Genomic DNA, 213,060 nt, shown 5'->3' with positions numbered 1-213,060 from the left:
TATTAGATTGTATTCACATAGATTTGTTAGTAGAGACAGATTCCAGTTGCTAGCATGTGTGTTTAATGAACACACATCAGTCATGGATGTTTGTGTGCGAGAGACATAAGATCATCATACGGGAGATTGTTATTGGCAGTGCTCTCACACAGAGCTAGCGGACCAGACCAGCTGTGTTTGTGAGGTCACTGAGGTAGCCCAGCACTCCTGCATCAGACATGAGGGTTTAAACGATAACCATCACTCTGTGATAAATCACATCAAAACCTCAAAGCACTGATCCATATCACATCCATGACTTTTGTCTAGTCGAGTGGCACTGCACTGTGTGACATGAGCACTGAGCAGTCCTCTTCAACTTAGTATTTTTTTCCCCTTGGCCACGCTCTTCCTTTCATGTCCCCCATACTCCGTCTCCAAACTTCAGGACACAAGACGAGTACCATGTAAGGACTTTATGCTGCTTCCTCCAGAAACCTTTGCACGCACTCAGATTCTGTCTGTTGTGATGCATTACACTGACAGCCTCCTGGCTCATAAACAGACATTTCTGGCCCAAAAACCATTTCAGCATTCATAGCTGGGCTTAGAATATGAGATATTCTAATAAACAAAACTGATATATTTTTTGATTTTATAGGACATATGCTTTAGCCATTCAAAATCTAGTGTTCCTCACATTGTAATTCTCGTCTTAACTTTTGACTACCTCTCTAAACCATCATTCCAATTCACTCAAAACCAATTTGTGTATCCACCCATGACTTGCCATTTCTTTTATGTCTGGGGTTGGCCTTGAAAGCAATGTGAGATGTCATATCATGCCCACTTTCCCTCCCCTGGATAAAGTGTAGAGCATGGACATCTGGAGAGCTAAGGAAACAACCAAGGCTGTCGGAACTTCTATTGGGTGTCTCTGCTAGCAGTCCAACACTGCCCCCTATGCCAATCTAAAGACATTACTCTTTGATCCACACATGTATTAATCTCGTCCACCAGCTAGGTGTTTTTGTATCAAACATATATGCGGTAGCAATTGAGACTGGGGACAAGGTTACAGTTGTATTACTTTTAATGCCTTTTGATGTTGACATGATGACTGATCCTCATATTGGCCTGTGTCTGTTCTCTGCAGTGTAACGCCACCTGTGGAGAAGGTATGAGGAACAGGAAGGTTCTGTGTGTGGGGGCCGAGCTGACCCCAGTCCAGGACGCCCTCTGTGACCCCTCGTCTTGCCCTGCCCTGCACCAGCCCTGCAGCAGAGCACCCTGCTACCACATGTGGATAACAGGAGAGTGGTCACAGGTACAGTAGGAACCTTGGTTTAGGAACCCTCTGCCTGGTCATACCTTTAAATACACCTATCTTTGTGTCATTTGATAAAACAATTCACCGGCAGTATTTGACTAGCCTAGGTCGTCAAACATAAATATATATATTGAAGTTTTATTCCACAAATTTATCTATATCCTTATCCACTGAGGTGTGATTTCAATTGTGTGTGATTTCCAGTGCTCTGCTAGCTGTGGTGTGGGCTACCAGCAGCGAATAGTGTCCTGCTCCATGAAGCCCTCCTCCACCCTGCACCCTTATGATGCCCAGTCCTCCGCCCTGTCCCGCCCTCACTGTCCAGAGCCTCCCCCACCTAGCACCAGGCAGTGCCTCCTTTGGGACTGCCCACAAGCTGCCTACTGGAAAGTTGGCCCATGGAGCAAGGTGTGTTTCAGTGTGTTTGAGAGAGAGAAAGAGAGAGGGGTGGTAAATGGTATCAGCTAATGGTATTGAAACAACATATATGTTTTGTAAATTGAGTATGTAATATGTCAGTAGATTCCATGTAATTCACTGTGTTGATGTGCTTTATGTGCTCCTCAGTGCTCCCAGACGTGTGGAGCGGGGGTTATGGAGCGCAGGGTAGAGTGTCTGTTCTCTAAAGGCCAACCGTCCAAACACTGCCGTCCAGCCGAGAGGCCCGAGTCACAGGCCACCTGTCGCGAGAGAGAGTGTGAGTCTCTACAGTACCACTACTACTACTACATACAGTGCATTCGGAAAGTATTCAGCCCTATTGACTTTTTCCACATTTCGTTTCGTTACAGCCTTATTCTAAAAATGATTAAATAAACCTTTGCCTCATCAATCTACACACAATACCCCATAATGACAAAGCAAAAACAGGTTTTTAGACATTTTTGCAAATTAAAAGAAATACCTTATTTACATAAGTATTCAGACCCTTTGCTATGAGACTCGAAACTGAGCTCAGGTGCATCCTGTTTCCATTGATCATCCTTGAGATGTCTCTACAACTTGTTTGAAGTCCACATGTGGTCAATTCAATTGATTGGACATGATTTGGAAAGGCACACACCTGTCTATATAAGGTCCCACAGTTGACAGTGCATGTCAGAGCAAAAACCAAGCCATGGGGTTGAAGGAATTGCTCCGAGACAGGATTGTGTCAAGGCACAGATCTGTGGAAGGCTACCAAAAAATGTCTGCAGCATTGAAGGGCCCCAAGTAGAGAATGGCCTCCATAATACTTAAATGGAAAAAGCTTGGAATCACCAAGACTCTTCCTAGAGCTGGCTGCCCGGCCGAACTGAGCAATCGGGGGGGAAAGGGCCTTGGTCTGGGAGGGGACAAAGAACCCGATGGTCACTCTGACAGAGCTCCAAAGTTCCTCTATGGAGATGGGAGAAACTTCCAGAAGGACAACTGTCTCTGCAGCACACCACCAATGTGGCCTTTATGGTAGAGTGGCAAGACGGAAGCCACTCCTCAGTAAAAGGCACATGACGGCCCGCTTGGAGTTTGCCAAAGACACCTAAAGGACTCTCAAACCATGAGAAACAAGATTCTCTGGTCTGATGAAACCATGATTTAACTGTTTGGCCTGATTGCCAAGCGTCACATCTGGAGGAAACCTGGCACCATCCATATGTTGAAGCATGGTGGTGGCAGCCTCATGCTGTGGGGATGTTTTTCTTTGGCAGGGACTGGGAGACTAGTCAGAGAGATCCTTGATGAAAACCTGCTCCAGTGTGCTCAGGACCTCAGACTGGGGTGAAGGTTCACATTCCAACAGGACAACGACCATAAGCACACAGCTAATACAACAGGAATGGCTTTGGGACAAGTCTCTGAATGTCCTTGAGTTGCTCAGCAAGGACTTGAACCCGATTGATTATCTCTGGAGAGACAAATCAAATCAAATCTAGTTTTATTTGTCACATACACATGGTTAGCAGATGTTAATGCGAGTGTAGCGAAATGCTTGTGCTTCTAGTTCCGACAATGCAGTAATAACCAACAAGTAATCTGACTAACAATTCCAAAACTACTGTCTTATACACAGTGTAAGGGGATAAAGAATATGTACATAAGGATATATGAATGAGTGATGGTACAGGGCAGCATAGGCAAGATACAGTAGATGGTATCGAGTACAGTATATACATATGAGATGAGTATGTAAACAAAGTGGCATAGTTAAAGTGCCTAGTGATACATGTATTACATAAGGATGCAGTCGATGATATAGAGTACAGTATATAGGTATGCATATGAGATGAATAATGTAGGGTAAGTAACATTATATAAGGTAGCATTGTTTAAAGTGGCTAGTGATATATTTACATCATTTCCCATCAATTCCCATTATTAAAGTGTCTGGAGTTGAGTCAGTGTCAATGTCAGTGTGTTGGCAGCAGCCACTCAATGTTAGTGGTGGCTGTTTAACAGTCTGATGGCCTTGAGATAGAAGCTGTTTTTCAGTCTCTCGGTCCCAGCTTTGATGCACCTGTACTGACCTCGCCTTCTGGATGATAGCGGGGTGAACAGGCAGTGGCTCGGGTGGTTGATGTCCTTGATGATCTTTATGGCCTTCCTGTAACATCGGGTGGTGTAGGTGTCCTGGAGGGCAGGTAGTTTGCCCCCGGTGATGCGTTGTGCAGACCTCACTACCCTCTGGAGAGCCTTACGGTTGAGGGCGGAGCAGTTGCCGTACCAGGCGGTGATACAGCCCGCCAGGATGCTCTCGATTGTGCATCTGTAGAAGTTTGTGAGTGCTTTTGGTGACAAGCCGAATTTCTTCAGCCTCCTGAGGTTGAAGAGGCGCTGCTGCGCCTTCTTCACGATGCTGTCTGTGTGAGTGGACCAATTCAGTTTGTCTGTGATGTGTATGCCGAGGAACTTAAAACTTGCTACCCTCTCCACTACTGTTCCATCGATGTGGATAGGGGGGTGTTCCCTCTGCTGTTTCCTGAAGTCCACAATCATCTCCTTAGTTTTGTTGACGTTGAGTGTGAGGTTATTTTCCTGACACCACACTCCGAGGGCCTTCACCTCCTCCCTGTAGGCCGTCTCGTCGTTGTTGGTAATCAAGCCTACCACTGTTGTGTCGTCCGCAAACTTGATGATTGAGTTGGAGGCGTGCGTGGCCACGCAGTTGTGGGTGAACAGGGAGTACTTGCAAATAGCTGTGCAGCAATGCTCCCCATCCAACCTGACAGAACTTGAGAGGATCTGCAGAGAAGAATGGAAGAAACTCCCAATTTATTTTTAGATTTAACCTTTATTTAACTAGGCAAGTCAGTTAAGAACAAATTCTTTTTTACAATGACAGGTGTGCCAATCTTGTAGCATCATACCCAAAAAGACTCGAGGCTGTAATCGCTGCCAAACGTGCTTCAACAAAATGCTGAGTAAAGGGTCTGAATACTAATGTAAATATGATATTTCAGTTTTTTATTTTTAATAAATTAGCAAAGAATTTAAAACAAACTGTTTTTGCTTCGTCATTATGTGGAATTGTGTGTAGATTAATGAGGGAAAACAATTATTGAATACATTTTAGAATAAGGCTGTAACCTAACAAAATGTGGAAAATCTCAATGGGTCTGAATACTTTCAGAAGGCACTGTATCACAGGAGGTTGGTGGCACCTTAATCCATGTATTCATGCCATTACATTTACTCTGTTCCAGCCATTATTTTGAGCCATCCTTCCCCCAGCAGCCTCCACTGATGTATATCTCACCATACAGTCATCTTCCAATGGGTGTTTTTCCTCTGTAGTTCTAATGAAGGATCGGTGCAAGCTCTTCTGTCGGGTTGCCGGGACGATGGCCTACTGTCAGCTGAAGGATCGCGTCATCCATGGCACGCCGTGTGGCCCAGCAACCAACAGAAGAGCTTGCACCGATCCTTTATTTACAAAACCTTTTTTTCTTCATCATTATGGGCTATTGTGTGTAGATTGATGAGAAAAAAAACATCAATTTAATCCATTTTAGAATAAGGCTGTAATGGAACATAATGTGGTGAAAGTCAAGGGGTTTGAATACTTTCAGAATGCACTGTACATACAAACACACGCACACACTTCTACACAGCCTCTCTAATACTTGTCTCCACTACTTCTACACAGCCTCTCTAATACTTGTCTCCACTACTTCTACACAGCCTCTCTAATACTTGTCTCCACTACTTCTACACAGCCTCTCTAATACTTGTCTCTACTACTTCTACACAGCCTCTCTAATATTTGTCTCCACTACTTCTACACAGCCTCTCTAATACTTGTCTCTACTACTTCTACACAGCCTCTCTAATACTTGTCTCTACTACTTCTACACAGCCTCTCTAATACTTGTCTCTACTACTTCTACACAGCCTCTCTAATACTTGTCTCTACTACTTCTACACAGCCTCTCTAATACTTGTCTCCACTACTTCTACACAGTCTCTCTAATACTTGTCTCTACTACTTCTACACAGCCTCTCTAATACTTGTCTCCACTACTTCTACACAGCCTCTCTAATACTTAATAATACTTGTCTCTACTACTTCTACACAGCCTCTCTAATACTTGTCTCCACTACTTCTACACAGTCTCTCTAATACTTGTCTCTACTACTTCTACACAGCCTCTCTAATACTTGTCTCTACTACTTCTACACAGCCTCTCTAATACTTGTCTCCACTACTTCTACACAGCCTCTCTAATACTTGTCTCTACTACTTCTACACAGCCTCTCTAATACTTGTCTCCACTACTTCTACACAGCCTCTCTAATACTTGTCTCCACTACTTCTACACAGCCTCTCTAATACTTGTCTCCACTACTTCTACACAGGCTCTCTAATACTTCTCTCCACTACTTTCTACACTTCTCTAATAATCCTCTCAACTACTTCTACACAGCCTCTCCCTGATAAACCCTTTCCATTCCCTCATGAACTGTACACAGTGGTTTTCAGAAAGTGTGCTTACAGCTATTGCAAGTATTAGGCCTACAAATTAGATGTGGTTTCCTTGACAACCTTCCTGATCCACGGAGTGCTTAAAAACCTCTTAGCACACGGATCCCGATTACGGGATCAAAATCGAGTGCCAAATTCAAAATAAAAAAATTGCAGTATTAAACATTCATGAAAATACCATTGTCTTACACGGTTCAAAAGCTTAGAATCCTGGTAATCGAACTGCGTTGTCAGATTTCAAAAAGGCTTTACGGCAAAAGCATAGCGTTCGATAGGCTGAGGACAGCGCCTCACATTAGCATATTTTCCAAACCAGCACAGGCGTCACAAAATAACAAATAGCAATAAAATAAATCACTTACTTTTTAAGATCTTCCTCTGTTTACAATCCCAAGGGTCCCAGCTACACAATGAATTGTTGTTTTGTTCGATAAAGTCCTTCTTTATATCCCAAAAACGTTGTTTAGTTGGCGCCATTGAATTCAATAATCCACTCCTTCAAAATTGTTTTATATCTAAATAAACAATAATATTTCAGACGGAGATTACTATGTTCGAAAGGAAAAGAACGAAGAGTGCGCCCACGTTCACGCGCGCAAAAAGACTACTTTTGCCCTGGCGCTCACCTTGGAAAGACTACAAATACTTCTTTATTTAAAAAAAACAAGCCTAAAACCTTGTATAAAGACTGTTGCCACCACAAACATTGAGTGGCTGCTGCCAACACACTGACTCAACTCCAGCCACTTTCATAATGGGAATTGATGGAAATTGATGTAAAATATATCACTACTTTAAACAATACTACTTAATATAATGTTTACATACCCTACATTACTCATCTCATATGTATATACTGTACTCTATATCATATACTGCATCTTTATGTAATACATGTATCACTAGCCACTTGAAACTGTCACTTTGTTTACATACCCTACATTACTCATCTCATATGTATATACTGTACTCGATACTATCTACTGCATCTTGCCTATGCCGTTCTGTACCATCACTCATTCATAGTATATCTTTATGTATATATTCTTTATCTCTTTACACATGTGTATAAGGTAGTAATTTTGGAATTGTTAAGTTAGATTACTCGTTGCTTATTACTGCATTGTCGGAACTAGAAGCACAAGCATTTCACTACACTCGCATTAACATCTGCTAACCATGTGTATGTGACAAATAAATGTGATTTGATTTGATTTAGTGGAAGCCATAGGAACTGCAACCTGGGAGGCGGGAATTAGATTTCCCTCAGGTTTTTGCTTGCTATATCAGTTCTGTTATACTCACAGACAATATGTTAACAGTTTTAGAAACACCTGAGTGTTTTCTATCCAATTCTACCAATTGTATGTATATCCTAGCTTCTGGGCCTGAATAACAGGCAGTTTACTTTGGGCATGTCAGACAGGCGGAAATTCAGGAAACTAGACCGTACGCTGAGAAGTTAATGGAAAACAGAAGTGTATAGTAATGGAATGAAATCAACTGTGCTGTATATCAGCCAACTGCCATATCTGATAGTGTCAACTTATTTCTTTATTTTAACAAATTGGGCATAACTTTAACCTTGTCTTTAAGCCTTTCTCTGAGCAATTGGTCTCTGAAACAATAAATAGTGAGTCAGAATTCTCCACTCACACTGGTGACAGAGAGGCAGTCAGACAGTGTGCTGAGGCGAGAGCTGGGGCTGAGGCGAGAGCTGGGGCTGAGGCGAGAGCTGGGGCTGAGGCGAGAGCTGGGGCTGAGGCGAGAGCTGGGGCTGAGGCGAGAGCTGGGGCTGAGGCGAGAGCTGGGGCTGAGGCGAGAGCTGGGGCTGAGGCGAGAGCTGGGGCTGAGGCGAGAGCTGGGGCTGGGGCTGAGGCTGATGTTGAGACTGGGGCTGACTGGAGCTGAGACTTTGCCTGAGACTAAGGCTGGGGCTGATGCTAAGGCTGGGGCTGAGGATGGGGCTGTGGCGGTCTTCACTTTTGACCCTGTGTGATAGCTGAGTTGGTTCCTGGCCAAGGTTTGCAGGTTCATGCCCCACATTGCAGATGTTTACACACGGCCAGGGGATTGTGCTGGAGCATTGTGCCGCTTGTCTCTTGCCAAGTCATGCATCGGGCGAAATTAAAATGCTCGGGGGACAGCCAGTTCACCAGTCAAATATTAATGCTAATCAGCTAATCAGAAGAGAGAACTGGACTCCAACCACACAGGAACAATAATAGAGAATATAAATAAAGTTAGATGTTCTTGTTTTCAGCAAGGCCCCCCAGTGTTGAGCTCATACTCACACCTTGGCCAGATAACAAGCATCTTCATGAGTTTTTCCTGCTGTTTATTTATTGGAACGCTTGTAGCATTTTGTTGTTGAACACTTTCATTGTTTGACCTATTTACAAGAACTATGTGAAGTCTACTTTAGACTCTTCTTCAATTATAGGTCAAATCTACAGTACCAGTCAAAAGTTTGAACAGAAGAGCTTATTACAGGGTTTTTTATTATTTTGTACTATTTTCTGCATTGTAGAATAATGCTGATGACATCAAAACTATGAAATAACACATATGGAATCATGTAGTAAGCAAAACAATGTTAAACAAATCAAATATATTATATATTTCAGATTTTTCAAAGTAGCCACCCTTTACCTTGATGACAGCTTTGTACACTCTTGTCATTCTCTCAACCAGCTTCACCTGGAATGCTTTTCCAACAGTCTTGAAGGAGTTCCCACATATGCTGAACACTTGTTGGCTGCTTTTCCTTCACTCTGCGGTCCAACTCATCCCAAACCATCTCAATTGGGTTGAGGTTGGGTGATTGTGGAGGCCAGGTCATCTGATGCAGCACTCCATCACTCTCCTTCTTGGTCAAACAGCCCTTACACAGCCTGGAGGTGTGTTGGGTCATTGTCCTGTTGAAAACAAAGGTGCAAACCAGATGGAATGGTGTATCGCTGCAGAATTCTGTGGTAGCCCTGTTGGTTAATTGTGCCTTGAATTCTAAATAAATCACAGATAGTGTCACCAGAAAAGCTCCCCCACAGTAATTGGAGGAGCCTATTGGGATGGATGTGCAACCTGAAAACTAGCTGTTATTGGCAGAGAGGAGGACACACTCTCTTTGTTATATTGGTCTATTGACTTATAATATGTTATTGGTCAATATACCGCCTAGTGATGTCTCCCCAACCCAGCCAAACATGCTGAAATTTCAGGTGGTCTTTTCAAACAGCTCTTATACTAAAAGTGCATTATCATAATTTTCCCAATTTCAGTGTTATTTGAACCTGTGTGTGGTGTGTGTGTGTGTGTGTGTGTGTGTGTGTGTGTGTGTGTGTGTGTGTGTGTGTGTGTGTGTGTGTGTGTGTGTGTGTGTGTGTGTGTGTGTGTGTGTGTGTGTGTGTGTGTGTGTACACAGTTGAAGTTGGAAGTTTAGATTTTAAAAAACAATGTTTACCTTTATTTAACTAGGCAAGTCAGTTAAGAACAAATTCTTATTTTCAATGATGGCTTAGGAACAGTGGGTTAACTACCTTGTTCAGGGGCAGAACGACAGATTTTTACCTTGTTAGGTCAGGGATTTGGTCTTGCAACCTTTCAATTACTAGTCCAATGCTCTTACCACTAAACAACCTGCCGCCCCTGCGGCATACACCTTAGCCAAATACATTTATGCTACATTTTTAACAATTCCTGACATTTAATCCGAGTAAAAATTCCCTGTCTTAGGTCAGTTAGGAGCACCTCTTTATTTTAAGAATGTGAAATGTCAGAATAATAGTAGAGAGAATGATTTATTTCAGCTTTTATTTTTTTCATCACATTGCCAGTGGGTAAGACGTTTACATATATTCAATTCATATTTGGTAGCATTGCCTTTCAATTCGTGTAGCCTTCCACAAGCTTCCCACAATAAGTTAGGTGAATTTTGGCCCATTCCTCCTGCCAGAGCTGGTGTAGCTGAGTCAGGTTTGTAGGCCTCCTTGCTCGCACACGCTTTTTCAGTTCTGCCCACACATTTTCTAAAGGGTTGAGGTCAGAGCTTTGTGATGGCCACTCCAATACCTTGACTTTGTTGTCCATTTTGCCACAACTTTGGAAGTATGCTTGGGGTCATTGTCCATTTGGAAGACCCATTTGCGAACAAGCTTAAACTTTCTGACTGATGTCTTGAGATGTTGCTTCAATACATCCACATAATTTTCCTACCTCATGATGCCATCTATTTTGTGAAGTGCACTAGTCCCTCCTGCAGCAAAACACCCCCACAACATGATGCTGCCACCCCCATGCTTCACGGTTGGGATGGTGTTCTTTGCCTTGCAAGCGTCCCCCTTTTTCCTCCAAACATCATGATGGTCATTATAGCCAAACAGTTCTATTTGTGTTTCATCAGACCAGAGGACTTTTCTCCAAGAAGTACAATCTTTGTCGCCATATGCAGTTGCAAACCGTAGTCTGGCTTTTTTATGGCGGTTTTGGAGCAGTGGCTTCTTCCTTGCTGTGCGGCCTTTCAGGTTATGTTGATATAGGACTCGTTTTTACTGTGGATATAGATACTTTTGTACCTGTTTCCTCCAGCATCTTCACAAGGTCATTTGCGGTTTTTCTGGGATTGATTTGCACTTTTCGCACCAAAGTACATTCATCTCTAGGAGACAGAACGCGTCTCCTTCCTCAGCGGTATGACGGCTGCGTGGTCCCATGGTGTTTATACTTGTTTATACTTGTTTGTTAACAAGAGATTTGTGAAGTGATTGAAAACCGAGTTTTAATGATTCCAACCTAAGTGTATGTAAACTTTTGACTTCAACTATATATACTGCTCAAAAAAAATAAAGGGAACACTAAAATAACACATCCTAGATCTGAATGAATGAAATATTCTTATTAAATACTTTTTTCTTTACATAGTTGAATGTGCTGACAGCAAAATCACACACAAATGATCAATGGAGATCAAATGTATCATCCCATGGAGGTCTGGATTTGGAGTCACACTCAAAATTAAAGTGGAAAACCACACTACAGGCTGATCCAACTTTGATGTAATGTCCTTAAAACAAGTCAAAATGAGGCTCAGTAGTGTGTGTGGCCTCCACGTGCCTGTATGACCTCCCTACAACGCCTGGGCATGCTCCTGATGAGGTGGCGGATGATCTCCTGAGGGATCTCCTTCCAGACCTGGACTAAAGCATCCGCCAACTCCTGGACAGTCTGTGGTGCAACGTGGCGTTGGTGGATGGAGCGAGACATGATGTCCCAGATGTGCTCAATTGGATTCAGGTCTGGGGAACGGGCGGGCCAGTCCATAGCATCAATGCCTTCCTCTTGCAGGAACTGCTGACACACTCCAGCCACATGAGGTCTAGCATTGTCTTGCATTAGGAGGAACCCAGGGCCAACCGCACCAGCATATGGTCTCACAAGGGGTCTGAGGATCTCATCTCGGCCGGAGGCAGTCAGGCCACCTCTGGCGAGCACATGGAGGGCTGTGCGGCCCCCCAAAGAAATGCCACCCCACATCATGACTGACCCACCGCCAAACCGGTCATGCTGGAGGATGTTGCAGGCAGCAGAACGTTCTCCACGGCGTCTCCAGACTCTGTCACGCCTGTCACGTGCTTAGTGTGAACCTGCTTTCATCTGTGAAGAGCACAGGTTGCCAGTGGCAAATTTGCCAATCTTGTTGTTCTCTGGAAAATGCCAAACGTCCTGCACGGTGTTGGGCTGTAAGCACAACACACACCTGTGGACGTCGGGCCCTCATACCACCCTCATGGAGTCTGTTTCTGGAGGACCCTCATGGAGTCTGTTTCCGGTCCCACGCATCAGACCTCCAGTGCGCCTCCATAGTCCAGAGATTCCGGCGACAGTTCCCAGTCCAGAGCTTCCGGCAACGTTTCGCAGTCCGGAACCGCCAACGGTGGGCCACAGTCCGGAACCTCCACCGACGGTCCACAGTCCGGAACCTCCACCGACGGTCCACAGTCCGGAACCTCCACCGTTTTCGATATATTTTGGTTAGGTAAGGGTGTGACTAGGGTGGGTACGCCAGTTTTGCATTGTCTAGGGTTTTTGTATGTCAAGGGTTTTTGTAGGTCTAGGTGATTTGTATGTCTATGGTGGCCTGATATGGTTCCCAATCAGAGGCAGCTGTTTATAGTTGTCTCTGATTGGGGATCATATTTAAGTAGCCATTTCCCTTTGGTGTTTGTGGGATCTTGTTCAATGTTTAGTTGCCTGTCTGCACTATTCGTATAGCTTCACATTTCGTTTGTGCTTGTTTGTTTTGTTTGGCTGAGTTTCGGTTTTATTAAAAACATGTGGAACTCTACTCACGCTGCGCCTTGGTCTCATCTTTATAACGAATGTGACTATATATATATATATATATATTTATAAATATAAATATATATATATTTATAAATATAAATATAAATATATATATATATATTTATATATGTTTTTATATTTATATATATATATATATATATATATATATATTTATAAATATATATATATATATATATATATATATTTATAAATATATATATATTTATAAATATATATATATTTATATTTATATATATATATAAATTATGTTTTTGAGTGCACTGCCCCTTTAAAATAATCTTAAAATATCTGTACATTTTTACTGAAAAAAATATATGGTAGATCATGTACATTTGCGATGTATAGTATCTTGTTATGTTGAAACTAACCTACATACAGACCAGTACCATCCTATAAAACTGTAACACTAAGGACTGGATTCAATCCTTTTTGCAGAAGTATCGCAGAAGATCCTAATTAAGATGTGAAGGTAATTTCCGATTGAGCCGACGACATAAGCAGTGCTTACCGTGAATGCAGTCCCCGCGAATACAGGAACATTGACTTTAGATTTCAAACAAGCTATAGTGCTGAACTTCTACGATGCTTTGGTGATACGGATTGAATCCAGCCCTAAAGGTGCTCCGTCTTATTTCTGATTATAGGTCAGTTGTTGACATCCTGCAGAGAGGTCCAGATGATACAGGGGGTGAGGATGGATGGAGAGTACTACCTGAAAGTCAAGTCCAGGATTCTACAGGTGTGTGCTCTCTGTCAGAATCACTGACTATCACTTCATCATTAATCATTTCCAGGCCAGGATTCAGCAATTGTTGTATCAATGTGTTTCTTCCTAGATCTACTGTGCTGAGATGCAGACTGATTTCCCTAAGGAATATGTTACGCTGCGGAGTGGTCAGACAGACAACTACTCAGAGGTCTATGGATACAGGTGTGCTCATTGAAACCGGATTACCCTGTGTCTGTGCTTAATTCATTTTCTGTTTATGGACAGAGTACACTATAATACTGTATATGATTCTAAATGAACATTAATTCAAAAAGTCATTACATGTAAGCAATGTATTGTAACGTATATGCTAGGAGTCAGGAAGCAGGTGCAGAATGTGAGTTTTATAATGATAATAAGCAGATAAACAAAACAGAATAAGCTTACTGAACGTGAACATAACCAGAGGGGGAACGAGAGGTTCCTGGTGGAAAGCCAGACACGATCACCAGGATGGAACACGGGGGAGGAGTGTGTGTGTGAGTGACGAAGTGAGTTCTGGGTGTATTCTACCCAGGGAAGGAACCGGGCCCACTACCCCTGCCGGTCCTGGCGGAAACTCCCCATCTGCCCATTGGACTGAGGCTGGAACCTGAATGTGAGGCTGACTGTGGCACCCAGCTTATCCATGAAGGCTTTCCAGACCCGCGACATGAATTGGGGACCACGTTCGAAAACTTTGTCCTCTGGAAGGCCATAGTCCCGGAAGACCTGCTGGAATAGTGCCTCAGCGGCCTGGAGAGCAGTAGGTAGACCAGAGAGGGATGAAACGGTAGGATGTAGTGAATCTGTCAACAAAGGCCATAATAGTGGTAACACCCATCAGAAAGAAAGATATCACTTACAAAGTCTATGGACAGATTTGACCAAGGCCGCTGAGGCATGGGAAGGGGAAATAGTTTACCTGCTGGAGCGTGCCGGAGAGATTTGGATTGGATACATACGGTGCATGAGTTGACATTGTGGGCGACGTCCTGCGCCAAGGTGGGCCACCAGTATTTATCAAAGAGGGATTGGATGGTGTGTGTGATACCTGGGTGTCCAGCGACGAGGGATGTGTGTGCCCAGGTAACATTCGATCTCTCACCCTTGTGGAGGCGTAGATGCGTTCTGGAGGGCAGGTAGCAGGAGCGGGTTCCCTCTCCAGAGCCTGGCGGATGTCCACATCTACGTCCCAACACAAGGGGCCAACGATTCGGGAGGACAGATTGATAGGCTGGAAGTCACTCACAGGGGGGGGCTGGGATGTGCATAATTGGGCCGGATACCAATGGTCGCGTATCCAGGGCTTGGACAGGAAAAGGAGAGGAGAGCGGGTATGAAGTTAAGTTCAGGGAGGAGGCAAGGGCCTGGTCGATGAAATTCCCAGCGGCACCTTGAGGGTCAGCCAGCCAGTGAAATGGGAACCAGAAAGGGTTTGGCAGAAAAAGATGATAATGGAATACTTATGCCTACCCTGGGAGATGGAAGGTCACAGGGCCACCCCATCTGCTCTAGTGGACCCCGCGTTGGGACGCAACAGACACCGCTAAAGCTGGTGCCCCTCCTGGCTTCAATAGGGACAGAGGCCCAGATGTCTACAGCAACGCCTCTCTGCTGCAGAGAGGTGTGAGGCCCCTACCTCCATGGGTTCAGGCTCTGCCTCAGCACAGCCAAAGGCAGGGAGGAAGGCTGGGGGACTGGCTCACTGTGACGACCCATGGTAGGAGGCCCTCCATCAAAGGTATGGAGAACCTCGCTGGTGGTGTTGATGCGTTGAAGAACGGGGAGGATCTCTTTCATGGTTGTACCCAGTAGAGCCAGTTGGTTGTGGTGTTGGTGGAGTAGATGACCCTGTTCCTCAACCATCATGAAGATGGGGTTATCTTCTGCTGCTTCCATTTTTTTCAGAGGCAGTATTCTGTAACTCATATGCTAGGAGTCATGAAGCAAATGCAGAAGGTGAGTTTAATGATGAAAATAAGCAGATAAACAAAACAGAAGAAGCGTACTGAACGTGAATACTTCCTGAAGACTGAGGCTACTGACGGCTAAATAAAGGGGAAGTAATCAAGGTAATGAAGTCCAGGAATGCATAACAATGGGGAGCAGGTGTGCGTAATGATGGTTGGCAGGTGTACGTAATGTGCGTTGCCAGGACCGGTGGTTAGTAGACCGGCGACGTCTAGTGCTGGAGAGAGGGAACGGGAGTAGGCGTGACATGTATATTATCTGAAACCTCATTTTTTATGTCTAGGTTGCTGAATCCTTTTGATTGCCCCTACAACGACAGCAGAAGGCAGGACTGTGACTGCAGGAACGATTACTCTGCAGCGGGATACACTCTCTTCCATAAGGTCCGTCTGGACATCATCTCACTGAGGATAATGAGTGAGTAATGACCATGTGATTGACTGACCACTTCACTACAATAAGACCACACATCCATGTTGTTTTACCCCTGCACACAGCCGATCCTCTCGCCCACCTCCCAAAAAAACGGATTCGCTCACCGAATACAATTTTCACTGCCTTTCGCCACACCCTCAGACTCAGCACAGAAATCATGATAATGCCTTTCAACAGGCCTTGTTCAGATCACTGGCATAGAGTTGACAACGCATGGGCACCTTAAGACACACACTTACACAGACACATGGTAACACACAGGCATACTCATATACACACAAATGCTTGTAAACACACAAAATATCTTGTGTTCTCTGACCCACACATGCATACTCCCTCGCTCATACTTTCTCGCACACGCACACACATGCATACTCCCTCACTCATACTCTCTCGCACACGCACACACATGCATACTCCCTCGCTCATACTCTCTCGCACACGCACACACACATGCAACATCTCCAGCGATATTTCTCTGCCCATTACGACATCCAGCCACACCTCTCCAGTTGTCCCTGAACATGTTTTAGATTAGTGCACATGTGGCATGGTCCGGATTGGTGGTATTTATATCTGTGTGCAGCTAGGAGGAGGGAGCCCAGAACACATGTAGTCATCTTCCCACCCCATCCCCTGTCTACTCTGATCCTGACAGCACATGTTCCCAGCACACAAGGCCCTCCCCTCCCACTGCATGGAACTCATTTAGATTTGGGGCGGCTTGACTTTAATAATGGTTTCAAGATGAAGAGAGGATTATGAGCTGCTCTAGCTGTGCAATACGTTTCTCATGAACTTTACCGCCATTTCAGATAGAGACAAAGAGACAGAGGAAGATAGAGGAGCACTGGTCATGGTCATCATGTGGGACAATGCAGTAGAAATACCAGAGTAACTAAACTCATCTTAAATGTCATGTGGTTTAACCTCTGATGTGCTTTAGGCCAGGGCAGTTGCTTAGAGCGCCTTGTCTCTTACTGGAACTCATGACTCTGTGTATTGATTGTAACCTTCATATGCTCTTTGTCTGCCTATTGATCGTGTATTGATTTAACCATATGCTCTGTGTCTCGGTGTTATGTATCAGCCACAGACCTGAAGTTTTCTCAGACCCTGTTTGGTCGTCCCGTCCCCTTCGCCACAGCAGGAGACTGCTACAGTGCTGCCAAGTGTCCTCAGGTAGGAAACGGAGACCATTTTTGAGTCTGTCATTTATTGACTTTAATCTGTATGCCTGTATGTTTTGATGGGGGCCTTGAGCCAACCTTTACTGAATGGGTTTTATTGACCTGACATGTCCAGTCTGTTAACTGGAGTAAAATCGTACGTGTTCCCAGTTTCCACCAGTGGAGTAACCGCATAATCACACTTAACCATCCAGTGTAGCTCAGTGTGTCTGTCCACTGAACCGTGATGCTGCTTTCATCGTCAGCCCCTGGAATGGAAATGAGATACGGACTAATTTAATGTATTTGAATCCTGATCAGGTCCACTTTAAAACAATTTCAGTTTGTTCAAGAGAAGTTGGTTTGAGGTCTATTGTAATCACTGTGGTGTTCTTCCACAGGGCCAGTTTAGCATCAACCTCATAGGGACTGGTCTGAAGGTGGCTGAGGCAACCAAGTGGACCTCACAGGGCAACTATGTCTCTGTCAAAGTCCACAGATCAGAGGTAAGGAGGACTCTAGGATTCTGGTGTTCTGAATAACTACTCTAAACCCTCCTGTAATCTGAACTGTCACCTGTTATGTTTCTAGTCTAGGGATTTCTAGTAGCATTAATAAAATCCTATTTCTTTATGGAAAGTTATTTGTCCTGTCCCACTCCATTTCATTCTTATTTCTCCCTCTGTCTATAGGATGGGGCAAGAATCTATGGTCGCTGTGGTGGGTTCTGTGGGAAGTGCATTCCCCAGCCTCACAACGGCCTGCTGGTTTATGTCCAGTGATGGTCAGGGACCAAACCCCAACCCAACCATCTCCCAAGGGTCTCCCAGTGGTCTCTCAACGTTCTCCCAACATCAGACCAGGAAGTGAAACCAGAGCGTCTGGGGATCCAATGCACTTAATTTGTGAAGGTTGCCATCCCTTTCCTCCCTTCATCACTAGGGTTTAATGACAGGAACCTAGTTACCAAGATTTACTGCCCAAAACCACTCTCTTTTCCCGGGAAAAATAACTGCGAGAAACCGGTAAATTATAATAAATTATTTATATCAATGGAACTGTTAATTATATGCGATGTCTAAATCTGGTTTCTCTACGGCCTTCTCTCTGCTCTCTGCATGATCAATCATCAATGCTCATGGTAGGGACAAACAGACCATCTCAGTATGGAGTGCAGTTCACAATGCGTGTAGACCTATCATCTCATCATAACTTTTTTTCTTGTGATAGGTAGGCATACATATTCTGCAGCACAGCCTATTCTACAGTAATATAAGGACCGAATACGCATCTAATTTACATATCACCATTGTGCTTTCGGGGGTCATCATATTTTGTAATTGTAAAGATTTGTTTTTATTATTGCAGCTGCAGAGTTTTAAAACAGCCTATCACTCGAATATCATTGATTTAAATCCAAGCATGTGCAAACAGTCTCTCTCTCCTTCAATTCCATTCCATTTGCAAAATGAATAATAATCTTCAAGATAGATATATATAGCTATAAAGGGTCCTTCAGCAGAACCAATGACTCTGAAGATGAGCTCCGTCTGTTATGTCTGACCTCACTAGTGTTTGTAATTGTAATGGTAACCAAATACCTCTGTGCATTGGAATAACAAAAGCAGACTGTCAGACAATCTCACATATTCCAGCATTGTAGAGTCTCGCATAAAGGGGCACAATCACATTTTGGGGCGGGAAGTAGCAACGGATGCACAGTACAGAGCTACGGGAAAAATCCTCTCATGGTTTCTAGAAAGAGCTTACTCATCTCATAAGGGTAAAATGTTCTTATGGAACTCTGAAAGGAAACATGAATTAGTCATTATAGAACTGGTACAACTATTTACGTTTTTATACAGTCAGCAAGACAACTTTTTGTTGGGTAAATGGAACATCTCAATAAATATTTAAATTGTATTAACTTATAGTGTTATGGAACAAGGGTAATTATGAATTCCTGCAAAATAATTCTGATAAATTATGTTTTTGTTGTGATTAGATTAGTAATAACCCCAAATTATATAAATTATATAGCTTAAAAATGTTACAAAGATCAAGGAAGGAGAATTCTCCACATCAGAAGATACGTCCAGACAGGGGCGCAACTTTCACTGGGGATGGGGGGGACATGTCCCTCCCACATTCTGAAATTGCATTTGGTCTAGTTTTATCATTGGAATGTGATACAAAACGAGGCAACTGTGTGCTTTAGGACCATGCAGACGCCTCCGAGTGGTTGGGTAGGCTGTTTGGAGTGTTTATCCGACAGAATACAATTTTAAAATGATGTCCCCACCACTTCTAAAACAAAAGTTGCACCAGACATGGGTTTTTCGGGAAAGAATCATTCGCCAATCAGTTAGCTAGGCTTTGTGTACAACTGTTGTTGTGTATACTTCTACTAATGGTCACCCAGACTTGCCTTATCTCAAACGTCAAAGGTCGTAGGTGAGGATTCCTGCATCACAGATTAATCCTCACTGTTCTGTTGTGTAATACTACTGAAAACTCTTCAGAGCCCAATGACTTACTGACTACTGTCTGACTGACATGTAATTAGAATGATTTATCTAGCAGGTCATAGAGAGACAACCAAATAGACACTAAATCATTGGCGTTGTGACCTGGAAAACAGTTTTTTTATATATATATTTAATTCATTAATATGGTGGCAACTGTTGTCTACATCATGTAAGAGGTGTTAAGTCAAGGTCAAGCTCTCATCTCCAGTCAGTAGCTAGTTTGTCTCAGTACATTTGTGACATTGTTTTCCAGATCATGTCTCTTCTAGGTCCTATAAGGTGCATGTGACCCTACCTCTCACAATAATCCATTCTCATGAGAAGAATTTCATTATATTGCAAAATATTTACGTTTGATCATATTTATTCTGTAATGATATGTAATGATACATTAGAATACTAATAGCCGAGAAGCCATTGTTTGGTTTACTGTTTGATGCTGAAAAGGTATTACAGATTGTAGTGTGTGTAAGTAACCACCAACTTGAAAGAGGATCTTTGAATGGTGCTTTTATAACTACTGAAATGACCTCTAATCTTGAGAAGGAACATAATAGTGGCATTGGAACTGACATTAGCTGTAGCACAACCTCGACACCCTTTGAATGAATACGTTCGGCCTTCATGCCTGTAAATGTAAATGTACTACTTATTACAGCATAATGCCCAAAATGCTTTGCATAAAATATCATGGTCCTCGTATTAATGTAGCTGACGACCAAGCTGGAGGGTTGCCACATATATGCTGAACTACATAAGGAAACCTGCCTGAAGGAACCCTATCATCATTTAGGTGAAATGATGTCACTGTGACCACTATAACTGGGTTTTGGCAACCCTGCCATGCTGGTACTCCGATGTTAAGCTTTAACCAAAGTTTCATAGATGCAGAATATAACTTTTGTCAGATAATGCAGCTAGAAAACCTTTGTCTATCATTCTTGTTTGATAGGCAATTGTACTATGATGAGGTCTGTATCAGAAATGTTAAGAATACTTGATGCACTATGTGCCATACATTTTGTAGAAGGGTAATCATGTTTATTTCTTTTAAATAACAGTTCAGATTTGTAACTTATGATAGGTGTGTATTTTTTTATATTCATACTTGAAGTGTAAACTGTGTCTCGACGACATGGGCATTGAATTGAACAAGGTGCTTGTTTGCTATGTATTATCCAAAGATGTTTTTAAGAATCATATGTACCTACAGTATGAAAATGAATGATTCTGGTGCTATGGTCATTCATTTTAATTGTATCAACATCGTAGGTTTTGCTACTATACTAACACTGTATAATAAGCAGTAATTAAATATTGTAATGCTTTTCAATTGATTGGAGTGTGTTTGAATGCTTCCATGTTACAGTAAATGTTGTGAGTAGAAATCGCTCTTCATTTTGCTATAGTGTGAATGGTTGGAAAGGGTAAAGGAACACATCAATGCTGGTGCGTGCTTCAACAGAGGAGGCCATTGGTTAGACGTGAATGGCAGAGAGTCAGAGCTGGTTAGGTGGCTGTGCTAGCTGGCTTGTGGGTCCATATGGATTCACTTATTGGTGCAGATTGCATTTCCACAACATGACTTGTTCAATTTCACTTGGACACATAAACACAGCAAATACTTTGGCTGTAGTTTCTCACTACACCAGGCAGGCACACAGTGTGGACTCTGCATCTGGGGCTGTCAACCTACCAATGAGTCACAAATGCTCTGTCAAATCAGAAAGTGAGGTCCGTTTTCCAATTCTCTTTGAAAACTTGACTAAAAAAGCGAAATTCACAAAAATGATGTCACTGAAAAGGACTTGATAATGGTACTTTAGCGAGGCGAGCTGTTTATGGGTGAGGAACTTTTGCAAGGCTCATTGCACCAGGGATAGCTTTGTACATGAAATGAAACCAGATACCGTAATCCCTGAATAACTACTTTGATTCTGTCTCAGCAGAGTGGAGAGGGAAATGAAAAAAACGAACTTGGTTCCACAAAAAGTTAATCTCATGATTTGGAAGAGTGCGGGTTGTATCACAACAAAAACTCCCCAAAAGCAGTTTACCAGGGAAGCCAAGCTGTGCTGAAGTCCACATGGAGTCTTCTGGCTAGAGAGAGAGATGGCAGATGAGATGTGCTGGGCTCCTCTGCTCTTTGCTCAAAGAAACCAGACATCCCTAAAAAACAGACCAGCACTGATGAATGATCCCCATAAAAGCAACTAATGATTGATGTCAGCCATGAAAAACATAATAGTTAAAGGAGCGGCCTGGCTTGTTGTTCACTCTGCATTCCATTACCCCATCACTTTTAATGCGCAGCAATCGGTTTTACTGTGGGTCTGTTCTTCAAACCCATGATCAATGCTTGGATGGGTTTTTATAGTGTAAACAAATACATTGCAAATGTTTCCACTAAGTATTTGTACTGTAAACAATGGAAAGATCTTCCCCTGCATTCATAATTTAGTGCAGTGGTTAAATAACAAAATGCAGTACTGTAGGGCTACATGCAGTAACAGTCAAAGTTGTTACAGTTATAGGTCACACATCCGTATCTGGTCTGTTGTGGAGTTAAATCTCTGGTTGTATGATGTGAAAATGGTTCCCATATGGCTCTGCATAGCGGTCAATAATGTCCCGCAGTGCTATAGGTAGAGCTCTATACTGTACAACCGACAGTGGGCATTGAACCTGAGATTCGTACCATTTACTACAGTATGTCGTTGTGTGGGATTCGTACGCCTCCTGTGAGTATTTCTTGCTATCTACATGGATGATAGCTGTAGCCCAAGATAGCCTACAGGTAAGCTAATAGGTTAATATAACGCTAAAGCAAAACCACGTCATTATCATAAAATGAGGCTTGTATAAGAACTTCTAATCTGATCAAATCACATTGGCCCCTGGTTCATGAAATATTTGGCTAAACACTGCCCTCTGTTGGTGGTACAGTGTCACTGGCGTCTTTCTTTTTTTGTGCAGTAATTTCTTTTGACACAACAGCATGTAGTTGTTAACAAGTCCATACAACAAAGGGTAAAGGGTTAGATATAGGTGTAGGTCAAAAACAGACATGGCAGCTCCACTTCTAGCTCCTAAGCAACTTTGCAGTATTTTGTTTTTTGTATGTTATTTCTTATATTATTAGCCCACAGTGTTTTTTGTGTTATTACATACAGCCGGAAATAACTTTTGGATATCAGAGTGGCGGTAACTCACCAGCATTACGACCAGAAATACAACATTCCCGAATTGGATCCCTTGTTCGTACCCCCAGGGCATTTTACTTGTCCCAGAGGCTGCTTCAAGATGCTCCTGCGGAAAAGACTTATTTGGCGTGGACTTCTAGTTTGACTCAGGAGGCATGCACACCATCCACCGCTTCCAATTATTTTACTCACTAATGTTCAGTCCCTGGACAATAATGTAGACAAGCTCAGGGTGAGGATCTCCTTCCAGAGAGACATCAGGGCCTGTAACATACTCTATTTCACGGAATCATGGCTCTCCAGATATACTGTCCCCTTCCATACAGCCATCTGGGTTCTCAGTACATGCGCAGACAGGAATAAAGAACTCTCTGGGAAGAAGAAAGGCGGTGGTGTATGTTTCATGATTAAATTCTCATGGTGTGATTGTGATAACATACAGGAACTCAAGTTATTTTGTTCACCCAACCTAAAATAGCTCACAATCAAATGCAGACCGTATTACCTCCAAAGAGATTTCTCTTCGGTTATAGTCACAGCAGTGTATATTACCCTTCAAGCCGAAAACACAATGGCCCTCAAGGAACTACACTGGACTTTGTGCAAACTGGAAACCACATATCCTGAGGCTGCATTTATTGTAGCTGGGATTTTTAACCAAGCAAATTTGAAGAAAACGTTAACAAAGTTCTATCAAAAACTGTAGTACCCGCACATCAAAAACTCTCAACCATTGTTACTCCACCTTACAGAATGGCTAAAAGGCCCTCCCCCGCCCTCCCTTTGGCAAATAAGATCACGTCTCCATTCTGCTACTCCCACCTATATGCAGAAACTCAAACAGGAAGTACCCATGCTAAGGTCTATTCAGCGCTATTCTGACGACTCAGAATCCATGCTTCAAGATTGTTTTGATCACGCAGACTGGGATATATTCCGGGTTGCCTCTGAGAATAATATTGACATATACAGACACGGTGACTAGTTAATTAGGAAGTGTATAGGGGATGTTGTTCCCACTGTGACTATTAAAACCTACCAAAACCAAAAACTGTGAATAGATAGCATCATTCGCGCAAAACTGAATGCACAAACCACTGCATTTCACCATGGCAAGGGGACTGGGAATATAGTTGAATACAAAGAGTGTAGTTATTCCCTCCATAAGGCAATCAAACAGGCAAAATATCAGTACACAGGCAAAATGGAGTCACAATTGGACTGCTCAGACACGAGAAGTATGTTCATTGACTATAGCTCAGCCTTCAACACCATAGTACCCTCCAAGCTCATCCACAACACAAAAAATATAACTCGTAGAATCACCATGACTGCCTATATTCTATCACACTTTATAATGTGCTAGACATACAGTAGCATACTAAGTGACTGTCGGTTGTGAGCACTCAGAGCAACATCAGAAGACATGTTAAGATCATTATCTTAGCGATTTTAATCATTGATCACAATACTCAGAGCCATTTCCTGTAGAATTTCTCCAACAATACATTTTTAAAGAAAAATACATATTTACAATGCACATATGCCTACTATTTTATTATATAATGAACATATCAACAATATCAGTTGTGAAACAAATTAATCATCTTTATCAGACAATTCTTTGAGGTCAAATAAAACCTCTTATATCAATCTTATCAATCTTCAATATTCTAAGTCGTGGATCAGTTGGTCAAAGTCTTTTTGGTATTCTGAAATTCAGTGACCTCAACCTTTGGAACCCTATGGTTCAAATCGGATATGCCAATGAGTGGTCAATACCACCTTACTAAAGTCTGTCAATGATGTTCAATATAGTAGTCTATGACATTGTAATAACATTTCACAGTTGGTTTACCAGTTTAGACATACCTTTAACAAGTGTATACCAGCCATTCCACCCTGACTTGTACAACCTGTCAAGATAGTCAGGAACATATCTTGTGCCATCTGAAAGTCATGAAATACAATATACAGTGCCTTCGGAAAGTATTCACACCCCTTGACTTTTCCACATTTTGTTGTGTTACAGCCTGAATTTAAAATTGAGATATTGTGTCACTGGCCTACATACTGTCATGTCAAAGCGTAATTATGTTTTTTTTTTAATGAAAAGCTTGTCTCACAAAAAAAGGTGACCGATTGGTAGACAAAAAAAAAGCAGAGACTGAATATCCCTTTGAGCATGGTGAAGTTATTAAATTACACTTTGGATGGTGTATCAATACACCAAGTGACTACAAAGATACAGGTATCCCATTCATCCCTACAGTATGAAAGTCAGTTTATGAACTAATTATTTTCAGTGACAGCCTAGGAACAGTGGGTTAACTGCCTGTTCAGGGGCAGAACAACAGATTTGTACCTTGTCAGCTCGGGGATTTGAACTTGGGACCTTCCGGGTACTAGTCAAACGCTCTAACCACTAGGCTACCCTGCTGCCACAGGGTTTACTTAGGTAAATTAGATATTTTTGTATTTCATTTTCAATAAATGTGTTAACATTTCTACAAACCTGCTTTCACTTTGACATTATGGGCTATTGTGTGTAGATAGTGAGAATGTAAAAAAAATGTAATCCAATTTCAATTCAGGCTGTAATACAACAAACTGTGGAAGAAGTCAAGGGGTATGAATACTTTCTGAAGGCACTGTACCCCCCCATTATGAGGCTTAGAATAAAGTGTGTGAGTGAATAAGATACATAAATTGATGCATAAGTACAAACAATGCATTCAGAAAGTATTCATACCCTTTGACCTCTTCCACATTTTGTTATATTACAGCCTTATTCTAAAAAAAAAAATGTTTAAACCCATCAATCTACACACAATACCCCATAATGAGAAAGCGAAGACAGCTTTCAGATTTGTTTTGCTAATTTTAGTAAATGAAAAACAGACATACCTTATTTACGTACATATCCAGACTATGAGACTCGAAATTGAGCTCAGCTGCATCCTGTTTCCATTGATCATCCTTGAGATGTTTCTACAACTTGATTGGAGTCCACCTGTGGTAAGTTCAATTGATTGGACATGATTTGGAAGGCACACACCTGTCTATATAAGGTCTACAGTTGACAATGCATGTCAGAGCAAAAACCAAGCCATGGAATTGTCAGTAGAGCTCTGAGACAGGATTGTTTCAGAGGCACAGATCTGGGGAAGGGTATTAAAACATTTCTGCAGCATTGAGGGACCTTAGGAACACAGTGGCCTGCATCATTCTTAAATGGAAGAAGTTTGGTACCACAAAGACTCTTCCTAGAGCTGGCCGCCAGGCCAAACTGAGCAATTGGGAGAGAAGGGCATTGGTCAGAGATGTGACCAAGAATCCGATGGTTACTCTGACAGAGCTCCAATAATGTTCCAACCGGAGAATTCCTTTGTCTGTAGAAAAGCAATGGAACGCGAGCTACCTCTCACGTGATAGGGCGTCACGAGCTTGTGGCACTCTGCCAGACCACTGACTCAAAGAGCCCTTATGAGCCCCTCCTTTACAGTAGAAGCCTCAAACAAGTTTCTAAAGACTGTTGACATCTAGTGGAAGCCTTAGGAAGTGCAACATGACCAATATCCCACTGTATCTTCAATAGGGAATGAGTTGACCAACCTCAGATTTCCCACTTCCTGGTTGGATTTTTTCTCAGGTTTTTGCCTGCCATATGCGTTATGTTATACTCACAGACATCATTCAAACAGTTTTAGAAACTTCAGAGTGTTTTCTATCTAAATATACTAAAAATATGCATATATTAGTAACTGGTACGGAGTAGCAGGCAGTTTACTCTGGGAACCTCTGGGCACATTATTCATCCAGCTACTCAATACTGCCCCCCGCCATAAGAAGTTAACCTCTACTACTTGCTCCCTACCTTATAAATAGGACTTGATCCAGCCTAGAGGGATACTGCTTAACCCCAGTGCCTCCAGAATGGAGATTAGGAGACAGTGGTTAACTGTATCAAAGTCCTTCTATAGGTCAAGCAGTACTATTCCACAGAGATTTCCTTTATCAATCTCTTTCCTGATGGAGTCAGTCAAGTAAAGTAGGCATGAATCAGTGGAGTATGTTTTTTTGAAACCAGACTGAAAATCATACATTAGACTTTGTTGACATATCTATAAATTTGCTCATGTACAACTCTCTCCAGAATCTTTGATGTTATACTGAGGATAAATACAGGCCAATAATTCTCAGGGTCAGACTTCATCACCTTCTTATACAGAGGTGTAACTTTAGTGTGTTTCATGTCCCTGGGAAAGATGCCTTGTTCAAGAGAGATATTAACGATATGAGTAAAACAAGGGGCAATTTGAATCTATAAGAAATCTTACAGGAATATTATCCAGGCCTGAGGCTTTGAAACATTTAAGCTCTGCTAGCATACTGGCTATTTTAGCTGTTGCTACCTTTGCAAAATAAAAAGTGTTTAGATGAACCCCTAACTCGGCATAATACTTCTTGAAATGGTCGTTTCCATACAAACCAGAACTACTGGGCAGTGTGTTAACCAGCTTGCTGGCAACAGAAAAAAAAGAGTTGAATTCATTGGCAGTCTCTGCTTTTTCATATGCCATCTCCTCTCTAACGTGTAGTCCAATACCGTTTAGTTTGTTTTTGGTTGTACTACTACAGCCTAGTTCCTTAAATTATTTCCAAGGCTTTTTAGGATCATTTTTGATCTCAATGATTTTATCAGCAAAATAACACCTCTTAGCTACATCCATCCTGCCCTGTGCTTTATTTCTGTGACGTTTACAGTTGAAGTCAGAAGTTCACATACATCATAGCCAAATACATTTCATCTCAGTTTTTCGGCTTTAATCTGACCCGTCTAATTCACCACATCAAGTAATCTACAATGAAAGGCTTCCCAAGCACTGTCTACCCCTACGCTTTCCAGCACATGTGATGAGTCAATTTTACCCACTTGCTCCCCAAACATGTCAACACAGTATTTTTTGAGTCCTCTGATTCTAACAGTTTTGTGATACTTAAATATATGTTTAAAAACCCTCCTTGTGCAAAATGTAATAACATAATGACTGATTCCATGTACTATTACCCCACTCTGCGATATTTTGGATTTATCAGACACCAATATTAAATCAATCGTACTTTGCACTGTTTCACATACCCTGGTGGGATCTTTTATAATTTGTGTCAGAGCAAATGATCTACAGAAGTGCATAAATACATTGTGGGTTGGACTATCCTTTTTGCAGACATCAGTATTGAAATCCCCTAACAAAAGTATTTCCTTCACCAGCTAATTATTACAGTTTGACAACACAATTTCGAGACCTTCTTAGAATGCCTTCTGATTGGGCGGCCTGTAACACACCCCTAATCAAAAATCTACGTAATCCCCAAAAGTAATTATTTATCTTGAGAGGGCCATAAACAATAACTAGCAATGCTGCATACTCCGAAAAAGGTTCAAATCTCACCTTTCTGGTAAAAATAGATATGCATTTCTGAAGTGTTGTCACTTTTGAGGACACAAGCTCAAGTACACCAGTGGAGGCTCCTCAGAGGAGGACCATCCTCCTCAGTGAATTTCATAAAAATAAAAATAGTGAAATGTTTAAAATGTTATCCTTTTTTGATAAAACTATACTATATATTAACAAGTCACCAAATAACTGATTAAAACACACTGTTTTGCAATGAAGGTCTACAGTAGCCTCAACAGCACTCATTCAATACAAAACCTAAGAGGCTCAATTTTCTCACCCCCTTCCATAGACTTACACAGTAATTATGACAAGTTCTGGAGGACGTCCTCCAAACTATCAGAGCTCTTGCTGCATGAACTGACATGTCCACCCAATCAAAGGATCCACCCTCTCCCCAACGGTGTGATTGCTACTTCTGAGGGTTTAGAGCTTGAGGTAGTCACTTCATACAAGTACTTGCGAGTATGGCTAGACGGTATCCTGTCCTTCTCTCAGCACATATCCAAGCTGCAGGCTAAGGTTAAATCTAGACTTGGTTTCCTCTATTGTAATCGCTCCTCTTTCACCCCACCAGCCAAACTAACCCTGATTCAGATGACCATCCTACCCATGCTAGATTACGGAGACATCATTTATAGATTGGCAGGTAAGGGTGCTCTCGGGTGGCTAGAAGTTCTTTATCATTTGGCAATGAGATTTGCCACCAATGCTCCTTATAGGACACATCAATGCACTCTATCCTACTCTGTAAACTAGTCATCTCTGTTTACCTGTCGCAAGACCCATTGGTTGATGCTTATTTTAAAACCCTCTTAGGCCTCACTCCCCTCCTATCTGAGATACCTACTGCAGCCCTCATCCTCCACATACACCACCCGTTTTGCCAGTCACATTCTGTTAAAGGTCCCCAAAGCACACACATCCCTGGGTCGCTCCTCTTTCAGTTCGCTGCAGCTAGCGACTAGAACAAGCTGCAAAAAACACTCAAAGCAGACCGTTTTATCTCCATCTCTTCATTCAAAGACTCAGTCGTGGACACTCTTACTGACAGTTATGGCTGCTTCACGGGATGTATTGCTGTCTCTACCTTCTTGCTCTTTGTGTTGCTGTCTGTACCCAATAATATTTGTACCATGTTTTGTGCTGCTACCATGTTGTGCTTGATATAGTGTTGTGGTGTCTCGCTTGTTGTGATGTGTGTTTTGTCCTATTTTTTTATTTTTAATCCCAGCCCCCATCCCAGGAGCAATGAGGCCACAATGAAGCAGTCATGATGGCATACACTGGAAAATGACACAAGGAGTGAAAGGAATTATGACAAAATACCCAATGATTGCTGATTCATTGCCTGGACATGGAACAAACCTTCTCACTTGATGTGAGATTACTTAAAACGCAAAACTCTACATAACAGATAACAAGAGTATGAAAGAAATGACTGTATATCTTACTTATCCAAAATAGAAATGACAGATACTTATAGGATTTAGTGCAGTTGCAGTGACCAGGAGTGACTTCTTGGATTTGGAGTCCCATAGAGATCCACTGAGACTAGATTAGAGTGAAAAGTGAAGATGCACAGTAACTACAATGATCAGATGATTATGATAACTTGACAATATGTGCAGTGTCATAACATAAATTAATATAACTTTATAGAATGACAACATAACGTGGCATTAGAGTCAGACTATGGTCATGGTTGTGGTATGATCCTACCGTACGACACTGGAAGCGGAGGACTGACCATCAGGGACCAGAGCCGGAGAGTGAGGGTACAGGGGTCAGGGGGTCTGGTGGTACTGGCAGGACATCCGTTATCCATATCACATTTCAACTCCATGGTCAATTGTTATGAAGCTTTTCAAGTTTGATGGTTGATTTGTGTTATTTATCAGCAGTTATAGAAAACATACTGGACTACATTTTACATTTACATTACATTTAAGTCATTTAGCAGACGCTCTTATCCAGAGCGACTTACAAATTGGTGCATTCACCTTATGACATCCAGTGGAACAGCCACTTTACAATAGTGCATCTAATAGATTGTTAGAGCCACAGTTGATCTTATACAGGTCATGAGACTTGAGGCTGAGACTGACATGCTGCTGATCTGTGAGGAGTAGGATCCAGCCATGTGGTTGTAGCTGTATCCATAGCCAGGAGGAGCAGGGGAGACCAGCTGGTTGGGGGAAAGGAGGCTGTGGTTGGGCGGCAGGCTCTTAGAGGGCTGGTAGGACTGAGAGGCTGTGGTACATGAAGAATTGACATTACTGGCAATACTACACAACACATATTCGACTAATGACAAGAATCACAAGCTTGTAATTTTTCTTTGAATCATGAATGTAGATAAACAGCTAAAGATGCATATCACTGAGAGTCCACAGTCATGGTCATGAGTCATGGTTGCTGTGAAAGGAACTACTTATTATCACAAACTTATATACCATTTGACTCTTGTAAGGTCATTGAACACATGTTTAGAATACTGCTCCAGTGCCATATTTAGACTCAGAGAGCCCTACTTATTCATAACCACTAAATCAGATGTCCAATGCCAGAGAAGATCGTATTATTCTCCTTCTTATGTAAGACTGCATATTTGAATTGTCATGCTGACATTTTTGTTTTTCTCACTGTTGAAATGTTGTCATTGATCATGTGAATCCTGGGGTCCTGCATTAAACAGTATTATACAAGCATTTATCTGTGTTATTGCAAACATGCACAGTATGTAAACTACATGTACACTGCTCGGTAGCCTAGTGGTTAAGAGCATTGGGACTGGCACTTATTGCTCCTGTAAGTTGTGTATCTGCTAAGTTATGTAAACATCCAACAGTAATTTTGAAATGCTCTGACAGACAGTCTGATGCTCTGTTGATTCTGAGGCATTAGCTATGCCATAGTCTCTGGTTCATGGTCATCCACGCTGTCCGGGCAAATACTCGCTACAGCATCATAGAATTCACCCTGGATAAAACAAAAGAATATGTATACGTAATTTAACAGCAACTTTAATTAGAGCAATATACTGTACCACTAAAATAACTGGAAGTGATATCCAGTAAAGTATCAGAAAACAACTGGAGTGTGTTGGAGTGTGTTGGGCAAGTTCATTTTGCATCGCTATGTCCCGTGGACGGGGTTTACACCTTCTATACCATTGTATTACATCTCTACCCACTCAGAGCGCCAGCCATTGAAAAAACAAACTTGCCCATATATTGAGGATTGTAACGGAAATGAGGTAAAATATTTTTAAAGCTTCTTTTTGGTTTCAATTAGCACTTACTGACATCATATTGCAGTAGACTGGATCCTCGGATGACCTATAATAATAATATATGCCATTTAGCTGACGCTTTTATCCAAAGCGACTTACAGTCATGTGTGCATACATTCTACGTGTGGGTGGTCCCGGGAATCGAACCCACTAACCTGGCGTTACAAGCGCCATGCTCTACCAACTGAGCCACAGAAGGACCACAACCTCTGGCAACCAATTGAACTGAGATGGCTGTTATTTGCTAAACTGGATGTGGGCATGGAGGGAGTGAGGGCTCAGCATCATGTGGTGGAGGGTAGAATCTGAAGTTGTTACAGTGATGGTCCATCCTGCTGGATCAAATCAAATGTATTTATATAGCCCTTCGTACATCAGCTGATATCTCAAAGTGCTGTACAGAAACCCAGCCTAAAACCCCAAACAGCAAGCAATGCAGGTGTAGAAGCACGGTGTCTAGGAAAAACTCCCTAGAAAGGCCAAAACCTAGGAAGAAACCTAGAGAGGAACCAGGCTATGTGGGCCAGTCCTCTTCTGGCTGTGCCGGGTGGAGATTATAACAGAACATGGCCAAGATGTTCAAATGTTCATAAATGACCAGCATGGTCGAATAATAATAAGGCAGAACAGTTGAAACTGGAGCAGCAGCACAGTCAGGTGGAAGTTGAAACTGGAGCAGCAGCATGGCCAGGTGGACTGGGGACAGCAAGGAGTCATCATGTCAGGTAGTCCTGGGGCATGGTCCTAGGGCTCAGGTCCTCTGAGAGAGAGAAAGAAAGAGAGAAGGAGAGAATTAGAGAATGCACACTTAGATTCACACAGGACACCGAATAGGACAGGAGAAGTACTCCAGATATAACAAACTGACCCTAGCCCCCCGACACAAACTACTGCAGCATAAATACTGGAGGCTGAGACAGGAGGGGTCAGGAGACACTGTGGCCCCATCCGAGGACACCCCCGGACAGGGCCAAACAGGAAGGATATAACCCCACCCACTTTGCCAAAGCACAGCCCCCACACCACTAGAGGGATATCTTCAACCATCAACTTACCATCCTGAGACAAGGCTGAGTATAGCCCACAAAGATCGGCATAAGAGAGCCCCAGTAAGCCAGTGACTCAGCCCCTGTAATAGGGTTTGAGGCAGAGAATCCCAGTGGAAAGAGGGGAACCGGCCAGGCAGAGACAGCAAGGACGGTTCGTTGCTCCAGAGCCTTTCCGTTCACCTTCCCACTCCTGGGCCAGACTACACTCAATCATATGACCCACTGAAGAGATGAGTCTTCAGTAAAGACTTAAAGGTTGAGACCGAGTTTGTGTCTCTGACATGGGTAGGCAGACCGTTCCATAACAATTGAGCTCTATAGGAGAAAGCCCTGCCTCCAGCTGTTTGCTTAGAAAATCTAGGGACAATTAGGAGGCCTGCGTCTTGTGACCGTAGCGTACGTGTAGGTATGTACGGCAGGACCAAATCAGAGAGATAGGTAGGAGGAAGCCCATGTAATGCTTTGTAGGTTAGCAGTAAAACCTTGAAATTTTACAGGAAGCCAGTGTAGAGAGGCTAGCACTGGAGTAATATGATCTAATTGTTTGGTTCTAGTCAGGATTCTAGCAGCCGTATTTAGCACTAACTGAAGTTTATTTAGTGCTTTATCCGGGTAGCCGGAAAGTAGAGCATTGCAGTAGTCTAACCTAGAGGTGACAAAAGCATGGATTAATTTTTCTGCATCATTTTTGGACAGAAGGTTTCTGATTTTTGCAATGTTACGTAGATGGAAAAAAGCTGTCCTCGAAATGGTCTTGATATGTTCTTCAAAAGAGAGATCAGGGTCCAGAGTAACGCTGAGGTCCTTCACAGTTTTATTTGAGACGACTGTACAACCATTAAGATTAATTGTCAGATTCAACAGAAGATCTCTTTGTTTCTTGGGACCAAGAACAAGAACAAGCATCTCTGTTTTGTCCGAGTTTAATAGTAGAAAGTTTGCAGCCATCCACTTCCTTATGTCTGAAACACATGCTTCTAGCGAGGGCAATTTTGGGGCTTCACCATGTTTCATTGAAATGTACAGCTGTGTGTCATCCGCATAGCAGTGAAAGTTAACATTATGTTTTCGAATAACATCCCCAAGAGGTAAAATATATAGTGAAAACAATAGTGGTCCTAAAACGGAACCTTGAGGAACACCGAAATTTACAGTTGATTTGTCAGAGGACAAACCATTCACAGAGACAAACTGATATCTTTCCGACAGATAAGATCTAAACCAGGCCAGAACTTGTCCGTGTAGACCAATTTGGGTTTCCAATCTCTCCAAAAGAATATGGTGATCGATGGTATCAAAAGCAGCACTAAGGTCTAGGAGCACGAGGACAGATGCAGAGCCTCGGTCCGATGCCATTAAAATGTAATTTACCACCTTCACAAGTGCCGTCTCAGTGCTATGATGGGGTCTAAAACCAGACTGAAGCATTTCGTATACATTGTTTGTCTTCAGGAAGGCAGTGAGTTGCTGCGCAACAGCCTTCTCTAAAACTTTTGAGAGGAATGGAAGATTCGATATAGGCCGATAGTTTTTTTTATATTTTCTGGGTCAAGGTTTGGCTTTTTCAAGAGAGGCATTATTACTGCCACTTTTAGTGAGTTTGGTACACATCCGGTGGATAGAGAGCCGTTTATTATGTTCAACATAGGAGGGCCAAGCACAGGAAGCAGCTCTTTCAGTAGTTTAGTTGGAATAGGGTCCAGTATGCAGCTTGAAGGTTTAGAGGCCATGATTATTTTCATCATTGTGTCAAGAGATATAGTACTAAAACACTTGAGCGTCTCTCTTGATCCTAGGTCCTGGCAGAGTTGTGCAGACTCAGGACAACTGAAGTTTGGAGGAATACGCAGATTTAAAGAGGAGTCCGTAATTTGCTTTCTAATAATCATAATCTTTTCCTCAAAGAAGTTCATGAATTTATCACTGCTAAAGTGAAAGTCTTCCTCTCTTGGGGAATGCTGCTTTTTAGTTAGCTTTGCGACAGTATCAAAAAGGAATTTCGGATTGTTCTTATTTTCCTCAATTAAGTTCGAAAAATAGGATGATCGAGCAGCAGTAAGGGCTCTTCGGTACTGCACGGTACTGTCTTTCCAAGCTAGTCGGAAGACTTCCAGTTTGGTGTGGCGCCATTTCCGTTCCAATTTTCTGGAAGCTTGCTTCAAAGCTTGGGTATTTTCTGTGTACCAGGGAGCTAGTTTCTTATGAGAAATGTTTTTAGTTTTTAGGGGTGCAACTGCATCTAGGGTATTGCGCAAGGTTAAATTGAGATCCTCAGTTAGGTGGTTAACTGATTTTTGTCCTCTGGCGTCCTTGGGTAGACAGAGGGAATCTGGAAGGACATCAAGGAATCTTTGTGTTGTCTGTGAATTTATAGCACGACTTTTGATGTTCCTTGGTTGGGGTCTGAGCAGATTATTTGTTGCAATTGCAAACGTAATAAAATGGTGGTCCGATAGTCCAGGATTATGAGGAAAAACATTAAAATCCACAACAATTATTCCATGGGACAAAACTAGGTCCAGCGTATGACTGTGACAGTGAGTGGGTCCAGAGACATGTTGGACAAAACCCACTGAGTCGATGATGGCTCTGAAAGCCTTTTGGAGTGGGTCTGTGGACTTTTCCATGTGAATATTAAAGTCACCAAAGATTATAATATTATCTGCTATGACTACAAGGTCCGATAGGAATTCAGGGAACTCAGTGAGAAACGCTGTATATAGCCCAGGAGGCCTGTAAACAGTAGCTATAAAAAGTGATTGAGTAGGCTGCATAGATTTCATGACTAGAAGCTCAAAAGACAAAAACTTCATTTTTTTTTTTGTAAATTGAAATTTGCTATCGTAAATGTTAGCAACACCTCCGCCTTTACGGGATGCACGGGGGATATGGTCACTAGTGTTGCCAGGAGGTGAGGCCTCATTTAAAACAGTAAATTCATCAGGCTTAAGCCATGTTTCAGTCAGGCCAATCACATCAAGATTATGATCAGTGATTAGTTCATTGACTTTAATTGCCTTTGAAATAAGGGATCTAACATTAAGTAGCCCTATTTTGAGATGTGAGGTATCATGATCTCTTTCAGTAATGACAGGAATGGAGGTGGTCTTTATCCTTGTGAGATTGCTAAGGCGAACACCGCCATGTTTAGTTTTGCCCAACCTAGGTCGAGGCACAGACACGGTCTCAATGGTGATAGCTGAGCTGACTACACTGACTGTGCTAGTGGCAGACTCCACTATGCTGGCAGGCTGGCTAACAGCCTGCTGCCTGGCCTGTACCCTATTTCATTGTGGAGCTAGAGGAGTTAGAGCCCTGTCTATGTTGGTAGATAAGATGAGAGCACCCTCCAGCTAGGATGGAGTCCGTCACTCCTCAGCAGGTCAGGCTTGGTCCTGTTTGTGGGTGAGTCCCAGAAAGAGGGCCAATTATCTACAAATTCTATCTTTTGGGAGGGGCAGAAAACAGTTTTCAACCAGTGATTGAGTTGTGAGACTCTGCTGTAGAGCTCATCACTCCGCCTAACTGGGAGGGGGGCAGAGACAATTACTCGATGCCGACACATCTTTTTAGCTGCTCAGCAGCTGCTCTGCTGTACCATGACCATTCCAACTGAACCATGGGGAATCACTCCTGGCACACTGTCTGTGTGATCTCCTGAATCAATGTTGACTTCTCATGGCAACATTTCTGTGTTTTTGTCAAACCACATTGCATTTTGGGGCGTATACTACCACCTACTTTCGAGTCCATTCGCTCATTTTCATACTATAATAATATAATATATGCCATTTAGCAGACGCTTTTATCCAAAGCGACTTACAGTCATGTGTGCATACATTCTATGTATGGGTGGTCCCGGGAATCGAACCCACTACCCTGGCGTTACAAGCGCCATGCTCTACCAACTGAGCTACAGTCATACCTCTGACATGCTGTAATGATAAATAATAATAATAATAATAATTTTTAAAAAGTGGTGTAATAGCCTACAGTTTTCTTGAAATGTAGTTTGATTAATGTGATAGGCTCATGTCTTACATGTACGGTGTATCCCTGTCCCCACTTTATTTTGCCGGTGTTGTTCCGAAAATCGCCCCCTGCCATAATCCCTCCCCCTCCCTTCTAATTTCCTTAATTTTGTGGCTAGAGTGAAATATTTTCTGTGACACAAATCAGAGTCAAATACTTTCTATAGAACAAACTTCACAAACTTCATAGGCAACCGAAATTAATAATTCATGTATGTGCGTTATATTAAACATAGAGGGAATAACTATGGATGAATATGGCTGAATTATTATCCTTACACTTTAAAAAATACTAGTCAAATAAGACATGGGAGAGATGACGAGTTTTGGCAAAGAGATGTATTTATAGACTAATACAAAATCAGTCGCGGATTTCGGTATCCGGGACATGGCGGGGGCGGCACGAGAGGGCGCCGAAGGGGGATTCTTATAAAATGTATACGTTTGATTTGGGTCGCCAAATGCGCCGAGTGGTGTTTTGGGGTTGCACTTTGGACTAGTAGTAAATAAGGAGAATGGAGCGGAAACAGTTCAGACACGAAATCAAGCGTACCTACCCTCATTGGTCCATTCGAGTTGCTATGAAATTGAAACCACGCCTTCAGATTGTATCGCTACAAAAATTACGTCTGGACACTGAGACCGATCATACTTCTTCTTCATTAAACAAAGTTAACAGACATCTACTAACTATGACTCTAAAATTCACAAAATGTCAATCTGTACTAATCACTGGAGCGAGCAGAGGCCTCGGTCTACAAATGGTGAAAGACCTGGCAAGAAGCACCGAGAGACCCAAAACAATAATAGCGACTGTTCGCAATCCAGCCGCAGCACAGGTAGGAGAACATCATGTTCAACTTGTTTGGTGAATTTCCACGTAATGGAAATACACGTTTGAGGATTCGCCTTTGCTTTAAACTTAGGGATATATAATAAAAGTTGATCTTCATTTCAGGATCTTCAAAATATTGCCAAGTCCTGCAAAGGTGTTTATATTGTACAGCTTGGTGAGTTGCATAGCCTACATCATTTGTAAAACTTGGACACAGGAGCTAGGGTGCAGTGTGATGCTGATTTGCCACATTTTGTTGGGTAATCGGTATATGATCCCATGTGCATCATGTGCCATGCATGGTTTGGATACATGCCCCATTGTGCCGTACTTGTTAAACAAGCAAAAGGCACAAGAAACACTGTATTGGTATTTCCCCGTGTGTTCCTCTCAGGGATTTTCTCCCTTCAAACTCATTGGAGTAACTAAAACGTATATTACACGCTCAATTATATGTTTGTAGGACTCAACAGAACATGCTGAAATCCCAAACTGAAGTAAACCAATACTGTAAAAAAAACAAGGAGAAAAACGAAAACTAAATTCTGTTTGTTTCCTGTGAAGTTCCTTTTTGAATGGTAATGGGTCTATGATCTCTTTCGTATCAGATGTTGTCAGCCAGTCAAGTATAGACTCAGCATTGCAAGCGGTGTCATCTATACTTGGAAGTGATGGGCTGAATTGCCTCATAAACAACGCAGCCATCAATCTATCCACTGATCTGAAGACAGTGACACCTGACGCCATGATGAAGACTTTCGAGAGTAATACTGTTGCCCCTCTTTTTGTCACCAAGGTAAATCAATGTGTTTCACCTCTAGAAGAGCATGTATGAGAAATATCTTAATTTTCTTGTAGCACAGAGGATATTTTTATTCATGCCCAAATCACACACATTTATGAAAAGTGTCCTACTTCATAAGAAACCTGTATTCTCGCAACTATCTCTAGATCACATCATGTTGTTTCTTGTAGGCATTTCTGCCATTGCTACAGGCAGCTGCTGCACGGGGCACTGGAATGGGGATCCATAGAGCAGCTGTCATTAACATCTCTTCCATACTCGGCTCCATTAAGGTCAACTGGGGAGCCGGAGCAGCCTTCAAAAGCTATGCCTACAGAACCTCAAAGGTGAACAGCAACCATAATGAGCCGTTTCGACAAAGCCCATATAAACATTACAGACCATCTCTGGTTGCAATATTAAGCATAGAATGTTTGGGTGTGGCGATAGTTAATCTGACTGTTCTTATGTGTACATATTCATTACATGTCCTGTCCATCTCATTTTGTTTATATATATATGCAGGCTGCCTTGAACATGACGACAAGGTGTCTGGCCACTGACCTGGAATCTGAAGGGATTCTGTGCATGGCTCTTCACCCTGGCTGGGTGCGCACTGACATGGGTGGCCCACATGTGAGTGTCCCATACTCTTGGTTGAGGCATTTTATGGTTGGGTCCTTTAGAATACATAAAAATACATGGCTGTGTATTTCAATGAGTTGACAGTTGATATGGTGCATTTCCTGTCTCTTATGGATCAGGCGGATTTGAGTCCGGAGGAGAGCATATCATCTTTGCTGTCTGTTATCACTGATCTGACAGAAAATAATCATGGGGGATTCTTGGACTACTCTGGAAACAATCTACAATGGTGAACCTCAACTTGGAAACAGTAACTTGTGGAATGGGTTATGTGCAGTTTTTCAGCTGGTGCTGCCAACAGTTCACTGGGACAAAACACAGCAGAGATCACAGAATAGAACAAACAACTGCAACATCATGCTATTATGTTGCTCAGCAATCTCTGATTCCTTTGTATCTAGTTGGTCCGAGAGAGAACTTGGAGATTTGACATTTTAAATTGGAGACTTTGTTTCATCTGAGTGGTTTGGGTTGAGGTTACACTTTCTAAAGGTAATCTCACTGTTTGAATACAAAATATATACTGTATAATACATATATAGGAATAACAATGTTTTGCCATTCAAAGGTTTTATTCAATCCATTTCTTTCAAATTATAATAAGAACGTGATTAATCTGTATAGTATATTGTTGTTATGATGACACCAGTATAATGGGAAATGTACAGATACTGTTGTTTATAGGCAGGTGAGGCGTAGAGAAGAGATCAGTTGAACTAGGGCTGATCCATCTCTTCTGATGTGAGAGAGGAAGGCATGGTATCCAGAGCTCCGATTTCTGTAAGGTAGATGACAAAACATTTGAGTGAGCACAGTTAGATGGTTATAACTGATTAGGACTATGCTAGTATTTGTTCTGTTCCAAATGTTGTAGCAAGATATAGCCAAGAATCTTGACTAGAAATGTAATCTGTAAATACATTTGAAATACAAATATAACCAGACCATATGAAAAACATGATTATTTTACTATTTTTGGAACATGTCAAAAAACCTGATTTTTATTCATTAAAAAAATAACAATCAAGAGAATGCTGTCAGTGTTTTTGCTGTAATTAATTGTTGTAATTAAACATTAATAACAGACACCATGAACTTACCTTTAAGTTTCAGGTATGATAAGAAGTCAATGACAGTGTGTATTACATCCTCATCTGCTATTCTCAAGGCACCTGCAAAATAAGAGACCATCATGAGGTGTAGACTACACGGAGTAAAGCAGACTTACTGTACAGTATGTCATCTACTCTAAATATAATTGATTTACCCTCTCATAGGCCAATGAAATGTAGGCTATACGATTTGACAAGGCTTTAGCTTCTCACCTGTTTTGAAGTCATCGTCCAGGGGCATGCCTCTCTTTCCAGCAAGGCCATGCTTGTCACTGAGAGTGCGGTGACCGTCAATGCCGTCTGAACAACAAAACAAAAACATAGTTTGCGCAGCTGATTTTGACCCATTCCCTAGATGAAATCCCCTTCATTACACACAAACACCGCAACCCTGCCTAAAGCTCACATGACGGCATAAGGCATCCTTTATGATGGTGTGTTTTTCCTTTTATCTGTCAAGAGTCTGAAAAGCAACCTGCAGGGCTTGAGTCATTGAATTGCTGGAAAACATATATTCACCAATGAAATGCGTGAAAGAAAGGCACATAATCATTGACGGAAACAGAACTTGCAATGTTTTTATACATTTTATATATATATCCATCTGAAATTACTATTTTACCCTTCTTCTTTGCATATATAATATATATATATATCATAAGAGGGGCAAGGAGCAGGAAAGACAATGGTTGAAATTACAATATACCTCACCCCATCAACAACTTTAATAAAGGTTTGAGTCAACAGGGCTAGTAATAGTGCACTGAATAATCATGTAAGAGCACTAATTATCTGAAGTGTAATCCTTGAATTTTGACGTTAACCCTTAGCCCTTGATGCGTTTCCCACAGTCATCACGGATCAAGTATAATTACATGCAAAAATGAAATTATCAACTTTGTTCTGACAGTGCCTCTTAGATTAAAAGATCCTGTATCATGGTTTAATAATTCATAAACAAGTGGAAAAACAAACCAATAAACATAAAGTGGCCATGGCTGTGATAAACACTTGGTTGTTGCATTAAGAGTTAAGTCTGCAAATAATAAACAGAGGAGCAAGGCGTCACAGAGCAATTCCTCTGCTGACTTCAATGTCCTGCAGGAGCTATCTTACATTGACTTAGCAGTTCTTCTCTCCCCCTTACGCTGGGATTATCCTTTATCTGTGTTAGGTGATCAATACGACCTGAAACACAGGGATGATGGCATTTTACCTAAATTTACAACAAGGACCTGTGTTATGGGATACATCCTCATTCTGTGTTGACAATAATCCATGAACCTTGGGAATAAATGTGTTCCTGTGCAAATAGGCTTTTCAAAATATAGTCATTTAAAAGGATATAACAAATTAAAATGTTCTGTGTCATCCAATAACGACACAGAACAAGTTTGTTGGAATACATCATGCCACATTACACAGCCAGGTGAAATGTGAAAAAGTATAATAAAAGTATAAACAAATACGAGAAGAGCATGATAATGGAGACAGGGCAGGTGTGTAAATTATAGTTTAGTTAAAAGTACTTGATAGTGACATTTTGACAGTTGTGTGAAAGAGTACATGTATTTAATACATAACAGTCACTTACGGGGACCTAAAAGGTAGCCAGCACTGTTTAGTGTCCACCCTCGCTTCTCTTTACCCTGTTATGAGGCAAACACACACACACACACACACACACACACACACACACACACACACACACACACACACACACACACACACACACACACACACACACACACACACACACACACACACACTCAAATCAGATTCATTATACACGCTGTACAATCATCAGTTTTCTCAACAATTTATCTTATTTTCTGAATGCGAATTGCTTGACCTGACTATAGTGCAAGAACTCAATTATCTCAGTGCTTGTTATGGTGTTATGTCTAGATAATAGACAACAACGTTCATATAATTGTAATGTTGCTTGCAATAGCCTACTTGTAGTTAAAACAATGAGAAAATAAGAGCATTTAAAACAACATTTTGCCAAATACAATAAAATGTTGACCTACCGCAATCACTAATCCAATTGTTTCTGACAGAGCTGCAAACAAAATTAGTGATATGCACACTACTCCAAAAGACTTCTTCATCTAAATCAAGATATTAAAAAGGTGTTAGTTGTAGAAAAACTCTCAATTTTAGAAGTTAAAAGTTGCAAAACAAACATTTCCAAAGAAGTCTTAAAGCGGCTTACCTTTAAAGTTTTGTTCAACAGTACAAGAGATAAAATATAATTTAAAAGTTTAAGGCTTTCTTCAAAATAGGTATGCTTATAGAGTAAGCAAAAATACAATGCAATATTGCAGCAAAGAGATCTTCAATGTCCCTGTCGTGCTTCTGGTTTAGAAGAGAATGATTTTGATGGCCTTTTATAATACACCCCCCACTAAAAAAAATCCTGTTCCTGAAATTCAGACGTCACAACTACCTTCCCCCTCCTGTAGTGGTCATGTCATGATGAAATTACAATAACATCATCATGTTCTTTTTGCAACCTTATGAGACATTGAGTTGGACAATAGTTCTTAAAGTCAGATACATTTTATCACTAATAGAATCTCACGTGATGTCATTTGTAGAAAACATTTTATTATGCATGTATGCATGTCAAAACGAACACTGCTATAAGATCAGTAAATGTAAAATATTAATGTTAGAGCCTCTATGACTGGTAAGATGGTTCAAATGTAAAAATACAAAAACAGTACATACAAACATAGCCTTGAGATAAAAGATAAATTAGGAAGACAAGGGGATACATTTCCATGGGTTTGTGGACAGGTCAATTTTAATAGTCAGAAAAGCAGGAATTCCATAATGGAAAGGTGATATCTATTTCGTAACAATGCATTGGAACTTTTCTGTAGCCTTTATCAACAAACAGTTACCTTAAAAAGCGACTAAAAGGAGATTTTTAAAAAAATAAGTGTTTTTAGATATGGTGATAGGTTACAAAAAGGAGAACAACTACTCACTCAGAGCTTTAAATTAAGTTCTTTATTGAATTAACAGATCAGATATAACAAGAGCCTGAATTATATGAAAATGTCATCCTATCATTGACAGTTTCCATTCATACTGGAGGAGGATGGTAGTTACAGGCTGGACCAAAGAGTACACTAGAAAAGCCACTCCCAGGGCACCATGAACTTCCATTCCAATGAAAGTACAGGTCAGCAGCAACCAAGAGAGAGCAAAATGGGATTCCAACCGCGTGTAACAAAGGCAGGAACCTTTGGACTCTTTGTAAAATGGTTTGTCCTTCCTTAGCTGTCTGGTCTGATCCAGCAAGGGCTACTGGCGGATCTAAAAGTTCTTGTGTCCATTTGTCATTGGTCTGTGTGGAAAATCCTCCATTGTAACATACATCACACATTGAGCAATGTTCTGATCCATTATGACATGGGAAAGGAACTCCATCCGAAGAACTCAATCCTGAAGATATATGGCTGCCTTCTTTCATATTGATGACATGAATGTTGATCACACCACCACACAATCCATTTGTTGAAGTTTTCTTCAGGGAGAGGTTGCTGAAGAGATAATACATTTTTTTATGAACACTCCTGACTCAACACCTTTATACAGTCTAAAAGCATTGTATACCAACCATACAGGACAGCTCTATTTTGACACCTTGATTGTGAATAAAGAGTAGATGCATTACAACCACTAACTATTCCAGTTAAGTCCTACCTGCATTTTATTTCTTGTTCTTGTCTTGTATTTAATTGTATAGGCCTATCACAACATGGTCGGCTTAGCTCTTGGTTGCCAGGTTGGGCTCTTGCACAGGTGGGACTCTTGTCTGGAAGGAACAGGGCTATAATTCCATCCTTCGTAATAGCAACACATCCACATCTGCCGTCACTGTTTAGCTGGACTCTGCATGGCTGTGCTATAGCGACAGGTGCAACTTCCGATGCAGGTAATGGGCTCTGTTGCTCAGAAGAGGCCTTTCTTCGTCGTTCACAATGCATTCTTTTGGCAAACAATCCCGTTGGCAACATTGTTTCAACCAATGCAAGTTGACAATCGAAGCCTGAAAGTTTTCTCCTCACCTCCTGCAAGATTAAATATCATAGATGAAGTTAAGAAAAGTAATTGATTTATAAAGTCAAGTAGGCCGAAAACACATTATCTGCAGATATTTCCACAAACCCTTATTATTTTCTTTGAGACCCCAAGTCCTCTGCGTATGCAATGATCAGACATTTTTCCAATGTTGGCAAGCGCTGAATTAATTAAACAAATTCTGAACGTGAAAGACTGCTTATTATAGATTAAAGCAGTGACTAAAATGATGTTTTCCGATGTAGACAGACAGCGCGCTTGTCTCGCTTCTCGGAGACAGAGGCTGTGAGAAGAGTCGCACAGCGCACTAGCTGTTCATCCAATGTGCAAGGGTTGTCAATCATTATATGATGACGTCACGTGAGCGTGACGCTCAAACGTCGTTCTTGTTCTTTTGTTGTCTATCACGGAACCCAAACCAGCTGCGCGCGTGCGCCATCGTGCATACATTTATTTTGTCCCCTCACACCAAAAGTGATCACAACAAGCAGGTTAAAATATCAAAACAAACTCTGAAACAATTATATTAATTTGGGGACAGGTCGAAAAGCATTTATGGCAATTTAGCTAGTTAGCTTGCACTTGCTAGCTAATTTGTCCCATTTGGCTAGCTTGCTGTTGCTAGCTAATTTGTCCTGGGATATAAAAATTGAGTTGTTATTTTACCTGAAATGTACAAGGTCCTCTACTCAGTCAATTAATCCACACATAAAACGGTTAACTGAATCGTTTATAGTCATCTCTCTTTCTTCCAGGCCTTTTCTTCTCTTGACTTTATATTGCAATTGTCAACTTTCATAAATTAGGTGCATTACCGCCACTGACCTTCGTCTTTCAGTCACCCACGTGGGTATAACTAATGAGGAGATGGCTCGTGGGTACCTGCTTCAATAAACCAATGACGAGATGGAAGATGCAGGACTTGCAGCCGATTTATTTTTCGCCCGTGCAATAATTGAATAATGTAGATTTTTAAATTTATTTTGCAACACTCGCCTGTGGCCAGCCTGTAACTCATATAGAACTATGAAAAAATATTTGGCCTAGCTATCAACAACTAGCTTTGAGAAACGTTAATGGAAACGTTTGTACTCTTCTCTCAGAATGTGGATAAACTTGAGAAAAATGTGTCTGAAAAGCCTAATTTCTTTAGATTTAAGTTTGCCAGGCTGAAAATGCCCGGCCATTGTCAATAACCCTTTCCCTATCTCTCCCAACCAGCCTATCTACACAACGAATCCCATTCAGGAATCAGAAATATGTCTGAGACAGTGACAACATCCACATGCACTGGGACCTTTTCAGTCAACAGAATCAACCAGGGATCATACTCACTGTGTTTGGAGTATGTCTCTTTGGAGGTGAAGAGCTAGCTTTCTAACGTTAGCTCTTTTTTAAAATTGTAATGACCTGGCCTGATCGTAAAGGAACAATTGTCCAGACAATTGATGGGTTAATAAACCATGAATTCGTAACCTCAAACTCCACACAGGCGGGCCTCCCCGATGACGCAGTGGTTAAGGGCGCAACAGGGCCAGCTGTGCCACCAGAGATCCTGGGTTTGCGCCCAGGCTCTGTTGTAACCGGCCGTGACCGGGAGGTCCGTGGGGCGACACACAATTGGCCTAGCGTCGTCCGGGTTAGGAAGGGCTTGGCCGGTGGGGATGCCCTTGTCTCATCGCGCACCAGCGACTCCTGTGGTGGGCCTGGCGCAGTGCACGCTAACCAAGGTTGCCAGGTGCACGGTGTTTCCTCCGCACACTGGTGCGGCTGGCCTCCGGGTTGGATGCGCGCTGTGTTAAGAAGCAGTGCGGCTTGGTTGGGTTGTGTATTGGAGGACGCATGACTTTCAACCTTCGTCTCTTCCGAGCCCATACGGGAGTTGTAGCGATGAGACAAGATAGTAGCTACTAAAAAAATTGGATACCATGAAATTGGGGAGAAAAAGGGGTCCAATTTAAAAAACGAAATTACATTAAACTCCACACAGGCTACTGTTTGGCCGCAGCCCACGCCAAATAAATGAAAGATACCCATATAAGCAACTGTGATATTCTCTTGTGAAGACCAGACATAAGAGAGAACAATGGCTAAACATGGTCTTAATTTGCAATGCTCCACCCCCCTTTGTTTCCTTAAGGAATCGTCAAACCACTCTTCTAGAGGGAGAGTCATTGTTCAGTGATGGCACCTCCATTACATTTGATACTTTCAAAGACCTTGCCACTGAACTTGATTGTTTTTATATTCTATATAGAACAGTATCTGTCAAATTACAGTTGTGTCCATGTTTGGGTACAAAGGAGGCAAATTCTGTAATCATATGTGAATGTTTTTGTCCCACATCAACAACTTTCACCATCAAGCTGATATTGAAAATCTTCGGTAGTCCTCTTTTAGGGTTCATCATGTCTAAAATCATGTTTTGGCATCTCCAACTATGGACTGATCGAAATAACCATCAACCTGGCAATGACGATATCTAAGGAAGTCTCAAGGTTTTGCTCGCCTGAGGTAGAGTATCTCATGATAAGCTGTAGACCACACTATCTACCTAGAGTGTTTTAATCTGTATTTTTCATAGCTGTCTAAATACCACCACAGACCGATGCTGGCATTAAAACCGCACTCAATGAGCTGTATACCGCCATAAGCCAACAGGAAAACACTCATCCAGCGGCGCTCCTAGTGGCCGGGGACTTTAATGCAGGGAAACTTAAATCAGTTTTACCAAATTTCTATCAGCATGTTAAATGTGCAACCAGAGGGGAAAAAAATATTAGACCACATATACTCCACACACAGAGATGCATACAAAGCTCTCCCATGCCCCCCATTTAGCAAATATGACCATAATTCTATCCTCCTGATTCCTGCTTACAAGCAAAAATTAGAGCAGGAAGCACCCGTGACTGGGTCTATAAAAAAACTGGTCAGAGGAAGCAGATGCTAAACTGCAGGACTGTTTTGCTAGCACAGACTGGAATATGTTCTGGGATTCTTCCGATTGCATTGAGGAGTACACCACATCAGTCACTGGCTTTATCAATAAGGGCATAGAGGATGTCGTCCCTACAGTGACTGTATATTCGCACTCAGCTAAAGGGTAGGGCTGCTGCTTTCAAAGAGCTGGACTCTAACCCAGAAGCTTATAAGAAATCCCACTATGCCCTCCGACGAACCATCAAACGGGCAAAGCGTCAATACAGGACTAAGATCGAATCCTACTACACCGACTTCGACACTCGTCGGATGTACCAGGGCTTGCAAACTATTACAGACTACAATGGGAAGCACAGCCGAGAGCTGCCCAGTGAGATGAGCCTACCAGACGAGCTAAATAACTTCTATGCTCACTTCGAGGCAAGTAACAGTGAAGCATACATGAGAGCATCAGCTGTTCCGAACGACTGTGTGATCACGCTCTCCGCAGCCGATGTGAGTAAGACCTTTAAACAGGTCAACATTCACAAGGCCGCAGGGTCAGACGGATTACCAGGACTGCGCTGACCAACTGGCAAGTGTCTTCACTGACATTTTCAACCTCTCCCTGTCTGAGTCTGTAATACCAACATGTTTCAAGCAGACCACCATAGTCTCTGTACCCAAGAACATTAAGGTAACCTGCCTAAATGACTACCGATCCGTACCACTCACCTCTGTAGCCATGAAATGCTTTGAAAGGCTGGTCATGGCTCACATCACCATAATCCCAGAAACCCTAGACCCACTCCAATTTGCATACCACACCAACAAATCCACAGATGATGCAATCTCTTTTGCACTCCACACTGCCCTTTCACACCTTTCACAAAAGGAACACCTATGTGAGAATGCTATTCTTTGACTACAGCTCATCGTTCAACACCATAGTGCCCTCATAGCTAAGGACCCTGGGACTAAACACCTCTTTCTGCAACTGGATCCGGGACTTCCTGACGGGCCGCCCCAGGTGGTAAGGGTAGGTAACAACACATCTGCCACGCTGATCCTCAACACGGGGGCCCCTCAGGGGTGCGTGCTCAGTCCCCTCCTGTACTCCCTGTTCACTCATGACTGCACGGCCAGGCACGACTCTAACACCATCATTAAGTTTTCTGATGACACAACAGTGGTAGGCCTGATCACCGACAACGATGAAACAGCCTACCTGGCTGTAAATCTGGGGAGATAAGATAGGACAGGGAGAGCCCCTCCAGAGCTCTAGTATCTGGGGGAGACTGGAACTGTCAGCCGAGTGGTTATAAACTGTGGTGAGACTCATGAGAAAATCCCTATGTTCGTGTGTATGTATGTGCGTAGGTTAGAATGGTATAATAGGATTTGTGTATGCACGAGAGAGCATACGCAAATAAACCTGGATCTGATCAATTGTGAGCTGGGAATTCTGTCTGTTTTATTTAAGACCAGAACTTTACAACCTCTGGGTATCAGACAGATAAAGATAATTGGAATTTATGAACATTGCTTACAAAATTACTGAACACTTATAAAAAACAATCAATCTTTAACATAATCACTAGTTAACTACACATGGTTGATGATATTACTAGTTTAACTAGCTTGTCCTGCATTGCAAATAATCAATGTGGGGCGGCAGCGTCGCCTAGTGGTTAGAGTGTTGGACTAGTAACCGGAAGGTTGCAAGTTCAAACCCCCGAGCTGACAAGGTACAAATCTGTCGTTCTGCCCCTGAACAGGCAGTTAACCCACTGTTCCCAGGCTGTCATTGAAAATAAGAATGTGTTCTTAACTGACTTGCCTGGTTAAATAAAGGTAAAATAAATACAATTTTAAAAAATGCGGTACCTGTTAGTTTATCATCGCATCACAGCCTACTTCGCCAAACTGGTGATGATATAACAAGCGCATTCGCAAAAAAGCACTGTCGTTGCACAATGTACCTAACCATAAACATCAATGCCTTCTTAAAATCAATACACAAGTATATATTTTTAAACCTGCATATTTAGTTAAAATAAATTAATGTTAGCAGGCAATAATATCTAGGAAAATTGTGTCACTTCTCTTGCGTTCTGTGCAAGCAGAGTCAGGGTATATGCAGCAGTTTGGGCCATCTGACTCATTGCGAACTGTGTGAAGACCATTTCTTCCTAACAAAGACCGTAATTAATTTGACATAATTTGACATAATTATGACATAACATTGAAGGTTGTGCAACGTAACAGCAATATTTAGACTTATGGATGCCGCCCGTTAGATAAAATACAGAATGATTTTTACTGAAAGAATAAACTTTTTGTTTTCTAAATGAGTTTCCGGATTTGACCATATTAATGACCTAAGGCTCGTATTTCTGTGTGTATATTATAATTAAGTCTGATTTTATATTTGATAGAGCAGTCTGACTGAGCGGTGGTAGGCAGCAGCAGGCTCATAAGCATTCATACCAACAGCACTTTCCTGCGTTTGCCAGCAGCTCTTCGCAATGCTTGAAGCACAGTGCTGTTTATGACTCCAAGCCTATCAACTCCCGAGATTAAGCTGGCAATACTATAGTGCCTATAAGAGCATCCAATAGTCAAAGGTATATGAAATACAATGGTATAGAGAGAAATAGTCCTATAATTCCTATAATAACTACAATCTCCAACTTCTTAACTGGGAATATTGAAGACTCATGTCAAAAAGGAACCACCAGCTTTCATATGTTCTCATGTTCTGAGCAAGGAACTTAAACGTTAGCTTTTTTACATGCCACATATTGCACTTTTACTTTCTTCTCCAACTTCTCACAGTGTTTTTGCATTATTTAAACCAAATCTGAAAATGTTTCATTATTTATTTGAGACTATAGATGGTTATTTATGTATTATATTAAGTTTAAATAAAGTGTTCATTCAGTATTATTGTAATTGTCATTATTACAAATATATATATAAAAATCGTCCGATTAATTCCTATCGGCTTTTTTTGGTCCTCCAATAATCGGTATCGGTGTTGAAAAATCATAATCGGTCGACCTCTAGTCCAAGCACACCAAGACAGTCGTAAAGAGGGCACGAAAAAACCTATTCCCCCCCAGGAGACTGAAAAGATTTGGCATGGATCCTCAGATCCTCAAAACGTTTTACAGCTGCACCATCGAGAGCATCCTGACGGGTTGCATCACTGCCTGGTATGGCAACTGCTCGGTCTCCGACCGCAAGGCACTACAGAGGGTAGTGCGCTCGGCCCAGTACATCACCGGGGCCAAGCTTCCTTCCATCCAGGACCTCTATACCATGCGGTGTCAGAGGAAGGCCCTAGAAATTGTCTAGCCACCCTAGTCATAGACTGTGCACGGTAAGCGGTACCGTAGCGCCAAGTCTAGGTCCAAGAGGGTAAATGCATCACACTTTAAGTACAGTTTCATGTCATTTAGCTGAATGGCTAGGCATGGCCCAGCTTTCCATAGGTCCTGGGAAATGCTGACCTATTTGTCCAACACCTTAATTGTCTTCATCATTGGTATTATTTGGTAACATTTGGGCCTCAATTATTTCTTCAACATTATAGTGCTCTACTTTGCTATGTACATCACAGCACTTTTTTATTGAGTTTACATCAGGCATATAACCAGTTTTTCTACCGCATAATTATGTTATGTATCAGTTTGTTCTTGTGATCATTGGAAAGGAACCAGAGGAGGTATCTATTTGAGACTCTTCTTTCTCACCCTTATTGGTATGCACTGGCTGTGGCTTCAGCTGGAGGTGGGCAGCAGTGTGTGTCTAGGGAGGGACCAAATGGGCCTTTTGTGTATGGGCTCTAATCAATACATATCACTGAAGTATTACAGATTATGTGCTCGAAATGTAAAAGTAATTCCAGATTGAGCCGACATATGCAGCATTTACCGTGAATGCAGTCTCCACTAACGCATGAACATTTCCTTTAAATGTCAGTCATGCTGTAACGCCGAACTTCCGCGATACAGATTGAATAGAGCTTCTACTTCTTAAGCTCATAGATTTTCAATCAGATGATTCGGATGAAGTGCAAGTGAGAGAGAATGTAGGGATTTTTTTGTTGTGTATTTACTACTTTCTATTTTTACTTTCCTACCCCTTTAGCGGGGTACCATGATGACAGCAGTGTCCTTATGTTATGACCTCTGTTAATATAATCATAATCTTGACAGTTGAAGTTATCATCTCTGTTGCAGATTTTGGTCCCGTCTTCTGGAATGGAGGCCCAAACACGTCTTATTAATGCAACATCAATTCCCTTGTTCCTTCGACTTCTAGGTAAGGAGTACTGTGTTGAGTAGTTGTCTTATTGGACAGGTTGTTCAGAATGTATGCAAAGCCAACTGAACTGCACTTAGTAGCACTGAAAGAGGTTGTGTCTCTCTCACATTGTGTCCTGTGTTCCCAGACCTATGTGACGTGTCTGCCCAACCGTATGGGCATGTATTTCACATATGAGTAAAAACATATATCTTCCCCCGATGTATGTAGAACATGTGGAAGGAAAGCATTCCTCACTTAAAAAGACTATCAGGATGAACGTTTTCATATTTTTTCAAATATGTGAAATCAATGTGTTCGATAGAATATTATGTTAGAAGTTGTTTTTGTTTCTTTAATCACAGGCTGTACCTCTGTTTTCCTTCACTTAGTTGTAGCCTTGTCGATACACTCCTACAATGTGGTTAGGGCTAAGGATGACACATTAGATTATGATGAACTTTTAGCCCACAGGGAAGGAACTATTGACTTTGGTGAATATAATAGGTTTAGTATGAAGTTGACAGATGAACCATTAAGAGTCCAGTATAAATGGTGTTTAAACTGGGAACTGGTGTTGGTTTTCTACCAGACAAGGTACTGGAAGCAGCACAGTGCTGGATTTCTGAACAGAGAGGCAGCCAGGACCCTGATTAATACAGCTGAGAACATGACAAACCACAAGGAAATGTTGTATTGCTCTCACTGCACTCACTAAAAGATATAGGAACAACACTGTATTCGAAGTGCCCACTATTACATTCTAACTACATAATTAGGATAAACATTCTATTTCCAAGATCACAAGTCAAATCACAATTGCAATATTTGGTTAAAAATAAGGCCTCAATTATTTTGTCTATATTGTGCAGCACTACGTGCCAGTGTGGAAATGTCAAATGAAACAAACAGAATGGAGAAAGACCCTTTGAAATCACTTAGAATTCATGTGCTGCCACCCTAAATAACATTATTTTTTGCCATATCACCCAGCCCTAGGACCACTTGGTTCAGTATGAGTTTATGATGTGTTTATAATCGCAAATGCTGACCTAAGACAGCAACTGATTAGATGATTACATGTTCAACTTCAAACCCTTGAGTAACACCGGTGTAATGCATAATACGTTTTCTTTGAATGATCTAGCTATACTGCTTATAATTATTTGAAAAAATGGTTAGAATTAGAATGGGGGCTATGATTGACAAGCATCTTCTGTTTTTTGATTGTCATTGTGCTAGTGTGGGGCACACTTTGGAAAAGGCGGCACCACTTGGAAGAATCTAAGCTCAGTAATTGCACCTTATTATGTACTTAACCACCCTTTAAATATTTGACATCTCAGGGCCTTGAGTCTATTATTATGAGTCTATTATTTTTCATGTCATAGTCCTAGAGGCCTATGGCTATGTTCAAAGTCATATAGAGAGAGAATTCAGGCAGGTTTAAGAACCGCTTCCATGTTAGCACCTTTCTTCTTGAAATGTTGGTGATGTAACAATATTGAAATCCCTATGAAATGACCCGCTGTCAACAAGCAAAACAGAGCAGCTAATTTAAGACCATTTGTTAGCATTTGGTATAATATGTATTCATGTCTGTATTGTGTTGTGGTGTCAACAAACTGCATACCTGCTTTCACTGGACATCTTCATAGGTTTTGAAAACTATAAGAAATAAACAGCAAAACGTGGATGCGTCAATTATCACTTAGCAACAGCTATTGAGGAGAAAATGGTCCTTTGTAGCTCAGTTGGTAGAGCATAGGGTAGGGTAGTGGGTTTGATTCCCGGGACCACCTGTATGTAAAGTCTATGCACGCATGACTAAGTTGCTTTGGATAAAAGCCCCTAGAACAGCTTCAATTTGTTGGGGCATGGACTCTACAAGGTGTCAAAAGCATTCTAAAGTCATACTGGCCCATGCTTTCCACAATTGTGCCATGTTAGCTGGATGTCATTTGGAAGGTGGACCATTCTTGATACACACATGAAACTGTTGAGCTTGAAAAGCCCAGAAATGTTACAGTCCTACTACCACCCTCTGAATGGCAGACATACACAATCCATGTCTCAATTGTTTCAAAGCTTAAACATCCTTCTTTACCCTGTCTCCATCCCTTCATCTACACTGATTGAAGTGGATTTAACAAGTGATGATGGAGAATGATGAATGAGAAGAATGATGGAGGCCACAAAAATGATGGAGGCCACTGTGTTCTTGGAGACCTTCAATGATGCAGAAATGTTTTGGTACCCTTCCCCCGATCTGTGCCTCAACACAATCCAGTCTTTGAACTCTACGGACATTTCCTTTGACCTCATGGCTTGGTTTTTGCTCTGACATGCACTGTCAACTGTGGGACCTTATATAGACAGGTCCCAGCCTTCCAAATCATGTTCAACAGTTGTATTTACCACAGGTGGACTCCAATCAAGTTGTAGAAACATCTCAAAGATGATCAATGGAAACAGGATGCTCCTGACCTAAATTTAAAGTCTCATAGCAAAGGGTCTGATTACTTATGTAGATAAGGAATTTCAGTTTTTTTTAATCGATTTGAATTTTTTTCTCCAAAAACCTGGTTTCGCTTTGTCATTATGGGGTATTGCGTGTAGATTGCTGACGATTTGCATTTATTTAATTCATTTTAGAATAAGGCTGTAACATAACAATGTTTAAAAACTTCTCGAAGGAACTGTATATAGTGTATATGCATATGTTTCTGCCTTTATCTATGTTCATGAGTGTTCAGGATATCATGAAATACTAGGAGCTGAAAGTGACGTTTTAAAGCTAATTTACTGTAATTCTACACATTTTGCCATTGGTTATAATGCTATCTAAGTGATTCAAAGATCATAACAAAATCAAAACAATTTCATAACAAAATACTCCTGAATGCATAATTTGGTCATTGTTAGTCATTGTTAGTTCTCAAAGATTATCTTATTATAAAATATATATATAGGTCCATTATCTTTTCTATATACTTTCTATCTGGTTTTAAGCGTTTAAGTTTACACAGAAAACATTTTTAAGTGTACACTGAAAGCAAACGGATTATTATTTTTTATTGTTTGGACATAGGTGTCCTGAAAAGGCTGCTGTAACGTTAGGATTCGTATTCTTGTTGCATTACCAGATATGAAACAAAATGGAAGAAATACTTTGAAAACAGCTACTGCAGAATTTATTTAGCTATAAATCACAACTCGCACATGTGCCCATACTTGACTATTTTATTAAATGCTTGCACTGTGTAGAGCCCTGAGTGTGACCACCTGCAAATATGGCAGGGGAATTCGACATTCTTACCCGCCAAATAGCCCTTACACAGCCTGGAGGTTTGTTCTGGGTCATTGTCCTGTTGAAAAACAAATGATAGTCCCACTAAACGCAAACCAGATGGGATGGCATATCGCAGCAGTTTCTAATTTTGTCAGAAAGTTGTTTTTATTGCAACTTAAAGCATACTGTTATTTAGTTAGCTAGCAAACGTTATCTTGATGGCTCTCTAGCTAACGTTACGTGTGTGATCTGTGTAGTAATATTAAATCAAATCAGAAATCCATTTGCATTGCTAGATATAGCCTAATGTTAGCTAGCTAAAATTTCACCTACTTTGTTAGCGTTAGCTACCTGCAGATTCAAACAACAGCTATGACAATGTTTGTACCGTTTACACCTTCTTTATCTTGTGCATGTGACAAATAAACATAGATTTTATTTCATATAGCTTGTGTTTACCACATGGCCTTGTGAATCCTTAAAGAGATAGGTGGGGCTAAGGCTTAAGAGGGTGTGAACGATGCTGAATGGGTGTAGACAAAGAAGTGCTCTCCATTAGGTGTACGAAAACATTCAAGGGCCATTTTATCAAAAGTGGGATTACAAGTTTATCCACTTTCAAAGCAGAATCACTTTCCTATTGTTCCTCAACTGCAGTGTATGATATACAATTTTCTAGCTCTGAGTCTCTACTTTTATCCAATGCAAAAAAACACGATTTCAAATTTTGCTACATAAGATTGAATCGAGGTCGGTCAGTTATGTGGTGTATATTTCAAAAAGATGATAGAGTTCTCTTTGAGATGCTCAGCTATATAGAACTAATAAATACTGATAATTTATGAGGTAGTAGAATAATTCATGTTCAAGGAGAAATCTTGCAGATTCCCATATTTCAATGAGAAACTCATTTGAATTAGATCAGATAGGTGTGTTTAAACTTTTGCTAAAATAATTACATGAACATATTTTGTGAGAGTAGGGTGACTACCCCAGCAGGTCTCAACCCTAGGTCACCAACACCAATGACAAATGCCCTAAACACTGTCCCAATATGGGATATATTTAGGACATGCAAGTATAGGATCAGTATCGTTAGGTCCTGTTCTGTTTAGAAGAAACCCTAACCCCCTCCTCCCTATGCACTTGCGTAGATCGGAAACAACACGATAGGTGTAAGGCTCTAAACCATCAGGTGTATGCACTTATTATCATGGCTGAGATTTACTTCAAAGTACGCTCAATATTTTTCTTTATTGATCATAGGGATTCAGGAGTATTAATAAAACAGGTTAACATTCCCTATCAGCATTAGACAATTATACTAAAAGCCCTTAAATTTGCTGGAATAACTAGGCCTAAATCAAATCAATGATATGTAGTTCGAAAACACTGTATGTTAAAAGCACAGTGTGTGAGTATCCCTTGCCAACAGACAAAGAGCTATGAATGGATCAGTGGTTCACCAATCAGGTCCTTGATTAGTTTGGCAACCGTAATAAGGCGTAATGTGTAATGAAACATTTTTTGGGGAGAACGTTTCTTTGGGACCATCAGGCGACGTCCTGACAACTGATACACAGAAATGTTCTTCCAACATTTCATGAAACGTGTCTAGAACATTAATATTTTATGTTCTGAGATCATGGCAACCATGTTCTGTGAATGTTTGGTGGGATAATTTCTGTTTGAAATTAAGGGAATGTTCTACGCCAAAACATGCTAAAAAGGTTCTCTGAAAATGTTCCTCTAACTAACTAAAATGTTCCTCTAAGTAACTGAAAACTAGATACTCAAACATTAGGGAAACATTACAAAAAATGTTCTCTCTCCCTAGAATGGTTAGCTGGGCAGGCTTTGCCACGAGGAAGGCCTTTATCTTCACTGGAAACAGTTTGACCTCTTCATCATCTTGGCTTGTGTTGACATATTTCTGGACCTGGACCAATATTTTTTAGAATCACAGAATATATTGTCAATATTTACATGATTACCGGGGCTCTTCGTGTGGTATGTTATGGTTTGATGGGACATATTTTATATAGATTTGAAATAGCTTTACAGTAACGTTTTGTAGGGTTACCTTTTATCAATGTTATGAATCATAATAATTGTTGAATATACAGTATGTCTTTCAGATCATCATTCCCATGCTCATAGAAATCATAAACCGTCAGATCCATAAGAAGCTCAGCTTTGGGTAGGACATCGGCAAAGGCTATGTCATCGGAGAGAAGAGCATAAGCAAGAGTATTGACCCTATCTCTGATGGCAAAAGCATATCTAAGGTGTTTTTAAATTACATTTACAATACAGTACACAACAAGAGCTGTTGATCTTTCACAACATGATATCATGTTTAGGCTTCTCATACTCAATAAGTATGACCTCATCTTTACCTTCAGAACACACACACACGTTCTCCACTGCCAAGGACACTTGAATCACATCAAATCTAACCTATACTCTGAATGATCGGCTATGAAAAGCCAACTGACATTTACTCCTGAGGTGCTGACCTGTTGCACCCTCGACAACCACTGTGATTATTATTATTTGACCCTGCTGGTCATCTATGAACATTTGAACATCTTGGCCATGTTCTGTTAAAACCACCACCTGGCACAGCCAGAAGAGGACTGGCCACCCCTCATTGCCTGGTTCCTCTCTAGGTTTCTTCCTAGGTTCTGGCCTTTCTAGGGAGTTTTTCCTAGCCACCGTGCTTCGACACCTGCATTGCTTGCTGTTTGGTGTTTTAGGCTGGGTTTCTGTACAGCTGATGTAAGAAGGGCTTTATAAATACATTTGATTGAATAAGTCTCAGGTAAAACCCTAATGTAATATTTTCTTGCTGTTTCTGCAACACAGAGATGAATCTAGCCAAATAATAACTACTCTATAACCCTATATTGTGTTGCAGAAATGTTTTATTTAACTAGGCAAGTCAGTTAAGAAAAAAAATCTTATTTACAATGAAGGCCTAGGAAGAGTGGGTTAACTGTCTTGTTCAAGGGCAGAACAACAGATTTTTACCTGGTCAGCTCAGGAATTTGATCTTGCAATCTTTTGGTTCCCGGCCCAATGCTCTAACCACTAGGGCTACCTGCCACCGCCTGAATTGAGAAGTATACTGGAGAGAAACCGCAAGCAGGTTGTCTGGGAGATTGGTATTTATCAGTCATGCTAAATCAAGGCAATCACTTTAAATCAAGGCAATCACTTTAACTAGGGTCACTGTGGGGTCGCCAGTATAGTATAGTTGGCTTTAACTCACCATAATGTGATAAGTTTACTGTGCCTGTTTTGACAGCAACAATCCTTCAGTCCTATTTACATGTCAAGTATCCTACATTGAATCTCCCCTAAATGGATATAGATGAAAAAATAATTCAATGAAACATTGACAGAAACCTTCAATGGACTGATGTCGATGTTCTGGAGTGGAAGGTGTAATGTGTGATATTCTAATTGTGTACCTGGGTCAATTGATGAAAATGCACTGCTAGCCAATCATGTTTTAAAGATGTACCGTCATTTTAACTTATGCATGTAGTGGTTCTACACACCTCACTATTTCAGGTCCTGACCAGGCTTAATTGAGAGGGAGAAAGAGGGAGCAGTCTGGGAGATCAAGGCTGTGTACCTTTAGAGCAACTATCTTCTTAGATAGAACCATCAAAGGAAACGTGACACATCAGCAAATACTAATGATTGGGGGGAAAAAGGAATGGGATGTAACTACCATTCCATTGTACCCCATAAAAGCCAGAGAAGGGATATAAGTGACTCCTCAAAGTAGGGGACCTAAATGTGTTCTGGGAGAGTACAGGGGCTCAGTAGGATACTGTGTGGTAATAATGCCTTAAGGAGGCATTTTCTCAGATTCCCTGCATGCTCTCCTGCCGGAGGAAATTGATACGTCTTTCTGGAAACTATATAACACATCTCATTAGCATTTAGAAAAAGCAGATCTGTGGTGACCTTAGGGAGTCATCACAGACACAAAGCAGGATTACACACTATAAGTGTATGTAAAACAGCTTGATTTTATATTTGTGAAATAGAAATATGTAGCCCTTATTGCATCACAACCCACTGGGGAAAAAGTGGTTGAATCAACATTGTTTCCACATCATTTCAATACTGGAGAAAGTGCTTTCAGTTTGCTCCTCACCTGCTATTTGCAATACCTACAACTAATTTTCACATATATACTTTGTTACTTCTGACTATTCAGAGAGTGATTTTCATTATAGAAATTAATGAATGTTTAATGTTTCCCTTTGGCAGATGATTGAAATAAAGATGAAGTACAGTGCCTTCAGAAAGTATTCACACCCCTTGACTTTATCCACATTTTGTTGTGTTACAGCCTGAATTTAAATTGGGTTAAATTGAGATTTTTTGGCACTGGACTACACACCATTCCCCTTAATGTCAAAGTGGAATAATGGATTTATACTTTTTTGCAAATGTATTAAAAATGAAAAGCTGAACTGTTTTGAGTCAACAAGTATTCAACCCCTTTGTCATGGCATGCCTAAATATGTTCAAGACTAAACATTTGCTTAACAAGTCACATAATAACTTTTCATGTGTGAAATTGTAGTGTTGAACATGATTTTTGAATAACTATCTAATTGCTGTACCCCACACATACAATTATCTGTAAGGTTACTCAGTTGAGCAGTGAATTTCAAACACAGATTCAACCACAAATAACAGGGAGGTTTTCCAATGCTTCGCAAAAAAGGGCACCTATTGGTAGATTTTTTAAAAATGTTTAAGCAGACATTGAATATCCCTTTGAGCATGGTGAAGTTATTAATTACACTTTGGATGGTGTATCAATACACCCAGTCACTACAAAAATACAGGTGTCATTCCTAACTCAGTTGCCAGAGAGGAAGGAAACAGCTCAGGGATTTCCCCATGAGTCCAATGGTGACTTCAAAAGTTTAATGGCTGTGATAGGAGAAATCTGAGGATGGATCAACAACATTGTAGTTACTCCACAAAACTAACCTAATTGACGAAGTGTGAAGATGGAAACATGTACAGAATACAAATATTCCAAAACATGCATCCTGTTTGCAACAAGTCACTAAAGTAATACTGCAAAAAAATGGCAAAGCAATTCACTTTTTGTCCTGAATACAAAGTGTTAGGTTTGGGTCAAATCCAACACAACACTTTACTGAGTACCACTCTCCATATTTTCAAGCATAGTGGTGGCTGCATCATGTTATCGGTATGCTTGTAATCATTAAGGACTTGGGAGTTTTTCAGGACTAAAAAAGAAACAGAATGGAGCTAAGCACAGACAAAATCCTAAAGGTTAACCCGTTTCAGTCTGCTTTCCACTAGACACTGGGAGATGAATTCACCTTTCAGCAGGACAATAACCTAAAACACCAAACCTAAACCTACATAACCTAAAGGCCAAACCTACACTGGAGTTGCTTACCAAGAAACCAGTGAATGTTTCTGAGTGGCCAAGTTACATTGTTGACTTTAATCTACTTGAAAATCTATGGCAATACCTGAAAATGGTTGTCTAGCAATGATCAAAAACCAATTTAACAGTTTCAAAATGTTTGAAAATAATAATGTGTAAATGTTGCATAGTCCAGGTGTGGAAGTTCTTCGAGACTTACCCAGAAGTACTCAAAGCTGTAATCATTGCTGTTATAGTGTGGACACTATATAAATAATTACATTGAATATGTTATTGTACTTACCTGCAGTATAGTATGATTACTATTCATGTGTTTGTGGTTATTATTGGCCTTGACCTTTTAACCTTTGATGATATCATCACCCAGAGTTGTACCTGTTCAATGCGACTCTACCACAGGTTGAGTGGGCTGTATCGCTTTGCTGTGTTTGTACCGTTTCTACATGGCTGTACACCTTTTAATTATTAGGTTGAAAGTAAAGGGAAGTAATATTGAATTATGTGCGGGCATTCCTTGTCAAGTTACTACAGTTGCAAAAGGTGCTTCTGCAAAGTTTTGACTCAGGGGTGTGAATACCTATGTAAATGAGATATTTCTGTATTTAATTTTCAATAAATGTGCAAAAAATGTTTCACTTTGTCATTATGGGGTATTATATGGGTGAGAAAACATATATTGAATCCATTTTGAATTCAGGCTGTAACACAATAAAATGTGGAATAAGTCAAGGGGTATGAATACTTTTTGCAGGCACTGTAAATGACCAAGTTTCCACCAATAATCCCAGCACCAAGAGCAGTGAAACTTCTGCAGAGTTTGCATTGATTGAACAAAGATAGCACCCAGATTGAGTTCATCAAGGTAGAGCACACATCTCCTAAACCCTTGCCTTAGATTGACAAGCATTTTATTTTCTGTATTATATTATGAACATGTTACTTTCATGTTTGCAACAACAACAAAAGATGTGTGTTATTTCTGAGTGGCCATGCTTATTTTCTTTGACTTTGGAGACACCATCACACAAGAAAATGAAGCCCTTCAAGGAATACAACTTGATTGTCTCTGGCATGGTTAATTTTTTATTTTATTTAACTAGGAAAGTCAGTTAAGAACAAATTCTTATTTACAATGACAGCCAAGGGACAGTGGGTTAACTGCCTTGTTCAGGGATAGAATGACAGATTTTTACCTTGTCAGCTCAGATGATTTGATCTAGCAACCTCTGGCTTACTGTCCCAACACTCTAACCACTAGGCTACAGGGCAGTATGTAAGGTATGTACTAATGTGTACTACAAAAGGTAAGGTGTAAAATGAATAACATCTTACTGAGCTTATGTTGTGGTAATAATTGGTTTAATGTTCTGAACATACATTCCCATTTTTGTATCAAGCTGGTTTGGTATATGATCAAACACAAAAAACTTGAATCATCACTGCTGAACGTGATAGTTGGGAATGAATGTCAGTGGCATGACACTTCATTATTTTCAATGCAACTAAATAATGACTGACTGATCATAAGTTGACTACTACTCACCAGTAGTTTCCCAATATACTCTGTGAACTAATTACCCATCTCCATCACGTTATAACTCTGTAGAACACAATATCAAGTATACAGTCAATGCCGTTAATATGTGTAAATTACAGGTAATCACTTGTCATTTTGGTCACCCTAAAAAGTAACACAATGTAAGCTATTTCAACACATTACAGTGTGACACTGCAATTATGGGTAATTTAGAAAGGCGGGCATAATAGCCCTCTTTGTAGAGACACCTTTACTTGCCTTGTGATCTTACACTTCAATATCAGCTTTGTATGTCCATTTTCTATACCAAATTGTGTTTCTTTACCTCTGAATACAAAACTGGACTTACATGTTGTAATCAGAAAATGACATTATAAAGTACAATTGTCACATGTTTTTAAGGCAGTATAAGGCATTAGTTTCAGAACAGGATTATTATGCAATGTCAGAAACATTAATGAACATGTTTCCTAAATGTTCTTTATATTGAATTTCTCATTCGGCTGATACAGCAAGCTGAAGAACCCTCGGGGACAATTTGGTGTTGAAGCTTTATCAAGGATAGTAGAAAAAAACCCCACAAAAATAAATCTGAAATAGAAATGTTGAATGCAACAACAATCTCTATGTCGTAAAAGAAGGGGCAGCCTGTATTGTAGTACTGCATTAGCAAGTTCGACATTATTTTTTGAAACAGAAAGGTTGTCACATTTTTTAAGCACAAACAACCTTCACAAACAACCATTTGTTACCGTTCACCAAGTTGTCTTTTGCTATGGTTTTATCTCCTTATCCTAGAATGATTTACAGTGCCAAGACAGGTCATTGTCACATTGTATGAAGACAGAGTGTGTAATGAGCACTATGACTCTTGGTGAGTCATGGAGCAGCACGATGGGCATAAAAGCATATGATGTAGGCCAGCTGTCACACTTACAGACAGCAGAATCCTCTCAGAGCTCCCATCCTTATTCCCTGGGTCACATTGATGACGCTGGTTGATACTTACTCTTCAAGAGGTGTAATAACATGTACACATCACCTGCTTACATTTCTACATTGTAGTTTACATGGAAGAGTTTCCGTTTATTCAAATGGAAGCTGCACCTTGAAGTGTCTCTATTTCCAACTATGTTATTTGTATTATTTATGAGCCAATTTAATACCACATGCTGGTTGTCTCGAATTGTCAACTACCCGAATCATCAAACAAGCCCAACGTCGCCTGATTGACGCTCTGTGGTCATTACCCTGTGTATGAATGTGAATTCCCATACTATACTGTATTCCAAATGACTGGAGGAAGCCCAAACATTGGAGGCAAGAGGCCCAGGGAGAAGATAAGATTGACACTAGTGACAGACTACAGGAGCTATGGGGCAATCCTGGGATAACTTTATTGTCTGAATCAGCAGCCTATGGAGATGACAGTCACCTGCAAGACAGTCACTCAGGTCTCACTACTGTTCATGTATTCAACTTTGTTCATATGAAATGTGTTGAAAATCTGAATGCAAGTGTTGGATGAACATATTCCATTTTAATCTCAAAACTCAGATTAGAACAGCTGTAATGAGAGTAGTATGGACAAAGTGGTCAATCCTATAAAGGCTCTTGCTCCTAGAACAGGCCTGTGTCTGATGCAGTTTTCACAGAATGACCAAGTAACTTGATATCCATTGTCAGATAGTAGCTACTGGGTTTTATCTTCTTAGATACAGTGCATTTGGAAAGTTTTCAGACCCCTTGACTTTTTCCACATTTTGTTACGTTCCCTCATTAACCTACACACAATACCCCATATTGAGAAAAAGTTTAGAAAATGTTGCAAATGTATTAAAAATAAAAGTATTCAGACCCTTTGCTATGAGACTCAAAATTGATCATCCTTGAGATGTTTCTACAACTTGATTGGAGTCCATCTGTGGCTCAGTTGGTAGAGCATGGCGCTTGTAACGCCAGGGTAGTGGGTTCGATTCCCGGGACCACCCATATGTAGAATGTATGCACACATGACTGTAAGTCGCTTTGGATAAAAGCGTCAGCTAAATGGCATATATTATTATTATTATATTATGATTTGGAAAGGCACAAACCGGTCTATATAAGGTTCTACAGTTGACAGTACATGTCAGAGCATAAACCAAGCCATGAGGTCGAAGGAATTGTCTGTAGAGCTCCATAATAAACAGGATAGAGTCGAGGTACAGATCTGGGGAAGGGTACCAAAAAAGTTCTGCAGCATTGAAGGTCTCCAAGAACACAGTGGCCTCCATCATTCTTAAATGGAAGAAGTTTTGAACCATCAAGACTCTTCCTAGAGCTGGCCGCCCGGCCAAACTGAGCAATCGCAATTGGGGGAGAAGGGCCTTGGTCAGGGAGATGACCAAGACCCCAATGGTCACTCTGACAGAGCTCCAGAGAACTTTCAAGAAGGACAACCATCTCTGCAGCACTCCGCCAATCAGGCCTTTATGTCAGAGTGGCCAGACAGAAGCCACTCTTGAGTAAAAGGCACAACAGCCCGCTTGGAGTTTGCCAAAAGGCACCTTAAGACTCTCAGACTACGAGAAACAAGATTCTCTAGTCTAATGAAACTAAGATGGAACTCTTTGGCCTGAATGCCAAGCGTCACGTCTGAAGGAAATCTGGCATCATGCCTACGGCGAAGCATGAGGATGGCAGCACCATGCTGTGTGGATGTTTTTCAGCGTAAAATGTAATGACAGGCCTAATGGAAACAGAACATTTTCCAGTAAACATTCTAAATGTTGACAGAAGAAAATACACTAGACAAGGTGGGATTGTTTTGTTTCAGTAAAATGAATTATGCGAGAAATGATGGTGGAAACACTTTTATGTGAAAATATTTATATAATTGAAATATATAGGCCTATAGCTAGGTTTCCATCCAATTTGCGACAGATTTTCATGCGAATATTCTAAAATATGCATACGCTCATTTCCCTCCAGAGATGTTTCTTCCATCAAATGTACTTGTTGCGGATAAAAGGCTGTTGGTGATGATGTAGTTAGTGCACATAAAATACCTTTTACGTTTAAATTTGCATGTACCGAAACAAGTGAAATGTTGTTTTTTTCCACTCCACTGATGGTTTTTCACCAAAAAATGTTACTTTGTATACAAGGATGCAAACTGGCGAGGGCCCAAAAAGGTGACACTTTTTTTTGCACTGAAACATGCAACAAGTCCCTGCTAGGGGGAGGTTTTAATTATACAACAAATAATATGATCTACATGATCAGTCTGTGTGTAAAATAAAAAGTGGTTCGTGTGAACCTAACTCACAGCTAGAAACGGGAAGGAAAGCCATCCAATGTTATGTGTTGCCTAGACTTTACTGCAAATGACACTCAAGTCTTGAGAAAAAACAATACACTAATATTGCAGTTAGCCATGACAGCCTTTATAACAGAACGCGTGTGACCACACACATCTAAATATTGCACTTGGGGGAAAAAACATATTAGTAGAAATAGAAATAGTATAAATAGTATAAATAGTATAAATAGAATGAAACAAACATTCTATTTTTGCTCTATTATAGTGGTCACTATAGTAGATATTGATCAAGTGTACAAGGCTACATGTGTGCAAAAATAACATTCACTGAGTACAAAATGTAATAATCCCCCCTCACTCACACACAAGTGTTACTGTCAAGTAAACACAACAAAAGCAATATTTTTGGGCTACACTGCACATTATTACATTTGACACTTTCTGCCTGTGGTCATCTGTTCTACAATGTGCCCGCAGAGAATGATACCCTTTGTTGGCATAATTGATCTCTTTCACTGTATTGAAAAAGTCAGAAAGAGGGATAGTGTGTGGTGTTCTTTTCACCATAGTGGCATCCAGTTTAAGCCAGGCCCAGCTCCAGCTACACTTGATCCCTGAATCCACGTGTTTAACAAGCAACGCCTAATTTTCACCTAATTTTCTCATTCGGAATTAACCACATACTGTAGAGGGAAAACATTAGTGCACAGAGAGTAGTTAGTTTGTTAGCTAGTTAACTAGTTAACATTTCACACAGATTGCCAGGATCCAGTAAGCAACTAACCCATTATACCTTGAGGAACGGCAAGGAGTTGTATACCAGTTAACGTTAATACTTTAGCGAATTGGTTAGGTTACTAACGTTAGCTCATCTGATGTTGTGCTGTCTGACTTTATTAGCCAGCTAATTTTCACACAATAAACTCAAATATTTGATCATCACCTTCTCACCCCTGTCTCTGTGGTCAGGTTTCTCACCAACCTCTTCGATATCATTCAGGGGACTTTAACTGGCAAACTGATGGCTTTCCACTCTCCTCTGTCTTTCCAGAGCGCACGCTGATACTGTAACTAGCACATTGGCTGTCTCATATCTCTTCAGTAACGTGCTGCATTCTGTTGATATATGAATGATTGGCTCCAAACGCGCATCACTCGTTCGCTTACAGCCAGTGATCCGAAATTCCCTGTTTTAGGTCAGTTAGGAGCACCACTTTATTTTAAGAACGAGAAATGTCAGAATAATAGTAGAGAGAATTATTTATTTTAGATTTGATTTCTTTCATCACATTCCCAATGGGTCAGAAGTTTACATACACTCAATTAGTATTTGGTAGCATTGCCTTTAAATGGTTTAACTTGGGTCAAACGTTTTGGGTAGCCTTCCACAAGCTTCACAGAATAAGTTGGGTGAATTCTGGCCCATTCCTCCAGACAGAGCTGGTGTAACTTTGTCAGGTTTGTAGGCCTCCTCGCTTTTTCAGTTCTGCCCACAATTTTTATATGGGAGGGGGGTCAGAGCTTTGTGAAGGCCACTCCAATACCTAGACTTGTTGTCCTTAAGCCATTTTGCCACAACTTTGGAAGTATGCTTGGGGTCATTGTCTGTTTGGAAGACCCAAGCTTTAACTTCCTGACTGATGTCTTGAGATGTTGCTTCAATATATCCACATAATTTCCCTCCCTCATGATGCCATCTATTTTGTGAAGTGCACCAGCCCCTCCTGCAGCAAAGCACCCCCACAACATGATGCTGCCACCCCCGTGCTTCACGGTTGGGATGGTGTTTTTTGCTTGCAAGCCTCCCCCTTTCCCCCCCCAAACATAATGATGGTCATTATGGCCTAACAGTTGTATTTGTGTTTCATCAGACCAGAGGACATTTCCCCAAAAAGTATGATCTTTGTCTCCATGTGCAGTTGCAAACCGTAGTCTGGCTTTTTTTATGGCGGTTTTGGAGCAGTGGCCTTTTCCTTGCTGAGCGGCCTTTCAGGTTATGTCGATATAGGACTCGTTTTACTGTGGATATAAATAATTTTGTACCCGTTTCCTCCAGCATTTTCACAAGGTCCTTTGCTGTTGTTCTGGGATTGATTTGCACTTTTCACACCAAAGTACATTCATCTCTAGGAGACAGAATGAGTCTCCTTCCTGAGCGGTATGACAGCTGCGTGGTCCCATGGTGTTTCTACTTGCGTACTATTGTATGTACAGATGAACATGGTACCTTCAGGCACTCCCAAGGATGAACCAGACTTGTGGAGGTCAACAATTATTTTTCTGAGGTCTTGGCTAATTTCTTTTGATTTCCCCATAATGTCAAGCAAAGAGGCACTGAGTGAAGGTAGGCCTTGAAATACATTCACAGGTACACCTCCAATTGACTCAAATGATGTCAATTAGACTATCAGAAGCTTCTAAAGCCATGACATTTTTGGAATCTTCCAAGGCACAGTCAATTTAGTGTATGTACATTTCTGACCCACTGGAATTGTGATGCAGAGAAGTATAGTGAAATAATCTGTAAACAATTGTTAGAAAAATGCACAAAGTAGATCATGCACAACGTAGATGTCCTAATCGACTTGCCAAAACTATAGTTTGTTAACAATAAATGTGTGGAGTGTTTAAAAAACGAGTTTAAATGACTCCAACCTAAGTGTATGTAAACTTCCGACTTCACCGAATTTTGGATTTAAAAAAGGCGAATTTCGCCGAAAGGTGACTAGTTTGCATACCTGTATGTAGCGAGTGTGGGGGTGGGACTCAGTCTTTTTAAAAATTTATAGTAATGTATACTTGTTGTTGTTGCTCAATCTGATGCATAAACCCCTGGAAGTCATCTTGTTTTTCATTTTAAGATTATTTTTTTTATCCTTCACGTTTATAACAATTTCAGACACGGGCAACTTTGTATTCGTAGTCAATTTTGTTGTGAAGTTAACAGCGGTCTATATCGGCAGTTTAGCGATCTTCAGTGATTCGGTAGGGAAAAAACGCATCTAACAACGTACTTCACTGTTCCTTGAGTGGTCTGAGGCAGTAGATAAATAACGTCCGTTTTCAAGTGCAACTTTAGTAGCGATGGCTTTTAATGATGCTCCTACGAAGTTGTTAACGATGAATTTAACCTTAAAATGCTTTTGGAAAACCAGGCCCTGTCACTGGGAAATATTACCACCTGCTGAAAACTTTGTCAGTGCAACATAATCGCATGACAACTAAATGGTCAACATCCTCAGGAAAGTTGCAATATAACTCAATTGATAATTGTTATGTATAGATAGGTCTTTCTATTGTTTTGACCTCTTCATTCAGTTAGATTAAGTGTTAACATTTAATTTTTTACTCAACTTGGTATAGGTACAGGGTACAGCAAACAACCCCTCTTAATTGTGCATTTAAAGTGAAGTTATAGTCTCAGAATTTCTGGGATTGGACAGTGCTCCCAATCTGAGACGTGCAGCTCAGAGGAGTGGTGGGTGTTTTTCTTCTGAACCTAGAATTTCACACATTCTTACCTAGCCCTTGACTAGTGTTTCATGTGGGCTTTATATAATTGATGTTTTAAGTACAGACTAACAACTAGCTTTACACATATTGTAAGTTAACTGAGACTCTCCTCCCCTCTCCCTGAAGCATTTAGACAAGTTTCTTTTGTCACATACAGCTGATAAATGTAGTGAAATGTGTTTTAGTAGTAGCCATAGTAGTAGTGCACCCCTGAAGCGAATTGGGGTTAAGTGCAGACATTTTTCCACCTTGTCTGCTCGGGTATTTGAACCAGCGACTTTTTGGTAACTGGCCCAATGCTTGAACCACTAGGCTACCTGCTGCGTGATAGATCAGGGCTGCTGAGAACAGTTTAAGTGAATGTAATGAACTAAATCTTATATTAACATTCATATTAAACTCTGACCCATTTCACAAGGAGGCGTGAGAGGATGTAGAAGTTGAGCAATACTCTTGGAGAATTTACCATTGAATAACCTTGAAAGCAAGTTGAGACAAGTCACAATTAGTAATTACAGTAAGACATCAGGAGTCTCCTGACAGGAGATGAATCAAACAGTGCCCTGAGTCAATGTCACGTTAGGAGTAATTATCTTGAGATTAACACAATACAAGGTGAAATGTAATATCTGGGAAAATAGGGTAGAAAAGTGCTTATATAAATAGTTTACCCCTTTCCCATTGCTGGCACAGATACCTTTTTATTAAAAAAAAGAATCAATGGTTGATGCATGATTGAAGCAATACCAAGAATATGCATTACATCCCCATCATTTTGCAGGTAGAAAGGTTGACTTGAGTGATACGGGAAAAGTTTTAAAATGGGACCCATTTACCACGAGCCTTCAGACAGTGTTAACACTCACTAGCTACATGCAACTGGAAACCATCTTCTACAGTTATTCATCGTGGGGTTTGTACAGTTTAATGTTGTCAAGGGGGAGAGAACATGGGTGTATTCATTACGCAAACTGTTTAGTTAAGAACCAAAACAGATTAAAATTAGTTTCTATTGGACAAATTCAGGTAGGTCCCTCCCCATTCCGTTAAGAAATGCCTAATTAAAAAAAAAATGTTTTGCAACAGAATCTGCGGAATGCATACACCCCATGTGTCTGGCTCTAAGTATCATCTACCTTAATAATAAATTAAGTTAAAACTATACCAAAGGTTTTCAAATCTTGCTCATGTTGAAAGGATACAAGAAACATTTACAAAATAATACCTGTGGCAAAATAAACTTTGAATATTTAAAAATCATTCTGAATCCCTACTAACAAGCGTACTGACAAATAGACCAACATTGGTTTCCAATCAATTAATATTTCATGGCAGCTATTGTATTTAGTAGGAAATTTAATTTTGTGCAGGAGGAAACCCTATCAAAAACAGCTTTTGGTCACACTAAGTGTTCCAATTGGTATATTTCAGTTATGAATCTTCTGTTACTGTATACATTTTTTTATAAAATATTTTATTCATACAATCATTTTAACTATATCAACATTACTATTTAACTGAGTGGCAAGATGGACAGAACCTCATAAGAACAATAGTATATAAACGAATGCAAAAAAAAAAAAAAAATTCTGTATCCATTACATTTCGCTCTTCATTCAGTTCCAACTTTCTGTACAACTGTCTGTAATAGCCTATAATGAATATTGCTGGTCCTGATCTGTTGAAGTTAGTGCAGCAGCAGCTCTGACTGGGCTTGCACTGCCCTCTACTGGTGATCCAGGCAGAGAGCTGTGAGTTGCAGGAACAGGCTGGCAGGAACCACATATCACACCGGGCCGTTCACAGCTGCCTCCGGTGAGGTCACACTCTGCTGTGTTCTGTAGGGGTGCAGAAAGAGAGGCTACAATGTAACATTCTGGATGACTACACTAGTTATAAGACATGCCAGACTGTGGAAATCCACAGCACAACCTTTGATTCTAGCTGCCACTTACTTGGCTTTGTCCATTGCTGTTCCTTCTTCTAGAGGACCATTAACAGCATCACTGGAGACTTTAGATTTTTCTGTATCTGAATGTTTTGCACTGCTGAAAGGGAGGAAATTAGAGGAACTCATGAGCTGCCGGTGGACAATTAGAACAGATACAACAGCATGTCTGAAAACAGCTCACTAGTGCTAGACCGTTCCAGTGAAGGTACAAGTTCACTGTATGGTCATGGAGCCAGACCTTGGTTTCAAACAGTTGCTGGCAGGCTGGACTGATGCAGACACACCCTTCTCAGGTGTTCTACTCTCCCCCACAGTGTACTTCACAGATGTGTCTTCTGAGGTAGACTTCTCATCCTCACTGCAGAAGAAAGGAACACATTTACAGAGCTCTTGCCATTTTTAAATATACAGACCCCCCCGTTAAGACAATGGCCAGAAAAGACAGAAGCATGCAGAATGGGACAGAAAGACCACAAAGCGATGGGGTAAAGAAAAAGTGTTGAAATGTGGTTGGCGGTTAAAAATGGATGCAAGGATCATAATGTACACTAAATGGAAAGCAGCAGCAAATTCTCTGACCATCCACTTACAGGAGTTTACCTCTTTATGGGTGAGCTTGCTTTGAGGAGCAGAGCATGGGGTGATTATGACCGTTTTAGAAACTCACTGAATGGATCAAACTCATGTCAGCCATCAGTCTTGCTTTTTGTCATTAAACCACCGCGATTACTATGCAAAACTAATACGCACCAGGACATTATGTATTTGGGTTCTACAGCCAATGTTACATAATCGTTGAAGTTGTAAGGTAGGCTATTTAATTTAACCAGGCAAGTCAATTTAGAACCAATTCACAATAACCTGGCAAAGTTAAGAGTATTCACTAAAAGCAACTACCCAGATAGCATTTTGAAGGTCTTTGATTTTTACATGCAATTTAAAAAATGAAGCTAATTTCAAGTAGACCCGAGTTCTGCATGATAACAGGCCTACTGCTAGTCTAAGACTCATCTCTCCAGTTTATTCCAGCCACATCAATGCCATGTGTTTCAAACTGAAGCCAATGAGATACCAGCACAGGGAGGGGTGGATACATAATGAAGACTTGTTCGCCAATCCACACCACAAAGAGAAAATGGCCAATTCAGAAAGCCTGGGAATGGCTAATCCTGAGGGCCGATGGCCATTTCATAACATCATTGTCGACGAGCAACGACCAAATCATTACATCGGAGATAGACATGCACATGGAGATGGTAAAATAATTAATAATTTAGAAATAAAACTAAAAAAACTCAGTGGCTGACATGAAAACAAGACACAGCAGACTTTTCCCCCCCGATTGGCTGTACATACCGATAAGATTTCAACACTCTGAAGCCACACGCAGAGAGAAAGAGGAAGCTCATGTTGTAAGTGTTGCAGTTAAAGTGAAGGACAGTTTCTCAAACAACAAAAGGACAGCAATGTAGGTTGGGAAGATTTGGTGATACGTAAATGGTACATAGATATTTATACAAGTCAACTGGAGTGTCCCTGTCTTGCCTGGCTGGAAATCACCCAGTGTAGGGAGAAAACTTGGCAAGGCACAGAGGTCAATTCCACATGCACTGTGAGGTGAATGGCTGTGTTGTAAGGGAAGGATTGGTGACAGGGGGAAAGGGGTATGGTGTGTTATCAGAAGCCTTACCTCTTGAAAACAGCCGTTTCAGTTTTGGCATCTACAGTAAGGCTAACTGTCTCCTTCATGGATCCATTGGTGACCGTCTCAGTGGTGATAGTCTCCTCCGCGTCCGAGCCTCCGGCTTTCCTTCCAGGGGAGCTGGCTGGCTGGGCTGCCTCGTCACCTGGCCACTGGTCAGAAACTGGGACATCACACAGGGATAGCATCATTACAGTGATCAATGAGTAAGTAGTAAAATGCTTATTCCTGTATGGCACTGTGGCAAAGCTCACCTTCAGGCTGCATTGGTGCGTTGACACCCAAGGGGTCTCCTGTCCCTATGCAGGTCTCCATCGCTACTGGGGAATTGTTCCTCAAAGGATCTTTGGGGCTGGAAGATCAAAAGAAAAAAAGGTCTTTAATTTGTCCTCCTAAAATAGCCACATTCAAATAGAAAATGCATGGAAAGGCAAGGGAATAAACTGAACACCAGTCACCACCTTCCAAAAGTATGTGGACACCTGCTTGTCGAACATCTCTTTTAAAATATTATGCTCATTAATATGGAGTTGGTCCTCCCTTTGCTGCTATAACAGACTCCACTCTTCTGGAAGGCTTTCCACTAGATGTTGGAACATTGTTGCAGAGACTTGCTTCCATTCAGCCACAAGAGCATTAGCAAGGCCAGGCACTGATTTCATGCTATTAGGCCTGGCTCGCAGTCGGCGCTCCAATTCATCCCAAAGGTGTTTGATGGGGTTGAATTCAGGGCTCTTTGCAGGCCAGTCAATTTCTTCCACACCGATCATGACAAACCATTTCTGTATGGACCTCGCTTTGTGCAGTGGGGCATTGTCATGCTGAAGCAGGAAAAGGCCTTCCCTAAACTATTGCCACAAAGTTGAAAGCACAGAATCGTCTAGAATGTCATTGTATGCTGTAGCGTTAAGATTGAAACTCGTTAGTGAGTGTTGCAACCGGGGACGGACTACTTTTAAGCGCTTCAGCACTTAGTGGTCTCGTTCTGTGAGCTTGTGTGGCCTACCACTTCGCAGCTGAGCCTTTGTTGCTCCTAGACGTTTCCACTTCACAATAATAGCACTTAGTGGACCGGGGTAGCTCACACAAGGCAGACATTTGATAAACTGACTCGTTGAAAAGGTAGCATCCTATGACAGTGTCATGTTGAAAGTCACTGAGCTCTTCAGTAAGGCCATTCTACTGCCAATGTTTTTTATATGGAGATTGCATGACTGTGTGCTCGGTTTTCTACACCTGTCAGCAACGGGTGTGGCTGAAATAGCCAAATCCACTAATTTGAAGGGGTGTCCACATATTTCTATATAGCATGTACATGGGAGGATAACAATATGGAAGTGTGTGTGGCAATCGTGCCACATAAAGTCTTGGGACTGAGGCTGGTGGAATGAACCCTTACTTGACTGGTGAGAAGTTGCTAGAGAAGTCTGCCCAGCCCGTGGCTGTGTCAGGGGAAGCATTGGGGGAGCTCCAGCCAGCAGATTCTGGTAGGACTGCAGGGGAGGAAGGGGATGCTGTGGCAGTAGTGGTGGCTGGGGCAGGTGCTCTGATCGACGTAGAACTCCCAGTGTCCATGGGTATGTCGTCAAAGTTAGCTGTCCACACAGGCCCTGAAACGACAGGGCAACCGTCACAAAAAAATCCAGCCAAGACAAATCATGTAGCATTTTCTTGAGGAGATCACACCAGACAGACCTACCTAACCACCAACCCAACCGTGTCAGTCCGGGACAATCACTCACCCTCACCCGTGTCCACCTCCATTCTGTCATCAGAGCTGGCGTTGTTAGGCTCAAAGGGATCACGTTTCACATCCTCCTCCTCAGAGTCTGTGCTCTCCTCACTATCTGTACTGCCAGAGCTCCTAATGGTTCAAGTCACAAAATGGACAGAAGTCTTTAAAATAATCAGCAGGTGCCTTGAATAGGCCTCAGAAGGTAAGCCGTTAGTCATTTCAGGTATTTAATTTACTTATGGCGAAAAGGCGCTGCCGTACCGAGGACATCTCTGAGCTTCAGGTGCGAAAGTGATATCTTTCTCATCCCAGATGTCCTCCTCATCAGAGCCTGCATCTTCAAACTGCTGGATCTTCTCCTTACAGCAGGCCTCAAACAGAGCTATATTTGCCTGGAAGACAACACCAGTACCAGGGTAAAGCACAAGATGCACAAAAAGACATGCTCTGTTGCTTCCACTTCATTTACTGTACATGGAGAAAAAACAAAGAAAATAAGTATGTGCACCTTTTTCATATTCAAACGTAACGGAATTTCAAACATCAGCATGGGCTAATACTATGTACAGCATTATAAAAATGGTGAACTTCAATGTTTTGGGAGTTAGTGTAGCAGTTTTATTTTGTACTACATCTAGCCTAGAGCACAGTTGGAAAGGACAACTATTTCTATACAATTGTATAATACATTACATTAAAATACTTACACTTTCATTTGTATTCAAGGAAAAATTGATGTCTGATATTCTATCAAAGGGAATACTGAAATGTTAAAGAAAAGAGTTTAGTTTAGTTATATTAGTGAGACAATGACTTCACAAAATGGCTTCAGGACTCCTCCCGACAGAGGCCCAGTAACAGGTAGAAGGACAATGATAGCACACTGATAGCACACTAACTCACATTAAAAACAGCTTTTGCAGAAACCCCATCAGCCATTCTCCACAGGAACCCAAACACCAGCAGATTCCCACATAACAACAAGATCCAGACAGAAGTGGCATAGAGGAGGGCAGAAGTGTGCTACTTACTCCAAACTAAACTGAATTTTGCAATTACAAAGTTACTGTCTAGACTCTGGTCCAAGCAAACCACCAGTCGATTGACAGTAACAAGCATTTTGAACTTTACAGTCATGTATCCAATTTAATGGTAGGCCTGTATAATAACAGCTAGTTAAATGGAATCATAAAGAAATTTGACTGGTGTGTTGCCGAATTCAAACTGGCATCCAATTTAGATACAGCTTTATTTCTCCACACTAGAGATATCACTATCCAAACAGTGGCATATTAGTTTCATATATAGATGTTAAATTACAAACATGTGACCTAAACCTTGTGCAGAGAAAGAAACTGGTTTGGAGTCCTTTGTTACGTTAAACAGATAATATATTAGAGTTCTAGTCTCCCCAAACCCTCATTAAAAAAAAACATGTAATAGTAGGTTATGAACAAAACATCATGCAGGATCAGTACTCACTCCACGACATCATCCTGATCGGCAAACTCTTCGTCATTGAAGCCAAACTGCTCAATAAAATTGGACGTCATTTGTTGCATCTGATAATCAGAAAAGGCCTGGCAAACCCAGGACCAACGATAATGATATAGTCTTGGCACTTACAAAAGTCTTCAAGTTCTACAATTCAAAACAATTGGCTAGTACTGTAGCTATTGGTTAATAGTTAAGATTAAGAGCACATGCATACTTACATGTTTAATGTTAGTTTTTAAATCATATATCAGTACTACTACGAGACATAAGTCCAGTATAATAATGTTATCAACAATTACAAACACTATAAATATGCAGATTTAGCAGTGCGTCTACAGTCTTATCCAGTTACAGACTTACCTGTTGTAGAGAGGAATCCTGGTGGAATCCGCTGTCCTTGAAGTCTACCTCATCATCACTGGATGAGTGAATATGGTGTGTGTTCACCTAGGGAACAATGCAAACAACCATATTACTAAGAGGACAACAATTAGACCTTCTTCAAACAGCTTTGGCACTACTGGCACCTCAACTTCCAGTGTAAATACTCTGTTTACTTTGCAAACATTTTGGCATCGAGTAACAGGTGTCTGGATCAGACTTACTAGGTCTACAGTGTTTCTCTTGTTTGTGTCAGCTAGCTGACCAGAAGTGAAGGCTTCCCATCTCTCTTTGTCATCCTCTGTGAGCTCTGAAACACAAATCAAAACGAATGTTATTAGTCACAGGCACCAAATACAACAGTAGACCTTAGAGTGAAATGCTTACTTACGAGCCCCTAACTAACAATGCAGTTAAAAAACAACATAAGAAATAAAAAGGTAACATGTAATTAAAGAGCAGCAGTAAAACAACAATAGCAAGACAACACAGGGGGGGTACCGGTAGAGAGTCAATGTGTGGGGGCACCGGTTAGTTAAGGTAATATGTACACAAAGGTAGAGTTATTAAAGTGACTATGCATAGATGATAACAGAGTAGCAGCCGTGTAAAAGAGGGGGAGATGGGGTGCTCTCGATGGCGCAGCTGTGGAACCTTTTGAGGATCTGAGGACCCATGACAAATCTTTTAAGTTTCCTGAGGGGGAAAACGTTTTGTCATGCCCTCTTCACGGCTGTCTTGGTGTGCTTGGGCAATGTTAGTTTGTTGGTGAAGTGGACACCAAGGAACTTGAAGCTCTCAACCTGCTTCCACTGCAGCAGAGTCGATGAGAATGGGGGCGTACTTGGTCCTCTTTTTCCTGTAGTCCACAGTAATGTCCTTTATCTTAATCACATTGAGGGAGAGGTTGTTGTCCTGGCACCACACAGCCAGGTTAGGACCTCCTCCCTATAGGCTGTCTTGACATTTTTCAGGCCTACCACTGTTGTGTCATCTGCATACTTAATGACGGTGTTGGAGTTGTGCAGTCATGAGTGAACAGGAGGGAACTGAGCACGCACCCAAGGGGCCCATGTTGAGGATGTGTTGTTACCTACCCTTACCACCTGGGGGTGGCCCCGTTAGGAAGCCCAGGACCTAGTTGCGGAGGGAGGTGTTTAGTCCCAGGGTCCTTAGCTTATTGATGAGCTTTGTGGTCACTGTGGTGTTGAAGACTGAGCTGTAGTCAATGAAAAGCATTCTCACATAAGTGTTCCTTTTGTCCAGGTGTGAAAGTGCAGTGTAATAGCAACTGCATCATCGGTGGATCTGTTGGGGTGGTATGCACATTGGAGTGGGTCTAGGGTTTCTGGGAGAATGGTGTTGATGTGAGCCATGACCAGCCTTTCAAAGCACTTCATGGCTACTGACGCGAGTGCTACGGGTGGGTAGTCATTTAGGCAGGTTACCTTAGTGTTCTTGGCACAGGCACTATGGTGGTCTGCTTAAAACATGTTGGTATTACAGACTCGGAGAGGGAGAGGTTGAAAATGTCATTAAAGACACTTGCCAGTTGGTCAGCGCATGCTCGCAGAACACGTCCTGGTAATCTGTCTGGCCCTGTTGAACTGTTTAAAGGTCATCACATCGGCTGCGGAGAGCGTGATCAGTTTTCCGGAACAGCTGATGCTCTCATGCATGTTTTAGTGTTACTTGCCTCGAAGCGAGCATAGACGTAGTTTAGCTCATCTGGAAGGCTTGTGTCATTGGGCAGCTCTCAGCTGTGCTTTCCTTTGTAGTCTGTATTTGTTTGCAATACCTGCCACATCTGATGAGCGTCAGAGCCGGTGTAGTACAACTCGATCTTTGTCCTGTATTGACGCTTTGCCTGTTTGATGGTTTATCGGAGGGCATAGAAGGGTTTCTTAGAAGCTTCTGGGTTAGAGTCCCGCTCCTTGAAAGCAGCAGCTCAGTGCGGATGTTGCCTGTATTCCACGGCTTCTGGTTTGGTATGTACATACGGTCAATGTGGGGACAGCGTCATCGATGCACTTATTGATGAAGCAAGTGACTGATGGTGTACGCCTCAATGCCAACAGAGGAATCCCGGAACATATTCCAGTCTGTGCTAGCAAAACAGTCCTGTAGCTTAGCATCCGCTTCATCTGACCACTTCTCGTCACTGGTACTTCCTGCTTTAATATTTTTGCTTGTAAGCAGGAATCAGGAGGATAGAATTATGGTCAGATTTGCCAAATGGAGGGAGAGCTTTGTCTGCATCTCTGTGTGTAGAGTAAAGGTGGTCCAGAGTTTGTTTTTCCTCTGGTTGCACATTTAACATGCTGATAAATCCGTTTTACCAAATTTCGAAGTATCCCTGCATTAAAGTCCCCGGCTTCTAGGAGCGCCGCCTCTGGGTGAGCGTTTTCTTGTTTGCTAATGGTGGAATACAGCTCATTCAATGCTGTCTTAGTGCCAGTCTCTGACTGTGGCAGTATGTAAACAGCTACTAAAAATACAGATAAACTCTAGGTAGATAGTTTGGTCTAAAGCTTATCATGAGAAACTCTACCTCAGGCATGCAATAGCTCGAGACTTCCTCAGATATCGTGCACCAGCTGTTATTTACAAAAATACATAGCCCGCCACTCCTTGTCTTACCAGACACCATGGTTCTATCCTGCCAGTGCAGCGTATAACCAGCCAGCTGCATGTTGATAGTGTCGTCGTTCAGCCACGTCTCCGTGAAGTATAATATATTACAGTTTTGAATGTCCCGTTGGTAGATTAATCTTTTGCGTAGGTAATTTATTTTATTGTCCAAAGATTGCACGTTTGCTAGCATAACCGAAGGCAGTGGGGGTTTATTTGATCGCCTACGAATTCTCAGAAGGCAGCCCGTACTCCGGCCACTTTTCCTCCCGCAAATCACAGGGATCTGGGCCTGCTTCCGAGAAAGCGGTATATTGTTCACGTCGGGCTTGTCAGACTCGTTAAAGGAAAAAAAGGATTCTGTCAGTCCGTGGTGAGTAATCGCAGTCCTGATGTCCAGAAGTTATTTTCGGTCATAAGAGACGGTAGCGAAAACATTACGTACAAAATCTGTGAAAAAATACGTTTTAAATAAACGAACAAAAAACGATCGATTGGGGGCACGTAAAAACGTCAACCTTCTCCAGCACCATTTTATGAGTCACACATATAAATAACACAAGATTAGTCTATTCCACCTCAATACAGTAATTCATTTTAGTAGCTCCAACTTAATTTCTGACGGGACATGACACCTCAAAGCACACTCACCTGAGATGAGCTGCTGTATCTTTGCACCATTGGGGCCCTTGTCGCTGTTGTGCACTATTGAGTTGGCTATTCTGGTCAAGTGCCCCATGTAGCCCCGTCTACGTCCACCCTCAGCCCTGAAACAGGAAAAACACACGTATTGAAGCCTATATGAACATTATGGTGACATTTCTTACACTACATTGAGCCTTGTTAAGGGTAAAAACCAAACAGCTCACAAGAGAGTTAGAAAAATATGCAAAGTCCAGTGGTCTAGTAACAACAGCATTATGGTCTAAATTCATAGTGAAATGAGAAAAAAGACAACAGTACTTACTGCTCCTTCTCATTGGAGCTCCATGCATCAAGAATTCTCTGGATAAACTGGCACTTCTGAAACAGCTAAAACACAAGAGCAAAAAGCAGTTAATTGACCTGTCTGACATGAATGCTATCGATGTAAAGGGTGATAAAGCCTCACGTGTTTGATGAGGTGGCTTTCTCTGACAGGCTCTTGGTCCTGATCTCTGTTGATTTCGGGGTTTTCACTTTGGGCTGGGGGCATTGCTAGGATCATCGCAGTGCAGATTTCAACTTGTATATGCAGGAAGTTATTCCATATATAGTTGAAGTACATGTCCTGAGAATAAATGGAGAGAGAAAGACAGCCATTAATTACACATCCCAAATCTAGTTGTTGAAATGCTCATCATTCCTGTTGACCTTGGTTATGAGATGGGGGTAGTAAGGGAACCAGTGTCAAAAGAAAGTGAAAACCCTGTGCACAGCATTAAGTCTAGATCATGGTGCTGGTTTTGGTAGGAAAAACTAGCACGCCAAAACAAGTAAAAAACACAAAAAGACAGGCAACTGACAAGTATGACTCCAAGAGTGTTGAGGTTTATCAGCTCCATGTTGATAATATGAGTGTTGGTCTGCAGGAGGCTGGCCACAAGACGGACCACACTCAACCGGGTGTTGCCCACTGGGGGGTCCAGCATGCCCCATGTGGTTTTCATGATATTCTTCTGCAAATGTGGGGATGAAAGGAACAATCAGGGTCTCGTTCAGTCTATATTCATTTAACTTGGTAATGCAAATAAAACCACCATTGGAGTGCACATGTAGAGTAAATTAGAAGAAGGACCACCCACTGAAGATAAACATGACTCAAAGTTAAAAAGCTTGAGATAGCAGGATCACAAAAAAAAAAAATCTAAGACAGAAATGTAGTATAAGTTTATTGAAAATACTGTGGTAGTTATATTTCACTCAAGTGGATAGCAAGGAGGACAACCTACTCTAATGAGTTTACTAATCTAAGAAATGTGTGCACTTTTTACTGTGTGTGTGTGTGCGTAACACTATAGGTATGTAAAGTATTACCTTTGGGGGTTCCAGCAGCAGTTGATGAAAGTCTTTGAGCCTGGGCCTGACAGCCTCCAGAATGCTCTGATTGACTGAGAAGGATGGGTGGCTCATACCAGGGGGACAGATCTCCAAATGGCCTTCGAACCTGTACATGACAAAAAGTATTTAGTATTTTATTAGGATCCCCAAAGCCACAGCTACTCTTCCTGGGGTCCACATAAAACACATAAATAGACAAGTGCATCACAAGGACAGAACTATGTGCATTTAAAAAAAACAATTTCATACATTTATGCCATCAAAATAATAATAATAATAATAATAATAATAATATTCATAGACACTACTGAATGCAAGTGTAACACACAAAAACAGAAATGCAATAAGGAGGTGCGTTGTCAAACCGGCAGACACTTATCGTTAGATTCCCGACGTGAATAAAGCCACCTTGTTTCTATAGTAACTGGGTATCCAGGGGTATTATAGACTTTACAGTTATCACCCGGAATGTGTTTGAGGTAACATGTAATCTCTTACACTTGAAAGCCTTTTGTTACAGTTACCACCCGCTATGGGTATCATTAGGTAAAATGCAACATTCATGAACATGCAGAAATAACCAGGACTTGAACAAAAGAGCAGCATATCAGACAAGTCTAACAGCTCAACACTAATAGTATCTTAAAACACTATACCACACAACCAAACCAACATTAAACCCAAAACAGGACATTGTGAACTTACGCTGGTCTTCGTGTCTCAAAGAGTGTCAGGAGAATCTGAATTACACTGACTATGGCAGAGTCATTTTTCTCTTTGTCAAAGATGTTGGATAGCAACTGCTCCACAGTCTCTTGTCTGAGAAATGGGAGGGATAAAATATCATGCTTTTGCCAGGACAATAAAGTCATACTTTGGATATCATGATAGCAAAAAGTTCTTCGCTGAAAGAATCAAGCAGAGGTTGTTGATTTACTTTTCCAGTGTGGCCAGCAAGGGATCAGGCTCAGAGCAGCCTTGCACTTGAAACATCTGATCTCTGCTGAGGCGGATTATTTCACACAGAGACTGGGATGCATTGGAGTGCCTCTGCGTGAGGAGAGAGAGAGACTTGTAAAAACACTGTCTGAAGAAACAGTACTCCACACAATTGGTTAATGAAATGCAACTTACATCCTCATCCTGAGAAGGTTGGACCATATCAACAAGCCTCTGGATCACCTTCTCCTCATTCAGCCACTGTGGATGAATAAGTTACAAGTTGATGATGATTGATTAAGAAAATGGACAAACTTCAAAACTAAGAAAATTCCAACACTCACATTTAAGACATCTTGTCTGAGCTGCTGTGGTTCAATGCAGGTAAGCATTCTGAGCAGCAAGTCCATGATGGCGGAGGTCCCTATGTGTTTAATCATTAAGTCCACAAAGTCTTCCCTCTTCCGCAGAAACTCCACAATCTACAAGAGATAGAAGACACTTCTTCTCAAGCCTTAAGAAGACACTGCAGCATGTCATAAACTCTTCAAAATCACACTGATTAGGACTAGTGGTGTGTACTGATCTCACCTGTTCTGGTTTCCTGCCGATGAGGATGCTAAGGACCTTGCTGAAGAAGCTGGCCAGTAAAGGGTTGAGTGGAGAGTCCCTTTGCAAAAACCCATAAAGTTTCATCAGCAAACTTTCATCTTCTCCCAGTCTGTCATTGATCTGTCCAACGTCCGAGGTAAGGAGTTCACACGATATGTTGGGGTACCTGCAAATAGCGCAAATACATCATTTGGTGATTTACCCAGTACAGCTGGCCAACCACACAAAACACAAAGTTCCTGTATAATTGACAGCCTAGCAAGTCATGCTTGCCCCCTTGGGGTTGTAAGGGTATTCCCTTATGATGTAAACACATGAATGCAAGGGAAGCTGAAAGAAATTCAGAATAATTCTCAAAACCGTGTGTGTGAATCTCACTCACTTGTACTTGATCTTCTCCTCTACATCATCACTTGGCTCCTGTGTGATGTAGGTGACCAGGTCCACCATGCACTGAGGCCGCACCAGGAAGTCCACCAGCTTGTGGTTCTGGGCCTTGCACTCCTGCAGAACATCCTCCTCGTCCATCACCTCAGTCAGAGTCACATCCTCCTTCTCCAGGAGGGTGTCAATGTGAGACGTTGTGTGTAGATCAAACTTCCAAAACATGATGCTTCTGCAAGGAAGGAAAATGGTCATAAGGAAAATGGGAAAACACTCAGTGACTAAAAGTACACGGCGCAGGTTGAGAGGAGGTAGTCAAATGGAAAGTAGGTGGTCAAACTGATAGCTTCAAACGTACCTGACTGGGGTAGTCCGTCCAGAGGTTAAAAATAAAATAATGCTTGTGCTCTTTGGGAGTTCTGGCCCATTACAGGCTTCACAGACAGCAGTGACGAGAGACCTTTGGACACAGGACACATGCAGCAGAACGACCACCTCGGCCTCAACAGATCAACGCACACCTGAAAGAAAGAACCGAATTTAGCCATCAGAGCATATTACTCCCTGCACTGGAAACAACTTTTGGTATTTACTATGTGAGATTTATTATGTTAAATATTAAGTGCTACTGAAACAAGTAGCAATTTAAGATATGTTAATTTTGGCTTACATTCATTTCTAAAATAAGTAATATGATAAACCCCTTGAAAACAAATATTTAGCCTAGGTCACAAGACAAACAAAGCCCTAGGAAAGTATTTGGGCCGGTAAACCATGGTTTTTCCATCATTGTAGGAAAAGGCTGCACTTCCTTGTCATCATCCCAACAACTTCACCCAAAACAGAAGGTGTATGCACTTTTTGTTTAAACTTAAAAGTATTAAGAGAAGCTCTACTCAGCAAATCTCTCCTCATGCAAACATACTGGCAACGTCATTGCTTGCACAGAACTTGGTCAAATCACTGTCACATTTTTAAAGGAAAATACCACTCAAAAACAACCATTGGTACCCCCACCCCCCAATTAGTTGATAGTCCCAAAATGTTTTGCATGCGATTATCAGTAGTCAAATTATAGGATTTTTAAGAAGCAAAAAGTGTCACATCATCATCATGATGATGCATTTTGCATCATCAGTCCAATATCTTATCTTGACATGCAAAAACCTTTGACTGTTAACAGCGGACTACTGAATACTACACCAAACGGTAGTTTGAGCGGAAACAATAAAGCAAACTCTCCTCCACTGTTTCGGTAAAGGACAGAGGGATGAGGCGTGAAAAATGTAACAGTCAAATTCAGAGAGCTTTGGATGCATGGACTGACCATGATGATACCAAAATCATAGTTTTAACCATGTTGAGGCTATATAGTGTTTGTTTACTTTGATTACAAACATGGGAGTTAAAAATAGCTCATTTATTATATAAATATGGTTCTGATGGGGTACAACAGTTGCATTAATCCCATGAAGCATTTCAGTTACATTCTTCAAGAATAAATGGGTACAAAAAACAAATTTAGAAGTAAAAAACTGATATAGCAACTGCTTATTTCCCCTTTAAGAGGCACCATAACACTGTCAAGAACTCGCTGTAGGAACCATGCATGCAACCATATGTTCAATGCACACAATAGGCATATGACTCAAAATAAACAGATTTTCCGCTGTGTACACCTGGCCCTCAGTACAAAAAAAAAAAAGTATTTTCTTGTGGGGAAGCCTGTGAGAAATAGGGTTAAAGGTTACATAGCAGCCATCTTGGCTTATGCTAAACCAGCACCTCAGATTCATCAATGGCTGAGAGGAAAAAGTTTATTCATAGACTAAGCGGGGGCTGGGGGAGAATTGACATTGGCCCCTGTCCAGGCACATGCATGCTTTGATGAAAGTGTGCAACTCAAATCATTGCTCTATGAAATACAAAACAATGTGATTTTCAATACACCAGTAGAGGTCAAAATGAATGACAGGGATAACATTGGTTGTCTGGCATTAATTCTGTCTACCAAAGGCAACCAAATAATGAGTGTAAAACAATGATTTTATGATCAACCAGGAACACAACCGAAGACTGAACAAAGTCCCATGCAATAGGCACTGTCAGCCAATAGTTTCCATCTATTCTAAATACTGATGCAACGGTGACATTTTTGGCCGATACAAATATCCAATATTTTCCATAGAAAAAACAATAACTGATACCGATATTTAAATTTTTTGCAGTCTTAAGCATGAGTTAAATAATTAACACACACAGACACAGCAGTCTAAGGCTCTGCATCTTTGTGCAAGAGGCGTCACTACAGTCCCTGGTTCGAATCCAGGCTATATCACATCCCACCGGGATTGTGAGTTCCATAGGGTGGCGCACAATTGGCTCAGCGCCGCCCGGGTTTGGCCGTCATTGTAAATAAGAGTTTGTTCTTAACAGACTTGCCTAGTTAAATAAAAGGTTACACACACACACACACCAAAAAGTTAGCACTTTGTTGGCATTTACATATGTCCCCATAACCAGTAAAACAATCAAAACCGATTTCTTTCACTTACTTGCTGTGCCGTTTCATTGTTCAGTCGTTTAATTTTGAACCAGGATTTCTATTGGATGCCGTTTGAGTCTTTGCTTGTCAAAAAATATGTCAAATAACACTATAAGCTTGTTGACCAATCAGGACCTGAATATAATTTAACGTGTTCATAAATGTACGCAGTTATTACACATCGATTAGACTATCACTCGTATTTCATATGTCATCGATACGTACACTATGAAGCTAGTAAAGTTGTCTCGCGCACCTACAGTGCTGGTCATTAAAAAATGCTAGCTAGCTCACAGATGCAAACAGCGTTCTTCCCCAAAAACATACAGTTGAAGTCAGAAGTTTACATACACTTACATTGGAGTCATTAAAACAGGGTTTTTAACCACTCCACAAATTTCTTGTTAACAAACTATAGTTTTGGCAAGTCGGGTAGGACATCTACTTTGTGCATGACAAGTCATTATTCCAACAATTGTTTACAGAGAGATTATTTCACCATCACAATTCCAGTGGGTCAGAAGTGTATATACACTAAGTTGACTGTGCCTTTAAACAGCTTGGAAAATTCCAGAAAATTGTGTCATGGCTTTAGAAGTTTCTGAAAGGCTAATTGACATCATTTGAGTCAATTGGAGGTGTACCTGTGGATGTATTTCAAGGCCCATCCATCCTCTCCTCAATACGGTAGAGTCGTCCTGTCCCCTTTGTAGAAAATCAAAGAATGATGTTTCCACCTCCATGCTTCACGGTTGGGATGGTGTTCTTGTGGTTGTACTAATCCTTCTTCTTCCTCCAAACACAGCGAGTGGAGTTTAGACCAAAAAGCTATATTTTTGTCTCATCAGACCACATGACCTTCTCCCATTCCTCCTCTGGATCATCCAGATAGTCATTGGAAAACTTCAGACGGGCCTGGACATGCGCTGGCTTGAGCAGGGGGACCTTGCGTGCGCTGCAGGATTTTAATCCATGATGGTGTAGTGTGTTACTAATGGTTTTCTTTGAGACTGTGGTCCCAGCCCTCTTCAGGTCATTGACCAGGTCCTGCCGTGTAGTTCTGGGCTGATCCCTCACCTTCCCTGTGATCATTGATGCCCCATGAGGTGAGATCTTGCATGGAACCCCAGACTGAGCGAGATTGGAAGAAGTTAAAGATGACAAACATTTTCTAATAATTGCGCCAACAGTTGTTGCCTTCTCACCAAGCTGCTTGCCTATTGTCCTGTAGCCCATCCCAGCCTTGTGCAGGCCTACAATTTTAACCCTGATGTCCTCACACAGCTCTCTGGTCTTGGCCATTGTGGAGAGATTGGAGTCTGTTTGATTGAGTGTGTGGACAGGTGCAGTTAATACAGGTAATGAGTGGAGAACAGGAGGGCTTCTTAAAGGAAAACGAACAGGTCTGCGAGAGCCAGAATTCTTACTGGTTGGTAGGTGATCAAATACTTATGTCATGCAATAAAATGCAAATTAATAACTTAAAAATCATACAATGCAATTTTCTGGATTTTTGTTTTAGAGTCCGTCTCTCACAGTTGAAGTGTACCTATGATAAAACATTTGACCTCTACATGCTCTGTAAGTAGTAAAACCTGCAAAATCGGCAGTGTATCAAATACTTGTTCTCCCCACTATAGGTATGCACGTCAGCTTTGACATCGGTGTTAAACTAGACACCGGCCCAATATCAATGTTGGCATTTTTAGCTAATGTCGGCCGATCCCCCAAAAATTGTTCACCGATATTGAGCATCCTTAATTCTAACCATGGCCAGGGGTATATTACAAAGAAGGATAAATGAGTTAGCTGGCTAAGTTTCCTAAATATTCTGAAATAACTTTGAGCATTTTTACTTTGCCAAGACAATCCATCCACCTGACAGGTGTGGCATAGCAAGAAGCTGACTAAACAGCATGATCATTACGCATGTGCACATTGTGCTGGGGACAATAAAAGGACACTAAAATGTGCAGTTTTGTCACAACACAATGCCACAGATGTCTCATGTTTTGAGGGAGCGTGGAATTGGCACGTTGACTGCAGGAACTGTTGCCCGAGAACTTAATGTAACTTTCTCTACCATAAGCCTCCTCCAACGTCATTTTGGAGAATTCGACAATACATCCAACCGGCCTTCCAACCGCAGACTCATGTATGGCGTTGTGTGGGCGAGCGGAGTGCCCCATGGTGGCGGTGGTGTTACGGTACTGGCAGGCATAAGCTACGGAAAACGAACACAATTGCATTTTATCGATGGCAATTTCAATACACAACAATAAAGTGACGAGATCCTGAGGCCCATTTTTTTCCCCCGGTATGTGACCAACATATGCAGATCTGTATTCCTGATCATGGGATGAATGAATTTATTGAAATTGATTGAGTTCCTCATATGAACTGTAACTCTAAAATTATTGCATGTTGAGTTTCTTTCCACTATTAGCGCCAGATATATATTCTGGACATTTTCTAAAATTACAATGTAAACCTTTTTTAAATTCCTGTATAGCACCTTAAAGTTCAACTTATACTGAACAAAAATAGTGTTGCACAGTATTACTTACCTGCCAGTGTTGTGGTTGGCTGTGATATTCATTGTACTATCTAGTTGATAGACCAAAAGTAAAAGGCTGAACTCAACACTTGAGCCTTTTACTTTCGGTTTTGGTCCACCAGCTTCAAACAGCTGTAAAACCAGCTATTTTTGGTAAATGAAAATATATTTCACAGCGATTTAGACAGTACAATGATTCCCTACACTAGTCAGTGCTTCTTTTCTCTAACTGAAATTGTGCGAACAGCATAGAATTTTAGCAACCAGGAAATGCCAGCGATTCCCACTAGATAAAACAGCTTTAGTATTTTGACAGATGCCATGCCGGCAGGAGAAATCAATAGGTGAAATATCACAACACTGGCAGGTAAGTAATACTGTGAAACACTATAATTCTACTATTATAGCCAGATATAAAAAATAATGTGTAGCACTATTGATGAACCAGATTATTTATCAAAGTTAGCTGGCTAATTTATTGATCCTGCTTTGTAGTAGCCCTCTGGTATGGCAAAAGTGTTTGCTCTCCTTGGAAAACAGCAGCTACTGAGAAGGCGTATGAGAGCACTTAATTCCAATTTCCATAATTTAAAGCTACAATGTGTAACTTTGTGGGGGACCACACCAAATTCACATCGAAATGTGAGTTCTAACAGATCTACCACCTCTTAGAGTTGATTTCAACGGGAATGAAAGATATGTGTACTATTTATATGCTGAAGTTTCATTTTTGCATCTTTTACACCAACTTCAAACAGCTGAATATGAAAACTATATTTCACAGGGGTTTAGATGGTACAATGATTCTCTACAAACTTAAACTAGGCAAACTATTAGAATTTTAGCAACCAGGAAATAGAAGAGCGATTTCTGCATGGTGCATATTTAAGGCATAACCCCTTCAGTCCCAGTTGAAAAAGACAGGACACTCAATCCCCAGTGGGTGAAAACAAAAACATGCAACATGTCAAATAAATCATAACTGTACAAAACATGATATACTCAGTCAAACATCTATGTATGCCTATTCCAGTGACAAGTGTAAAACTGAACCTCAGGGGTTACCAAAGGAAACATATTTTCTTTCATTGGCTACAGATTGGTGTACAAAGATGGTTGGTGTCCATTACTGGGCGTTTACAGGAATGCCCCATACAAACATCAATCATAGATTTTTCAACTAACCTGTCCTTGGAAATCCTTTCTTTCAATGAATCGAGAACTAAGGAAGTATCTTTGAAATGTCTGTCTACAATTGCATGTGAATAATGAACTTTCCAAGAATTTCAGTTCCATCCCTGGGGGGGGGGCAAAATATTTGCAAGCTTGTTCTGAATAGAACCATTTTACATGTTCTTCGTTCCACTGTTCCAACCAGCAAAATAAAAGTTCTGAACCAGTTCGAACCAAAAACAAGTACCGGTTTATACGTTTCTTTGAATGTCTTTGAACTTCAGTTGTCTTAATGTTGTACCAGAGCTAGCTATCTAACAAGCTTGTGTGTGCAGAGCGGCACCAGAGATAAAACCACTTCTTACCTTTTTGTGATTAACGAGGCCAATGTGAAATGTGATAACTATAGTATCCCTAGCTAGCATTCAAAAAGTGAATACATTGTCTAATTAAAAACCTCTTCCCATTATCTGAATAACATCAGTTAACATCAGCTACCTGCCCCTCCTTTGGAGGACAGGTTAGTTAAAAAAAAATCTATGGTGCGCCCAATGATGGACACATTATCAGGTGTACAACCTGTAGCTACTGTTCCATGTAAACTAAACTAGAACATGTCATCTAACCTAGGTAATGTGTTTTGCTATAGGCTTACTTTTGTTTGCCAAGTGTAATACATTGCCCAGAGCAAAGGGCTACATATACGTTACATTGCTGTTTTCCCTAACAAGTGGGGCTAATTGCTGTTCAGTGTTCGTACTGTACACTACTTTTACGAGTCTGCTATCAAGCTAGGGAACTTAACTAATATAGAGATATAACAGGACAAGCTGGAACTAGCTAGCTGGTTATGTAACGTTAACTATTGGGATCAGAAACTGAACTAGCTAAATGCAATACTTCGCGTGACTTGGAGAATCTTAAAACAATTCAAAGACGACTTAGCTAGCTACATACAACACATCAATAGACCACTAATTGATAGCTAGCTAGCCAAGTTGGCTAACTGGATTTTGAGAACAAAACAAGAAAGCAAAATACAAAGTGTTTTCCCGGTATCTCCAAACTACTAACTAGTTACCTAGCTAACTACTTCAAGGCATATTTACCCGAAAAGCAAACGCTAACTAGCCAACAAACATTAATGTTACCTACCTAGCCGGATATTGGTTAGCTAGCTAGGTAACATAGGTGTCAACAAGGTTGTTCTTTTGGAAGACTTGACACTCCAACTATGGTATCTACTTTAGTTAGCTAAAACATACCAACATCTGGAAAGAGGTATAAACACTGTTGGAGAACATGCAAACTAGCTAGCTAACTGGTTAACTAACGTTAGCATTTTCGGAACTACCCTAACCAGAGCACAGGCCAAACCAAATGGTGTCGAACACTAAAATACGGCTAACGTTGGCTAACAATATTGTGTATTTCAATCGACCACAGTCGACTTTCAGTCCCACATAATAACACTAACTTACCTTAAATATTGACTACAAGATACAACAAGTGAAATATATCGGTGTAGCAACCTTACCGGGAGCTAACGGAAAAATGCTAAAGTTAGTGTTGCTCCGGTTAGCGAGTTAGCTGGTCCAGTGCTGTTCGTGTCTCCTCGGAATAGCAAGTACGTACCGATAAACAGCGGTATATGGCGAGTCCCCGGCATGTAGCTTATTGATCCATTAGCCTAAAGTGTTAAAAGCGAGGAACATTCAAATCCTAAGAAAAAAAATATGTTTACAAGTGATTCTGACAGGCGCGAAAAGGTAGACCATCAGAGGGCACTTTTCAAGATGGCGGTTCCATCAACTTCAACGACCCCTTCCCCCACCACAACTGAAGTATCTACCTGTCAATCAAACATACTGGTGGCGCTCTATTGGCTATGAATTACGCCAATTAGACCTACTTCTAGCGAGTTCAGTCTTTTGATTTGGTACTGTACACTGCATACTGTCCACTCCTTTGCGGTAAAAAAAACATTGCGGCGTCGAGAAACTCCCATTTTCCGCAGATAGAGGAGGGTGGAACGCGTGAAAAAACAAGGAAGGGATTCGATTATGTGGGAGGAGTTAACACTGAGTGAAAAGTGATTTCTTACGTTTTGGAGCTGGACTGCAGGGATGCAAACTCGTCACCTTTCGGAGAAATGTACCGCTTTTAATAAAACAATTCGGTGACCTATGTGATTCGTGTAGATCCGATGAGAAACGTTTTGGGGAAAGAGGCTTTGAATCACTACTGGCTGTAAGCGAACGAGTGATGCGCGTTTGGAGCAATACTGGCTGTTCCCAAGGCTCAGCCAATCGTTCACATAACAGAATGCAGCACGAAGAGATAAGAGACAGGCAATTTCCTAGTTACAGTATCAGCGTGCACCCTGGAAAGACAGCGGAAAGCCGTCAGTTTGCCAGCTACAGGCCCCTGAACGATGACGAAGAGGTTGGTCAGAAGGTGATGAAGTGTAAAAACAACTGGCAAATAGAACGTTTTAGGTGAGGGAGATTAAGTATCTTGCTCGCTGGATCGAATTATCCGTTAGCTAGCCAGAGAAACGTGGAGCAACATTAGCCAATTTAACTGATCAAATATTTGAGTTTGTGTGAAGATTAGCTGGCTAATAAAGTCAGACAGCACAACATAAGATGAGCTAACGTTAGTAACCTAACCAATTCGCTATAGTATTAACGTTAACTGGTATACGACTCCTTACCGTTCAAGTTCTAATGCCTTAGTTGCTTATTGGAACCAGGCAACCTGTTTGAAATGTTAACTAACAAACTAGCTAACGAGGTTTCACTCTCGCCAAAATTGGACGCAGCTGCAGGGAATAGCGGGACTTTTTCTCAACACATTGCAGAGGTAAAGATAGTAGATTGATTTGTTTTGGTAACTGATCTACAACGTTAAATTAAACTAAACTATAGTTTAGCACGCCCTTTATGTTGGAACATTCTTCGAACACACAGTAGGCCTTGCTTTGAGTGGGACACACATAATTATTAACATAACTATTAAACTCGGACAAAACAGAGATGCTTGTTCTAGGTCCCAAAAAACAAAGAGATCTTCTGTTGAATCAGACAATTAATCTTAATGGTTGTACAGTCGTCTCAAATAAAACTGAAGGACCCCGGCGTTACTTATTATTATTATTATTATTATATTACTCTGGACCCTGATCTCTCTTTTGAAGAACATATTAAGACCATTTCGAGGACAGCTTTTTTCCATCTACGTAATATTGCAAAAATCAGAAACTTTCTGTCCAAAAATGATGCAGAAAAATTAATCCATGCTTTTGTCACTTCTAGGTTAGACTACTGCAATGCTCTACTTTCCGGCTACCCGGATAAAGCACTAAATAAACTTCAGTTAGTGCTAAATACGGCTGCTAGAATCCTGACTAGAACCAAAAAATTTGATCATATTACTCCAGTGCTAGCCTCTCTACACTGGCTTCCTGTCAAAGCAAGGGCTGATTTTTAAGGTTTTACTGCTAACCTACAAAGCATTACATGGGCTTGCTCCTACCTATCTCTCTGATTTGGTCCTGCCGTACATACCTACACGTACGCTACGGTCACAAGACGCAGGCCTCCTAATTGTCCCTAGAATTTCTAAGCAAACAGCTGGAGGCAGGGCTTTCTCCTATAGAGCTCCATTTTTATGGAACGGTCTGCCTACCCATGTCAGAGAAGCAAACTCTGTCTCAACCTTTAAGTCTTTACTGAAGACTCATCTCTTCAGTGGGTCATATGATTGAGTGTAGTCTGGCCCAGGAGTGGGAAGGTGAACGGAAAGGCTCTGGAGCAACGAACCGCCCTTGCTGTCTCTGCCTGGCCGGTTCCCCTCTTTCCACTGGGATTCTCTGCCTCTAACCCTATTACAGGGGCTGAGTCTCTGGCTTACTGGGGCTCTCTCATGCCGTCCCTGCAGGGGGTGCGTCACCTGAGTGGGTTGATTCACTGTTGTGGTCATCCTGTCTGGGTAGGCGCCCCCCCCACTTGGGCTGTGCCGTGGCGGAGATCTTTGTGGGCTATACTCAGCCTTGTCTCAGGATGGTAAGTTGGTGGTTGAAGATATCCCTCTAGTGGTGTGGGGGCTGTGCTTTGGCAAAGTGGGTGGGGTTATATCCTTCCTGTTTGGCCCTGTCCGGGGGTGTCCTCGGATGGGGCCACAGTGTCTCCTGTCCCCTCCTGTCTCAGCCTCCAGTAGTTTGTGTCGGGGGGATAGGGTCAGTTTGTTATATCTGGAGTACTTCTCCTGTCCTATTCTGTGTCCTGTGTGAATCTAAGTGTGCGTTCTCTAATTCTCTCCTTCTCTCTTTCTTTCTCTCTCTCGGAGGACCTGAGCCCTAGGACCATGCCCCAGGACTACCTGACATGACGACTCCTTGCTGTCCCCAGTCCACCTGGCCATGCTGCTGCTCCAGTTTCAACTGACCTGAGCCCTAGGACCATGCCCCAGGACTACCTGACATGATGACTCCTTGCTGTCCCCAGTCCACCTGGCCATGCTGCTGCTCCAGTTTCAACTGTTCTGCCTTACTATTATTCGACCATGCTGGTCATTTATGAACATTTGAACATCTTGGCCATGTTATGTTATAATCTCCACCCGGCACAGCCAGAAGAGGACTGGCCACCCCACATAGCCTGGTTCCTCTCTAGGTTTCTTCCTAGGTTTTGGCCTTTCTAGGGAGTTTTTCCTAGCCACCGTGCTTCTACACCTGCATTGCTTGCTGTTTGGGGTTTTAGGCTGGGTTTCTGTACAGCACTTTGAGATATCAGCTGATGTACGAAGGGCTATATAAATAAATTTGATTTGATAATTTTATATGTTGCAGGATGTCTTGCAGATAAGTGCCTCCTGTGGTTATGGTCTGTGATTCACTCTAGCATAAGATTTCCACTCGGCGTTATGAATTGGTGAATGCGGCCAAATGCTACTACATGCACAGACACTAGTTTCTTCTCTGGCAGTGAGTCTGGATCTGAGTAACTCCCCAACCTGTCACTGAATCTGAACACACTCAGGGGGTCTGATTGGTCCAGAAACCGATGGGTTGGGCCAAAGCCAGAACACGTAGGTAAAGAGTAGAGGTCGCCCTATTAATCGGCAGTTTTGGATGCCGATTACATTGCACTCCACGAGGAGACTGCGTGGCAGGCTGACCACCTGTTATACGAGTGCAGCAAGGAGCCAAAGTAAGTTGCTAGCATTAAACTTATCGTATTAAAAAAAACTATACATCTTAACATAATCACTAGTTAACTAAACATGGTTGATGATATTACTAGCTTGTCCTGCATTGCAAATAATCAATGTGGGAGGAGTTAACACTTGGGCGGAGTTAACAGTTAACACTTAATGTATCATCAAATCACAGCCTACTTTGCCAAACGGGTGATGATTTAACAAGCGCATTTGCAAAAAAGCACTGTCGTTGCACCAATGTACCTAACCATAAACATCAATGCCTTTCTTAAAATCAATACATAAGTATATATTTTTAAACCAGCATATTTAGTTAAAAGAAATTCATGTTAGCGGGCAATATTAACTTGGGAAATTGTGTCACTTCTCTTGGGTTCAGTGCAAGCAGAGTCGGGGTATATGCAGCAGTTTGGCTCGTTGCGAACTGTGTGAAGACCATTTCTAACAGACTAATTAATTTGCCAAAATTGTACATAATTATGACATCACATTGAAGGTTGTGCAATGTAACAGCAATATTTAGACTTATGGATGCCACCCGTTCGATAAAATACGGAACGGTTCTGTATTTCACTGAAAGAATAAACATTTTGTTTTGATAGTTTCCAGGTTTGACCCTATTAATGGCCTACGGCTTGTATTTCTGTGTGTTTATTATAATTAAGTCTATGATTTGATAGAGCAGTCTGACTGAGCGGTGGAAGGCAGCAGCAGGCTCGTAAGCATTCATTCAAACAGCACTTTCCTGCGTTTCCCAGCATCTATTCGCAATGCTTGAAGCACAGTGCTGTTTATGACTCCAAGCCTATCAACTCCTGAGATTAGGCTGGCAATACTATAGGACCTATAAGAGCATCCGATAGTCAAAGGTATATAAAATACAAATGGTATAGAGAGAAATAGTCCTATTATAACTACAACTTCTTAACTGGAAATATTGAAGATTGTTAAAAGGAACCACCAGCTTTCATATGTTCTGAGCAAGGAACTTAAAACGTTAGCTTTTTTTACATGGTACATATTGCACTTTTACTTTCTTCCCCAACACTGTTTTTGCATTATTTAAACCAAATTTGAACCCGTTTCATTATTTATTTGAGACTAAATATATGCATTATATTAAGTTAAAATAAGTATTCATTCAGTATTGTTGTAATTGTCATTTTATATATATATAAAATCGGCAGATTATAATTTTTTGGTCCTCCAATAATTGGTAATTGTAATTGTTGCCAGGAGTGTTGCTTATCTTTGCATCTAGAGGATTTAGAGCCAGTGCAACTGATTGAAGTTAATGTCTTGGCTAGCCAAGTTTTTCTCAACTCCAAGATGTACCTCACGTCATTGGAGTTGAGCGAAAACGACTGGGCGGACTGAACCTCAGACTATATCGAGTCACTATCAGTCGGTACTTGTGCATGTGCAATTTTTAATTCTTAGGGTTTATGTAAGTTTTTCTGCAGCTGCATGCCTTTCTATGTTTGCTGAAATCCCTACTTTTTAACAAAACTAGTCAAATACAACCACCAACTGTTTCCTCATATCGAATGACAGCGACTCGATGTAGTCGGAGCTACACTTTTCCCACAGTCGTCGCAACCCAACTCAATCCGAGGCTGGTGAGGGGAGGATGGCTCATAATAATGAATGGAATGGAGTAAATGGAATGATATCAAACACATGGAAACCAGGTGTTTGAGACAATTCCATTTATTCTGTTCTAGCCATCCTACTAGAGCTACTATGAGCTCATCCTCCCCATTTTAAAGTGCCACCAGCCACCACTGTGGAGATGTACATATCGTGGAGTTGAGAAACCCAGATATCTCTTGGAATGAAGCAAAAATAATCTGTCTGTAACGGCGTTCTTCGTTTGTCGAAAGAGAGTCGGACCGAAATGGAGCGTGTTTGTTACTCATGATCTTTAATGAATGAAAACGAAACGATACATGAAATAACTCAATACAAAAACAACAAACGGAACGTGAAACCTAATTACAGCCTATCTGGTGAAACTACACAGAGACAGGAACAATCACCCACAAAATCCAAAGCGAAACCCAGGCTACCTAAATACGGTTCCCAATCAGAGACAACGAGAATCACCTGACTCTGATTGAGAATCGCCTCAGGCAGCCAAGCCTATACAACACCCCTACTCAGCCGTAATCCCAATAATACAAAACCCCCAATACGAAATACAACAACATAAACCCATGTCACACCCTGGCCTGACCAAATATATAACGAAAACACAAAATACAATGACCAAGGCGTGACACTGTCAGTGTTAAACCATATTATTGTGGAGCATTTTTAACTGTTGTGTTGTCCCTGTGGTTATTATCACTGTAAAGTGTTGGTGTCATGAGTATTCTGAATAGTTTCTCTTATTGTGACATTACAACCTATAACAATGGGGTCTGAAGATGGAAATTACCTTAAACTGAACATTGATGTATTGCAAGCCTACAGTATCGTCATGTTACAAATGCACAGAGTGCCAAAGATGTTTTGCAGACTACAGTCTACGTGTGATAATTTTTGAATCAATAGGAGTTGGATCAAAATCCTGTAGACACTGGCCCTCGATTGCCAAGATGGGTCTCCCCTGTCTTTTGCTATTACTCCCCTGATAACATTGAGTTATTTAATAAATAAATAAAAATCATTGTTAACATTAGGGATTGTAGCAAGTGAAAGTAGAACTTTGTTGGAGATGGAAGACATCCAAACGAAATGAGCAAAACAAAAAACGTGATGTGAGGGGTTTTCCAGTTAAGGCCTGTCATTACAGGCCTGCACTTGAGTAAATTCACCTGAAGAGTATAGCGGTCCTCTAACAGTGAATGGAGAGCAGTTTAGTAATCTCTAATGCCAGCCTCCAAATGCAATACTCTTATATCGTTGTTTGTTCTCAATCAACCCGCTCAAAAGTTTCACAGGAATCTTTAACGCATGCACAACTATTTCTGTAATGTACTGTACACCAAAATAGGAACGTCAAAGACATTGAATAGCTATGTTTCCTCATACGTAGTTTCCTTTGGTTTTACATACCCAAGGCATGAGAGTTGCAAAGTTTCAAGGAGTTTTCCATGTCCAGTCTGTAATCCTTCTTAATAGGGGTCACATTGACAGCAGCTTTTATACAGTTTGTTATTGTTTGAGGTTGACACCACACTGGCTCAGCATTATTATTTGAACTGCAGACTGATGTGCTATGCTGGAGAAGTTTGTAAGCAGCAGCAATTGCTCTAGGGATGTCTTTGGGTCAGCCCATACAACACGCCTTCAGTCCACTCAAAATATTCTGGCCATAACTAGACTTTACTGGGGTAGATTGATATGATTTTTTGACCTGGATGTCCATTTGTGAAAAAAAAGACCTGAAAAATAGACAAGGATGATGTTCCAACTTTTCTACACGTGGTGGCAGCATTTAGCTATGATTCACTCGCATAACCAGTGCAGTTAATAGTACCGCAATAGAAAATGTGAGCCCTATTTGGATCACCAAAAACCTTTTCCATGCAACAAATTAATATTACTGTATATACAGTACCAGTCAAAAGTTTGGACACCTACTCATTCAAGGGTTTTTCTTTATGTTTTACTATTTTCTACATTGTACAATAATAGTTAAGACATCAAAACTAGGAAATAACACATGGAATCATTTAGTGACCAAAAAAGTGTTAAATCAAAATATTGTTGATTCTTCAAAGTAGCCACACAAGTATTCCTTAAAATAGAACCTTTATTATATAAAAATGCTTTTGATACAAAAATTGTCACAAGTGTAAATAACACAACACAGGTTTGTTTGGGGAGCATCTACATACTGGCACAATGAAGTACAGCTGGAGTTGTCCCTGTCCAGTAAGGACATGGCTTGAAATGGGCTGGGCAGCAGGTTGTGTTGTGGAGGTCTGAGGAACCTGTACAACCTCTCCGCTAGAAGCCAGAGGTGTCCAACATACAGATGGAAGCCTGACACTTTCGATCATATGATTTCATTTCACTTGTCAGCACCATGGTTAATTGCCTATATACAAATGGCAGAGAAAAAGCTCAGAAAACAAGCACGAGGTATGAATTCAAAATACATTTCCCTCTTTATGTAATTTTACATTCACTGTTCACATTTCTTAACTGGTTGGATAGTTCATTTAAGGAAGTGCTCAGTTTGGCAACATTGTCAATCTTCAAAGTGAGACAATATAATGGAGCCATGATTTTACAGGTGCATGATATTCACCACTCTGAAATTCAATCTATAAGTTGAAAGGTATGTGAAGATAGTGAGGGTTTCACTACAATTGAATCATCTACAGTTTTCAAACATGGTTTACAAAAGATCGAATAGCTTTTACTGAACTACAGACATTTGTCTCATTGATAAAAGCTGAAATATCAACAGTATTATTGTTTCAATAAATGGAAATAGTCAGTCTAGTATGTCACATGGACATTGTATAAGAGATTCATGATCGAGTTAAGGTTGTGCAAAACCTTGTCATTTCTGGTTGATAACTGCATCAACGATGAAGCTGCTCTTATGAGTTATTCCATAAGGACTCCTTCAAAACAATTAACATGTATACATACTGTTCTACACAAAAAAATAATAACGTTACTCACTGAAACAGCTTAATGATCTATTGTCTAATTGTTTTGTTGGGTGTTCTCATAATTCAGAGTAAAGTATATATGTACAGTAGCAGCAAACACATTTTTGGTAAACTCCAAAACAAAGACATGCTCGGGATCATTTCAATTAATAAGAGCATTTCATGGCTGTTGTGAAACATTTCTTATTTACTTAATTACAAATATTTACAATTTGTTTTGTTAATGGTAATGTGGTTGGCCACATCACCAGTGTAACATTTTGAATGGAGTATTTTCTCAAACCAATATTGGTGACCACCTTGTTCAAATTTCACTGTAAATTGGTACGTTTGAAGGAAGTTCTAAAGTACGTGGCTGAAAAAACCCGAAGAATTATCAAAGGCCAATAGAATAGTCAAATTGAAAGTCTTCTAATTAGGAGGATACTCCATCTGAAACGAGGGTGGGAAACATGAAAAATATAGACAAGTGATACAATTCACTGTACATTGTCACACTTGATCTGGCCCTATTCCATCCCCACCTTAACCCATGGCAATCAGTGGAAATGAATAAAATATAATTCTCATTTGTTTATATTTAAAATTATTTACAGACATGGCTATTTCCCCGGGTGTCATGAAGAGTCAGTGCATGGTGACGGGGGTGGGGGACAGAGGTGAAAGTAACTGCGCTCTGTGGATGGAGAAGGGGGGCAGCTCTCCTCTGCTGATAGGTACTGGCTCCGGGGAGTGGGGGGAGGAGGGTAAGGGTCAGAGTCTGAGTTTAGGTCCATGTAGTACTTGTTGCTCTTCCAACGACTTGTGGTGTAGTCGCTGTCACAGACGTCAGTGCTGCATGGGGTGGTGGGGGGTGCCACACCGCGCATTAGATAAGGCCTTTCAGGAGCAAGCATGGAGAGAAAATACTTTTTTATTTCACAACAGCAAAGAGGTGCCAATTTGCATCAAGCTGACTGTTGCATAATACAAAGAGAGAAACTGATCAAGTGTTTCTCATCTCTTACCTGTAAGACCTGGTGGTGGAGGGACTGTTAGAGGAGTAGAAGATCTCTGCATTATACAGGGAGCGATCCGTGGCTGGAGAGGGAGGCGGGTTGAGCATCTGCAAATACAAAACCCTTACCCATTCAATTACAAACTTAAGTTTTGAGATCATCAAGTGTCCAGTAAAGTTCAAACAGGAGAAAATGTACATTCCCCCCAGTTTTTAGAAATAATGTATGAGAGACACCGCGGAGAGGATGGGTGTTGGGTTCCTAAGAGAGGGCAGAGAAGTTGGGTACATACCTGTGGATAAAAGGTTCCCTTAGTGCTGGAGGAGCTGCTGGAGGAGGCCCCTGTTACATGGTTCCTGTCATAGAGTGGCGCCCCACTACAGCTGCTCCCCATCAGACTGACAGAACTCATCATAGACTTCCCACACGAGATACCTAAGAAACAACAAAACAGTCAAATACAGTGACAACAACTACCTGCTTCAGCATGTAAATACTATCCTTTCACAGTACAGGCCATATCTATACACTCATCCATTTGATCTTTAGTTTTCAGTGTTGTGTAATAGCCAACCTTTACCTGTGAAGGTTCCGTGCTGTGAACTGCTGGGTGCGATGAAGTTGAGGGGTACGTGTGAGGTGCCACTGATGTAATCGTGGGGGAAGGCTCCGTTGGGACCTTTGTAACGGCGGCACACCACCCGCTGGCACACAAAGTACATCCCTCCCATCACAAACACTGACAGGATGATGCCAATGACTGGGCCGATGGTGCTGGTGTGAGATGGTGATTGAACGTCGCTTGACGGGGGGGTGAGGAATTCTACAAGACGGGCAAAGACATTACAACAGGTTTAACGGACTGCTGCCAAGTATGAGTAGTCGGTTATATCAATGTGATATTGTAGATGGATTGACTGGTTTCTCCTTACTGAAAAATATGACAATAGTGTAAATTCTGAACTCCCTTGATTTTCTCATGTGACTGAGTGAAGTTAAACACACCACAGAAGAGCTCGTCAGAGTTGTCAGCACAGTCATTGTAGGAGTCACATTGCTGTTTCTTGAGGATGCACTGCTTGTTGTTGCAGCGGAACTGGTTGGGCAGGCATATGGCTGAGGGGAGGAGAGCAGAGCAAAGTCCACGTTAAAAGACTTGGCATGGCTTATCATCAAATCAATACAAACAAGGTTGCTGATGGTGGTGATAGTACAATCTCCCAGTATTAAATGTCAACTGCCCTTTAGGCCATTTAAATTCAGAGAAATTGATTCTATGTGGCATCTATGAAGCATAGAACACATTTATTCTAGTATAAAAATTAACCACAAAGTGTAAATAGCATCATTTGTCAGTCCATCTTGTCCAAAACTGAGTTTTGTGAGTTCGTCGCAACTTACTGGAGGGTTGGGTATGATTACGATCGTGCCCACTAACACGAGAGAAGCAGCTGTGTGCACTCCAACCATAGCAGCCAGAACTTCCAGACAGCGAGACAGACCTGCCCATTACACAGCGCCTCTGACTTGTTTACATAAGACAACACGTTGCCAATGTTATGTTGAAATAACTCTTGGCCCTAAGCCCTTTATGGAGTGGCCACATGCTGATGTATTTGACCGTGTCAATCACTAACGCCTGACAACTTTTGGAGCAAAATGAGAATCGAGACAATCAAAGCGCATTTGTATCCCAACTGCAACTTGTCAATATTCCAAAACCCACTGACTAGTTTTCCATGCACATTTTTTAACTTGAGAAACACTGGACCAAACACCTTAGCTAGATGTAAAATTGCGCGACTAAGCTAAAATATCTAAATTAATTACAGATTTCTCTTAGATTAATTCAATTTATTTTGAGGAAGTGGCTGTTGCTACGGTGAATCAGGAGGGACAAACAACAGTACCTGCAAGGGTACGATATGGGAACATACCACGCCCACATCCAAGATAACTATCATTTAGTCATGGCCGCTAGCATTTCTTAATGAGCAATCTTCAAAACGAGGTCAAATCAGGAAGTGCAGTCGCCCTTTAATCCCTATGACATTGGTGTGTGTTTTACTGAACTGGAAGTGTTTTTATTTATTTTATTTCACCATTATTTAACCAGGTAGGCCAGTTGAGAACAAGTTGTCATTTACAACGGCGACCTGGCCAAGATAAAGCAAAGCAGTGCGACAAAACGCACAGTCAATAACAATATAAAAATCTGTATACAGTGTGTGCAAATGAAGGAGGTAAGGCAATAAATAGGCCTGTGGCGAAGTAATTACAATTTAGCAATTAACATGAGTGATAGATGTGCAGATGAGGATGTGCAAGTATAAATACTGGTGTGCAAAAGAGCAGAAATACTAATATTGGATGAGGTAGGTAGTTGGATGGGCTATTTACAGATGGGCTGTGTACAGCTGCAGCGATCGGTAAGCTGCTCTGACAGCTGACGCTTAAAGTTAGTGAGGGAGATATCTCTCTCTCTCTCTATATATATATATACAGTCGGGCAAAAAAGTATTTAGTCAGCCACCAATTGTGCCATTTCTCCCACTTAAAAAGATGAGTGGCCTATAATTTTCATCATAGGTACAGTTGAACTATGACAGACAAAATGGAAGAAGACAATCACATTATGATTTTTAATGAATTTATTTGCAAATTATGTTGGAAAATAAGTATTTGGTCAATAACAAAAGTTTCTCAATACTTTGTTTATATAGACTTTGTTGGCAATGACAGAGGGCAAACGTTTTCTGTAAGTCTTCGAGGTTTTCACACACGGTTGCTGGTATTTTGGCCCATTCCTCCATGCAGATCTCCTCTAGAGCAGTGATGTTTTGTGGCTGTTGCTGGGCAACACAGACTTTCAACTCCCTCCAAAGATTTCTATGGGGTTGAGATCTGGAGACTGGCTAGGCCACTCCAGGACCTTGAAATGCTTCTTACAAAGCCACTCCTTCGTTGCCCGGGCGGTGTGTTTGGGATCATTGTCATGTTGAAAGACCCAGCCAAGTTTAATCTTCAATGCCCTTGCTGATTGAAGGAGGTTTTCACTCAAAATCTCACGATACATGGCCACATTCATTCTTTCCTTTACACGGATCAGTGGTCCTGGTCCCTTTGCAGAAAAACAGCCCCAAAGCATGATGTTTCCACCCCCATGCTTCACAGTAGGTATGGTGTTCTTTGGATGCAACTCAGCATTCTTTGTCCTCCAAACACAACGAGTTGAGTTTTTACCAAAAAGTTATATTTTGGTTTTTATCTGACCATATGACATTCTCCCAATCTTCTTCTGGATCATCCAAATGCTCTCTAGCAAACTTCAGACGGGCCTGGACATGTACTGGCTTAAGCAGGGGGACACGTCTGGCACTACAGGATTTAAGTCCTTGGCGGCGTAGTGTGTTACTGATAGTAGGCTTTGTTACTGTGGTCCCAGCTCTCTGCAAGTCATTCACTAGGCCCCCCCCCGTGTGGTTCTGGGATTTTTGCTCACCATTCTTGTGATCATTTTGACCCCACGGGGTGAGATCTTGCGTGGAGCCCCAGATCGAGGGAGATTATCAGTGGTCTTGTAAGTTTTCCATTTCCTAATAATTGCTCCCACAGTTTATTTCTTCAAACTAAGCTGCTTACCTATTGCAGATTCAGTCTTCCCAGCCTGGTGCAGGTCTACAATTTTGTTTCTGGTGTCCTTTGACAGCTCTTTGGTCTTGGCCATAGTGGAGTTTGGAGTGTGACTGTTTGAGGTTGTGGACAGGTGTCTTTTATATTGATAACGAGTGGAGGACAGAGGAGCCTGTGAGAGCCAGAACACACACACACACACACACACACACACACACACACACACACACACACACACACACACACACACACACACACACACACACACACACACACACACACACACACACACACACACACACACACACACCTCCAACTTCAGCAAATTCTTTCTTTTTTGCAAATTATTCCAGTCATTGGCAGCAGAGAACTGGAAGGAAAGGCGGCCAAATTAAGTGTTGGCTTTGGGGTTGACCAGTGAAATATACCTGCTGGAGTGCGTGCTATGGGTGGGTGTTGCTATGGTGACCAGTGAGCTGAGATAAGGCAAAGCTTCACCTAGCAAAGACTTGTAGGTGACCTGGAGTGGTGGGTAGTATATGGGGCTTTGGTGACAAAACGAATGGCACTGTTATAGACGGCATCCAATTTTCTGAGTAGTGTGTTGGAGGCTATTTTATAAATTACATCGCCGAAGTCAAGGATCGGTAGGATAGTCAGTTTTACGAGGGTATGTTTGGCAGCATGAGTGAAGGAGGCTTTGTTGTGAAATAGGAAGGCAATTCTAGATTTAATTTTGGATTGGAGAAGAGTTTACAGTCTAGCCAGACACCTAGGTATTTATAGTTGTCCACATATTCTAAGTCAGAACCGTCCAGAGTAGTGATGCTAGTCGGGCGGGTGCGGGCATCGATCGGTTGAAGAGCATGCACTTCCTTTTACTAGCATTTCACTTCTTGGTGACGGGGCAGTATTTTCACATCCAGATGAAATGCATGCCCAGATTCAACTGCCTGCTACTCATCCCCAGAAAATAAGATATGCATATTATTAGTAGATTTGGATAGAAACACTGAAGTTTCTAAAACTGTTTGAATCATGCCTGTGAGTATAACATAACCTATTTAGCAGGCAAAACCCAGAGGACAAACCATTCAGATTTATTTTTGGGGGGTCACTCTTTTCAATGGGTTTTCATTGGGAATCCAAATTTCTAAGGGACCTTCTTGCAGTTCCTATCGCTTCCACTGGATGTCAGTCTTTAGAAATTGGTTGAGGTTATTCCTTTGTGTAAGGAGGAAGTACGACCATCTTGAACGAGGGTCACATGAAGTGTACTGTTAGTTTGAGGTGCGTGACCAGAAAGCATGCTTCAGTTTGTTTTCTTCCTGTATTGAACACAGGTCATCCAGTCTTCAATTTGATCGATTATTTACATTAAAAAATACCTAAAGTTGTATTAAAGCAGCATTCCCCAAGAGAGGATGACTTTCACTTTAGCAGTGATAAATTCATGAACTTCTTTGAGGAAAAGATTATGATTATTAGAAAGCAAATTACGGACTCCTCTTTAAACCTGCGTATTCCTCCAAACCTCAGTTGTCCTGAGTCTGCACAACTCTGCCAGGACCTAGGATCAAGAGAGACGCTCAAGTGTTTTAGTACTATATCTCTTGACACGATGATGAAAATAATCATGGCCTCTAAACCTTCAAGCTGTATACTGGACCCTATTCCAACTAAACTACTGAAAGAGCTGCTTCCTGTGCTTGGCCCTCCTATGTTGAACATAATAAACGGCTCTCTATCCACTGGATGTGTACCAAACTCACTAAAAGTGGCAGTAATAAAGCCTCTCTTGAAAAAGCCAAACCTTGACCCAGAAAATATAAAAAACTAATCGGCCTATATCGAATCTTCCATTCCTCTCAAACATTTTAGAGAAGGCTGTTGCCTTCACTGCCTTCCTCAAGACAAACAATGTATACGAAATGCTTCAGTCTGGTTTTAGACCCCATCATAGCACTGAGACGGCACTTGTGAAGGTGGTAAATGACATTTTAATGGCATCGGACCGAGGCTCTGCATCTGTCCTCGTGCTCCTAGACCTTAGTGCTGCTTTTGATACCATCGATCACCACATTCTTTTGGAGAGATTGGAAACCCAAATTGGTCTACACGGACATGTTCTGGCCTGGTTTAGGTCTTATCTGTCGGAAAGATATCAGTTTGTCTCTGTGAATGGTTTGTCCTCTGACAAATCAACTGTAAATTTCGGTGTTCCTCAAGGTTCTGTTTTAGGACCACTATTGTTTTCACTATATATTTTACCTCTTGGGGATGTTATTCGAAAACATAATGTTAACTTTCACTGCTATGCGGATGACACACAGCTGTACATTTCAATGAAACATGGTGAAGCCCCAAAATTGCCCTCGCTAGAAGCATGTGTTTCAGACATAAGGAAGTGGATGGCTGCAAACTTTCTACTATTAAACTCGGACAAAACAGAGATGCTTGTTCTAGGTCCCAAGAAACAAAGAGATCTTCTGTTGAATCTGACAATTAATCTTAATGGTTGTACAGTCGTCTCAAATAAAACTGTGAAGGACCTCGGCGTTACTCTGGACCCTGATCTCTCTTTTGAAGAACATATCAAGACCATTTCGAGGACAGCTTTTTTCCATCTACGTAACATTGCAAAAATCAGAAACTTTCTGTCCAAAAATGATGCAGAAAAATTAATCCATGCTTTTGTCACTTCTAGGTTAGACTACTGCAATGCTCTATTTTCCGGCTACCCGGATAAAGCACTAAATAAACTTCAGTTAGTGCTAAATACGGCTGCTAGAATCCTGACTAGAACCAAAAAATTTGATCATATTACTCCAGTGCTAGCCTCTCTACACTGGCTTCCTGTCAAAGCAAGGGCTGATTTCAAGGTTTTACTGCTAACCTACAAAGCATTACATGGGCTTGCTCCTACCCACCTCTCTGATTTGGTCCTGCCGTACATACCTACACGTACGCTACGGTCACAAGACGCAGGCCTCCTAATTGTCCCTAGAATTTCTAAGCAAACAGCTGGAGGCAGGGCTTTCTCCTATAGAGCTCCATTTTTATGGAACGGTCTGCCTATCCATGTCAGAGACGCAAACTCGGTCTCAACCTTTAAGTCTTTACTGAAGACTCATCTCTTCAGTGGGTCATATGATTGAGTGTAGTCTGGCCCAGGAGTGGGAAGGTGAACGGAAAGGCTCTGGAGCAACGAACCGCCCTTGCTGTCTCTGCCTGGCCGGTTCCCCTCTTTCCACTGGGATTCTCTGCCTCTAATCCTGTTACGGGGGCTGAGTCACTGGCTTGCTGGGGCTCTCTCGTGCCGTCCCTGGGGGGGGGGTGCGTCACCTGGGTGGGTTGATTCACTGTTGTGGTCGGCCTGTCTGGGTTGGCGCCCCCCCCTTGGGTTGTACCGTGGCGGAGATCTTTGTGGGCTATACTCGGCCTTGTCTCAGGATGGTAAGTTGGTGGTTGAAGATATCCCTCTAGTGGTGTGGGGGCTGTGCTTTGGCAGAGTGGGTGGGGTTATATCCTTCCTGTTTGGCCCTGTCCGGGGGTGTCCTCAGATGGGGCCACAGTGTCTCCTGACCCCTCCTGTCTCAGCCTCCAGTATTTATGCTGCAGTTGTTTATGTGTCGGGGGGCTAGGGTCAGTTTGTTATATCTGGAGTACTTCTCCTGTCCTATTCGGTGTCCTGTGTGAATCTAAGTGTGCGTTCTCTAATTCTCTCCTTCTCTCTTTCTTTCTCTCTCTCGGAGGACCTGAGCCCTAGGACCATGCCCCAGGACTACCTGACATGATGACTCCTTGCTGTCCCCAGTCCACCTGGCCATGCTGCTGCTCCAGTTTCAACTGGCCTGGGCCCTAGGACCATGTCCCAGGACTACCTGACATGATGACTCCTTGCTGTCCCCAGTCCACCTGGCCATGCTGCTGCTCCAGTTTCAACTGGCCTGGGCCCTAGGACCATGTCCCAGGACTACCTGACATGATGACTCCTTGCTGTCACAGTCCACCTGGCCATGCTGCTGCTCCAGTTTCAACTGTTCTGCCTTACTATTATTCAACCATGCTGGTCATTTATGAACATTTGAACATCTTGGCCACGTTCTGTTATAATCTCCACCCGGCACAGCCAGAAGAGGACTGGCCACCCCACATATGCTCTCTCTAATTCTCTCTTTCTTTCTCTCTCTCGGAGGACCTGAGCCCTAGGACCGTGCCCCAGGACTACCTGACATGATGGCTCCTTGCTGTCCCCAGTCCACCTGACTGTGCTGCTGCTCCAGTTTCAACTGTTCTGCCTTATTATTATTCGACCATGCTGGTCATTTATGAACATTTGAACATCTTGGTCATGTTCTGTTATAATCTCTACCCGGCACAGCCAGAAGAGGACTGGCCACCCCACATAGCCCGGTTCCTCTCTAGGTTTCTTCCTAGGTTTTGGCCTTTCTAGGGAGTTTTTCCTAGCCACCGTGCTTTTACACCTGCATTGTTTGCTGTTTGGGGTTTTAGGCTGGGTTTCTGTACAGCACTTTGAGATATCAGCTGATGTACGAAGGGCTATATAAATAAATTTGATTTGATTTATTACAAAAGTAGTACAGGTAACTTTTGAGATATTTTGTAGTCACATTGAGCAAGTTGGAACCTGTGTTTTTCTGGATCAAACGCGCCAAATAAATGGACATTTAGGATATATATCGACAGAATTAATCAAACAAAGGGACCATTTGATGTTTATGGGACATATTGGAGTGCCAACAAAAGAAGCTTGTCAAAGGTAAGGCATTAATTATTTTTATTTCTGCCTGCAGGGTTGAAATATGCTTTCTATTTGTTTACTATGGTGCTATCCTCAGATAATAGCATCGTTTGCTTTAGCCGAAAAGCCTTTTTGAAATCTGACATGTTGGCTGGATTCACAACAAGTGTAGCTTTAATTTTGCAATTTGCATGTGTGATTTAATGAAAGTTTGATTTTTTTATAGTAATTTATTTGAATTTGGTGCTCTGCATTCCTCCCTGCCTTTTGGCCAGATGGGACGCTAGCGTCCCGCATATCCCAGAGAGGTTTTAAGAGCAGTTAGAGGTGTTGTATGGCATTGAAGCTCGTTTGGAAGTTTAAGTGTCCAAAGAAGGGCTAGATGTATACAGAATGGTGTTGTCTGCGTAGAGGTGGATCAAAGAATCACCCGCAGCAAGCGCAACTATTGATATATATGCAAAGAAAAGAGTTGGCTCAAGAATTGAACCCTGTGCCAACCGATAGACTGCCAGAAGTCCGGACAACAGGCCCTCCGAGTTGACACACTGAACTATCTGACATGTAGTTAGTAGTCATTAGAGAAACGAAGGCTGTTGAGTCTGCCGATAAGAATACAGTGATTGACCGAGTCGAAAGCCTTGGCCAGGTCAATGAAGATGGATGCACAGTACTGTCTTTTATCGATGACGGTTATGATATTGTTTAGGACCTTGAGCGTGGCTTAGGTGCACCCGTGACCAGCTCTGAAACCAGATTGCTTAGCGGAGAAGGTATGGTGGGATTCGAAATGGTTGTTAATCTGTTTGTTCACTTGGCATTAGAAAGGCAGGGCAAGATGGATATCGGTCGAATCTCAGACGATACGAAAGGTAGGTTGAATAGACTAGTAATAGGGGCTGCAACAATGGCAACAGATCATTTTAGGAAGAGAGGGTCCAGATTGTCTAGCCCAGCTGATTTGTAGGGATCCAGATTTTGCAGCTCTTTCAAAACATTTGGGTGAAGTGGGTGGGGGGGCTTGGGCCAGTTGCTGTTGGGTTAATTTATTTTCAAACCCGGGGGGATGCAAAGCTGTTGGCCAGGGTTGGGGCAGCCAGGTGGAAAGAATGGCGAGCCGTAGAGAAATGCCTATTGAAATGCTTGATTACCGTGGATTCATCAGTGCTGACAAGTGTTTCCTAGTCTCAGTGCAGTTGGCAGCTGGGAGGAGGTACTCTTCTCCATGGACTTGTGTCCCAAAACTTTTTTGAATTAGTGCTGCAGGATGCAAATATCTGAAAAAGCTAGCCTTTGTTTTCCTAACTGACTCTGTATTGGTTCCTGACATCCCTGAGAAGTTGCATATCGCGGGGACTATTTGAAGCTAGTTCAGTACTCCACAGGGTGTTTTTGTGCTGGTCAAGGGCAGTCGAACCTGGAGTGAACCAATAACTATAGATGTTCTTAGTTCTACATTTTTTGAAAGGGGCATGCTTATTTATGGTGAAGAAAGCACTTTTAAAGAACAACCTCTCATCATCTACTGACGGGATGAGGTCAACATCCTTCCAGGATACCCGGGCCAGGTCGATGAGAAAGACCTTCTCGCAGAAGTATTTTACAGTGATGAGGGGTCGTCGTTTGACCGCGGACCCATAACAGACGCAGGCAATGAGGCAGTGACTGCTGAGATCCTGGTTGAAAACAGCAGAGGTGTATTTGGATGGCAAGTTGGTCAGGATGATATCTATGAGGGTGCCCATGTTTCCAGATTTGGGGTTGGACCTGGTAGGTTCCTTGATCATTTGTGTGAGATTGAGGGCATCTAGCTTAGATTGTAGGACGGCTGAGGTGTTAAGCATATCCCAATTTAGGTCACCTAGCAGTACGAACTCTGATGATAGATGGGGGGCAATAAATTCACATATGGTGTCCAGGGCACAGCTGGGAGCTGGGGGGGGGTATATAACAAGCAGCAACAGTGAGGGTCTTATTTCTGGAGAGATGGATCTTTAAAAGTAGAAGCTCTAACTAAGACCTGGATAGTATGACAAAAACTCTGCAGGCTCTCTACAGTAGATTGCAATTCTGCCCCCTTTAGCAGTTGTGTCTTGTTGTAATTGGGGATGGAAATTTCAGAATTTTTGCTGGCCTTCCTAATTCAGACACGGCTAGGACATCAGGGTTGGCAGAGTGTGCTAAAGCAGTGAATAAAGCAAACTTAGGGAGGAGGCTTCTGATTTAACATGCATGAAACCAAGGCTTTTACGGTTGCAGAAGTCAACAAATGAGAGTGCCTGGGGACACACAGGGCCTGGGTTAACCTCTACATCACCAGAGGAACAGAGGAAAATTAGGATGAGGGCATGGCTAAAGGCTATAAGAACTGGTCATCTTGTGCTTTGGGAACAGAGAATAAAAGGAGCAGATTTCTGGGTGTAGTAGGATAGATTCAGGGCATAGTGTACAGATGGGTATGGTAGGGTGCCGAGTACAGTGGGGGTAAACCTTGGCATTGAGTGACGAGAGGTTTTGTCTCTGGAGGCGCCAGTTAAGCTAGGTGTGGTCTGCGCATGTGTCGGGGGTGGGACAAGGGGGCTATCTGAGGCATGTTGAGCAGGACTAGGGGCTCTGTAGTAAAATAAAACGAGAGCTGCCCTAAACAGTATACAAGGCATATTGACATTCGAGAAAGGCATAAAGCAATCACAGGTGTTGATTGGGGGAGCTAAGGCAACAACGGGTAAACAGCTAGAACGACAACAACAACGGGCAAATGGCAATGAATGGGCAGAGAGGATCAGTTAGCTACACACAGGGCCTGAGTTTGAGGCTGGGGCCGACAGATAAACAACATGAAGTACTGTGTTAATGAACAGTCCAGCAGTCATCAGCTGTGTAGCCGAGTGATCATAGGGTCCAATGAGCAGCAATAGATGAAACAGGGAACCGTTCGGTAGTCGATTACTATGCTAGGCGAGCGGGAGACACGGCTTTCAGGAAGCATAGCGTGCCCGGGCTAGCAGATGGATCATCACCAACATCCACGATTGAGAGCACATCGGCTGAATTATGTCAGCAGACCAGTGGTGATGGATTGGTGGGGCTCAGTGTCGACAAAGGGTACAGGCCAATTGGCAAGAGAGGTATTGTAGTTGGTGTACTTCGTTTGCTAGCCGGGAGATGGGCCTAGCTCGAGGCTAACTGGTGCATGCTTCTGGACAAGGGCGTCCACTACAATAGCCACTCAGTAGCAACTAGCTAGCTGCGAAGATCCGGTGTAATGGTCCAGAGCTTGCGGCAGGAATCCAGTGATGTAGTGGGAAAAAAATAATGTACAGCGAAATATCAGCAGACTGGCAAGTATTATCTGGGCTAAAGCGTCTGGAATCCGAGCTAAAGGTAAAGTCCGCAAGCAGTGGCTAACAATGACTAAATAGCTAGTAGCTAATTAGCTGGCTAGCTGCTGATGGAGGTTCCAGTTATAAGGTCTAAAAAATAGCACATCCATAACACATTGGGTGAGGCGGGTTGCAGGAAGGTATATTTAATTTGAAAATTTAAAAGAGTGAAATGTATACAAGAACCGAAAGACTATATTTACATTGGACTAAAACGTCTTACATACTACCAAGATGGTGCAGCAGTATGTATCAATATTGTGCATAAAGTCAGTTGAGTGAACGTACTGTCACAGTCCTGTTCATCGGAGTTGTCTGCGCAGTCTGGCTCTCCGTTGCAGCGTAGCTGAGCATCCACACACTGGCCCTTGTCACACTGGAATTGGATTGGCGAGCACACAGGGCAGTTCTCCTCGTCGCTGTTGTCATCACACTCAGCAACGCCGTCACAGCGCCATGCCATGGGGATGCAGTCAATGTCGCCCGTGGCACAGGTGAACTGCTCTGTGGAACAGGTGGGTGGGTCTGAAGTGGGAGGAGTTTAGATTCAGAGCCAATGCCTAGTGTAAAACTTGACTTATTGTGTATCGCACATCATTATTGAATGTGTTACAGCAGCAGCTGTACCTCCACAGATGAGCAGGTTGGGCAGCAGGACCAGGTGCATGGGACAGGAGCAGCGAGGTGTCCGGTCTCCTTTGGCAATGCAGATGTGTGAGCAGCCTCCGTTGTCATGGGAACAGGGATGAGAAGCTGTGGAGAAGAGGAAGGAGAAGACGTGGACATTGAGTTTTTGCCCCTGGAGAGTAACGGAAATCTGTTGTAGTAAAGCACTGCATCACACATTGTTTTCCAAAAGAATTGGTATCTGCTGAGGCAATAGAAAGTGGCTGAACACAGGCCCCTCTAGGTGCCTTACCAAACTCTGTAGGGTCCATGTCTTCCACAGCGTGAATGCTGGTGAGGTAGGCAATGCGGCCCTGGATACGGGTCCTCTTCTCCCCAATCAGCTTGTCCACCCTCTCGATCATCTGCTGCTGTCTGTCGATCCAGTACAGGTGCTCCCCCAGCACTGTCAGACCCATGGGCTGCAGGATGTTAGAGTCCTGGAGGACGATCCGATTGGCTCCTGGGAGAAGGAAGAGGAATGACCTCAGAACAAGGGTAGTATACACCAAACAATAGATATCCTATATCTCACATCAAAGACGGTGTATCCTCCCAAATGCATTTATTTTCAGACCCTTAGGTCTTCCTTCTTAAATAGAACACATAGGTATATAGGTATAAATATAGACACCATCACTAAAACCAGGTTGACTAATATTCAATAACTGTTGCCAAACATGGTCTGCCAAAATAAAGACACTTTCTTGTATAACTTTACAGTCTGATGGTGCATAAATGGCCTGGAGAAATCAGTCTGGATGCTGTATTGTTCATATCCAGTCCAGACTTCAAAGGCAGGGGGATTTATTTAACACTAGAAAGGCCAAGGGGATAATTTTGACCCAATGTGAATTGAAATGGAAATTTCCCTGCCATTTTAAAGTCATGCCCCCCCTCTGTTCTGGACTTCTCCTAAAATAAGTCTATTTAACACACATACAGTGTACAAAACATTAGGAACGCCTTCCTAATATTGAGTTGCACCCCCATGCATCCCCACTGTTGTGTCAAGTTGGTTGGATGTCCTTTGGGTGGTGGACAATTCTAGATACACACAGGAAAATGTTGAGCATGAAAAACCCAGCCGCATTGCAGTTCAACACTCAAACCGGTACACCTAGCACCGGTGTTAAAAACAGTTGTTTTGCACGAAAAAGTGACCTTTTCATATCATTGTAGTGTCACAGGAATTCTGATGTTTAAAAAACAACAACAACAAACACTTACCCTTGCCAAATAACTCTTAAGACTGAAGAGATGAGCCCTTTTTCAAAATATCACAATTCCATCTACTCCACAGCCTACAGTAACAAACTAATACAAATGCTATTGTGTTCTTCATGAACACAACCAAAGTATTATTTTCCCGATAGCATACATTAAATTGTATTTATTAGTATGTTGAGTCCAAATGACTCCTCATTGGCCTGAAGGGGGGTCCAAAGAGGCCAGGCTTTTCTAGTGTGAAGATGTAGGCTTTCAAACGTATTAGGAAGATGGGCAGACTATTTTAGACCACAAACTGTGTTTGGACTCGAGGAACATTGTGTCATTTTCCATGGTACTGCTGTGTACTACTGAGAATGAAAGATGTAAATAAATGCTGTCAAAACTGATAAACCATAGCAACAACAGCTTTTCAGATGATCAGCAGTGTTTGAGTGCTGACGTTCTGGATCTAGAAGGGCTGTCCACACTTCTTTAGCATTGGGACTCACCAGTGAGGTCACTGCTCTCAATGCGTTTCAAGTCAGCGTCCACCCAGAAGAGTTTCCCCAGCTTGTTGTCCAGGGCCAGGGCTACAGGCCGGATCAGACCCGTGGTGAACAAAGACTCCCGCTCTGTCCCATCCAGAGATGCTCCCTCGATCTTAGCAGAGCGATCCTGCATGGTCGTGAAATACATATACCTACAGGAGAGATGGAGGCAGTAAGAAAAAACAACGAAAAGCAGACATTTGAACAGTTGCTGCCCAACCTTAAACCACCAACTGTGTACAGGATTTTAGACATTAGTCAACATTGATATATATATATATATATATATATATATATATATATATATATTAATCACACTACAACATGGAAATCAGTCAGAGAGATTTACTGATAGATGGGAGATAAATAACAGTTGAGATATGTGTTTTGATGAGTGGGCAGGGCAGCCTGTATTGTACTGTATTGTACTGTGCTGGGTGTAGACAAGAGCGCAGGGCTGTTAAGTTGGCCCTCCTCCTGGAGGAGTAGAGGCTATTATCGAGCTGTGGGCCTTCCCGGTTTGTTATGTCTCACACCAGCTTCTATCAGCTCTGATAAGAACCTCCCTTAACACCTGTTTAGACAGAAGACTTGAAGGAAGAAATGCTATTGCGCAAACGCTCGTCTGTTTGTAATTTGGTTCTGCTTCTTCAAGTCAAAAGGGAACTATTTAAAAAAAAAATCAGTCTGAGTGTAATCAGTTGAAGTATTAATGTAATAACATAATGCTTTGAGTAAATGTAGAAGCCGTGACTTCAAGGGAAAGTGGGAGAAAACAAATGAACCCCACAGCTCTTCAACCTGCCTGTAACCTTTTGAGACTGTCTGTACTGAGCTCGACCAAATATCTTCAATGTCTATTTAGTGCTTTCCATGCCCATGGAGAGACAAGCAACTGAATGCAACTTTCAAATCGGATAAAAACAACTACAAGACCATGTCAAATTATCAAAATTGTCAAGCTGATTGCCAACAATATTCAGTTTGAGATTTTTGGGATTAAACGTCTCATGCTGATTAGTTTACTCCGGGTCACTCCTATGAGAGAAGTCACCTCCGCCACATCCAAGCCAAACCACATAGGAGAGCCCCAAATAGAACGGAACATGGAGGACGGCCGCATCGACAATGAGCATCACAATTACAGTGCAGCCTGCCAGGCCCTGACCTACGGCCCTGACCATACTACTGCACCACTGGAGAGGAGAAAGTAGTGAAGGCAGAACAGTAAACACAACCATCTGCTGCACACATGACCTGACATTCTCAGCCTCGTAGTTACTTGGGGCTGTGGTTCCTTCCCTGCCCTATCAAAGGAAAATAAACACTGTTCCACAGAGTCTCCTATGTCAAATTGTCAACACCACATCACTAAACACCTGATCACCCACTAATTACTCTGCTGCTTGGAGGAGTGCCACACCCAGTCCCTGATCTGCCCGCCAGCCAACTGCTATATTTACACACATACAATTGGCATCGCTCACTTGAAAATATTTCATAAGGGGACACTGAACTATTTTGGAAGTCCTGTTTATTTTCAAAAGCTTTCAAGTGAGTGAGGTCCCTCGGTTTTTCATTCCCAAGTCCACCACAATCGGGGTAGATTTGAAAACCGAGCCTGGGAGATTTTAAATAGAAATGTTGCCATCCCTAAATCCAGTTATTGAGTCAGTCTGCCTCTATCTGCACAAAAAACAGTTTCCTCGAGCTGTAACAGTATGAACCAGGCAGCACTTTGTTTTCCAGTCTCCTCTTTGATATAACACTCCCCCTTCCCTCCTCACCCTTTTTCGGGGTTGACTACAATGGCTCTGGGTTTGTCATGTTCATCTCGCAGCACCACGCCCACGGCATCTCCGTCCAGGCGCTGGAGGTTGATGGTATTGGTGGCCTCACAAGTCCAGTAGACAGTACGGCTGTAGGTGTCCAGGCTCAGGTCGTGGGGCTGTTTGTCAGGCTGCTGCTGGTGGGTGGAAGTGGTGGTCACCACCACTGACGACTGGAAGAGGATGAAGGAGATAGATATTAAATTAGAGAAAGGGCCTATAATTGTGAAAGGTTTCACACTGTCGACAAAAGATATGCGAGTGTTCAAACAAATGTATTTGTGCATGATGGCTGCACTGACGTCAATTAAATTAAGTTCTATAACTCCCTTAACTTTATATGCATGTAAACTAGAATATAATTGAAAAACATTAATATACACAATATACTATATGCATCTTAAGTGTGTATGTAAATATATGGTCCTCTTTATCAGCATGACTCACCTGTGTGCCATCGTCGCGGGCCCTCCTGATGTTCTGCCGCCCGTCCACCCAGTAGATCAGGTGGTCTAGGGGGTCGTAGCTGATGGCCCGGACGTTGCGGAGGACGTGGATGGGAAGGATGATGTCGGGGCTCTGCTCACCCAGAACCATGCGGCTGATTGAGGCCTTCTGGCTGAACAGGAGGAAGCTCGAGGGGGCTGGAGGGAGGGAGGGGTCAGAGGTTAACAGGCCCAATCCAAACATTTGAATCTCTCCATCTCGCTCACTCTCTCTGTCCCCTCCCTCTACATCTCTTCCTCCCTCTCTCCTACCAACCTTTCCATGACTCAGGATGTTGTAATCAGCTTAATATAATGCAGTAATCAGTGGTCCCCAGAAGCCAGGGAAGTATGCAGCAGTAAGAAAGAAAAAGACATGTAGGAACACAGGGCCTTCATCCCATGCCAAGACCAGAGGAATGCTCAGTCTGTGATATGTGCACAGCAACCTCCTTTCTAACACTTGTCCACATCAGGCCTCAGTGAAAGTCTGAGGTCAGCTCATGGAATGATTCAGACAGACACATGTTATGAGGTTTTGCATGGCCAAGGGCTGTAGACACACCTGGATTTGATTAAGACAATACATCCTTCTAGAGCAAAGACGTTGTAAAATACACTGACTCGCCTACTCTTAACAGAGAGATTCAATTTCCAACTTACAGTAAAATGTCCACAGGAGATTAGTGCATATGTCTCAAAACAGAATAAACTGACTGTACCAACACACTAAATACAACACTGAACCAAACTAAAAACATAAACCCAACAACCCCCTGTTAATGCCGGCCCTGGTCATTTCTCTACTCACAGCTGCAGTTCCTGCTGTTTGAGTCCAGGATGTAGTGGGAGGCACAGCGGCACTGGGAGCCGGAGGGCGACGCCAGGCACAGGTGGGCACAGTTGCCGTTGTTCTGGGAGCAGTCATTGGCACCGTCCTGGCGAGAGGAGTGGAAGACCAGGATGTCCATGACGTACTCCAGGCGTCCCTGGACCATGGTGCGGTTCAGCCCAGAGCGCTTGTCGGCCCGTTCGATGCTGCGCAAGTTCCAGTCTGTCCAGTAGATGTAGTCCCGGTACTGGGTCAGACCGAATGGATGAGGGAGGTCGTCAGCCACTATCTCCCTCTGCAGACCTGGATGAAACATGATTATCAATATATGGATTATTGAAGATCTGAGGATATTGATGTTAACCACAGCAATATGATATATTTGTACAGTAATATTGGGTGGAAAAGGAGAATGGACATGAATGAATATTGCTGTCAACCACAGCAATATTACAGAGTTTTATGCTCATCATGTATCATCAATCATAAACAACAGAGGGGTTGGAGAAGAGCTTGACTACTGTATGCGTTTACCTTGCATGTTGGTTGACTCTATCATACAGGTGTCCAGGTCGGTCCAGTAGAGTCTCTGGTCGATGTAGTCGATGGTGAGGCCGTTGGCTCTGCCCACTTTGTCCACTAGGGTAATTATGTTGCTGCCGTCCATGTGGGCCCTGGCGATCCTGGGCTTGCCTCCCCACTCTGTCCAATACATGTAGCTGAGGAGACACACAGAGCTGCTTTATACATAGTAGAACAAGCCCATATTAGAGGTCGACTGATTAATCGTAATGGCCAATTAATTATTGCCGATTTCAAGTATTCATAATAATCTGTAATTTTTGGACACTGATTATGGCTGATTACATTGCACCCCACAAGGAATCTGCGTGGCAGGCTGACCACCTGTTACGTGAGTGCAGCAAGGAGCCAAGGTAAATTGCTAGCTAGCATTAAACTTATCGTATTAAAAAATATTCTTAACATAATCACTTGTTAACTTCTTCGATATAGGGGGTGCTCTTTTAATTTTTTGATAAAAAAAACGTTCCCGTTTTAAACAAGATATTTTGTCACGAAAAGATGCTCGACTATGCATATAATTGACAGCTTTGGAAAGAAAACACTGACGTTTCCAAAACTGCAAAGATATTATCTGTGAGTGCCACAGAACTGATACTACAGGTGAAACCAAGATGAAATTTCAAACAGGAAATCGCCCAGATTTTGAAAGCGCTGTGTTCCAATGTCTCCTTATATGGCTGTGAATGCGCCAGGAATGAGCCTAAACGTTCTGTCGTTTCCCCAAGGTGTCTGCAGCATTGTGACGTATTTGTAGGCACATCATTGGAAGATTGACCATAAGAGACTACATTTACCAGGTGCCCGCTTGGTGTCCTCCGTCGAAATTATTGCATAATCTCCAGCTGCGTGCATTTTTCCATTTGCTTCAGAGGAGAAACCCAACTGCCACGAATGATTTATCATCGAATAGATATGTGAAAAACACCTTGAGGTTTGATTCTAAACAACGTTTGCCATGTTTCTGTCGATATTATCGAGTTAATTTGGAAAAAAGTTTGGCGTTGTAATGACTGAATTTTCAGGTTTTTTTCTTAGCCAAACGCGATGAACAAAACGGAGCGATTTCTCCTACACAAATAATATTTTTGGAAAAACTGAACATTTGCTATCTAACTGAGAGTCTCCTCATTGAAAACATCCGAAGTTCTTCAAAGGTAAATGATTTTATTTGAATGCTTTTCTTGTTTTTGTGAAAATGTTGCCTGCTGAATGCTAGGCTTAATGCTATGCTAGCTATCAATACTCTTACACAAATGCTTGTGTAGCTATGGTTGAAAAGCATATTTTGAAAATCTGAGATGAGTGTTGTTAACAAAAGGCTAAGCTTGAAATTAAATAAATATATTGGCTCACATTTGCGATTTTCATGAATAGTTAACGTTGCATTATGGTAATGAGCTTGAGGCTATGATTACGCTCCCGGATACGGGATTGCTCGACGCTAGAGGTTAACTACACATGGTTGATGATATTACTAGTTTAACTAGCTTGTCCGATGTAGCAAATAACCAATGCGGTGCCTGTTAATTTATCATCGAATCACAGCCTACTTCTCCAAACGTGTGATGATTTAACAAGCGCATTCGTGAAAAAAAGCACTGTCGTTGCACCAATGTACCTAACCATAAACATCAATGCAATTCTTAAAATCAATACACAAGGATATATTTTTTAAACCTGCATATTTAGTTAATATTGCCCGCTAACATGAATTTATTCTAACTAGGGAAATTGTGTCATTTCTCTTGCGTTCTGTGCAAGCAGTCAGGGTATATGCAGCAGTTTGGGCCGCCTGGCTCATGGCGAACTGTGTGAAGACCATTTCGTTTTAACAAAGATGGTAATTAATTTGCCAGAATTGTACATAATTATGACATAACATTGAAGGTTGTGCAAAGTAACAGCAATATTTAGACTTAGGGATGCCACCCGTTAGATAAAATATGGAACAACGTAGAACTTGTTCCCTGGGAATATTGAAGACTCATGTTAAAAGGAACCACCAGCTTTCATATGTTCTGAGCAAGGAACTTAAACATGAGCTTTTTTACATGGCAAATATTGCACTTTTACTTTCTTCTCCAACACTTTGTTTTTGCATTATTTAAACCCAATTGAACATGTTTCATTATTTTTTTGAGACTAAATTAATTTTGATGTATTATATTACGTTAAAATAAGTGTTTATTCAGAAATGCTGTATATATATATATATATATATATATATATATATATATATAATGACCAAGAAAAGCCGATACCAATAAATCGGCCGATTTTTCGGCTTTTTTGGGTCCTCCAATAATCAGTATTAATCATAATTGGTCGACCTCTAGCCCATATATCCCCAAACACTTGATGCCAGCCAAGACTATGTCTGCATTCCCAAACTAAGTCAATATGGACTGGTAAATGGCAACGGCCCCAGCAATGGGGACAATACCTGTAGAACTCAACCCAGTTCAGTATCTGAGAAAGGAAACCATGCTGAGGGTTAAGGCTAGGTGGTAAAAATGCATCAGAAGCCACAAGCATGACTCTTGACAGCTCCAGGACATGACTTCATCCTGCAGAGTGACATGTAAAAGCTGTGACATGTTGGCACACATGTATCAACTAACAACTCCTCACATGGAGGAGAAGTCTCCGTCTGTAAGGGTAGGGTAGGCAACATCACATTCGCCACGCTGACTCTCAACATGGGGGCTCCACAGGGGTGTGTGCTTAGTCCCCTACTGTTCACCCACGACTGCATGGTCACGCACTACTCAAACTCCAACACGATCATCAAGTTAGCTGACGACACGACAGTGGTAGGCCTTTTCACCGGCAGCGATGAGACGCCTACAGAAAGGAGGTTAGTGACTTGGCAATGTGGTGCCAGGACAACAACGTCAGAGACCAAAGAGCTGATCGTGGACTACAGGAAAGGGGGGGGAGCTGATCGAGAGCTGGTTGAGAGCTTCAAGTTCCTCAGTGTCCAAATCACTAAAGTACTTAAAATTGTCCGCACACAGTCATGAAGGCGCAACAGTACCTCATCCCCCTAAAGAGGTTGAAAAGATTTGGATTGGACCCTCAGATCCTCAAAAAGTTCTACAGCTGCACCATTGAGAGCATCTTGACTGGCTGCATCACTGCTTGGTTTGGCAACTGCACTGTCCTTGATCATATGGCGCTACAGAGGGTGGTAAGGACAGCCCAGTACGTCACTGCGGCCCAGCTCCCTGCCATCCAGGACCTCCAAATCAGGTGGTGAAAATTGCTAAAGACACAAGCCACCCAAGCCAAAGACTGTTCTCTCTGCTTACGCACGGCAAGTGGTACCAGAGCAACAAGTCTGACACCAACAGGCTCCTAAACAGCTTCTATTCCTAGGTCATAAGACTGCTAAATAGCTAACAAAATGGCTACACAGACTATCTGCATTGACCCTTCCATTTTATTTTTGCACTGACTCTGTGACTATACACTCACACAATTAAATGTATTCACACACAACATGCACACATTCATAATGACTCTACACACACGCATCACGCATACACACTGCTGCTACTACTCTGTTTATCTTATCTTCATATCCTTTATCATATCCTGATGCCTAGTAACCTTACCCCAATACATATCTACCTCTACCACACTGTATTCCTGCTCATTGTAACTATGGTATTGGCACGGACCATGAACTGACCCTGTATATAGCTTACTTGTGTTCTTCTTATTTCTATTTCTTGTGTGTTTTTGTTCGGCTATATTTTATAGTACTACTGATATTGATTACTGCATTGTTGGAAAGAGCTTGCAAGAAAGACTTCACTGTACATGTGCACGTGACTAAAACTTGAAAGCCGCAGTGCTGTGCCACTGATGCAACCTCACTACACTCCCTGCCTAAGAAAGTCAGAGGGAATAAATCATGCGAAGGGAATTCATCCAGCCAGACAGTCATCTCTATGGGTACTAGTGAACAGATGACGTCAGCCTAGCCTGGTTTCAGATCCGTTTGTACCGCCTTGCCATTCCAACTCCTATGGATATTCTCACACGTTCAAAGCTGTCAAGACAGCTCAAACCGATCTGGGACCAGGCTCATGCCAGTCAGACAGGTCTGTGAGTTGTGTCATGCAGATGAGCTGGATCCCAGTCAATCTTACCCATTGGCAGGGTTAAGGGCCAGGGAGCGAGGGTTGTCCAGGTCCTTACACACCAGGACCTGCCGGTATTGTCCATCCAGCCGGGCCACCTCTATGCGGTTGGTCCCTGTGTCGGCCCAGTACACGTTCCTGCCCATCCAGTCTACTGCCATGCCTTCTGGGTAGTCCAGCCCAAACTCGATCACATGCTCCACAGAGCTGCCGTTCATGAAGGCCCTGCTGATGGTCTGAGGGAGGGAGGACAGTGGAGTAGTCAGACACTTGTACAACAGTCAGGCACTGAGCTCAAAATGAACCAAAAAAGACTGGAGCTTAAATATAAATAAAACATCCCGATAGCTAAATTAACCCAGATGACAGAAAACAAACCCTAAAACGAATGACTAGAATAGAATGACAGAGAAAAGGAGTCATTCTCACCTTGGTGCTGACGTCAGTCCAGTAGATCCTGTTCTCGGAGACGTCAAAGTCGAGGGCGGAGGCCTCCTTGACCCCGGTGAGGGGGATGGCAACGTCGTTAGAGTTGGTCCCGAGGGAGATGGAGCGGATGTCAGCCCGGTTGGTGAAGAGCAGGAAAGCCTCGGGCACCACGCATGTCCTCATGTCACTGAGGAGCTCCAGGCCCATGGGACAGTCACAGCGCAGGCCCTGGGGCCGGTGGAAACACAGGTGGCTGCAGCCGCCATTATCCTCCACACAGCCGTTTGTGCCTTTATGAGGGAGAGAGGGACAGAGAGAGACATGGTCAGTTTAGCTGCAGCAGACCGGGAGGTCTGGTACTGTCCTCTTTATAGACTGTTTACAGCTGTCAGTTGTGATAATACATCATACATAAGAAAACATTTACCCTAGTAGTACTCAGAATAATTGCATACTTAATACTGTAGAACTTTAAAATAAATAAATATTTAACCTTTATTTTAACTTGGCAAGTCAGTTAAGAATGAATTCTTATTTACAATGACTGCCTACCCCGGCCAAATCCTAACGATGCTTCGCCAATTGTGCGCCACACTATGTCACTACCTAAACTCGGCAAAAAAAGAAACGTCTTTTTTAGGACCGTGTCTTTTAAGGATAATTCGTAAATATCAAAATCTTAATTGTAAAGGGTTTAAACACTGTTCCATGCGTGTTCAATGATCCATAAATAATTAATGAAGATGCACCTGTGGAACGGTCGTTAAGACACTAACAGCTTACAGATGGTAGGCAATTAAGGTCAGTTATGAAAACTTAGGATACTAAAGAGGCCCTTCTACTGACTCTGAAAAACAACCAAAAGAAAGATGCCCAGGGTCACTGCTCATCTGTGTGAATGTGCCTTAGGCATGCTGCATAGAGGCATGAGGACTGCAGATGTGGCCCGGGCAATAAAATGCAATGTCCGTACCGTGAGACGCCGAAGACAGCGCTACAGGGAGACAGGACTGACAGCTGATCATCCACACAGTGGCAGACCATGTGTAACAACACCTGCACAGGATCGGTACATCCAAACATCACATCTGCGGGACAGGTACAGGATGGCAACAACAACTGCCGGAGTTACACCAGGAACGCACTCACTCAGTGCTCAGACTGTCCGTAATAGGCTGAGAGTGGCTGGACTGAGGGCTTGTAGGCCTGTTGTAAGGCAGGTCCTCACCAGACATCACCGGCAACAACGTCGCCTATGGGCACAAACCTACTGACGTTGGACCAGACAGGACTGGCAAAAAGTGCTCTTCACTGACGAGTCGCGGTTTTGTCGCACCAGGGGTGATGGTCAGATTCACGTTTATAGTCGAAGGAATGAGTGTTACATCGATGGCCTGTACTCGGTGGTGGAGGGCCCGTCATGGTCTGGGGCAGTGTGTCCCAGCATCATCGGACTGAGCTTGTTGTCATTGCAGGCAATCTCAATGCTGTGCGTTACTGAGAAGACATCCTCCTCCCTCATGTGGTACCCTTCCTGCAGTCTCATCCTGACATGACCCTCCAGCATGACAATGCCACCAGCCATACTGCTCGTTCTGTGCGTGATTTCCTGCAAGACAGGAATATCAGTGTTCTGCCATGGCCAACGAAGAGCCCAGATCTCAATCCCATTGAGCACGTCTGGGAAACTGTTGTATTGGAGGGTGAGTGCTAGGGCAGCTGGTGGCCACACAAAATACTGACTGTTACTTTTGACCCCCTCTTTGTTCAGGGACACATTATTCCATCTCTGTTCTATGGAACTTTATGTCTCAGTTGTTGAATCTTATGTTCATAAATATTTACACGTTAAGTTTGCTGAAAATACACACAGTTGACAGTGAGACGATGTTTCTTTTTTTGCTGAGTTTAAATGAAACACACTTCTTACACTACTATAGCTGTGTACATCCAAATAACAATAAAACCCCATAATTTCCTCTTTCTCTTACCGGAGACCTCAGTGACTCTGGTGGCTTTGAGTCCCATGAGATCAGGCAGCTGGTCAATGATGATCTCTCGGATGGCGTTGGTCTTGTGGAACCTCTCGATGCTCCTCCTCTGCCAGTCCGTCCAGTAGATGTAGTCGCCCAGCAGCGTGAAGCCAAAGATGTGGGGTAGCTTGTCCTCCAGTAGGGTCATCCTATTGGAGCCGTCCACATCAATCACCTGGGTTTACGGAGAGGAGGGGGTTTTAATATTGATGGGCAACCCAAGCAGTATCTTTTGCCAAGTATGAGCAAAAAAGTTTGTCATTTCAGCACCCGTGGAGCAGTTGGGTGCTTTGCTCAAGGTCACAGTGGTAGGAAACGGCAACTGATAGGCATTTGTCTGATTAGGCATAAGCAATTGTCCAAGGAAAAGTTTGTCCTCCGGCTCTTGTTCTGTAACACACAAGCATCTACCCACACCCATAGATCAGGATTCCCCAATTGGCGGAAAGAAACTGGTGGGGATTTAATTTGGCTGCCAAAGTTTACTGACCAAACAAATATTTTTTTGTAAAAACAATAGCAAATCAAGTGATTTAATTTCAGAAATGTTCCACAGTATTCCCAAGCATAATATTGTATACAGAAGTTAGCAAGGTTTGAAATGGTGTTTTAGTCAAATATATCTGTCTGGGCTTCTTGCGGTCAATTTGCAGTCTACAAATTATTTGGAATTATGTCATGTACCCCCCCGACCATCCGCTCAAGAAAATTTAAAAAAGTATTGCGCCTGAATCTAGTTGATGATCCCTGCCATTGATGCTGTAGGCGTCAATATGAGTTATGACATCTAATTCCTGATAACCTGAGGTAAGGTACAATTTAAAACACACAAACAGGTCAGAGCAGGTTACTGACACTGGATAGAATGCACTGACAATAGTATTTCATAGAGTTGTTGAGAGCACTAATTTCAAGACTGTTTCAATGCCAAATCATGGAGACATTTAAAATCAATAAAACTCCATATGTAACTAACTGCAAACTGACAAGCTATTTATATTCAAAGATCACCATTAACTGTGGAGCATGACCGTCAATATCTCTATCTGGGGAAAAACAACTTCTGCTAAGTGGGAGACCGCACAAATAATCCTTATTCATGCAGAGTATATCATATTTAAATGAATAAATGTGACAGTATAGGATTCCAGTCACAAGGGTTGCATTAGAAAATAAAGTAAACGGATATAGGGAGTGGTGCCAAAGCATGCCTCTGTCTTATGAGGAGCAGAAAGAGAGAGCTGAAACTGAGTGTTCCTTACTGGGAACTTAACTGCTTATTTCTGAAAAGGCTGCAATTACACTCGACACGAATCCTAGCCGACCCGGCATTACTATTACACAAAACTGTGCCACTGAAAATAGACCTGTGTTTTTTATTTTAGCAAACTGGTGTAAGTTCCAGGAAATATTTCAGTCTGACTGAAAATTCTGGAGTGTGGCATCTTATTATGGCTACTCCTACGTGACATGATGAGCATATTCCACTCTAGGAGAAACTGAGCACTACACAGATCAGCACTGTGTGCTTGTCCCATTTCAGTTTACATGGAGGTATCAGTGGGTTCACGTGGGTGTTAATCACTCCATACAACCAACCAACCCTAGGTCTTTATTTTGGTGGGAGACAAGCCGAAGTGGCTCGGACACAAAAATGCTAATGAAAAGTTGACTTCTCTGGATGAAAACGATGCCGTCCACAAGCACTTTACAAAACCCTATAGGAACTGAGCACAAAGGCACCAGTGCACTTGCATATCCTGTTCACAGCAGGTATTTAACAATGGCAACTTGAATTTATAAGATCTGGTGGTCTTACAGATGACTTTGGATCGCTCTAGTGAATACAAACTTAGGCCCTTTCGACAGATATCGGCTGATGTCTTAATACTACCTACGCATTCACAGACGGCTCTGCCAAAGACGGCCATATTAGTGTGGCATGTTGTTTTGCCGAGAAGTTCTTAAAACAAATACTTTCTGTACGGTGTGGTTCCCATCTTGAGCTCTTCCTGTGTGGCCAGGGAGCTTGGAGTGTGCAGACGGAGATGGGGCTGAGGCTGCTTCCAAGGGCTGCCTGCCCTGGAGGGGTGTCCACTTGATTCATTTCTGTAATTCAGTCCCTCGCTTCCTACAGCTGATGGAGCGACTCACTGACTTCCTCCCGCTCTCACAATATGAAAATAAATAAATAATTGGCACATTGTTGGGTGAAATACTTTCTCTTCACAAACACTGCAGACAGCACAATATGAGGGGGACAGGCAGAATTTGACACCACAGAGAAATGGTGTCGCTTTTGAGGAGAAGGTGAGATGGAGGATAATCCAGCTCACTAAACTGCTCTGACCACATGGCTAAGAGAGAGAGACTAGAGGGGTGGACTGGGTTCACGCCGAGCATTCTTTATGGAACATTATACCTGTGTGTCTGTTAGGGTAAAGACACTAGATAAAGACAGCATATAGCACTGACTAAGAAGGCTAAGCACAACTCAGTGGAAAGTCTTAAAGGGGAACTGGTAAGATATTCAGAAAGGTTTGCAGTAACACACTGAGGGGGAGAGGGTAGGTCATAATGCTCAACAAAACAGCAGCCATAGTTTCTATAGCAGTCCCAGCTAGCAGAGATATAATACCTCGACTGGACTTCCCTGGAAGCTTCACACAACTTGTGTGGTATGCCATGAATGTTATGATTCCCTGTTTTAGGGAAATTGACCGTTTTAAACACTTTTTCCTGACTTTGGAATGCAAATATGTTACTTTGCAGTTAGGCCTAATTAGAGCGTTATCTGTTACCCAATTAAGATATGGATGACCAGTTTTGCTTTGGAAGCAGACTTTTACTTTAATATTATTATAACACAATCTTGGGAGCGTGGTTGAACATAGGATGGGCTGGAGTTGATCTTTCTCGTCTCATGGTTACGTAGGAGTAAGGCATGAATTCTTTCCACTGGTGTAATTAGACCTTTTTATTGGATGGCATACCTTTCAAACATCTGTTTCCCCTTACATTTATGCTTTCAGTGGACTATAGGACATTGTTTGACTGCTCACCCGAGTAACCACCAACAACCCCAGCTATTTTTACCAGCAATGGAGAAAATCTCCAACTCTGGCATTCCTTCCCTCTCCATTTCTTTCGTAGTCTAATCCAGGTAAGATTACTGCTCTTTCTATGGAGTCATGTTCATCCACATCCTGACAATTCCACATACACTGCTCGCCTTGCAGCGCAGCACATCAAAGGACTAAGTGTGCAGCTGGTTGATTTTTGGATTGTCTGGATTGCAGGCACGGTGCGGCCACACTTTCTTCAGGTTAACTCTTTCTGGGGCTAGCCCGGGAGTGGAGGGGAGGATGGAGGGAAGTGGGGGAGGGGAGGCCCTAGACTGCAGGCACGGTGCGGCCACACTTTCTCCAGGTTAACTCTTTCTGGGGCTAGCCTGGGAGTGGAGGGGAGGATGGAGGGAAGGCCCTAGACTGCAGGCACGGTGCGGCCACACTTTCTCCAAGTTAACTCTTTCTGGGGCTAGCCTGGGAGTGGAGGGGAGGATGGAGGGAAGTGGGGGAGGGGAGGCCCTAGACTGCAGGCACGGTGCGGCCACACTTTCTCCAGGTTAACTCTTTCTGGGGCTAGCCTGGGAGTGGAGGGGAGGATGGAGGGAAGTGGGGGAGGGGAGGCCCTAGACTGCAGGCACGGTGCGGCCACACTTTCTCCAGGTTAACTCTTTCTGGGGCTAGCCTGGGAGTGGAGGGGAGGATGGAGGGAAGTGGGGGAGGGGAGGCCCTAGACTGCAGGCACGGTGCGGCCACACTTTCTCCAGGTTAACTCTTTCTGGGGCTAGCCTGGGAGTGGAGGGGAGGATGGAGGGAAGTGGGGGAGGGGAGGCCCTAGACTGCAGGCACGGTGCGGCCACACTTTCTCCAGGTTAACTCTTTCTGGGGCTAGCCTGGGAGTGGAGGGGAGGATGGAGGGAAGTGGGGGAGGGGAGGCCCTAGACTGCAGGCACGGTGCGGCCACACTTTCTCCAGGTTAACTCTTTCTGGGGCTAGCCTGGGAGTGGAGGGGAGGATGGAGGGAAGTGGGGGAGGGGAGGCCCTAGACTGCAGGCACGGTGCGGCCACACTTTCTCCAGGTTAACTCTTTCTGGAGCTAGGCTGGGAGTGGAGGGGAGGATGGAGGGAAGTGGGGGAGGGGAGGCCCTAGACTGCAGGCACGGGTAAACGCATGGCTGCCAGCACACACTGGACCCTCTGTGCTGTTAAGAACACGCCAGCTGCCTAGGCTAATTAGTCCAGAACAGACCTAAGCAGGCCTCTGAGGTCATTAAAACATAATGCCACAGGGGGAAAAAATAATAAAAATTGTTGATGGAATTTACCTCCCCTTCTACCAAAAAGGAAAATCTTGGAAACAAAACACAAAATGGACTCAAAATTTAGGACCAATCAGGAAAACAAAAAAACAGCACTTTGATGGCCATCCTATCAGCAGGAGTCTATCCCCCTCCCTTACAGACGTTCTATTCATTTTTTACTGAGACAATTAGACATGGTCCTCGCCCTGAAAGATGGGTGCACCATTTTTTCTCCCTGCTCTTTTTCACTGGGAGAGTTTTTTTTTTATAGTGTGAGAACCCTTTTCTTGACCGAGGAAAAGATAAACAAAACAGAAAACACAAAAGTCTCATCAGTAATTCAGGGAAAAGTCAAACCTCGGCAGGCTTCAATGCCAGCCAATTGTAAATGTCCTCTTTGCGCCTCAGTGTCATTGAGATGCCTTACAAATTCAATCTGCAGGCCGGGGCAGTGTGACGGAAGAAGGCTGCATGGCCCTCAAAGCCCAGTCTTCGTTTCTACTAGCTAGCAGCTTATAGAGGAACTGACAGTGTTTTAACTACTTTGTAAATATGAAATAAACAGACAATGATAATATCAGTCAAAAATATAAAATTGACAGTTTATGCTTCAAAACCAACTTCATAAGAGGTTTTGCAAAAGAGGTTATATTTGACAAAAAATGTCATGATGTAGAGCTGGGATGGGCAACTTTCATTGGGATGGGAGCCACACAAAAAACTGAACTCATCATGAGGGGCTGCAGTGGCTCGTGGGTTTGCGTACCCACATCCATACCACTCCCCCTTTGCGAGCAAAACATTTTAAAGTTAATTTCCTGCAATTCCACACATTTTTCCATGGTGTGGAGAGAATATGTAGCTATTTGTTTGGCAAGCTAAAACCACAGAGTCTAGCTACCTGCTGGAAGGATGTCATGTCATTGGATGGACGAGTGGTTGAGTGGCAGACTTTTCCCCCACTTCGTTTTTTGGTGGCTACAGCTAGAGATGCAGGTGTCATTTGGTAAGCTAGCAAAAAATGTGAATCACTTCCCCTAAAGTAAATTGAACTTGGCAAAGTTATATAATTTCTCCGGTCTACACAATAATAAATACAATCCTTCAAAACCCTACACCAGAGAAAATGATTTAGCCACAGAGGATCATTAGCTTATTATTTTTCTTTGTTGCTTTGGATTGTTTTAAAACCACAAGGTCATGGCATAACCAACAGCCTGGAAGCTTGCTATTTGGATTGTTTTAAAACCACAAGGTCATGGCATAACCAACAGCCTGGAAGCTTGCTATTTGGATTGTTTTAAAACCACAAGGTCATGGCATAACCAACAGCCTGGAAGCTTTCTATTTGGATTGTTTTAAAACCACAAGGTCATGGCATAACCAACAGCCTGGAAGCTTTCTATTTGGATTGTTTTAAAACCACAAGGTCATGGCATAACCAACAGTCTGGAAGCTTTCTATTTGGATTGTTTTAAAACCACAAGGTCATGGCATAACCAACAGCCTGGAAGCTTTCTATTTGGATTGTTTTAAAACCACAAGGTCATGGCATAACCAACAGTCTGGAAGCTTTCTATTTGGATTGTTTTAAAACCACAAGGTCATGGCATAACCAACAGCCTGGAAGCTTTCTATTTGGATTGTTTTAAAACCACAAGGTCATGGCATAACCAACAGCCTGGAAGCTTTCTATTTGGATTGTTTTAAAACCACAAGGTCATGGCATAACCAACAGTCTGGAAGCTTTCTATTTGGATTGTTTTAAAACCACAAGGTCATGGCATAACCAACAGCCTGGAAGCTTGCTATTTGGATTGTTTTAAAACCACAAGGTCATGGCATAACCAACAGTCTGGAAGCTTTCTATTTGGATTGTTTTAAAACCACAAGGTCATGGCATAACCAACAGCCTGGAAGCTTTCTATTTGGATTGTTTTAAAACCACAAGGTCATGGCATAACCAACAGCCTGGAAGCTTGCTATTTGGATTGTTTTAAAACCACAAGGTCATGGCATAACCAACAGCCTGGAAGCTTTCTATTTGTATTGTTTTAAAACCACAAGGTCATGGCATAACCAACAGCCTGGAAGCTTTCTATTTGTATTGTTTTAAAACCACAAGGTCATGGCATAACCAACAGTCTGGAAGCTTTCTATTTGGATTGTTTTAAAACCACAAGGTCATGGCATAACAAACAGCCTGGAAGCTTTCTATTTGGATTGTTTTAAAACCACAAGGTCATGGCATAACCAACAGTCTGGAAGCTTTCTATTTGGATTGTTTTAAAACCACAAGGTCATGGCATAACCAACAGCCTGGAAGCTTTCTATTTGGATTGTTTTAAAACCACAAGGTCATGGCATAACCAACAGCCTGGAAGCTTTCTATTTGGATTGTTTTAAAACCACAAGGTCATGGCATAACCAACAGCCTGGAAGCTTTCTATTTGGATTGTTTTAAAACCACAAGGTCATGGCATAACCAACAGTCTGGAAGCTTGCTATTTGGATTGTTTTAAAACCACAAGGTCATGGCATAACCAACAGTCTGGAAGCTTTCTAGTTGGACAGTGGGAGCAGCATATGAAATAGCGGGTTGTAAGTGAAAAGCATCTATAATGGACCTAGGCCTACCGCAATATTTCAAAATACAAATCGCTGGAAAAACACAAGAGGATAAAGGGAAAAAAAACCTGTCTTTTGCTACGCTATCAAAATTCTCAACTCGCAATAGTTTGAGTGAACAGTAGCTCATCTTATTGGCACTATAGTGTAGAGCATCGGCCATATCCCGGTGAGTGCTCATATTCACTGTCTTTATCATTGGGTGTCTCCGTGCTCCTTGACAGTTTCTTAGAACAATTAATTTCTTCCTCCAAGACGAGGTCGCTTTCATTTACCTCAGTTTGTCAGTGTCAGCAGAGTAGCCTACCCTGTAATCTTTGAGGTATTAAAGATTCTACTAGTGTCTCCAGTCGAAGGTAAAGAGTCGTAGAATTGAATGAAATACGTTTATAAAAAGGCAAAAATAGTTAGATTTTTCTTGGATCTACCTAAAATATGTCACTCTAGCTGGGGCAGAGCTCTGGATGTGTGCAAAGAAAGGCGAAGAAAAGCAGAAGTATTTTTTTCAAACAGTGAGTCAGTTATATTGGGCTCCCGCGTGGCGCAGCGGTCTAAGGCACTGCATCTCAGTGCTAGAGGCATCACTACAGACCCAGGTTCAATTCCAGGCTGTATCACAACCGGACGTGATTGGGAGTCCCATAGGGCGGCGCACAATTTGCCCAGCGTCATCCGGATTAGGGTTTGGTCGGGTAGGCCATTATTGTAAATAAGAATTTGTTCTTAACTGACTTGCCTAGTTAAATAAAAATACATATATTATTAGCCTAATTTACGACTATCCAATCTACATCATATTAGGAATAGGAATAATCTTACAATAGTCTGCAAAGGTGATGACAGATGCAGCAATACTTTATAATTAAGGTGATTTTTTAAAAATATTTTGTTTTGCTTTCCCCAAATACAGCTATGTTGAACTTGAACGACTTATCAACAGTTACCATCTCTTAGTTGTCAATCAAATATATTTGGCATCGAACAAATGGGCAGGCAGGCAAGTTCCCATTGTTGTCAAAATGTGGGTTGGGATAGAAGCATGCATTAGCAGGCAAGCTGCAGAAGGGTGAGCAGGCTACTATTCCCCAGCGTTTATCAGCGCAATTTTGACAACCAACTACAAGCTGAAAAGGTTTGAGAGGGTTTATCTACAGTTCCCTATTTAGATTTTAGCTCAACTTGCTCTTGCTGAAATTAGTTGTTGATCTTAAGCATGAAACACAATGAGAATCTCACTACTGATTGTCTGCGGATAGATACTTTTCACAGTGGGTGGCCGTTCCTTCTCTTGCTAGAACAAAATCGATTCCTGCTCCGTGCCGACAAATCTACTGATTCTACTTGTAGAATCGCAACGCTTGTAAGTGGACAACAACTTAAATTTGAGCCAATCAGAAAGTATGAACCCCCAAGTGGGGGAGCCAACAAAAGGAAAAAAAGGCGCATTTTTTCCTTACATCCACGGATGAGCCAGTCACACTTCATATGCAATGTTGGCTATGGGATGGTAGCTAGCTAAGTGCAAAGACGCAATGCACACAACACTAAAAATACTTCCTCCAATCTAGCTAACCATTGTAGCTAGTATTGAATCACAATGGATCAGCTAGTTTCCATGAAAGAGCTGCCTGTGTTAGCTGCCGAGCTTGCTGGCTACCTAGCTAAACATTTGGCTATGGGCTGACACTGGCAGTATGGGATGAGTAAATTAAATTGTTACAGTTGAAGTCGGAAGTTTACATACACCTCAGCTAAATACATTTAAAAACTCAATTCCTGACATTTAGTCCTAGTAAAAATGCCCTGTCTTAGGTCAGTTAGGATCACCATTTTATTTTAAAATGTCAAAATAGTTGAGAGAATTAATTATTTCAGGTTTTATTTATTTCATCACATTCCCAGTGGGTCAAATACACTCCATGTGTATTTGGTAGCATTGCCTTTAAATTGTTTAACTTGGGTCAAACGTTTTGGGTAGCCTTCCACAAGCTTCCCACAATAAGTTGGGTGAATTTTGGCCCATTCCTCCAGACAGAGCACATCATTTTCCTACCTCATGATGCCATCTATTTTGTCAAGTGCACCAGTACCTCCTGCAGCAAAGAACCCCCACAACATGATGCTTCCACCCCCATGCTTCACATTTGGGATGGTGTTCTTCGGGCTTGCAAGCCTTCCTCTTTTTTCCTCCAAACATAACGATGGTCATTATGGCCTAACAGTTCTATTTGTGTTTCATCAGACCAGAGGACATTTCTCCAAAAAGTACAATCTTTGTCCCCATGTGCAGTTGCAAACCGTAGTCTGGCTTTTTTTATGGTGGTTTTGGAGCAGTGGCTTCTTCCTTGCTGAGCAGCCTTTCAGGTTATGTTGATATATGACTCGTTTTACTGTGGATATAGATACTTTTGTACCCGTTTTCTCCAGCATCTTCACAAGGTCCTTTTCTGAGGGTTTGGGTTTTGAGGGATTTCTTCAGATTTTCCCATGATGTTAAGGAAAAGGGCACTGAGTTTGAAGGTAGGCCTTGAAATACATCCACAGCTACACCTCCAATGATGTCAATTAGACTATCAGAAGATTCTAAAGCCATGACATCATTTTCTGGAATTTTCCTAGCTGTTTAAAGGCACAGTCAACTTAGTGTATGTAAACTTCTGACCCCCTGTGATACAGTGAATTTATAAGTTAAATAATCTGTAAATAATAGTCTGTAAATAATTGTTGGAAAATTTACTTGTATCATGCACAAAGTAGATGTCCTAACCGACTTGCCAAAACTATAATTTGTTAACAAGAAATGTGTGGAGTGGTTGAAAAACAAGTTTTAATGACTCCAACCTAAGTGTATGTAAACTTCCGACTTCAACTGTAGGTAGTTATCTAGCCATGGCCATCTGGCTAGTATCAACAAAGGCTTTCTTCAAAATATCATTGAAACATTACATAGAAAGCTTGGAATCTGGATCATAAGCAGTATGCACGGATATGCATTGCCAAACAATGCTAGTCTGCCACACTCTGGTTTGAAGTATTTTAGGCGGCGAGGCTGACGACTTCCAAAGTCTTTGGTGTGTGTGAACACAAAAGAGTTTGTCTGACGACATTCTGTTCAGAGGTGCCAAATACTGTCGGCAGGCAAACGTTTGACAATCCTACCAGTGTGTTGGAGCCCTTATAGCAGGTGTATCCCAAAATGTTCCTTGACAGCTACACTCCTGTAGGTTTTCGCTCCCACCCCAGTTGTAACTAACCTGGTTCAGCTTATCAACTAGCTAATAATTAGAATCAGGTGTGCTAGATTCGGGTTGGAGTGAAAACCTACAGGAAGGTAGCTCACCAGGAACAGGGTTGGAGAGCCTTAAATTACAATGCCAGGGCATAACCAACAGTCAGGAAGCGTGATATTTGGGCAGCGCGAGCAGCATATGAAATAGCTGATTGTTGATTTGTGGTTGTAAGTGAAAAGCATCTATAATAGACCTAGGCCTGTTGCAATATTTCAAAATACAAATTGCTGGAAAAACAGAGGATAAAAAAATAAAATAATAACTGTCTTTTGCTAGGCTATCAAAATTTGCTCAAACCCCAGGTGTAACTAACCTGGTTCAGCTTATCAACTAGCTAATTGTTAGAATCAGGTGTGCTAGAGTCAGGTTGGGGTGAAAACCTACAGGAAGGTAGCTCACCAGGAACAGGGTTGGAGAGCCCTGCCTTATAGGCAACAGAGAGAGAGAGCCTACCTGTTCAGGGTTGTTTGATCAATAGGACTGTTAAGTTCCCAAATATAAGAGGATGTCCGTAGTATTTATTTGCATTTTAGCAGAAAACCATTCAGGGGTATTTTGTGGTTTTTGACAAACACTTTCTAATGATCTAAAGTTGAGCTAATGCTACAGTCTGTAAACACACAGTCCAGTTCAAAGTGTATGATGGCAGGCACATGTGGCAAATGGCTTAGTTACATATATGCCTACACAAGTTCTGATTGGTTATGGCGCACCGGTCTGTGTAGTCTGGGCCTGAACAAAACTGGCACATTTTTATTAGGTTTTATCTACTGCAGTGGCTATTAATTGTCCAAACGCATGGCTGTATTTTTACAATTTTTATATATATTTTTTTACAAATGCCTTACTCTACGCCATTTCCAAACATTCTATGAAAGTATGAAAATGACTCTGTGCTCGCTTGTCAGAAAATATAAAAAACATTTTATCAAGATTTCCTTTTTGCTAAAAAGCTAAAAAGCCATCAGTTCCACTTTAAAGCTTCTCTGAGGAAAATGACTGAGGCCTGACCAATGCTCTACACAGACGACAGACACACACAGCATTTATGACATAAATAACATGTATTTTTTTACCACCGTCTCAAAATTACAGATCATAATTCCAAAGACCTTTTAAAATATCAAGCACTAGTTTATCCTATTTCATCTGAATTAAAAAGCATGTAGGCTATAAAGTCAATGTCCTTAAAAAGTTAGATATTTGTAGTTGTGGGATCTGGGTATTTTCCTGGGTTTGTGTTCCTACCTGCCCTTCATATCATTGGGCAGGTAGGAACACAAACCCGGCATATGGCCTGTTGGCTCAGTTTGGGGATCACCATGAAGATGCACATAACCTGGTGGACTGCATGACCTCAAGTAGTTCAGGAGAAGAGCACAAATTAAATCTCCACATAAACATCCCCCAACCCCTTTTACCTGGCAGATTTGATCATTTATACACCCCCCCTCCAAGGCCCCTTCACACCAAACAACCTTCAAATTCACAATTGTCTTTGAAATGTTATAGGGTTTGGCCAGTTCTTCCGAGGGCCCAACTCGGCAACAAATTATATTATATTTTTATCTGCCGAGAAGAGCGCTGCCATAAGTCAAACAGAATGTCCATACTGCTTTTCTTTTCCCCTCCAATCCTCCATTATCCTCCCAATCCATCTCAATGTTCCATGCACTTCCCCCCCCAACCCCCTTCAGTCCCTTTTCAAGCCTCCCTCTCTCGTTTCTCTCTCCCTCCCTTCTGAGGGTCGACCACCTCCACAGGAAATAAGCAGGAAAGGAGAAAAAAACGCTATATTCTCAAATAACATTCAAACTATGTCACCCAATATAAAATGTTTCTACTGTTTGAATCCTTTACCAAAAATGTGGTTTAAAGACTACACTATTGGCTGTATGATCAAATTCTTCTAGAATATGTTTTACTGGCTTGCTCCTTCCTACATGTTGATGTTAGTCTTCACAGACCAATCTTTAAAAATAATTGGTGGATCTCACGAGCTCCTGTATCCTGTTTACAAAATATCAACATCCTACTGCAATACATATTTATATTATCATAATCGTAGCCCTCCTCTGGAACTCAACATGAGCCTAATATGATGCCGAACTCCCCCCTCAGAGCCTGGGTAAACAGCTTTTCCTCACATAGTACAGTAACAGGATTAGCTTATTGCTAGAAAACTATATATAAAATACAATCATTTGGTTATAAAGGCATACCTTCAAATGGTAGATGATTGAGTTATTTCCTGGCTGAAGGAGACATTTTAACCCCACAGGATCAAGTTGATATACTGGGATTTATAATGTATGGCATGAATATTTCCATACAAAAACCTGCCCAAATCCCACTGTACCATATGGACAAACTCCAACACGCACACGCACACGCACACACACACACACACACACACACACACACACACACACACACACACACACACACACACACACACACACACACACACACACACACAGAAGCAGAGTGGGTCTGGCTTAGTATTTCCCAAACTCAAGACCCCAGGAGGTGCATGTTTTTATTTTTGTCATAGCACTACACAGCTGATTCAAATAGTCAACTAATTAAGCTTTAATGATCTAAATCAGCTGTGTAATGCTAGGGCAAAAAAACTAAATGTGCACCCCTTGGGGTTCCCGAGGATCGAGTTTGGGAAACACTGGTCTACCTGTAGCTGAACATAATAATTATTGATCCATGGAACTCCATCTTCTCCTGATCGACACCTTCCCAGGAGATATGGATATAGTGTCTGGAGAGATTCACTCACAGTCAATCTCATGCACCAGTCTATAAACAGCCATGTATTCGCCTACCAGGCCTGCCAACAGTATGTCCAGCATAGCCAAAACATTATTACACTTACATGGTGTTGCAGCTTTCACACTCAGACAATCCTGCTGATCCAGGAGGCATGAGTAAATACATAACTTGGGTAAGAAGAGCTTTGGGGCTCATTTAGGCTGTTCATTCAGAATCATTACAGCAAAGAGTACTGTCAACAGTGTACAGAACCAGTATACAAAACATTATTTAGCCTATATTTACAATGTCAGTCAATCGTTGAGCCCACCTGCACACACACATAACTTAGGCAAAAGTGATGGGGAAATCAACCCTCCAAGCACCATATAAAAGGAAAATGTAGACTTAATGTTAATGTAGCTAGGAACTATCAGAGTTCATTCCTTTCTTCTCAACTGGGTTTTCAAAGAACGGTCTAAACAGGCTGGATGTCTCAGCAACTTCTTTAAATGCCACTCAGGCCTATTTGCCTGTAAATTCCAACAAAATGTGGTATTTAGGATACATATGGGCTGCATTGTGAACAGACAAGTCCACAACTGCCGGCAACTCCTCATCACAACACTGCTATGGAACGAGGGGTAGCCACGGCACAATCATGTTAAGCCACAAACATAGCCAGAACAGGAGCAGAGGAACCCCCCCCACGCCTGCTGACAGATGTGGAATAATGCACATCCCTACGGAAATGAGACAGATTGTTGTGCAGCACGGAGCTGGGACTGCCTTTCTGGCTGAACACTATGAGAACAGGCAGGCTCATAGGTGGAGCTAAGGAGAAGAGCCAGACAGCACTCTGTACAGGTATTAACCTTTGAAGAAGCCGATCACGTCCTCTCATATAGCAGGGATGTAACGTCAAAAACAAAAACAGACGTTCTTGTTGATTCAAGAGCCTAGTCTCCAAACCATCTTTAGTTTTTATTTGTTATTTACAAAAGGTGCACCGCTATGAGCCATCAAGACGATGATGATGAGCATTTACCGGCGAGGTATCTTGGAAAATTGTGGCAAAACAGGTAATAGCTAATAGTTCTCTTCCTGTAAAAAATGTATTGGAAAACCTCCATTCATCTAGCCTAATTATGTCAGACACATTGGAGTTTAATAGGTTTAAGCCAGCTCTTAACCATCAGTCTGGGCAGCCATCTTTAAAACACTAACTAACCTTGATGAATGCACTCAAAGAGCTGCACTTGCCACGAATGAGTCTTTCAGATACCTAGAGATGTGTTTTCTAAAACAGCCTTGTACATTATGTATGGCGAAGTGAGTGAGCAGATGGGCCGATGGGGGTGGAAAATATTACAAAAGTCAGGTGTCTTTTATTCTCCTCAAACATTGCATCCTTCCTCAGAGCTTGGCACATTGATGTTTTAAGACCTCATTGTATAAGGCAAAAAACAGCAACAATCTGTTACCAGGCAATTAACTTCTTGGCTTCTCGGACAAGGGGCTTTTTAAAGAAATCTGGGTTTTGACTGAAGTCTCCACAAAAAAAAGTATAATTTATCAAGGCACTGTTAAATGGGAGCAGACCCTTTCAGGGAGAAAGGCCAGTCATTTATTTTTGTGTAATTTAAAGCAAAGGGCAACGGAAGCCAAACTATTCGGTCCAGATGCGGTGACAAGTGAGCTATAAAACGTAGCAGTGCAAACAAAACAAGCCAACAAGGCCAGCACAACAAGCTGGTACAAAGAGGTCTTATTGGACACCTCTGAACATGAGGTACACATGCCATCAACCCCCTTCCCTATTAATAAAATCCACAGATTTCCATAGTAAGCCTTTGGATAGCCTGTAGGAAGAGGGGAACATCCCAGCTGATGCTGGGCCAGACTTAATCCCTCAAAAGTCTTACTGAATGAAAACGCAGAATTGACTATGATGGGCAAAATAATCCATAGGGGAATGGGAATTTATTAAGGAGTTTTTAAAACTTTTTTCCTAGAAGTTGGTGGTTTGAGTTTACTGACTGTGGGAGTGGTCGGACAGGCATAAGCAGAGTGAGTCTACCTGTTGATGAGCAGTTGAGACTGACCGATCAGAGGGCTATGTACGTGTTGAGTGCTCTATGGCTTACTCAGCTGCTGTCCTACCCACCGTCCTGAATGTGAAGAGGCTTGGACGGGCCACTTACACTGAGACTAAAGCAGTCATTAGCATGGACAATGTTTTAGAGAGAGGCCCCTTGTTGGAAAATCCTCCACAAATTAAGTTTCACGGCTCAAGACACAACAATGTGGCGAGGCCACCTGAGCGACGCTTCGGAGGAACTTTAAAGAAAACATTATTGATCCTTTCAGACGAGAGGGGTTTCAGCCAGCATCCATCAGCACCAGGGCCTTCAGCTGGTCAGACTCAGCTCTCAGGCCCAAATAAAGACTTCCTTTCAGAGCAAGGCTTTTCATTGTGGTGGTGAAAAAGGCCTGGATGCCACTACTTTGACTGAAGCACAGAAAACAACTCAAGTAATCAAATGCACTCAATTACTCATTGTTGTTCGTGCACTTTCTCCACTTTAAAACAAAAATAGAAATAGACCACTTCACATAATGATTTATTTGTCATAAAAACAGGCAATTTAGAATCTATTTTTGTCCATTTAATCGTAGTTATTTTTTGGGGGGGACTAACCAGGATCTCTAGGGGCACAGCTAGTACTGCGATGCAGTGCCTTAGACCACTGTGCCACTCGGGAGGCCTTAATCTTAGTTATTTTAATGAGATTCATGGCTCAGCAGAGTGCCATAGAAGGAAAAGTGTTATTTTCACACATGGGTTCAAAGTTGCCTCTACTCTTTTCTCACCAGCATGTAGAGATGGGTATAGGCCTAGCGGTTGAGATCACAGGAGGTCTTTGAGGTTCAGACCACTTCTGAGAACTAACACCCAGTTCCTAGATATATTTTTCATTCCTCTCATATTTTACAGGAGGAAATTCCATCACCGCCCCCTGTTATTTCCCTCTAATGTACCATATGGAAACCCGCCGCACACACATGGCAATGAAGGGTGACTAAATGCTCCAACGAAGGAGAATCTGCATAATTGTACAACAAAGCAGGAGTTTCTGTATAGAGGACTAGCGCATCAGTCAAATGAGTTATCCTCAGGATCTCACCAGTGATGGGGTGAAAGAGGGGGTGTGCGGCAACATCAGAGGCTTTCACCGGGAGGTGGGGGTGGCGCGGCTGCAGAGGGAGTCAGATTCCTCAAAAAGAGGCAAAAACACAAAGAGAGACAAATAAAAGACCACAATTCCCTTACTGTTTAAGGAAAAACCTGCTAATCAGAGTGCCAATAATTTAGCCTTCTTTCAGACGTGCGAGTCCCAAGATGAAAGGGGATGTTCTTGGACCGTATTCAAAACCAGGCTTTCAGCAGCACGTTTAAAAGAAAAGGAGGTAGTGGACTCTAGGCCAATCACCATTTCAAACTCCATTGTATCTCGGGAAAAGGAATAGGCCTACTTGGTAGCAAAGAAAAGTTCTGTTGACCCAAAATGTGTGGACCCAAAATTGACCCCTGCGGAACACCTTTCGTAATATCCAGGAAACCTAATTTAACACCATAAGTAGATACACATTGAGTTCTATCTGTCAAGTAATTTTTAAACCAGTTACATGCAGCCTGGTCTAAGCGAATTGAGGAAAGCCTCTGAATTAGCAGTGAGTGATCAACATTATCGGAAGCCTTTGACAGGTCAATGAAGAGGGCGGCACAATGTTGCCTTTTATCCATGCAGGTAACCACATCATTTATAACTAGGGATGCAGCAGAGAGTACTATGACCTGGTCTAAAACCCAACTGTTGTACATTTAGAATACATTTCAAAGATAAGAAAGATCTTAACTGAGAATTAATAAAGGATTCTAATATTTTAGCAAGGCAAGAAAGTTTAGAAATAGGGTGATAATTATTTAGTTCAAAAGGGTCACCACTTTTTTGAAGGGGAGTACATGGGCTGCGGTTTTCCCGGTCTCCTGCTTTTTGCATTCTCCTTTTTCTAGTCCTCCCGGTTTTGACCCTTGCCTGTTTCTGGACTTTGTACCCACCTGCCTGACCATTCTGCCTGCCTTGACCACGAGCCTGTCTGCCACTCTGTACCTCCTGGACTCTGATCTGGTTTTGACCTTTTGCCTGTCCACGACCATTCTCTTGCCCATCTATTGTAAGACTCCAACCATCTGCCTCCTGTGTCTGCATTTGGATCTCACGTTGTGCCTTGATAGCCTACTGCCGTTAGCGCATTGCTGCGCTTATAATATTAAGAAATAGCCTAATAGTTTATCAACATTTTAAGCTAATCGTTCTGATCTGTTGCGTCAGCCACATTGCGTAAAAAAGGTTTGTTGACGCTAGTGGTTGTATTAATTTGGGAACTACCACATCCCACAACTGTCCCAGACTTATCTTTGGAATATTTACTTCTCACACAGAATAGGTAATCATTTCTACTATGGAGGATAGTAGATTGATATAGGCTCGTGCTTTTACTGTTCGGAGAAAATATCCTTTATTTTATTCAGCTTTGTTCAATTGTATTCTTCATACTATAAAATGATGCTATGTAATTCTAAGCAATTCTTGTCTGCTAAATGAACTAGTGTAGCCCACAGCCATATGGCATAATCAGATCAGGACTAACACAATGACAACTCAGAGTATACTATTCTGTTCTTTTGAAATATACATTTTCTTCATATCTGTCACATCTTCTCCTGCTTCTCACCTCCGGCGTGCAACATTGCCAGAATACTAATCACTTGTCCTGGGATTCCAGTGGATAGAATAAGCCGTCTCTCCTCGTCCTCGGGTTGTCCCTCTGGTCGGCGTCGTCCTGCGGCTGGAGCGGCGCATCAGGGGTACTGTCACGTCTTCTCCTGATCCTCCCCTCTGGCATACGACGATGCCAGAATACTAATCACCGGTCCTTGGATTCATCATTATATCATTATAGCCAGGAGATGCTAAATGTGTTTGTGAATTAACGGTCAATTCCCGCTTGACTGACAGTTATTTGCTTGGCAATCACAGGCTGACGAAATTGTGACAGCCACAGCCCTTGCCTGTAGTTTTGCCGGTAAAACTCCAGTACATGCTAAACTCTATTCATCCTTGATCATTCAATTACGTTGCAGAAGATGGGTCCTTTAATAGTATTGTAACTTCACTTCAGAAAATGTATTAAGATGGACAAAGAAAAACAAATGATATTTCCAAAATGTACATAATTGAAAGTGTCTGACTTACTCTGGACTATTTACTCAACAAGCAAGCAATGGAAAATGCCGACTGAAACGTGCCTCTTCCAGCATACTCTGAAAGGTTGCTACCTCTGGAGATGGAAATGGTGAATTGTAAGCCGTAATTATCTTTAAAAACTAGAGTAAAAGTGGTATTTAATACAAAACATCCCCTGAGAGACACTCTCAGCCACATCGGATGATGTAAATTGGGTCAGAGCCACACATGCCAGTGCATGAAAGCTATGCTATGTGTGAAGATGGAAAAACATTTATTGAAGATCTAACCCCTCACACATGAAACATTTATAATGGAAATGTATTTGGACACAAAAGTAATTCACTTTGAAACAGAAAGGAAGAAAGAAATATATTCTCAGACAGGCTCCTTCAACAGCACAGAAAAATAGAAAAAGGGGGATGGAAAGAGAGGCTGGGAGGAGGGCTAAAAAGCCTCCAGACCTCTATTTATAACCATTCAGCCAGTGAACTGCCACATTCCAAATGCCAGAAGGCACTTTTTAAATTTTTTCATTCAATGCCTAATGTTGTTTTCATCTAAAAAGAAAAAGGTTAAAAAGAATACAGTAACAACTAAATTAACACTTCTTTAAGGAAAAAAATTGTCTTGGACAGCCATTACAAAAACACGAAGGGGAATTAAAAACAAGTGCTGCATTCTGTAAAAAAAAAACTTTAATGAGAAATTGCTGATGTCTGAGCTGCACGTGGATTCCCCCCATTAGCACTTCAAGCACTACTGTCCCTTTCAGCAGCTAAGTGGGTCTGTGGGAGAATGGCCCGGGCCTCCATTAGGTGAAGCTGAAAAACCCTTGTGAAAAGAGAAGAACAAGACACACTTGTCAGCTGCTGGGAGCCTCTGGAAGCAGGGCTGCCACCAAAGTGTGCATCTGGTTCAGGGGTGGGGGCTGCTGAGGAAGACTAAGGGCCAGCCCCGCCACCATTCTATGCTGCCATTGTCAGGTCCAGTGCAGGGGTCACGGTAGAGCACATGGGCGAGGGGCTCCCCTTGTCAGTCAGCACATTGGTTAGGTGTGCTGTGTTGTGAGAGGAGAGGCAGTGCTGCCCAACCCCCTCCTCTCTGAAGCGCTCCACCACTAGTCCTGCTCGGTTTCTGTTTCTCCATCTGCTCTACACAGACGGAGAGAGTCAAGCAGGGGGGCTCTGGGCTGCAGGGTCCAGACTACAGACAAAATAAACAACTCTTCACCAGACAGAAAGTTAAGGAATGTAAGACTTCTGGCAACACTAGTGTGTGATGCTTATAGAAATGTGGCACTTAAATTAAACAGGTTATTACTTCGATTTAAAGTAACTGTCCAGTGAAAATTTTACTTTTAAAAGCTTGCATTCTGTTAACTTATGCCCAAATAATGTAGTGGACTCGCCCTATTCTCATATTTTTGACCAAAGCATAAAGTGGGAGAAATAAAAGACCGAACTCAAACAGACAGTTAAAAAAAATGTGTTTTCACATATAGTGCTCTTTAAAATAACATATCTCAGTCCACTTTAAAGTGAACTCTGGGGTAAAAAAAAAAAAAGCTAAATAACATTTAGTAAAAAAACGATACTATTAACATGAAAATATTAGAATAATAATATCAGAAGAATAACTGCAGATTAATTAATGCTGTAATTGAAAATTGTACATCCAATGTAGTCTACTGCCCCTTTAAGAGCTAGAATACATTTTCTACCCTGTGTTGTGATCTCACCAAATACTGTATGTTTGTGTTTTCACACTATTCAAACCCCACAATCGACTAAACAGTATATGAAGCCCTCTTAGCCTATAGATCACACATTGCAAACAAATCATCTGAACTAAAAAACGCCACACATACAGTTGAAGTAAGAAGTTTACATACACTTAGGTTGGCATTATTAAAACTTGTTTTTCAACCACTCCACAAATGTCTTGTTAACAAACTATAGTTTTGGCAAGTCAGTTACAACATCTACTTTGTGCATGACACAAGTCATTTTTCCAACAATTGTTTACAGACAGATTATTTAATTTATAATTCACTGTATCACAATTCCAGTGGGTCAGAAGTTTACATACACTAAGTTGACTGTGCCTTTAAACAGCTAGGAAAATTCCAGAAAATTATGTCATGGCTTTAGAAGCTTCTGATAGTCTAATTGACATCATTTGAGTCAATTGGAGGTGTACCTGTGGATGTATTTCAAGGCCTACCTTCAAACTCAGTGCCTCTTTGCTTGACATCATGAGAAAAATCAAAAGAAAATCAGCCAAGACCTCAGAAAAAAAAATTGTAGACCTCTACAAGTTTGGTTCATCCTTGGGAGCAATTTCCAAATGCCTAAAGGTACCACATTCATCTGTACAGACAATAGTACGCAAGTATAAACACCATGGGACCACGCAGCCGTCATACCACTCAGGAAGGAGACGCATTCTGTCTCCTAGAGATTAATGTATTTGGTGCGAAAAGTGCAAATCAATCCCAGAAAAACAGCAAAGGACCTTGTGAAGATGCTGGAGGAAATTGGTACAAAGGTATCTATAGCCACAGTAAAACGAGTCCTATATCGACATAAACTGAAAGGCTGCTCAGCAAGGAAACCGCCATAATAAAGCCAGACTATGGTTTGCAACTGCACATGGGGACAAAGATTGTACTTTTTGGAGAAATGTCCTCTGGTCTGATGAAACAAAAATAGAACTGCTTGGCCATAATGACCATCGTTATGTTTGGAGGAAAAAGGGGGAGGCTTGCAAGTCGAAGAACACCATCCCAACCGTGAAGCACGGGGGTGGCAGCATAATGTTGTGGGGGTGCTTTGCTGCAGGAGGGACTGGTGCACTTCACAAAATAGATGGCATCACGAGGTAGGAAAATTATGTGGATATATTGAAGCAACATCTCAAGACATCGGTCAGGAAGTTAAAGCTTGGTCACAAATGGGTCTTCCAAATGGACAATGACGCCAAGCATACTTCCAAAGTTCTGTCAAAATGGCTTAGAGTGGCCATCACAAAGCCCTGACCTCAATCACATAGAAAATGTGTGGGTAGAACTGAAAAAGTGTGTGTGAGCAAGGAGGCCTAAAAACCTGACTCAATTACACCAGCTTTGTCAGGAGGAATGGGCCAAAATTCACCCAATTTATTGTGGGAAGCTTGTGGAAGGCTACCCGAAACGTTTGACTCAAGTTAAACAATTTAAAGGCAATGCTACCAAATACTAATTTATTGTATGTAGACTTCTGATCCACTGGGAATGTGATGAAAGAAATAAAAGCTGAAATAAATCATCTCTACTATTATTCTGACATTTCACATTTTTTAAATAAAAAGTGGTGATCCTAACTGACCTAAGACAGGGAATTTTTACTAGGATTAAATGTCAGAAATTGTGAAAAACTGAGTTTAAATGTATTTGGCTAAGGTGTATGTAAACTTCCGACTTCAACTGTATTTTGGCATTTCTGTGCATCCTTGACAATCGCTAATCAATAGGCCTATCCAGAAACAGCACACATTTTTCCCAATGGGAGAAGGTTTATGGCAGGGGAAACGGTGTTGCAGTAGTCTAGTTTGTGGTGCGGGAATAATGACAAGCAAACCCAGGGAGCTTTGTGTTCACATTGCCCTAAAAAAGGTGGTCTCAGTTTGGTTCGCTTTGGGGGACTCTTGAATTGAGCAAAATTCAGTGAACCACCTTCACGAAAATTGTCTGGAAGGGACAAAGTGTGAAAACAAAAATACCTATTTTTGAGTATCAATTGACGACACTATAACTGACCCAGAAAAAAACTACAACTAAACAAATGGTATTTTTCATTTAGTTGACTAAAACCAGACTAAATTATCTCTGTGACTAAAATCTGACTACTAAGTGGACTGGACAATGCTTTTTGGAGAGATTGAGAGCTTTTCAGCGATGACTTCAATTGATATGCGCATAATACATTATACAAATCGCGAAGGCGACTCTTGCTTCCCCATAGCTAACCAGTCACCACCAACCAGCCTTATAGTTTTGCTACCCTTGCCTGGTTAAGAAACAAGCTGCTTTACAAAATGAAAAACAGCCCAGCTATGTTTTTCTCCCCCCTTGAATATAGAAAAGTAGTCTGTACTTGAATTTGTACCCTCCCTCCCACTTTCCCCACATCATAGCCAGGTTCCATAGCCACGACGCCCTCTTTTCCCCAAAAAAAACTGCTTGATTCTAGCCAATATATTCAAAAGATGTGACCCCAATACCGGCACAACGGTTTGCTTTTTTTCCTATCGTGCATTGGTGGGATGCATTTTACCATCATAAATAAAGTCCAAGTTTATTGGTCACGTAAACAGGTTTTGTCACGTTCTGACCTTAGTTCTTTTGTTATGTCTTTGTTTTAGTATGGTCAGGGCGTGAGTTGGGTGGGTTGTCTATGTTAGTTTTTCTATGATTTGCTATTTCTGTGTTTGGCCTGGTATGGTTCTCAATCAGAGGCAGCTGTCAATCCTTGTCCCTGATTGAGAACCATATTTAGGGAGCCTGTTTTCTATTGTGTTTCATGGGTGATTGTTTTCTGTTGTGTGTCTGCACCAGCCAGTACTGTTTTCGGTCGTTTCTCTTTGGTATTTTTTGGTATTTCCGTGTTCATTTTAATAAATATGGACACATACCACACTGCACCTTGGTCCTCACCTTCTTCCACCAACAACGGCCGTTACAGATTTGCAGATGTTATCACAGGTGCAGCAAAATGCTTGTGTTTGTAGCTGCAACCGTGCAATAATACCTTTAAAAAAAACACATGTAATCCAGAAATTATATTTTTTATATATGAGGAGTGCCTGGATACAGCCCTTAGCCGTGGTATATAGGCCATATACCACAAACCCCTGAGGTGCCTGATTGCTATTATAAACTGATTACCGACGTGGTATTGTTTTGCTATTGCGATGGCATCGAGTATCATTATACTAAACCTGGTACTGAAGTCAATATTCTGGTATCGTGACATGTGGACAAGTCTATGGCCTCTCAGTGAGCTCAATATCTCAGCGGGAGCTCCCTAATCCCTGCTCATTCATCTCAGCTTGCACGTCTGACCCCCTTAATGAAAATCAACAGCTTCAGAGCATTTTAGCTAGGTAGGTCAAAATGATGTACAGTTCAACTAAGAGTTTGAGTGAATCTGTAAATGGAATGTCTTCTCCCTAGCCACCCCTTTCCCCTGCTGCCCTTCCAACTCTGGAGCTAGGGGCAGTTCATGCTTTCAGATACCGTGAACAATGCCCCTGCAGGGTGCTAGGCGACTGAGGCGAGCTTGGAAAACTATTCCCTGGGTTAACTTCCAAAGACTGATGAGGTCAGTCAAACATACTGCTCTTAAACAAGCAGAAACTAAAGGGAGTTCAATAGCCACTGGTAAAAGCATAGTTATGATGAGGGGAATATTCAACCAACAGGAGAGACACACACACACACACACACACACACACACACACACACACACACACACACACACACACACACACACACACACACACACACACACACACACACACACACACACACACACACACACACACACACACACACACACACACACACACACACAGAGAGAGAGAAGGAAAAGGAAAACAAATGTATTTCCATCAAGTCCTGTGTTAAACCTCATCTGGGAGGAGGCTCCGGCTCTTCCTGTATTTACATATTATATGGAGCGTGTGACTGGAGAAAAATGGCCACCATGGTATTCAACACCCAGGGACCTGTGCATGCAGGTAGACGATAAATCATACAATACAGTCAGAAACCTTGAAGACACACACAGCTATTCCTCTAAAGATATGATCACCCACCGCGCTCTCACATAGGACGGGCCTAGATCAGTTTCTATCCTCTTCAAATAATTCTGTCCTTCACATGGCTCCCCAAAAATAACAATATTGGGCAATATCAGTGTTTCAAAAAAGTAGGCTTTAAACAGAGGCAGTCAGGAAAGATGTACAGTATAAAGTCCTAGCCGTAAGAATACAAAAAACGATAAAACTGCAGTGCATGTCTGACAGGAAATCTAGTGTTGCCTCTCCTGGTATTACATAAGAGCTCTCTCTCTGACATTCCTCTGTCGCTCACATGGGATCAATGGTCAGATAAATATCAGGCCACGGCTGCCTCACCTCATCTAAGAATGTGCTCCTGAAGCACTTCTCAACCTCCACAGGCAACACAAACACACCAGACAACCTCAAATGAGGAGAATGAATGAGAGAACAACAAGTCCTAGGGAGATCTAAACTCAACTGCTTCCACAATCAACACCATCAAACCATGATGGTAATAGTATAGTTGCACCATACACAACTATTTGATGCATAAGAAACACTTTTTTTTTTACTTACTTCAATTTTGTCCGTCTTGGCATCGCCCCAGTATAGTTTTCCTGCTTCATAGTCGATGGCTAAACCGTTGGGCCAACCCAGCGAGGTATTGAGCAGCACGAGACGGTCCATTCCATCCAGGTTAGCACGCTCTATTTTAGGCTTCTCCCCCCAGTCTGTCCAGTACATGTAACTGTGGAGAGAGTCCAGGACAGAATTAAAACCAAACAAAAATGCTTTAAGTGAGAATGGAACAAAAAAAAAACAGGTTTGGGTTAGTACATACAGAAAATCCATTTGAATATAAATGGATCTAAAATGGATTAACTATTTTTTTTCTTCTCAGCAACCTACACACAATAACCCATAATAACAAAGTGAAGACAGGTTTTTAGACATTTTTGAATAAACAGAAATACCATGTTTACATAAGTATTCAGAACCTTTGATATGAGACTCGAAATTGAGCTCAAGTGCATCCAGTTTCCATTGATCATCCTTGAGATGTTTCTACAACTTGATCGGAGTCCACCTGTGGTAAATTCATTTGATTGGACATGATTTGGAAAGGCACACACCTGTCTATATAAGATCCCACAGTTGACAGTGCATATCAGAGCAAAAATCAAGCCATGAGGTCGAAGGAATTGTCCGTAGAGCTCCGAGACAGGATTGTGTCGAAGCACAGATCTGGGGAAGGGTACCAAAAACATTCTGGAAGAATGGAAGAAGTTTGGAACCATCAAGTCTCTTACTAGAGCTGGCCTCCCATCCAAACTGAGCAGTTTGGGGAGAAGGTCCTTGGTCAGGGAGATGACCAAGAACCCGATGGTCACTCAAACAGAGCGCCAGAGTTCCTCTGTGGAGATGGGAGAACCTTCCAGAAGGACAACCATCTTTGCAGCACTCCACCAAATCAGGCCTTTATGGTAGAGTGCCCAGACAGAAGCCATTCCTCAGTAAAAGGCACGACACCCCCGCTTGGAGTTTGCCAAAAATAATCTTAGACCATGAGAAATTAGATTCTCTGGTCTGATTAAACCAATATTGAACTCTTTGGTCTGAATGCCAAGCGTCACGCCTGGAGGAAACCTGGCACCATCCCTATGTTGAAGCATGGTGTTTGCAGCATCAAGCTGTGGGGATGTTTTTCAGCGGCAGGGAATGAGAGATTAGTCAGGATCGAGGCAAAGATGAACAGTGCTAAGTACAGAGAGATCATTGATGAAAACCTGCTCCAGAGCACTTAGGACCTCAGACTGGTTAGAAGATTCACCTTCCAACAGGACAACAACCATAAGCACACAGCCAAGACAACACAGCAGTGGCTTTGAGACAAGACTCTGAATGTCCTTGAAATGGGACGGCCAGAGCCCGGAGTTGAACCCGATTGAACATCTCTGGAGAGACTTGAAATAGCTGTGTAGCAACACTCCCCATCCAGGATCTGCAGAGAAGAATGGAAGAAACTCCCCAAATACATGTGTGCCAAGCTTGTAGCGTCATACCCAAGAAGACTCGAGGCTGTAACCCCTGCCAAAGGTGATTCAACAAAGTACAGAGTAAAGGGTTTGATTACTCAATTACATTTTTATTAAATAATAAATTAGTTTGACACCGTTTGTAAGCTTTTAAATGATATCAAACTCCACCGTTAATCTTTTCCAGTAAAGCAGACATGGTTGTCTCATGGTATGGTGGGTCAACTTTGAGCACCTTTATCTCCTGAATGTTTTGGCATTCAGGTCTAAAGTCACTTTTCTGATCACTTCTTCAATGGGCACATATGTATGGAAGGTTTTGTTGGAATCAAAAGGAATGCTGTAAAAAAGTTACTGAGTTCAAATACATTAATTCAAATGTTTTGCTGAAATTAGTTAAATTGATTACCGTGATGAAGTAAGAAAAAAGCCACAAATCTACAATGGACACACGTACCCATTGACAGGGTCCAGCACAATGGCCCTTGGTTCATCCAGGTTCTCTGAGATCAGAATGCGGCGCGAGGTTCCGTTCAGCCTTGTAACCTCAATACGGTCAGTACCCGTATCCGTCCAGTAAAGGTTCCGGGCCACCCAATCCACCGCAATGCCATCTGGGTGGTTGATCTCCGTGGTGACCAGGGTCTGGGCATCGGTGCCGTCAATGCGGGAGCGGCGGATGGCTTTAACCTCGTCGTCTGTCCAGTACACATATCCATCCACAGGGTCATAGTCGATGGCGATGGCATGGCGGATGTCGTCCACTTGCAGAACGATGTCAGTGAAATCTGGGAGGTCCAGAGAAATCCTCCTCAGGTCAGTCCGCCTGGCCAGCAGTAGAACCTGCTCCGCACCTAGGGTAGAGAAGTGTATATAATTGGGAATGAGTGGGGAGAGAGCATAACATTCAACTAGCATGTGAAATAACAGCTTATTGGGGATTTATCTGAGGTTCTACATAGCCTTACCTGACAAGCATAAATGAATATGTTTTAGTAATGAACATTTCAGGGGCAATTTATAGTGTAACTTTAAAATCTTGATTTTAATTGTTTAGCTTATGAAAATAAAAAATGCTTTCACTTTTTAATTAAAAAAAAGTGAGAAGTGGCTTTAGACAAGATTTTGAAACAAAGCCAAAAGACCAGATCTAAATATCCATTTCAAATGTCTTTAAGTTTAGCCTTTATCTAAAAGTGTATAAAGATGTTTTCCTTAGGGGAATCGTAGAATGGCTGAAATAGCAGCTGCATTTGGTCACTGGGGCCACACTCTGCAGAGGCAATTAGGTCCAATTTTTCCTTGCCTAAGCTCCTGTTTTAGCCATTTACGCTCCAGTACCCTTAAAACCAGCTGCAGACTACTGACACCCAATCAGAAGGGTCATCCATCAGGGGTGACACCAATCAGTAATGACAGTGAAAAAATAGCCCTTCGTTTTCCATCAAGAAGAGAACAACGCCACGTCTTTGATATAAATTCGCTCCTCGGTCTGCTTCACATTTGACAAAGTGACAAGATGTCCCCTAAATCCACAACAAACGCCCCCCCATTTAGCCACCCAAGTTAAACAAATGAGGAGCGTGTATGCGTGCTTTAAAAAAAAACTTTACACAGACCCTCACCCCCCCACACACACACTGCTTTCCTCCTAATCAGACCTGATACAATGTTGTATTGTCTTACATTCCGTTTAGCTGTCAATGCTGCTGGGGGTCTGTTTAATCCTGTAGTCACTGAATACATATAAGTTCTATCAGGCTGGGATAACTAACCCTCCGCTACCCTAACACACACACACAGGCCCTCTCTATGTTTTACTTGTGCCTCTGGAATGAAGGCTAAAAGAATAAGACTCATTGTTTCCTGGCCTGGGAATAAACCGCCTCAATTTGGAAGAGTTATAAATTCAAATAGAGAGGCTCCGCTGCATCCCTGGCCTGGGAGAGGAGAGTCCTTTTGGGCTAATGAATGGGCTGTCGTTAACAGGACTGGTGCACATAGACAATAGTGTTTTCTGTCCCCTGCAGAGAGGGATGGGAACCAGGACTATGACAGCCTGAACCTGGGTTTCAGAATTAGGACTACCTAGGACTATCCATTTTTCATTTTCCATTTGTTTTATCTTGTTGTGCTTTTGGTTCGCCTGAATAAAAGGCTCCGTGTGCTACCAAATACCTGCTCTCCTGCGCCTGACTTCCTTGCAGCCACTTACGCACACCTGACAAGTAAACGCGGGTAAAACAGCCTCCAATCAGGGCTGTCACTCCACAAACAAGGGTTGACCAAGAAAACCACAACAACTCAGTTTTTATACCTTTATACACACACGAGGAGGGTTGTGGGTGGGGCCTCTCCTTAAGGCATCTGCGTGCTTCGGTTTAGCTGGTTCGGTTCAATCCGAACTAGTGTGCTCGCATACACCCATTGCTTGAAAAACGAGAAATAAGAGGCGGCGATCCTAGTAGCCGTGGACATTAATGCAGGGAAACTTAAATCCGTTTTACAAAATTTCTATCAGCATGTTAAATGTGCAACCAGAGGGGAAGAAAACGCCAGACCACCTTTACTCCACACAGAGATGCACACAAAGCTCTCCCTCCAATTTGGCAAATTTTACCATAATTCTATCTTCCTGATTCCTGCTGACAAGAAAAAAATTAAAGCAGGAAGCACCAGTGACGAGATCAATAAAAAGTGGTCTGATGAAGCAGATGCTACGCTAAAGGACTGTTTTGCTAACACAGACTGGGATATGATCCGGGATTCCTCCGATGGCATTGAGGAGTACACCACATCAGTCATTGGCTTCATCAATAAGGGCATCGATGAAGTTGTCCCCACAGTGACCGTACGTACAGTTGAAGTCGGAAGTTTACATACACTTAGGTTGGAGTCATTAAAACTAATTTTTCAACCACTCCACACATTTCTTGTCAACAAACTATAGTTTTGGCAAGTCAGTTAGGACATCAACTTTGTGCTTGACATAAGTACTTTTTCCAACAATTGTTTACAGACAGATTATTTCCCTTATTTACTGTATCACAATTCCAGTGGGTCAGAAGTTCACATATACTAAGTTGATTGTGCCTTTAAACAGCTAGGAAAAATCCAGAAAATGATGTCATAGCTTTAGAAGCTTCTAAGTCAATTGGAGGTGTACCTGTGGATGTATTTCAAGGCATACCTTCAAACAAAGTCCCTCTTTGCTTGACATCATGGAAAAATCAAAAGAAATCAGCCAAGACCTCAGAAAAAAAATTGTAGACCTCCACAAGTCTGGTTCATCCTTGGGAGCAATTTGCAAACGCCTGAAGGTACCACATTCATCTGTACATACAATAGTAAGCAAGTATAAACACCATGGGACCACGCAGCTGTCATACCACTCAGGAGGAAGACGTATTCGGTCTCCTAGAGATGAACGTACATTGGTGCGAAAAGTGCAAATCAATCCCAGAACAACAGCAAAGGACCTTGAGAACATGCTGGAGGAAACAGGTACAAAAGTATCTATATCCACAGTAAAACGAGGCCCAGATCGACATAACCTGAAAGGCCGCTCTGCAAGGAAGAAGCCACTGCTCCAAAACCGCCATAAAAAGGCCAGACTACGGTTTGCAACTGCACATGGGGACAAAGATTGTACTTTTTGGAGAAATGTCCTCTGGTCTGATGAAACAAAAAAAGAACTGTTTGGCCATAATGACCATCTTTATGTTTGGAGGGGAAAGGGGGAGGCTTGCAAGCCGAAGAACACCATCCCAAACGTGAAGCACAGGGGTGGCAGAATCATGTTGTGGGGGTGCTTTGCTGCAGGAGGGACTGTTGCACTTCACAAAATAGATGGTATCATGAAGCAGGAAATATTGAAGCAACATCTCAAGTAGAGGTCGACCGACTATGATTTTTCAACGCCGATACCGATTATTGGAGGACCAAAAAAGCCGATACCGATTTATCGGAAGATTTTATTTATTTATTTGTAATAATGACGATTACAACAATACTGAATGAACACTTATTTTAACTTAATATAATGCATCAGTAAAATCAATTTAGCCTCAAGTAAATAATGAAACATGTTCAATTTGGTTGAAATAATGCAAAAACAAAGTGTTGGAAAAGAAAGTAAAAGTGCAATATGTGCCATGTAAGAAAGCTAACGTTTAAGTTCCTTGCTCAGAACATGAGAACATATGAAAGCTGGCGGTTCCTTTTAACATGAGTCTTCAATGTTCCCAGGTAACAAGTTTTAGGTTGTAGGAATTATAGGACTATGTCTCTCTATACCATTTGTATTTCATTAACCTTTGACTATTGGATGTTCTTATAGGCAGTTTAGTATTGTAGTGTAACAGTATAGCTTCCGTACCTCTCCTCGCTCCTACCTGGGCTCGAACCAGGAACACAAAGACAACAGCCACCTTCGAAGCAGCGTTACCCATGCAGAGCAAGGGAACCAACCACTCCAAGTCTCAGAGCGAGTGACGTTTGAAAAGCTATTAGCGTGCACCCCGCTAACTAGCTAGCCATTTTAAACCGGCCTAATCTACCATTGCCTAGTCAGACTGCTCTATCAAATCATAGACTTAATTATAATATGATAACACACAGAAATACGAGCCTTAGGTCATTAATATGACCGAATCCGGAAACTATCATCTCGAAAACAAGACGTTTATTTTTTCAGTGAAATACGGAACCGTTACGTATTTTATATAACGGGTGGCATCCATAAGTCTAAATATTCCTATTACATTGCACAACCTTCAATGTTATGTCATAATTACGTAATATTCTGGCAAATTAGGCGGCCCAAACTGTTCCATATACACTGACTCTGCGTGCAATGAACGCAAGAGAAGTGACACCTGATTAATGTTGCCTGCTAACCTGGATATATTTTAGCTAAATATGCAGGTTTAAAAATATGTACTTCTGTCTATTGATTTTAAGAAAGGCATTGATGTTTATGGTTTGGTACACATTGGTATCGGTGCGATACGCACCGCATCGATTATATGCAACGCAGGACACGCTAGATAAACTAGTAATATCATCAACCATGTGTAGTTAACTAGGGGTTATGATTGATTGATTGTTTTTTATAAGTTAAGTTTAATGCTAGCTAGCAACTTACCTTGGCTTACTGCATTCGCCTAACAGGCAGTCTCCGCGTGGAGTGCAATGTAATCAGGTGGTTAGAGCGTTGGACTAGTTAACTGTAAGGTTGCAAGATTGAATCCCCCGAGCTGACAAGGTCTGTCGTTCTGTCGTTCTGCCCCTGAACCCACTGAGGCAGTTAACCCACCGTTCCTAGGCCGTCATTGAAAATAAGAAAGTGTTATTCACTGACTTGCCTAGTTAAATAAAGATTAAATAAAGGTGTAAAAAAATAATAATAATAATCGTCCAAATCGGTGTCCAAAAATACTGATTTCCGATTGTTATGAAAACTTGAAATCGGCCCCAATTAATCGGCCATTCCGATTAATCGGTCAACCTCTAATCTCAAGACATAAGTCAGGAAGTTAAAGCTTGGTCGCAAATGGGTCTTCCAAATGCACAATGACCCCAAGCATACTTCCAAAGTTCTGGGAAAATGGCTTAATGACAACAAAGTCAAGGTATTGGAGTGGCCATCACAAAGCCCTGACCTCAATGCTATAGAAAATGTGTGGGCAGAAGTGAAAAAGCATGTGCGAGCAAGGAGGCCTAAAAACCTGACTCAGTTACACCAGCTCTGTCAGGGGGAATGGGCCAAAATTCAGCCAACTTATTGTGGGAAGCTTGTGAAAGACTACCCGAAACGTTTGAACGTTGAACAATTTAAAAGGCAATGCTACCAAATACTAATTGAGTGTATGTAAGCTTCTTACCCACTGGGAATGTGACCAAAGAAATAAAAGCTGAAATAAATAATTCTCTCTACTATTATTCTGACATTTCACATTCCTAAAATAAAGTGGTGATCTTAACTGACTTAAGACATTGCATTTTTACTAGGATTAAATGCCAGTAATTGTGAAATACTGAGTTTAAATGTATTTGGCAAAGGTGTACGTAAACTTCCGACTTCAACTGTACATATTACCTCAACTAACCGGTGCCCCCGCACATTAACTCTGTACCGGTACCCCCCTGTATATTGTCTCGCTATTGTTATTTTATTGCTGCTTACTTGTTACTTTCATTTCTTATTCTCATCCATATTTTTTTTTACCTGCATTGTTGGTTAGGGGCTCGTAAGTAAGCATTTCACTGTAAGGTCTACCTACACCTGTTGCATTCGGGGCATGTGACTAATAAAATTTGATTTGATCTGTCGTTGAATGACAAAAAAACACTACTGTAAAGGGGTGTAGACTTCGGCTTGCCTCAATTCTTTTGTGTGTCCACAAACAGCTGTGAGGCCAAAAACCTCACAAAATGGAGTCATAATAAACACTACAAGACCAAAAGTAAGCGGACACCTGCTTGTCAAACATCTCATTGTAAAATCATGGGCATTAATATGGAGTTGGTGTCCCGTTTTGCTCCACTCTTCTGGGAAGGCTTTCCACTATATGTTGGAACATTGTTGCGTGGACTTACTTTCATTGAGCCACAAAAGCATTAGTGAGGTCGGCACTGATGTTGGGCGATGAGGCCTGGTTCGTTGTCGGCGTTTCATTTCATCCTAAAGGTGTTTGATGGGGTTGAGGTCAGGGCTCTGTGCAGGCCAATCAAATTCTTCCACACTGATCTCGACTAATAATTTCTGTATGGACCTCGCTTTGTTCACGAGGGCATTATCATGCTGAAACAGGAAAGGGCCTTCCTGTTGGAAGCACAGAATTGTCTAGAAAGTAATTGTATGCTGTTGCCTTTAAGACTTCCCTTCACTGGAACTAAGGGGTCTAGCCCGAACTATGAAAGAAAAACCCAAGACCATTATTCCTCCTCCACCAAACTTTACAGTTGGCCCTATGCATTCGGGCAGATAGCGTTCTCCTGGCATCCGCCAAACCCAGACTTGTCCGTCAGACTGCCAGATGGTGAAGCGTGATTCATCATTCCAGAGAACGCGTTTCCACTGATCCAGGGTCCAATGGCTTTACACCACTCCAACTGACGCTTAGTATTGCACATAGTGATCTTAGGCTTGTGTGCAGCTGCTCGGCCATGGAAACCCATTTCATGAAGCTCCCGACGAACAGTTATTGTGCCGACGTTGCTTCCAGAGGCAAGTTGTAACTTGGTAGTGAGTGTGGCAACCGAGGACTGACAGCACTCAGCGGTCCCATTCTGTGAGCTTTTGTGGCCTACAACTTCGCGGCTGAGCCATTCCTGCTCCTAGACGTTTCCACTTCACAATAACAGCACTTACAGTTTACCGGGGCAGATCTAGCAGGGCAGAAATTTGACCAACTGACTTGTTGAAAAGCTGGCATCCTATAACGGTGCCACGTTGAAAGGCACTGAGCTCTTCAGTGAGGCCATTCTACTGCCAATGTTTGTCTATGGAGATTGCATGGCTGTGCACGATTTTATACACCGTCAGCAACGGGTTGGCTGATATAGCAGAATCCACAAATTTTGAAGGGGTGTCCACATACTTTTGTATATATAGTGTATGAGCAAACTGTTTCAGATGGGAAACATGTGGATGCCTTAAGTCATGGGCAGGAGGGGTTAAGAGATCAGGCCCTCCAGAGAGAGAGCGAGACCATAGCAGAGGGAATGTTAAACACACCCTGGGGCAAGTCAAATAAACAGGTTTCATGAGCCCGGGCCGTAACCACTACACACACAAACGGAGCAGTGACCTGATTAGGCCTGGCTACCTACGTAATGTCTCTCTGCAAAGAAGCAAGGCAATGAGATTGGAGTAGCAGAGCAAGGAGAATGACAGCAGCAGAAACATAACAATGCAAAAAAAGAGGAGGTCCAACCTTCCTGAATCTCAGTCTGTCTCATTTGTGGTCTTTGGTAAACTCTGGAAAGTAGGGAATGTGCAGAGAGGAAGGGTGGAGTGCTATGCTTCTAGCCTATATGTAGCTGTCTGTGTGTGAGAGAAATAGAAATTAAGAGCAAACGGCATGGTAAATTGTGCATTCAGAAGCTTGCCATCTGTCAGAGATTAGGCATGGCTCTCTGGTTAGGCATGCTAATGTTTTGACGAGGAACAGGATGCCAATGCACCCAAGACAAATATCTCAATTGAACGACTGTATACATTTTTTTTCTCCACAAAATGTTATGCTTAATTACATAGTTATGAAATTAAAAGTAGAGCTTTGTCTTATTTCCTAATCTAGTTAAAGAAAATGGGACAAAATGACATCTGACACGATAACATGAAATTATTAAGAGCAGCTCTGCAGTTCAATAGGCCTAATGCAAGACAGTCCAAAACTAAAATCACCTCAGGAATGTTAATAGTCCCATACACCAGATGGGAATGTCTGTGAAACCACAACACATGTACAGTAGCATAAGCAAAGGGAGTGATCACTGAGGGGGCACTGTATGGACCGAGTCTCAAATGGTACCTTATTTCCTATATAATGCACTACTTTTGACCATTCAGGGCCCATAGAACTCTGTTCGAAAGTAGTGCACTGTATAGGGAATAGGGTGCCATTTGGGACGCACAGTGCCCCCTATAAAAGACTGAGTAGCTAGTAACCCACACCAGATGATGGTCTAGATGGTCACAGACAGCTAGTCTCTTACCTGGGCGACAGGTCTTCCCATCCTCCTTGAGCTTGACTCCAGTGGGGCATGCACAGCTGTAAAAGGGTTGCATGGGCGACAGCAGGCACAGGTGGGAGCAGCCTCCATTGCTGTCGCTGCATGGGGTATGGACTGTGGGCGCAATGAGCAATGTCAGAAGAGATAACACAGATGGGGTCCTTTCAGTTTCACTGACTAAGACTGAAATCCACACTGCAAACACCCATCAGTCCCTCCAGAATTTTGTTTGGATTTTTTGTGATATTTGCGGGAAAAGTTAAGGACTTTGCTGCATCAATTTTGACATTTTCAAATTATTTTGTCCAAATTCTCACGAAAATCCACTGACTAGGGAAAGTTGATGTGTAGCTTGACTGAAAAATATGCGATTGGTTAAAATTGCAAGCCCTCTTTTTGTACTGCGGTGATGGGTCAGTTTTAGGCGATAATATTGTGATGATTTGAATGTTTTATGCGGAAACATTGCAGTGATTGGTCAAATTTGCAAGCCCACGCATAATATGCAGGAAATTGATGATTCAACAAAAACAATTCTATCACAGAATCGCATAATCCTGGAGGGTCTGATCTAGTCATATGCATTGATGTATATTCAGAGAACCATTTTCACAACATAACAATTGATGGAGAACTTGGGAAGACTAAAAATGAAACCAAAGAAAAACATTTTCAAACAAGACCAACATTGATATTTCCCTCCACAATAAAATCACTGCTTGGACAATAGCTGTGCCATAAAGTTTGATATCATGTGGTGAGATTTTTCTTGTCTACTCTCAGCATAGCACTACAGAGCTACAGAGCCCAGTGGCTGGCACAGCAGAGCAGCAAACACCAACCCCCTCCCCTTCACACAGCACTACAGGCTGATTACAACAAGGCTACATTCAAACTACTCAAACTCCTCTCACACACACAGTCTAAAAAAAGCCAATACATTTTTGGATTTGATTTATGGAGGCTTGATATACAGGTAAGGTGATGATTTATTGGCCAATGTTTAGATTTTTTTAAAACATTTTTATTTAACTAGGCAAGTCAGTTAAGAACAAATTCTTAATCACAATGACGACCTACCAGGGAATAGCAGGTTAACTGCCTTGTTCGGGGGCAGAATTACAGATTTTTACCTTGTCAGCTTTTTACCAACGCTCTAACCACTAGGCTACCTCCTCAATTTCCATCTCATTTACTCAAAAAATCTAACCCTTCTTTCTCTACATCCCCTGCCCTCCCCACATTCCTGGAGAGAAGCAAGCCACCATAATGGTGGAGTTCTTTATCATTCATTCCCCAAACAAACACACACAATAACTGGCGCACCAATGTTTACACACTGCCAAAGTAATCAGTTTGTCACTTCCAGTCTCAACACACACCCACGCACGCATACACACATGCCACGGAGATGGGAATCATAGCGTGCTGGAACATCTCTGTTTCTGCACAGCACAGACATTTATTTGTCCAGCCAGGAATGTCAGACATTTGAAAATGTTAATTTCTTGACAGATTAATTGTTCACCATGACCCCATTTTACTGTGTATGGACACGAACTGTCCATCAGGTCAGTCTAAAAAATATCCTTGCAAAACAAAGGCAATCTGTTATGTGGTGCATAAGAAAACTAAGAGTACTGGGGGGACATTCATGTGTACTTAACATTAACATATTGCACAGATTGAACTGAAAAGGCACTACATACAGTCTGGTTGTCTGATTGATTTTATTGTTGTGTCATGCATCTTTACAATGCCCAGCCCACATGGGCTTATTAAACACGATTTGCTTTATCCAAACAAGATGATCATACATGAACACACACATTTATGTAGGCTGTCTAATAGGACACATCATTAGTTATTGTCTGGCTGGCTGTCTATCTGGACCCAGCACTAGTTACTGTCTGGCTGGCTGTCTATCTGGACCCAGCACTAGTTGCTGTCTGTCTGGCTGTATATCTGGACCCAGCACTAGTTACTGTCTGGCTGGCTGTCTATCTGGACCCAGCACTAGTTGCTGTCTGTCTGGCTGTATATCTGGACCCAGCACTAGTTACTGTCTGGCTGGCTGTCTATCTGGACCCAGCACTAGTTGCTGTCTGTCTGGCTGTATATCTGGACCCAGCACTAGTTACTGTCTGTCTGGCTGTCTATCTGGACCCAGCACTAGTTACTGTCTGTCTGGCTGTCTATCTGGACCCAGCACTAGTTGCTGTCTGTCTGGCTGTCTATCTGGACCCAGCACTAGTTACTGTCTGGCTGGCTGTCTATCTGGACCTAGCACTAGTTACTGTCTGTCTGGCTGTATATCTAGACCCAGCACTAGTTACTGTCTGGCTGGCTGTCTATCTGGACCTAGCACTAGTTACTGTCTGTCTGGCTGTATATCTGGACCCAGCACTAGTTACTGTCTGTCTGGCTGTATATCTGGACCCAGCACTAGTTACTGTCTGTCTGGCTGTCTATCTGGACCCAGCACTAGTTACTGTCTGGCTGGCTGTCTATCTGGACCTAGCACTAGTTACTGTCTGTCTGGCTGTATATCTGGACCCAGCACTAGTTACTGTCTGGCTGGCTGTCTATCTGGACCCAGCACTAGTTACTGTCAGGCTGTATATCTGGACGCAGCACTAGTTACTGTCAGGCTGTCTATCTAGAACCCAGCACTAGTTACTGTCAGGCTGTATATCTGGACCCAGCACTAGTTACTGTCAGGCTGTCTATCTGGACCCGGCACTAGTTACTGTCTGGATGGATGGCTGTCTATCTGGACCCAGCACTAGTTACTGTCTGGATGGATGGCTGTCTATCTGGACCCGGCACTAGTTACTGTCCGGCTGGCTGTCTATCTGGACCCGGCACTAGTTACTGTCCGGCTGGCTGTCTATCTGGACCCGGCACTAGTTACTGTCCGGCTGGCTGTCTATCTGGACCCGGCACTAGTTACTGTCCGGCTGGCTGTCTATCTGGACCCGGCACTAGTTACTGTCCGGCTGGCTGTCTATCTGGAACCAGCACTAGTTACTGTCCGGCTGGCTGTCTATCTGGACCCGGCACTAGTTACTGTCCGGCTGGCTGTCTATCTGGACCCAGCATTAGTTACTGTCTAACTGTCTGCCTGGACCCTGCATTAGTTACTGTCTGGCTGTCTGTCTGGACCCAGCATTAGTTACTGTCTTGCTGGCAATCTGTCTGGACCCAAAATGAGTTACAGTCTGTCTGGACCCAGCATTAGTTACTGTCTGGCTGTCTGTCTGGACCCAGCATTAGTTACTGTCTTGCTGGCAATCTGTCTGGACCCAAAATGAGTTACAGTCTGTCTGGACCCAGCATTAGTTACTGTGTGGCTGTCTATCTGTCTGGACCCAGCATTAGTTACTGTCTGGCTGTCGATCTGTCTGGACCCAGCATTAGTTATTGTCAGGCTGTCGATCTGTCTGGACCCAGCACTAGTTATTTTCAGGCTGTCGATCTGTCTGGACCCAGCATTAGTTACTGTCTGGCTGTCGATCTGTCTGGACCCAGCACTAGTTATTGTCAGGCTGTCGATCTGTCTGGACCCAGCACTAGTTATTGTCAGGCTGTCGTTCTGTCTGGACCCAGCACTAGTTATTGTCAGGCTGTCGTTCTGTCTGGACCCAGCACTAGTTATTGTCAGGCTGTCGTTCTGTCTGGACCCAGCACTAGTTATTGTCAGGCTGTCGTTCTATCTGGACCCAGCACTAGTTACTGTCAGGCTGTCGTTCTGTCTGGACCCAGCACTAGTTATTGTCAGGCTGTCGTTCTGTCTGGACCCAGCACTAGTTATTGTCAGGCTGTCGTTCTATCTGGACCCAGCACTAGTTACTGTCAGGCTGTCGTTCTATCTGGACCCAGCACTAGTTACTGTCAGGCTGTCGTTCTATCTGGACCCAGCACTAGTTACTGTCAGGCTGTCTATCTATCTGAACCCAACACTAGTTACTGGCTGTCTATCTATCTATCTGAACCCAACACTAGTTACTGGCTGTCTATCTATCTATCTGAACCCAACACTAGTTCCTGTCTGTCTGTCTATCTATCTATCTGAACCCAACACTAGTTACTGTCTGGCTGTCTATCTATCTGAACCCAACACTAGTTACTGTCTGGCTGTCTATCTATCTATCTGAACCCAACACTAGTTACTGTCTGGCTGTCTATCTATCTATCTGAACCCAGCACTAGTTACTGTCTGGCTGTCTATCTATCTATCTGAACCCAACACTAGTTACTGTCTGGCTGTCTATCTATCTATCTGAACCCAGCACTAGTTACTGTCTGGCTGTCTATCTATCTATCTGAACCCAGCACTAGTTACTGTCTGGCTGTCTATCTATCCATCTGAACCCAGCACTAGTTACTGTCTGGCTGTCTATCTATCTATCTGAACCCAACACTAGTTACTGTCTGGCTGTCTATCTATCTATCTGAACCCAACACTAGTTACTGTCGGCACCTCAGTACCTCCAGGCTCTGATCAGGCCCTACACCCAAACAAGGGCACTGCGTTCATCCACCTCTGGCCTGCTCGCCTCCCTACCACTGAGGAAGTACAGTTCCCGCTCAGCCCAGTCAAAACTGTTCGCTGCTCTGGCCCCCAATGGTGGAACAAACTCCCTCACGACGCCAGGACAGCGGAGTCAATCACCACCTTCCGGAGACACCTGAAACCCCACCTCTTCAAGGAATACCTAGGATAGGGTAAGTAAGGGTAAGTAATCCTTCTCACCCCCCTTCTCCCCCCCCAACAAGATTTAGATGCAAGTGGCTGTTCCACTGGTTGTCATAAGGTGTATGCACCAATTTGTAAGTCGCTCTGGATAAGAGTGTCTGCTAAATGACTTAAATGTAAATGTAAATGTCTGGCTGTCTATCTATCTATCTATCTGAACCCAACACTAGTTACTGTCTGGCTGTCTATCTATCTATCTGAACCCAACACTAGTTACTGTCTGGCTGTCTATCTATCTGGACCCAGCATTAGACACTGTCGTTTTGTTTGTCAGGACCCAGCATTAGATGCTATTTGTCAGGACCCAGCACAAGTTACTGTCTGACTGTCTATCTATCTGGACCCAGCATTAGTTACTGTGTGGCTGTCTGTCTGGACCCAGCATTAGATACGGTCTGGCTGTCTGTCTGGACCCAGCATTAGATACGGTCTGGCTGTCTGCCTGGACCCAGCCTTAGATACTGTCTTGTTGTCTGTCTGGACCCAGCATTAGATACTGTCTTGTTGTCTGTCTGGACCTAGCACTAGTTACTGTCTGGACCCAGCATTAGTTACTGTGTGGCTGTCTGTCTGGACCCAGCATTAGATACTGTCTTGTTGTCTGTCTGGACCTAGCACTAGTTACTGTCTGGACCCAGCATTAGTTACTGTCTTGTTGTCTGTCTGGACCCAGCATTAGTTACTGTCTGGACACAGCATTAGTTACTGTCTGGACCCAGCATTAGATACTGTCTTGTTGTCTGTCTGGACCCAGCATAAGTTACTGTCTGGACCCAGCATTAGTTACTGTCTGGACCCAGCATTAGTTACTGTCTGGACCCAGCATTAGTTACTGTCTGGACCCAGCATTAGTTACTGTCTGGACCCAGCATTAGTTACTGTCTGGACCCAGCATTAGTTACTGTCTGGACCCAGCATTAGTTACTGTCTGGACCCAGCATTAGTTAATGTCTGTCTATCTATCTGGACCCAGCATTAGTTACTGTCTGGACACAGCATTAGTTACTGTCTGGACCCAGCATTAGATACTGTCTTGTTGTCTGTCTGGACCCAGCATTAGTTACTGTCTGGACCCAGCATTAGTTACTGTCTGGACCCAGCATTAGTTACTGTCTGGACCCAGCATTAGTTACTGTCTGGACCCAGCACTAGTTACTGTCTGACTGTCAGACATTCTGGACCCAGCTGTAGATAATGTCTGACTCTCTAGCTGGACCCAGCAATAGTTACTGTCTGGCTGTCATTCTATCTGGACCCAGCAGTAGATACTGTCTGACTCTCTAGCTGGACCCATCAGTAGTTACTGTCTGGACTGTCTATCTGGACCCAGCAGCAGTTACTGTCTTGACTGTCTATCTGGACCCAGCAGTACTTACTATCTGACTGTCTATCTGAACCCAGCAACAGTTACTGTCTGGACTGTCTATCTGAACCCAGCAACAGTTACTGTCTGGACTGTCTATCTGAACCCAGCAACAGTTACTGTCTGGACTGTCTATCTGGACCCAGCAGCAGTTACTGTCTATCTGGACCCAGCAACAGTTACTGTCTGGACTGTATATCTGGACCCAGCAGCAGTTACTGTCTATCTGGACCCAGCAACAGTTACTGTCTGGACTGTCTATCTGGACCCAGCAACAGTTACTGTCTGGACTGTCTATCAGGACCCAGCAGTACTTACTATCTGGCTGTCTATCTGAACCCAGCACTTGGATGTCCATGGGGGAGTAGATTCCACTGAGTATCTCCCTCCTCTTGTCTCCAGTGTGTTTGTTGCAGGCGTGGATGGAGCGGGTTTGCCAGTCTGTCCAGTAGAGAGTCTCGTCTGACAGGGTGAGGGCAAACGGGTGGGTGAGGGTGCCCTCCACCACAGTCTCCCTGTGAATTCAACATATGTTTACAGATCAGAATACTGTTTTTATCTTTAATGCATGACAGTTCAAAACTAACCACCCAAAAACAACCGAGAGCCCCTTGGTTGGGATCTCTGTGAGACCCTAAAGCAGATCTGTTAGAACACGTAGCTTTCAGGAGCCGCTTCAAGCCTTTTCCAGGAGGAAATAAAACAAATCAGGTTGTCAGACTTTAATGGAGCATCTGGTACACTCTTTAGATAGGGAACGGTTGCACTAATGGTACAGCTGTCCTGATTCAGAAAGGAAGTCAGTCAGAGCAGAACAGCATAGTGCAACCCCATCCACTAGTACAGCACTCTGCTCCCTTCTGCTCCAGCAGACAACACAGTCAGGCCGGTGACTACATACAGTTGAAGTCGTAAGTTTACATACACGTAGGTTGTCATTAATACTCGTTTTTCAACCACTCCACAAATTTCTTGTTAACAAACTATAGTTTTGGCAAGTCGATTAGGACATCTACTTTGTGCATGACACAAGTAATTTTTCCAACAATTGTTTACAGACAGATTATTTCACTTAATTCCCTGTATCACAATTCCAGTGGGTCAGAAGTTTACATACATTAAGTTGACTGTGTCTTTAAACAGCTTAGAAAATTCCAGATATTATGTCATGGCTTTAGAAGCTAGGACCTCCACAAGTCTGGTTCATCCTTGGGAGCGATTTCCAAACGCCTGAAGGTACCACATTCATCTGTACAAACAATAGTATGCAAGTATAAACACCATGGAACCATGCGGCCGTCATACCGTTCAGGAAGGAGACGAGTTCTGTCTCCTACAGATGAATGTACTTTGGTGCGAAAAGTGCAAATAAATCCCAGAACAACAGCAAAGGACCTTGTGAAGATGCTGGAGGAAATTGGTACAAAGGTATCTATAGCCACAGTAAAATGAGTCCTATATCGACATAACCTGAAAGGCTGCTTATCAAGCCACAAAAAAAGCCAGACTATGGTTTGCAACTGCACATGGGGACAAAGTTCGTAGTTTTTGTAGAAATGTCCTCTGGTCTGATGAAACAAAAATAGAACTGCTTGGCCATAATGACCATCGTTATGTTTGGAGGAAAAAGGGGGAGGCTTGCAAATCGAAGAACACCATCCCAACCGTGAAGCACGGGGGTGGCAGCATCATGTTGTGGGGGTGCTTTGCTGCAGGAGGGACTGGTGCACTTCACAAAATAGATGGCATCATGAAGTAGGAAAATGATGTGGATATATTGAAGCAACATCTCAAGACATCAGTCAGGAAGTTAAAGCTTGGTCGCAAATGGGTCTTTCAAATGGACAATGACCCCAAGCATACTTCCAAAGTTGTGGCCAAATGGCTTAAGGACAAAGTCAAGGTATTGGAGTGGCCATCACAAAGCCCTGACCTCAATCCCATAAAACATTGGTGGGCAGAACTGAAAAAGTGTGTGCGAGCAAGGAGGCCTACAAACCTGACTGTGTTACACCAGCTCTGTCAGGAGGAATGGGCCAAAATTCACCCAAGTTATAGTGGGAAGCTTGTGGAGGGGCTAGCCAAAATGTTTGACCCAAGTTAAACAATTTAAAGGCAATGCTACCAAATACTAATTGAGTGCATGTAAACGTCTTACCCACTGGGAATGTGATGAAAGAAATAAAAGCTGAAATAAATAATTCTCTCTACTATTATTCTGACATTTCACATTCTTAAAATTAAGTGGTGATTGATCCTAACTGTCCTAAAACAGGGAATTTATACTAGGATTAAATGTCAGGAATTGTGAAAAACTGAGTTTAAATGTATTTGGCTAAGGTGTATGTAAACTTCCGACTTCAACTGTTGGTTGGTAAGGGATCCATTTCCAGAGGGATAGAGGGTGACAGCATGTTCTCCCCAAAACGTTAATAGCGTTTGAAGAACTTGGTTGGGAGAGAAGAAATGTATTACATCCCGATTTCATAACTATTTCGCATTTGACGTACTTGGAAGTTGGACATGTGTGTGTTTGAAGCCATTTAAAACATACTGCAAACTGCTCCATTAATCAGACGTCTCAAGAATGTGCACATGACAAGCAAAACCTCTCGCTTTAACACAGAGAATAGGTAAATGCTAACAGAAACTACTTCTGGGACGAAGTTTACATTTCTCCGTAAAAGTGCTTATGATAATTCCGACCAACTTCAACAATGGAGTCCCATTACTGGAGGTCAATTATGCAATTCAACTGTCTCTTGCCAATTGGAAAATTCTACCATGGTGCATCTTATTCGTATCCTCAATCTCAAATTGGGAAATCGTTTCCTGAGCAACTTATACACAAACTCTAAGGGCAATACAACTGCATTGGTCTTGAGAAAACAACCTATCTCATTCTACATCCTGTTGAAAGTGGTCTATTGTCTAAACAAGAAAAGGTAAACATGCCATACCTCTTTATTAATATTGCCATTAAACCTCAATTACACAAAGAAAAGTCAATCTTTGCCCCGAGGGCCCCAATCACAACCATAATGCCAAGTCAGATAGGGTTACAACAGTATGGCGGAGATGTCATTTCCAGTTTAGAGAACCACACAGAGGGAGGGATCACAACTGGGCCTACGTGCAGAGCCAATGTTTAGATTGGGGCCTCCAGATTCAAATGTGTTTGGATTGGAGGTTTCATCCATACCATCCTCTGAAATTAAGTTCAGCCCAGTGCCATAGTTCAGTCTGGGATCCCTGGCTGTTTTTCCACTAAGGGTGTAAAAAACAATAATGAGAAGAACAGGGAGAGAGGGAGAAAATGTGTGTTCGAGAGAGAAGACCAACTAACCGTGAGGAGCCGTCCAGGTTGGCTCTGTGTATGAAGCTCAGCTTGGCGTCTGCCCAGTACAGTTTCTGTTCGTCCAGGTCAATGGTGAGGCCATTGGGCCAATAGATGTCCACCTCCACGATGATCTTCCTGTTGCTTCCGTCCATCCCTGCCCTCTCGATGCGAGGCTCCTCCCCCCAGTCTGTCCAGTACATATAGCTGGAAAATAATTGTGTCAAAATCACAACCAATCTGATCAGGCCAAACAAACCCACCCACATAACCACATCTGATACCTATGAAAGAAAAGTCCGACAAATGGTAGGGTTTTATTTTTACTGGGCAAGTCTTGTGGTTGGAGCCAAATGCAGCTGGAAAAAAACTAGACAAAACACCCAGCAAAACACAGAGTGAGTCTTATCAGTGGTGCTCTACAAAGGGCTTGAAAGTTGAAACCTTTTTTCTACTTATCCTCATAAAACCAGATGCTCGCGAACATACGCATGCACAAACACACACAAATTCACATGTCTACAGGTCCTCTGACAAAGCCAGATATATATCTTAAAATTCGCCAGATCTCTAAGCTGTCTGCATGTTGTGCCCAGAATAGCTGAAGTCGCTTCAATGTGCACTACATTGAAAGCAGGCATGCTAAATTTCTATTCATAGACAGCTATGGAGGTGGATGGGCGGGGAAGGCCACCAGCAAATATAACAGATCTAGGTGTGGGCCCAAGGTTTGGTTAAATTGATAGAATCAAAATGGTCTAAGAACTGAAAAGCGATTCTAAAATAACCTAACCAGACACAAACATACAGAATTTGTGAACAACGTATGAGCTGCCTCCTGGTTTCCCAATTGTCCTGGTCTGTGGTTCACAAAATGGCTAGAGAAGGTGTTGGTAGACTGGGCGATATGGCCAAAATATCATCACAATATTTTTCACATTTTTGACGGTATGACATATTTGAAGGTATTTTAGTTTTTTTAATAATAAAAGTTCTAAATATGCTTTATGAGTAGTGCATGACCCTAGGGTGGCAACACATACAGTACATTCTAAGTGTTTTAATTGGGGATTTCTCCTTGTATAAAACAAACTTCAACCAAAACTTGGGATATCGTGGGCCAGGGAGGAGTTATTGTGACAGGGCTGCAACCAAAGTGTTGGTCAGTGTTTCCCAGTGGACCCTAATTAGAGGTTACATTAAATGTTATCTTGCTTTATGTAGCTTGTGTGTAGCTGTGTGTCTAAGACAAGTTTTCCCTTGGAACATTAAAGTTAATTCTATCATCTGATGCTTCTAAAATATTAATGCTTCGCATATTCTTCCGATTTAAAATATACCGTTGCATACACATGCTGATCTAGGTCTACACTGAACCAGAATCTGGTCATACAGGAGACGTTGAATATGGCGATTCTCCTTCAAGTCCAGGAAGCAGCCATTCAACTGGCCTTTCACCAGCTTTCAAGCTTAATAATGTCAAAGTTTGATCGGTGCCTACCAAATAATGGAGTGTCGCAGAGCAACTATTGTCATTACGGCCGGTAAGTACTTCCATAAAAGTTCTAAAGAAGTTACATGCAACCGAAAAAATGCCTTGTCTGGAGTATTGTATTGTATTGTTTTTGACCAAGTGCCATATCTACCTCTTCTGCACCTCCATTAAAATCAAAATGTGGATTTGTGGAAGAATGGATCATCGTTTTACACTCTTCACCCTTTTAATCTTTGTTTTGTTTTATAACCCCATGTTAATAAATTTAAAAACTCATATTCTTGAGGTTTGAAGTTTTTTTCCACAAAACCATACATGTTCAAAAATAGCACCAAACCCATGAAATAAAAAAGGTATTACTGCAGTACTTTCCACTGACTAGAGTGAAATTATACTGACTCAATAATGCTAACAATGGATACACATCCTTAGTCCCCAACATATAATTAGAAACAGTGCCCTATGAGAGAAGAGCAGTCAACTCCTGAGGATCTACGCAACACAACAACAGGAAACAGACCCAACTGAAAAGCAGGTTTTCCACCATCTCACTCAACCAACAGATGCATATATGAACCATAAATACACATGGATGGAAGGGGCTGCTGCTGTGGAAACATCACCAACATCCCAGTCAGGGGAGAGAGAGAGGCCAGGCCAGAGACTCACCGGTGGGCTGGGTTCAGGGCGATGGCCCTGGGCTGGTCCAGGTCCAACCAGAATAGCACCTTGCGAGAGGTGCCATCCAGGTTGGCTACCTCAATGCGATTGGTCTCTGAGTCGGTCCAGTATAGTTTACGGCCCAGCCAATCACAAGCTAGTCCGTCAGGGGAGTCGAGACCCGACACAACAACCGTTTGCCTTGTCCCCAAGGCCTCTTTCAGAGCTGAAAACAAAAGCCCAACATTTCAGTAGGAACACTTAGGTCTAAACTTCAATATCAATATCCCTCCATTAGTGACATTCTGCTGTTATTTTCTAGATGTATCCATAGGTGTTGGACCTTTCTTCAAGTTTTTCTGTTTTGCAGAATAAATTGTTTTTCAATTATATTTGCACCAAACTTAAAAACAACTAAATATTTAACACACTTACAAATGTAAGACAACAACATAAGAACAGTCCCTAACTTGGATGTAGCAGTGTGAAGCTTACAGTTGGTGGACTGATTGTAGTAGGTTTGCTTGATGGCCTCCTCGCTGACATCGGTCCAGAAGATGAGTCCTTCAGAGTAGAGGAAATCCACAGCAGCAGCATCCTCCAGATCACTGACCACCACTGCTGACTCTGGCCTTCCCATCTCCACATCCACCAGCCTCACATCCCGCCGGTTGGCAAACAGCAGCAAGGGGGATCCTGAGGAAAATTAGAAGAAAAACATTACATTAAAGAAAAGGTACACAGCCATACACCCTGTTCTCATTTAGTACAGCCACCTACCAAGGTTGAAAAGTAACTAAGCAGGGAATTCCATGACAGTTCATGTTAGTTACATTTAGAATCGAGTTAGATATTCCGCAATGAGAGTGAAAGCCAATAGCCAAAGGCTGGATTGCATAATGTGCCACCCAGTAAGTAAGTGGTGCCTCAGTGACTTTTGAGTGGGATGGAGGCATTGGATGCATGCACACAGACTGATGTCATCACATGCAGACAGTGCTGATACAATGCCTGCAGAGAAAAGAGGAGAGAGGGCTGTGGGTTAGGTGTGCCACGCTGTGGTTTACCAGCATGTCAGGTAACTAAGCACCAAAACACCAGACAAGAGCCATCATTGGTTTCCACCACAGCACAGCGCCTCACTGGGACAGTTACTCCAATGCATCAGTTTAATATATATGAATAAGACTGAGTGGCATAGTAATAGAAAACTTATGGTGTCAACTCTCTGCCACTTGAATAGACTTTTGTTAAAGAGCATACAAATCTGTACTTGGCCTAATAGAGTTTAAGAAAAAGTATTTCCATCTAAAAGGATCCATGAGCACCAACAAGTGAAGTTCATCGTAGCCAGGGTTTCCGTTGGCTGGCAACTGGCAGCTTTTTCCTTTTTTTTCCTATTACTGAACTAACAAATTGTTTACGGACAAAATGACCAGCAGAAAAAAAATCCCTTTGCAAGATAATGCTTTTTATTCATCAATGGAAATACGTTTGACAGTCATGCTTATCAGTTGATAGGTTATTTGTGTGTATTTTTGTTAGTCATCATGTATCTTATTTATCCAACACAACTATCACACGCAGACAGCATACAGAGAGCGTATTTTGAATGGGATTTCTCCTCCTGTAGTAAAACGTGCTTTTATAAGAACATTCATTGCGCAACAATTCTAAATGCAATCGCGTGTTAAAAAACATTTTGGTGCATGATTAAAAATAGCTACAATTTTATTTCTTTTTTTTAACTGGTAATTGAAGCCCGCATGTATAAGAGATTTTCATCTCGGTCACATACGAAACAGGAGTTGCACGTTCTGTTAAAATGCATTGCCATAATCTAAATGGGATTTCTGTCATTCTGAGCAATGCATATGGGTCCGGTAAATTTCTCAAATGGCCGTTAAATTTTTTTATCTTTCTGGTCATGTTGTCCGGCGCCACATTTTCAAAGCGGAAACATTGACAAATGTCAATGTAGGTGTCAAATGAAAACTAAGAGTCCATTTTATTTTAAAGGCTCATTTTTTTTATACCATTTTCCATCCAAATAATTAGGAAAATGCAAAGTCTTTGATTTCTGGTAAAACATCTACCAGAAAATAAGTGTTAAAATGCAGAAGAAATACACTGTTCAAAACAATAAAGGGAACACTTAAACAACACAATGTAACTCCAAGTCAATCACATTTCTGTGAAATCAAACTGTCCATTTAGGAAGCAACACTGATTGACAATAAATTGCACATGCTGTTGTGCAAATGGAATAGACAACAGGTGGAAATTATAGGCAATTAGCAATACACCCCCAATAAAGGAGTGGTTCTGCAGGTGGTGACCACAGACCACTTCTCAGTTCCTATGCTTCCTGGCTGATGTTTTGGTCCCTTTTGAATGCTGGCGGTGCTTTCACTCTAGTGGTAGCATGAGACGGAGTCTACAACCCACACAAGTGGCTCAGGTAGTGCAGCTCATCCAGGATGGCACATCAATGCGAGCTGTGGCAAGAAGGTTTGCTGTGTCTGTCAGCGTAGTGTCCAGAGCATGGAGGCGCTACCAGGAGACAGGCCAGTACAACAACCCAGCAGCAGGACCGCTACCTCCACCTTTGTGAAAGGAGGAGCAGGAGGAGCTCTGCCAGAGCCCTGCAAAATGACCTCCAGCAGGCCACAAATGTGCATGTGTCTGCTCAAACGGTCAGAAACAGACTCCATGAGGGTGGTATGAGGGCCCGACGTCCACAGGTGGGGGTTGTGCTTACAGCCCAACACCGTGCAGGACGTTTGGCATTTGCCAGAGAACACCAAGATTGGAAAATTTGCCACTGGCGCCCTGTGCTCTTCACAGATGAAAGCAGGTTCACACTGAGCACATGTGACAGACGTGACAGAGTCTGAAGACGCCGTGGAGAACGTTCTGCTGCCTGCAACGTCCTCCAGCATGACCGGTTTGGCGGTGGGTCAGTCATGGTGTGGGGTGGCATTTCTTTGGGGGGCCGCACAGCCCTCCATGTGCTCGCCAGAGGTAGCCTGACTGCCATTAGGTACTGAGATGAGATCCTCAGACCCCTTGTGAGACCATATGCTGATGCGGTTGGCCATGGGTTCCTCCTAATGCAAGACAATGCTAGACCTCATGTGGCTGGAGTGTGTCAGCAGTTCCTGCAAGAGGAAGGCATTGATGCTATGGACTGGCCTGCCCGTTCCCCAGGCCTGAATCCAATTGAGCACATCTGGGACATCATATCTCGCTCCATCCACCAACGCCACGTTGCACCACAGACTCGCCACGTTGCACCACAGACTGTCCAGGAGTTGGCGGGTGCTTTAGTCCAGGTCTGGGAGGAGATCCCTCAGGAGACCATCCGCCGCCTCATCAGGAGCTTGCCCAGGCGTTGCAGGGAGGTCATACAGGCACATGAAGGCCACACACTGAGCCTCATTTTGACTTGTTTTCAGGACATTACATCAAAGTTGGATAAGCCTGTAGTGTGGTTTTCCACTTTAATTTTGAGTGTGACTCCAAATCCAGACCTCCATGGGTTGATAAATTTGATTTCCATTGATAATACATTTTTGTGTGATTTTGTTGTCAGCACATTCAATATTTCATTCATTCAGATCTAGGATGTGTTATTTTAGTGTTCCCTTTATTTTTTTGAGCAGTGTATATCAAAACACAATGTTGAAGAAAAGACCCCTGCCAACTAATATCAACACATTTTTTGTTTTGGAAATTGCCTTCTGTAAGTTTCAGGAACATTGCCATACATTGTAATTATGTTACCAAAAACCCACATATCTTTAAGATATTTTCTAATTTCTCTTACTAATGAAAAGGGAGGATTATGAAAGTTCACAGAAGTAACAAGGGTTGACCTACCAATTAGTTAGCGTTAATGATGTCAAGTTTGTTTATGAATTATTAAGTGATTAAAACTCAATGCTGTTACAAAATCGGTAATGGAATTAATGCAATTGAATTGGCTACAATGGGAAATCATCGTAGTCACAAACCAGTTGAGTCACCTCATAATGTCCTCCCTTCCACTGCCATACAGTTATGTTCAACTCATAAGTTATTTTGTCATCTGGTGATCAGAGTACAGTATAATGTACTGTACATATCTTGTTTGGGGGATTACAATAATAGCCAGTGTGTAGAATAATACCCAAATATGAAAAAGAGGGATATTGCACATTTCAACCTTTGTGTACCTATTCAGGATACATCACCATGAAGATAATGAGATTCATAAATTAGGCATTTATGTACAGCACAGATCAGGGACCCATGATGTAATTCCATTACTGTACTTCCGTTACTGGATGTAAATACACTTCACCTATTGTAGTTTAATAACCAAAATAGATGTTTTAAAACTCAAGGTGTCATGTCATAGCTGACAGCCCATTCTTTCTGCAGACATCACTGAATCTTAATTCGGAGCAGACATTTTCAAGATTTTTGGACGTGGTCGCATAAAACAAAAACTGAGGGAGATTTTACCATGATTATGTTATCAAACCTTGCACCTGCACAGTTCTTCCAGTAAATGTTTTGTGAAATTGTCTTTGTAAATTGATAGCTCTTGTGCATGGAGTTGTATGGTTTGTTAAACTTTGAAATCAATGTTTTTTGATTGGTATACAAAAATCTGAGTAAAAGCATAATTATGTTACAGTGGAATTGCCCATAAACAAACAATTAGCCTAGTCAGCAATGTTTGTGTTTTACATAAAAAGGTGCCCAAAAAAATGCTCTAACATTCTCTGGGGTATAACCACTTGCTTCAATCCCCTTAGGTCCATACCTGTGAACTTCTAATCATAGGCCATGTTGGATTTGTGAAGCTGGCATGGACATCAGATTTGAACATGGTGGAGCCAGTCAGACAGTCTGCTGCTTGATGCTGCTTATGAGGACTTCCTCCCCTGAACAGGGTAAAAGCCCAGAATAATCACAATGTACTGCCCGTCTATCTACACATCCTCAGAACACGACTCCTCATTCTTGACTACAAAATAGTTGGGAGGCAAATTAACAGATGAGCTACACATTTTAAACGTCAAACTTTAGTTTCTACCCTCCCCATACATAGGCTTCAATGTCCAACATAACTTTGTTTAGACCATGATTTTATTGCGGCATAAAATCTGGATTCCACAAACACATACCATATGTCTTTGTAGTGTGGTGCACCTGCTAGACAGTGAGAGAGACACTGAGAAGACTGCTATCATACAGGTACTTGTGAAGAACAAGGGAGAAGAAGCTTGACATGCTGACCACACCGCTCGTGTCACGTGCACAAGTGTTGCTAAATAAATGTACACATACATGTTATACAATCGCTGCAAGTCCCTCTTCTCCCGTCTCCACATTGCTTTTTAGGAGCATATACCCACATGGGTAATTGAAAGATGAACTGAGGTTCACACTCAAGTCCAGTTGGTAGTGCACCTTCAAGTTGGTTGCCAACCGCCATATAAAGTCCAAGGAACAAGAAGCCTGGAGGAGGAGAGATTACTAGAAACAAACTTTTACCCTTTTATCTGTGGATTAATTGTCAGAGTAGAGGACCATGTCCATTTCAGGTAAAATAGCAACCCAATGTTAATCTAGCTAGCTAGCTAAATTCACATGTTTAATGCTTTTCGACCTGTCCCCAAATTAATATAGTTGTTTCAGAGTGCGTTTTGATATTTCAACCTGCGTGTCCTGATTGCGTCTGGTGTGGGTGGACAAAATCAACATGCGACAGGACAGCAGTGGAGAAGGTGGAAAGTTTTAAGTTCCCCGGCATACACATCACGGACAAACTGAAATGGTCCACCCACACAGACAATGTAGTGAAGGCACAACAGCGCCTCTTCAACCTTAGGAGGCTGAAGAAATGTGTCTTAAAAATCCTCAAACTTTTACAGATGCACAATTGAGAGCATCCTGTCGAGCTGTATCACCGCCAGGTACGGCAACTGCACTGCTCACAACCGCAAGGCTCTCCAGAGGGTGGTGCTGTCTGCACAACGCATCACCGGGGGAAAACTACCTGCCCTCCAGGTCACCTACTGCACCTGATGTCACAGGAAGGCCAAAAAGATCAAGGAAAACAACCACCCGAGCCACTGCCTGTTCACTAGAAGGCGAGGTCAGTACAGGTGCATCAAAGCTGTGACCGAGAGACTGAAAAACAGCTTCTATAACAAGGCCATCAGACTGTTAAACAGACATCACTAACACAGAGAGTTTGTTGCCTAAATACAGATTTGAAATCATTGGCCACTTTAATAATGTTTACATATATCTTGCATTACTCATCTCATGTATATACTGTATTTTCATACCATCAATTGCATCTTGTCTATGCCGCTCTGTCATTGCTCATCCATATATTTACATGTATATACATTCTTATTCCATTCCTTTACTTAGATTTGTGTGTATTAGGTAGTTGTTGTGGAATTGTTAGATTACATGTTAGATATTGCTGCACTGTCTGAACGAGAAGCACAACCATTTCGCTACACTCGCAATATCATCTGCTAACCATGTGTATGTGACCAATACAATTTGATGTTAGATGTAAAGCCACAAGTCATAGCCTAATTCTACCATAAGGCCATGTGTGCCTCTTTCCTTTCTTCCCTGAATCACAGGTTCATAGGTCAAAAATGAAAGAGGATAAGTAAGACCTACAGAGGAACATAGGAACACAAGAACACAATGAACACAGTATCAATCCCTAAAAAAGGTACAGGAGAACTAGACCTATGCTCTAGAAAAGCTACAATCACAGAAACACTGCCTCTAGAAAATAGGCATACTCAACACTTGGCATACAACAAGTAGCCTACATACTTCTTATGAGATCTTAAGGATGTAGTGTAGAAGAAGTCCTAAGTGGTTGTGTGTATTGGCGTGTTAAAAATAAATATGCAGCACTGATAATCCAAAGGCATTCCTAACAAGACAGCAGAATGTGGAGGACCAGGGAGAGACCAACGAAAGCCATCAGTGAGGATTCTTGACACCTCAGCCCCCAGTGCATACATAACAGCAGGGATTACAAAGATCAATCTCTCCACAACAGCTGATCTTTTTATGAGAACAGAGCAGAGGCAGCAGCCAGGCCTGTCCACTCCACATTTTGCAAAGCAGTCGCACTCGGTCTCTGCCACAACCCAAGAGGCAGGGCCAAGGAGAAGCCAGTCTCACTACAAGAAACAATGCCAGCTCTTTCCTAAACATCCATGACTGGCCTCTGGGCACGATAATTCACTCAGAAGAATGTGGTTCCTTATTTTACCATCATCATGTTAAAGTGGCTCCACCAGCAGGATTATCCGGCTAATATATACATGGAAACAAACAGCCTATGGGCCACATTTTCATTTGGTGTTGTAGCTAATAAGGCTGTAGCTTAACTGAGCACTAACATCTAGGTCTAACCGGTGAGGGTTAACTCTCTATCAACTCTATATACACTAGAACAGGGATCATTAAATAGATTCACCCGGGGGACTTATTTTTTTTGAGCGGATGGTCCGTCTACAAATAATTTGTAGACGGACTATTGACTGCAAGGTAATTTGTACAGTTGAAGTCGGAAGTTTACATACACCTTTGCCAAATACATTTAAACTCAGTATTTCACAATTACTGGCATTTTATCCTAGTAAAAATGCAATGTCTTAAGTCAGTTAAGATCACCACTTTATTTTAGGAATGTGAAATGTCAGAATAATAGTAGAGAGAATTATTTATTTCAGCTTTTATTTCTTTGATCACATTCCCAGTGGGTAAGAAGTTTACATACACTCAATTAGTATTTGGTAGCATTGCCATTAAATAGTTTAACTTGGGTCAAACGTTTCGGGTAGCCTTCCACAAGCTTCCCACAATAAGTTGGGTGAATTCTGGCCCATTCCTCCTGACAGAGCTGGTGTAACTGAGTCAGGTTTGTAGGCCTCCTTGCGCGCACACACTTTTTCAGTTCTGCCCAACAATTTTCTATGGGATTGAGGTCAGGGCTTTGTGATGGCCACTCCAATACCTTGACTTTGTTGTCCTTAAGCCATTTTGCCAGAACATTGGAAGTATGCTTGGGGTCATTGTCCATTTGGAAGACCCATTTGCGACCGAGCTTTAACTTCCTGACTGATGTCTTAAGATGTTGCTTCAATATATCGACAATTTCCCTCCCTCATGATGCCATCTATTTTGTGAAGTGCACCAGTCCCTCCTGCAGCAAAGCAACCCCACAACATGATGCTGCCACCCCCATGCTTCACAGTTGGGATGGTGTTCTTCGGGCTTGCAAGCCTCCCCATATTTCCTCCAAACATAACGATGGTCCTTATTAGAGGTCGACCGATTAATCGGAATGGCCGATTTCAAGTTTCCATAACAATCGGAAATCTGTATTTTTGGACACCGATTTGGCAGATTATTATTTATTTTTTTACACCTTTATTTAATCTTTATTTAACTAGGCAAGTTAGTTAAGAACACATTCTTATTTTCAATGACGGCCTAGGAACGGTGGGTTAACTTCCTTGTTCAGGAGGCAGAACGACAGATTTTTACCTTGTCAGCTCGGGGATTCAATCTTGCAATCTTACAGTTAACTTGTCCAACGCTCTAACCACCTGATTACATTGCACTCCACAAGGAGCCTGCCTGTTACACGAATGCAGTAAGCCACGGTAAGTTGCTAGCTAGCATTAAACTTATCTTATAAAAAACAATCAATCGTAATCACTAGTTAACTACACATGGTTGATGATATTACTAGTTTATCTAGCGTGTCCTGTGTTGCATATAATCGATGCGGTGCGTATAGTTGCTCCAATGTGTACCTAACCATAAACATCAATGCCTTTCTTAAAATCAATACACAGAAGTATATATTATTAAACCTGCATATTTAGCTAAAATAAATCCAGGTTAGCAGGCAATATTAACCAGGTGAAATTGTGTCACTTCTCTTGCGTTCATTGCACGCAGAGTCAGTGTATATGCAACAGTTTGGGCCTCCTAATTTGCCAGAATTTTACATAATTATGACATAACATTGAAGGTTGTGCAATGTAAGATGAATATTTAGACTGATGGATGCCACCAGTTAGATAAAATACGTAATGGTTCCGTATTTCACTGAAAGAATAAACGTCTTGTTTTCGAGATGATAGTTTCCGGATTCAACCATATTATTGACCTAAGGCTCGCATTTCTGTGTGTTATGTTATAATTATGTCTATGATTTGATAGAGCAGTCTGACTGAGCAATGGTAGGCACCAGCAGGCTCATAAGCATTCATTCAAACAGCACTTTTGTGCGTTTTGCCAGCAGCTCTGCTGTTTATGACTTCAAGCCTATCAACTCCATTGATTAGGCTGGTGTAACGATGTGATGTGAAATGTCTAGCTCGTTAGCGGGGTGCGCGCTAATAGCGTTTCAAACGTCACTCGCTCTGAGACTTGGAGTGGTTGTTCCCCTTGCTCTGCATGGGTAACGCTGATTCGAGGGTGGCTGTTGTCGTTGTGTTCCTGATTCGAGCCCAGGTAGGAGCGAGGAGAGGTACGGAAGCTATACTGTTCCACTGGCAATACTAAACTGCCTATAAGAATATCCAATAGTCAAAGGTATATGAAATACAAATGGTATAGAGAGAAATAGTCCTATAATTCCTATAATAACTACAACCTAAAACTTCTTACCTGGGAATATTGAAGACTCATGTTAAAAAGAACCACCAACCATGTTCTCATGTTCTGAGCAAGGAACTTAAACGTTAGCTTTCTTACATGGCACATATTGCACTTTCTTCTCCAACACTTTGTTTTTGCATTATTTAAACCAAATTTAACATGTTTCATTATTTATTTGAGGCTAAATTGATTTTATTGATGTATTATATTGAGTTAAAATAAGTGTTCATTCAGTATTGTTGTAATTGTCATTATAACAAATAAATAAATAAAATTGTCCGATTAATTGGTATCAGCTTTTTTTGGTCCTCCAATAATCAGTATCGGCGTTGAAAAAGCATAATCGGTCGACCTCTAGTCCTTATGGCCAATTAGTTCTATATTTGTTTCATCAGACCAGAGGACATTTCTCAAAAAGTACGATCTTTGTCCCCATGTGCAGTTGCAAACTGTAGTCTGACTTTTTTTATGGCGGTTTTGGAGCAGTGGCTTCTTCCTTGCTGAGCGGCCTTTCAGGTTATGTCGATATTGGACTTGTTTTACTGTGGATATAGATACTTTTGTACCCGTTTCCTCCAGCATCTTCACAGGGTCCTGAAAGGAAAGGTAGAAAGCCTCCATTGCTCAAGCACTGTGCCCAGCTTGAGAAGTGATTCCCTAACTCTTCTTTTCTTCTATTGTTTTGTTCTGGCTGGAAGGAAGACCAACTCTAAAGCCTTATCAGCGAAGTGCAGTGTCTGGGTGTGTGGAGTTGAGGACAGAGGAAGAGTAGGCCTAGGTGTTGGGGAAAGGAGTGTGGGAGAACAAGGGGAAATCAAGACAGCCTGCTACTGAGTAGACTTTCCACAAAACGTCCTCTCTAAATCCCCAGATGAAATTAAACCAATAACCTACTTGTATTTCAAAAGTTTTTAAAAAATGGAAAAACATTTCATCCATAGCTATACATTCTTCACCCATGGAATTGAATAACATCCACACCTCAAGACAAGCTCATTTTTCTATACACTGCCATGCTTTATTTTAAAAGTAGCCAAAACTAGATCTATTGTATAAATAGCGTAGGTATGAAAGGATTGATTAATGATAACATGCAGTTGCAAGAAAGCAACACAATTACATAACATGGTCAAACTTATTTTTTAAATGTTAAACACTGAAGTGATCTACGGGCTGAATCTTACCTGGGATGTGTAATGTGAGATGTGAGTGTTTAATAAAACCTTTATAAAATCATACAAAATATATTGGCTTATTTTTTAATAAACAATGATTGATACAAGTCACAGGACAATATAGGGCTTCTCTCTACACACAGCACTGCGTGTTTGGCTTGACTGGTGTTTAATGACACTTGTTTTGTGTTTTAGCCTGTGAGTGTGTATTACATCCGCTCACCCCCTCCCTAAATTCTGTCAAAGTCACACACTGAGATTTTCTCTTAGGTTGATACACACTGCTTATACCGTAGCAGTGACCCATGGGTGTAACTAAATTAACAGTTGGCGAAAGAGAGTATTTCATGATAACACACTCGATATGAAAATTCACCCAAATCAATGCCAGGAAAATGGATCAACAAATTCATTGTGGGCTTTAAAGACATGACCTAATCTGCCATTTTCAACTTGAAAGAAGAACGGCCATTAAACCGAAAAAGATTATATTTCAACTTCTCCAACTTTTGGAAATTGTTGTCTACTGCACTTGATGTGCAGGCCTAATCATGCAAGTACACTGCATACAGAAAGACTTGATTGATTGATTCCTAGACATAGCCAGCCTAGGTATTTGATCAAAGATTAACTAATTGTATCCATACAGTCCATTCGTCTATAGTGCAAACTCATCCATAGTCAACCTATTGGAAACAGCTGTCTAATAGTGCATACAAATATTTGTATGGGACCTATAACAGTGTAGTAGACAAAAGATGCACCAAAATAACCAGGAACTCTATAGACCTAGTCCCACTTGTAGACTTGTATTAGATATGGAATGTAATTGGTGAAAGGTTTGTTATGCATTTTGCTAGTGGTTTACATCTTACAAAATAACTAAAATGTATATTTGTATTCCGAAATATTTGTGCCCATCAAGACTGTCTCACCTATCTCATTGGGACATTCTGTAGGCCTATATTTTGCTACTCCAAAACAAAGTGTGTGGAAAGAAATCAGAGAAATAACGTCGTTCCTTTCCACAAACCTTGCACACTTTCAAGCAGAAACCGTGTCCTTATGACACCCGACACCGGCGATCAATCGCAGTGCATTGAGGCCTCCGAGTATAGGCTCTAAAATTAACTTTTGCTGTACCCCGCAAGAATGAAGTAAAGTTGGGATAAATTAGTCAAAATTCCTATTTTGAAAAATGTCACTCTTCTGATCAATTGAAAACGCGAGAAAGTTTAGACTTTAGTGAACTCCTGCGATAGCCTTGCCACGGAGTGAGTATTCAACTTGTAAAGAAAAGGCTCAAACGTATATTTAAAGACAATATACGAAAATACATGCCCATTTAAATTTAAAACACAAATGGATAACTTAATTATGGCTATTATAACTACCGACCTCTAGCGAGACACATTCACGTAACTAAAGCCACATTGCTTCCCAGTGTTTTCTAAAAAACATATTAAAACTTTGTAAACTCGGAGCAAAGTCAGAACAATAAAAGTCGCTACTTACCATTAACTACAGAGAGCAAGCTACTATACAACAGTAATTCCACGAGAAAAACGTCCATTGCAATTGCTCGTAGCTTTAATTCCATAACTCCGACTCCATTCTTCTGGTTATTTGTGCAAAATAAAGTTATAATCCGAGCGACTGTCTTGGTCGATACTTTTGTTGGAACGCTACTCCCGCCTGCCTGCCTTCATCGTGGAGGCACAAACGAGAATGACAGCGGAAAAAGGACGACGTCACTAGACATACGGTTATTTTATGCCCGTGGTGTTTCACTTGATAGTTTTTCAATTATAGTTGCGCCTTTTAAAAAAAAGCACATATCTAATGTCACAAATTAATTTAGCGGTCTAAGGCACTGCATTTCAGTGTTAGAAGCGTCACTACAGACCCTGGCTCGATTCCAGGCTGTATCACAACCGGCCGTGATTGGGAGTCCCATAGGGCGGCGCACAATTGGCCAGGCGTCGTCCGGGTTAGGGTTGGACCAGGGTAGGCCATTATTGTAAATAAGAATTTTAACTAACTTGCCTAGTTAAATAAAAAAAATCTCACAGGTACTCTCTATATAGTAGTTTTCATATACCTGTCAGCAACTGGTGTGGCTGAAATAGTCAAATCCACTAATTTGAAAGGGGTGGCACATATACATATATATATATATATATCCACTAATTTGAAAGGGGTGGCACATATATATATATATATGTGCCACCCCTTTCAAATTAGTGGATTTGACTATTTCAGCCACACCAGTTGCTGACAGGTATATGAAACCGAGCACACAGCCATGCAATCGCCATAGACAAACATTGGCAGTAGAATGGCCTTACTGAAGAGCTCAGTGACTTAACATAGCACCTTCATAGAATGCCACCTTTAGAACAAGTCAGTTCTTAAAATGTATGCCCTGCAATAGCTGCCCCGGCCAAGTGTAAATGCTGTTATTGTGAAGTGGAAACCTCTAGGAGCAACAACGGCTCAGCCACAAAGTGGTAGGCCACACAAACCACTGAGTGCTGAAGCGCATAGCACTTAAAAATCATCTAGTTGCAACACTCACTTCCCGAGTTCCAAACTGCATGTGGAAGCAACTTCAGCACAATAACTGGTCAGCACAATAACTGTTCGTTAGGAGCGTCATGAAATTGGTTTCCATGGACGAGCAGCCGAAACATGTTTTCTGAAGTGATGAATCATGCTTCACCATCTGGTAGTCCGACGGACAAATCTGGGTTTGGTGGATGCCAGGAGAACGCTACCGGCCCGAATGCAGTGTCAACTGTCAAGTTTGGTGGAGGAATAATGGTCTGGGGTTGGTCTGTTTTTCATGGTTCGGGCTAGGCCCCTTAGTTCCAGTGAAGGGAAATAAACACGACAGCATACAATGACATTCTATAGGATTCTGTGCTTCAGTATGACAATTCCCCTGTACTCAAAGTGAGGTCCATAAAGACATGGTTTGTAGAGATCAATGTGGAAGAACTTGACTGCACAGAGCCCTGACCTCAACTCCAAACAAACACCTTTGGGATGAATTTGAATGCAGACTGCGTGCCAGGCCTAATCGCCCAACATCAGTGCCCGACCTCACCAATGCTCTTGTGGCTGAATGGAAGCAAGTCCCCACAGCAATGTTCCAACATCTAGTGGAAAGCCTTCCCAGAAGAGTGGAGGCTGTTCGAACAGCAAAGGGGGGGACCAACGCCATAATAATGCCCATGATTTTGGAATGAGATGTTAGATGAGCAAGTGTCCACATACATTTGGCCATGTAGTGTTCTGTCACAAACTAGATTATATCAATCAATATTTGACAGTATACCAAAGTCGTAAATATTGAAATTATTTCTTCTTAGCTTAAAAACACAAAACAACTTAAAGTGAGAATCATTTTGACTTTTGATCCACTACAGTGGATGTGAAAACAAAGTGGCAAATGGAGTCCTTTTTGGTCCAGTTTAGGATGATTGATCGGAAGACTAACATCCACTTCTCAATAAGAGTAGGCTGTAGGGGTGTACACTTCCTTTACAACAAATGGCCATGTAGGCTTTACTCCATCCTCCCAGAGGATATTTGGCATGCTTAACCCTTTATTTTTGTTAGCATTACCTATTCTGCACATCTATCACTCCAGTGCTTAATTGCTATATTGTAATTATTTCACCACTGTGGCCTATTTATTGCCTTTACGTCCCTTATCTTACCTCTTTTGCACACACTGTATATATACTTTTTCTATTGTGTTATTGACTGTACAGTGAGGGGGGAAAGTATTTCATCCCCAACTGATTTTGTATGTTTGCCCACTGACTAAGAAATGATCCGTCTATAATTTTAATGGTAGGTTTCTTTGAACAGTGAGAGACAGAAAAACAAAACAAAAATCCAGAAAAACGCATGTCAAAAATGTTCAAATAAACCCACCATTAAAATTATAGATGGATTATATTTTTGTCAGTGGGCAAACGTACAAAATCAGCAGGGGATCAAATACTTTCCCCCCTCACTGTGTGTTTGTTTATTCCATGTGTAACTCTGTGTTGCACTGCTTTGCTTTATCTTGGCCAGGTCGCAGTTGTAAATGAGAGCTTGTTCTCAACTAGCCTACCTGGTTAAATAAAGGTGAAATAACATTTATAAATATATTACCTAACAGTATCAGTCTCCAAATGTGTTGCACTTTGATTTGCCTAGCTGACACTACACTTAGCCCATAATGTCTTCACTGACATTTTCAATCTTTCCCCAGTCTATAATACCTACATGTGTCAACAAGACCACCATCGTCTCTGTGCCCAAGAAATCGAAGGCAACCTGCCTAAATGATTACTGCCCCGTAGCAGTCAGTAGCCATGAGGTGGCTTTGAAAGGATGGCCATGGCTTACAACACCATCATGCCGGAAACCCTAGACCCACTCCAATTCGCATACTGCCCAAACAGATCACGCAATCTCAATCGCACTCCACACTGCCCTTTCCCACCTGGACTAAAGACTTCCCTCTGCTACTGGATCCTGGATTTCCTGATGGGCCGCCCCCAAGTGGTAAGGGTAGGCAACAACACATCTGTCACGCTGATCTTCAACACTGGAGCCCCTCAGGGGTGCCTGTCCCCTCCTGTACTCCATGTTCACCCCACGACTACGTGGCCAAGCACAATTCCAACACCATCATTAAATTTGCTGACGACACAACAGTGGTAGGCCAGATCACCGACAACAATGAGACCGACTATAGGGAGGTCAGAGATCTGGCAGGGTGGTGCCAGGACAACAACCTCTCCCTCAATGTGAGCAAGACAAAGGAGCTGATCGTGGACTATAGGAAAAGGAGGGCCGAACAGGCCCCCATTAACATCAACGGGGCTGAAGTGGAGCGGGTCGAGAGTTCAATGCTTTGGTGTCCACATCACCAACAAATTATCATGGTCCAAACACACCAAGACAGTTGTGAAGAGGGCACGACCACACCTTTCCCCGCCAGGAGACTGAAAAGACTTGGCATGGGTCCTGGTTGCATCACCGCCTGGTATGGTAACTGCTCGGCATCTGACCGTAAGGCGCTACAGAGGGTCATGCGAACGGCCCAGTACATCCCTGGGGCCAAGCTTCCTGACATCCAGGACCTATATACTAGGCGATGTCAAAAATTGACAAAGACTCCAGTCACCCAAGTCATGCACTTCTCTCTCTGCTACTGCACAACAAGCGGTACCGGAGCACCAAGTTTAGGACCAAAAGGCTCCTTAACAGCTACTAACCCCAAGCCATAAGATTGATGAACAATTAATGAAATGGCCATCCGGACTATTTACTGATTTGATGTGTCTGAAGCCGCAGGATGTAAAAAAAATTAAGAAAAAAAACATTTTAAACAATGGCACACTTGGTCTCTACTCATGTTCTCTATAATATACAATAACAGAAGTTACTTTTATGATATACAATTTTCCCTTCATAAGATACCAGGCATTGTAAAACACTGAGGATTAAGCCATAGTCCTGGCAGAAAAAGCACTACTCGGGTTGAATGCTAAGGTTCTCCAACTGGTATGAACTCGAAAGGGGGAAAAGTAGAAGCAGATGTCCCTCTGTGTATGAGTGAGGCAGGCAACCATTCCCAGCCCAGATAAATATGCCATAATGAAACCTGTCTTTATAATCACCTGCACCATATAGCCATCGCCATTCCCTTTGATCCACTGGGCCTTATCCACAAAAAAAATAAAATCATTGGTCTTTGTTGCTTATATTGTTTCTCCCAGTAATATCCACACTACAGTGTAACAAAGTCCATTTGGAACAGGCCCTCTCAAAACAAAAGGCTTATACAGGCATGTCAGTGAGCTTATCACTAACCCCCTCACTCTCTGCTTCTCACCAGATATTCATATTGCAGATATTGAAATCGCATGTCCTGGAGGCTGTGATTTCCTGCTGTCTCTGATCTGACAGTTAGAGCTCAATAATGGGAGCAAACACACAACCAGAGCAAATACAGAATATTGAAGTAGAATTTTTTATTTTTTAAATGAATATCAGGTCTTGGCAGCAATATATTGGGGAATTGCAGAGGGGTGATAAATTATCAATGACAAATACTGTAGCAACCAATTGTTAGTTATTTTTTTACTAAATGCAATATTATTTGGCAAGGGTCAAAAAGGTTATTTTATTGCTAACTATTCCAGGAAATGGGAAACTAGAGCATGTGTGGACCAGGAAGTTCCCACGAGAACTGTGTGTGAAACAGGGATAAAGTCCAAGGTAATAGATGTCTGAACAAGGACATTTTAGAAAGCACTGGAATGAAGAGAGCTAAGCAGAAACACAGCAGAAAAACACCATTTAAAAACTGCCTCGAGGTACCAAAAGTTGTTTTCTCCCAAATGTTACAATTGGAATCCATGTTGTTTCCCCCAAAAAAAATAAATGCATCACTGGTGAGTGCATTGTTAAGGTGTCAGACCATCTCCCTGCTCTCATTATGTTCTTCTGTCAATTAATTCCTAGTCCACACTTTCAAACCTTCTCAGACATTACATGTGCATCACATTCCCAGGAAGTAATTACTGGGCTACAGATGTGGGATATTTATGTGCACCACCTTGAGTACACCCAGACTGATTGATATGCCCTTGTAATAAACATCAATATTTCTCCCTGCCTGGGAAACTGTTCACAGGCCTGCAGAAATCTTAAGTCTTACAACAGTTGAAAGACTAGCAGCCTACTAATGCATATTGCTAAAGTGCTGATTTACCCCTACTGCCATTTTATCAAACTTTCTTTTGTGAAATATGAAAGGAAAATTTATTTTATTCTTACTTTTTTCCCCCTTTACTGCAAATACCGTAATTTAACAGTGCATTAGTAAGACTTAAAATTGGCACATAACAGGCCTTCATACCCATTTCCACCCTTGACAGAAGTTCCTCTGCCTTGGAAAGTCTTTTGGTCATCATACAAACTGTTCCTCCTCCTTTATAAATGGCTAGACAATTCCCTTGGCTTCAACGTTAATGTGCTTCAGTGATCCATTTGGCATTCAATCTTAATCCAAGGAGATGAATGGTAAACAAAGGAAATATGCTCGTCATGAACAAAGAAAAAGGCATGAAAAATGACATACATACAACGCAATAGATACAAAATAATAAACACCGGACATATAAACCTTTTCACCCTCTTTCCCACAACAATCCAAATGACATTCCTTAGGAAAAAAACGTACTTAACCATATATGTCTTTCGTCCTATGGGTTGGGGCTAGAAGCATTTGCGTAGAAATGTAAGACAGAAATATAGGACAAACAAACCACTGTTGCGATACTTTGGCCCTTGGCCTGATGACCAAGAGGTGCATTTGTTGGCCCTTCGTAAGAGGTTAAGGCCTGAATAAAACCACAACAGGCCTGGAGCAATTTATACATACAGTAGCTGAAGAAAGAAAATCTATGAAATTGGCATGAGTACCATTAAGACAGAACAATTATACAATACTACAGCAAAGGCTGGTGCAAAATTGGCACTCTGTTAACTCACAAGTTATTAACCCTGTTCCAATAAAGAAATTAGAAAAACAAACACTCAACTGACACTTTCAAACCCCTGAATCAGAATACATTCCATTGATGAGATAGTCCACCTGGGTGTAGTCTTTCATCCTGTAGCTCTCATAGGCCTGTGTGAGGAAGAGGACAACCATAACCAGGAAGAAGACGAGGCCAAACAACAGGACAGCCAATAGGATACTTGTGTCCACCAACTGGCGTGTCAGAGGCCCCCCGGCAACAACGTCTATAATGGCTCTGTTGGTACCTCCATCAAGCCTTTTTGTGCTGACCTCAACAGTGAAGGTCGAAGGGACTATGGCATTTCTGGAGGTAGCTTGAGAGCTGGGGACCGCCGGAATGGTTGGTGATGGATTCCTCTCCACAACTGTAGATGAGTCTATGGTGGTAGGGGTGGTTATGTTTGCAATAGTTGTTAGTGGTATTGTTGTGGTGGTAGTTGTTGGTGGTGGTGGTGGTATTGCTGTTGTGGTGGTAGTTGTTGGTGGTGGTTTTGTTGTTGGGTGTGTTGTGGTGGTGGTAGTTAACAGCATTGCTACTGGTACTACAGTGGTGATAGTAGTGGTATTTGTTGTTGATAATGCTGTTGTCGTCGTCATCTGTGGATTGGCTGGTGGAGGGGTCAGGGCTGAGGGAGTCCTTGTAGTTCTGGGTTCCTGCTTTACTGAAGTGGTTGTCTCAGAGGTTTGGACTGTTGGCTTATGGGGTATGTCAGGTACTGTAGTTCCTCTGGAGGCATTGCTAACAGTCTTACTTGGAATGAAGGTGTCATTCTCAGCGGCTGGCATGGGTGTTGCAGTAATGGTAGTAAATGCAGTGGAGATGGGGGCCTGCCCATTTTCCTCACGAAAATGCAAGGTAGAGTCAGTCTCATTGAGGGCAGAGGTGTCTGTAATTTGATTGGCATTATTGCTGGCTGTCAATTCAGGAGCAGTGGGGTTTTGATAGATTTCTGATGACGTTATGGAACTGGAACTTGAAGACTCAGTGGTAGGTCCAGCATCACACTTAAGATCACTGATGTTTTTATCTGGGGGGAAAAAAATGATTTTAAAGTCTGACAAATGTAAATGCATAACATGATAAGCATTACAAATCACAAAATAGATTGTTAATTTACAAACCAAAAGAACGTTAGATTTATCAATTACACTGAACAAAAATAACACGCAACAATTTCTAAGATTTAACAGTGTTCGTTCATAAAAGGAAATCAGTCAATTGAAATTAATTCATATAGGCCATAATCTACGGATTTCACATAACTGGGAATAGAGATATGCATCTGTTGGTCACAGAGACCTTAAAAAATAAATAAATAAAAAACAGTCAGCATCTGGTGTGACCATCATTTGCCTCATGGGCATAGAGTTGATCAGGCTGTTGATTGTGGCCTGTGGAATGTTATCCCACTCCTCCTGTTAAGTTGCTGGATATTGGTGTGAACTGGAACACTGTCTTACACGTCGATCTAGAACATCCCAAACATGCTCAATGGGTGACATGTCTGGTGAGTATGCAGGCCATGGAAGAACTGGGACATTTTCAGCTTCCAGGAATTGTGTACAGATCATTGCAACATGGGGCCATGCACTATCATGCTGAAACATGAGGTTATGGCGGCGGATGAATGGCACGACAATAGGTCTCAGTAGCTCATTCACAGTATCTCTGTGCAAACAAATTGCCATCACTAAAATGCAGAAAAAGAAATAAAATCAGATACATGCTTGTCTGGTACAGTTGAAACCGGAAATCATCCGTAAAGAGCACACTTCTCCAGCATGCCAGTGGCCATCGAAGCGGAGCATTTGCCCACTGAAGTCGGTTACGATTCCGAACTGCAATCAGGTCAAGACCCTGGTGAGGACGACGAGCACGCAGATGAGCTTACCCGATACGGTTTTTGACAGTTAGTGCAGAAATTCTTTGGTTGTACAAACCCAGTTTCATCAGTTGTCTGGGTGGATGGTCTCAGACGATCCCGCAGGTGAAGAATCCAGATGTGGAGGTCCTGGGCTGGCATGGTTACACGTGGTCTGTGGTTGTGAGGCCAGTTGGACATACTGCCAAAATCTCAAACGATTTATGGTAGAGAAATTAACATTCAGTTCTCTGGCAACAGCTCTGGTGGACATTCCTGCAGTCAGCATGCCAATTGCACACTCCCTCAAAACCTGAGACATCTGTGGCAGTGTGTTGTGTGATAAAACTGCACATTTTAGAGTGGCCTTTTATTGTCCCCAGCACAAGGTGCACCTGTGTAATGATCATGCCATTTAATCAGCTTCTTGATATGCTATACCTGTCAGGTTGATGGATTATCTTGGTAAAGGAGAAATGCTCACTAACAGGGATGAAATGTGCATATGGAACATTTCTGGGATCTTTTATTTCAGCTCATGAATCCAGCACTTTACATGTTGCATTTATATTTTTGTTCAGTGTAATAATATTTATATTGACGGTAATAAGTTATATTCTGAACATTACTAACAATGAGTACACATGTGCATGCGTTTAAATATCGCAGCATTTGTTTACCTTGTATCCTTATCAGGTCATCGACGGAGATATCATTGCAGTTAGTGCCATTGGGACACTTCAAGAAAAAGCATGTGTAGTTCTCTTTCCAAAAGACAGAATGATCACAGGTCATATACAGCAAGCCTGTGGAATGAACACAACAAATTAAAAGAAACTCTTGCATGCAGTCAAAATCTTATATTAAACCATCGCCAAATAAGTAATTGCTCAAAAGAAATTGTACCCCTTTATGCTTCATTGTGAGCAAGATTCCTGGCACCATGACAATCTGTACATCTCAAATGAATTCAGTAAATTTTCCTGCCATGAATCAAATCAATTCAGACTGAACAACAGCATGAACCAAAAGCATTTGTTAGGCAGGCAACATCAATATGTTACCTCATCACCTTTGGGCTCCAGAGTGGCACAGCGGTCTACGGCACTGCATATCAGTGCTTGAGGTGTCACTACAGACACCCTGACTCTTTTCCAGGCTGTATCACAACCGGCTGTGATCGGGAGTCCCAAACGGCGGCACAATTGGCCTAGCGTCGTCCGGGTTTGGCCTGTGTAGGCCGTCATTGTAAATAAGAATTTGTTAACGGACTTGCCTAGTTAAATAAAAGGTTAAATTATATATTTTTTTTTAAATACAAAAATATAGCTGGTCAACAACGTATCCAAACATTTACCATCCTTATAAAAAAATGTAAAAGTTACCACAATCAGCCCTGGGAATTTCTTACATTTTCACCACAGCACTGTGGTTGTTTTTACTCTATTTTTTTTGTGCAACTCTTATTTTATTCCATTCCTCTCAGCAACCACTGTCAGGGCTTTTTCAGGAGACCTGGGATCCATTACAGCAACAGATGGGAGAAAAACAGGCCTGTTTACACCTCCTTTGATCCCTGCCAAACTTTGTGTGTGACTGAAGAGGTAGCTCCAGAACACCTCAGCATCCAGCAGTGCCTGCCTGGTGTCTCTTCTCCCACTGCAGAGCAGACCTACTGATGAGGACAACAGGTGGGGGAAATCTTCAGACCAGAGGCAGCCTTGGGCCTGGACCGAAGGAGAGGAGCTAGCCCGTTAGGGAGTCAGTGTGAGAGATAGCAGAGCTAGTTGTGAGACCTCATGTCACACTCCTCCCAGGCCTTATTTTGGAGCTGCTGCTAGGCACTGAGGCATAAAAAGTCCTTTGTGGTTAAAAACTTCAGGTGAAATGGCCTAGAGAGCCATTCCTGGTCAGTGACAGTAAACTAATTGGAAGGCCAGACACTTTGCGTTTTAAATTATTCTGCAGCTGTTCCAAATGGGACGGGAAAAGAGTGGAGGGTTGGGAGTTGGGGAAAGCAGGGTCAGTGGGTTTGAAAATCAAAGTTGCAGAGGGCCCCTCTCTCCCCTCCCTCTTAAATTACTAGGGGTCACCCTATGCTAGGGGCTTGATGTGTACCAAACATACAGGTCTCTAAGCTGGAATGCTGAATGATTATGTATTTATAGCGCTTTGTCATATCACACATTACATGCTTCCAGATGGTAATACCAACCTTGTTTTCATGCCTTACTACTCTCAAACCACATTGCATCGTATGCCTCAGAAAAGCTGTCGCTTGTTTAGAGTGGATCATGTGGTGGAACTGGAAGAGTGCTGGGCCATTTACAACTAACTCCTCCAGATAAATACTGCCTGGGGTACATGCATGTACTTGCGCATTGCATCCGACCACTCAGGTGGTGCAGCGTGTGCGGCAAAAGTATTGTAAGATTTAATTAAAGAACATGTCATGACAAAGACTCACCAAAGCAGGGCCAGGCTCATAAACACAGCAAGGCCTAAGCATCCCTTTAATCTTAAATCTGAAACACATGGCTTCTTTGAAATTATATGTCCTTTAGCAGAGATGTGATTTGAAAAAAAAAACCCACATGGCTTTGCTTTTAACAAAGACGATATTCCACAGACTATTCCCATATCAGTTGTGTTCCTACATCATCCAAGAGGTAGACTTTTAGAGGTAGGGAGGTACAGTTGCTGCCAAATACATTGGCACCCTGCACTTTTATTAAACAATTCCCTATTTCTTCTAGGTTTAAAAAAAAAATGATTTTCAACATTGCAGAACAAACTTTATTTTAGTAACCTTAAGTTTAAATTCAGAGAATAAAGGCAAATGGCATGGACAAAATTACTGGCACAAATGTATTATAATCCCTAATAATCCTGTTTACACGGACACATTTGAAAATCAGGCTACTTGACGGGACTTTTGATAAATGCAGAAAAATCGCCCATCACAATAAACGCTCTACCACAGTGACCATGTTATTTTTGCAAAGACTATTTGATTCTGAGATCAGACATAGAAATAGTTCTCATTCTAACTTTGTAAGACGCATACTTTTCAGTTGTTCCTGAATTTATGCCTTGATCACACAGACAGCGTCATTTTGGTACATCAGAAGTACATTCATTTCCAATGGGCCGCTGCATTTGTGTTGCAGAGGCATTTGCAGTACGTTCTGTGTTGTACATAAGTCGGATTTATCGAAAGTATGCATCAAACTGTATACGCACACGGCTTGACAGAATTGGTAGTATAAGGTGAATGTTTAACTTGATGCTGCATACCATTTTGCGCAATGACGCAGCAATTTTTTTTTTTTTTTTTTTTAAATGAGTCCTGGCCAAGACAAAGCAAAGCAAGACATACAGAGTTACACATGGAATAAACAAACAGTCAATAACACAGTAGAAAAAGGATATATACAGTGTGTGTAAATGAGGTAGGATAAGGGAGGTAAGGCAATAAATAGGCCACAGTGGCAAAATAATTACAATATAGCAATGAAACACTGGAGTGACAGATGTGCAGAAGATGAGTGTGCAAGTAGAGATACTGGGGTGCAAAGGAGAAAAAATAAATAAATAAATACCAGTATGGGGATGAGGTCGTTGGATAGACTATTTACAGATGGGCTATGTACAGGAGCAGTGATCTGTGAGCTGCTCTGACAGCTGGTGCTTAAAGCTAGTAAGAGAGATAGGACTCTCCAGCTTCAGTGATTTTTGAAGTTCGTTCCAGTCATTGGCAGAGAACCTGAAGGAAAGGCGGCCAAAATAGGAATTGGCTAGGGGGTGACCAGTAAAATATACCTGTTGGAGCGCGTGCTACGGGTGGGTGCTGCTATGGTGACCAGTGAGCTGAGATAAGGCGGGGCTTTACCTAGCAAAGACTTGTAGATGACCTGGAGTCAATGGGTTTGGCGACAAATATGAAGTGAGGGCCAGCCCGCAAGAGCATACAGGTCGCAGTGGTGGGTAGTATGAGGCTTTGGTGACAAAACGGATGGCACTGTGATAGATTGCATCCAATTTGCTGAGTAGAGTGTTGGAGGCTATTTTGTAAATTACATCGCCGAAGTCAAGGATCGGTAGGATAGTCAGTTTTACGAGGGTATGTTTGGTAGCATGAGTGAAGGTTGCTTTGTTGTGAAATAGGAAGCCAATTCTAGATTTAATTTGGGATTGGAGATGCTTAATGTGAGTCTGGAAGGAGAGTTTAGTCTAACCAGACACCTATGTATTTTCACATATTCTAAAAGCGTCCACATATTCAGAGGCATCCATAGTAGTGATGCTGGACGGGCGAGCAGGTGTGGGCAGCGATTGGTTGAAAAGCATGCATTTCATTTTGCTAGAATTTAAGAGCAGCTGGAGGCCATGGAAGAAGTTGTATGGCATTAAAGCTAGTCTGGAGGTTAGTTAACACAGTGTCCAAAGAAAGGCCAGAACTATACAGAATGGTGTTGTCTGCGTAGAGGTGGTTAAGAGAATCACCAACAGCAAGAGCGACATCATTGATGTGTACAGAGAAGAGTCAACCCGAGAATTGAATCCTGTGGCACCCCCATAGGCTGCCAGAGGTAGGTGAGGCAGTCATTTGAGAAACCAAGGCTGATGAGTCTGCCGATAAGAATGTGGTGATTGACAGAGTCAAAAGCCTTGGCCAGATTAATGAATACAGCTGCACAGTATTGTCTTTTATCAATGGCGGTCATGATATTGTTTAGGACCTTGAGCGTGGCTGAGGTGCACCCATGATCACTCGGAAACAAGATTGCATAGCGGAGAAGGTACGGTGGGATTCGAAATGTTCGCTGATCTGTTTGTTCACTTGGCTTTCGAATACCTTAGAAAAGGCAGGGTAGCATAGATATAGGTCTGTAGCAGTTTGGGTCTAGAGTGTCTCCCTCTTTGAAGAGGGGAATGACCACCGTAGCTTTCCAATCTTTGGGGATCTCAGACGATACAAAAGAGAGGTTGAACAGAATTTTAGAAAGAGGGTCCAGGTTGTCTAGCCCGGCTGATTGGTAGGGGTCCAGATTTTGCAGCTCTTTCAGAACATCAGCTGTCTGGATTTGGGTGATGTAGAAATGGGGGAGGCTAGGACAAGTTGCTGTGGGGGGGTGCAGGGCTGTTGCATGGGTTAGGGGTAGCCAGGTGGAAAGCATGGCCAGCCATAGAAAAGTGCTTATTGACATTCAATTATCGTGGATTTATCAGTGGTGCCAGTGTTTCCTAGCCTCAGTGCTGGGAGGAGGTGCTGTTATTCTCCACGGACATTAGTGTTCTGGAACTTTTGGGAGTTTGTGCTACAGGAGGCAAATTTCTGCTTGAAAAAGCAAGCCTTCGCTTTCCTAACTGCCTGTGTATATTTGTTCCTAACCTCCCTGAAAAGTTGCATATCGCGGGGGCTAGTCGATGCTAACGCAGTACGCCACAGGAAGTTTTTGCACTGGTCAAGGGCAGTCAAGTCTGGGGTGAAGCAAGGGTTATATCGGTTCCTGGTTCCAAATTTTTGGGATGGGACCTGCTTATTTAAGATGGTGAGGAATGCACTTTTAAAGAATAACCAGGCATCCTTTTCTGATGGAATGAGGTCAATATCCTTCCAGGATACCTGCGCTAGGTCGATTAGAAAGGCCTGCTCGCTGAAGTGTTTTAGGGGGCGTTTGACAGTGATGAGGGGTGGTCTTTTGACCACAGACCTTTTACGGATGCAGGCAGTGATCGCTGAGATCCTGGTTGAAGACAGCAGATATTTATTTAGAGGACAGGTTGGTTAGGATGATATCTTTGAGAGTGCCCGTGTTTACGGATTTGGGGTTTTACCTGGTGGGTGCATTGATAATGTGTGAGATTCAGGGCATCAATCTCAGATTGTAGGATGGCCAGAGTGTTAAGCATGTCCCAGTTTAGGTCACCTAACAGCACGAGCTCTGAAGCTAGATGGGGGGCAATCAATTCACATATGGAGTCCAGCTGGGGGCAAAAGATGGTCTACAGCAAGCGGCAACAATGAGAGACTCGTTTCTGGAAAGGTGGATTTTCAAAAGTAGAAGCTCAAATTGTTTGGGCACAGACCTGGATAGTAAAGAGAGAACTCTGCAGGCCATCTCTGTAGTAGCTTGCAACTCCGGCCCCTTTGGCAGTTCTATATTGTCGGAAAATGTTAGTTAAGGATGGCGATTTCAGGGGTTTTGGTGGTCTTCCTAAGCCAGGATTCAGACATGGCTAGGACATCCAGGTCGGCAGAGTGTGCTAAAGCAGTGACTTAAACAAACTTATGTAGGAGGTTTCTAATGTTAACATACATGAAGCCAAGGCTTTTACGGTTACAGAAGTCAACAAATGAGAGCGCCTGGGGAATGTGAGTGGAGCTAGGCACTGCAGGGCCTGGATTAACCTCTACATCACCAGAGGATTAGAGGAGGAGTAGGATAAGAGCATGGCTAAAGGCTATAAAAACTGGTCGTCTACTACGTTCGGAACAGAGAGTAAAAGGAGCAGGTTTCTGGGCACTGTAGAATAGAGTCAAGGTATAATTTACAGACAAAGGTATGGTAGGATGTGAATACAGTGGAGGTAAACCTATGCATTGAGTGACGATGAGAGACATCCTTTAAACCAAGTGAGGTCACCGCATGTGTGGGAGGTGGAACTAGAGGTTTAGCTAAGGCGTATTGAGCAGGGTTAGAGGCTCTACAGTGAAATAAGGCAATAATCACTCATCAAAACAGCAATGGACAAGGCATATTGACATTAGGTAGAGGCATGCGTAGCCGACTTGACTCGCACAGAATGCCTCGATCACACCTGCAGTGTCATCGCGCAAAGTGGACTGTAGCATCATCTGGATACGTGTGCAACAAAAAAGTTTAACATTTACCTTCTGCTACTATTTCTGTCAAGTTGTCCATGCATTGAATTTGATCCATACGTTCGATAAAGCCAACGTACGCACCACACAGAACACACTGAAACGCAATGCTGCAAGGCAAACGCACCGTTCCACTGGAACTTCATGTACTTCCGGTGTTTAATCATTATTTAACGAGGCAAGTCAGTTTAGAACAACTTCTTATTTACAATGACGGCCTACACCGGACAAACCCGGAAGATGCTGGGCCAATTGTGTGCCACCCTATGGGACTCTCAATCACAGCTGGTTGTGATACAACCTGAATGTACCAAAATGCAATCTTCCAAACGTTTTATTTTTTTTACTTTTAATACATTGATCAACGTCTTATTTTATTTTTCCTCCGACACTAACCACCACCAGCCGAAAAAACTTTAACATTAACACTAAGCCATCTAATTGCAGTCGCTGTACTCATAATATACAGGAGAACTATTGCCTTATAGTGAGGATTGCCGTGTTGCAAGCACAGCTTCAGATGCAATCATTAGGCAAGGGCAATTTAAGTGTAGGAAAGGATGAAACAGCATCTGTGCCACCAGTAAGTACAGATAGTAGCATAAATCCACCCCCCTAGAGCCATCATCGACTGGGTTTTGTCCAACATGTTTCCAGACCTACTTATTGCCAGTCATACCTTGGATCTAGTTTTGTCCCGTGGAATACATATTGTGGATCTAAATGTTTTTCCTCATAATCCTAGATTATCAGACCACCATTTTATTAAATTTGCAATCGCAACAAATAATCTGCTCTAACCCCAACGAAGGATCATCAAAAGCTGTGCTATAAATTGGACAACCCAAAGATTCCTAGACGCACTTCCAGACACCCTCCACCTACCCAGGGACGTCGGAGTACAAAAATCAGTTAACCACCTAACTGAGAATCTTAATTTAACCTTGCACAATACCCTAGATGCAAACAAAAACACATTTGTCACAAGAACCTAGCTCCCTGGCATACAGAAAATACCCGAGCCCTGAAGCAAGCTTCCAGAAAATTGGAAGGGAAACGGTGCTCCACCAAACTGGAAGTCTTCTGACTAGCTTGGAAAGACAGTACTGTGCAATATCGAAGAGCACTCACTGCTGCTAGATCATCCTATTTTTCCAACTTAGAGGAGAATAGGAAGAATTCAACATTTAGCTTTGCAACAGTATCAAAAATAACAAAAAAAAAGCATCATTCAACGAGAGGTTAGCTTTCATAGCAATGATAAATTCATGAACTTCGATGAAAAGATCATGATTATTAGAAAGCAAATTACGGACTCCACTTTGAATCTGCGTATTTCTCCAAAGCTCAGTTGTCCTGGGTATGCTGTTGCGCAGCAGCTCACCGAAGACAAATAATGTATACGAAATGATTCAGTCAGTTTTTTTATCATGGCGCTGAGACTGCACTCATGAAGCTGGTAAATGACCTTTTAATGGCGTCAGACCAAGGCTCTGCATCGGTCCTCGTGCTTCTAGACCTTAGTGCTGCTTTTGACACCATCGATCAGCACATTCTTTTGGAGAGATTAGAAACCCTAATTGGTCTACACGGACAAGTTCTTGCCTGGTTAGGATCTTATCTATCGAAAAGATATCAGTTTGTCTCTGCGGATGGTTTGTCCTCTGACAAGTTTCACTGTTCCTCAAGGTTCCATTTTAGGACTTGTTTTCACTATATATTCTACCTCTTGGTGATGTCATTCGGAAACACAATATCAACTTTCACTGCTATGTGGACGACACAAAGCTGTACATTTCGATTAAACATGGTGAAGCCCCAAAATTGCCTACCCTGGAAGCCTGTGTTTCAGACATAAGGAAGTGGATGGCGGCAAATGTTTTACTTTTAAACTTGGACAAAACAGAGATGCTAGTTCTAGGTTTCAGGTAATGAAGAAACAATGATCTGCTGTCAGATCTGAAAATGAATCTTGATGCTTGTACAGTTGTCTAAAATAAAACTGAAGGACCTCTGCGTTACACTGGACCCTGATCTCGCTCTTGACGAACAAATCAAGAATATTTCAAAAAATGCTTTTTTCCATCTTCGTAACCTTGCAAAAATGACGATCAGTTTAAGATCAAATTATTAGTTTGCATGTAAACATAACCATTGATGGCTACAAAAATACTTTGTTGGCAGTTCTTAGCCAAAGGCTATGCAACCAAGTACTAGCTCCGGGGTGCCAATAATATTTTCCATGCCATTTGTCGTTATTTTCTAAATTACAATTGTAAACTTACGTTTACAAATATAAAATTGGTTGCGCAATGCTGAAAATCCAATAACAGGGTATGGTGAGCAATGTATATTTAAAAAAAAAATGTTTGTCTATTTTAAAATAAATGTGGAATCATTTATGAAAACTGCATGGGTGCCAATATATTTGGATGCAACTCTAGGTAGCATACAGCATAGCTTATCTTCTAAATGAGTTTTTAGACACCTTATGAGCAAATACCATTTCCACATGTAGTACAACATAACAAAAATTACTTAATTAACTTCTGTTAACAGGGTGTATGTAGGCTACATTGAACAACAAGCTATTTTATACTTTTACAGTCAAATTAATTGTTTGAGTTTTAGGTGCGTTTTCAGTGGGATAACCCACTGCAATATGGCAATAACACCTGATTTATAGGCTGACTCAAACTTACATACTTCCGTGCATTGGGTTTGATTTGTCATTTTCAGGCTGGCTATAACACAGGACTCGCTGATAACATGGGATGACAGACAAGGCAGCAAAAAGAGCCCCAGGACCAGGAGAAGATGCAGGGTCATGGTGAAATGGTGGCACACACTGGGCAGGGAGAGAGGTGGTGGACACAAGTCACAATGAAGGCAGGGGACACACCACCATCACAGCTCTAACATCTACAGGACACAGGTATGGAAAACGGTCTTAAATAAGGTGTTTGCGGTTGTCATCAGCCCATACAAATTCATATAGGCCTACTTGACTTTATTTATTTTTAAACTTGCATTTCATTATATTTTTTCAATAGAGCAGCAGTTGGAATATATTATAACCATGTAAATTCCAGTTTATTCAAGACACATTTGTATAAAAATAATTTGTCAATTTTTACATCCGAAATAAAACAGTCGATGTTTTGCTGTAGGCGTCTGCCCTGAGTAACCGGACCTGAGCAGTTTTGAATCCAAGTTTGACTCATGAGCACCATCTAGCAGGATTGCACGGAAACGGCAAGGTGGGACTTTCGTAATTTATTAATCTCGGGTAATGAGGAACTAAAATCTCACGCAATTTGTTTCCATAGTATGTCCAAGATACTATAATTGTATGGACTATAATTGTATGGACTATTACACATAAATTATACATGAGGTTACAGTTCTAAGATCTAGCTAGCCTGAAGACCAGAGAGCAAGTTAAGCTTGCAAAAAGGCACAAAAATTGATATTGTACAGGGCAATACCAAACATTGTTAACTATTCTGGCCTTCAGGTACAGGTTTTATGTTGAGGCACTATAATTGTGATACAATAAATATCACACGTATACAGGTCAGACATTCAACTGAGTAGGCCTCAAAGCAGTTTTTGAATTCCAGAGTCCTGTTCATTCTTTCTGGACACTCACTGTTTGTAGACAATGCTCAAGTTTACAAAAGGCAAACTCAAGAACACTTTTTCAGAACTCCTGTTGGCTCTACCCTAAATATAATCAGCATTGAGCTGAGCAAATTGTCACAGTTCACTACTATACATGTATGCCAAAGTGGAGATCATGTGATGGGCTCAACAATGGATTTGCTCCACTTCACTCCACAAGTGGACAAACGACCAGTTTACAGAGTATGTGTATGAAAACCACCAGAGCCTTCTGGCTAGTTATTTATTACACATGTTTAACCCATTGTGCATTCGTTTGGCATTAAGGTTTTAACCATATACCGTCGCAGCTAAACCTGCATTACTTTTTCCTAAACATACATGCATCTGTCTTCAGACCTCTCCCTCGCTGAGTTTACTCAACGAGATAGATATCTTCATTTTTTTTTAAACACAGGGAGCTGAAAAAGAACGAACCTCTCCCTTGCCCAGTAATTTGGCTAGCCGCTAACTAATAACTAACGTTAGTTTGTTAACGTTCGCTAGCTACTTACTTTATTAGCCAATTGGACAGTTAACTAACAGTTAGTACAGGATAGTTTTTCACTTCGCTAGTTCCTACCACATACAGCACAGGTCCAAGTAAGTTGTTAGTAGTAACAAACAGAGACTGTAGAGAAATAACCCCATATATCTGGTAGCAAATGACACTCAACAGTCAATACCCACTTCAATATTATTTGGTAGTAGCTAGGTAGGGGAGCCGGCTAACTAGCCGCCTAGCTGGATAGCTAGCTAACGTTAGTTGAACACCAAATGAAACTCACCCAGGCAGGAGGCTAACAATACACACCTGCAGTCAATTTATGTCTCTGTTCTTGTAGCTAGAAAACACCATAGCAGTTGACAGTCTATAGACAAACCAAAGACATGTCAACCAACATCAGCAAAACCTCCCACTTTCCAACACAGCTGTAGCTAGGTGGCTAAGCAAACAACAGGTCGTCATCACCAGTTACCACAATCACAAAGTCAGAAGGTCCGCCTACTCGACCAATCATATGAGGGAGTGTGATGACGCGTATGCCGGTTTATGGTTCGTAGTATTTTTAAAATTTTATTTCACCTTTATTTAACCAGGTAGGCTAGTTGAGAACAAGTTCTCATTTGCAACTGCGACCTGGCCAAGATAAAGCATAGCAGTGTGAACAGACAACACAGAGTTACACATGGAGTAAACAATTAACAAGTCAATAACACAGTAGAAAAAAAAGGGGAGTCTATATACAATGTGTGCAAAAGGCATGAGGAGGTAGGCGAATAATTACAATATTGCAGATTAACACTGGAGTGATAAATGATCAGATGATCATGTACAGGTAGAGATATTGGTGTGCAAAAGAGCAGAAAAGTAAATAAATAAAAACTGTGGGGATGAGGTAGGTGAAAATGGGTGGGCTATTTACCAATAGATTATGTACAGCTGCAGCGATCGGTTAGCTGCTCAGATAGCTGATGTTTGAAGTTGGTGAGGGAGATAAAAGTCTCCAACTTCAGCGATTTTTGCAATTTGTTCCAGTCACAGGCAGCAGAGTACTGGAACGAAAGGCGGCCGAATGAGGTGTTGGCTTTAGGGATGATCAGTGAGATACACCTGCTGGAGCGCGTGCTACGGATGGGTGTTGCCATCGTGACCAGTGAACTGAGATAAGGCGGAGCTTTACCTAGCATGGCCTTGTAGATGACCTGGAGCCAGTGGGTCTGGCGACAAATATGTAGCGAGGGCCAGCCGACTAGAGCATACAAGTCGCAGTGGTGGGTAGTATAAGGTGCTTTAGTGACAAAACGGATGGCACTGTGATAAACTGCATCCAGTTTGCTGAGTAGAGTGTTGGAAGCGATTTTGTAGATGACATTGCCGAAGTCGAGGATAGTCAGTTTTACTAGGGTAAGCTTGGCAGCGTGAGTGAAGGAGGCTTTGTTGCGGAATAGAAAGCCGACTCTTGATTTGATTTTCGATTGGAGATGTTTGATATGAGTCTGGAAGGAGAGTTTGCAGTCTAGCCAGACACCTAGGTACTTATAGGTGTCCACATATTCAAGGTCGGAACCATCCAGTGTGGTGATGCTAGTCGGGCATGCGGGTGCAGGCAGCGATCGGTTGAAAAGCATGCATTTGGTTTTACTAGCGTTTAAGAGCAGTTGGAGGCCACGGAAGGAGTGTTGTATGGCATTGAAGCTCGTTTGGAGTTTAGATAGCACAGTGTCCAATGACGGGCCGAAAGTACCACCACGCGCTCTCACCACTGGTGTCCCCCAGGGCTCTGTTCTAGGCCCTCTCCTATTCTTGCTATACACCAAGTCACTTGGCTCTGTCATAACCTCACATGGTCTCTCCTATCATTGCTATGCAGACGACACACAATTAATCTTCTCCTTTCCCCCTTCTGATGACCAGGTGGCGAATCGCATCTCTGCATGTCTGGCAGACATATCAGTGTGGATGACGGATCACCACCTCAAGCTGAACCTCGGCAAGACGGAGCTGCTCTTCCTCCCGGGGAAGGACTGCCCGTTCCATGATCTCGCCATCACGGTTGACAACTCCATTGTGTCCTCCTCCCAGAGCGCTAAGAACCTTGGCGTGATCCTGGACAACACCCTGTCGTTCTCAACTAACATCAAGGCGGTGGCCCGTTCCTGTAGGTTCATGCTCTACAACATCCGCAGAGTACGACCCTGCCTCACACAGGAAGCGGCGCAGGTCCTAATCCAGGCACTTGTCATCTCCCGTCTGGATTACTGCAACTCGCTGTTGGCTGGGCTCCCTGCCTGTGCCATTAAACCCCTACAACTCATCCAGAACGCCGCAGCCCGTCTGGTGTTCAACCTTCCCAAGTTCTCTCACGTCACCCCGCTCCTCCGCTCTCTCCACTGGCTTCCAGTTGAAGCTCGCATCCGCTACAAGACCATGGTGCTTGCCTACGGAGCTGTGAGGGGAACGGCACCTCAGTACCTCCAGGCTCTGATCAGGCCCTACACCCAAACAAGGGCACTGCGTTCATCCACCTCTGGCCTGCTCGCCTCCCTACCACTGAGGAAGTACAGTTCCCGCTCAGCCCAGTCAAAACTGTTCGCTGCTCTGGCCCCCCAATGGTGGAACAAACTCCCTCACGACGCCAGGACAGCGGAGTCAATCACCACCTTCCGGAGACACCTGAAACCCCACCTCTTTAAGGAATACCTAGGATAGGATAAGTAATCCTTCTCACCTCCCCCCCGCCCCTTTTAAGATTTAGATGCACTATTGTAAAGTGACTGTTCCACTGGATGTCATAAGGCGAATGCACCAATTTGTAAGTCGCTCTGGATAAGAGCGTCTGCTAAATGACTTAAATGTAAATGTAAGTATATAGAATGGTGTCGTCTGCGCAGAGGTGGATCAGGGAATCGCCCGCAGCAAGACCAACATCATTGATATATACAGAGAAAAGAGTCGGCCCGAGAATTGAACCCTGTGGCACCCCCATAGAGACTGCCAGAGGACCGGACAGCATGCCCTCCGATTTGACACACTGAACTCTGTCTGCAAAGTAATTGGTGAACCAGGCAAGGGAGTCATCCGAAAAACCGAGGCTACTGAGTCTGCCGATAAGAATCTGGTGATTGATAGAGTCAACCAATCAGATGACGAGATGTGATGACGCGTATGCCGGCCGGCTTGCAGGGACATGAAAGAGATCTATTTATTTGATCTATTGATTCGTCAATTATTTGATTATTTATTAGATAAAGAAAAACAACCATTATAAATGCAAAGTGTTTATCAGATGTCTTATTCAAACTCAGCTTGCAAGCTTATCATGATGTTGCCCTTTACTCATGGCTGATAGTTACTTGTCTTAACCCAAAATACTGAAGGTTTACTCCAATATCTACAAAGTTTTTTAAATGGCATGTGAGACAAACAAATTGACACTGCTTAAGTGTAGATTTTATTTTCAAAATCCACAAGTAAAACGTACACAGTTTCACAGAAATTAAAATATTTGATATTAGTAGATTTTTTTTGGTTGATTTAAGATGAAAACTTCAGCTTTGTGAATTTATTTGGCACCTAGGCACTTAGTATAGTCTATTTATTTATTTGCTCCCGAGTGATGCTGCGGTCTAAGGCACTGCATCTCAGTGCAAGCCACGTCACTACAGTCCCTGGTTTGATTCCAGGCTGTATTACATCCGGCCATAATAGGGAGTCCCATAGGTCGGCACACAATTGGCCCAGCTTCGTCCGGATTTGTCCGGGGTAGACTGTCATTGCAAATAACAACTTGTTCTTAAATGACTAAAATAAAGGTTAAATATATATATTTTGTACCAGTTTCCGTCTCTGTACAAAGACATGGTTTCAAGCTATAGATGATAGCAAAACATTTAATAATAATACATTGAACTTACATGGCACTTTTCTAGACACCTAAAGTTCTTTACAGTGTGAAACTCACCACCCACTTACATCCTCTTTATTTTTATGTATCTTGTTGTCCATCTACCCCCCTCTTCGGAGGACAAAAGTCACTTTTTTTTATATTTTTTTACAGATATTTTGTTACATATGCATTATTCATACACTTTACATACAATGTTACTTTTACGTACAGTATTACATGATAGGAATAGTTTGATGATATACACATGCAGTTGAAAACAGGACAAATATAAGAACCACCCCATGGGATCCTTTGTGTCCACAGAGTTGGGACACCCGTTAAAAAGTCAAAAGTTTGAACACACCTACTCATTCAAGGGTTTTTCTAAATTTGTACTATTTTATACATTGTAGAATAATAGTGAAGACATCAAAACAATGAAATAACACATATGGAATCATGTAGTAACCAAAAAAGTGTTAATCAAATCAAAATAGAATTTAGATTTTAGATTCCTCTAAGTAGCCACCCTATGCCTTGATGACAGCTTTGCACACGCTTGACTTTCTCTCAACCAAGTTCACCTTTTCCAACAGTCTTGAAGGAGTTCGCACATATGCTGACAACTTGTTAGCTGCTTTTCCTTCACTCTGCGGCCCAACTCATCCCAAACCATCTCAATTAGGTTGAGGTAGGGTGATTGTGGAGGCCAGGTCATCTAATGCAGAACTCCATAACTCTCTTTCTTGTTCAAATAGCCCTTACACACCCTTGAGGTGTGTTGGGTAATTGTCCTGCTGAAAAACAAATGATAGTCCAACTAAGTGCAAACCAGATGGGATGGCGGTCTAAGGCACTGCATCGCTACAGACCCGGCCGTGATCGGGAGTCCCACAGAGCAGGGCACAATTGGCCCAGCATTGTCCGGAGTTGGCCGGGGTAGGCTGTCATTGTAAATAAGAATTTGTTCTTAACTGACTTAAATAAAAGTTGTTGTTTTTTCTTTAAAACAACTTATAAAACAACTGATCAGTGTATCACTGCGGAATACTGTGGTAGCCATGCTGGCTTTGAATTCTAAATAATTCAATGGCAGTGTCACCAGCAAAGCATCCCACAAAATCACACCTCTTCCTCCACGCTTCACGGTGGGAACCACACATGCGGAGATCATCCATTAACCTACTCTGCGTCTCACAAAGACACGGCAGTTGGAAAGTAAAATCTCAAATTTGAACTCATCAGACCAAAGGACAGATTTTCACCAGATTTTCCATTACTTATGTTTCTCTGCCCAAGCAAGTCTCTTCTTAATATTGGTGTCCTTTAGTAGTGGTTTCTTTGCAGCAATTCAACCATGAAGGCTTGATTCATGCAGTCTCCCCTGAATGGTTGATGTTGAGATGTGTCTGTTACTTGAACTCTGTGAATAATTTATTTGGGCTGTAATTTCTGAGGCTGGTAACTGTAATGAATTCTGTGTCTTCCTTTCCTGTGGCGGTCCTCGTGAGAGCCAGTTTTATTATAGGGCTTGATGGTTTTTGCAACTGCACTTGAAGAAACTTTCAAAGTTCTTGAAATGTTCAGCATTGACTGACCTTCATGTCTTAAAGTAATGATGGACTGTAGTTTTTCTTTGCTTATTTGAGCTGTTCTTGCCATAGTATGGACTTGGTCTTTTACCAAATAGGGCTTTCTTCTGTATACCAACCCTACCTTGTCACAACACAACTGATTGGCTCAAACGCATTAAGAAGGAAAGAAATTCCACAAAACTTTTAACAAGACACATTTGTTAATATAAATGCATCATAGGTGACGGCCTCATGAAGCTGGTTGAGAGAATGCCAAGAGTATGTAAAGCTGTCATCAAGGCAAAGCGTGGCTACTTTGAAGAATCTCAAATATAATATATTTATTTATTTTGTGTATTTAACCTTATTTAACTAGGCAAGTCAGTCAAGAACAAATTCTTATTTATAATGATATTATTTAAATTATATATAATATTTATACCAAAAGGCAAAAGGCCTCCTGCAGGGATGGGGGTAGGGATTTTATAAAAATATGTGGAACAAAACACACATCACGACAAGAGAGACAACACAACACTACATAAAGAGAGACCTAAGACAACAACATAGCAAGGCAGCAACACATGACAACACAGCATGGTAGCAACACAACATGACAACAACATGGTAGAAACACAACATGGCAGCAGCACAACATGGTAGCAGAACGCAAAGCAGCGACAACTGTCAGTAAGTGTCCATGATTGAGTCTTTGAATGAAGAGATTGAGATAAAACTGTCCAGATTTAGTGTTTGTTGCAGCTCGTTCCAGTCGCTAGCTGCAGCGAACTGAAAATACGATTTTGTTTTGTTTAACATATTTTTTTATTCTACAATATATAAAATTGTAAAAATTAAGAAAAACAGTACCTGTCAAAAGTTTGGCCACACCTGCTCATTGAAGGGTTTATTTTTATGTTTGCCCCACTAATATTTACATGCAAATATCACCACTGAGCATATGATACAGCGGGGAGAAGAAGTATTTGTAAAATGCAAATTAATTACTTAAAAATCATACAATGTGATTTTCTGGATGCTTTGTAAGTAGGAAAACCTGCAAAATCGGCAGTGTATCAAATCCTTGTTCTCCCCACTGTATATTACTATTAGAATGAAACGCTTGCAGCGGTCTAAGGCACTTTGCAGTGCTAAAGGCATCACTACAAGCCCGGCCGTGATCGGGTGTCCCATAGGGCGGTGCACAATTGGCCCAGTGTCGCCCGGGTTAGGGGAGGGTTCAAGGAATTGTGTACAGATATTTACGACATGGGGCCCTACATTCTCAGGCTTAAACGTGAGGTCATGGCTGCAGATGAATGGCACAACAATGGGCCTCAGCATCTCATCATGGTATCTCTCTGTGCATTCAAGTTGCCGTTGATAAAATGCATTCATGTTCATTGTCCGTAGCTCATGCCTGCCCATATCATAACCCCACCTCCACTATAGGGCACTCTGTTCAGAATGTTGACATTAGCAATCCGCTCGCCCACATGATGCCATCTGCCCAGTACAGTTGAAACCGGGCTTAATCTGTGAAGACGACACTTCCCTAGTGTGCCACGGGCCATCGAAGGTGAGCATTTGCCCACTGAAGTCGGTTACAACACTGAACTGCAATCAGGTCTAGACCCTGGTGAAGACAATTAGCATGCAGATGAGCTTCCCTGAGATTAATTCTGACAGCTTGTGCAGAAATCCTTCGGTTGCGCAAACCCACAGTTTCATCATCTGTCCGGCTGGCTGCTCTCAGACGATCCCGCAGGTGAAGAAGCAGGATGTGGAGATCCTGGGCTGGCTTGGTTACACGTGGTTTGCGATTGAGGCCGGTTGGACGTACTGCCAAATTCTCTCAAATTATGGTAGGGAAATTAATTAATTAATCAATTCTCTGGCAACAGCTGTGGTGGACATTCCTGAAGTCAGCATGCCAGTTGTGTGACAAAATTGCACATTTTAGAGTGGCCTTTTATTGTACTCAGCACAAGGTGCACCTGTGTAGTGATCATGCTGTTTAATCAGCTTCTTGATATGCCACACCTGTCAGGTGGATGGATTATCTTGACAAAGGAGAAATGCTCACTAACAGGGATGTAAAGAAATATATGCTCTAAATTTGTGCGTATGGAACATTTCTGGGATCTTTTATTTCAGCTCATGAAACATGGGATCAACACTTGTTGCGTTTATATTTTTGTTCAACATATTTTATATGAGGTGACAGTATAGAATTTCACGTTTTATTGAGGACATTTTCATACAAATCTGTTTTACCATTTAAAAATTAAATAACTTTTTGTATCTAGTCCCCCATTTGAAGGTGTTAAGTATTTGGACAAATTCACTTATAGTGTATTACATTTAATCAAAGTCACTACAGACCCTATTCAATCCCGGGCTGTTAAATAAAGGCTACATTTTTAAAAATGGAAAGAAATGCTAACCTCGCCTGTTATTGGTTTTAGGTTATAATTTCTGGTGCAATCATCCAGACACACCAAGACAAACTCAAGCTAAATGTATTCACCATACTGGGTGTTCCTGCTGCATAGCATGTATACAGTCACACAAGCACATATATTTATACCTTCCGACTAGGCCCTCCCTCCTTCTATGTCTAGGATGGACAATCTGTCTCTGTTGCTAGTCTTTTCTTCCTATTGATTTTATCATGTTCCAACCTGAGTTCAGAACCTTTGTACTCCTCTGTGCCTTTCATGGGTCTTATCAGTCAGGAGAGGCCTTGAGTTATTGGGAGTACACATTCCCACATTCTCCTGAAGTCCACTAGATAATTGCAATTCAAATACACAAAGAGCTTAAACCTAACACTACTTTCAATCTCAAAGAATATATAAAAATTGTATATTCATACTAAGAGTACATAATGATAGAAAACAGTAAAGACCTAAGACAGTGTTATGACATATGACTCCTATTCAACTCTTATAGAATAATTATTACACTCAGCCTTTGTACTTTCCCTTTGCCCAAATGCCAAGCACACCTCCAACTCAGTCATCAAGTTTGCAGATGACACAACAGTAGTAGGCTTGATTACTAACAAATGGGGCAGCAGGTAGCCTAGTGGTTAGAGCGTTGGACTAATAACCGAAAGGTTGCAAGATCGGATCCCCGATCTGACAAGGTAAAAATCTGTCTTTCTGCACCTGAACAAGGCAGTTAACCCATTGTCCATAAGCCATCATTGAAAATAAGAATGTGTTTTTAACTGACTTGCCTAGTTAAATAAAGGTAAAAAATAAATGACAAGACAACCTACAGGAAGGATGTGAGGTCCCTGGGAGAGTGGTGCAAGGAAAATAACCTCTTACTCAATGTCAAAAAAACAAAGGAGCTGATTGTGGACTTCAGACAACAGCAGAGGGAGCATACCCCTATCCACATCAACAGGACCGCAGTGGAGAAGGTGGAACATTTTAACTACCTCTGCGTACACATCACTATTTCAGCATACACATCTGAAATAGTCCACCCCCACAGCACCTCTTCAACCTCAGGAGGCTGAAAAATGTTGTCTTGGCCCCTAAAACCCTCACCAACTTTTACAGATTTTCAAATGAGAGCATCTTGTCGGGCTGGTACAGCAACTGCACCACCCGCAAATGTAGTGCTCTCCAGATGGTGGTGTGGTCTGTCCAACACATCACTGGGGGCAAACTACCTGCCCTCCAGGACAAATATAGCACATGAAGTCACAGGAAGGCCATAAAGATCATCAAGGACATCAACCACCCGAGCCATGGCCTGTTCACCCATTATCATCCAGAAGGCGAGGTCAGTACAGGTGTTTCAAAGCTGGGACCATGAGACTGAATCGTCATCCAACTCAGATTTCCAAGTGGGGAACTCTGGCCTCTTTCTAGAGTTCAGACTTTCTGTAATTATGGTAGCATCCAAGTGTTCAGAAACATATATTCTTATTTCCAATAAAAGTGACTCCAAATAACACAATACAATATTTACCATTCATTTCTATTGGCCCTCAAATAACAGGTAACGTTTTGTACTGTTGCCTCCTATTGAACCATTTTCTCTCAAATCCAAAATGCTGGAGTAAGAATCAAATTAAAAGTTTTAGCTTCACTCTCCAAACAAATACATATTATGAGTGTATGAACATACATAATAAAGTGTAACCAACGTTTCAGAAACAATATAGACTCTTTTTTTTTTTTAATTCTACTGTGTTATTGACTTGTTTATTGTTTACTCCATGTGTAACTCTGTTGTTGTCTGTTCACACTGCTATGCTTTATCTTGGCCAGGTCTCAGTTGTAAATGAGAACTTGTTCTCAACTAGCCTACTTGGTTAAAGAAAGGTGAAATAAATAAAATAAAATAAATGTTTTTGGCATACTTGAACATTTCTAAACGTGATTGTTGTTTAGATTTAAAGCCACAGTTTAAAAAATAAATAAATACCAACAGCAGTCAGTATTAAGAAGTTGCACCAAACATTTAGCTAACTCCTATTGTCAAATTGTATCAACTGTAATGGTCTACTGGCGTCAATATTCAATACCATCAATACTATTATCAATACTGTCAGATAACATTACATTCTCTAGCTGTTTTTCTCTCCAATATACAGTTGCCATACCAGGCGGTGACGCAACCAGTCAGGAAGCTCTCGATGATGCAGTTGTAGAACCTCTTGAGGATCTGGTATGCTTTGCAAACTCTTAGCATTCTCTCAACCAACTTCATGAGGAATGCTTTTCCAACAGTCTTGAAGGATTTCCCACATATGCTGAGGACTTGTTGGCTGCTTTTACTTCACGGTCCAACTCAATTGGGTTGAGGTCGGGTGATTGTGGAGGCCAGGTGTATCTGATGCAGCACTCTATCACTCTCCTTCTTGGTCAAATAGCCCTTACACAGCCTGGAGGTATGCTTTGGGTCATTGTCCTGTTGAAAAACAAATGACAGTCCCACTACACGCAAATCAGATGGGATGGTGTATCGCTGCCGAATGCTGTAGAAGCCATGCTGGTTGTATGCCTTGAATTCTAAATAAATCACTGACAGTGTCACCAGCAAAGACAGAGCTGTGGGAACCAAAAATCTCAAATTTGGACTCATCAGACCAAAGGACAGATTTCCACCTATCTAATGTCCATTGTATGTGTTTCTTGGCCCAAGCACGTCTCTTCTTATTATTGGTGTCCTTTAGTAGTGGTTTCTTTGCAGCAATTCGACCACGAAGGCCTGATTCATGCAGTCTCCTCTGAACAGTTGATGTTAAGATGTGTCTGTTACTTGAACTCTGTGAAACATTTATTTGGGCTGCAATCTGAGGTGCAGTTAAATCTAATGAACTTTTCCTCTGCAGCAGAGGTAACTCTAGGTATTCCTTTCCTGTTGTGGTCCTTATGAGAGTTTCATCATAGTGCTTGATGGTTTTTGTGACTGCACTTTAAGAAACTTTCAAAGTTCTTGAAATGTTCTGGATTGATTGACCTTCATGTATTAAAGTAATAATGGTCTGTCATTTCTCTTTGCTTATTTGAGCTGTTCTTGCCATAGTATGGATTTGGTCTTTTACCAAATATATTCTATATTCTGTACATCAACCCTTCCTTTTCACAACACAATTGATTGACTCAAACACATTAAATGAACTTTTAGCAATGCACACCCGAGTGTTATCTTTACATCCCTACCTATCTTTATAGGTTATTAGGCTTTTAAAATATCTACGGGC

At 42.1% G+C, this 213,060-nt stretch overlaps 6 protein-coding genes and 1 long non-coding RNA gene across 29 annotated transcripts in view; 3 read left to right on the top strand and 4 right to left on the bottom strand.

The window, feature by feature from the left end:
* Window positions 1–20,823, top strand: part of LOC118401373 (A disintegrin and metalloproteinase with thrombospondin motifs 20-like) — a 147,375-nt gene extending 126,552 nt beyond the window's left edge. For 2 of the 3 annotated variants that reach the window (XM_035798833.2, XM_035798835.2), the window contains 9 exons: window positions 1,136–1,306; window positions 1,514–1,717; window positions 1,877–2,006; window positions 13,277–13,371; window positions 13,469–13,563; window positions 15,638–15,771; window positions 16,880–16,971; window positions 17,360–17,464; window positions 17,651–20,823. In XM_035798833.2, coding sequence (XP_035654726.2) covers window positions 1,136–1,306; window positions 1,514–1,717; window positions 1,877–2,006; window positions 13,277–13,371; window positions 13,469–13,563; window positions 15,638–15,771; window positions 16,880–16,971; window positions 17,360–17,464; window positions 17,651–17,740 — 1,116 coding nt within the window. In that variant the 3' untranslated portion in view covers window positions 17,741–20,823. Of the gene's footprint in view, window positions 112–1,135; window positions 1,307–1,513; window positions 1,718–1,876; window positions 2,007–13,276; window positions 13,372–13,468; window positions 13,564–15,637; window positions 15,772–16,879; window positions 16,972–17,359; window positions 17,465–17,650 lie in introns of those variants that run through there. The other variant, XM_035798834.2, reaches the window with a different exon arrangement.
* A 16,286-nt stretch (window positions 20,824–37,109) lies between these two features.
* Window positions 37,110–39,825, top strand: LOC118401371 (C-factor-like). 2 transcript variants are annotated; one of them, XM_035798829.2, is made up of 6 exons: window positions 37,110–37,365; window positions 37,485–37,536; window positions 37,970–38,157; window positions 38,439–38,492; window positions 38,671–38,781; window positions 38,910–39,825. In XM_035798829.2, the coding sequence occupies exons 1-6, from the start codon at window positions 37,219–37,221 to the stop codon at window positions 39,021–39,023; spliced, it is 666 nt and encodes a 221-aa protein (XP_035654722.1). In that variant the 5' UTR covers window positions 37,110–37,218; the 3' UTR covers window positions 39,024–39,825. The 2 variants fall into 2 exon arrangements, with proteins under 2 accessions (XP_035654722.1, XP_035654721.1); XM_035798828.2 differs by having other exon boundaries at window positions 37,112–37,365; window positions 38,337–38,492.
* Window positions 39,420–42,269, bottom strand: LOC118401372 (galanin peptides-like). 2 transcript variants are annotated; one of them, XM_035798831.2, is made up of 7 exons: window positions 42,121–42,269; window positions 41,936–42,016; window positions 41,497–41,551; window positions 41,019–41,090; window positions 40,116–40,202; window positions 39,891–39,962; window positions 39,420–39,568 (listed from the first exon to the last, which is right to left on the bottom strand). In XM_035798831.2, exons 2-7 carry the CDS (start codon window positions 42,014–42,016, stop codon window positions 39,507–39,509), a joined length of 429 nt encoding a protein of 142 aa, XP_035654724.1. In that variant the 5' UTR covers window positions 42,121–42,269; the 3' UTR covers window positions 39,420–39,506. The 2 variants fall into 2 exon arrangements, with proteins under 2 accessions (XP_035654724.1, XP_035654725.1); XM_035798832.2 differs by lacking the exon at window positions 41,019–41,090 and having other exon boundaries at window positions 42,121–42,256.
* Window positions 42,270–69,018: 26,749 nt separating this feature from the next.
* Window positions 69,019–90,329, bottom strand: LOC118401370 (serine/threonine-protein phosphatase 6 regulatory subunit 3-like). Of its 8 annotated transcripts, none has more exons than XM_035798823.2 (25): window positions 90,120–90,329; window positions 82,568–82,730; window positions 82,208–82,441; window positions 81,805–81,991; window positions 81,558–81,695; window positions 81,409–81,474; window positions 81,212–81,324; window positions 80,980–81,093; window positions 80,251–80,380; window positions 79,740–79,892; window positions 79,346–79,504; window positions 79,202–79,266; window positions 78,886–79,001; window positions 75,828–75,913; window positions 75,583–75,669; window positions 75,208–75,305; window positions 74,433–74,487; window positions 73,987–74,117; window positions 73,733–73,854; window positions 73,390–73,600; window positions 72,245–72,342; window positions 71,979–72,153; window positions 70,527–70,646; window positions 70,293–70,382; window positions 69,019–70,175 (listed from the first exon to the last, which is right to left on the bottom strand). In XM_035798823.2, the coding sequence occupies exons 3-25, from the start codon at window positions 82,432–82,434 to the stop codon at window positions 70,124–70,126; spliced, it is 2,793 nt and encodes a 930-aa protein (XP_035654716.1). In that variant the 5' UTR covers window positions 82,435–82,441; window positions 82,568–82,730; window positions 90,120–90,329; the 3' UTR covers window positions 69,019–70,123. The 8 variants fall into 8 exon arrangements, with proteins under 8 accessions (XP_035654716.1, XP_035654720.1, XP_035654714.1 ...); XM_035798827.2 differs by having other exon boundaries at window positions 75,208–75,254; XM_035798821.2 differs by having other exon boundaries at window positions 70,293–70,385; window positions 90,022–90,328.
* A 249-nt stretch (window positions 90,330–90,578) lies between these two features.
* Window positions 90,579–94,311, top strand: LOC127910630 (uncharacterized). Its single transcript, XR_008075537.1, has 2 exons — window positions 90,579–92,551; window positions 92,835–94,311. It is a non-coding gene; the product is annotated as an uncharacterized LOC127910630 (long non-coding RNA).
* A 3,138-nt stretch (window positions 94,312–97,449) lies between these two features.
* Window positions 97,450–183,169, bottom strand: LOC118401369 (low-density lipoprotein receptor-related protein 5-like). 3 transcript variants are annotated; one of them, XM_035798816.2, is made up of 24 exons: window positions 182,869–183,169; window positions 170,960–171,160; window positions 170,474–170,690; window positions 168,319–168,516; window positions 165,291–165,487; window positions 158,833–158,964; window positions 150,566–150,962; window positions 148,649–148,820; window positions 123,846–124,062; window positions 121,855–122,144; window positions 121,435–121,661; window positions 117,227–117,411; window positions 116,672–116,995; window positions 115,823–116,019; window positions 115,334–115,548; window positions 113,508–113,698; window positions 112,040–112,249; window positions 111,748–111,873; window positions 111,409–111,645; window positions 100,345–100,455; window positions 99,920–100,162; window positions 99,632–99,774; window positions 99,349–99,446; window positions 97,450–99,220 (listed from the first exon to the last, which is right to left on the bottom strand). In XM_035798816.2, the coding sequence occupies exons 1-24, from the start codon at window positions 182,951–182,953 to the stop codon at window positions 98,959–98,961; spliced, it is 4,875 nt and encodes a 1,624-aa protein (XP_035654709.1). In that variant the 5' UTR covers window positions 182,954–183,169; the 3' UTR covers window positions 97,450–98,958. The 3 variants fall into 3 exon arrangements, with proteins under 3 accessions (XP_035654709.1, XP_035654710.1, XP_035654711.1); XM_035798817.2 differs by lacking the exons at window positions 148,649–148,820; window positions 150,566–150,962; window positions 158,833–158,964; ... (3 more) ...; window positions 170,960–171,160; window positions 182,869–183,169 and adding an exon at window positions 136,394–136,621; XM_035798818.2 differs by lacking the exons at window positions 148,649–148,820; window positions 150,566–150,962; window positions 158,833–158,964; ... (3 more) ...; window positions 170,960–171,160; window positions 182,869–183,169 and adding an exon at window positions 134,041–134,103.
* A 4,210-nt stretch (window positions 183,170–187,379) lies between these two features.
* Window positions 187,380–202,349, bottom strand: LOC118401368 (uncharacterized protein C11orf24-like). Of its 10 annotated transcripts, none has more exons than XM_035798809.2 (4): window positions 202,153–202,349; window positions 200,404–200,549; window positions 191,493–191,618; window positions 187,380–189,978 (listed from the first exon to the last, which is right to left on the bottom strand). In XM_035798809.2, exons 2-4 carry the CDS (start codon window positions 200,528–200,530, stop codon window positions 188,978–188,980), a joined length of 1,254 nt encoding a protein of 417 aa, XP_035654702.1. In that variant the 5' UTR covers window positions 200,531–200,549; window positions 202,153–202,349; the 3' UTR covers window positions 187,380–188,977. The 10 variants fall into 10 exon arrangements, with proteins under 10 accessions (XP_035654702.1, XP_035654701.1, XP_052331014.1 ...); XM_035798808.2 differs by having other exon boundaries at window positions 202,179–202,349; XM_052475054.1 differs by lacking the exon at window positions 200,404–200,549 and adding an exon at window positions 190,892–191,024 and having other exon boundaries at window positions 202,179–202,349.
* Window positions 202,350–213,060: the final 10,711 nt, after the last annotated feature.

Source organism: Oncorhynchus keta, chromosome 22 (assembly GCF_023373465.1).
Source record: "Oncorhynchus keta strain PuntledgeMale-10-30-2019 chromosome 22, Oket_V2, whole genome shotgun sequence".
Lineage (NCBI taxonomy): Eukaryota > Metazoa > Chordata > Actinopteri > Salmoniformes > Salmonidae > Oncorhynchus > Oncorhynchus keta.
Note: the sequence above shows the minus strand (reverse complement) of the source record. Positions and strands in the feature narration are given on the sequence as shown.

Coding starts and splice junctions, on each gene's coding strand:
- LOC118401371 (XM_035798828.2), top strand. CDS start 37,219: ATGACTCTAAAATTCACAAAATGTCAATCTGTACTAATCACTGGAGCG. Junction 37,366..37,484: donor GCAATCCAGCCGCAGCACAG/GTAGGAGAACAT, acceptor TCTTCATTTCAG/GATCTTCAAAATATTGCCAA. Junction 38,782..38,909: donor CTGACATGGGTGGCCCACAT/GTGAGTGTCCCA, acceptor CTTATGGATCAG/GCGGATTTGAGTCCGGAGGA.
- LOC118401372 (XM_035798831.2), bottom strand. CDS start 42,016: ATGAAGAAGTCTTTTGGAGTAGTGTGCATATCACTAATTTTGTTTGCA. Junction 41,091..41,496: donor TGGCTACCTTTTAGGTCCCC/GTAAGTGACTGT, acceptor CCTGTGTTTCAG/GTCGTATTGATCACCTAACA. Junction 39,963..40,115: donor GGACGATGACTTCAAAACAG/GTGAGAAGCTAA, acceptor CTTATTTTGCAG/GTGCCTTGAGAATAGCAGAT.
- LOC118401370 (XM_035798821.2), bottom strand. CDS start 82,434: ATGTTTTGGAAGTTTGATCTACACACAACGTCTCACATTGACACCCTC. Junction 75,670..75,827: donor AGAGAAACACTGTAGACCTA/GTAAGTCTGATC, acceptor ATTGTTCCCTAG/GTGAACACACACCATATTCA. Junction 75,306..75,582: donor AGGATTCCTCTCTACAACAG/GTAAGTCTGTAA, acceptor TGGGTTTGCCAG/GCCTTTTCTGATTATCAGAT.
- LOC118401369 (XM_035798816.2), bottom strand. CDS start 182,953: ATGGAATTAAAGCTACGAGCAATTGCAATGGACGTTTTTCTCGTGGAA. Junction 150,963..158,832: donor TGGGAAGACCTGTCGCCCAG/GTAAGAGACTAG, acceptor TCTCTACCCTAG/GTGCGGAGCAGGTTCTACTG. Junction 111,874..112,039: donor CATGGACCCTACAGAGTTTG/GTAAGGCACCTA, acceptor TCTTCTCCACAG/CTTCTCATCCCTGTTCCCAT.
- LOC118401368 (XM_035798809.2), bottom strand. CDS start 200,530: ATGACCCTGCATCTTCTCCTGGTCCTGGGGCTCTTTTTGCTGCCTTGT. Junction 191,619..200,403: donor AACCCAATGCACGGAAGTAT/GTAAGTTTGAGT, acceptor TTCATTCCACAG/GCTTGCTGTATATGACCTGT. Junction 189,979..191,492: donor TGACCTGATAAGGATACAAG/GTAAACAAATGC, acceptor TTTTCCCCCCAG/ATAAAAACATCAGTGATCTT.